The sequence below is a fragment of the Zonotrichia leucophrys genome, chromosome 14 (assembly GCF_028769735.1).
Source record: "Zonotrichia leucophrys gambelii isolate GWCS_2022_RI chromosome 14, RI_Zleu_2.0, whole genome shotgun sequence".
NCBI lineage: Eukaryota > Metazoa > Chordata > Aves > Passeriformes > Passerellidae > Zonotrichia > Zonotrichia leucophrys.
Window position 1 is genome coordinate 13,915,941 of NC_088184.1, and position 215,741 is coordinate 14,131,681.

General features: G+C 52.6%; 7 protein-coding genes across 15 annotated transcripts; 4 read left to right on the top strand and 3 right to left on the bottom strand.

Moving 5' to 3' along the window:
• The first annotated feature begins 22,719 nt into the window (after positions 1 to 22,719).
• On the top strand, positions 22,720 to 96,241 carry RAI1 (retinoic acid induced 1). 5 transcript variants are annotated; one of them, XM_064726271.1, is made up of 6 exons: positions 22,720 to 22,881; positions 58,366 to 58,446; positions 88,400 to 94,019; positions 95,028 to 95,121; positions 95,361 to 95,410; positions 95,776 to 96,241. In XM_064726271.1, the coding sequence occupies exons 3-6, from the start codon at positions 88,416 to 88,418 to the stop codon at positions 95,788 to 95,790; spliced, it is 5,763 nt and encodes a 1,920-aa protein (XP_064582341.1). In that variant the 5' UTR covers positions 22,720 to 22,881; positions 58,366 to 58,446; positions 88,400 to 88,415; the 3' UTR covers positions 95,791 to 96,241. The 5 variants fall into 5 exon arrangements, with proteins under 5 accessions (XP_064582341.1, XP_064582343.1, XP_064582344.1 ...); XM_064726273.1 differs by lacking the exon at positions 22,720 to 22,881 and adding an exon at positions 34,877 to 34,974; XM_064726274.1 differs by lacking the exon at positions 22,720 to 22,881 and adding an exon at positions 35,000 to 35,110.
• A 1,200-nt stretch (positions 96,242 to 97,441) lies between these two features.
• Positions 97,442 to 108,327, bottom strand: SREBF1 (sterol regulatory element binding transcription factor 1). Of its 2 annotated transcripts, none has more exons than XM_064726276.1 (19): positions 108,016 to 108,327; positions 104,265 to 104,648; positions 103,966 to 104,135; positions 103,702 to 103,842; positions 103,406 to 103,624; positions 103,206 to 103,320; positions 102,913 to 103,124; positions 102,265 to 102,469; positions 101,575 to 101,759; positions 101,234 to 101,495; positions 100,969 to 101,135; positions 100,717 to 100,885; positions 100,529 to 100,637; positions 100,348 to 100,457; positions 100,124 to 100,256; positions 99,816 to 99,978; positions 99,388 to 99,573; positions 99,201 to 99,312; positions 97,442 to 98,641 (listed from the first exon to the last, which is right to left on the bottom strand). In XM_064726276.1, exons 1-19 carry the CDS (start codon positions 108,119 to 108,121, stop codon positions 98,418 to 98,420), a joined length of 3,372 nt encoding a protein of 1,123 aa, XP_064582346.1. In that variant the 5' UTR covers positions 108,122 to 108,327; the 3' UTR covers positions 97,442 to 98,417. The 2 variants fall into 2 exon arrangements, with proteins under 2 accessions (XP_064582346.1, XP_064582349.1); XM_064726279.1 differs by lacking the exon at positions 108,016 to 108,327 and adding an exon at positions 105,494 to 105,674.
• A 4,277-nt stretch (positions 108,328 to 112,604) lies between these two features.
• TOM1L2 (target of myb1 like 2 membrane trafficking protein) lies at positions 112,605 to 168,897 on the bottom strand. Of its 4 annotated transcripts, XM_064726239.1 has the most exons (16): positions 168,809 to 168,897; positions 150,147 to 150,231; positions 149,149 to 149,227; positions 147,408 to 147,557; positions 143,100 to 143,234; positions 142,010 to 142,168; positions 141,213 to 141,329; positions 138,456 to 138,589; positions 135,883 to 135,931; positions 134,829 to 134,952; positions 133,912 to 134,029; positions 131,582 to 131,657; positions 128,454 to 128,519; positions 120,916 to 120,975; positions 118,366 to 118,402; positions 112,605 to 117,835 (listed from the first exon to the last, which is right to left on the bottom strand). In XM_064726239.1, exons 1-16 carry the CDS (start codon positions 168,858 to 168,860, stop codon positions 117,687 to 117,689), a joined length of 1,590 nt encoding a protein of 529 aa, XP_064582309.1. In that variant the 5' UTR covers positions 168,861 to 168,897; the 3' UTR covers positions 112,605 to 117,686. The 4 variants fall into 4 exon arrangements, with proteins under 4 accessions (XP_064582309.1, XP_064582311.1, XP_064582310.1 ...); XM_064726241.1 differs by lacking the exon at positions 128,454 to 128,519; XM_064726240.1 differs by lacking the exon at positions 120,916 to 120,975.
• Positions 168,898 to 169,340: 443 nt separating this feature from the next.
• On the top strand, positions 169,341 to 185,777 carry DRC3 (dynein regulatory complex subunit 3). The gene is made up of 13 exons (XM_064726205.1): positions 169,341 to 169,481; positions 170,357 to 170,530; positions 172,449 to 172,565; positions 173,862 to 174,028; positions 174,609 to 174,755; positions 175,951 to 176,070; positions 177,137 to 177,249; positions 178,544 to 178,718; positions 181,084 to 181,215; positions 182,357 to 182,427; positions 183,223 to 183,346; positions 184,662 to 184,793; positions 184,906 to 185,777. The coding sequence occupies exons 2-13, from the start codon at positions 170,374 to 170,376 to the stop codon at positions 185,014 to 185,016; spliced, it is 1,566 nt and encodes a 521-aa protein (XP_064582275.1). The 5' UTR covers positions 169,341 to 169,481; positions 170,357 to 170,373; the 3' UTR covers positions 185,017 to 185,777.
• A 224-nt stretch (positions 185,778 to 186,001) lies between these two features.
• ATPAF2 (ATP synthase mitochondrial F1 complex assembly factor 2) lies at positions 186,002 to 191,677 on the bottom strand. Its single transcript, XM_064726204.1, has 8 exons — positions 191,443 to 191,677; positions 190,186 to 190,230; positions 189,753 to 189,898; positions 189,239 to 189,336; positions 188,306 to 188,386; positions 188,068 to 188,180; positions 187,209 to 187,324; positions 186,002 to 186,605 (listed from the first exon to the last, which is right to left on the bottom strand). The coding sequence occupies exons 1-8, from the start codon at positions 191,585 to 191,587 to the stop codon at positions 186,468 to 186,470; spliced, it is 882 nt and encodes a 293-aa protein (XP_064582274.1). The 5' UTR covers positions 191,588 to 191,677; the 3' UTR covers positions 186,002 to 186,467.
• Positions 191,678 to 191,790: 113 nt separating this feature from the next.
• On the top strand, positions 191,791 to 200,369 carry GID4 (GID complex subunit 4 homolog). Its single transcript, XM_064725698.1, has 6 exons — positions 191,791 to 192,144; positions 193,341 to 193,400; positions 194,142 to 194,249; positions 195,010 to 195,111; positions 196,049 to 196,179; positions 197,527 to 200,369. The coding sequence occupies exons 1-6, from the start codon at positions 191,791 to 191,793 to the stop codon at positions 197,588 to 197,590; spliced, it is 819 nt and encodes a 272-aa protein (XP_064581768.1). The 3' UTR covers positions 197,591 to 200,369.
• Positions 200,370 to 200,717: 348 nt separating this feature from the next.
• On the top strand, positions 200,718 to 210,959 carry DRG2 (developmentally regulated GTP binding protein 2). The gene is made up of 13 exons (XM_064725697.1): positions 200,718 to 200,826; positions 201,831 to 201,991; positions 202,841 to 202,930; positions 204,251 to 204,311; positions 205,227 to 205,317; positions 206,030 to 206,102; positions 206,241 to 206,331; positions 206,507 to 206,604; positions 207,473 to 207,549; positions 208,206 to 208,294; positions 209,066 to 209,124; positions 209,536 to 209,589; positions 209,676 to 210,959. The coding sequence occupies exons 1-13, from the start codon at positions 200,763 to 200,765 to the stop codon at positions 209,760 to 209,762; spliced, it is 1,095 nt and encodes a 364-aa protein (XP_064581767.1). The 5' UTR covers positions 200,718 to 200,762; the 3' UTR covers positions 209,763 to 210,959.
• The last annotated feature ends 4,782 nt before the right edge of the window (positions 210,960 to 215,741 follow it).

The window sequence follows — 215,741 nt, forward strand, 5'->3', positions numbered from 1 at the left end:
CCAGCCCTTGGCTGGGGGTGGAATGAGGTGATCTTTAAGGTCCCTTCCAACCGAAACTGTTGTATGATTCCATGATTCTGTGATCTCTGCCCTGTCCCAGATCAGTGCTCACACCATGGCCAGGAGCTGGGAAACAACTGCAGTGGCTCTCTGACACAGGAAATTAAATGCTGTTTGACCAATATTACTCATTCAAGGGCAAAATCTAAAGCTACCAAGTCTAAACGTATTTTAAGGACAATTCATTGCAGCCTTCTGCCTTCAGCAGTGCAGTATATTTTTTTTTTTATTGCAGTTATTATTACTACTCATGTTATTTTTTTACTTCATTCCTCTCTAGGATGTTTCTGGTTGGTGCACCTCATAGGCTGCAGTCCTGGACCTGTCTGGGTAGGGTAGTATCATCCCTGTAGACCCCTGAAGGTCTGTGCTTTTGCAGATCCTGCTTTGCAAGGAAATAAATTTTCTTCAAAAAGGAATTCGGTGTGAATGATCTGCAAGTGTCCCTCCCAGAGGCCTCATGGGAGCAGGAAAGGGACAGGATATCCGAGTACTCATGTCCTGGCAGGCACTGAAAGTGTGCATGAGTGATGGCTCACTTGAAGCCCTCCCCAGGAGAATGGCATCTCTGGAGGATACACTTCAGCAGACCCCAGGGATCCCAGTTTGGCTCCTGGGGAAGCCTTCCTTAGTTCTGCTGCTCCAAACCCCTCGGGGCACCAGCACATCCCCATGTCCTCACCTGCACCGTCAGCTCCGGTGCTCACACCGGGCCCAGGGAGCGCATCCACAGCATGAGCTGGGCTGGTTTGGGGTGAGGCACACACCGAGGCGCTGTGGGTGGGAGCAGCGTTCCCCATGGATGATCTCCAGCTGCTTGCAGCCTCTTCTCCCCCGTGCTGGATGATTTTGCTGTGCCAAGTGTGTAATTATCGCCTGTGCCATCTCGCGGGCTGGGCCGCCGGAGCAGGTGGGAGGATGTTTGTTCTGAGTCCCACCAGCTGGGTGCTGGGAGCAGCAGCAAGGGTGATGGGGATGAGGTGGGGGAAGCGATGGTGGCTGGGGATGGGTGAGATGCTAATATCCCTCTCCAGGAGGAACCAGCAGGGAGAAATCTCCAAACTGTCCTGGCTGCAAGGGGAAGGTGTCCTGGTGATGCCAGCGCTGCCAGCTGGGAAAGGACAAGGGTATTGTGGCACAGCGTGGGGAGGAATGGGTCTGGCTGAGGGATGGATGGTGAGGAGGTGCAGAGGGATGAAGTGTCTCACTGGATCCTCATTTAGGGTCAGCAGAGCTGGGCTGTCATGGAAATGTCTCTCCTGTCACCCCAGTGAAGGCACGTGCTGCAGAATCCAGTCCTGCCACCAGCTCACTTGTGTTTGGGGCAGTGAATCACCCTTGAGCCTCCTTGCCATTTCCACTGCCAAATTCCCTGTCCATGGAAGTTTTTCCATGTAAGAAGGAAAGAAGCTGTTTGTGGCAGTGAGGCCCCTCCGTGCTGGCCTTCATCCCACCTTGGACACATCCCTGCAGCTGTGAAGGAGACAAAGAGGGCTTTCTGCAAAGGCTGGATTTTATGTGCCCTTCCCTCCCCTTCTCCCCATGGCATGCCTTTAATCCAGCTCTCCCTTTCTGAGCACTGAGCTGAGGAAGAGGACATTGCCCTCAGCTTTCCCAAGTCCTTTATCAGCATGAACTCCCTCAGTGCCCCTTGAAATCCCACCATGGTCCCAAGGGGCCCCTGATGAATATGGAATTGCATCATGGTGAAGGATGCTGAATGTGTGTTAGCAGGACACTGTGGCTTGGCAAGCTGCGCTTTGTTTAGGAGCATTTCAAATTTCAAACATAACCCGGGAAATTCCCCACATGTGGAAATCTAGGGCAGGGAGTGCTGTTGGATGGTTTTCCCTTAGAAATGGGACATTGATTGGGAAACTGCAGTCCGGTAAGTTCAGTGCAGAGGGACAGCTCTCCTTACAAGACCAGGAAAAATTTTCCAGGCCAAATGAATGGTTTCCTAGCTGGGAAAAGAAAAGACAAGTCTTATTCCCATTCCTTTTTGTCCATGTCCCTGTGCCATGGTCCTCATGTTCAAACCTGCCCTGAAAAAAAGCTGATCCCTGTGGGTTTGGCCCTTGCAAACCTGCAAAGGCCTGTGCTGATGGGTCATGGAGATCAAGGACAGAGCATTGAAACGTGTGGTGAAGAACAACAAATAATGCTGGAGCACAGAGCCGAAACCTTGGGGAGAAGCAGCAAAACTGCAGCTCCTCCTGTGTCCTCCATCAGATAATGTACAGTTACCAGCGGCGTGGTGCTGCAATCCAGACCTGCAATCCTAGTGGAAATCCTCTAGTGTTTGTGCTGGAGGTTAGTTCTATTTATTTTCTGATGAATGATTTACTTGAGTAATTGGCACACAGCTCCCCTATTACAGATCATAAAGAATTAATCACGAGATTTTCAATGCTCCCCTATCAATTTTATTAGGCTTGATTGAGCGTAGTGGATTGGGAGCATATGGTATGTGAGGCAGACTCTGCTCCCAGTTACACCCTGGTTATGCTGAGGACTTGCTCAGCTGCTGATCCCTGTAAATCCAGAGAGACAGCTGCTCCTTTCCTCCTTCCCATGCCCCCACTGTTCCTCGAGTTCCCTTAAATACCCAGGGATACAGAGAACAACCAACACCACCTCCACGTCCCTAAATCCTCCAAAAGCCTGAGATGCTCCCAAACTGGAAGCCAAGCGGGGTGGAGAGAGGTTGCTTTTGCTTCCAGCTCGTCCATGTACCAGCATGAGCCAGAAACTGGAGCCAAAATCTTGGGAGCTCCAGCTCTGCCCCTGCGAAGGGGACGTGTCACGGCGTGGGAGGCTTGTCACTGATGAAAGCTGAGGGTGCCTGTGTTGGCGTCAGGGAGTCCTGCCAGCCAGCTTTGCCCACGGGAGAGGCTTTCTTGGAAGAACTGGCAAAAAGAAGTCCTAACACCTGCAGGAGCAGGATGACACATCCCTGCCCCGAACCAGCAGCACAGCGTGATTCCCTGGAGCAGAAACCTTCCTAAAAGCCACATCCCCTGCGTGACTCCCCTCATGCAGAGAGCCCAGGGAAACCTTCAGATTTTCCATGTGGAAGGCTCACAGTCCTTCCCTTGCTTTTTGCCTGTGGGTGTTGTTACCATGCAGAGTCGTGATTTCAGGGAAGGGGATGGTGCAGGGCCCTGCTCCAGCTTGTGGGCAATGCTCACCTTGGTGAAACTGCTCCCAGTATCTCAGTAGGTATTTACAGGAGAGAATGGGAACTTTGGGAGTAGATGGAGCTACTTGCATAAGCCCAGCTGATCCTGAGCTAGCTTTCCTTGCAAAGCAGCCAGTCTGGCTCAGCTTCAAGCCCCATCCCCATCTGCTGCCTCGAGCAGCTGCATTGAAGGGCACCGAGAAGTTATTGCCAGTAACCATTGGCAGGAGCCAGTGTGGAAACCTCCCTCTGGGAGAGCTGACCTGGGGAGGGAAAATCAGGAATGCAGCAGGGGACAGAGCAGGATCTGGCTGTTAGAGCCAGAACATTTTATATGCACATGGTTGTGGTTCAAGAGCACAGCAAGCAGGACTTTGCTCAAGGGTCTTGCCCAGCTTCAGTGTGCCCAGTCGATGGGGGTGCCTCTTTCTGCTCTGCCCCTGCTGCCTGCACCTGAACCAGCTCTCCAAGGCTTTGTTGTGTCCATGCCTCTGGGGGAACATCCCTCACAAACCCCCAGTCTCTGGGAATTCCTCACTGACTCCAGGTGACCCCTGTGTTGAAGCTGGGTCTCGCCTGGGTGCTCTGCCCTGGCACAGCCACAGCCCACACTGCTTTGAGCCAGGGCACTGTGCCCTTGTCACACTTCAGTGGGGAGAAGCACACAGGGAAGAGGCACACACAGAGGCAGAAAGGAGCATTTTTCCAGGCTCAGCATTCCCAGGGAGCCCCAGTGCCCCTCAGAGCCTGGCATGTGATGGGCACGGTGGGATGGAGCAGCTCCCTCCAGAGGAAGCCATCCTGTCAGAGGAGCTTCCCGACCCCTCGCTCTGAGCCTGGTGGAGATAACATTTAGGGAAGGATTCTCAGAGCTTCCCTGCTCCCCGAGGCCACGCTCATCACCAGCGTGCCTCTAATGAAGCGGAGGCTTTGCTTTCTGGGATCAATGAATCCGCCGATCGTGACCTGTCTGCTAAGTGGGAAATCAGGTCTCTCCCTCCCCAAACTCGTCTGAGCTGGGCTCAAACAGCAGGTTCTGTCCCCAGGGTTACTCTGTGTCGCTTAATTGCAAACCCTGAGTCTGATTAGAGAGCAGCAGCGAGGGTGTGCGGAGTCACCACGGAGCAGCGGCTCCTTCCCCGGCCTGGGAGATGGCTGCAAACAAGGAGGACATTTTGAGGCTCCAGGTGGGTGGAAATGACCCAGATTTCCCTTTTCCAAAAGGTCCTGACTCTGCACAGCTGGTTGGAGGGTTTACTGCCAATCTGCTCTCCCCCAAAGCCCTCAATCCCTCCAAAGCACTTTTCATGGGGACAGATGCTTTAAGAGAAGCTGAGGCTCCCCAAAGCAGAAGGCAGCTGAAAAGGTCACTGCTACCAAGTTCCCTGGCCACAGGCACATCCCATGACAGATGTGGGAGCAACCCCCATTGCCCCTGGGTCCATCCAAAGAGGTTGAACAGTTTTCCCTAATGTTTTCTGCCCCTACAAACCACCCCAGCACCTTTTCCCATAAGGTGCAAAGGGCTGAACCAGCCTCCAAAATATTCCATGCGCATCAGCAGCATCAGGGGTAAGGTGCATTGCTCCAGACACATCTAATTAGGGTGTCCCCATTAGCTGAGCCATCCAGATGCTCACTGCAGCATTGAGGAGGGGTGGGATGGATCCATCCTATGGAGGGGCTGAGTCACAGCACCAAGCATTCCCTCCGTGGCCATCTCTCATCCCTCGCTCTGCTGGTGCCTGGCTTTTCCCAGGCAATCAGCATTGCTCTCAAATGTGAGCCCCAGGAGGGCTGTGGGGAGAAAAAGCTCTCATTGAGGACTTGGCAGAGGGAAGAAAAGCCTGGAAGTGGAGGCTGCTTCGTGCCAGGTGTGATGGCCCCTACAGCAAGTGCCACACAGGGCTGGGCTCAGAGCCTTTTTTCAGAGCATCAGCCCTTCCCTGAGTGGTCTCTAAAAGCTGTGGGGATGTGCTCTGCCCTCAGGCTGAATTTACATGGAAGACTCCTGGGGAAGGGCTGGCTGCAAGGCAGGGACACAAACATGTGCTTGTGGGGGCCAGGAAGAGGCTCCGTGGGGACACACAGGTCTATCCTGAGGAACCACAGAGCCAGCTATAAATACCTCCTCGGAGCATCACTCCCCCTCCTCTTTGATGTTTTCCTGTTATTTGCTTCAAACCCACTCCTGCTGCTGTTATTTTTATCTTATCTCTTCTTTCCCCCCTGCTTTTGTGTCTGTTTACGAGCTGCATCACAGAAGGGTTTCAAAAGGAAGATGGAAAGGCGATCAGGGACCCTGGGAGGAAGGTCAGGGACCCCAGAGAGAAGGTTGGGGACCCTGGAAAGAAGGTTGGGGACCTCAGGAGGGCAGAGGCTCTCCATGTGCCAGCCTGGACACAATGGGAAATGCAGAATGTCCCTGTGGGACTGATGTGGAGGGTGACCCAAACTACTCCCCACTGTGGGGAAGGGGCAAATGGGGTCCCCTGCTGCTCTCCAGCCACCCACATCTGTCAAATCTGCAGGAAATTGGTCTCCCTGTGATTCCAAGCCCCTGCCAGAGCTGGAGGAATCCAGGCAAGCAGCTCAGAAATTAATGAAAGTGGAGGCCGTGTGAGTAGTCAGACACAGATGAGCTTAATTCCCTTAAATGAATTAAAAATACATCACTCCTCACCAGTGTGAGCCCAGAGCCACAGCAGCAGGAGGGAGTGTGAGCTGTGAGTGCCTTGGCCCCCAAACTGAGTAACCAGGATTTCTGCCATGATCCTCCCATAGGCAGGCTGGGAGCTGGGTGCCGTTATTGGGTTATGATTCAACTCATTTCAACAAAAAGAACCTGCTGGAGCCAACTTTGTGCTTCCCTTCCTTCTCCTTTTCAGCACAAACTGATCTTTGATTGTATAAAATGGCATGGAGCAGAAGTTCTGGGGTTTCCCCACCCCAGCCAAAGCAGACTGTTTGCCTTGCTTCAGGTTCAAGATGTTTAATCCCTTTGGTGCTAAAGAAAGATGCTGTCCCAGTTCCCTCCTTCCCACACCCACCTGGAAGCACCAAACCCCAGACATTCCCTTTGCCAGGGAATGGGTATTTTTATCACTTGCCAAGAATTGGGGTATTTTTGCAGATTCCCATAAAAGGGGGGCAGCAGCTGGGATGTGGGTCAGTGGGGGCTCCCTGCCAGCCCTGTCCATTGGGATGGATGTTTTATTCTGCTGTGCTTTGTTTCTGCTGCTGGAGAGCCCCTGGGAGCCTGTTTGGACATCACTAACAGGGAGAAATTGAATGCAGAGGTCAGGGAAGGAAGGGGGAGAGGCTGGGGTGAAGCTGGGGGCATGGGGTGGCCCCACTGGCCACAGCCCCACAGCAGAGTGTGGGGTGTGGGAGGAGGAAAGCCCAGCTGGAAGAGTGGATGGAGCAGGAATGAGAAGCTTTACCAGCAGATGGGTTTAGTGGGAGCTGCCATGAATTCTTCAAAATGGGCAAAACTAAAAATCCCATCAGGCTGCTCCTCTCCAGGGTGGGCAGGGATCCAGGGCAGCCTCATGGTGAGGGTGCAGGGAGGTCATGGCTGTCCCTGTGGGTCTGGGAGCTGCTGAGGGGGGATTTGTTAGAGGGAGGATTTATTGATACGAATGAGAGGAGTTTGGTTGGATGATTAGAGAGAAAGTGAGTCATGAAGTGAGCTTGATAAAAAATCAGGGGTTGGGGTTTAGTTGGGGCATATCATTAGGGAAAAGGGGTGTCCCTCTTTCTTTAGCTTGAAAGGCTAATGCTGGTTCATAGCTTCTCAATGATTAGGGTGATATTAGGGAGGATCAGCTTTCAAAGTTAGCGAGTGGGGTGGATTCTACTACGATTGGGATGAAGCTGTGGTTGGCTCCGCAGATTTCTGAGCATTGTCCGTAGAAAACACCTGGTTGGGAGGCAGGGAAAGCACAGCCCACATCCACAGAGGCTGAGGATGGGAACCCACAGCCAGGGGCTGCTGTGGCTCCGAGCCTGGGGCTGGGACCCTCCTTGGGGGCTCCCTCCCTGCCCCAAGGATGCTCCAGGGCAAAGCAGCTGCCCTGGGCTGGGAAAGTCCTGGGTCACTCTGCAGATGGGCTGCCCCTGTACCCTCAGAGACCCCACTGCTGGCACTGCCCCTGCTGTTCAGCTGCCTCTCCTCATACCTTGGAGCTTCACCGTGTCTGGCTTTGCTCTGGGATCAGTGCTGGGCTCAAAACAAATCCTGGCTGCATGGAGGGACAGTGGCCATGTCCCAAAGCTGGGAGGAACACACAGGATAACCCTAACTAATAATCCCCTCCATCCCCTTGTGCTCTCCTGAAAGCCAGGCCTGGCAGTGTGTTCCCAAGTGGGTGCTCAGTGGGGACAGGGACAGCCGTGGGGACACAGCCAGGATCCCTCAGTGCAGGACCTAAGAGTGCAGTGGGTGCAGGGATGGGGCTGCAGCAGCTGCCAAGGTGCATCCTGGGGTTCCATGATCAACCCCAAACCTGTCCCTGCTGAGCTCGGGAGCAGGGAAGCTGCCTTCAATCCATCACCTCTCGTGGAGAGGAAAATAGGCTTGGGGGCATGCAGTATGGGTCCAGGGCACGCTCTCTCTGCTTGGCTAAAATGACACTAATTAAGCCCCTTGCAGTGTGTAAAAGCTATTCCTACAGGGCAGACAATTAACCTTGAAACTTGGCTTTTAGTGCTTGGAGGGGAGCGAATTTTTCATCCTGTTATTTCCCCGTGCTATTAAGCTAATCCTGGAGACCGTGAGGGAGAAGCCTGTGACACGTCTGCAGCTCCCAGCCTTGCCAGGAGCACAGTGTGTGGCCAGCAGCCTCCTGCTCCATCCCTCCATCACTCCCTTATTTTCACCCACGGCCTCCAACAGCACTGGGGAAGCAGGGATGTGACCAAGGGCACACAGCAAGGCTGTGCCATTCCATGGTTATTATGGCCAGAAGTAAATCCAGCCTCCTGTGAGTGTGCCAGACACAGAGCCAGCCCAGCCTTGACTTTTCAGGGAGTTCCCTGGGAGGGACAGCCTGTTCCCAGCTCTGCAAGGCCGTGGCTGCTGGCATGGCATTTCCTTGGCCCGTGCTTTGAGTGAGAAGTTTTGTTTTCCTGGAGGAGAAAGGGAAGGATGAGAGAGGTGGAGAAAGTGGGGAGATTTCATCTGTGAAGGTCAAACCCTGCTGTGGGGCTGGGGGTGTCCCTGGGATGCCCTGTGTCCTCTCACAGTTCCTCTCTTGTCCCCCAAACACAGACAGTTACAGTGCTGAGCTTGGGGACACTGGGGACAGGAGCTGGTGGCTTGCTCTGAGCCTGCCCTCAGCAGAGGGGAGGGAAAAGGGAGGATGGATAACCCACAAACCCCCTCCATGGGCTGCCACACAAGCACCAGCACACACGACATGTTTAAGCACCAAAAACCAGTCTTGGGGTATTTGTTACAACAAGCAACAGAAAGGAACTGAAATGGTAAAAAATCCCTCAGGAAGAGAGCACTGGGAGGACCCTGCAAGGTGAAGAGTGGTGGGAAATGGGGGATCTGTGGGTCCCCTCAGCCCAGGAATCAGGATGGAGCATCCTGGAGATGGTGCTGCCAAGGAGCAAGGGAAGGTGTGAAAGATACACTGCACCTGGCAGCAATGGTGCCAGGACTGCATAAACCAGCCTGTGGGTGCCCAGAAAATATGAGAGAGCCATCCTTCAGAGAGGCTTTCCCTGTTTTCAGCAACCCCTTTCCCACTGGTGGCACCTGAGCTGAGCATTGGCTGCTGCGAGCCTCACCCCAAAAGAGCAGCAAACCTCCTGCCTGAGCACTCCCCTGAGAGCTTTTTCCAGCTCTAATTGGCCTTTCCGTGGCAGCAGGGGAGGCTGCAGCACCCCTCGAGGAGCAATTTTCCACGTGGGAGCTGTTTCTCTGCAATGGCCTGGTTTTAAACTGCTTTTCTCCTTTTTTTCTTGAGGGGGTGGTTCATGATGGAGGCTGGATGAAGTGACGGAAGGGAGAGCTGTGCCATAAAAGCCAGTGTGCTGCTAAAGCTGGTGAAAAAAATGGTGCTGCAAAGTGCCTTTGCAGTTGTTCAGTCGTGTGTTAGCCTGGCTGAGGGGTGATTTGTGTGGCCGAGCACCAGCTGCAGAACATCATGTAGGGCAAAATGCCCTGCGTGTGTGCAGAGACCAGAGGAAGGATCAGGAAAGGAGGATAAGAGAGAAATAAAAGAGTACTGGGAGATTCTTTTTTTTTTTTTCCTAGGTGATGTTTTTGCCTTGTGTCTCACTCTCCCTTTTAAAAAATAACCCTCATCTTCTCTAGGGCTCCCATGGAGGTAAATTCAACTCCTATTGCCTTACAGCTCTTCCCTGCCCATGGAAGTCACTTTTCCTGCTGCCCTGTTGTTTCTCACATCAGCTTTAATAAAAAAAACCCAGACTAGGTGCCCAGGTAGCAGATGGGGCTGGCTTCTCCTGCCTCCTGTAAATCACAGAGGAGGTTTCACCTTGCTGGGATGGAGCTCTGGGAGCACTGGTCCTGCTGGAGTCAGCCCCAGGAATGACAGCACAGCTGGCTGCCAGTGCCACCCCTGCAGGAGGGGACAAACCAGCCCCCTGCACCTCTCCTGCAGAAATGACCAGGTCCTAATGGGATTTCTAAATCACCACTGAGCTTCAGAGTGTCCTTCTGCTGGCATAAATCAGCCTGGCTGGAATCACCAGCGCTGGGCTGATTTACACCAGGGAGCTGTGGGGGGACAGGCTGGAGGGTTCATCTCAGTGTCCCTGTCCTCTGAGCAGTGGCAGGAGGCCACAAATCATCTGGGGGCCATGGAAATAACTCAGCAGCATGAGGTTGGGTGTGGGGGTGAGGTATGTGAGCCCAAAGGGCTTTCAAGGTGGATGTGGGAACGAGTTTTAAAATATAGAATGGAATGGAATATAGAATGGAATGGAATATAGAATGGAATGGAATGGAATGGAATATAGAATGGAATGGAATATAGAATGGAATATAGAATGGAATATGGAATGGAATGGAATAGAATAGAATAGAATAGAATAGAATAGAATAGAATAGAATAGAATAGAATAGAATAGAATAGAATAGAATAGAATAGAATTACTTCAGCTGGAAAGGACCAACAATGATCCTCTGGTCCTGACTACTTCAGGGCTGACCAAAAGCTAAATCATGTTATTAAAGGCATTTTCCAAATGCTTCTTGGACAGGCTTGGGACATTGAAGGAAGGAAGCCTGTTCCAGGGTTTGACCATTCCCTCCAGAAAGAAAGAATTTCAAATATCCAGTCTAACACCCTCCACAACACAACTTTGCACCATTCAGAAATTGGACTTGATGATCTTGGAGGTCTTTTCCAACCTTAATGATTCTACATTTCATTCCCACACATCCCATCGCTGGATCCCAGGGAGAAGAGCAACCCTTGGGCACCTCCCAGGCCTGCTGAAGGCTGGGTTTCTCCAGGATTTTGGGGTGTTTTAGCAGGGGAAGGAGCGTGGGTGGTGCAGGACAGGCTGGGCAGCCCGGGGCTGTTTGCAATGGTTCCGAGCAGCTGCTCTGCTCTGCTCGCTCCAGAACTGGAAGGGATAAATGTGGAGGGGAATGTGTGCCAGCTGACTGAGCTGTGATAAACCTGGCCTGAGTGCTGGGCTGTGACAGAGCAGCAGCACCCAGGGGCTCACACCAGAGCGGGGTTTATTAGGATTTATCGGGATTTATCGGGATTTATTGGGATTTATTGGGATTTATCGGGACCCGCAGCTGCGGAGCGGCCGTGCCAGCCCAGGGAGCGGGGCTGGGTGGGACTGAGCTCTGCCAGGAGCCACCGTGCCTTGGATGAGCATTACCTGTCCCCAGCCTAGGGGAAAAATCTGGATGGGTTCTGTGTGCTGCCACGTCCCTGGCTGAGCATCATCTGTACCTGTCCCCAGCCCGGGGGGAAAAAGCTGGATGGGATCAGTGTGCTGCCAGGAGCCACCGTGTCCTTGCCTGACCATCCTCTGTACCTGTCCCCAGCCCCAGGGAAAAAAGCTGGATGGGTTCTGTGTGCTGTCAGATGTCCTTGGCTGAGCATCAGCTGTACCTGTCCCCAGCCCCAGGGAAATAAAGCACCTGCAGCCTTGCAGGTTGCTGTAGCCCTGTTGAGGTGCACGTAAATTACCGGCTGCTGGGTCTCACTGGAGAAAAGCTGAGTTAGATTAGATATAAGGGAGATGTTTTTACAGTGAGGGTGGTAGAATGCTGGCATGGGTTGCTCAGAGAATCTGTGGATGCCAATCTGTGGAAATATTTGTGCTCAGGTTGGATGGGGCTCTGTGTAACTTTATTTATTTAGAGATGTCCCTGCTCATTGCAGGGGCAGGACTGCATGACCTTTTAAAGGTCCTTTCCAACCTAAACCATTCTGGAATTCTGTTTTATAAAGTCCATGCAGGACTGTGCTGCCTGCACGTGCTGAGGTGGGTTGGGGCTGGGCAGAACCTCACCTCACACACAGCATTTTGTGCCCTGGTGGTGCAGGACAGGCTGTGGGGCCAGCTCAGTGTGGGAGCCAGGGCTCCTGCTCTGCACAGGGATATCTTGGCAAACTGGGTGCAATTCCCAAGGTTAAAATTTGTCATCGTGCCAAGGACAATGCCCTGGAGGGAGCAGGGGCTGCCCTGTGTCGTGCTGCCTTTCTCTTTGATCTCCCACGCTGGTTTGAACTGCTGCCTTCCACCAAAACACCCAGGATGGTCATTCGACCTATTTTTATTTTACTTTCCTCCCATCCTGTGCTGCAGAAAACCCAGAGCAGCCTTTCCCTGAAGTGTCAGCACTTTATCCAGCACAAGTCCCAACGTGCTTCCCTAATCACAGACACACCAGCAGGATTCAGCCCCCAGGACTCATTTCTATCCCTGTGCTTCTTGATAGCCCTGCAAATCCCCACGCTGGGTTCTGGGGTCAATACCTGCAGCAGAAATACCTCCTTGCCTTAAGCAGCGCGTTTTCATCCCAAGACAGTGTTTGTTTAGTGGATTGTGATTCTAATTCAGCATATGGCACCAACAGCTGCCAGCCCTGAGCCTTATCTCCCTCCTAGCAGGCGGCACTGACCCGATCTGACCCTGGGCAGGGCTCAGCCTGGCACCCAGGGCTGTGGGTGAGGGTGTCCCAAGGCAGGACCCTCTGAGTGCTTGGCACCAGGCTGGGAGCCCTGGGAGCCAGAGGATGCTGTAGCGCTCCCCGAGGGTGCTGAAACCCCATGTGAAGATGCTGAAGCCTCCTCTGAAGACGTTAAAGCCCCCTCTGAAGATGCTGAAGCCCCCCCCCGAGGATGCTGAAGCCCCCTCTGAAGATGCTGAAGCCCCACATGAAGATGCTGAAGCCCCCCCGAGGATGCTGTTGCCCACACTGAGGATGCTGCTGCCCCAGGCTCTGCTGATGTTAAAGCCCCCTCTGAAGATGCTGAAGCTCCCCCGAGGATGCTGAAGCTCCCCCGAGAATGCTGAAGCCCCCTCTGAAGATGTTTAAATTCCCTCTGAAGATGCTGAAGCCCCCCCGAGGACGCTGCTGCCCAGGCTCCGCTGCCCGGGCGCTGCCAGGGGCTGCCCCAAAGCCGGGCAGAGGCTGCCACTTAGTGTTGGAAGGGAGCACGGCTGCTGCAGGGAGCTGGCAGAGTGCCACCGGTGGGGACAGGCCACTCCTGTGCTCCTGGCAATGTCCCCGGGCTCCTGCTCAGCCCCTGAGCACCCCTGGGTGAGGGTGCTCCCATCTAACCACGGCTCTGCTGATAATCGCTGATGGGGATGGTGCTCATGCATGCCCTGTTTGTCCCTTGGGGTGCTGGCAGAGGTCACCCCCCAGCCCTGCACGCCCAGAGAGCTGAGCTGGTCCTGACCCAGCTCAGGCACTGCCCAAATCAGCCACATCACAATGCCCATCACAAATCACAGAAGGGTTTGGGTTGGAAGGGAGCTTCAAATCCACCCAGTTTCACCCCCTTCCACTATCCCAGGTTGCTCCAAGCCCTGTCCAGCCTGGCCTTGGAAGCTTCCAGGCAGGGGCAGTCACAGTTTCTCTGCCCAGCCTGTGTTATGGGGGCTCCCTGGAGCCTCCTGCTCCAGCTGCTTTCCTGGATGTGTTGCTATTTCAACAATATGACTTAGACACCTTTTTCCTAGAGAATGTGGCAGCAAGGCACCCAGGGGAGGTAGGATCCTGCTGCTGTCCTTGGCTCTCCTCTGCCTCAGTTTCCCCTGACTTTACAGTGGTTCAATGAGAAACAAACCCTTCAACCAGCTCCTGGGGTGTCCTGAGTGCTGGATCAGAGCTCAAGGCCTCTTGGCCATCTGGGGAAACTGAGGCAGGGCACAGCCAAGGAGGGCTGGGTGTTCCTGAGCAGCTCCCACCATCCCAGCCCTCCTGGCTGCTGTCATCCCCTGCTCCTTCCCCTCCCTGCAGCCGGATTCCCCGGGGACGTCGGCGGCAGCGCGTCCTTCCCGAGATGTTATATTAGCTTAATAGCATTTTTCCACTCCATTTGAGAGGGGAATTTACAATGATCTGCGATTAGGGCTGCCTCAGGAATGTCTCTGATTAGCACCAGCAGCTCCCTGGCCACTCAGGCTCACCCTGCCCCAGCCCAGACCCAAGGGCTGCAGGTGCCAGCTGCCCTCTGGCCACTCATCACCCCTCAGAGCAAAAGCTTCCCTGGGCAACCTGTGCCAGGGCCTCACACCCTCACAGGGGAGAATTCATTCCCAATAGCCCATCCATGCCCTCGGGAAACCATTCCCTGTGTCCTGTCCCTCCATCCCTTGTCTCCAGTCCCTCTCCAGCTCTCCTGGAGCCCTTCAGGCCCTGGAACGAGCTCTGAGGCCTCCCTGGAGGTTTCTCTTCTCCAGGCTGGACACCCTCATCTCTCTCATCCTGTTTCCAGAGCAGAGATGCTCCAGCCTTTGGCCTCCTCTGGACAAGCCCCAGCAGCTCCATATCCTTCTGCTGTTAAAGGCTCAGAGCTGGAGGCAGCTCTGCAGGTGGGGTCTCACCCGAGCAGAGCAGAGGGGGAGAATCCCCTCCCTTGACCTGCTGCTGCTCCCCAGCACACAGATGGCACCCAGGAACAGATCCTGCAATCCCAGCCCTGCCAGCAGCCCAGAAGGAAGCCCCCCATGGGGGCAAGCAGACCCTCACTGCCACAGCCCCATCCCTGGCAGCCCCTGCCCCACCAGGGACTGCTCAGCCCTGGCCCCTCCTCACCCCGAGCTGCCACTGCTCTCCCCTCTCCTCTGCCACAGCCGGCTCTGGGATCACTTACCAATTAGTGTGGCCTGCTCATTAAAGCTCATTATCTGCCAGTGTGAGCTTGGATGGGATTGTGAGGCTTGGCGGGGGATCAGAATTCTCCTTTTTCCCCCTCGCCCCCACGCTCCGGGAGCAGCCCTGCGGCTGCACCAGAAGGTTGGGGGATACGGTGCTGCTTTTCAGAGGGGAAAAAAAAGTGCCCAACAAATTAAGTCGAGTCCTCCACACAGCAGAGAGCGGTTGCTGCTCCACATGGATGCTGTGATGGAGCAGGATGACGCCTGGGTCGCTGTCTTCCATGGATTTCCAGGAATCTGGGGATGCACAGGGGGGAATGGCAGGGCTTTTTGTCCTCTGTGGGATAACGAGCTCAGCCCAGCTCCAGGATACAGAGCTGGCAGTGATGGGAAATATCAGCTGTCAACCACAGAAATTAGGTTTCTTCTCCATTGCTGGAAGGGGCTGGTCACAGAGGTGTCTTGGCTGCATCCTGGTTTGAAGTGCAAGGATGGAGGGGAAAACACAAGGCTCTGACAAAACCAGTCTTCTCCCACTGCCTTGGGGGGGTGTTTTGAGTTAAACAGGTGACAGAAAACCCAACAAATTTTATGGCTTGGACAGAATCACCTCCACTCATGGAAGGAGATTTTGCTTCCTGGCTGTGATCTGAGCTGGAGTGCAAAAAAAACCCTGCAACCCCATCCTGTTCCATTGCACCCCAAGCTGTTTGTGTGGGACTGGCTCTGCTGGCACCACACACAGCCCAGCCTCTGCCTGGCTCTGGGACACTGTGCCAGAGGGGTGACATGGACCCAGATCCTCGGGCAGGGATGGGAATGTTGCTTTGCAGCCACAGGGCTGGTCCTGGGCATCCTGCAGCTACAAGGCAAACAAGCCAAAATCTTTCTGTGCTGGGAAAATCAATCCCAAATGCAGCCTGGTTTCATAAGCACCAGGAGCATGGGAGTGGGAGCTGTGACTTTCCAGTGCCTCCTTCCCCTCTTTCCCAAAGCTGTCCTTCCCCAGGGACACACCAGGTCTGGCTTTCATTAGCGAATGAGCCTGTTTTGGTGAATGGCTCTTGTCAATATTGATTAAATTCCATCTTCCCATGTGCAGACAAATCCTCTCGCAGTCCCTTCAGCGCAACCATCCTAAAATAACTCAGTAACGAGGCATGGTTTAACCCTTCCCTTCTCCTCCAAAAAAACCCCCCTAAGGTGAAATCACCCACTGACTGCTCCTTTGTTCATCTCCTGCATGGAACCACCCAGAAACAAGGCAAAAATCCACCAGCCAGTGGAAAGCAGCTGGTCTAAGTTCAAGCCAAAGAGCCTCAGCTTGTGCGAGCCAGGGCTTTAGCACAGGCCAAGCTGGGAAGGCTGCGCCTACATCATTAACAAAATCCCCAGCAAATGCTCCCCGTGGCATCCAACCAGCTCTCCAGGGCTGCAAATTGTGCCCAGGAGCGTATTCTTCCTCAGCTCCTCCTTGCCAGGGTGCCTTTCACTGCAGACATCCCTCTGCCTGCATCCCACGCTGCCCTGGATTAACCGCCTCTTTTATTGCTGCCAATTACTGGCAGCAAAGCTGCCTCAGGGATGGAGGATGTGAGATGGGTTACACCTTCCCGGCCTTAATGACAGGAGGATTTGCAGGCTGGAGCAGCAACCTCGGCTCCCCACGGAGCAGGGGATCAGCACACAGGCCCCCACAGAGCCTGTTGTGTTCTGCACCCCAGTGCTGGGGGCTGCACAGGCTGTTGTGGGGCCAGGACAGCTGGATCCTGAGCTCTGGCATGGATCAGAGAGCGGGGAGATGTGGGGATCAGGGGGTGGGAAATGCATGGATCAGGGGGTGGGAAATGCATGGATCAGGGGATGGGAAATGCATGGATCAGGGGGTGGGAAATGCATGGATCAGGGGATGGGAAATGCAGGGATCAGGGGGTGGGAATGTGATGCCCATCCCTGGTGACCCAGAGCTCCCGGCGTGGGTGGGAGCGGAGGCAGCGCCGGGCTGCAGGCAGCAGACCACACTCGACTGCTGCTGAATGCTCTGAGGCTTCACACTGCGAGAAGAATGAGCAGATAATAGGATTTTCCATCTCTTCAAAGGGCACTCGAGCCAGGCCCCGGCGCTGTGCGCAGCCCTGGAAGAGCCGCCGGGAAGATCCCACACCTCGCAGCCGGCGCCGCAGCCACAGGGATGCTCCCAGCTGCAGAGCAACCCCCGGCCTGAAAACGGGGACTGGGAATGGGGATTCTGGGGGGGCAGAGTCTGGGAAGCACCACGGGGATGATCACAGTGATACCCAGCAACCACAGGGATGCTCCCAGCTGCAGAGCAACCCCCGGCCTGAAAATGGGGACTGGGAATGGGGATGCTGGGAGGGCTGGAAAGCTCACAGGGATGATCACAGTGATACCCAGCTAGGCGAGGCAAGACGGGGTGAAATGCTGGTGCTGCCACATCAGGAGTAGGGGAAGGTTCATCTGTCCCAACGTGCTGTGTTTTTCATGGAATCGTAGAATGCTTTGGGTTGGAAGGGACCCTAAATCTCACCTCATTCCACCCCCTGCCATGGGCAGGGACACCTTCCACTATCCCAGCTTGCTCCCAGCCTCATCCAACCTGGCTTTGAACCCTTCCAGGGATGTGGCATCCACAGCTTCTCTGGGCATCTGTGCCAGCGCCTCACCACCCTCCCAGGGAAGAGTTCCTTGTTAATATCCAATCTAAACCTCCTCTCTTTCAGCTCAAAGCCAGGAACAGCTGCTGTGCTGCAGAAGCGGGCAGGAAAGCAGACACTGAGCTTTCCACTCGGTGCCTGCAGCAGCCAAGGGCATGGCAGGCTCACACCTCTCTGGGCACACCCTGGCACCAGCCCGGGGCAGAGCAGCCTCCCCCGGGCATCCCTCGGCCCCTCGGTCCCCTCCTGCTGCACAGGGGCAGCCCAGGGACCATCTGGAGCCTCATTTGAAGAGCTCCCACGTCCCCGCGTCCCCGCTCCATTTCTCCTCGGATGGCTTATCAGCAGTGACTTTCCCGACAGCAATCGATAGAAAACATTTTATCACCTTCCCAGGCGGCAGGATCCGTGGAGTGGGTCTGATTTCTGTTTCTATGGTGACATCTTCCGGGCTTGTGAAAGATTTTGCCTTTCTTGGTTGTTGTTGGGTGGTGGAGACGGAGGGGGGGGGGGGAGGGGGGGCTGGTGCTATATTTTTTTGTTGTTGTAGGTTTTGCTTTTTTTATTATTTTTTTTTCTAATACCATTTTCAGCACACCAAGGAAGCTGCCAGCCAGCCAAACGCGATGCTCGCAGCATACCCACAGCAATGCTGCTCGCTGGGAGGGGCCCCAGGGCAGCTTTCATCCCCAAAATGCCTCTGAAAGCTACTGAAGCTCCAACTGGGGCCGTCTTCCTCCTTCCCTCATCCCTCATCCCAGGCCCCCTTCCCACCCCTCCGGGCTTCTCCTGCCAGGCCTGGAAAAAGCCACTCGGCCACACAGCAGGGATGGCCTCAAGCACAAGTGACTGCTTGGGGCGTTTTGTAGTGCAGCTGATTTTGCTCCTCAGCTCTGCTCCCTCCTCCTTCCCCTTCCTTTTTATCTCCCTCCACCTGCTTTGGTGCAGGAGGAGGGGGTTTGTCACCCTGCTCTGCCAGCTGTGGTGGCCCTGGGACGCGATCAAAGGGACAAGGAGGGACACGGGGTGGGGATGGGGATAATTTCTTATCTCTGGGACATCTCCTGCATGCAAATGGCCCGGTGCTTCTGCTGAGTTATCAGCACCTGAGGATCTCACCGACTGCCTAATTAATGTCTGCAGTTCCCTCTCCTCAGAGCTCCCTGTACCCCATGAACCACATTGCTCCTGCCAAAGCAGCCCATGTGCTCCTGCTGGGAGCTGGAGGGATGGATGGATGGATGGATGGATGGATGGATGGATGGATGGATGGATGGATGGATGGATGGATATACAGGAGAGGGACTTTGGACAAGGACACAGAGTGACAGGAGAAGGGGGAATTGCTTCCTGCTGTTAGAGGGCAGGGTTAGATGGGATATTGGGAAGGAATTTTTCCCTGTGATGGTGGTTGCCAGAGAAGCTGCGGCTGCCCCAATCCTGGAAGTGCTCAAGGCAGGTTGGACAGGGCTTGGAGCAAGCTGGGATAGTGGAAGGTGTCCCTGCTCATGGCAGGAGAGTGGAACTGGATGGGTTTTATGTTGCCTTCCAACCCAAACCATTCTGAGATTCAATGATTCCATGAATGGATAAAGAGAGGGAAGGAGGGAGGGAGTTGCCCTGTGCTGATGCATTTAGAAAATCAGCCACCAGCTCTTCAGCCCTGGTGGATTGGGAGCCTAAAAGGAAGCCCCTTCCTCCACTCCTGAGTCCCCAGTGGTGCTGAGCCCTTGCCCTTGCTGCCAGGGGAACAGCTGCACATCCTGGTGTGACACCAGCCGTGCCACCTGGCCTGGGACGTGCTGCAAGAGCAAGGGCAAGGGCAGGGACTGCTACTGAGCAGCTGGGAGGGCCGAGGTGCTGCTGACAGCATCAGCCCAGGTTGCCAGAGGGGGGTTTGGAAGGCACTGCCAGCTTGGCAACGCTCTCCCCACACCTTTCCCGTAATGATCAAGCCACACTGCTCTATTTAATTAATGTTTCTCAGTGGCACAGCCTTCAGCTGCTAAAATAAGCAAATAAAATAAAGCAGAGGTTTCTTCTCGTTTTTTGTTTGCTTTTTTTTTTTTTTTAATAAGGGGAAACTCCAAAGCTCATAAAGTTGGAACCGTGTCCTGGCATTAAGTGACAGCAGGGGATCGCTCCTTGCATCGGGCGCAGACCCAAAGCATTAAAAGCAAGGGCAGGAATGGGTAATGCAGGGCTGCCATCCCCTTCCCCAGCCAAGAGAAACGCAGTGTCCGTGACACAGATCAGCACCCCTTCATATTTCATCTCAACGCAATGCCCTTATCTTTGACCCAAAATAAAAATTATTCCTTGCTCAGCGATCTCAAAACACGAAATTATCTACGCGTGCACTAATGCCACGTATCAATCAACTTCAAATGCAAATCCCCACAGTGTTTAGCCCTAATTTTACCATAAAAGGATGGGTCCACGCCAAGCACCTCGCTCAACATTATTGGAGGGAACGGCAGCTTCCATCAGCAAATCTTCTCCTGGTCATTGACAAATACTTGGATCCTCAGCTTTTCCTAATGGAAACAATCTGGCCAGTTCCTGAGAAAGGGTGAAGCACGGGAGGAGAGCAGCACATTCTCTTCTCTCCCCCTTTTCCCAGCCTCTCCCCTTAAAATCTGCTTCAGATCTGGAAGCTGGTGCAGAGATGGGGAAGGAGAGCAGAGCCAGGTGGGAGCAGCCAGGCAAACCCCTCTGCTCTCTCTGCAAGGAGCAGCATCATCCGCACCCCATCCCTGCTGACAGCAGCGCTGCTCCAAGGGAAGCCAGGATGTGCGGTGGGTAATTAGGGATTTGCAAGGCTGGGCACACTCTGCAAGCCTTTTTCTTCCTTTCTGCAGCAGCGAGGGAGCGTTGGTGGGAAAAGGCGCTGTGCAAGCGACAGGAAAACACCAGGGAACACTTGAAGGAATGTCAAAGTGCAGATCAAACCCAGCCTGTATTAAATGCCTTTCCAGGTTGCTGCAAGGCTGGTGGGGCGCGGGTGGGGCAGGCAGGCAGCAGAGCTACTGCAGGGCCACAACAAACACCAGCAGGAGCTCAGGAAAGGCTGAGAGTCCCTGGGCATGTGCCGTGCGCCAGCTGCAGGGAGCAGGGTTACCTTCCACTGTCCCAGCTTGCTCCCAGCCTCATCCAACCCGGCTTTGAACATTTCCAGGGATGTGGCATCCACAGCTCCTCTGGGCACCTGCGCCAGTGCCTCCTCAGTGCATCTGCGCCTCCCTCAAGGGGGTCCTTCCACTGGGGCTGCCCCAGCACCACCAATATCAGTGACCCCTCCACCAGACACAGCGTTTAATGAATTCCCACCCTGAACCCACTCAGTCCCGGCAATGCCGGGAGCGCGGCACGCAACGGGTCCATCCAAATTTCCGCCGCACATCCTCGAGGAACAATGGCCTGAGTGTCCCTCGGAGGCCCCTCCTGCCACACGCGGCCGCAGCCGCCCTCCGAACACTCCGGCTCTTGTTCGCCTCGGCCGGGAAGCGGCGGAGCAGCAGGTATTTCCTGCCGCCGGCTGCCATCCCCGCCCGGCCGGCCCCGCGGGGACCGCGCTGCTCCATCCCTCACCCCCGGCATCCCCAGGGGACCTGCCGCCCCTCGGGGACACGCAGCACCGCAGCGGGGGCTGTCCCTCGGCAGGCAGGTGGCCCCGCTCCAAAGGGACACCAGCAGCTCCACGCACACCCCCGCTGTGCACATCCTGCTGGAAAAGATTTCCCTTCTGCTGTTCCAAGTCCCGGCTAAAACGAGGCTCAAAAAACGTGCAAAACGCTGGTTTTGCCTCGTTTCCTTTGTGTGTTTCAGTGTGTTCTGCAAACAGGGCACTTCCTCAGAGCTCCGCTTTGGCTCTCACGTTCGGGAATAAGAGAGAGGCTTTTATTTTAATAGGAAAACAGGATTATAAATTAGCAGTCAAACTGTGAGAGCACAGAGTCTTCCTCTTAAAATATCTGCACACGTCGCCTTGGCCAAAGCTGGGTGTCAGCACTGGGGACACAGGCACGGAGGGGTCCTGGGTGCCACCCCTTTTGGTGCACAGCAGGTGTTGGTGGCCGGTGGCACATCCAAGACAATCATGAATAACCAGCTGCCACCACCCTGCAGCGAGGGCTTACACCGGATACCTGATGGAGAGGAAAATCCCAGGCAAACATCAGGCAGCTCTGCTGGCTGCAGCCAATTTTCCTCACTTAATATGTTTCCTGCACTCATCCCCCTCCCTGACCTCGGCTCCTCCTTGGAGCACGTTCAGCCCCAGCCACACTGCTGAGCACAGCCAAGGCCAGCGGGACTGCTGCCATTTCGTCCCTCCCCTCTGCTCCCTGCTCAAGGCTCCTGTCACACTGCTGCAGACCCCTGAAGGTGCCCAGAGCAGGGAAAGTGGGCAGTGATGAACACCTCGTGGGGTGATGGTGATCTGGAATGCTTGGGGAGCACGGGGTGGAAAGGTTACATCCATCCTTTGTGGAAGATGCACGTCCCAGACTCTGATCCAGATGTGGATCCAAATTCAGCTCCAAATGCAAATCCAGATGTGGATCAGAATCCAGTTCCAAATCCTGATCTAAATCCAGACACAGACCCAAGTGCAGACCCACATGTGGTGCAGTCCTGATCCAATTGTGGATTCAAGCCCAGAGACAGCTCCAGCTCCAAACCCAGACCCAGGGTCTGGTGTGTGTCTGCAGGGACCTCATCCTGCCCAGTGCCAGCACCCGCTGGATGCTGCCCAGCAGGATGCCCTGCACCAGCACCGGTGTCACCTGTACCTGGCAGGTGCTACCCGGGGGCTTCCCTGCACCCAGCACCGGTGCCAGTCTCGTGAATGTCCCCGATGCCCGGTGCCTGTTGGATGCCCGGTACCCAACACCACTTCCACCCTCCACTGCCCCTCCCCGGTGCCCAGCTCAGGAGCTGCCATGCGGTTCTTGCTGCTGGCTGCCCGGTGCTCGGTGTGCCGTGCCCCGGCTCCCAGCGTGCCATGCCCAGTGCCTGCCCCTGTGCCCGGTGCTTGTTGTGCCATGCCCCGGTTCCCGGTGTGCTGTGCCCAGCGCCCGCCCCATTGCTCCCTATGCCCGTGTGCCGTGCCCCGGTTCCCGTTATGCCGCGCCCAGCGCCCGCCCCGCTGCCCCCGGTGCACCGAGTGCCGTGCCCCGGTGCCCCGTGTGCCGTGTTCCGGTGCCCCGAGTGCCCTGCCAAGGTGCCCGGTGCCGTGCCCAGCGCCCGCCCCATTGCTCCCTATGCCCGTGTGCCGTGCCCCCGTTCCCGTTATGCCGTGCCCAGCGCCCGCCCCGCTGCCCGCTGTGTGCGCAGCGCCCGCCGCCGCCGCCGCCCCGCCGCCGTTCCCGGTGCCACCGGCGGCGCTGCCGGCAGGTGTCGCCGCGGTCGCGGGCAGGCGGCGGGCGCGCGTGCACTTCCGACGGCGCTCGGTCATGCCCCCGCCGTCCCTCCCCTCGCTCCCGGCGCCGCGCGGGGCTCCCGCCCGCTGACACCGCCGAGGCGGCTCGCACGGCGCGGGAGAGCGGCGCGGCCGCCCGGGCATGGCCGCCGGGGCCGCCCCCTCCCAGCGCCGCCGCTGAGAGGCAGCGGGGCTCGGCCCGCCAGGTAAGGAGGGCTCCGGACGCGGCTCCGGGGGAACCGGGCGGGCCGCCGAGCCCGGGGAGGGCCCGGGAAGGGCGGCGGGTGATAGGGGCCGGCGGGGGAGCGAGGGGAGCGGAGGGGCCGGGCGAGCGGGGCGCTGCCGGAGGCGGGGGGGGCCCTGCCCGCAGCTCCGTTACCCCCCCGGGGCTTCGCGTCGCAGCTGCGGCTGCAACCGCGGCTCCCGCCGGGCCCGCTGCTCTCCTGCTGCCGCTGGAGCGGCGGTGGCACCGCCAGCCCGCCGCCACATCCCCTTCCCTTCCCTTCCCTTCCCTTCCCTTCCCTTCCCTTCCCTTCCCTTCCCTTCCCTTCCCTTCCCTTCCCTTCCCTTCCCTTCCCTTCCCTTCCCTTCCCTTCCCTTCCCTTCCCTTCCCTTCCCTTCCCTTCCGCCCGCGCTCCCACCGCACCGCACTCGTATTTCCAGCCCCAGCCCGTTCCGGCACCCCCAAAGCTCGCCCCAAACCCGCCTCGATCCCCCCCAAAACGCGAGTCTGTGCCTGGCTCGGTGACGTCACGGAGGGGCTCCCCGGCCCCCCCGGTGCCGCGGGTGCGGGTGGCCGCGGTGTCCCGGCCGGCGGTGCCGAAATGCCGAGCGGGGACATGGTGGGTGCATCTTGGATAGATAGATAGCCCTGAGCCCCTCCTGTGCCCTTTCGCTGCAGCTGTGAAATTCCATTTAAATTCCTCTGTGTGTGTGTGTGTGTGTGTGTGTGTGTGTCCCCATTCCCGCTCTCCCTGGAAATGCAGCTGGAGCAGCACCTTGAGCGTGGCGCTGGGGTCCCAGTGGAGGGGCTGAGCTGCCCCAGGGGTCCCAGAGGAGGGGCTGAGCTGCCCCAGGGGTGGCATCCCGGGGGCTCTCCGGCCGCTGGAAGTGTCGTGGCTGACGTTGCAGACCTGCCGGAGGTTCTCACTGACGTCAGAGTGGGATGCTGTTGGGGTGCTTGTTTGTTCCCCACTGCCGTTGATGGGGAGCGGTGCCATCCCTTAGATGTGAGCAGATTTTGGCTTGCTGAAAGCTCTTGTGGCCACTGGCCCTGCCCGCTTTCCCCTTGGCTGCCAGCGGTGCCCGTGCTGGCTGCCCTCAGGTGACCTCCCAAAGTGATGGTGTGGAGGAACAAACCCCACAGTTGGGGTTTTGCATGGGAGAGTGCTCCTCGGGCCCTGTGCCAGCTGAGGAGGGCATCGCTGGTGGTGCCAGCACCTTCCAGGAGCTCTCCCAGCTCAGCTCCAGCTGCCCCAGCTCCTGGGCATCGCCAGAGCCTCCTTGATGGTGCAGAAGTGGTTCCCTGCTGTGTGTGCTGGGACTTTGTGGAGCGCTCCCACCCCACAGCTGCCTTTGCCACGGTGGCAGCGTGTGTGCCCCAGGTGGGTGAGCAGCGCCGTGGTGGCTGTGCGGATGTGGCTGCTGTCACCTGTGTGCTGGTGACAGAGGGTGGGGGGCACGGGTTGGCTGCGCGTGGTGCCCGCCGGTGCTGAGACTGCTTCTCCTGGTGACTGTCAGTGCCTGATGAAAATGGACCTTGAGCTGCTGGGAGATGGAGTGGAGAAAGATGGGAGGAAGCCAAGTGAGATGGAGAAAAGGACGTGTTCCCCCTGAGTGCCCTTCCCTCCCCGTGGGATTGAGGTGTGCCTTGAGGCGTGGTGAGAGTGATGGTGGCAAGGGGCTCATTGTGGGTCTGGGCACCCACACCCCGAGCAGCAGCTCTGCAGCCCAGGCCAGGAGCTGTGTGAAGTTCAAGGCAGGAAGTGAGAAATAAAAAAAAAAAAACAAAAAACCAAAAAATACCACGACTGGTAGAAACCACCAGGGAGATTTAGGGAAGCAGCAGTGCTGTGCTGTGGAGCCCAGAAGAAGTGTGTATCCTCATCTGATGAGGAGCTGCCCGTGCCAGGGACCGCAGACCCACCTCTCCTCTCCCGGCTCTGTCTCCGCTGCAAGCCCCAGGGAACAATTGCATACAGAGTGCTTCGTTTCAGAGCCGCCACAGTCATTTCAGAGACCTTTTAGGCAGGAAAAGTGCTCTGTAGCGTGTAATTTGAAGGCTCTGCTCTGAACCTTCACTGTCGCTCTGCTAAATGATCCTCTGCTCTTCCAAACCTTTGCTGCCTGGAAACCAGCAGCGCTGACCTGGTTCCTGGCCCCGCTGGGTCCCTGCTCTCCCTTCAGCTCCCTGCTAAGGTGAGGGGAGTTGCAGGTTGCGAGGAGCAGCCTGGGGTGGTTCTCTGCCTTGCATGGGGCCTCTCAGATGTCAGAGTCCTGGGAGATTTCAGCCAGTCTTAATCATCTCTCGCCTCTGCCTGAGCTGCAGAGGTTGTCAGAGCACGCTACGGATTTTCCAGCCTGGAGGGTTGAGTCCTGTGAGGGCTCTGCAGGAAAATCTAGGGACTCCAACTGATTCTCCCCCGAAACGGGGGAGGTGCAGAATTTTCTGTAGCATCCCTCAGGCACCTCACAGTGGGGAAAGACCATTTGTTTTACCACCAGAGGAAATGGCACAACTTTGGTTTAACTGATGGAGCTGTGCCACCGCCTCACTGGGGGCACCAGAGGTGAGCCTGGAGGTGCTGCACCATCAGTTGGCCAGGGAGTGTGTTATCACCTGGGGTTTCCTTGTCTTTCCTTTCCTGCGTGTCCTTGTTAGCTGCCCTACAACTTTCATCTGCTGGAGGCACACCTGCCAGAGCTGTGTTTCCTCTCGCCCTGGGCACTGCCTGCCCTGCCAGATGCAGGCAGGGCCCCGAGTTCCTGGCAGCCAGGGCATGCAGGCAGCCTGGCAGGGAGGTGCAGGAAAAGGGTACAGGATGGGGAGAAGGAGAAACATTTGGATATGAAGGGTTTGCTGTCACCTCTTGGTCCTGAGCTGGGGTGGCACAGTGCAGGCACCTGTGTGTTTTCTCTTGCCTTTGCTCTGCTTTGGATTTGCTTTGTTTTGGATCTGCTCTGGTTTGGATTTGCTCCTGGTTCCTGCTGAGCTGGGAGAGTCCCAGTGATGGTGGATTTATGCACGTCACCAAATCAGACACGCAGCCAAGGCAGGAGGCACCAGCTTGAGTCTGTCCTGGCTGCATCAGCTGTGCCAGGCGTGCTCCTCGATCTTAACCTGCCCTTAAGTCCTGGTGGTGCTGGGGACCCCGCCCTGTCCCCAGGCAGTTGCTGCCACCCACTGATGACAAGACTTCCCCTTGGCTTCCCCTGCTCGCATCCTATCCCCCCCAGAAGGTCATGGCAGCAGGGCACAAGGCAGAGGAAAGGCAGTTTCCCTTTGCCCTCTTCACCTCTCAGAGGAAAGGCAGTTTCCCTTTCCCTCCTTCACCTCTCAGAGGGATCCTCCACAGCTCCAGCCCTTCCGAAGAGCAGGCAGGATGCATCCCAGCTGGGGTGGAGCAGGCAGGTCCGTGCATTGTCCTGCCACCATCCTGTCCCATTGCCTGCCTGAAAACACACTCCAAATCCACCTGCTCGGAATTGCGTGGACTTGGGATTTCCCGCAGGAGGACTGGCCCAGCTGCTTGAGGCAGGCAGCAGAGAGGCTTTCACCTGGTGTGGAGGAGGAGGAGGAGGAGGTGGGAGGCAGGTGCAGGTGCTGGGGTTCCAGCCTCACATCCAAGCACAAGGAGCTCGCTCTGAGCAGCGCTCACCACCTGTGCCCACCAGCACCCAGCTGGCAAAAACTACCCACCCCAGCAAGCAGAGGCCACTCTGCAGGATGGAGAGTGGCTTCCTGGGGCTGGCAGTCACCCCTGATTCCCCTGTGGGAGGCTGGGATCGCTGCGGGAATGCCGCTTCACCGCGGGAAGGTGGCAGCTTGGTTTTTGCTTTGGTTGCACGGCCTAGTTTCGAGAGCTGGAATATGCTCAAAGCTGGGCTTTCTGAGTTGCTTTTTTTGGTTTTGTTTTGTTTTAAATGACAGCATTTCCCCTTTAAATTTACATCTCTAGCTGGGGAACACAGAGCCTGGTGAGAGAGGGAGTGTGAGACTTTTATAAAAAGAACGAGTCGGGTTTTATTATCCCTTTGAGACGAGCAGGGAAAATCTATACTGAAGGCATGAAATAGCAATAAAAATGGACTTTTTGCCAAAGCAAAATTAATTGAGTGAATCTCAGTCCTCAAGCCTGAGCTCTGAGAAGCTTATGAGTTGGATATGAACCACGCTGCCCCCTTCCAGGCTCTCATCCCCCAAGGAGGAGAGGCAAATCCTCCCTCTGGTCCTCGGTGTGCGATGTGATCAGCGCCTGGGAGCAAAGGACTCCCGCTTGGGATGCAGTGAGGGTGAGGATGCCTCCAGCCCTGGCTGTCCCTGGAGCAAGGACCTTCTCCCTGTCCTTTGGCTTGGGGATGCTGGCGGTCATTGCGGGGCCATCGCCCCAGCGTTCCCATCACTGTGAGTCACGGCATCCCATCTGGAGTCTGGATTTGGGGGAGTTCAGCAAGAAACAAGAGGAAGACTGGACACAGGATCCTTGAACCCACTGTAGGAGCCTGGAGAGGATCCTGCTGTCTTACCCTGGGCTTGCTCTTATTGATCATTTTCTTCCCTAATGTCTGCATCCTGCTCTTGCTGCACTCTGGGGTCTGGCTCTCCAAGGTGCTTTCTGGGCAAATCCTTCACAGAAAAGGAAACCTCTCTCCTTTCTCCTGGGTTTTGTTCTTCTCTACGTCACATGCAGTGGCACTGGCTCTGCTTTCCCCAGTTTTGGGGGGAGGTGGCAGGAGGAGCCGCTGGACAGAGCAGCAGGGGAAAGGCAGATTCTTTTCAGCAGATGGTGCAAAGAGGATGAAGCTGTGTAAACCTCCTGAGTCCACTGGAGAGACGGAGATTAAATAGTGAGAGGGCTGAGAGGCAGCTCCAGGCAGGAGAAGGGAGGAGAAAAAAGGAAAATGGGGGTGGAAATGGGATTGGAGAGTGGAGCTGGGGAGAGGAGGGTTGGTTTGAACCGGCATCCCTCTCCCACTTGATGTCTCCCCTGCAATTCGGAGGGCCTAGATTCAGTGCCATAAAAATATAGCCCTTTTCAATCCCTTATCTTGCAGGAGCAGAAACAATTGGCCTGCAAAGAAGGAGAAAACAATCCGTTTGACTGACAAACAAAACCACATTTCTGCACAAAAGGAGGAGGAGGAAGAGGCAGCTGTCTGGCTGCTGCTTCGGCTTTTTTCCTTTCCCCTCCCTCTCCTGTCCCCTCGCTGACGGTGTCAGAGCAGAGCCTCTACCCTTGCCAGCAAAACACCCGCTGTTCTGACTGGCTGGGTTCAATGTCAGGCTCCTGCAGCAATTGTCATTGTCCTCCTGCTGTCCCCAGCCATGGTGGTGATGCACCAGCCCTGCTGTGGTGCCCTCCTGGGGATCAGGCAAAGGTGGCACCCTGAGATCGTGGGGTGCTCCCAGCTGCTGGGAGAGGAGCTTGCTGGGTGCCAGAGACAGAAAGTGATGCTCAATAGAGGGACAGGGCCAGCAGCTCTGGGGACAGAGGGGACACAGGAGGTCTCTGGTTGGGGACCTTGGGGAGTTCAGCCAGGTTGTGGGTGATGCTGATATCGCAGCATCCATGGAGTGCTGCAGCTGGAGGTGCTGCTGGAGCCTGGTCCCTCTCCAGAGCCAGCCCTGTGCCTCAGTTTCTCTGTCTGCAATGTTAGCAAGGTAACACGCAGATGTTGTAGGAGGGCTGGAGCATAGAAGTGCCCTGTGCACCTAAAGTCATTATCCCAACAAATTGTTATCCCTAAAAATTCATTACAGCAACCACTGTTCCAGCCAAATGGGTGCTGGGGGGAATCCATCAGACAGGCAGGAGCAGAGCCCGTGGGGATCTCCGTTCTCCATCTCTCCGGAACAAACTCCTCACTTGGAGGATTTTTTGAAAAAGAAGCTGATTTTCCCCATGTGATTCCCTCACCAGGAGCAGCAGCAGTTTCCTGCCTGGAACAGTTTTCCAAGGGGATTTTTCTCTGTGGGGACATGTGAAGCAAACACCCACGCTCTGAAAACAGCCAAATGCAATAAATACCCAGTGCCTGAACCTGGAAAAGCAGAGGCTGGAACAGGGCAGTCTCTGCAGGGGCTGCTAGTGCTGCCACAGAGGGAATCAACAGTAAATAAAGGGGCAAAGAAGCAAACACTGAAGCCCCCAGGACACTCCTTTGATGCAGTTGCTGGTGACCTACTAGAATCCACTGGAAAGCTGATCCTCCACTGGTGGGTGGTTCACTTTCTCCTCTTTCTATTTTTTGAGGAGCTGTTTCACTCTGCAGACAAGTAGCAAAATAACATGTAAGGAATCAGAGATTCCAGGTGAGTTAATAACAAATAATGAGTCTCTCAGTTCCTGAGTGGTTCTCTGGTTGCCGCAGTCCAGGCGTATAACAGCCAGGCTTTCCTGAGCATCCTCAGCCAGCCTTGTTGAAATACTGCTACAGATTCATAGAAACAGCCTGAATTCAAGGGAATTTAAGAAATCCAGCCTCTACATTCTTAGATTGCCAGAACAGAAGCTTTGGGGAATATTTGACCTGAAACATTGGAAGAATTTGATTTCTTTTTTAATTCCTGCACCTAAAATGCAGGATTTTTTGCATTTTTCTTTCGTCTTTCATTTCAAGGGAGGAGAGGAAGTATCCCTGCACACGTCAAACTGCAGGAAAGAGAAGACACGAAAGATGACTGGACTACTTTTTACAACTTTGGCTCTTGACTTTCCTCCCCAGAAGGGGAAGATGCACTGTCAGCCTGTCTTGTGATCAGGCTGTATCCTTTTGTTACCCTGATAAATGTCAGCTGACCAGGCTGGGATATGGAAAAGCTCCATCTCTAGCAGACCTTTGCTGCTTTGCCTCACTATTGGGGCAGGGAAGGGCCCAGCATCTCCCCAAGTGCTTGCAGGCTTTGCCTGACCCCACTAGGTCCCCATCTCCTCCATGCCCTGCTCTGGTCCCCCAAGGTCCTCCAAAACCCTTTCTCCTTTGCCTGCTCCTGCCCCCCAAATTCTCCCTGCCTTCTCCCTTCAGGTCCTTGCTCCCAGCTGGGCTCTACAGGCAATGGTGAGATTTTGGCCTCCATTGCTGATAGGTGAAATGCAAAGCTTGTGCTGTGACAAAGTAAATCTAACAAAGAGGCAGATTTTGGCTCCTGGGCAAGAAAGACCATTCAGTTTTCAGCAGATTCCTGCTTCTCGTGTCCTCATGCTCTGATCATGGCCATGGGAGCAGCTCTCAGCGTGAGGCCAGGGTTTGGCTCAGCCCAGCACTTGAGGGGAGGTGGCAGAAGCAGAGTGGGTCCTGCTGGAGCCCCAGCTCTCACTTCAGACCCTGGGGACACCCTGGGATCCTCACAGTCCCTGGCTGACGGGATGATATTTCCCATGGCAGAGCCAGCATTTGGTGATGCAGCATCCACCCCTGTTTGATCCAGACCTACCTGGAGCCTCTCCTTTCCCAGGGCATCTCCCACCCCTTCCCCCAGCCACAACCACACGGAAGCTCGTCCTTGGTGTTCTCTGTGCTTGTTCCTCTTGGGATTTGGCCAGCATGTGTCAGGGCTCCTCTTCCTCTGCAGCTGCTCTCTGCTCGGCTGCCTCACCCCGAGCATCCCTTCCTCCTGCCTGGGGCTGCTTGGAACATCCTGCTTCCCGAGTTCTTTCACCCTGATTCTACCAGGGCACGGGCGTGTTGGCTGTGGTGGCACAGCCTCTTTGATTAGGGGTATCTCCAAGCATGACTTCCATCTGTCCATCAGTCTCTATCGCTAATTCCTGCAGCATTTACAGCCAGACAGGGGCTTTGGTCATTTGGAATAGTCGCTGGTGGTGGCAGGGCTGTGCTAAATGATCTATTCCACACGTTTCACCTCTCCTCTGTTCGCAAATTGTTGGTGATTTCTTTTTTTTTTTGTAGTTGCATTAAGTATTCCAAGTGACTGCGATTTCCCCCATCGTATTCATTATTCAAAATTGTTCTCCAGATAATTTCTGCAAATAATTCGCGGTCTTTGCTCTTTTGTGAATACTTGGTCTCAGGAATGAGAGTCGTTTTAATTGGGATCTCACATCACATGATGGGTTTTGCCTTCCCGATTGGGCAGGCTTAATTTTTAGACTTGAGATTTGGGGAGGGAAACTGTTGCAATTAAGAATTTGAAATCTACTTTCTTCCAATATCTTTTGTTGATGCTTAAAATTAACAGAAATTAACAGTCTGTCTCACTTTTTTTTTTTTCCCTTCTCCTTCCTGGCTAAAAATCCCTGCCGGTAACTTGTTGGCAAGAAACACTTGGAGAATATAAACAAAAAGGTGGCACCAAAACAGCTAAATTTAACATATCTAAAAACTGGAGTGATGATTCACGGTGGTTTGTTGTATATTATTCACCTCACTCTGGTAAAAATAATGATCAAAATAATTTAGAAACTTAAAAAGTCACATAGCAAGGGGACATTTATAGCACTCGGTTTCATAAAATCTTCCATCAGCTGCTCTCTGTGTGCCTGAGAAACATCCTGTGGGCTGGCTGGTGTGTTGTACCCCAGCCCTCAGTGCTCCAGCCCCGTGCTGAGGCTGCTCCCAGCTCAGTGGAGGTGGGGAAAAGGAAGGTTCAACCACCCTGGCACCCCACACTGCCTCGATCCGCACCCTCAGCAGGCAAGACTCCAGCTGCCTCTCACAGAGCCCGACTCCAGGCAGAGGGTGACTGTGAGTGACTTGCCCAAGGTCACCCTCCAGCTCCGTGGTTCGGCTGGAAATAGCTCCAAGGTCTCCTGATCCCCCCGGCAGCCCCCCGGCTGCCAGGCGAGACGGAAAGGTGCAGAGTTCACGCGGCTTCTCCGACCGACAGCCCGGCTCCTGCCACCTCACCTGAAACCTCCAACCTCCTTGGCTCTGTGTTCTGCCCTCCCTGCCCGTCAGGCTGAGTCAATAGAGCCCCCCCTGAGCAGCCTGGGCTCCCGTGGCATATTTATGCCTCTGGAGTGGAGCGTTGTGCCGGCGTTCCCGTTGGTGCAGCACCCGCGCAGCCCGGCTGCTGCCTTCCACCAGCTGCTGCTGCCGATTTCCCTTAAAAATAAAACCCCTCTAAAGGTACAGCAGGGACACCTTAAATGCAGAGCCGTGGCGTGCAGTTAATCATATCCTCTTAACGGGTTTATTCGCTCATTAAATATTTAAGACTCGTTTCTCTTTATCAATAGTGTGGAGGCGTGCAGGCCCCGGTGCAAAGATTTATGCACACAATAGGATCGGTGCATTTAGATTTGTTTGAAGGGATCTGAGAGCCATTTAAAAACCCGACCGAGGGGGACGGTTGCTGGTGCTGCTGTTTTCCTCCAGCGAGGTTTCTGCCTTTTCTGCCTCCTGGCTGTGGTTGGAAGGTGGCAGGAGGTGAGGTTGGGGGGCACAGATTGATGGCTGCCTCTGGTACCCCCATAGTTCCTTTTGAAATAGCTGTGCCCCCTTTTTGAGGGATGCTGAGGTCTTGGAGGAGACATGCTTGGCTTGATTGTCTTGTAGTGGTGAGGATGGTCTGTGGAAAATGCAGTGTGTGGAGGCAGGACCCAGTGCTGGGATGTGTCTGTGGAAGTGGTGTTTTGATCCCTGCTTCCCACTGCTGTCTGTGGGAAGAGCTTTGCTGTTGTGGCTCAGAAGTGAATTCCAGCTCGTCTGGCGCCGTTCGGGAGCCGTCATGCAGGTGCAACATCTGTTGTTCTTCTGTTACTACCTGGGCTCTGCTCTCCACACAGGTGTAAGAGCAGTGGTGGCCGTTTTGGTTCGTAGGATGGGGAGAGACAAACCCCATGCCATCCTCCTGCCTCATCCCCCCCATCATCTGCCCCTCTGCCCACCACAGCTCGCCAGCCCAGACCTCCATCCAGAACATCTTCATCCAGTACCCAGCATTTCCCACCTTCCTCATGCCTGGTCCCTACGTGGGGCTTTCTGTCTTCCAGCTGCTGCCAGATGTGTCTCTCATCCTGGGGGCAGGGAAGCAGCTCCTCGCAGTGATGTGTGTACACCTGTTCCCTGAGGCTCTGGGCTGTGGTGTGGGGTGTGGGACACGGACAGAGGCCTCAGTGTCCATTGCACAACGTGCCCTGCTCTGTCCTTTCATGGAGAGCATTGCTGGAGCTTGCAGGGACAGCAGGTCCCGGCATGCAGGACTCAATCTCCATCTCAGCAGCCTCTGCTTAGATCAGGAGGGAACATCTCATGCCAAGACCTGTCCTCCCCAGGCTGAAGCTCGGAGTCAGAGATGGCAGCAGCTGATGCCCATTTTTTTTCACCCCCTGTGGCAACCTGGCAGGTTCTTCCCGCAGCTTTGCATGCAGCCAGACATGCCTGTTCCAAAACCTCTTCTCCAGGAGGTGCTGGGGGTGGGTAGGAAGGGTGAGTAGCTGCAGTGGCAATGGGCAGAGCTGGCAGATGCCTCCTGAGGGTGTGAGAAATACCCTGGCTGGATTATTGACAGACAGCCCAGAGCATGGGAAGTGCGTGCGTGCGTCAGATATTTACCCAAACCTCTCCTGCTTTGCAACGTGCCCACAAAAAAAAGGATCTGACAGCAATAAAACTGTCGGGCGGCTGCTGCTGCTTTTTTTTAAAGTTCTATGATAGCTTCTCCCCCCGCCTTTTTTTAATAGCTAATGCATCTGTCACTACTTTCCTAATGAGCTTTCCGAAAAGGGCCTTGGGGACCTCTACCTATCCATGTGGGCTTGGATCAGAGCGTACTCAGGGGAGGCAGAGGGAATTCAGCTCCCTGTTTCACCCTCATCCCCTCCCCAAACTCCTCTCTGAGGGCAGGTTGTCCAGAGGGAGGGGAAGGCAGCAATATCTCAGCACTCGGCGAGCTGGCGTGCACCCCCTGCAATCACAGCCAATAATGACAAAAAGACGGGGCTGCTGCCAGAGATAGAGAGCTGAGCTCCAAGCGTTACAGCAATGTCACAGCCTTGGGACTGCTGCTGGCTGCTACTGGAAAGAAATTTCCTCACAACAGGCAGAGTTATAGGAAGGAGCCATTGATTGCATTAAAAAACACCCTCCCCACCTCTTTTTTTTTTGGCATGGATTTTCAAGGCTTTTTTTTTTCCTTTCCTCTCCCCCCCCCTTTCTCTCTCCATTTGCCATTGAAGTTGCGTTCAATAAAACCCATCGCCCGAGAGCGTCTGTTCGCATGTTCTCAGCAGTACAATGGGCAGAGGACTGCAGTGTGCAGAGCCCCAGCCAGCCTCTGCAGACAATGAGGGGCTGGCAGCGGGGCAGGGGGGGCTTCTAGTTTATTTTATTTCATTTTTCCCCCACCTGCCAGCCCCCAGTGCTAATTGTAATCACAAAAGGCAAATGGGAAGGGACTGGGGGAGCAAGGCTGTGGTTCACTGGGGTCATGGTCTCCATCAGTCATTCTCCCAGCCTGTTGCTGGGTAAAAGCTCGGCTCCTTGGTTTATCAAAATGACTGTGCAGTAAAAGCCTCTTTGCCCAAACCTCCCCCCTCCCCTCAAAAAAAAAGCTGTTTACTGACTCAAAAAGCCTGAATTTCCCATTACCATCCATGGGAGACTTCCCGTTGACTTCTCTAGGCACAGAAGGGAAAACAGAGGGTTTGGTGACTCAGGCACAAACCTGGGATCTCTTCCTCTTGCTGACGCTGTTGGCAAACCTTTTAGGATTTAGCCAGATTCACCCAGGGACTGAGCACCACCATCCCTGTGCCACTGATTGGGCACAAGAGGATGCACCACTTGGCAGGAGTGAATTCCTAATTGTGCTGTGCCCGAATTCCCCTCAGCTGTGAGATGTGACGGTGCTCACCCCGTGTTGCACAATGGTGGAGAAGCTAATAGCTATTAATGCCAGAGAGATGCTTCCAGATCTCTAGATAAAAGGTGCTCAAGGAGGGAAAATTATTATCATCATGGGCCAAAGAGCTACGGGGGATTTGAAATCTGTTTGTGTTTGTAGGATGTAACCACTAAGGAGGGAGAGACTGGGACAATGGAGCATGCACAGCACTAATGGAATGAGCGTAGGAAAGAGGATATCTCTGGAGACCCTTAGAAACCATTTCCCAGTGGTAAGATCTACTTGGGTTGTTTGTTCTTCTTCCCAGATGAGAGCTGCAGTCGTGGACGCTTTTATCACTTACGAGCTGGACTAGATGGAGGCCAGAGAGCGCATTGTAGGGACGAGCCCGTGTGGCTCTCCAGTGGGTAGGTACTGATTTATCCGGTCTCAGCTTCCATTTCTGGCTTTCAGAGCTGTGCTTTGTAATAGGGGACCCTGGAATGGATGTCTCAGGCCTGTTTTTCAGGCTTACGGGATGCAAGGTAGAGATGCAAGGGCATGACGTGGGCATCTTGAGGCTGCAGCAGAGGGGTTATTCGTGCCTTGGGATACAGTTTGGGCTGAGATGTGGGTTTGGAGCAGCTCCATGGTAGCATGTGGTGGTTCCTTGAAGACATTTCACTTGGAGATTCACTTTTTCCAGCTGATTCACGTCCTCGTGCGAGCCCATTTCTCGCCATGGTGACAGTGAAGCTGCTGAGGCTCTGTGTGATAATGCTCCTAGTCCAGGCTAGAGGCTCCTAACGGGCTCTGAGCCCAGAGGGGCCAGGAACTGTACAAACACAGGTTGTTCCCTTGAGATTAAACCCCAGCTAGGCAAGCTGTTTGCACTCTGTGGTCTGACACTGCTGTACAAAGCGTTGGGCAAGCAGGTGAGGCACAGGCAGCATCCATCCCGGCTCTCCTGGAGTGTGCATCCTGGATCCTCACTTCCATCCTGCTCCAAAATCCCCATGTCACCTTCACTTTACTCCCTGAAACAGCCCCATTTTGTGCTCGGGGGAGATGCAGCCTTTCTCAATGGAGACCTGCAGCGCACCATGCTCTTTTTTCCCCTCTCCTGTCTTTTTTTTTTTTTTTTTTCTTCTCTCCTGGACACTTTACTTAGCTTCTTTCTTCCCTCTCATTTTCTCTACCATCAAATGAAAGCCATTCAGACCAAAACGGTTCAGTCTGCTCTTTGTGTCTGGAAAACAGAACACCAAAGACAGCTGGACCTACCCGAGATGGCCACGGCCGTGGCAACAGTGGCTCTTTGTTAGCGCTGTTGTCTCTGCCCCTATCTCCAGTGTCTGGGGCCCTGTCTCTTTAAAGCTTTAGTGTGCTGTGTCAAAGCCAACAGAGAGTTCAGCTTATTAATGGATTCGCTAGGTTAATATCCCAACAGTTTGGTGTGGTGGGGTTTTTTTTTTTTTTTCCCTTTCCACCAGCATAATTTAGAAAGAGGGGGAGGGGGAGAGAAAGATAACCCAGACCCATTTCTGGGGAGGAGGGCACGGCATGGCTCATTGCTTTGGAGAAATGGAGCTGCAATGGTTGGTCGGGGCCACGAGAAGGTGGTGGCCCAGCCCTTTGCCTTCCTGTCTGTATGTACATCTCTCTCTATCTCCTTCTCCTGCGGGGTTCCCTGCATCAAAGCTTCTTCCAGTTCTTATGCTAATGAGGTGCATTAATGCTTAATGACTGTGAACAGGCTTGTTTAATTGCACCTATCTGAGCAGGAGGCACGTTGCTGTATAAGAGGGAACGACCATGTAAGCAGCTGCATGCCCTCCTGGACAGTCTTAATTACATGTAAAACTGATGTGATCTAAACCACCAGGCTGGTGATTAGTTTAGTGAGGCAGGTGGTACTTTGCAATTCAGTGCCTCAGAAACTCTAGAGCAAGTGAGATCAGATTCTTTCGTAGGCTATGGAGGATAAGGCAAGCCCTGATCATCCTTGAATTTGATGTTGGGTGGGGACAAGCACGGCATAGTAGATTAATTTAATTAATTTATTGCAGTTAGTTTGCAAAGACATTATCCGCCAGCGTCTGTGCAGAATACTGAGCAGTCCCATTAATGCAATGCTATTTTGCCTGTAAATCCTCTCCCCCCGCCCCTTACAGGAGGAATGAGCTGCGATGGTCTCAGCTTTCTGCAGCGTTATCTTGCGCTGGTTGAATGCAACTGATTGTCTGAACTACAAAGGGGCCCGGCTAATGCAAAGCCATCCCTATTGGCACCGGACCTAGATTAATGACTCTGCATGCATTGACTTGGCTCCAAACTGGATTTCCCTAAAGCAGCTCGCTGCTGTCTGCACTCCCATATCCCCTAGCTGGGCTGGGATTGTTGGGCTGGCGAGAGCCACGGGGCTGGGAGCTTGGGAGCTCCAGGTGGGAAGGCTGTGGGTAAGGGGTGCGCAGGTATGGAGGTGCCTGTTATCACCAGCCATCTGCTGCTCATCACCCAGCCTCGCTGCCTGGGGTTATTTGTTTTGCTTTTATTCGCCAGAGGGGGGATTTAAAAAAAAAAATAAACCAGCCTTTATTAGAAATGGCTTTGGAACAGGAGTAAACCAGATCCAGCAGGATTTTGGGGTCAGTTGTTCTCCCAGGATTGGTGTCACCCAGCATACCTCTGCCTAAGTGGATGCTTACACCTTCCTCATCGGATGCTCACACCTTCCTCATCTCCATACTGGACTCTTGGCTGTTACCCCACTGGACCCTTCCTTTTCCCCACACTGGACCATTCTGTGTCCCCACACCAGATCTTTCCCCATTTCCACACTGGACCATTCCCTGTTCCTTTACTGGACCCTTCACCATCCTCACAATGGGCTCTTCCCCATCCTCACACCTGACCCTCTCCTGTCCCCCCACTAGGATCTCACTAGACCCTTACCCTTCCCCACACTGGATCCCTCCCTGTCCCCACATTGGATCTCTCCCTGTCCCCAAACTGGACCATTCCCTGTCCCCAAACTGGACCATTCCCTGTCCCCACACTGGATCCCTCCCTGTCCCCACACAGATCCCTTCCTGTCCCCACACTGGACTCTTCCCTTGGCTCATCTCCCTCGGAGCTGTGCCATGAACTCGGATCTCCCCTCTCCCTGCCTGCCCGGGCCCCAGCCGAGGCCCTTCCTGACGTTACTCCCACAACAACCACTTCCTTCCCATCCCAGCACCCCAGCTCCACAACGTCCCTGCCCAGCCCCTCGCTATCTCCCCGATACCCCTGTCCTGCTCCTCTCCTTCCAGCCACCGCTGTTTATTTTGTAAAAGAACCTGGAGACTGTTTCTCCTGGAGTGAAGCCGATGGTGGAGCTGCCGGGTGGGGGGTCCCTCAGCCTCCCACTTCCACCACAGAAGTTTCCTCTTGGTGTCCACGACACCTGTGGGATTTTGGGGTTAGAACCCAGTGTGTGGGATGTGTTTTTAGCCAGCAGGCCAGCGCCAGCTACCCCAATTGAAGCATGCCCCAAGTCCGCCATGGTTCAGGCTCAGCAGAAAAGGGAAGGCCTGGCCATGGCCGCCACCTGCATTCAACGGGAAGGCGTCAGGGCAGGAGCTGGGGAAGAGGCAGGTGAGGTGTGTGGTGGGAATTAGAGTGCTGTGGTGCCTTCCTCAGTGCCTTCCTCCCACTGGGCACATTTTGTGGTGGCAGAAGGCTCGGCCATGGTGGGGACAGCAGCTGAGGAAAGGGGGTGGCAGAAGGAGGCTCGAGATGAAGGCAGCTTTGAGGGGGAGAGCAGGAACCTGCTGGATTTTGGTGGGAACCCTCCCTCCATGTGAGCTAGCCCTGCTCAGAGGGGCTGCAGCCACCTGGCTTCCCATGGGAAGAACAAGCAGCTCCACTGCCATCTGCCCTCCCCTCACCCACTCCATGCTGGCTGTTCCCCCATTGTCCCACCAAGACATTTTCCTGCACCAACGCTTGGCCTTGCAAGGGCCTCGAGGCAGGTTTTGGGTGGAAAAGCAGACTTTCCTTCCCAGAAAATCCACCTCGAGCGCATGGTGGTGGCACCAAGGCAGCCCCTGAGCCTCGTGATCTTGCTGATCCCAGGTACTACTCAAGACCTCACTGTGGTGGCAGTGGCGTGGCCACCCTCAGTGCCACCCCTGTGAGTGGGACAAGCAGCCTGAGACACGCCATCCCTGTGAAATCAGGAGTGTTTTGCTCTCCTGAGGGATGCTGCAGAAACCGGTGCCACGTCAGGGTGCATCCCCTGCGGGGGGGCTCAGCCTTGCCTCGTCTGTGGGCGAAACACCCTCGCACTGAACCCCCAGCCTGAGCAAAACCTTTTTTTAGCACTCCCCTATTTGCCAAGCGTACTTCCTTTCTTTTGATTCTTGCCACCTACATACAGTCTGACTGCAACGGCAAAAAAAAAAAAAAGAGAAAAAAAAAAGGGGGGGGGAAAGAATTGCAACATTCAGTCGAAGGCTTTTCTGTCTAATGACGTTAAATTTATTAACCAAAACTCCAGCTGCACCAGGCTGGGATCTAATAATATTCAGGCTATGGAGACATCAAGTAGAAAGAAGCTTAAAGCCCTTTTTATTTCACAGTAAAACTGTCAGTAAATAACTGGATTGTCTTGAGACTGAGAAAATGGGGATTTATCTTCCTGAACATGAAAAGTGTGCTTATTTTTTTTTATCAGCTTCAAAAAGCCCAAGCAACCTTGATTTTCCTTCCACACCGTTCTCAGCTGCTCTGCCAAGCCCCAAAACCACACAAATCAAGAGACAGGCTCTAAAGATATTTTTAATTAAATTAATTCCTTTTCCTTCCTTCCCCATTTCTCCCTTGTCCCCTCCTCCATCCTCTCTTTCTCTCTCCCTGTGTCCCCAGCTAATGACTTCTAAGCACTGTGACATTTCAGCACTGGCTGTCACTAACACCACACCTCCGTGCTGGTTATAAATTGGGCACAGAGACATAAAATTCCCCGCAGAAGGTCCCCGTTTGATGATATTCTCCGAGGTAAACCTCCAATAGCTCCCTGTTTTCTTTAATAACGCTAATAGGCATAGATTAATTAAACTGTTATATTACTTCCTTCTTTCTACCAGCACCAGTTAGAAATCTTATTACCTGCTCCTCTCCGCTTGCCTTTTCCCCAAGGTGGTTATATTCCAACCAGTTACCAAGGTTTCTCAGAGCCTGTAGCACAAGGTGAAATGGCAGATCCAGCATTCTGTGGATCCTGCTCCCAGCCCTTGGCTCCCAAACCCCACCGACCTCGGCAGAGCCCGGGCGGGCGTAACCGGGGTCAGGATTAAGCCCGGTTTGTCTGAAGAGGTTCTGTCTTGAAAGCAACAGCAGGGCTATTGTTGAGTCTGGATGCCCCCTCTAAAAGGGACCACAGCTGTAGGAAAGGGAATTGTATACATCCATCAACTCCTCCAGGGCCTCAGGATGTATTAGTTAAGATTGTGGGATAGCATGTCTCGGCTCCACTGAAGGGCTCCTTTGAATGACATGTTGGATATACTGTTGCACATCTGGCTGCTGTATTATTGAATTGCTCTATGGTTGCATTTTCCAGACCACGGGAATGTGTTGGTTCAGGAGTGTGGGGGGGGGAAAGGATGAAGGGGACAACATGTGGGAAAATTAGAGGGATGCATCCCGCAGGGTGGGGTGGGTTTGGATGGAGCCGCGTGGTGGAGGCGGGGAGGGAGCGGGGGGAGCAGGCAATGCTTTCACACAAAATGCCGTGTTGCCATTTGAAATCCACTCCAGAGCTTCCTGCTCTAATTAAATTTGTCACCATCGTTACTATAATGCCTGCCATTCCTCCGGTGCTTTTTGTTCTCTGGGATCCCAAAACATGACAGAGGCAAGGGCAGATCCTCTGTGTTTCCTCTGCGGGAGCTTTTTCAGAGCAGAGCAGGGAAAATGCAGCTGTAGGAGCTGCTTTGGGAGCACAGCCACTCCTGGTTTGGGGACACTGAAGTGAGGGACACTGAGCCTGAGGAGTCTGGGCAACTCTTGATGTCCTTTTCCAACCTTAATGATTCTATAAGGTGTCTCCTGGGACTGCTGATTTGCAGGAGCTTGGGTGAGTGCCTTGGGAATGCCTGTTAAACCCAGGAGCCCTTCCTGGGCTCTCACTTGGCTCATCCTGTTCTCAGCCCCTCTGGACCCCTCTGTCCCCACTGCCACCCATGCTCCTGGCACCACGTGTGCCCGCTGGCCACTGCCAGCCTGCCATGAGATGCTGGGTACGGCTGCTCTGCGCCGCACTGGGGCAGGAGGAATTCACTAATTACTCGCAGCTCTTAATATGGCCCCTGAACGCTGCCAGAGCGGCGTGAAGGGCTCAGAGCAGGAGACACAACCTGCTCCATCGTGTCTTCTGTGTCAGCTTGCAGCGAACTGAATGCAAAAAGGCTGTCTGAGCTGAAAACAGCAGAGCCCTTGGAAATTTAAAGGTGCAGAGCACAGAAAACAAAGGCGTTTACGCTGCTGAATATTCATCCCGGCGTCTGATCCTGCCAGGAGCAAAGCCTGCACAGCTCCCGTGAAAGCTGATGGGAGGGAACCTTGGTCTCAACCTCATCTTGGGCTCCAGCCCAAATCTGAGGGGGGAGAGCAAATTAGTCCTTAATGCACATATATCTTAGACTAAAACCTGATAAGGGAACTCTCCTATGTTAATTTACCTGAGTTATTTGCTATACTGATTGCTGAAGGTACTCTGATTAGCGCATGAAATATTTCTATACCTTCGGTCTGATTAACCCATATCTGCAAAATAAATATTTGTCTCATTATAGTTATGCGATCGTGCAATCAAAGACCCTATCATAATGGGAAAGGGGATTGAGTATCCGTGTGAAAAAGGCAGGGAATGGCGACACAGAACGAGCGGGTTGGAGAGCAGGGAGGTGAGGAGCAGGGGCACGGCTGCAGGGGGAGGCTCAGGGGTCCCAGCCCCCGGCTGGGGGGGTTGAAATGCCGGGGAGGGCACGATTCTGCTCCCGTTTCACCGGTGCTAATTGGGACTAATTCCGTTTGACTCAGCAGCGTTGCGCCAGTCCCGGCGAGAGGAGGGTCAGACCTTGGGAATCACAGGGGTGAGTCCCAGCAGGCTCCCAGCCTCCAGCTTTTTTGAAACAGAAGCAGGGAGTTCCCGGCAGCGCGGTGCGTGTGCCAGTCTCCCAGACGAGCTCTTAAAATAGCCCAGCGCACCAGGCTGTGGCACCGGGGGAGAGCGCGGAGGATGAAGTGTTCCGTCTTCCTGGCCCAGATCCGGGGAGAGGAGGGGTTGGCAGCTCCCTGCCCAAGGCAAAGGTGCTTTACAGTGCCATTTGGGGACGAGGGCACTTGTCACCCTTCAACCAGGCGGCAGGGAGCAAAGGAGTCGCCAGCCAGCGCTGCCGGCTCTGCTGAGCATGCTGGACATCCTCCCTCAGCCATGGGAGCTGTAAGTCATCTGGAGGAGAGGATCCCCCCTCTGCTGTTACAGGGCTGTTTTGCATATGCTCCGTTAGGAAAAGAGGAGTTTTATTGTGGCTGTGCAGAAGAGCTAAGTCAAGAGGTTGCTTTATGGCTCGTGGATCCCAGCGTGGAGAGGCAGGCGTCCCAGATGCAGCATATAGCAAAGCCTGGCAGTGGCGTAGAGCACTGCTGCAGCGCAGAGCAGGGCTCAGAGAAAGAGCTGAAGTCATTTTTCTTCTAAGGGCAGGGGGTAGTGGGGAGGAAATATGAAGGCAGCCCTGTTGCTAAGGAAATCTGCTCTTTGTACGGTCGTACATTTAGGTAATGCTAATGAAAGGCCATATAGTAGCGAGGTGCGGATGTCAGCACTGTGCACTCCTGGATATTTGATTAGCATTTCTTTGACTTTGCCTCCTCTAACAGAAATACCTGAGTGCATGGATATCAGGAAAACAAAATCCCCCTTCTCATCTGCCAAGAGCCCAGTGTTACGCAGAGAAACGAAGAGCCTTACCAAAATATGACACTCCATAATGAATGTGTGTTTTTTTCCCCCCGCACACACCCTGGAGAGGAGGAGAGCAAACATGTGATGAGAACAGAAATAGTCACATCACTTAATGCATTGCTGGACGGTACCCAGCCGGCACAGCGATGAACCTGGCGTGAGACCCGAGAGCAGCAAAGCAGCATAGCATCCCATTTAATGGCTGAAGGCCCACAGATGTTTTAAACCTCGAGACTGCATCTCTCAGAGGTTTCCCTTTCGACTCCAGCATCTCTGGGCAGCTTTTGGAAGCAAAGGCTGAGGATGCTCTATGCAGGCACCCAGCACATCTGCGGATTAGCTGGTGTGTGCATGTGTGTGTGTGTGTGTGGCATCCGAGCCCAGATCCGGTGATCTGGCTTAGGAAGCAGGAGAGGACCCTACAGAGCACGAGCACCGTGCCCTGCTCTCAAGCGTTGCTGGAAGAATGAGTCAGCCCTTTTCCTTCTCATGGGGGTCGAGTGGCTGTCCCTGTCTGAGTGTCACTAATGAAAGCACCCAGGAATGGAAGGGCTCTGTGCTTGCATGGCGTGCTTGCAACAGTCTTAAAGACCAGCTGCTCTGCGTGAGACTTCCAGAGAGCGAGAGCGCTTGAATGAAGCCCTTATATCTCTCTCTCTTTCTCTTTCTTTTTTTTCCCCTTTTTTTTTTTTTTTTTTTTTGCCACACAGTGCAGCGTGGGCTCTGTTCCTCCTCGCCTTTTGCTCTTGCTCCCTGGGGCAGCCCGCTGTGTCTCAGAGGCATGAGGAGTGAGTCCTCCTGGGAATCCTCCAGTTGGTGTGAGGAATGGCCCCTCAGGGGATAAATCCACCGGGGGCCGAGGTGGCAGAGGCGTCCTGAGTGTCTCCCCTGGATGACAGCAGCGCCTGGGATGGAGATTTGGAGGTTTGAACGCCTTCACTCCCTCCCTGCCAGCACCTGCCCCTCCCTTTCGCCGTTGTGCAACATCCCAAGGGCAATTACAGCAATGCTTACGTGGAGGAGTGATATTGGGAAAGTATTTAGTCATTTTAACTGTTCTGCTGGTGGCTCCCCTCCCTTAAGGTGGTTCCTATTTATTCTTTTCCCTCTCCCAGCAATTCCTCGCAGCTCTCGCTGCACCCTGTGGCCCAGGGACCCTTTTGGTGTGTCCTTGGGTACTGAGGGCTCCTCTTGGCAAGGAGCAGTGGAAAAGCCACGTTCCCATCCGATAATACTTTTCCTTTCCTTTCCTCATCCCTCCCCTGCTTACTACAGTGATTTTAAAGCTTCCGCCCCTTGACAGTGATGCAGGAGGCGAGGCGGGGGGGATGATTTTGTGAGCAGAAGCAAGAGGCAAGAGCCTGAAGAGCCTCTCCTGCTCTCAGAGGCTTCTGGACGCTTCTGTGTCTCCATCCCTGGAGTGATTTTCCCTGGCCCCAGTGTAAACAAGGCAATCCATTATGGCAGTTTGAGCGTTACTCCACAAACACGCTGCTGGTCCCTGCCCCCACTGTGGGCTCCCTCTGCTTCTGCTGCTCCTGTGCTGTGCAGGGAGCCTTGGTGTGGCTCTGGGGTTATCCATGTGTGTGCCTTGGTGTGCCACTGGGGTTATCCATGTGTGTGCCTTGGTGTGCCACTGGCGTTATCCAGATGCTCATCCACATGTGGGAGCAGCCTCTGAGCTTCCAAGAGTGACCAAGGCTCCAGCAGGAGCTGGAGTGGAGCCTGAACAGCCCCACTGCTCATTCTGCAAAACTGGGGAGTGATCAGGGGAGTTCACTGATGCACTCCCAGGGAGGAACGTGGAAGAGTCGTGGGTATTGTTTATCCTACCAAGAGAGTGAGAAGAAGATCCCACTGTAAAAGGAGATAAGCTCACGTGCGCACAAGAGCAACACTAAAAAATACATGATTAAGGTTACAAAGTCAGGCACAGAGCGTGTAAGAAATCCTGGAATTAAGGACATCTGAGCAGCTTATGGCCGTGGAATGCCATGCATTCATTAGGGGACAGCCTTAACTCTGGTCTCAAGGTGTTTCCTCTGCAGTGTCTCTGCCTCAGGGGGTGTGTGGGATGGATGGAGCCTGGTTAAAAGCAGCTCAGTGTCCAGTTTGTGGCTGTCCCCCCAGTATTCTGTCTGCAGCCCCAGTGCCTCGTTTGCTGTGCATTGTGCAAATCCTGCTTGGGGGCTGAAATTGTTCCTTCTGGACTTCCTAAAATGCTAAGCCTGCTCTTGCCTCTGTCTTTTCCCTTCCTTCCCTCTGTTCCACCTCCATGCTGGTTGGTGGCTGGCAAGGGGGAATAGCAGCATCTCCCCCACCAATAACTCTTTTGGGGTCTGGCTTTGCCCTGGGACCCCGGAGCAGGAAGGAATACACTCTGCAGCTCCAGGAGGGCTGATGAGAGTGCAGCCCACATGCTTCACACTGCCAGCATTTGATTTTCCATCTGTTTTTTGTTTTGGTTTAGTTAGAGGCAGAGAGGAGAGGTGGGTTTTGGTGTGAACCTCTCGTCTGTCTGCATGCAGTGTGTGGGACAAAGGCAGCTTAGCATGGAAAGCCCCAGAAGCACCCCAAGGAGTGGGCTGGGGGACTTAAAAGACAGAGTTTCTCCTGAAGCTGTGGGAAAAGTGTATATTTAGGACAAGCAGCCTTGCAGCCTGCTGTATGTATTCACTGTCTGAGAGCAGAGCCAGCCAGAGCCTGGAGGGGACAGATGGAGGAATTAAGGACATCTCAGCTGGGCAGCAGGACCAAGGGATGCTTGCAGGGGAGCTGGCTCCCACACCTGAACCACTTTGGAGACAAGGCTGGGAGTTACCAGAGCTTTTCTTAGCAAGAGAGCCCTCCACCGGAATAATGTGTTGTGGACATAAAAGGAGATCTGGAGAGGGAATATTTTCACTCTGGAAGCTGCTAAGGAACTTGCATTTAGCTGCTAGCAATCTGTTTCAAACTGAGTTCCTGTCCCAGGAAAGAGAAAGCAGAGCAGTCTCGCTGTGTGGACCGACTGTAAATTCTTTTCTGGCTTTGCTGGGGAAAAACAATGTGCTCTCAGTGAAAACCTCACAGAAATCCAGGACGTGGGTATTTTATAAGTCAGCTCTTTGGAGAGAGCAGCTAAGGAGACCAGTCAAGTAGATTCCCCTGACTTTTATTTACTGGCAAGTCAGTGGAGTGGCTGGAGAAGGACAGAGATGCTGCTGCCCTCACGGAGATGGGCAGGTCACAGTGACACAGGCATGACCACAGGAGAGAGGCTGGGAAAGCATTCCTGAGAGAAGAGGTTTGAAAGGGATGTGTCTGGCAGAGCACAGAACTCAAAAAGTCATGGTGAAACTTTGCATTTAGATGCCTGCAGCAGCAGCCCGGGAAGCTTTCCACGAGGACCGACACATTTCCCGCCTCACGGCATTTGCTTAGGAAGAATTCATAAATATACCCACCACTACTAACCATCCTTTTCTGCTGGGAATTGCCATTAGCAGCTAAATTCAGTGCTTTACATATAAAAAGCACTGAGACTTAATTCTGTGCAATGCTTTCTTCAAAGTCTTTGTAGGAGAGACAGCTCCAAGCTGGATTTGGGCTGAATTGCAGCGAGGTGTTGGGAAGCAGGGATTGTATCTGTGCAGGATGTGTGATGGCAACACCCAGGAGGTGAACGTGGTGCAAGATGAGATGTCATGAAGGATGGGGTGTATGACCCTGAGGGGGACCTGTCAGACCTGTGAGTTGCTGCACATGGGAGCAGCTTCCATCAAACGTGCACAAATGACCGAAAATGGACGGATTTTCCTGGATATATCAAGAAACCTGGCATCACAGAATGGTTTGGGTTGGAAAGGATTTTAAAGATCATCTCATTCAACCCCCCTGCCATGGGCAAGGACACCTTCCACTATCCCAGGTGGCTCTAAGCCCCATTCAGCTTGGACACTTCCAGCGATGGAGCAGCCACAGCTGCTCTGGGCAACCTGTGCCAGGCCCTCACCACCCTCCCAGGGAAGAATTTCTTCCTAATATCTAATCTAACCCTGCCCTCTGGCAGTTGAGAAGCACGAGAAGCACATCCCTGACTCTAATTATCCCATCACATTGCAAATCCCTGCTGCAGCACCGGGGGCTGTGTGAGATGTTCAGCCTTTTGGATAGGGAGGGAGATTCCTGTTCCCTCAGCCGCTTTCACAGCAGGAGCTGGACTTTCCCAGCCAAGGTTGTACCCCTGCTGAAAGGAGCCTGCAGGGAAGGTCCCCATGGAGCTGCTGGTTTGGAAGGGAGATGCAGTCTCATGCTCTGATCTGCGGAGGAGTTACCAAACACAGGGAATTAGGGTGGGATTTCAGTGGAAGCAGATTATCCCGTTTCTCTCCGAGCACATTTCTGCCTCTGAATCAGCACATGACAGGCAGGGCAGCTGGGGCAGCCAGCAGGGCAGCTCCCATGCATGCCAGAGGGGCCTGAGCCCGGGTCAGGGAGGGTTCCCTGTGTTCCCAGCGTGGCTGGAGCAGGAGCTGGGATGGCAGGAGAGGGATGGAGGGGGAGCAGACGGCGGGCACGGAGCTGGAGGGGCGGCACAAAGCGCTGTCAGAACAGCAGGGACTCGCTGGCTGCAAATGGAGATGGAAAGGGCTGGAAAGGAAAGGACTCAACACAGCTGGTCCCCTTCGGCTTTGATCTTGAAAGCACAGGGGTGTTGGCCACCAAGCAGGAGAGGGGAAGAAGGGGGATGACTCATAAAAATATTGGTGTTTCCATGAAGATGCTGTTACCTGAGGACAGGAAGGAGGAGGGACCTTCCCTGCAAATGTGGAGGGAGCTGGAAGAAAAAGTCCCCCTTGTGTAGAAATTTCCAGCCTGCCTAGGAACATGGAGCTGTTTGCTCTGGAGCCAGCGGCTTGGTTGTTTGCTGGGAATTGCTGGTTTTGTGCAGAGCAGAAGGTGGTTTGTGTGCTTGTTGCTTCAGGGCACAAAAAAAAAGAAAAATAAAGGAAGAGCTGGTTTTCTTGGAGGCCTGTGTGGTGGGGATGTATTTGGAAGAAGAAAGAGAGCTCTCCTTCCTGCTGCTGGGTGAAGGGGGATGATCCCACCCTGGGTAGCTGGAGAGAAGTCAAACACTCCCCAGGAGCTTCAGTCAGAGACTCTGGCCACAGGAGGGCTGAGGTTTGATCTTCCTGGCCACGACAGGGATCGTGCTGGGGACAGGGTTGTAGTTTACTCACAGGCACGTAGATTTGCTCCATGTACCCATCCCTTCTGCTCACGAGTGACAGCGGTGGCTTGTCCTGCACAGGAGGACATGAGAAGGACGGATGGACCCAGGTGATGCCAGCTCTGTACCAAAGCAAGCTCAAACTTTCTCTGCTCCCTCCGTGAGCCCTTGGGGGATTCCAGCTCACAGAAGCCATACATGCAGCGTTGGACCAGCTGTAATTTTTATCCTGGAGGCAAAAATCACTGGAAATAATGCTTCATCACTCTGAAGGTCCTGACACCACCCTTAACCACCACATCACGAACCTCCTGTCGCAATTGTGATCTGCGTATGTGTCAAATCTTGCCTCGCAGATAAAAGCTGCTCCGCAGGCACCTTTTGTACTAAAATACGGAGCCTTTAAAATGTGAAAGAAACAACAAAATGTAGGACGCCACACAAAGCTGACCCACTGGGGACTGTGGGGGGGGAGAAAAACCCGCAAGAAGGAGGGCTTGACACACAAAAATTGTTTTGTTAACAAAGCATCATTGTTCCACTGTGAATCGGTTTGACTGGAGTGGTAGAAACACCCCATCTGGAGACAGATGGAGAGTTTTCTGGCTAAAGAGACGGGAGGAGGGCCGGCTGACAGCCCAGCAGATAGCATTGTCTGCTGCTACCTTGGCAATGGAGAGGAGAAAGGGCGGGTGGCAGATGAGGCGTCCCCTGTGCCACCTGCCCAGCACGCTGCATCCCTCTGCACTGGGAGGTGTGTGCCCAGGCTGGCTGCTCACACCTCAGGGTAATCCTCCCTCGTCTTTTGGGGCTGGTTGGGTGCTCATGGGGACCAGCCCAAGTCACCTGTGGTGCCACAATGGATGCAAACACCTGGGAACCCCGTGCACTGAACAGCAGGATGTGACACAGACTTTCCTGTCGCCCTCACACTCCTTCCTGTGCCACGTCCCTCGGGACCAGCTCAGCACTGCTCGGATCAGGTGGGATCCATCCCAGAGCAGGGCATGCAGAAGATAAACCCAATAAGCCAGGCAAAGAAGCCAAAATTGAGCCCAGCTCTGCAAGCCCATGGGAACATTCTGGATGTGTCAGAGGACACCAGGACACCCCTTGCCACCACCACGCTGCTGCATCTGCAGCCTTGAGGCTCAAAGATCAAATCCACCTTTTCCTTTAATCCTTCCACATTTTTTTGCATGGTGTATCAAAGCTGTGCTGGCCCACTCTGCATGGGTGACCACCTGCCCACAGCCAGTGGCCAAGCTGGGCTGCTCATCTGGCTCCCCAAAAAGCCGTGGTGCATTTGAATAGATTTCCACCACACAACTGTAAAGGCCTCAGTGGGTTTGAATAGGAGCCCCTTGAGGTATTATCTCAGCAGTGCCTCTTCGTGAGATGGTCCTGCTCCACTTGTGTGCCGTGCTGGGCCTTGGTGTGGTGTGGGTTTGGCAGCTCTGGGGGACCAAAGTGCAAATCTCATCCCAGTGTGAAGGCTTGCATGGGTTTTGCCACTAACTTCCAGGAGAGCAAGGTTTGGGATGGTGCTGAATGGAAACCAGCATTGATCAGAGGTGCAGGGAGTGAAACTGGTGGGAGCAGCAAGAGTTGATTCAGTGCCAAAATGCCCAGGGATGGGTCATGTGTGAGGTACTCAGGTTGGCCCAGCGAGCCTGCAGGATGCCTGAGGGTTCTTGGAATTGTCCTGGCCGCCTTGCTGAGGTTGGGAATGAGCGGGGAAAAATCTGCATTGAATGCCCAGGGCTTTGAGCTACAGCAAGGCTAAACATGAGGTGTTTCATGGCATCAGTGTCTGCTCTGCTCCTGAGAGCTCACCAGCAGCCCCTGCTCCCTCTGCTGCCTTCCATGCCTGATGGGAAACTCCAGGGTGGGTAATGCTCCTGCCAGAGCTTTGAGGGATCGTATCCTGCCCACCCTATCTGAATTCCTGATGACTTGCTAATTGCTTGACACACTCTACTTGCAATGCAAGAGACAGGCTCACGTCATCCTCTGTGGTTTGCCAGGGGAGAGTGTGAACCTCTTTTTGACTTGCCTTGAAATAGATGAAAAAGAATAGAGCTCGATATGATTAATGTGAAAACTTCAGCTTGGTTTCCTGCCTTGGCATCTGGGCTTTGGTCTTCTTAGCATCCCCGTGCCTTGTTTTTTGAGGAATGGCTGCACGTGGGAGCATCTGAGAGCTGATGGTGCTGGCTGTGCTGTGGTGGTCTGGGGGCTCCTCTGCAAGCTCTGTCCATAATCCCCAGCTGCTGTAGACATTCCAGGTTTGTGCAGCAGTCACGGAAGGATTCAGGTGGTTGCCTTGAGGCACTGCTGAGATAATACCTCAAGGGGCTCCTATTCAAACCCACTGGGGCCTTTACAGTTGTGTGGTGGAAATCTATTCAAATGCACCACGGCTTTTTGGGGAGCCAGATGAGCAGCCCAGCTTGGCCACTGGCTGTGGGCAGGTGGTCACCCATGCAGAGTGGGCCAGCACAGCTTTGATACACCCTAAAAAAATGTGGAAGGATTAAAGGAAAAGGTGGATTTGATCTTTGAGTGTTCCCATGGGCTTGCAGAGCTGGGCTCAATTTTGGCTTCCCTGCCTGGCTTGCTGGGTTTATCTTCTGCATGCCCTGCTCTGGGATGGATCCCACCTGATCCGAGCAGTGCTGAGCTGGTCCCGAGGGACGTGGCACAGGGAGGAGTGTGAGGGTGACAGGAAAGTCTGTGTCACATCCTGCTGTTCAGTGCACGGGGTTCCCAGGTGTTTGCATCCGTTGTGGCACCACAGGTGACTTTGGGATGAAGTGGCCTCAGGGGGGAGAAGTAAATGGGGTCATGGAATGCAAGAGGGAGTAGAACAGGATGGATATGTTCACCTGAGCTCTCCTACAGTGTGTTGTGGCTGTCCCAGAGGGAAGAGACCTGCACTTGTGAGAAGTGAAATCCTTGGACAGCCATCCCCTGCTTTTGCAGCCATTTGCCTTCCCTGGGCTGCTGAGGACACCATTCCTACAGCTCCAAAAACACATCCTTTTGCAGTCTCGGATTTTGGCCCTGCTGCTGCACCAGCTGCACCGTGCTGGCAGGAGGGGAGAGGAGAGGAGAGGGAAGGTGAGGCAGGGCGGGCAGCTCAGTTTGTGCCAGCTGCTGTCACTGCACAGTGCCCTTGATGTGGCAGTGGGTGCCAGGAGCCAGCTGGGGCATGAACCCCCAGGAAGGAGGAGATGGGGTCTGGATTGACCCCTGATGCATCAAATCACCCCAGAGTGAGGTGTGACACTGCCTGGCAGCGGGTCAGGGTGCTGTTCCCTTTGCCCTGCTGCTGGGAAAGCAGAGTGCATCCCTGGGGAAGTGCCATCCACCCCATCCATCCCATCCACCCCATCCATCCCATCCATCCCATCCATCCCATCCATCCCATCCACCCCATCCACCCCATCCATCCCATCCACCCCATCCATCCCATCCACCCCATCCACCCCATCCCTCTGCCGTGCGCAACCTGCAATCCTTCACCTTGCTTTCCCCTGTGCAGAGAAGGGAGGCAGATTCGCATGCGAGCTCTCCCAGGAAGCGGAGGGGATGGGTTCACCTTGCTGGGAGGCGAGGGAGTCACGGGGAAAGAGGTGCTGGAAGGAGCGCAGAGCGGATTTAATCCGCAGCGACTCGGCTGTCGCCGGTGCCCGGTGCGAAGGCGCCCGGGGAGCTCCGGGTGCATTGGGGCGATGCTGTGCTGCTCTCTCTGTGCCTCCCAAACACCTCCTGCGCCGGGCTCTGTGAATCAGCATTTCTGCAGTCGGAACAAGGCAGCGGGGAAAGGCAGGAGGATGTCAGGGCACAGGGGAGGAGGATGGCGGGGGCACCTCATTAAAAAGGGGCAGCCTGTGAGTTGGGGGTGGTCTCATGGCGCGGCTCCGCAATCTGCTCCCTCCAGGTTTTGGCTCATCACCGCCGTGCCCCCCTCGTGCTGCTCGGTGCCGAGGTAAACAAGCGCTGGGAGCGATGCCTCCCCTTCCCACCCGGGGAATGTGACAAGCTGGCACTGGGAGAAGGCATGAAAGCGATGTGATCCTCCGCAGCTCCCGAGCCGGGGAACCTGGGGAGATCCAGTTACAGCAGCGGGGTTAGAACAAAAGAGATTTGCCTCCGGGATCAATTCCTCTCCATTTTCCGGGCTGTGCACGTGTGTGTGTGTGCCTGGAACGGCCCGGCTGAGCACCAGGGCTCTGACGCTCCGGAATGCTGCTTTTTCCCAAACAGGGAGAGCAGGGTAATCCCCTGGGACAGGCCTAGAAATAGCAAGGCCAGGCCAGGCTTTGAAATGCTTGGAAATCAGGAGCCAAGCTGGGCAGCTGGCGGCTGCTGGAGCTCCACTGCCAAGGGCTGAGCTCTGGGTTGGGATGTGAAACCACCCCATGGTTTACTCCCAAGGCATTTCCAGGTGATTACTCCTCCTCTCCATCACAAGGTTGGCCAGCGAGCAAAACCCCAATCCCTCAAAAGCCTTTGCTGCCCCATAATGGCTGTGCCAACACCGCATTATCCGAGATGCCTTTAACCCACGGCGTGGTGGGGCTGGGGGAATCATGAGCCTTTCATGTGTGCTGCAGAACCAGCTCAAGGAATCAGCAGGATCCTGCACCCTGGGATGCTTGTCGCTCGTTTGGGGGGGTTGGGTGGCTTATTTGGGGGTGGGGATTTTTTGGCATATTGCCTTCTCCCAAATGCCGCCGGGGATGAGCCATGGAGAGCACAGATGTGCATCCCGAGCATACCACAACAAGGTTCCTGATTTAAGGACTGTGATTAACCTCTTTCCGACAGTTGCTAACCAGGTGCAGGATTGTAACGGGAAGAGGAGAAAGCTCAGTGCAAACAGCCACTTTTCCTCCGTCACCTGGAAGTGCACACGGATGCCATTTTCTGCCTGGAAATCAGGCAGATTTTAGGGTTTATAATGGGTGCAGGGACACCCTGTTTGTGTCAGTACTGACCTGTAGCTGCTCCCCAGAGCCTGTCTCCTCCTTTCCTGCTTGGAATCCCACAAACAAGGCATCGATGGAGTGTGAATCCAGCACAGGGCATGCTGGTGTGTGGGGTCATGGGGCTCTGCATTCAGGGTTGCTAACAGGAAACCAGACAGAAAATCACCCTGCATTTGCCCACTCGATTATCCAGATACCCTTTGGAAAGCTGGGTGTCCAGAGGAGAAGTGGTATTTCACAGTTAGGCATGAAAAGGGGAGCCACTGCAGCTTGTGTTTTGCAGGCAAGAGTTAAACCAGGAGCTGCCAAAGTTGCTCATTTTCAGGAAATCTGGTATCCGTGGGATTCAGGGCTCCTCTGGCCAGGACTACAAAAGCTGGAGAGGGACTCTTTCCAAGGGCATGGAGTGACAGGACAAGGGGGAATGGCTTCACATCGACACTGGGCAGGGATAGATTGGAAATAAGAGAGAAAATCTTCTCTGTGAGGGTGGTGAGGCACTGGCACAGAGAAACTGTGAGTGCCCCATCCCTGGACATGTCCAAGGCCAGGTTAGAAGGGGCTTGGAGCAACCTGGGGTAGTGGAAGGTGTCCCAGTCCATGGCAGGGGGTTGGAACGAGATGGGCTTTAAGGTCCTTTCCAACCCAAACCATTCTGGGATTCCATGACTGCCGTTGGCCTCCCAGGTCTGGGTTTCATGTGTGTCACTCATAACTGCTGTATCTCATCCCAAATACCCCTCTGGCATCGTGGTGGGTTTCAGATCAGCTTTGGAACTCCCTGTGCTGTGGTGTGTGTTCATGCATGGGTCACTTTCTGCACTGTGTTTTTTGGAGAGCCACACTCTTACTGCTTTTCCAGCCCCTGGCTGGACAGCTTAGGACCCCCTCATTGTTCCTCCTCCCCTTTCCCTCTGCCCATCTCTCAACTGCAAATCCCTGTGTTTCTTCCCAAAGAAGAGGCTGCACTTTGTGTTTCACACTGGGGCTCCAAACACTTTGCAGAGTCAAGAGCTGTTCCATGAGGGAGCAGCAGGGAGACAGAGGGATGGGGGCCCTGGCAAGAGGGCACCCCCCAAAGTCGTGAGTAGAGTATAGGTTTGGGAAATCTGAAGAGACAGAAAAATTTATTAAGAACAATTAATAGCTGCTCCAACCAAGGATTTAACCTGAAACCAAAACCTTAGGGAGGGAGGAAATGAAGTGGTGTACAATTGTTATTTTATTGCTTAATTTTTTTTTTTTTTATGATATGCTAAATGCAAATAAGCATTTGTACCAAGCAGGAGAGGGAGGGGATGGAAGACATGCCGGGAAAAGTGAGTGGGATCTAGGTTTTGCATCGTTCACTGAATTACTGGCAGGTCTTTTGTAACATCTGTTAAAAATAAAACAAACATTCATTTCCATTTCTCGCTGCCTGAGATGGCTCCTGCAAAAAAATTTCAACCTGTCCAGGAATTCGTCTTGAAAGTTGCCCTCCCTCTCCTCACGCCTCCTCCAGGGGAGATTTCCTTCCTGGACTTCCCAGGGGCTCCATTAGCCCCACATTAAAGCCTTTCTACTTTGCTCTAAAACTCTCCATCGGAGTAAAAGGAATTCTAATAAACCACTGGGAAGACTCTGCTATTCACTCTTTCCATGGAAACACGGCGCTGCCTTGGAGCAGAGCTCCTCTCGATGGAGCCTGGGTCACGGCAGGAGGAGACCAGGGAGGGATGCAGAGATGGTTTCCATTATAAGAGACCTTTTGAGAGAAATAATCGCTGCTCTCCCACCAAGGAAAGCCTTGGAGGTGTCAGGGGCCTCGGCACGATGAGGGAGCAGGGCCGGCCCCCGAGGGGGTGGTGGTGGTGGGGAGTGGGATCTGCTGGGCACAGAGAAACTCATTAAAACATCTGATCAGTGGAAATTAAGGCACCCAGGACTGATCCTCCCTCTCAGGAGGGATGGGTCCAGGAGGGTGGATGGACCTGTGATGCAGGAGGAGGCTGCACAAGGGGGCTCAAGGATGGGGATGTGGGGTATGAGGAGGGCACGAGGTCACGGGAGGACAGTGGTGGCTCCACACCCACGGCTGTGCGACACAGACCAGACGTCACACCACAAAAATACATTTTTCAAGGCCAAAAAAATCCTGTGTGCTCTGGGAGGGGATTTCTGGCCGTTCCCTGGGTCCCAGACGGGAGCTGGACAAGGAGGTCAGTGGATGGATCCCTACCTGAAGCCACTGTGATATAATTAATTTCCAGCCTCCTCGCAGGCACAGTCATCCCGAGTGTTGCTGTTCTGACACCGTGCTGCAAGATGAAGGATTTTATTTTTTTTTTTTTTAAGCGTGAGGAAGCTCGTTAGAAATAGCCCGAAGGGCAAAGTTAGGAAATGAAAATCCATCGGATCCGCTCGGAGCCGATGCACGGAGCTCGATGAGAGCTGGGGCAGGGCTGCTGCTCCTGCCTGCGAGGAGCCACCACACGTGTGGGGTGTGTGGCACCTGGGCAGGGGACAAAATCCATCCATTGGGGTTGGGGCTGAGGGAAAATCTGCCAGGAAGAGGGATGAAATAAAGATAAATGAAAAAGAGCCAGCTTAGAGCATCCTGTGTAGGTGCTGGGGAGGTCCTTGGACCCCGGGTTGGCCACTCATGTCAGGGCTGGATGAGGAGGCTGGTGGGAAAAGCTCAGTTTTCTCAGGATGCCTTATCATTTAGGTCAAAGTGGTGAGACACCGAGGGAGCCAGAGTGCCTTTGTTTTAGCAGCTCCAGAAATAACATTGCTATGAGTCATTATTTTTTAGCCTCTCCAGGGCAGGAGGTGTGGGGTTATGTCCAGGGAAGCCTCCAACTTTGATCAGCAAGGTGAGCCCTGCTCTCATGGCAGGGAAGGTGGGAAGAGGCTTTTTGATGCTGTTTTGTGGTAGCTCAGGGTGAGATCTGCTCCAGGATGCTCTGGATCTGGATTTTATCAAGGGGATGGAAACTTTTCCATCTGCATAACTGAGCAGCAGCATCCTCTGTGAGCTTGGAGGTTTTAATGAGTGAAGTTAATTGGTGTTATAGGTGGTGGTCTCCCACCCAGGCAGTGGTTTGGCTCAGACAGACATGACCGTGTCATGCAAACAGAGGTGACGTGGGTGTCGACACCTCAGAAATGCTGAGAAGTCATGAAATCAGCCTTTTTGAACCGGTAAATCGTAGGTGCAGAACTTTAAAGGTTCCAGAAAAAGAACAGTGTTTAACAACCAAAGTGTTTGGTGGTGATTAAATTTGCATATGGGGCTCCCTGGGGCTTGTGGTTTCAACCTTTCACCCCACCACGGTGAGGTCAGGGTTGGAGGAGAGCAGGGCTGAGATCTTCCGAAATCACAGGGCTCCTGGAGGTGGGGATTTCAAACATACCAGAGCTGGGAAATAACAGGGACAGACCAGATTGTTGAATTTATTGGATTGCAGTGTAAAAATAACAAATCCTTTAGTCTTCTGTCAATCCCAGAGGGGAAGCTGGGGGGTGATGTCCTTTGGGTCCATCCCACCTTGGCTTCACTGGGGTGGCAGTCACGGCTTGTGATGCCAAACAGTGCCAGGCTCCTGTGTGTGAAGGGCAGGGCAGATTGGTGATTACAGGGAATAACACCGAGTCCCTGGAGAGCCATGAGGTCCCAGCTTGATTTACCATCCTGCAGAGAGGCATGTGTGGAGCTGGAGGTGGCTGGGAGCATATTGTGGCGTATTACCTACACACGGCCAGACTAGGTCTGCCATGGGGATGGGGAGAAAAAAGACAGGGGAGATGAGAACAAGCAGTCTGCTTTTGCAGGTGCTGTGTCCCCTTGTGAGGTTTGGTCTGCTTTGCAGCTTGATGGCTGATATCTCGAGTAATTAACAGGGAAAAGAGAGGGCCTGGTTATCCATCCTTCAAGAGCAAGGGGTTGAATTGAAAGGCAGCGCCTTGGAAGTGGATCAAATAGCTCTCCAGCCCCCCGCGTACGGCTCGGAAACTTGCTGCCGTGCTGCGTTATCAAGGTGAACAGCTTTAGTTCAATTAACGAGAGGCTCCGAGCGGAGCCGTGGGAGGAGGCAGGGCTGGGCAGCAGCCGGGGCTCGGAGCCGCGGTCCCGGCACGGCACGGCACGGCACGGCTGGCCAGGGCACCGGCTCCCCCTCCTCGCCTCTGCGACGGGTTTTATTTACCCCTTGGGAAAAAAATGGGTGTGTGTGTGTCTGTGTGTGTGTGTGGAAGGGTCGCTCTTTGTTAGCACCTCCCTTTCCCCCTCCTGCTAATAATAAACCTCCCCAAAATCAATCGCTGCCAGCCATGAGTTGCCGCCCGCTCCCCGTGCACCTCAATAATCCCCGCAGATGATGGTGCTGCGAGCCCGCCTGGATTTTTCCCTGCCGGTCGCTGCCTGGGCTGCAGCTGGCTCCGGCACGCAGAAAGCTGCAGGTGTGATTTGTTCATTTGCCTCCACCTCCCCCCTTTTCTCCCCCCCTTTTCTCCCTCCTGCTCTGCTTCCCCGCCGAGCCCACCTAGCTCATCTCAGCCGGCTCATCGCGGCGGCCAGAGCCGCATCCCACCGTGCCAGACCCGCATCCCACCCGGCCAGACCCGCATCCCACCCTGCGCCGACCCTCCGGCATCCCCCCGGTGCAGTGCTGGCGGAGGGTTGGGATGGCTGGGGCTGGAGAGAGCGTGTGTGTGTGTGTGTGTGTGTGTGCGTGTGTGTGTGTGCGAGGAGGGGGGGTTAATCTGATCCTACGAGGTTGGAAAAGGAAAAAAAAAATATCAAAACTATAAAGAAGGCAGCAGCCTCCTCCTTTTCCCTCTCCCCCGCTCCAGAGGATTAAGCCTACAAAAAAAAAAAAAAAAAAAAAAGGGAGAGAGAGAGGAAAAAAAAATGTCTGCAGCTTTCTGTTGACCCTGCATGATGGCATTTTTGCGCTCTGTGTGCTGCCTCTGCTGATTGCTATTCCTGGCACAAACACACACACACGCGCACACACACACACACGCAGCCCCGGCACGGCTCACACGGGCACGGCGAGCCCCACTCCAAAATACAAAAAAAAAAAAAAGAAAAATCAAAAAAAAACCACCCCAAACCCAACCCAAGCCGGTGCCGCTCGGTGTCCCTGGCCACCCTGGTCTGTGTCGGGAGAGCTGCCAGCACCCGCTGCCGCTCGCCCTCTCCTCCACCCCACTTCTCACCTCGGTCCCCAGCTCCAAGCGAGCACTTTCTGCCGGAGCCGCCCGCAGCCAGAGCCCTCCACCACTCCTACCGCTGGCATTACATTTTCAGGCTGGATGCTATAGGGCCGTTTCTAATTACCTTATATCCCCTAGTGGTCTATGAATAATGGTTAGTGAAGGAGCTCAGAAGGGCTGCTGAGAAGGGAAGCAAAAAAAAAAAAAAAAAAAAAAAAAAGGGAGAATTGTGCTATTTCTCACATTTTTTTTTCTAAGGATCTAATCTGGCTACTGTGCTCTGGAAGAGGAGGAGAGCGAGCCAGCAGGAGAGAGAGGAGAGAGCGAGGACCATCGCAGGTATTGTTGCAAGCTACATCTTTGTGCTTTTTTTTTTTCCTTTTTTTCCTTCTTTTTTTTTTTTTTTTTTTTTCTTGAAGCCGCAGCAGAATTGGAAGGGAGGGCTCGAGGGTGGTGGGGCGGGTGAGGGTGTGCGGACAGAGCTTTTTCCGGATTTATTTTTTTCTCTTGTGCAACTCGTGTGCTGCTGCTGCTGCTGCGATTGAATGGATGCACGGCGCCGGCATCGCGGAGTTTGGGGAGGGAGGGGGGATTATACGTGCGTGTGTATGTGTGTTTTGTGTGTGTGTTGTGTGTGTGTGTTGTGTGTGTGTCCTATTTGCAGCAGCAACGGAGGAGCCGGGGGGCGTGCGTGTGGGGGGGTTGTTTTTGCTTTTTCTGGAAGTAATAAAGAAATTTGCAACCGGTCCAAAAACCCCTCCTGACTTGCCGATTGATGGGTGTCTGAACAAAGATACAGCTGAGACTTGGAAATGTTGGTGCGTGGAAAGGGGGTGGATTTCCTTTTGCTTGTCCTGAATCCCTACTTTGGCAAAGTTGAAATAATAATGGGCACGGGGCTGCGAAAGGCTCTGCAGAGAGGGAAGCCTTCCCGGGGAGGCTGATTTAATTGAGGAGTTATGGATGTGCATGGTTTTATACTTCCAAAAGTTGCGGCGGTGCCGCGGGCGGGCGCCTGGCTCTCCTTGCCGTTGTCTGCACGTGAGAACGCTGACTTGATGGATTTTCTTTCTTTTATTCGGTGGCTGGCGGGGCAGGGAAAAAAAATGGATCTAGCAGATAACCCAAGGAATCGTGGGGTTTGCACATCTGGCTGCGCCTTTGGAAAGCCCCTTGATGGGACTTTCACCTCCCGCTCCCTTTCTCCCACGGCAAATTTTTGCCTCCAAATCCTCCCGTTGACATTAATAAACAAACAAACCGGGGAATAGCCGTGGAGCCCCGGTGAGGGGGCTCGGAGTGCTGCCCGGGGGTGGGGAACCGTGTGTGCTTTTGTTTTAAATAACGAAACGGCGATGATTGAAAACATATGAATAGGATGCAATGCAGAGCGGGTGTGTTACGGGGCGGGAGGGGGGGGAAGAGCTGGAAAACTGCTTATACGACAGAAGCAGAGCTTGAATGAGTGTGGTGAGATGAAAGGCGAGGGGTCCGTCCCTCGCCCGGCTGCGAGGGGGGGCGATTCCCAAAGGCGCAGGAATGATCTCGGCGTGGGGAAGCTCGCTGGGGGGAAAAAATACCAAAAATCCAAAAAGAAACCCAACCAACCTGATGTGATTATATCCCGTCCAACTTTGCCGGTTGCGGCGTTAATGGAGATAATTGTCCTCAAAAATAATAAAACCGGGGGGAAATATGATTGTGATGTATGGAGGGGGGAGATGTGCAGGTCCCCAAAACCCCACGGGCTCCCCCCAAAAAGCGCCGCCGGGGTTGGGGACACCGAAGCGGTACCAAACGTGGCCGGGTTGTGTTTATTTGGGAAATGAAGATGGAGCAATTGCCCTGGGGAAGGCAGGCTGTAATCCCCCCGGGAAGGGCTCCCAACACACCGGTGCTGCCCTTGCTGCCTGCCCTTGCTGCCCGCCCTGCCCGGCCTTGCTTTTGTGTTTGTTTGCTTGCGAGGAGGGGGAGAAGGGAGCTGGGGGGGCCGCGAAGGCGGGGAGAAGCCGGGAGGGCGGAGAGCCGATTTAAATTGGACTTAATGGATTCCCAGGGCAGCTCTTTTAGATGAAAGTCAAAATAAGAGCCAAAGTGAATCTCAGCAGACCTGTCTGTTGCATTAGAGATGCAGCCCTTCCTCTCCCTCCCTCCCTTTATTCTTTAAAAGAGAGAGGGGAAAAAAGTGTTATCCTTACGGAAGACGGCGTGGAGTTTCTCATTCCTATAATGCGAGCTCTAATTGAAGAACTTGCGGCCTCTTGGGAGAGTCTTTACTGATCGCTGCTTTTGTTATTCATGCCGCGCTCTGTTTTCTCGGGATTTTTTTGGGGGGGCTGATGCGGGTCTGGCTGCGCCGGGTGTGATGCTGTGTCCCCCCCAGGGTGTGATGCTGTGTCCCAGGATGCGATGCTGTGTCCCGGGTGTGATGCTGTGTCCCCCCCAGGGTGTGATGCCGTGTCCCCCCCAGGGTGTGATGCTGTGTCCCAGGGTGTGATGCTGTGTCCCCCCAGGGTGTGATGCTGTATCCCAGATGTGATGCTGTATCCCAGGTGTGATGCTGTGTCCCCCCCCATGATGTGATGCTGTGTCCCCCCAAGTGTGATGCTGTGTCCCCCAGTCTGTGATGCTGTGTCCCCCCCAAGGTGTGATGCTGTGTCCCCCCAGTCTGTGATGCCGTGTCCCCCCCAGGGTGTGATGCTGTATCTCAGGTGTGATGCTGTGTCCCCCCCCAGGCTGGCTCCGGGGCTGACAGCAGGTAGGACCCCCTGGTCCCCTCCTCAGGGGGTCACACTGGGCTCCCCCGGGTGGCTTGTGCTGTGCTGGAGGAGGAGATGAGCAGCTGAAAGCCCCCCGGGAGCTGTTGGAAGGGGAGATGCTGCAGCCTGGCTGCGGGTGGCTCTCGTCCTCACAGGACCCCCAGGGACGGATCTTGCCCAGCGTGGCTCATGGGGATGGGGGCACAGCAGGGCTGCTGCCTCCTGCCAGTGCTCACTGCGATGGTTTCGGGGTGCCATGGAGTGCACTTGGTGCAGAGGGCACAGTGCAGCCCTGCTGTCGCTGCTCTCCTGTCCCACGGGGCTCTGCGGTGTCACCTGGAGGGGACAGCTGTTGTGCCAAAGCCACGTGGGTGCTCTGCCCACCCAGGGTGAGGAGCAGGACATGGGCAGTGAGCCTGCAGGACCTGTGCTGGGCGAGTTTCCCTCCTCTCCTGCCTTTTCTGTTGCTCAGGAATTCAGGGGTGCACAGGGAGATTGGCAGATGGGGCTCCCCCCTTCAGAGGTCTCCTCTCCCCTCTCAGCCCAGAGAAGCTGCTGGCCTGTGTCCCCAAGCCCTGTGTCCCCACCAGGTCCCATGGTGATGCTGCCCATGGCAGTGGGCTGGTTTGATGCAGCCAAAAGCTCCTGGGGGGCCGGTCCTTGCTGTCCCTGTGTCCCTTTCCCAGCCTTGGGCACCCATTTGAACTTCACTTGAGCTCTGCATGGATGAAAACAAGAGCCACAAGCCCCAGGGCTGCTGTCAGTGGCGTTTGGTGGCTGTGGGGTGAGCGTGGCTGGGGAGGAGGATGTGTGAGCAGGATGGGGCTCTGGCTGGGGAGGAGGATGTGTGAGCAGGATGGGGCTCTGCCAGCCCATCGGCTTAGCACGGAGGCAAAGCAGTTAACCTGGACACCTGATCTCCCCGGGAATTGTGTATTGACCCTGACAGCGATGCATCAGGAGCGACAGACTCTCCATCATCGATCCCTCTCCTCCCATCACCAGGTGTCGACACCGACAGCCGTGGAGCCAGCTTTAATTTCAGGCCTCTGGCTCCAGCACGTAACACTTAGCCGTGGTCCCAAGGTGCCACCAGGCTTTGCAAACAAACACCTCCACAGGCAGGTGACTGTCCCCATTTTGTGGCAGGGATGGCACTTGCTGTGGGTGGCCAGCTGAGCTGGGGGCAGGGCTGGCAAGGGACCATCCCAGGGCCATTGGGCAGGGTGGCATTGCAGCCTTTGGTGGGGGATCTGGGGATCCCCTGGAGTTCCTGCTTTGCCAGTCTTGCCTAGGAAAACCCTCTGTCTGGCACCCCTTGTGCCACCAGTGTTGAACAGCAGAGGATTTGCCCAAGCTGAGGTGTCCCAGTCCTTTTGCAGCCTTTTCCGGGTGACCTTATCTGGCCTGGATGTATCTTGTCTTTCCTACCTCTAAAATGGCCACTACCAAACCTTCTGTGTGGTCAGGTGTGTGTGCCATCCCACACAGACCTGCTGGGGAGCCTGGTGGGTTTTTGGGTGCCTTGATTTCGGTCAAGGGCCGGCTGGCACCTTGCCTCTCCTCCTTCCCAGCATCTTGAGATTTCCGAGACGCACGCAGCCAAGCTGAGGCTGAAAAAGCTGCTTGTGGTTCAAGAGCATCTCCTCGACGGAGGAGAGAGGGGGAGGCTTTTCATTCCTGCCTTTCTTTTGGAGCCATCCAAGCTCCCCTCGCCGGTGCAGGGGCTCTTCCCGCTCCCCCCCGGCAGGGAGCGTTAAAAGCCAGGGGCAGCGGATATCTTGACACCCCGTCAATCCCAGCCTTTTACAGCAGCAGTCTCTGAAGGCTGGCACTGCTGCACAGAAGAAAACAAGTGAGAAGAGGGGGGGAGGCGAGAGCAAGCCTTTGCAGCCGGCAATCGATAATTGTGGTGTCACTCACTGCCTTGGAAGTTCCCGCATCCCCACGGTCGCTGGTGGGGGGAGAAGGGAGGGTGGGAGCTGGGCTCTGCCCTGCCAGCACCGGGCACGGGGCAGGGAGGATGGCAGGGGGTGAGAGCCCAGCCCTGAGCAGGAGCCTCCCGCTGCATTACTCACCACTTGATGTAGCTTGAACCTTTCAACTCCCTCCCCCTGGGGATGGAGCGGGCTGGGCAGAAGGTGTTGACGGAAAGCGCTCTCCTTTCTTAGCTTTGAGGGTTTTTATTCCCCTTTCCATGTTTTTTTTCCTTCCCCACCTCTCTCTATGGGAATTTTGGGCTTTAATAATCTCCCCAAAATATAAAAGAAACCCAAAAAAAACCCCCAGCCCAGCTCCCCCTCATGTGTGTCTCCATCTTAGCAAAAGCCGAGGCAAAAGATCAAGGAATTCTTCCTTTTGTGCAGCTTTCAAGACCAAAGATGTGCCGGTGAAAAGGGGAGGCTCAGAGTACCAGGCACACACAAGTGTTAAAGGAGAGGCTTCCCTTTTGTCTCCAAGGCAATCAGCCGGTGAAGGGATCCACAAATTAATTAAAAATTGCTCTGTCTTGATTGAGTTATTCCTGCTCGCATCCCACCTGCCTATCAAAAGACTGGGAATGGCAGGAGGAAATTCCTATTTCTTTCCCAAACAGCTCAGACACGTACCACGGTCTGTCTCGCTTGCCTTTTATCCCAGGCAGCAAAGGAAATAAAAAAAAGAAAGGGCTGGCGCGGTATCCAAAGAGATCTCTCCCCGAGGATGCGTCCCCTCTCCTGCGCTAACAAATGCTGCGGTATTTGGACGATTTGGAAGAAAAATGAGCAGATTTACGTGTCAGGCATGGGCCAAATTGTAGTTGTAACTCCATGAAGTTGATGGAGATCCATCGGAGATTAATTTGGCCCCAGGTCTGGCGCTTGCTCCGCAGGGAATAGGCTGGATCTCTGCCTTGGTTGAAACAAGAGGTATTCAAATGGGTTTGTTGTGGCTGTGCTATGCCCAAGTGGTAGAGCCAAGCAAAAATCCCAACTGGTTGTATCCCCGGTGCCAGAGCACCATAAATACACCTCGAGCTGTCAAGTCCTGCACAGTCTCTACCGCATTTACCACTGAGAATGCTTTCAGGGGGTAGATTTATCTGCAGGGGCTGTGCACAAGTCTCCCTGTGTGCTTTGCTAAGAGGCTTGAACTCCATCCCGGTGTCCTGATGGGGGAAGCCTTTCTCCCCTCCTGTTTATGGGATTTCCACCCAAACCAAGCCTGTGCCTGAGCCCCAGAGAGCCCAGCCCTCCTTCACTGGGCTCAGGCTCTGGTTTGGGGAGGGTATCATCAGTCAGTGCCTCCGAGCAGGATTCGGGGGGGTTGGTTTGCTGCTTTGCAGTCAGACCTTGCTTCCTCTGCTTTATTGTCATCTCCGCTCTTAGTCACCGCTCGATGCCTCACCAGAGGACACTGCTCCTGCTGCATTTATGGCAGCCACTAAAATTGGCTGCTCCGACAGGGAGGGACTCTGAGCATCAGGGAGGCTCTGCCCAGCTCCCTGATGGTCCTTGGCATCGTGTGGGGAGTGAAGGGGAGCTGCAGGGCAGGTCTGTGTCTGTCACCAAATGGGTCCCCTGTGCTGAGGATGCATGGGGGAATATGGGAGCAGTGCTGGAGAGGAGCAGCAGTGGCCACGTTCTCAGGTGGAGATGGCTGGTGTGTAAATGAAAATGAGATGCTCGATAAAGTAGGAAAGCATAATTAAAAACGTTCACGGCTGCTGGCTCGCGAGGCGTGGGCACTCAGTGATCCAGCGAGGCACAGCCGCCCCCCTCCCCAAACCCCACGGCTCTCAGCCCTCCTTGTCCTGTAATAGCTTGTCCTTCACATGCCTGTCTCTGCGTGATCTATAGAACAGGGCTGGCCTCTCATACCACTGCCTTCCACCAGGCCTGGATTCTCCAGAGGAGACTCTAGTCCTATCATAGCATGTCCTTCACCGTGACTGCTGCTGCACAGAGACACGGCAGCACGGGGCTCTAATACCTTGTAATTCACTGTGACTGCTGTGGCAGGCCCTGCACCGTGCTGTGCTGCAGCAACCCTTCAGACCCTTTGGCTTTTGCATCTGCTCCTGGGCTGCAGAGCGAGGGCTGGGTGGGAGGGCACAGGTGGTGGAGGTGTCCCAGGCTTGGTGGGGCTCCCTGGCTCCTGCTGGGGCTGGGAAGGTGCTGAGCATCCCCAGGACACGGCCCCATCCTGCCTCCTGGGTGGTTTAAAGGAGGGAAGTGCTGGAGGCCAAGCTCTGCCTTGGCAGGGGAGAAATCCCTGTGGCTGTGCCAGGGTGAGAAATGGCCCTTGGATGCAAGGAAAGCATCCTTCCTCTGGGTGGTTTGGGCGTCATGATAAATGTCAATATCTCTGCACACACAAAGGAGAAGGGGACATTTGGCTACCGAGCGTGTTTGTTCCAGGAGCTGATTTACTTTGAAGACTTCAAGGCTTCTCTCTGATGCTTCCCTCTTCACTGGTTAACCCTGTTCCTTTGCCAGTTAAATGGAAATGCAGCTGCCATCAATAAAGCCCTCCTGGAGGCTGTTCCAGGGATGTGTCCACACTGCTCCCAGTGCTGTGCTGGACACTGCTCCCTCTCCAACTGGTCTGGTTTAGCTCCTTCATGGGCTGCACCCCTGAGCTTTTGCTGCCCTGGTAAAGTGAGAATCCCTGTGAGGGATGAGGGTTTTCCAGCCAAGTATGGAGATCCCAGTGCTCAGAGCATCCCCTTGGAGCCTTGCTGTGCACAGAGCAGGGTGGGGGTGACCGTGGCTCAGTCAGGAACCAGACTGGGGCTGTTGCTTTGTGTTGCTGGGTTTTCTTTGGAGGGAAGGCATTTGAAAGCCTGGAAGCTGGAGTCTGTAAGAAGAGTGAGGATGTCTTGTCAGGGCTCCCAGGATGGGAGAATAGCATGTTTGGTGGTGAGATACATGAGGGAGAAAATTTTGGGAGCTAGTGCTTCCCTGCAGCATGATGCTCAGCTTGTTTTCCAAAAAACAGGAGTTGGCATCTCCTGTTTTGCTTCCATACAAATCATCAGCATTGTTGTTGCTCCTGCTTGGACTGAGGAAGGAGGAATTTGGCCCAGTGGCTCTTTTCCCTCCTGCTTCCCCTAGCATGCTAGGCTACAGATCTGCAAACAGCTGTAAGGAGAGCAGAGATCATTAGCTGGCAGGATCAGATGAGATAGTTTCTTAAAAGGATTGTCTGATTTCTCTATTGATCAGCCTGATTTAAAAGGGGGAGTCGGGTCAGGGGGCATAAATTATCATTGAAGGAGGGGTGAAGGCCTCAGAGGCTGTGCTGCATTAGCTGCAGTGCTGAGGAATGTGTCTCTCGGTGGGGACTGAGCGCCGTGGCTGCCGGCCAAGCTGGGTCTCCTCCACGCTCAGCTGGGAACCGAGTCAAGGGAAGTGCATTTCAACTTGGGAAAGAGCCTCTCTCTCTCTTTGCCAAGCTGCTTTCTGCAGCCCCCACCGTTTGGAAGGGTGTGCAGCGTGGCCCTGGGTGAGGTTTGGGGTGTGGTGATTTTTGGGGCCGCTGTGGGCTCTGAGCTCCCTCCCTCCCCAGAGAGAGGATGCTCTCACCCCGCAGAGACCTGCGACCTCTCCCTGGCTTTCCCCAGGCTCCCTGTGTGGTCTGCAGCAAGATGCTGAGCCACGGGAGGTTTCTGCCTCCCTGGCTGTAAAATGAAGCTAATCTGCAACCTGAGGTTGCTGCTTTCGCCGTTCTTGTGATCGCTGCCCAGGGCTCCTGCATCTCCTGCCACTGGAGTCACGGGGCTCGCAGGCTTTGCAGTGGCCCCCCCAGCTCTGGGTTATGGGAAGAGGAATGGGAAAACATCCAGGGGAAATGAAACACCATCCACATTGATGGCAGAGGGTCTGGTTTTGGGGACATGGCACATCTTCCACACCAGCTTGTTCTGCTTGTTCATTCTTCTCTCATTCTCATCCATCCTCATGGTGGTGGAGCCTTTTGTGCTTAGGTCAGTGTCCCATCTCTACCTTCTCCAAAGATTTGCATCTCTCACAGCTCTCTGGGCAGGACTGTGGGGATCTGCAGTGGGGTTGTGTCGCTGTGACAGGGTTGTGTCACCCCAACAGGGCATGAGCTGCAGCCAGGACAGGCTGTCTCGACAGGGAAAGCTGCAGGAGTACTTGTTAGGTGCCAGATCATCCTCTGATTGGGTTTGTGCCCTTTCCAACCCTGATGGAGCTTGTGCCTCTTATTTCTGGCTGTGCTAAATTAAAACAGTACAAGAAGTGTGATTTCTGCAGCTGTGGGCAGGTCTGAGGTGCCCTGGTCAGTGTTTGGCTGATGCATCTGCCTGGAGCAGCACTGTGGGGGAGGCTGACACAGCCACACTGCTGGTGTCCCCAGGCTGGGGACATGTCCTGGAACTGGGTCCATCTGCCCTTTCCCAATGCTGTTCCACATGCCAGAAGTGCAGCCAAGGCTGCTGCCTGCCCCTGTGCTGCCCATCCTCTTGTTCCTGCCTTCCTGCATAGAATCATTGAATCACAGCATCATTAAGGTTGGGAAACCCCTCTAAGACCATCAAGTCCAACCATTAACTGCCAAGCCCACCACTAAACCATGTCCCCAAGTGCCACATCCACACATTTTTTCAACTTCCAGGTTGGATGAACACTCCACCAATACCCCGGGCAGCCTGTTCTGATGCCTGACCACCCTTTTGGTGAAGACATTTTTCCTAATATCCAACATCAACTGCCCCTGGCTCAGCTTGAGCCATTTCCCTTTGTCCTATCCCTTGTTACCTGGAGCAGAGCCCGACCCCCACCTGGCTGCACCTTTCTGTCAGGGACTTGAGGAGTGTGAGGAGTTTTCCCCTGAGCCTCCTTCTCTCCAGGCTGAACCTCCCCATCTCCCTCAGCCACTCCTTGTGCTCTGGATCCTTCCCCAGCTCCGTTGCCTTTTTCTGGACACACTCCAGCACTCCAGCCTCTTCCTTGGAGTGAGGGGAGCATCCCCATGTGCCCCATCCCTGTGCACGGTGTCTGCTGGGCACAGCAGCGTGGTGCTTCCCCGTGACGTGTGCCTTGGAAGGAGCCGAGCCAGGCCATTATCACGGATCACTTGTGCCAGGTGGCGAGCAGGGCACCAGCATCCCAGCCCAGGGCACGGCTGGGAGCGGGCACAGGGTTCAAAGGCTGTGGATCTCACTCACAGCAGCCCCTCTCCCAGTGAGGAAGAGGGCATCTCTTCCAAGCTTCAGCCTCCCAGCGTGGCTGTGGGAGCAGCCGGCAGCGTGCGGCAGCTGGGCCGGCATTATCCTGGAAATGTCACCCGAATGCCAGCACGCCGGTGAGCGCCAGGACGTGGCGGGAGGCGGTGACTCGGCTCGCCGGCATTGGCTACCATCTTAGAGGAAATGTGGAGCGGCGGGTAATTATTTCTCGTTCTTAATTGAAATTTCAGCCTCAGTGGTTCGCCAGAGCGGGCGGGAGCAGGAGCACAGGAGAGTGTCACACCAATATAGGGCTTGTCGTGGGATGAGGGGAGCACGAGTGAGCTGAGCCTGTGGGGTGGCAAAGCATCTCCCAGGCTCCAGGGAAGGAATTCCCATAGCCCACAGCATGGCCTGGTCATAGCTGCGAAATAAACCCCCAGAACACCAAGATTTTAATTTTTTAATTTTTTTTTTTAGCGAGGGAGGATGCTTTATTGTTTCTTTATCCCCGTATTTCTGTTTTGCTTGGGATGAAGGGCCAATTAACTGGAATTAGGCGCTGCAGCCTGGCACCCCGCGTGGGCTCGGAGCAATCAGGTGGAGCGCAGCATGGCTGATGAGAGCCAATCAAGATGTATAAATGAGGTGTTGACATTCAAACAGCGGGTACCCGCGCCTGCCCGGCCGCAGCCGCGCCTGCGTGCTGCCAACCACGGCACCAACCCTGCCATGGGGGGAGCTGGAGCCCCACGGGGCAGCCGGGTCTGATTTGGATCCAAAAGTGTGCTGGGGACACTCAGCTGCCCATGCTGGGGCAGTGGGTGTGAGGGAGAGGAGTGGACACCCCTGCCAGGGTGTGTTTGCTGGCAGTGCCCAGTGCTGGTGCATCCCCTTAGTGCTGCTCCAGGGTGGGCAGCCAAGCAGAACTTTGTTCCTTTAGGGAAACCGAGGCACAGGGCAAGATGGTGGACAACGTCCATAATGCTAGGGCCTGGTTTCACCCTCAAGGTTTTGTATTTCCATTGCCTGGGTCAGTTTTGGCTTCAAGTCCCTGAGTGGTGTTGGGACACGTTTGTCCCCCCACTGTCTAGGGACCATGGATGGGGATCTCAGTGTGACCATCATAATGACAGCACCCTCCAGCAATTTGTCACCCTCAGCCCTTGGGTTTGCCACTGTGGGACACCCTGGGAGGTGGGGACCAGGGCCACCAGCGGCTGTGACAGCACACACAGGCCAGAGGAGCTCAGAGGCCATCCAGGGAGGAGAAAGCAGCTCCGGGGCAAACAGCCTCATCAGCGTTTCCTGTCTCACCATGGAGAAATCGCATGTGGTGAGAGGCTCTAAAAATAGGCTCAGCAAACTTTTAACCACATTTGCAGATGTTAAAGGTAAAGCCAGAGCAGCCCTGGGGAAGCAAACATCCCTGGCCGTGCCTCCCTGGTGCTCACCCTCAGCTCTGCAGTGGTGGGGAGCCAGCTCTGAGGGCAGCAGCCCCCAGATGGGCAGTGGGGCCAAGCCTGAGCCCCGTGGCGTGGTTCTGCTGTGTGTCCCCATTAAGTGTGTGGCAGGAGGACATTAGGAGCAGGAGCACGTACCGGCAGGCTCTGTCTAACAGCGCTGCCGCCTGACCCTGATTTGTAGCAGGGCTGAGCAGGGAGGTTTGCTGTAGTGTTACAGCTTTTCCTGTGGTAATAGCCGGCCAGGCAGCACTCACACAGCTCCGCCAGTGGCACCAGGAGCCCGCAGTGGCACGGGGAACCCACGGTGGGAAGGAGATGCTGTAGCTGGGTCATGGCACATTTGCTTGCAGGAGAGCTGAGGGGGCATGTGGGGACACGGTGTTGCTGCTGGAGCTGTGTCTCCCCATGGCAGCAGTGCTGGCAGGAACACAGCTGGATCTGCCTGTCCTTGTCCCCACCAGCCCAGTGGCTCCATGTCCACTGCCCACTGCAGTGGGTGCTGCTGTGTCCTTGCCTCCTGCCCGTGTCACATCACCAGGGCTGGAGTCAGTTGGGGACAGTGGCCAGGGCTGCCAGGTCCTCTCCCAGCCGAGGTGTCAGCTCCCTGATGGCACTCAGGGGATGCTGTTTCATTTCCCCTGTTTCTGCCATGCCAGGGGTGACAAACCATCAGAGGGTGCCAGCCCTTTGGCCACAGCAAGGTCCCTTTGTACCATCCCTGTGAGATCTCTGTGTGGGGATGGATGCATTGCCATGCATCCCCAGGGACTCACAGAGGCAAAACTGACCTGGTAATGGAATGGAAATAAGAAGCCTGGAGGGCTGAGGTGAGCCCCAAGGTTGTGGAGGGCTGGCAAGGGGCATTCTGCCCACAAAAGATGGAAGGGGCAGCATTGCTCTGTGGTGCTGTGGTCCCTGGCCTCTGCCAGCCCCAAATGGGAGATAGCAAGAATCTTTAACCTCACAAACGTGGAAGGTTGACTCGAACCATCAGAAAGATGAAAGAGACAGAGAGAGGGAACGATTAAAGGGAAGAAATGGAGATTCCTCGTGTTACCTTTGCTGCCTGATACCGGCAACTTGTGAACCCTCAGCACCTCTCACGTGCAGCTCGGTGCTGGGGCACGGGAGGGCACGACTTTCTCCTCAGGAGGACACTTCCCAGGAAGGTTTTAATGCTTGCTGTTGGTGTGATGTCTGAGGGAATCCGCTGCTTTCTGTCTGCCATTGCCTGGCTTCACCTTCTCCTGCTGGCAACTGATGCATCCTCACGGCTGTGTTTGGGGTGATGGTTTGGGTTGTTGTCAGTCTTCACCTGCAACACTGGAGGGGAGAAACTGCCCCTCAGAGTTTTATCTAGCTAAAAGAACCAACTCAAACCCAACCTCAGTCAGGTGCAGGCTGTGGGGTGCCTCATGGTGGGATGACTGGGATGCTGGGGAGCAGCACTGCCAGAGGAATCCCCACTGGCCACATTGGGGTCGGTGTTTTGGCAAAAGGCATCACCTTGCCAGTAGGAATAATAGCCAGGAGGGGGAGGGGGCCGGGGCAGGCAGACAAGCAAATCCGTTTTATCAGACGCCGCATATTTTATGAAAGCACATTTCAGCTCTTCAGCCTTGGAAAGCTTTTCATACCCTTTAATTTTCTAATAAAAAGGAATTACGTTTGCTGAAAAGCCAGTAACAAGATTCACTGTCATTGTCTTTTGTACAGACCATAATTCCTGGCTCGGGCTCCTGCCTGCAGCCCCGTTGTGTGGTCCCAGGTGTGGGTCTGGGTGCTGGCAGGGGGACCTAAGGACCATGGCTTTGTCACTGGGAGCCTGTGGCAGATGCTCAGGAATGAGGTGAGCACCACGTTTGTCTGCATCCACAGTGATGCCTCTTGGTGCCCAACACAGATCCCTGAGAAAGCAGCCTCTGGTTTTGAGGTGGTTCCTGTTGCCTGAGCGTGCCAGGTGGGATGGCCTTTGAACCAAAAATCAGTTTAATTGCATGGTCATTGGTTTGAGAGCAGTGTGAGGTCCTGACGAGGCTGGTGGCTGGCAGACAGCTTTCCTGGTCTTTGATGTGGCTGGGACAGGTTGTGGTTGCACATGTGGTGGAGCAATGGGGTGTCTTTGCTGGGGACAACGAGCCAGTGTCCCCTGGTCCTGCAGATCTGACTGGTGAAAAGGTTCAGCTGGGCAGCCAGCAATTCCCAGTTATCCCCCTCCATCCTGGTTACCCCTCCTGCAGGCTGCAGGAGCTACCACACTGACATCTTAGCAAGCCCAGGGCACTCCCAAACCCAACCAAGCACAGGCTCTGACAGCAGGCAAAGCATCTCTGGTTACCGAGAGCCACCAACTCCTCCCAATCCCCATGAACCCTGAGCACATCCTGGCGGTGTTTGCAGCATGGAGAGCCCTCAGGGGCTTGCTCACACCCCATTTTCCTGCAGGGGTGCTTCCCCTGGGATTGCTGGAGCCTCAGCCCTGTTGGTGCCATGCGGTTGCCACGTGGCGCCGGAGCCACGACGCCGCTGGCGCTGCCTCCCCTTCCGAGCTGCTCATTTGAAGTTTCAGCTCACCGTCTGTCTTCGTGCAGGTGGGATGCACAACCAGCCCACAAACACCAATAAATATCTTCTATATCCTCCTCCCCTCCACCCCCCGCCTCCAATTCTCGTTTTCATTCTTACTTCCCAGCTGGTTTTGGGGGGGAAAACGGGTTTTCAAAGCTTTCCGTAAACGTGTGTAACAATGGGAAGCGTTGCCTTTTAGCCTGCGGCCGGCACAGTTTTAAATGAGGTCCCAGGTAGTCATGGTTACCTCTCCTCTTCAGTAAGAGATGACTTTTATTTCCTGCCTTTTGTATTTGCACATCTCAGATATACATTCTCCTAAACCATAATTGGTATTCACGGATAGACAGGAACGCAGGAGTGAGCTGCCACAAGAGGGGAAGAGCCAGATGGACGCAGGGGGTGTCAAGGTCTCCAAGCCCCCAAACATCAGGAAATCTTAATTTCAAGTCATTTTTCCTCCCCTGGCAAGGGCGGGGAGGCAGACCTGTCTCTCCACAGCCTCAGGGCTTGTCCTGATCCCACCTCCCTTGCAGCATCCTGGCTATTCTGGCTGAATTCAGGATTTACCCTCTTATCCTCCAAGCCTCTCCATCATCCTGCACCCCCCCCTAGCATCCCTGGATTGTGCTGAGCTGGGAAGGTGAAGGAGGGGCTGCCCTGTGCCCCTTGTCCCCAGGCAGAGTCCTGACCCCCCCAGGCACTTGGGGGGCCAAGGCTGCACCCCTTGATTTTTGGAGGCACCAAGGGGGAGCAGAGCAGTGGGGCTGTGTGCTCACAGCGGGCACAGCCCGGGGAGCGGGCGCGGGAGGGAGAAGCGCTCGGCAATGATTGATGAAAGATCATAGCCTCATTCCACGGGATCATTGCTCAGAGTGTGGGCAAAGCTGCGAGTCCCAAGGGAACCATCGCCTGGATGCATGTGAGCCTGCGATTCAGGGCAGAGGGGATGCAAAGCCACATATTTTATGCCTTTTTTATTTTTTCTCCCTCTCTCTCTCTCTCTTTCTCTCTCTCTTTCTAAAGCACCAGGAAAACAAAAACCCAAGCTGTCTAATCAGAGACAAGCAGATTCCACCCACTTCCTTGGAAAACTTGCATTTGCTAGGAAATCATCTCGCTGCATTTACAGCAAGCAGAGTGCCCCAGCGGTAGCTCGTGCCTTTCTGGCAGGATGATAACCAGTGCTGAACAATTATTGCGCTGGAGCGGGAGCAGCAGACATATTGGCTTTTCTCAGCCAGCAGGAAAGAATTTGCAAAACTAAGCAGGCGACTGGAGCAGCTCGGATTTGCAGCGTTGGATGCGCGGTGCCGCGGATTCACAGCTCACCAGATTTGCTGGTGGCAGCATATCAGGGACTCGCACACCGCATGCACCTGGGCTCCTATTTACATGAATTTTATTTTTTTTTTTTGCAAGGGAAGGGCTTGATTTTGCTGCCTGGAAAATGTGTCTGATTCCCAGCTTCCCCCGTGGATGCTCAGCCCCCCCAGGTGTGCGCTTGGGTAGTGGGGAGAAGTTGTTTGCTTTTGTGGTTTTCCCCTTTTAATGAGAAGAGTGTGTATTTGTCACAGAATTGTAGAATGGTTTGGGTTGGAAGGGAGTTAAAGACCATCCCATTCCAGCCCCTGCCATGGGCAGGGACATCTGTCACTGTCCCAGGTTGCTCCAAGCCCTGTCCAGTCTGGTCTTGGACACTCCCAGGGATGGGGCATTCACAGCTTCTCTGGGCACATGTGCCAGAGCCTCACCACCCTCGCAGGAGGGTGTTCTTAAAAGAAAGTCTCAAAAAATACTGTCAAAATTGTTGTAAAGGAGGTTGTCCTTAAAAACCAGCGCTGGGAAGAAAGGCAGCAGTTCCAGCAGGATCCTGCCCCATGCCAGCCTGGCTGCCCTTAGCATCACCAGAGGAGCAGAGTCAGTCTGGGGGTTCCCAGGGGAACCCTCTTGGGGCACAGCCACAAATCCCCAATCAAGGCAAAACTCCTTTGCTCAGTTGTAACTTCAGGCAGAGATGTGTGGGACTGCTGGAGCAGCTCCCATCCGCAGAGGTTTTGTGGTTCTTCCACAGATAAAACTCTCCCACATCTGCCCTTGTCTTCTCCATGGGCTGAGCAGAGTGGAAGCAGAGAAATCCCTTCCCTTCAGGCTTGTGGGGTTGGGAACTGGATCTGTTCCCATTTCTCTCTGCCCACTCACAGCACTCCCTGTCTCTGCTGGAGCATTTCTGGAGGGGATGCTCCAGTGTGGAGAGGTGGCACAGTGAGCTTTTGGTGTGGATCTGAACTGTGTTCCTACCATGGGTGCTGCTTGCAGAGCCTGGGATACTCTTCCCAGCCCTGCTCGGGATGCAAACTGTGCATCAGTTGCACCAGCAGCTGATGGAGACTCCAGTATATTAGCAGCATTAATTAAGTTACAAAAATTATGCATGTTATCAGTTATGAGACGACCTTTCATAAACTCCGTTATTAAAGCAATAAAGCATGACCCGCTGGTCCTAACCAGTCTAATGGCTGGCTAAGAGCACGGTTTTTCACATAATACTTTTAGCAGGTCATTAGCTGAGCAATAAGATAACGTGGAGAGCCAAAGTGACGTGCAGGAATGGCAGTGGAGGCAGAACAGTGCTTGATGAGGGGACACAGGGCTGGGGGTCACCTGTCCTCCCACATGGCTTGTATGGGTGGGCAGGGCTGTGGTGCTGGGTGATGGTGGAGTGGTGGGTGATGCTGGGGTGCTCCCAGACTGTGCAGTGCTGAAATCCCAGTGCCATGGGGCAAACCCAGCCCTGGGGCAGGTGTGGGGCTGGTGTCAGACCCTCTGAGCCCTGGTTTGCCTGCCAGAGCCCACCCTGCAGAAGGGAGATGGGGTGCTGTGATGTGGCCGTCCCGACTGCAGTCCCAGTGAGCTGTAGGATGAGGATGGAGGTTCTGACCTTCCATGGGGCCAGGGCTGGGATGGAGGGGCCTGGGCTCTCTCTGCCTGAGTGCTCTCGGTGTATGGACAGTTCTGGTCTCAGCACATGGCTGGTGTTGGTCTCTCTGGGCTGAGACCCCGATTTGGGGCTATACAGGTTGGTCCCCTCCCTGCCGTGCCTGGGGGGACATGCCAGGCATCCAGGGCCACCTGGATGAACCCACCAAGCCCTGCCCTCCCGGTCCTGCTCCCTCACTGAGCACACCCCAGCTGAGTGTGATGCCCTCCCTAGCCCTGGCTGTGCCATGAGACCTGGGCACGCCAGGAGCTGCGCCACAATCCAGCACCCCCAAAGCGCCTTTGCCGGTCCCCGCCAGCCGTTTCCAAGCACTGACCCTCTCCATAAACAAAGGAGAGGGAGAGGGAGGGTGGCTGGCATGTTAATATACTCTCCCCCCCTCTTTTCCTCCCTTCATCCCTCTGGGAAAGGCCTTTGCAGATATAAGCAAACCTTGATTAAAAGCTGCCTGACAGGCAACGGCAGCAGCAAGCAGCAGGCAAGGAAGCTCTCCAAGTCCAAAGGGAGCTGCTTCTGCTGCTGCCGCTGCTGCCTCCATTCTCAGATGTCCCTGATCCTTTAATCAATCACAGCCGCGGAAGAGAAGAGCAAACAGCCATGCCGGGGCAGAGGTATGTGCACGCATTCGTTCCAGCCGCAGCCCTGGGCTGCAGCACGGAGCCGTCCCCGCGCCCCGAGCTGCTCTTTCATCTCCCGGAGACAAGCAGGGGCTGTGTCCCTGCCCGTGCCTCCCACAGCCCCCAGGAATCCGCGTGGAGGATGGTTCCCCACGGGGAGCAGGCAGAGGGAGGAGGCTCCTGCCCTCTCCCCAGGTGCTCCATCCATCCAGGATGCGTTCCTGGGTAGGGGATTCTCCCAGCTGCCATCCCATGGGCTGTGCTACACCAGCAGCACTCGTGTGCCTGGCTAGCAGGGAGATTGGGGTGCAGGGAGAATGGGGTGCAGGGAGAATGGGGTGCTAGCTGCCATTATCCCATGGGCTGTGCCACACTGGCACTCGTGGGCCTGGCTAGCAGGGAGATTGGGGTGCAGGGAGAATGGGGTGCTAGCTGCCGTCATCCCATGGGCTGTGCCACACTGGCACTCGTGTGCCTGGCTAGCAGGGAGATTGGGGTGCTTGCAGATGTTGGGCAGCTCTGGGAATGGGGGTAGCCAGCCTGGCTGTTGTGTCTAACACAGGGCTGGCCAAAACCCATCCATCCTTTGGTGGGCACACGGAGCAGCGCTCGTGGCTCCTGGGGTGTCCCCATCGGGGGACAGAGCCCCATCTTTGGCTCTGTGGGGTGAGCAAGGATCTGCTCCAGCCCCGGAGGGACAGGCAGGGCCTCACGCCAGCTGCGGCCATGCCTGGAACCACCAGCATGCAGAGAAACCGCCCACCCCCGGGATGATTTGTCACCGAGTCCTGTGTGTCACCGCGGGGCTCGCTCCACGGAGAGGCTGGAGATGGGGGCGGAGGGAGGGGAAAACCACGTCGTTTTAATAAAACCCAGCAAAATCCTCTCGTTCCTGACGTGCTTCCCCAGCTCGCGTGCGGCAGCGGGAGCTCCGCCGGTGCGAGGCCGGCAGGGGCAGGCAGGGACTGCGATTTCCCTGCTTATTTTTGCTGCTGCTTATTTTTAGCGCCGCTTCTTAATATATTGTGACAGTGCCCTGGGACGCAGCGCGCCTCTGGTCGCAGGAGAAGGTGTCTGGGGCAGGGCTGCTCGATGCCACCAACGAGCTGCAGCCAGGGGTCGGCACAAGGGCGGCTAACGAGGCACCCGGCGCTAACGGGGGGCCCTGGGGGAGCTGGGGGTGAACCTGGGCATTGAATTTGTCAGGGCTCTCCAGGGAGGGACCTGCTCTTGGGGGTTTTAATGTGTTTTTTATATAGGCAGTTGTGGTAATGGCGGGCTGGTCACTGGCAGAGCTGGTGCCAAGTGGGAGCCGTGCCGTGGTAGAGCAGGTGCCTGTGCAGGCAGGGATGTGGATGGTTTGGTGTTTCAGTGGGTACTGGGGGACTCCAGTGCTGTGCTGACTTTGATCTCCCTCCCTGGAGCTGTTTTTTGGGAAGGGTTGAGTGGTTTCCATGCCAAGATGTGCCTCACGGTTGCCTTTTTGGACCTCCAAGTGGGTTTTGATGCAAGGCAGAGAGGCAGCTGGCAGAGGCACAGGATTTTGCTGGGATCAGGGTGAGATCCCACCAAGACAGAGGTTGCTGGCGCTGGCTCAGCTGTGGTGTAATTCTGGTGGGGATGCAGTGTCCATGGGGAGATCTGGGTGCAGTGTGGTGCTGGGTTTGGCAGCAGGAGTCTGCATGCACAGGCTCTGCCTGCCCCAAGCCCATTAGTGATGGATCTTTGTGGAATAACCCTCCTCATTAAGGCGAGCTACCCCGTGTGTCAAAGCTGCTTTATAAGGAAATTATGCTCAGCTCCAGCCGGGATGAGTGTATGTAAATGGGGAGACACACAGCCCTGATTGAGACATCATGGGGCAGCTCAGCCCAGGACCCCTGGGGGAAACAGGGGCTCCAGAGGGGCTGGAGGGTGCTGGTGGTGTGGGATGCACCTCAGCCACCACCTGAGGTCTGGCAGGCCCTGTGTGCACTCAGGGCTTTGGCAGGAGCCATGGAGCTGGTTAGGGCTGGGATGTCTACACGTGTTGGAAGCTCCAGTCACCACATCCTCCCAACAGCTTTGCAAAGTACCTCCTCTCTGCACTGCGTCTGGGGGAGTAGAAGGGAACCCCCTCTCTTCCATCCCACCCTCCAGTGGTGTCAGGATGTCACTGTGTGCCCAGCACTGGTGGAGGAAGTGTGGAGTCCCGTTCTGCTCCTCATGCCATCACCTGAAGCCCTACTGAGCTGGGATTAAATCCTCCTGACCACACATCTGAGGTTCTGGGATGCTCCAACACTTGGAAGAAGCAGGAAGAACGTGCCAGAGCTGAAGCCATCACAGAGCTTTGGAGCCCATAATGGGACATGGAGGACACCAAAGGACACCATGAGACACCGAGGTTCTTCACCCAGCACCTGTGCTCTCTGCTCCATCCCAGGAAGAAGCGGACACAGCACACGCCAGCCCCCCAGGATCCAGGGGGAGCATCCCCTCAGGACACTGGCACCTCTTTGTGGAAGCAGGGTGACAGCTTGGCAGGGAATTGAGACCCTTCTTTTTTTTTGGCAGCGCGTTCCTAATCAGCAGGACCCACGCGCCCCGCCGCAGGCACGCCGCGCGCTGCTATTTACGGAGCTACTTGAAATACACCTGCAAGAGAGGAGAGGAGAGAGGAGCCAGCAAGTAAATAACCCAGCAACCCGCCGGAATGAAAGCAGGGAGAAGAGAGGCAGGCAAAAAAAACCCCCACAAATGAAGTGCGATGTGGAATTGAGGGGCTCCGTCCCAATCATGCCGTGGTTTTCCACCAGGATGCTCAGTGGGTTTTGGTGGTTGGTGGGGAGACCCCATCCCACTGTTGGCTACCTCAGTGCATCTCTGGAATGGGCAGGGGGATGGTGGATGGATGGATGGATGGATGGATGGATGGATGGATGGATGGATGGATGGATGGATGGATGGAGCCTTTTGCCCACCTCCCCACTTGCTTTGTTTACCTCATGCTGCTGCTCATCTCCTGCCTCCCCCCCACCCTCTTCTGAAACATTATAAATCAAACAGCTTAAAATGTAAAGCATCAAAAATTCTAAAACCTTCATCTATTATTAACTGTGACAGTAAATTCCACCTCTGAATGTTTCACATAGCAACTGTTACCAGGACTCAGCATCCAAAGCTGATGTTCCTGCAACTTTCCATCACGGTGCCGCCGCCACTCCAGCAGTGCTGACACCAGCCTGGTGAGACTGGCTGCCACTCCCAACACTTCTCAATGGGATTGGGATGCCAGCACAGAAACTGAGCTCAGATTTAGTAAATACAGCCCAGGATCAGAGAGGAATTTGGTGCCTGCATGTGGGAGCTGGTGGTGGGATCCCCCATTGTGGTCCTCTCTCTGTGTTGGTCATGCAGCCCCCCAAACTTCATTGCTTTCACCATCATGTTATGAAGCACCATAAATAACCAGGATGGGGATGGAGTGGTTAAAATAAAGGGATAATGAAGGGGGTTTGCAGGGGTTGGTGTTTGCTTTTCTACCTCCACTTTGTCCCAGTGTTCATTGTTGTTGTGGCCCCTGCGTGGTGACCCTCAGCCTGGCATGGGCAGGGGTTCTCACTGCTCTGAGCATTGGGTTGTGCTGAGTTTGTGGTGTGCCAGGAGCCCTCAGGGACCAGGAGCCAGGTGTTCACCAGAGGGGTTTGTTCATGTTTTGGTGTTTGCTTGCCTTCCCCACGTACCATCATGGCTCTGTTCTGTGCTGTGTCCCCTGCCTGGAGGTTGAGCTGGGGTGTTTTGGGTTGGATTTGGCTGCATGGCAGCACTGTGAGCCTGGTTGGAGGTAGGGAGAGCCGTGGCTCTGCAACCCCACGGAATGCTGAGCCTGCTCTGGTGAGGGCTCCACCACTGCACCACACCATGACCATGGCAAGGCTCACACCAGCACCCCAAGCACCCAAAACCACCCAAATTCCCCCAGAAACACCCACCAGGCCATGCCTGGTGCCCCCATACCCTGGCACAGGCATCCCTTCCTTGCCCTCATCCTGATTGTGCCACCTTCCTGCAAATCCTGTGGCTGCCCACTGGGATCTGGTGCCGTGCCATGCCGTGCTGTGCTGTGCTGGCTGCAGGGCCAGGCAGCAGCGGCTGCTCTGCCTCTCCCCAGGGACAGGCAGCAATTTTCCTGCTCTGAAGAAGCTTGTGAAGGTTTTGAGTGAATCTGGGAAGCAAATCTAATTGGCAACCTGGTAATTCCTCGGGGGGACATGTACTTTGGTCATATCTAAGTACATTCCAGCCAGTGTTTAAGACACGCTGAATCCAAACTTGGACAGTCAAATACCAGCAGCTCTAAGCTCCTTATCTATTTCAGGCAGATTAACTCCTTAATCATCTCTTTTGGAAGTTCCCTGCCCCAAATTCCTCTCCCCTCCTTTTCCCCCGCCCCCAGTTTTTCAGCAGGAACAAAAGGAGCCGATTTTGCGGGGTGCCAGAGGTGGGGACGGCGCCCGCCGTGATTGACAGAGTCAATAACCTGGAGCCGGGAGAAGCCTTTGGAAATCTGCTTCCCACTTCACCTGCCCCAGTATTTGTCTTCAGGATTTGAAGCTGGGGAATATATAATACCGAAATAATTTACCACACAGCATCAAACCTCAATTTATTATTTTCAACCTTCTTTTCTTTTATGTTGGTTTATTTTTTTTTTTTTACTTGATTTATTTCTTTCAACACCGTTTTATCCTTATTATTTTTCCTTTCCCCCAGGGGATTCCAGCTGAGCATCCCCTAGCAGGTGACCACTCTGCATCCCCCAGCCCTGCCGGTGGCAGGGGGATGCTCATGCCCTCGCTGGCAGGCAGGGGAGGCGGTGCTGAGCCGCGGGGACACAGCCGGTGCTGGCCGCTGTCACTCAGGGGAGTGCCGGAGCATTACGCTTCATTACCGAGCTGTCTGCTGCCGGCAGGGGACGGCTCAGGGCACAGCGCAGCCGGGATTGGCTCCGCTGCACGGAGCAGATGCTGAAAGCTGGCAGCTGTGGGGTGCCCATACCTGGAAGCACCTCACAGAGGAGGTGGTGGCAGTGGGGAGCTGCTGGTGGCTGGGTCATGAGATTGGCTGCCCAAAAGTGGAGGGAGGAGTTGCCACAGGAAGGCAAAAGGGGGGCAGGGGTATGCATCCCTTAACCATGAATCCCAGTGAGGGGGTCTCAGTGAGACAGGGACTGGGGATCTCACTGGTATCACCAGTGATAACTGAATATCACTTGTGTAAAACACAGTCATTAATGTCCCATGTGCCCAGCGTGGTGGGGACGCTGGGACAAAGCCCCATCCTCTCTGGAGAGGGAGAGAGAGATTGGCATGGGGAGAGGCCTGGGATGGTGCCAGGGTCTGTCCTTTGCTGTCAGCAGCCATCCCACAGCAACTGAGGCCTCCTGGTTTTAGATGTGGCAGCGTGAATTTGCTGAATTTTCCTGACAGAAAAACAGGGATGAGCCAGAGGGGCTGGAGCCAGTGGCACATTCAGAAGAGCTGGGAATGTCCTGGGGGTGATGGGCACCTGTCATCCTTTGGGGTCTCCAGTTCTGTTGGGGATGGGGAGACCCACTGGGGAGGACCCAAACCCTGGGGCTGGGACACGAGCCTGCTCCACTCCCCTGCGCCAGGGCTGGCACTTCCCAGCACCAACACTGGACCTCACTGCAGTGGGGAAACTGAGGCACAGCTAGAGAGTGGTCCTGCTTCCAACCCAGTGGATTTTCCAGTTTCAGGCTGCTGGGTGGGTGCCAGGTTCTACCACCAGGTTTGGTGTGGCTTTGCTGGGCCAGCAGGTGCCAGGGGACCACGAGCCATCCCTGTCACATTCCCCAGGGATGCAGCCTTATGCATCCAACCACATCCATGAGCAACCAGCTCACGAGATGCAGACCACATCCAGGACTGGGATGAGGATCCTTTCCCTCTTCCATACTTGGGAGAGCTTTTATTTGCTTTTATTTTTGCTGGAAGCAGCACGAACCCCTTGGGGCATCAGCATGGCAGAGGAGGGTGCCAAGGGCATGGCGTCTGCTCCCTGCCTTTCCTGGCAGGGATGGAGCTCCTGGCCTGCCTCAAGGGGAAACTGAGGCAGGGGACAAACAGGATGTGGGAGAAAAAGGGAGGGTTAATATTAGCGGTCACAGTAATGATTGGAATGGTTAATTATTATTGGAATTGAAGTGAGTCAGGCCGAGAGCAGGAGGGGAGGGAGGAAGGAAGAAGGATCCCAAGCTGTCAAGCAGAAAATGAGTAAAGAAAAAACCTGTGAGCATGTGGAGAAGTGGCCAGGATGTCACACTGCCCTGTGCTGCTCACTTGGGGTGAGGCTGGAGGGTTGGCTGAAGGTCACCACGGTGGTGACAACAACCCCACAGCCACGGTTGTGCCCTGGCACCATTGTACTGACAGCTCCAGGCAGGTCTGCAGCAGGATCTGGGTTTGGACACTGGGATTGCTGGATCCCTCCTAACCTCAGCTGTGTTCCAGCCTCCTGCAGGGTTGGTTTTCCTTCCCCTCAGAGCCCCAAGGTCGATGTCCAGCTGCTGGCTGGGGATCATGTGGAGCCTCACTCCATGGTACATCCGGCCATGAATTTTGCTCTGGAGTGGAGCATGGTTCACCTCCGGAGAGGGAATTTGCCCAGGAAGGCTCAGGCTGAGCAGCTGTTTTGCTGTGAGCCTCCAGCCTTTTTTTTTCCCCTTCTTTTTTTCTTTTTATTTTTTTACCTTTTTTTCTTTTTATACCTTTTTTCTTTTTCTTTCTCCTTTTCTCTCATTCTTTTCTCTGTGTTCTTCTTTCTTTTTCTCTTTTTTCTTTTTTATTTTCCTTTTCTTAATTTTCCTTTTCCCCTTCCTTTTTTCTTCTTTTTTTTTCTTATTCCCCCTTTTTCTTTCCCTCTTTTTCTTCTTCTTATTCCCCCTTTTTTTTTCCTCCCTTCCTTTTCAAATCCTTCCTTACCAACTGACATTTTCCACCACCAAAAAAAAACCACAAAAACCCAGCAACTTTGCTGTGACTCCCAGAACCTCCCATCATCCTCCCCAGCCCAACCCCCTGCAAACCTCCCATCCCTGACATCAAGGACCCAAAATAAAGGAGGAAAAACCGAGGGGAGAGAGGCTGGAGCTGGCGGCTGAGCCGGATTTCCATGTGAGGGGATGAGGTTGGGGCGGCCTCGGGCTTCCCCTGGCAAGCTCCGGAGGAACCGGGGCCAGCAGAAACGTTGAGTCATGAGTGCGGTTCGCAGGCGGTGGATTTTTTTTTTTTTTTTTTTTTTTTCCCAAGGAAAATTCCTCACCGGGGAGGAGCAGGGCTGGGAGGGGGGGCAGCAGGGAAGGACTGTGGCCCCTAAATGCGACACTGATCTGGGGATGGGGATGGGGATGGGAATGCATCCCATTGCCATGGGAATTCCCTGGGCAGGTTCCAGCCCCTGGGAGGTTTGGATAAGGGGGGGACCTGCCCAGGGAATTCCCCAGCAGCTGGATGGGAGGAGCAGCGTGATCTGGGGGGGCTGCGGGAGATGGGGACCCCATCCTTCCTCCTCCTCCTCCTCCTCCTGCTTCCCCACATCCGCCCACCCCCACGCAATGGGCGGCGCAGCCCCAGCTCCATTTATCATCATCTGCGGGCAAGTGAAGTGTGCAGGGAACAGCTGCTCCGCTCGGCTGAGCGCCGAAATGGGGCGGGACGCGGGGCTGGGGGGGCCCTGGGGTACCGAAACCCCCCGGTCCCTGCACTGGGATGGAGCACCGGTATAGGGGGAGATGCTGGTGGTGATGGGAGGGGTATTAAAGGGGTTCACTGCGGGGAAAGCACATTATTGGGGTGCCCTGGGGCAAGGGTGCACTAATGAGAGTGCATTGAGGGTGTGCACTGCAGAGAGGGTGCATTAAAGGGGTTCACTGGGGGACAGTGCAATAAGGGTGGTGTGCACTGGAGAGAGGATGAATTAAAGACGTTTACTGGGGAGGGGACCATTATTGGGGTGCATTAAAGGGGTTTACTGGGGAGGGGATCATTATTAGGGTGCATTAAAGGGGTTCACTGTGGAGCAGGACCATTATTGGGGTGCATTAAAGGGGTTTATTGGGGGACAGTGCACTAAGGGGGTGCATTAAAGGGGAGACAGTGAAGGGGCATTGAAGGGGATGCCCTGGCAATGGGGTGTCTCTGGGGTGCAGGGACAAACAGCAGCAGCCCCACAGCTGCATGGGGGGTTTGCCCTACCCCGGGTGAGCCCCCGGGTCCCTGTGCACTGCCGAGGGGGGTCTGTGTGTATTCCATCCCCCCAGTTCCTCCCATTCCCAGCTCCTGAGGCAGGATGCCCTTTCCTGGTCTGTCCCACACACCCCGGCTCCCCCCGCCCGCAGCCTCCCCTTTTCTCTCCTCCCTTAATAATCAAATTCTCCGGAGCACTTTGCGGTGTGGCAGCCAGCCAGAAAGGGTTTCTTTAAACTCCACCAGCTCACAATTAAACAAATCCGGGGCTGACGCTACTCGATAGGCGCTTATTCCCCTCCCTGAGAGCTGCCGGGGGATCCGGGGGGGTCCAACCGCTTCGTTCCCAGCTCCGATAGCGCCTCACGCTATGGGGCAGGGTTGGGAGCGGCTTTTGGGGTGGGGAGCGGGGTGGGGAGCGGGGTGTCCGCGGTGCCAGCGGACCGAGAGTGCTCTGATGGCGGAGCATCCCCCTGCGAGAGCGCGATGCTATTTTTAGTCGCTGAGTCCTTGTTGATGGAGCAGCCGGAGGAGCAGCAGGGCTGGATCAGCCCCCGCGGGATGAGCAGCAGCTGGGAAGGGAGCGAGGCCAGCGTGCAGGGACACGGGGGACGCCTTGTGCCCCATGGAGCTGAGGGGCTGGGGGGCTTGGGTGCTTACCGAGGGTCCCTGACATCCATGGGAGTCCTGGGCTGCCTTCAGAGGGCTCCGGATCCGGCCATGACACGGCCCTGGCAGGCAGGAGGAAAGGGGAGGCAAGGGGAGAAGGCAGGGAAGGAAGGCAGGAAAGGCAGGGAGGAAGAGAGGAGGGAGGGAAAGAAGAGAGGAGGGAAAAAAGGAAGGAAGGGAAGGGAGAGGAGGAAGGGAGGGAAGGGGGAAGGAGGAAGGAGGAAGGAGGAGAAGAAGGAGGAAGGGAAGGAAGGAAGGAAGGAAGGAGGGAAGGAAGGAGGAGGAGGGGAAGAAGGAAGGAGGAGAGGGGAAGGAAGAGGAGGAAGGAAGGAAAGGAAGGGAAGGAAGGAAGGAAGGAAGGAAGGAAGGAAAAGGAAGGAAGGAAGGAGGAAGGGAAAAGGAAGGGAAGGAGGAAGAAGAGGAAGGAAGGAAGGAAGGAAGGAAGGAAGGAAGGAAGGAAGGAAGGAAGGAAGGAAGGAAGGAAGGAAGGAAGGAAGGAAGGAAGGAAGGAAGGAAGGAAGGAAGGAAGGAAGGAAGGAAGGAAGGAAGGAAGGAAGGAAGGAAGCTCCTTGTGTGTCCCCCGTGAGTGACACGGGCTGTCCATGCTCCCCAGGGTCCAAGGGCACAGGATGCTCTGGCTGTAGCCAGCAGTGAGAGCTGCTCCTTGTGTTCCAGGGACAGGGTTGTGACAGTGCTGGTCACCCTGGTGGCCCCAAGTCCCTGTCCTGTCCTTTCCCAGGGACCCACACCATGAGCCATGGCCACAGCACGGCTTTGCCAAGGGCAGGTCCAGCTGCAGCCATGCACCAACAGCCCTGTATCGATTCCCATCTCACAGGCAGTGTCTGGAAACTTCTTCAGGGTCAGGAGAGCACATCCAGCAGGGACGTGGCAGGGACAGTGAGTGGGCAGGGCCCCTGGGGCCAGCCACAGCCACCTCCCTCTCCGGGGGAAGGCTGTAACCTCCCTGCTGTCGACAGCTTGATTTGATGCCATTAGAGCTTTGCTGGGAAACAGCCTGCATCAGGCACAACATCTGGCACGGCCCTTCCCCAGCAACGCCGTGGCACATCCGAGAGCAGAGCTGGCCTCTGGCTCTGCCAACAGCTCTGGGTGCTGCTGGTGATGTGAGTGTCCCCTCCCAGGGACAGCCTGGTGCCCCACAGGGACATGGCACCGTGGCTCTGGGAATCCCTGGTGGGATTTCACAACACGTTCCCTCTGTGCGTCCCCACCTCTGTGTGCCAGTGACTGATCCTTCCCCTCGCACCATGCACTTCTGCTCATCCCGACATTGTCCCAGCTGTTTGGAAAATTAACAACAATTAATTGATAATAATAATTAATTAATCACGATAATTAATAATAAAGGAGAAAAGGGAGAAAAGCTCCCCCTAAAGCTTCAGCCCAGGGTCTTCTCAAGCCGATTTCATTTTTCAAACCCACTCCCACACAGCATGAAGGGCTCTTTGCTCCCATTAATTCTCCCACCACAGCCCAGGGCTGCCCCACAGCTTGGCTTTGATTTTCCTGCCTTTGTTCCAGCAGCACTGGCACAGGATACCATGCTGTGGTAGGGGCTTTTGTGCCAGCTTTCCAGATTTTTTGGACCCATCTTTTCCCTGGAATTTAGGCTTTAGCTGCATCCAGTTGCCCGCAGAGCCTGCAAGATGCAGCTGCAATTTGTGGCAGTGACATGGAAAACATCCCAAAAGGGGATGGGGAGCAGGGAGGGATGGGGTGCTGGGCTGGTGTGGGTGGCACTGAGCCTGGGGACTCCACTGTGTGATTGGTGCATGACTGAGCAGCTGGTGCTGGTGGAAATATAATTAAATAAAGCCCCATGTGTGTGTGTGTAGACCTCAAAAAGGTGCTGAGGTGTTACTGGTGGGTGCTGCAGGGAAAAGGGCTGAGCTGGGGCCTGTCAATCCAGCAGTGTGGTTTATGTGGCTGTGGCAGAGCTGCCAGCAAAGGGACCGTGTGGTGTTTGGCATGTTGTGGCAGTGGCATGAGGGTGATGGAGGGACATGTGGGGACACACATGAATCTGTGTCCTGGCTCAGGGCTGCCTGGCACCACAGGCAAGTGTGCCAGGAGCTGGGATGGGCTAGGATAGACACTGCCAGCACCTATCCCCTCCTCTTGTTATACTCCTTGCCTTGCTGGAGGCTGAGGGGACAGCACTGGTGTCACCACTGTGTCACTGCCAAGGGAGCAGCACTGAGGATGTCCCTGGACAGCCACAAACCCCTGGGGCTGCTCTAACCCAGCTGACAAATCCCTATCTCATCCAGGCTTGTATCCACCCCAGTACCTTCAACCCACGGGCACTGGGGACAGGCAGCATGCATCCCCCTGCCACCAAGCCCTTCATTAGCCCCCACAAGCCACTTGACTGCCTTGAGAGATCAAACCGGTGCCCCAGGTGTGTCCCTGCTCCCGGAGCAAGCGGGCTGAGGAAATGGGGAGCTTTAATGACGCCGGTGGCGAGGCTCGGTAATGACGGCTGCCGGCGGGAGCAGACAGCTTCCAGATGGCATCGCGCCGGGGCAGGGGCATCGCCGGGGCCGGGGGGGCTGCGGGAGGCGGCAGCCGGCAGAGACGGGCACAGCCTGCAAGTTGAAATGACTTTTTTTGCAGCAGAGCCTGCGGTTCTGGCCCTCCGCGCTGCTGCTTCCAGTAATTAGCCCAATAATTAAAAAGAATGGCGATAAGAGGGGTGTGCAGAGGCGCTCGCAGGATCCCGGCATCCCTGGGGAGGCGTGTGAGAAGGGCGGGAGTGATTTGCGGATGCGAGGGGTGGTGGATGTGTGAAACACAAAGCAGAGGGACCCCGGCACGGTGTGGGGGTCACTGCACCAGGTGAGCTGAGCAGGCAGGGAGGGAGGGGTGGGCAGCAGGGATGGGCAGCTTCAGCAGCAGGGGCAGGAGGGTTGCTGAGCCCACTGCAGGCAGGGAGGAGGCAAGCAGACCCCAGCACCCTCCTGAGCATGGGCACTGTGCTGTGATGCAGGGAGGGGGGACAGAGGAGGATGCAGGACGCTGCAAGCTGGGGATGCAGCGCCTGGCAGTGTGATGCAGGGCAACAGAGCACGATGCAGAGTGATGAGAGGTGACACAGAGCCAGCTGCTGCCATCCAGGGCGGTGCAGTGCACAGGGATGGGATGCAGGGCAATGAGATGCAGGACAATGCAATGCAGGGCAGCACAATGCAGGGGGATGAAGTGCAGGGTGATGTGGTGCAGGGTGATGTGAGGTGAGGCAGGAGGAGGATGCAGGGCAATGCAGTTCAGGGCGATGCAATGCAAGGCAACACAATGCAGGGAGTCAGAATGGAAAGTGATGCGATGCAGGATGAGGCAAAGCAATGTGATGCAGGGCGATGCAAATCAGGGTGATGAAAGGCAAGGCAACGTGGAGCAAGGGTAGGTAGTGTGAGGCGATGCAATGCAGGGCAAATCAGGGCGATGCAATTCGGGGTGATGCAAGGCAACAAGATGCAGGGAGGTGAAACACGAGCTGAGGTGTTGGAGAGCAACACAAGGCCATGCAGGCAATTCAGTGCACCAGGGGTGATGCCAGACAATGCAGGGCAATGCGAGGCGATGCAGCATCACGTGCTGTGTTCCGGGGTGGCTGTGAGATGATGCCCAGTGGGGCAGTGCCCAGCAGCTAAGGTGAGGCGAGGCAGGGATGTCCCCATGGTGCAGGTGACACTGGCCCTCTCGGAGCCTGGCCCACCGCGGTGGCGACGCTTCATTTGAATTCTCGCCTCTCTCTCTTCGCAGATAACGAGCCCGCGCCATGCAGTCCTTTCGAGAAAGGTGTGGTTTCCATGGCAACCAGCAGAGCTACCAGCCGACTTCACAAGATACATCACGCCTGGAGAATTACAGGCATCAAAGTCAGGCAGGGCCGAACTGCGAGCGGCAGAGGCTGGTGGCGAAGGAGTACTACAGTCAGCAGCAGCTGCCGTACGCGGGCTATGAGAACAGCGCCGTGGAGAAATACCACCGGGGAAACAAGCAATTAGCGGGGCAGCAGCTGCAGGGCAGGCCGGCCTTTTCCAATTACACCGTGCAGGAAAACAGCCCTTATCCGGCCCGGTATTCCGGGGACGAGAGCCTGCAGGCGTGGGGAGGCCAGCCACAGGCACTGCCCGGCGGTGTGGCCAAGTATGAGGACAACCTGATGAAGAAGACAGTGGCGTTGGCGGGCGGGCGGCCGTACCATGAGCCGGCGGCCACCTCGCTGCCCTTCCGGACTCACTTCCAGCAGCAGCCGCAGCAGCAGCAGCAGCAACAGCAGCAGCAGCAGCAGCAGCCGCCCGCGCTCCCCTACCCCAAGCTGCAGCGGCAGAAACTGCCCAACGATGTCTCCTCACCCATGCCCTTCTCACAGAGCCCTCACTTCGGGCAGCACTCCCAGTCCTTCCCTGCCTCCTCCACCTACTCCTCTGTGCCGGGGGGCAGCCAGCCGGCACACTCCTACAAGAGCTGCACGGCACCCTCGGGGCAGCCGCCGCTGGAGCGGCCCCTGGGCAGCGCTGCCAGCCTGGCCCCTGGCCCCCGTGTGCCCAACCTGCACGGCTACCAGCCCAACCGCATTGGCTACGAGCAGCCCCCGCAGCCGCCACCGCAGCCCCCGCAGCCGCCGCCACCACCACAGCCCCCGCAGCCACCGCAGCCCCCGCAGCCCCCACAGCCCATGCAGGGCCGGCACCACGCCTCAGAGACCCTCCACTACCAAAACCTGGCCAAGTACCAACATTACAACCAGCCGGGCCAGACCTACTGCCAGGGCGATGCGCCGCCTGTGCGGACGCCGGAGCAGTACTACCAGACCTTCAGCCCCAGCGCCAGCCACTCGCCGGCTCGCTCCGTCGGCAGGTCCCCGTCCTACAGCTCCACTCCCTCCCCGCTGATGCCCAACCTGGAGAACTTCCAATACAGCCAGCAGCCCCTGAGTGCTGGTGCCTTCCCGGCCGGCATTGCTGACCACAGCCATTTCATGCCGCTGCTGAACCCTTCTCCCACTGACGGGACGAGCCCCGACACTCAATCTGGGAACTGCAAAAACTTGCAGAAGGAGAAGCTGCCCGAAAACCTGCTGTCAGACCTGAGCCTGCAGAGCCTGACAGCACTCACCTCCCAGGTGGAGAACATTTCTAACACTGTCCAGCAGCTGCTGCTCTCCAAAACAGCTGTGCCCCAGAAAAAGGGCATCAAGACCCCAGCGAGGACCCCCGAGCAGCTCAAGGGGCAGCACTGCAGTCCTGAGAGCAGCACCTACTCGGCAGAGCAGGTGGGGACCCCCCTGTCTGACCCACTGAGCACCCCCCAGTCTGTCCACGCTGAGACACAGGACACTGACTATCTCAGTGGGTCAGAGGACCAGCTGGAGAGGAGTTTCCTGTACTGCAACCAGAACCGCAGCCCTGCCCGCGTCAACAGCAACTCCAAGGCAAAGCCTGAGTCAGTGTCCACCTGCTCTGTGACCTCCCCAGATGACATGTCCACCAAATCAGATGACTCTTTCCAGAGTATCCACGCCACCCTGCCCCTGGAGACCTTCACCAAGTATGTGAGCAATGAACGGGACTGCCCCCGACTGCTCCTCAGCGCCCTGTCCCAGGAGGAGCTGGCATCTGAGATCATCGTCCTGCAGGATGCCATCAATGAGAAGGCAGACAAAGCCTGGGCCAACTTGCCCATGCTGGGCAAGGAGACCACCAAGTCCCCCTTCCAGATGGAGAACCACCGGCCCAGCCTGGACTCCATGGTGAAAGGTGCCTGGCCCAGCCAGGGTGACTCCAGCACGCTCACTGAGCCCCTCAAGCTGGACAAAGCTTCAGGGGCCAGCACAGGGAAAGACTTTAGTGAGGAGGTGTACGAGGGTCCCCAGGTGGAGTTCACAGCCACTGAAAGCAAGGATGTGCTGAAAGACACTGCCCCACTGGCCTTCAACTCCAAGCCCAGCATCCCGGCAGCGACGTCCAGCGCGGGAGCCACCGGCTACAGCTGCTACTCGAACACCACCGCCAACTCGGTGGCGTCTGAGAATGCCATGGAGCATTTCGAGTGGCCGGAGGAGAGCCTGGGCGAGGCCTGCCTGCGGTGGAAGGATCTCCAGGCCACCGATCTCCCCAAGGGCTTGTTCCCCAGCAAACTGGTGAGCTCCTGCAAGGAGAAAAAAAACGCCTGCGGCTTGGACCTGTGCGATGGAGAGCAGCCAGCCAAGAGTGAGCCGGTCCAGGACTTTGGCCAGCAGGTGATGGAGGAGGAGGAGGAGACACTGACCTACGATGAAGCAACAAAGGCAGACAGCGAGAGGTGGCTGCAGGACACCCGGCACTGCTGCTCAGCTGGGGACTTTAGTGAGATCCCCATCATCTCCTCACCGGATCTGAAGGAGTCAGACCTGGAGGCAGAGGAGTACTCCTCACTCTGTGAGCTGGCTGGCTCGGAGCAGAAGTCAGTGACGTACGATGCCTCTCCACCCAAGCCCCCTGAGATGCCGGCCGTGCTGTCCTCCAGCGAGGTGCCTGTGTCTGCCGAGGAGACCGTCAGCACCGTGGAGAAGGAGAGCTCAGCTCCCACCCCACGCCTCTCTGGCCAGTCTGTCATCCTGCTGGGCCCCGCTGTGGGCACAGAGACCAAGGTGAAAAGCTGGTTCAAATCCTCCCTGCCCCACATCCAGCCTGAGGAGGAGAATGGTGGAGGGGAGACATCCCACCTGGAGGCGGCCGATGCTGAATCCACCTCATCGGTCATGGTGAAGCAGCAACTCACACCCGAAAACGTGCTGGGGAAGATGGAGCCTGTCTCACGGGGCAAGAGCCTCCGCAACAAGAGGGTCCACTGCCGGCTGCCGGAGGGGGATGGCTCTGGCAGCGCCGTGCTGAGTCCCTTCGATGAGCTGCCAGCAGCCAGCAGCGTGGCCAGCGCCTGCCTGGGGCCAGACGGACAGACGGAGGTACCGAGCAAGAGCGCCCAGAGCCAAACGCCCCGGTTCCCAGCCGAGGGGCTGCCGGCGCGCATGTGCACCCGCTCCTTCACTGCCCTGGCCGAGCCCCGCGCCCCTGCCCCGCTGGAGGGACTGAAGGCTCCTGCACACCAGGAGAAGCTGGGGAAGAAGCCTGGCTGCGGCGTGAAGCAGAGGGTGGCTTTCAAAACCAGGAAGCGCAACAGCCGGCCGGCCCCCAGGGTGGTCCAAAACGCCAGCGATGCCACCCTGCTGGTGCCCGGCTTGGTGGCGGCAGAGGAGGTGGCAGGGCCGACACCGCTGGAGGGGGACGCGGTGGAAGCCGGGGAGAGGGACCAGCGGTCGATGATCCTGCGCTCCCGCACGAAGACACAGGAGGTTTTCTACACCAAGAGGCAGAGGGGCAAGCGGGCAGCTGATGTCCGGCTGAAGAACTGCAAGGCGCCCAAAAAGCTCATATCCAACAACCACCTCCCACCTGCCTTCAAGCTGCCAGCACCAGGCAGCCCCCACAAGGAGGGCAAGGTGGGTGCCCGGATGAAGCTGCCCAAAGCAGGGCCGGGCATGGGGGGCAAGATGTCGGAGCGGCCGCTGCACTCCCTGAAGAGAAAGTCCACCTTCATCTCCCCCATCCCCACCAAGAAGAGGAACCTGGTCCTGCGGAGCAACAGCGGTGGCGTGAAGGAGGAGAAGCCAGAGGGTCCCCCCAGCCTCTTCAAGAAGATGCCGGTGGCCAAGAAGGTGAAAGCCAAGCTGCCCCCCAAGAGCTCTGGCGAAGCCATCCCGAAGCCCCCCCTGCCAAAGGAGGCCCCTGATGTCTGCATCAAGATCACCTCCCGGGCGGCCTTCCAGGAGGCCACCAAGACCAAAGTGCTGCCTCCCCGCAAGGGCCGCGGCCTCAAGCTGGAGGCCATCGTCCAGAAGATCACCTCACCCAACCTGAAGAAGTTCACTTGCAAACCAGCAGCCACAGCAGTGGCAGCCACAGTAGCTGCCTATGGCTCCTCCCTGAGCCCGGCTGGGGTGGAGCGGGAGCGGCTGGTGAAGCACAGTGGGGTGGCCGTGGCAGTGGGCGATGCCAGGCTGCCCAAGCTGGGGGCAGCACAGAAGGTGCCCACCATGCCCGTGGCTGAGCCGCTCTGCCGGAACCCCAATGGCCGAGCGCCAAAGGGGAAGCCGGGTGGTGGGAAGAGGCTGCCCCATGATGGCTGCCAGGGGGAGGCTTGTGGGTCAACGCCGGGCACCCAGCCCAACCCCAACATGGTGGCCAAGAACCTGGGGCTGCTGCCCAAGAAGAGGAACCGCAAGGGCAAAGCAGCAGCGCTGGGCATGGCCAAGGCGCCCCTGAGCCCTGCACTGCCACCAGCACTGCCCCGGGAGCGTGCAGCCGGCCCGGGCGGTGCGGAGGAGGCGCCTCGGGAGAAGAAACCAAAGACTGAGGAGAAGGAGGCGGGGAGCAGCGATGGCCCTGCCGAGGGCCGCTCCGCCGCCGGGCCGGCGCGGGGGCCGAAGCCGCGGGCCAACCACTCCAACTACAACGGCTACTCCAAGCGGCAGCGGAAGCGCCTGGGCCACGGCAAGGCCAAGGCGGTGCCGGCGCGGTGCAAGAGCCGCGGGAAGCGGCGGCGGCAGCCCCAGCAGGCCCCGCTGCTGCACCCCGCCGAGCCCGAGATCCGCCTCAAGTACATCTCCTGCAAGCGGCTGCGGGCGGACAGCCGCGCCCCGCCCTTCGCTCCCTACGTCCGCGTGGAGCGGCGCGGAGAGTTCTCCACCACCTGCACCGTCGTCAACTCGCCCGGCGACGAGGCGCGGCTGCAGCGGGGACCGGCCGGGCCGGCGCCGCGGCCGCGGGCGGCCCTGCCCGCCTCCTCCACCATGCACATGGGGCCGGTGGTGTCGAAGGCGCTGAGCGCCGCGTGCCTGGTCTGCTGCCTCTGCCGCAACCCCGCCAACTACAAGGACCTGGGGGACCTCTGCGGGCCCTACTACCCCGAGGACTGCCTGCCCAAGAAGAAATCCCGGCTGAAGGAGAAGGCGCGGGCGGAGGCGCCGGGCGAGGACTCTGCCGTGCCCGCCGCGGCCGAGCGGGCGCCCCGCGGGACTGAGGGCGGCTGCGGGAAGGCGGCGCGGCCCGAGGCGGCCGCCGAGGCGGCCAAGCAGAGCTCGCTGCGCTCCAGCCCGCGGGGCATGTTCCGTCGGCTGCAGAGCTGCTACTGCTGTGACGAGAGGACAGAGGGCGAGGAGGCGGCCGAAAAGCCCCGGCGGCACGAATGTCACAAGGCCGAGTCGCCGCCGCAGGAGCCGGCGGGCGACACGCAGGAGCACTGGCTGCACGAAGCCTGTGCCGTATGGACCGCTGGGGTTTTCCTGGTGGCAGGGAAGCTCTATGGGCTGCAGGAGGCTGTCAAGGCGGCTGCCGACCTGGTAAGAGCTCGGCCGCACGCCCCAGGCGGCATCTTCCGCTGGCCTCCTTCAGCCAAAGCCATTGCCGTGTGAGCACCTCCGGGCGGGATGGAAATGGATAGTTCTGCCCTGGGAGAGCAAGGCAGGGGCTCAGCACCGTGAGCCCTGCTGGGTCCCTACGAGATTTGTGCTGCTGCGTCTCTGATAGCACCTGAACTCTCCCTTTTAGGCACAGAAATAACCTGCAGTTTATGCTTTAGGAAGGCAGCTGGGCCCCCCTGGTATTGTCACATCCCCAGGCCCAGCTGTGTGTTGTTGCACAGGGTGGCTCAGAGCAGGACAGATGCCACAGGGTAGGAGATGAACATGGGCACAACACAGCCTGCTGCCACCGTGATGGGGAGCAGGGGAAGGGGAGCTGGAGGGAGGGGATGACCCTGCCCTGCTTCTCTCCCTCAGTGGTTGGAGCAAGGTGTGAGCAAAGTAAGGAGGTTGCTGAAGTACGAGTAGTTGTGGCTGGCCCGTTCCTGGAAGTGTTCAGAGCTGGATGGGGATTGAACAAGTTGTTCTAGTGGAAAATGTTCCTGCCTGTGGAAGGGGGCTGGAATGAGATGAGTGTTTTTCAGGTCCCTTCCACACCATTCTGGGATTCTGTGACATGCATTTTTAGTGCTGGGGAGAGGAAGGGGACAGCCTCCCATCAGAGGCTGTGCAGGGGGTTTCCAGCAGGTTCCCCAGTGCCAGGTTTGAGGGCTGGCTGTATTCCCAAGCCTATGTGCTCATTTCATGGCTGTCTGCAGGCTACTGCCCTCACCACAGAGCCAGTGACAGGCATGGTGTGGTTCACAGTGTGCTGGCATGGGAGGAAAGATGTTGCAAGGAGGGGCTGGAGAGAATCAGGGGCACACCCGTGTTGCCCTCGCTGCTGGGGCTGTCGTGGTTCTCTTCTTCTGTGCTGGGCTTTGACAGGGTCTCTCTGTCTCTCCACATCTCTCCTTCCCTGCTCCGAATTCCCGGGTGCGTGTTCAGAAGTGCTCGAGCTGCCAGCAAGCAGGAGCCACCGTGGGCTGCTGCCAGAAGGGGTGTCCCCACACCTACCACTACGCGTGTGCCATCGACACAGGTGAGCCCAGCCACAGGGATGGGGCACGGGGTCCTGGGCACTCTGACCCACCTCAGTGTGGGGCCCATTGCTCCAGGGTCAGGGGCTTGTGGCTCGCTGGTGTCACAAGCTTGTGTGGCCTCAGCTGAGCCCTTCACACAAACGCTGTGGCTGGTGGGTGGCTGTGGGCTGGGGGAACACTGCATTCCCCCCTTGCAGTGCAGGCTGTCCCCTCATACATCCTTGTCCTCTCCTCACAGGCTGCTTATTAACTGAGGAGAGCTTCTCTCTGAGATGTCCCAAACATAAGGTAAGCCAGAGCCCCCTGTGCACCCGCCTACAATGCTCTGCAGCTCCCTGTGGCAGGAGGACCTGCCTTCAGACCCCAGATTCCTGGGAATGCCCATCCTGGATGCTCAGCTCTGTGTGAGCATCACATCCCTGGGGGTATGGGGCGTGCCAGCCACTGGGTGCTGCTGGGTCTGGGACACCCCAGCCGGCTCTGAGGGGTCTTATCCCCTTCCCTGAGTGATGGACGATGGTTGAACCCCTTCTCAAAGCGCTGCGTGCCGGGTGGATGTCCGGTTATTGACAAGGGGGAGGCGATGGGGACAACCCAGGGCCGCCCCTGCATCCACCGTGATCCCCGGGCTGACCCCTCCGTTCTCCCCGCAGAGGCAGCCGGTGTAGCGCCCGCGGGCACCCGCCCCGCCGCCAGCGAGGGACCGGCAGAGGAGGCAGCGCCTGGAGCAGAGCGGGGCCGGGCCGGGCCGTACCGGGGACCCCCCGAGCCCGCTCCGGGCGGGCGGAGCCAGCGCCGGGTTTTCCCTCCCGCCGGGTCCCGGTAAAACCCGGTCTGGATGCGCGGGGCACGGATCGGGATCCCCCACCCGCGATGGCTGCACAGGGGGGCGGGGGGGTGTCCGTGTTCGAGGGGGGGTCCCGGCGATGTTGTCTTACTGTGGGGCCGCCGGACCCTCCGTGGGTCCCGGCTCTCAATATCACACTGATCTGATCTGAGATGTTGCCTTCAGCAAACCTCATGGTGTCTGTATATAGTCCAGCGAAGAGGATTTAAAAAAAAGACAAAAAAAAGACCACAAAAAAAGAGAAAAATGAGAAAAATGAAAAAAAAAAAAGGGCAAACAACGGCCTGCTGTTTGAAACACCACTCTGCTTTTTCTGTTTTGTTCTTCCATCTCCTGTTTGCCCCCTCACACACTCAGGGTGCTGGGGGGATAAGGGGGTTGGCCATGCTGGTGGCACCCACCAGGCTGCCCCTGCCCCGCTCCCACTCCCCAAACCCTGACTCATTGCACCCCCACCCTCCCACTCCATGCGGCGCTGGCACTGCTGGGCTGGGGACACCTGGTCCTGCTGTCCAGGACCCCCCAAAACCCACCCTGCTGCCTGTGCTTGGCCTCACCAGCACCCCTTCTGTGGCTCCTCTCGTGGGGGCTCTGCTCCCTGGGCTTGTGCTGAACCCCACAGCTCTGCGTGCTGAACCGGAGGAGGAGGAGGAGGAGGCATTTGCTTCCTCCCTCCACCTGGGCCTGGCTCACCCCTCACTGCCCTGGGTTTGCTCAACTCTCTCGACTTTTGCTTCGTGGCCACCTCAGTGGGGCTGGGGGACTGCCCAACACTTTGGTGACCCCTGCCCACGTCCCCAGGCTCCACAGCCCATCTCTGTGTCACCCTGACACAGGTAGCAACCAGCCCAGGGTGACCCAGCTCCAAATCTCATCCTACAAGCAGCCCCTGGCTGTCCCCCAGCCTCTGCAGCATCCTGCAAAGGGGGGCACACTGCTGGTCCCATCCATGTCCCCACAGAGCCAGCGCCCCATGTCCCCACACCTCTTGTGTCCCCTCCATCCCACCCACCCCAAGGTTTGCTGGCCACACAATGTCTGTTGTTTCAGCAGCTGCCTCGGACACAGGACTGAAAAACTAAAAAGAGGAGGTGAGAAAAAAAATTTAAAAAGGGAGAAATAATAATAATAAAAATAATTAATTTAAAGGAAAAAAAAATCCCGTGTCCTTGGCAGTGTTGCCTGAAATCTGGCTATTTTTAGTGACATCTTGTACATATGACTGTAAAATGGTAAACCGTGTGTATTATATATTGCCTCATTATATAGTGTATATATATGTATACATATACATATATATAATATATATGAAGACTGTAAATGTTAAGACTAGTGTTCTTATTAGTATATTGCTTCACACTGAAGATTGTGTGTAACAAGCTGTTTCTAAAAGATGTTTATTTTCCTTAAGAGTAAAAAAACAGGTCATTGCATTCAGAGCGTCAATAAAGATACAACGATTGTTTTGGAAGTACGTGGCGCCCTGCTCGTGGCCTCACTTTATCCTTGGGGGGCTGCTGGGGTCCCCCCCGGGCTGTGACAGCACCCCTGGGACACCACGGGGTAAAGAGGGGGTGCTTGGGGTCCCGCAGCACCCAGTGTCCCCACCCCTTGCCCCCCACTTTTGGTGCCAGTCCCCCTCCAATCCAGCACACACCAGTATAAATAATCAGCTTTAATTGTCTGTACAAAACTCTCCAACTATGAAAATACCGTTTAAAAAGGGAAAAGGGGAGTGGGGGGAGGCCAGGGGAGGGGTCTATGTACAAGAGGGGGTGAAGCAAGGACACAGGGGCGCCCACCAGCCCCCCAGGAGCCCCGTGCCACCCTGCCAGCCCTTCTCCCAAAGCCTGTCCGTGCTCGGGGGGGTGGCAGCTCTTAATGGGGAGGAGGGGGATCAGTGCTGGGGGGTCGGGGGTGGGCGGGGGTCCCCTCTTGCCTGCCGTGGGCACGGCTGGGCAGGGGGCACTCCCCGCTGCCAGGGGTAAGCCAACCCCAAACCCAGGGGGTCCTGCAGCAGGGGGACCCTTGGGGGGCCAGGCAGAGACCCCGGGGTGGGGGGTGGGCACGGAGGGGCACTGGTGACACGGGGGGATGCGGGTGGCACTGGGGGGGGGGCGGGTGGCACCGGGGGTCGCTGCCGCGCTGCCGGGCCCTGCAATACCGCGACAGTGTCACTAGAGGGCGCCACGGGCCGTCCCCACGCGGGCTGGGGACACGGGCACGGCCGGGGGGGGCGGGGGGAGCCCACCCTGGGTACCCCCCCCGAGGGGCTGCGACCCCGCACCCCCGCACCCGCCAGGCACCACCCGACCCCTCCCCACCCACCCCCTCACCCCCCAAAGCGCTGCCTAACATCACCCTGCGGGGAAACTGAGGCACGGCCTCCCGCCGCCCCGCATTCCGCACCCACGGCGGGTGGCGGGGGGCTGGCGGCCCCTTCCCCACCTATCCCGACGTGACGGTGGTGCCGCTGCCCAGCTTGATGATCATCTGCTGGCAGTCGTGCAGGGTGCGGCGGTCGCCCAGCTTGTCCAGCGTGCGGGCGGCCTCGGCCAGCATCCCCACGCGCTGGCCCGGGCCCGCCAGGAAGCTGGGCGGGAGGTAGCAGCAGGCCAGCAGCAGCGCCTCGGCGTGCTCCCGGGCCGTGGGGTGGCTTTCTGGCTCGCCAGCTGCAGGGGACAGAGCCCAGGTCAGCACTGAAGGCACTGAATAAATCTCGGGGGGGATCGCAGGGGGATGGGGTTATTGGTGCCACCACCAATGGAGGGGCTGGGAGCTCACGTGGCCCAGCTCTTGGGGTGCTGCAGGTGGGGTGTCCCACCCCCTGACCCACCATCTGTGGGGCTGGAGTGCTGCAGGTGGGAAAGGGGTGTCCCACCCTATATCTCACCCCATATCCCATCATCCAAGCTTGCTGTGGGTGCACAATGGGGATTCCCACAACCCAACGCTTGTGGGGGCTGCTGTAGGTGTGGTTCAGTGTCCCCCACTCCATTTCCCGTCCTCCAAGGTGGTGACAGAGGTATCCCACCCCATGTCCCTCCACCCAACGTGCTGGGGTGCTGTGGGTGCACAGCGATGTGTCCCCTTTGTGTCCCACCACATATCCCACAGCCTGGGCTGCTGGGGTGCTGCAGGTGAGGAGCGAGGTGTCCCACCCTGTGTCCCACCCCGTGTCCCACCCTGTGTCCCACCCCGTGTCTCACCCCATGCCCACCCCGTGCCCACCTGTTTTGCTGCCCTGCACCCCTCTCCTCCGCAGGCTGCGGTCCAGCAGCTGGTGGGTGCGCGTGGGGCTGGCCCGGGCCATCAGCCTGGCCGTGGCTTCGTGCAGGAACACCTGGATGGAGGGACAGTGAGCACAGGCAGGTGCAGGGCACCGGGGCACCCTGCAGGGGACAGGAGCGGGGCTCACCCGGCGCATGGCGGGCCGCAGGGTCTGTGCCAGGCGCCGCAGGCTGCTCAGGTCCTGCTGGAAGCCGCGGAGCTCCAGGGCTGACGCCTGGTAGAGGCAGCTGCGCTGCTGGCTCGCCCCCATCTGCTGCTGCCACAGGTTGGTGCGGGTGACCAGCAGCAGGTCACAGAGCAGGAGCTGCACCGCCTGCGGGGACAAAGGGAGCGGGGTGAGCACGGGGTGGGACAGACAGACGGACGGGGGTGCCGGGGAGGTGGCTGCGGGCAGGCGCTGCTGCGCGGGACCCCCGCCGGGCTGCATGGCAGGGGCATTGCACTCCCAGTCTGACACATGCAATGCAACTACAATGCACCCCCGCGAGGGTCGGGGGCACCTCCCGCCAGGGCTGGGGGCTGGCGGCCGCCTCGTCCCTCCCCAGCCCGGCTCACCTTGTCGATGGTGCCCTTGGGGGGGCTGCCCAGCTCCAGGCTCTCCCGCAGGCAGCTGCTGGCCTTCTCACAGTGGCCCAAGGTGGTCTGGCTCCCGTCCTGTTTGCTCAGCAAGGCACGGACAGCTCGGAAAGAGTGCAGGGCAGCGCGGGGAAGGGGCTTCCTGCAAGGTGGAGGGGGCGTGGTGAGCTCCTTCCTCAACACACACCAGGTGCTCCAAGTGTGTTCAGCGAGGCCGTGCCAGTCCAATGGGGATGGGAGACATGCAATGAAGTGCCACCCCTGTCCCCAGTGTCCCCAGCACTCACTCAGAGCTCTGCAGTGCCCGGGGCATGGTCTCCACCAGCGGGTAGAGGCGCTCAGCCCCTTCCTCATCTCCCTGCAGCCAGTGGATAACGATGCCGATGAAGGACGCCCACCACTTGGACACGGGGTCGGTGCCTGCAGGGTGGGAGAGACACAGGAGCAGGGTGTTTCCACTCCCATGGCCCCTCACATGAAGTGACCCCAGTGGGGGACACGCCAGCCTCACCTGTGACAGCCGCCAAGCCGGAGGCGATGGAAGGTGTGGGGCCAGGTGTGCCACTGACATCCGAGCAGCCGTTGAGCAGCTGGAGGTACTCGAGGGCATCGGAGAAGCGCCTGTGAAAGGGGCTGTGAGGGGGCTGCCCCCATGGCAGGCAGGGGGAGGAGGTGCCCAGCCCAGCACTCACCCCTCTCCCTGGGCAGTGGGACGGCCGGGCTCAGGCATGGCCACGCAGCACAGCGCCTTCTCCAGGAGGTGCTCACGGAACAGCTGGGTCACCTGGGCCAGCGGGTCCACTGGGGCACAGAGATGGGGTCAGCAGGTACACCACACCCCAAAACAGGGGGTGCGGGGGGTTTGGGAGCTTGGGGTCACCTGGGTTGCCGGCGGAGCTGTAGATGGTTTCCCTGGGGACACCTTTGACCGCCCAGTCCCCGTCAACAAAGAAGCGATGGCCCAAGGGGTGGCAGAGCCACTGCATGGCGGGGGGCACGGCCCCACCATGGGACAAGGCCACACGCCGGGCGCTGCAGAGGAAGGGACGCTGTGGGGAGAGCAGGAGGTCAGGAAGGACCTGAGATCCCAGTCCCAGGGGACACAGGGGACACCCCAGTGCCCCACACTCACCGCCAGGAAGTGGAAGCAGCGGTGCAGGCTGGCCTTGATGCGCAGGGCAGCCGCCACGTAGATCTCAGCCAGCGCTGCCACAGAGATGGCGTCACCGGCACACTCAGCCAGGTTGACAGCGCTCAGTGCCAGGTTGATGGCCAGCAGATGTCCCCCAGCCTGCTTCCCTATAGGAATGGGGACAGGAGGCTCAGCCACGGGGTCAGGGGGTTGTGGGGACACGCACACGGGTCTTGTCCCTCAGCCCCAGGGCGCGGGGCCATACCGGCGAGGTGCAGCTGGTGCAGGCGGTGATAAGCCATGGCAGCATCGCGGGCACTCTGGCGGACGTGGGCAGGGGGCGGCGGGTCCGGACGCAGCCCCCCGGCGCGGGCAGCCAGCCAGCGACCCACCCAGAGGCGCTGGAGCAGGTGGCGCAGCAGGGTCCAGAGCAGGCTGCAGGCCAGGTCCCCGTGGGACGCCGGCAGCGGCCGCCCCAGCGCCCCGAGCGCCGTGCGCAGGTGCTGGGCCCCCTGCGCGAAGTCTCCCTGCACCAGAGACACACGGTCAGCGTGGGCAGGAGCAGGGACAGGGCAGGACAGGGGACACGGGGCTCATGGGACATACCCGGTCGAGGTCGAGGTCGGCCTGCCGGCGGTGCCGCCAGAAGAGGATGGAGGGCTCGGAGTGCGGGCGCGTGACGGGCTCCCCGCAGACGAACAGCCGCACCACCGCGCCCAGCACCAGCGCCACGTTCAGGGCCCAGAAGGCCAGTGTGGGCCACAGCCACTGCGTCCACCCCCACGCGTCCTCTGTGCAGGGATGGGGTCAGCAACACCCCGCCAGTGCTGCCCTGTGCCCACCCCAGGGTCTCCATCCAGTGGCCTTCATCCCATGTCCACCAAAGAGCCTCCACCCAGTTATGTCCACCCCGACAGATTCCACCCCGATGGTCTCTGCCTCACACACACCCCAGGATATCCATTCTGGTGGCCTTCACCCTGTGCCCATCCCAGCAACATCCACCCAATGGCCTCTGTCCCATGTTCACCCCAATCATCTCCTGTCTCAGACCTACCCCAAGACTCCCATCCTGATGGCCTTCACCCCGGTCCACCATGATCACCTCCACAGTGACGGTCACCACTCTGATGCCCCCATCCCTCATGCCAACACCAACAGCCTTGAGCCAGGTAGCTCCTACCATACACCCACCCCAACATCGTGCCCCTTGACCTCTTCACCTCAACAGCCTCTAGCCCTTGCCCACCCTGACAGCCTCCATCCCAATGTCCCCCACTCCAGACCAGAGCTTACCCGAAGTGCCAGACTGAGCCATGATGCTCCTGCCAGGACCAGCGGTGTCCTGGCTCCCCAAGGGGGCTGGGGAGGCAGAACCCCGGAGCAGGGAGGCCAGGGGGTTGAAGGAGAGGCAGAGGAAGACGAAGGCGCAGAGCGCCATGCGGGAGCGGTCCAGCATTCCCTGGCTGCTGGGCGAGGGTGGTGGCTGCTCCTGCTTCACCTGCACGGGCAGAGCTGCTGTGAGCCTGGGACATGGGCACGGATGTGGGGTGGGGGACACAGGTATGGGATAGAGGGCATGGGATATAGGGCACAGCATCCAGAGCATGGGGTACATGGCATGGAATACAGGTGTAGTGATGGGGGATAGGCATGGGACATAGGCAATGGGATATAGGGCATGGGATATAGGGCAGGGTGATTAGGCACAGGCTGGAATACAGGGGAATGGATTTCAGGGTATAGGCATGGAGCACAGAGCACATTTTAAAGTAGAACAAACTCCACCTAGCCCCAAATGATGTGAGGAGCAGCCTCAGAGAACAAGACCAGGGCTCTCAGCTCTTTCCCCATCTGGTACACTTTGCCCTGGGCACCTCCTATGTGAAGCAGCAGATCCTCTGCCCCACTCAGGGCAGGGAGATCCCCCCAGCCCTCCCTCACCTTGCCATGGGCACAGAGGGGGCTCTCAGGCTCTGAGTCGCTGCTGCTGTTGCTGCTGCCCCCGCTGAGTGAGAGTGGGCTGCTGTGGGATGGCGAGCCCACGTCTGAGGGCGGCGGTGTCAGCATCTCCATCACCTCTGCCTTCACCACCTCCATGGGGGCCTCCGCCTTGGCCCCCCGGCTGCTGTGGGTCCCCAGGTCCTTCACAGGCTCTGCAAGAAGCAGAGAAAGCTGATGGCTGCCTGGGGGCACGGAGCCAAGCCCCCCACCACTACAGCTGCCCTTCCACTCACGGTTCTTCTGCATGGCCATCTTCAGGGCGAGGTTCTCCTGCTTCAGCTTCTGGTTGCTCTGCTGCAGGAAGCGGATGTACTCGATTGCCTTCCTCAGGATCGCCGACTTGTTGAGCTGCCAGTGACCATAACAGTTCAACCCAAATTCCAGCCAAACCCTCCCCATTACCCAGCCCTGCCCCACCAAGCCCTGCTCCCACCTTGGCCTCGGTGCCCACCACCAGGTCCTTGAGCTCCACGATCTTGTCGTTGATGGAGGAGCGGTAGCGCTTCTCGATGGCGTTGTGGGCCGTGCGCTTCTCTCCGCGGCTCTGCAGCAGCGCCGGCTTCCCGCTGGGTGCCAGCCGGTTGATGGGCAGCTTCTCTGCATCCACCACCAGCGGCACCGTGGCCAGGATGGTCCCTCCGCTCACCAGCGCCTGCAGGGTGCAGGGTGAGGTCAGGGATGCTCCTGGAGCTCCTCCCCACCTTGCAGTGCCCCGGTGGTGGCACCTACCGGCACCTGGAGCGGCGTGGCCGAGCCGCTGGCGCTGGTGGCCAGGGAGGCGATGGTGGAAGTCTTGGCGCTGCTGGCATCTGTCTTGACGGCCGTGAGCAGCAGGGAGTCAGCCTTGATGAAGTGGGGCTGCAGGAGAACCTGAGGGGCAGAGGGGGTCAGCAGGGCTCTGGGGGTCAGCGGGGCTCTGGGGGTCAGCGGGGCTCTGGGGGTCAGCGGGGCTCTGGGGGTCACCGGGACCCCCAGCCCTGGCGCTGGGCTTACCGGCACTGACTGGATCTGCGGTGACACAGATGGGGTGCTGGGGGCTGCGGGGGCCAGGAGCTGCTGGGGTGCCACGTTCTGCACGGGGCCGGGCACTGTCACGGGCTGGCTGGGTTGTGGGGCGGGCAGAGGGCTTGGCAGGGTCTGCCCCGCACTGCCAGGCTGCACAGCTGGGCATGGAGCAGAGGACAGCGTTAAGAGAGCCCCTGGTACCAGCCCCATCCTGCAGGGACACATCCCCCTCCAGCTACACTTTCACCCCGGGAACCCCGATCCCTCCCTGCACCCCAAATGCTCACCTGAGAAGCTGTGCTGGTTCTGGTAGCTCACCATGGGCTGGGCAGTGAAGGGGCTGGGGGACGCAGGGACAAAGCTGGGGGCCAGCATGACACCGGGCTGGGGCTGGGGCTGGCTCTGGCTGCTGGGCACCACCGACGGCTCCTCCTTGACGCCCAGGGCGGGCGCGGGCAGCAGCGGGGCCGGGGGCGGCGGGGTGAAGGTGCCCATGCCGGGGGGCCCCGCGAAGGCGCTGCCGGTGGGCGCCTTGCTGGGGGCCAGGAAGGTGCTGAGGGTGCCCGGAGCGGAGGGAAGCCCCGGGGGCACGGCGCTGTCCGGGGCACTGAACGGGGAGTCGAACAGCCCCGAGAAGTCATTGTCCGGCGTGTTGATCAGCTGCAGCATGTCTGTAAAACACACCCCCGGCGCCGTCAGATGCTGCCCCGCACCGCCCAAGGCGGGCTTGGGCTGGTCCCGTCCTGCCCTCCCCGCAGTGTAGCGTTTAGGGGGCAGATCCCCATAATCCAGAGGCAAAATTCCCTGAGCCATGAATCTGCTGTGGCCTGTTCCTCTAAGCCTCCCACCCATCCCATTGGGGAAACTGAGGCACGGCGCTCAAAACAGGGGTGTCAGGGCTTGGCCAACAGCAGTCAGCATTTTTCAGCCTGGTCTGGGAGTGGCAGGGCACATCTCAGCGTGTCTCTGATATTGAGGGGGGCTTGTGCCAGCTCATTCATTCATTTATTCTGTCCTGGGAACGCCGAGAATGCCCAAATCAGCGCCGGTATCAGGGGAGGGGGCGCTCAGGCTGGGACAGCGGGGTGGCACCCCCAGGATGTGCCAGACCCCAGTGCCAGATGTGTTTGATCACAACAGCCCTCGGGAGGGCAGCTGGGCAAGCACAGGGCTAAAACAGCCTGGGCGGGGGTCTCTCCCATCAGCGGCACCTCGGGGTCTGTGTGACACCTCCGCTGAGGTGTCCTGGGATGTTCCCACCATGTCCCCATCGCGGTACCCCACCCACGGGGGCACACAGACCCCAGCACACCCCACACTCCGGTACCCCCAGGCTCATCACCCCCCTGCACGCACAGACCCCGGGGTACCCCCAGGGGATCCCCACATACACAGCCCCGGATGTCCCCACCGAGCCACACAGCGCCCGCACACCGCCCTCCTCCCCATGGGCTGCAGCCTCCGAGAGAACCGCCACACGAGGAGGAGGAGGAGGAGGCTGGAGAGGCGGGGGTACCTTCAAAGGTGCACTCCATGGAGGTGGGAGCCGAGGGGTCCCCGGCAGGAGGCGGCAGCCCCCGCTCAGCCCCGTGCCCGGCAGCGGAGAGGCCCCGGGATATTTTAAAGCCATGTTCTCGCCTCCTCCCCGGCGCCCTCCCCGCGCTGCCCGCGCCAGGGCTGGAGCGCGGCCGGGGATGGGGTGATGCGACTCCGCCAATCGCCGCCTGCGCGCCCGCCGGCCGCCCCCGGACAGCCCCGGCGCCCAAGGTGAGCCCGGCAGCGCCGGGTTACTGGCGGGCACTCGCCGCCGGCCGCCCGCGGTTACTCGGGGTCACCCCCGCGTTACCCTTGTGCCCCATCGCCCCCTCCCCAGCCCGCGGTGAGACCCCCCCATTCATTGCCCAGGGGTCACCCCTGCGTTACCCCTGTGCCCCATCGCCCCCTCCCCAGCCCGCTGTGAGACCCCCCCATTCATTGCCCAGGGGTCACCCCTGCGTTACCCCCTCTGCCCCATCGCCCCCTCCCCAGCCCCGCACTCATTGCCCAGGGGTCACCCCGCAGTGTAACACAGCACTGTTACACCCCAAAACCCACCCAGCCCTCGGCATCCCGCCCTGTGCAGGTGGGTGTCCTTCCGGGGGGCTCCCAGCCCGCCCTGACACTCAGAGACCCCCTCCCACCCCACAAGGTTCCCTCGTGGTCCAGAGCAAAGTCTGGGGTTGCAGAGAGGGGCTGGTCCCTCCTGTCCCCCCTCACACTTCCCATTGCCCAGCCTGGCACCCTCCTGGCACTTTCCAGGTGTTTCTATCCTGTGGCACCCACTGCCACCCACGCCTCCAGCAGGACAATGGGCACCCACCAGGGCCACCGTGGGAAGCTGTGGGTCAGACCCACTCGTCTGTGGGTCCTGGCAGGTCCCAGCAGGCTCAGGGCACCCACATCCGTGGGCACACATCCCACATCACCCTGGGGTCGGTACAGGGATGAGGGACAAGCCGTGGTCAGGCAGGGACAGGTGACAAACCCACTCTGGGGAGCTGTGGGGTGCGAGGTGTCCCGGCTGGCTGTGATACAAAGGAGCGTGGCAAAACCCCACAGTGGGGAAACCTCATCCCATACGGCAGCACTCAGCCCTGGCACAGCTCCTGCTTCCCTGCCCACGCCAAAACCTCGCCAAGAAAAGCAGGTGGCACCTGGATCTGCTTTGATCCACCCCGGCTGCCACTGCGATCAACCTGCAGACCTGGGGTGCCATCTCCACCCCGGGTCTCGGGGGAGAGACCCCCACGGACCACCCACAGCCAGGGGCTGGAAGTCCCGTGCCCGCCTTGCTGCTGTTCCACCGGCCCTGCTGGATGGTGTGGATCCACAGAGCTGGTGGAGCACGTGGCAAAGGTGGGTGCAGGGCTTGCCGGGAGCTGGGATCCCCAATTTTTTGAGATCCCAAATTTTTTGAGATCCCAAATTTTTTGGGATCCCCAATTTTTTGCTAAAGCCTTGGAAGCACTGAACTCAGCAAGCGTGGTGCTATTGCTATGATGGTGGGAAGTGGGTCTCTTTGAGGAATGTGTCCCTTTGGGAAGCGGGTTCCCTCCGGGAATGGTTCCCTGGGTTCATGCCCATCTCACGGAGCCCGGAGCGGCGGGGAGGCGGGTGGGAGCCTGGTGGCGGTGCCAGCCCCCAGAGCCGCCCATCCCAGCCCCCGCCGGTTGGATGGGTTGGATGGGAGAGCCCCGGAGCCCTGGAGGGAACGACCGAGAGTAACCCCGCCGGTGACGTCACGAGGGGGCGGGGCCACCGGCGGCACGATGCTGTGACCGGGACCGGGGGGAGCGTCGGGGCTGTCCCGGTAGTGGCACCCCCAGCCCGGGGGTCCCGGGGTCCCGTGTGCCCCCACGCCGAGCCCCCCGCTCTGCAGCGGCCCCCGGTAACGGGGCCAGAGCGGTTCTGCACCGACTCCGCTCCAGCGGCCCGGTGTGCCCCCTCCCCACGCCGGGCCCGGCACCGAGCCCGCTCCGCCGACCGTGCACCGAGTTCTGGTTCTGCACCGGTCCCGCTGTCCCGGCCAAACGCCGGTACCAAGTTCCCTGACCGTGCACCGAGCCCGGACCCCCCGGGCACGGCCATGCACCGAGCGCGCCTGCCCATTCACCGAGCCCCGGTTACACCCCCAGCCCGGTACCGGGCACGCACCGAGCCCCGGCCATGCCTCCAGCTCGGTCCTGACCTTGCACCGAGCCTGGTTACACCCCCAGCCCTGTCCCGGTGGGCCCCAAGCCCCGCTCATCCCCCCAGCCATGCCCCGATCACGCTCCGGGAGCCGGTACCGCACCGTGCCCAGCCCCGGCCGCGCACCGAGCCCGCTTTCCCCCAGTCCGGTTCCCCGCATCACAGCCCGGTCCCGGCCATGCAGCGAGCCCCAGGACTGCACCGGGCCCGCAGCCCCGCCGCGCACCGAGCCCCGGTTTTACCCCCGGCCCGCTCCCGGTCATGCCCCGAGCCCCCGCCCCGCCGGGCCCCGTCCCCGCCGCTCCGCACCGTCGATGTCGCTGAGCAGGGCCGTGTCGATGTCGCTGGCCCCGGAGAGGCCGAGGGTCGGTGCCAGCCCCTCCAGGGCCGCGTCGTCGAAGGCGAGAGCGCTCATCCCGGCGGCTCCGGCGGCTCCGGCGGCTCCGGTGGCTCTCGGTGTCTCCGGTGGCTCCGGCGGCTCGGGCGGCTCAGGGGTGGCGGGGCCGCCCGCCCGCCATGGCCGCGCTGGCCCGGGCACAGCACCACGGCTTCGAGCCGCCAAGTTGCTCCCGCGAACCGTGCCCGGAGCTGCCACCGGGCGGGGAGGGCGGCGGGGATGGATGGAGGCGGGGCCGCCGCCGTGTCCCGCCCCGCGCCGCCTCCCCGCGCCGCCCGCCGCACCGGGACCCCCGGCGGCACCGAGCGGGGACCCTCGGGAACACCGGGCACGGACCCCGCGGCACCGCGCTGCGAGCTGGGAGCGGGGCTGGGAGCAGCGCAGGCTGCGACCCCCGAGCAGGACACCGTCCTCAGGGGATGTCAGTGACCCCAGGGGATGTCACCAAGCCCCGGGGGTGTCACTGACCCCTGGGGATGTCACTGACCCCAGGGGATGGGCACCGAGCCCGAGGAAGAGACACTGAGCCCGAGAAAATCATCGATCCCTGGGGTTGTCAATGAGCCCTGGGGACATCATTCACTCCTGGGGACACGCAGCCACCCCTGGGGACAGGCAGCCACCCCTGGGGACAGGCACCAAACCCTGGGGACAGGCACCAAACCCCTGGCTGGGCTCTGAACACCTGGGCTGGGCACGGAGCCCCCTCAGTCCCAGCCGGGCATGCAGGGAGCAGCTCGGGGAGCCCATGGGGACAGGTGGTGGCCGTGGCTGCAGAAGCCTCTCTGCACGTCGGGTGCCACGTGCCAGGGCGAGGCTGGGCCTCTGAACCAACCCTTCAAGGGCCCTGGGCCTTCCCTGTGCCAGCTGCAGGGCTCAGAGCACGTCCCACCTGTGCTGCCCACCCATGGCAAGGCCCAGCGTGGGAGAAGCTGTCACCCCCCTGGTTAGGGACACACCAGTGCTGCTCTGTGAGCCTCAGCTGAGCCCATGCATCCTCCTGGGGACCATCAATTGTGGGATCCAGGAAAAATGTTGGTGCCATTGGGATCAGGGCTGTGGCTGCTGCCCAAGCGTGGCAGGTCTCATGCCAGGAAAATGCCATGCCCTGTGCCCTGCAGGGCTCCATGATCTGTCCTGCTACTGGGGTTCATTCAGGACTAGAAAATGTGCTGCAACATCAGCTCTTTGGAAGTTTTCCTCCTTCTCTTCTGTGCCACCAAGCACAATCTGAGGCTACCTTGGAATTCATTAAACCTGGCTACAACTTAGACACTTCCCTTCGGCCTTACTGGTTCCCACTTGGTGGCACAGCAGGCACCCCTCTGCAAAACAGGGCCCCCCTGTGTGGCACAGAGCACCCCAGGGCACCACACCGAGCTGGGCAGCAGAGCTGGAGCTGCACAGCCCTGCTTGTCCCCTCTGCACCCTCACCCCACTGCACCTCCTCCATCTGGGGACACTGACCTGTGCCCGAGCTGGGGACGAGCCCAGGGAATCCTGGCTCAGCTCTGTGCCAGCAGCTGGGGCAGCATCAGCCCTCGGACATCCCTGAGCGGAGCAAACACCACTGGGGGAGCAGCGAACACATGATCGGGAGAGCCGTGACCCGCCGTGGCTCACGCAGGGAGCCTTGGGCTTCTTCCCCCCTTGTGCATCCCACCTTGTGCTTCCCCCCTTGTCCTTCCCTTCCTTGTGCATCCCCACCTTGTGCTTCCCTTCCCCCCCCTTGTTTTTCCCACCTTGTGCTTCCCTTCCTTGTGCTTTCCCCCTTGTTCTTCCCTCCTTGTGCTTCCCCCCGTTTTTATTGGGGTCACTGCAGACAAGCCAGGCTCCGTGGTGGTGGCGTGTCCCTCTCCTCGCTGCAGTCCCTGTGCTGTGCGAGGCCAGGGCAGGTTTCCAGGGCTGGGGAGATGGATGTGCCGTGGCCCCCGTGGATTTAGAGCAGCCTTGCGCAAGCATGGGGGTCACAGACCTTTAATAACCCATGCAAGATCCGGGGCACAGCCTTCCCTGAGGGATGCAGAGGGACAAACCCACACAAACGCAGAAGGGGGAATAACACACCTAAACCCAGCTTAACTTTTGCACAAGCTGCGTGCAAAGCTGGATTTTGCCAGGCCCCATCCCCATCCCATCCAGAGGGTCCGAGGATGCCGGGAGCCCACCGGCGTTGCTGTCCCTGCCCCTGGGCTCCCCCAGCCACCCTCAGCATCCTCCGCGCACCGGGGAGGAGCAGGCGGCTCCAGGGCCGGCTTTGGGGCCGACGATTCCGCTCGGGGTGGGGCTGCCGGGGGTTGCGGAGCAGGGAAAACCCCGCCCGTAGGACCAGGGCCACGCAGCCAATAGGCAGAGCGGGGCGAGTGGAGTGATTCTGCATCACGGCCCGCGATTACATCATGTCAGTCCTGCGGGGATGGCGGCCCGGCCACGTGGGCGCTCCGGAGTCGCTGAGACGTTTTCCTGAGCTCAGGCTGGGAGGAAACCGCAGCATGAGAAAGAAAACAAACCGGCCCCGGCACGGTTGGGCTCTGGCCACCGGGGCTACCGAGCCGGCCGGGCAGGCTGGTGCGGCTCCGCGGGCATCGGGAGCATCTCCATCCGCGAGCGGCTCCGGCCGTGCTGAGCCCGAACGCGGCAGCCCCAGAACGGAGCGTCCCCGTCCTGCTGCCCCTCGCTCTCCCAGAGCGAGCCCCCGGCTGTTTGCCACCTGCCAGCACACCTCAAACAGCGTGCCATGCTCCGTGCCCAGCCTCTGGCACCCTGCCTGCCCCGGGGCTTGTTTTGCTCCGGCAGAACGCGGCGTTAATCATTAATTTGTGTCGCAAACCGATTCAGAAGCCTCTTCTCTCCTTCACTGCGTGTAACTCGGCTTTGCCAACTGTCCTTTCCTGAGCTGCCAGCTTTGGTGACACTCCAGTGCAGCCCCCACTGCAGGTTTATTTACCCTCGGGTTAAATGGGGAAAGGTAAATGACCTGTGGCCATTTCCTATTTGCACTGGCATCCAAACCTGCTGCCCAATGCCAGACAGCAGTGACACTCAGCTTGCCCCAGGCTCTGCCCACGTGGGGCTTGGTGCCATGCTCTGTGCCCAGCTGGCAGCCCACGGTGGAGGGCAGTGATGGGGATCAGTGCCATGCTCTGTGCCCAGCTGGCAGCCCATGGTGGAGGGCAATGTGTGATGTGTGGAAGCCCCCAGACCATGGTGGGAGTTTGCACAGTTGCTGTGGGAGCAGGCTGGGAGAAGAGAATCCCATCAGGGTGCACAAACCTGGGCTCAGTTTGGGGAGTTGGATCACCAGAGGCTGGAGGGGCACACAGGGGAAAGGCAGGTCCCTGTGTGCTTGTGCTGTTCCTACACTCTTCCCTTTGCACCTGCTCTGGCCCCTGTTGAAGGCAGAATTTGGGGTTTTTGAGGGTTTTCCTTCATGAGTGTAACTGTGGGAATACAGAGGACAATGTGGTGGAGCCCCTGGAAGGAACAGCCTCCTGCTCCCACATCCCCCACTCCCAAATCCCCAACTCCCACATCCCCCACTCCCAAAACCCCTGCTCCCAAATCCCCAACTCCTAAATCCCCACTCCCAAATCCCCCACTCCCACAGCCCCCATTCCCACAGCCCCTCCTGCCCAGCGCTGGACATTTCTGACCCGGTGCTTTTTGTGTGATTCTGCCCTGTCAGGGCAGCAGCAGCAGCTCCACACCTTTCCCAGCAGATCCAGGCCAGGAGCCTCCCTGAATGTACCCAGGCACATGATCAGTGAGGGGTAAACAAGCTGGGGCAGGGCTGTTTAATGCTAATCTGTAGCTACAGGGAGGGGAAACTCTGTAGCTATTCCAGCTATTCCACACCCCCGTTTCCCAGATTTAATGGGAGTGGATCTCCACGTGTAGAACAGAGGGCACCATTCTGCCAGCCTGGTTTGGTTTTGGCCAATGCCACTTCTCTGGGGTTCCTAAGCTGGTGTTCCCTCTCTGCCTATCAAAGCCACCATCATAATGGGGATGTTGGAACAAATTCCAGGCTGATGAGTCAGGAAAGTGGTCCTTGGATGGGCTGGAAACATCACCCATCTCTTTCCAGGTCACCAGGGGGGTGACCCACAGTTGCCCTCCAAGGACTATCAGTTAAGCCCTGCCAGGTGGGCAGGCATCCCACCGAGCACCCAGGTTGTCACCCACCCATGTGTCTGCCTGATGCCACCCTCCAAAGATGTGCCACAATTTAGTGGGACACAAACTTAGCAGCACTGGCAACACAGCACCGAGGGCAGCACGAGCCATAGAGTGACACAAAGAGCAACTGCTGGGGACAAACCTTCTCCCATGGGAATACCCAGGTTCTGTCTCCTGGAGGAGAACAAGGACTCCCAGTTTTGCCATCTGGTGGGTACCCAAGGGCTGCACATGTCCCCTGTGCTCAGGCCAGGCAGTGGAGCCAAATGAGTCCCCAGCTGACAGACAGACAGACAGACAGACAGACAATAGCAGCCCCAGCTCACACTAACAGTGTATTTATTGGAATATCTCACATGCAGGAACCAAGGAGATGATTTCTGGAGCAAGTTAAACAATGGCAGATTAATACAGTTGTCTCATCCTTAACAGAAACACCTTCTACTTGAATACAGTGATGTTTTAGTGTTGGGTTTCTCTGCTTCTTGTGTATTTTGTTTCTCTTTACATAGTCAATCTCTTTAAACAGTTATGTCCCCTCTCTCCCCCTACCCCATTCCCAAACAAAAAAATATCCAGTATCTTCAGTAAATAAATATTATCCACTTTTATCTGGAAAGCCTACAGCTGTAATATACAGAGAAGCTATTACACAGGTTACGTTTGTAGGGTTAACAACAGCTCATAGGAACATGTAGGGAACGAGGAGCTCGTACTCATAAAAACACGGAGCAGGGTGGGAATTCTGGAGTAGTGCGTTTGCCACGGGCTGAAGAGAACCAGCAGCAGAGCCTGGTGCTGCTCAAGGCCAGCTGGCTCCTGGTGACACACAGCCTCACCTCTCTCCAGGTGAGCAGGAGGAAGAGGAGGAGCTGTGTGGAAGCTGGGGCAGGCACAGCCTGCTCTGGAGGCTGTGGCTTGGGATGGGTGGCTGGGAGGGGATCTGTGGGCACCTCGTCTCCTGTGCTGGTGGGAGCTCACAGCAGAGGAAGGGTTACCTCCAACACAGCTCTAAATCCACTCACTGCTTCACTATTTCCATAAAAATAACTGTTCTGAGCTGTTTTTTTCCGGGGGAGGCTCTGCAAGGCTTGTGGTCAGCCCTGAGGAGGTAAACAATGACAGGGCTGGATGGGGATGGACGGCAATGGAGACAGCACAAGCAGCTCCCACTCCAGGGCTCCCAGCCGCCACAGGAGACTCAACAGCTCACTGGATGGAACAGAGCGTTGGAAATCCATCTTGTTTGCTCTGCTGGGCTGCACATGCTGTCCCTGTAGGTGACACCAGGAGAGCAGGGACAGGCTGTGCTGGCCAGGAGGGAGCATCACCCCTGCCCTGGGCCTGAAACCATGGCCTGGATCTGTTCTTCCACCACTGGAGGGAAACATCTTGCCACCACAGCCAGCTCCCAGGCCTCCATTTTAAAGTGGAAACAGCCAATGTATCCCATCAAAAAATGCTGAATGAAGCCAAACAAACAGAAATCCTCACTAAAAAAAATCCTTCAGCTTGGAGGTGCAAGACCAGCCCTGGGAATGACAGAGCTGGTTTGAGCAGCACATCCTAGGGATGGAGGTGTGACAATCAGAAGGGAAAAGGTTTGTTGGAGGCTACGTGAGGGTCCCAGTAAGGACCAGTCTCAGCATTTATGCTGTTCCCTTTAGAGACACCGTGCTACGTTTTTATGAGCAGTTCTCCTATGAGCCTTACTTACACCCTAAACACCCTAAATGTCTGTACAGCACATTGTTACCTATTACACCTGCTGAAGATGCAGCTGAAATCTACACAGAACAATTTTAAAAAAACCCAAAACCCAAAGGATATATTTAAATAGAAACCATTGATTCCTTACATCTCAGCACATGAAGAGTTAACAGAAGAGGTTAAAAAACACACTGGAAAGAAAATATATAGACAAAATAAATATTTTAACCTAGAACAGGGCACGATTAGACCTTACAAAGGACCCCGAGAATAATTTAGTGTCATTGAGTGCCAAGCTGTGATTCCTAATATGCCTAGAAAGCACTGGGATGTTATTTCTTATGGAAAGTGGATCAGGCTGCAGCTCCATCCCTGTTCTCCCAGGCATTGGAGCCACATGAGTCCTCTGCCCACTTGCACAGAGGAAGCACTTAAGGGTGAAAGCAGAGGAGGGATAAATGGAGAAGTTGGTCCCCTGAAGTGAAAAACCCCTTCCCTTTGCATCAAACAGTTCCCACTGCTCCAGTTTTCAGCAGACCACAAGAGGACAGGGAAGATGAGAGATCCTGATACAGGACATTTGGGAAGCTCTAGCGTAGCTCTTGTATTTGTTAAAGAAGGTTTTGGGCTAAACCACCTGCTCTGCCACACTCTGTTCCCTTTGGTGCTTCCAGCCCTGAGAGCCCAGTGTGGTGGATTTGGGCTCCAGATCCATCCCAGGTCTTTCCAGAAGTGCATTTCCTGCCTAGGAAGGCATCTCCTGGGAGCTGCCCTACTTCCAGCAAAGCCACCACTTGTGCTGGTGGCACCTGCCACTCCCTGCAAGCTTTCCAGAGGATAATGCACAGTGTCAGCAGGGACCACGGGTTGCCTGGGGCTGCACACACCAAAAGAGCCCCCTGAGCTCTGCCAACACACTTTGCTCTGTATTTCCCCACAGCCCCAGCCTATTCTCATTCCACCTCTTTTCCTCCCAGCTGGAGAGAGCAATCACCGACAGCTCTGCAGAATCTTCCAGAAAGGGACCAGATTCTCCCTAAAGCAACACCTTGGAGGTCCCAGGACAGGTTTAGTGTGACAGAAAAAAGCATTAAATGGGGCTTGGTGACAGTGACATCCGTGCCACTCTGCACCATCTGACAGTGTCCCATGCCTGAGCAAAGCGATTATCCCCTCTGGCTTGGCAGGGAAGCTGGATTAACATGCTTAGAATCACCTGATGTGGCCATTTACAGGGTCAATGTGCTTCAAGGATTTAGAAGAGAAAATACACACTGAAAACACCCACGGAGCTTTCTGCACTGACAGGAATACCAGCAATTCATTCTGTGCTGGCAAGACTGCTCAGGCCATCACCAGATGCCATCTGAAATCAAATCAGCCTTGCCACAGAAGTTTCCTCAGCTCTCTGGGAGCTGGTGGCCACATCTGACATGCTGCAGCAAGCTGGCAGTGCCAATCCCTGAGCGTTGGGCTCACCTTGTGTTGAGCAGTGAGGGCAGTGGGTGAGAGCAGAAGTGTGCAATGCAGCCAAGGCAGAGTGCTCCATTGGCCATGGAGAAGATGGAATGGGAGAAAGCCTCTGCAGACCCACACAGTAGGAGGGATTCAACTGGAGTGGGGAGAAAAGCTTGATCTCCAAGTTATCTCCATCCTTGAACTGGTTTTGCCTGTCCATTTGTAAGCTGTGCTACACAGAGCAGTGTTGAGGTGTCACATCAGCACAGAGGGGTGGCAGGACAGCCCTGCCTGGGCCCAGCTACATATGGAGGGATCCTGGAAGAGGCTACAGGCAGGGCAGGACAGAGAAGACAATGAGCAGGGAGAGCACAGAGTGAAACCTGACCTGGGATGGCCTGGAAATCCTGCACCAAACAACACTTCCCTTCAAAGATTAATGTGTCCGCTGTCAAAGTCCATCAGCGCTGCAGTCAGGCATTTGGTAACAGGCTTTGTGTGTCACAACGTCCCAAAGGGGGTGGTCCTCAGAGAGCGTGGTATGGGCTGATAAAATGCTATGCTCAGATAAAAGCTTCTATCACTTGGCCTAGAACAACTTTCAAGAGAGCCTGACACACATCAGCATCCTGGGAAGCTCAGACATGTCAGGTCAGAAGGAGGTTGCCTAAGCCAAGGAACACCCTGAGGAAGAGGGGCTGGAGCCTGCTGCCTGCACGGGCTTTTAGCTGATAAAGTGCCTCTCTGTCAGGATGGGAGATTCTCCTGCCATGCACTGCTCAGCTCTCTCTTTGATCCTGCCATCCTGCACCACTGGCTTCCTCCCAAGGAACGCGCTGGGGGACGCGGCCGTGGCTGCAGCTCCAGCCCTGCCTGTCAGCCCAGCAAGGCAGGCACACATGCTGGAATCCCTTTGGCAGCCCCAGAGGAGCAGGAATCCTGGCCATGCCTCTGGCAAGCAAGGGAATACGTTTGTTTGCACAGAGACTGCAGCCCCGTAGGAGCTGGGAGTTAATGAAGGGCAGAAGGATCAAAAGACATTCCAAAAATCACAAATAGCACGGTCACAATCATTTCAGCACTTTCTCAGGCCTAAAGCTGGAAGGAGATGAGGAGTTTCACCTCCAGCACAGGCTGGCACAGCTAATCCCTCCATGGTAACCACTTCCCTCAGCGTTCCATACAAACCTCTGAGGTTTGCTCTTTTCCTCATGCCTATCCCCAAGAACCAGCATATCTGTCCTACCAGGCATGGCAGGGAATCCAGGAAGCTCAGTTCACACCCAATCCATGAACAAGTCCCATCCATCTGCACGGATGTTTACACCAAATGCAGAGCTCTAGAGTCACCAAAGAAGGAATCTAAGGTAAGGAGAAAATAACCAAGCTATTTTAAAAGGCAAACACACCAGGAAAATTCCTGTGTGAGAATGGTCTCCCAAAGAGCGAGGTGCTTCCTGTGCCATCGTTACAGCATCCACTTAGCCCAGCATTTTCCATCCTTATCAACTGCCAGAGCTACTGGACATGGCCAACAGACTGCTTCAAATTAGAGCAAGCCCAGATAAAACACAAGGCAAAAAATACCCTGTGAGATTTAGAAATGAAACGCCACAGAAAGTGGGGAAAAGCGACCACCATATGGTACCAGGAGATGTGTGAGTGGGAGAGTAAAGGATTTTAACTTGTGAAGCACATGTTGAAAGGGGAACAGTTGTTCCTTGCTGTCGAATCCAACACGAAAGCCAATACATTAACATTTTATCTAAAAATAAAGACACACTCCTCCTGAACATTCCAGCTCAGTCAATTACATGCTGATTGACAGAGCCGTCTACTTGGCAGGACCTGCCTACAGAAGAGGATGATCCCTACATAAATTGAAGGGCAAGGCTGCTCTCTTCCCCCTGGGCTTTTGTTTCAGCCCAGTGTGACGTACTCGTGCATTCTGAAGGGGTTTTCAGCATCAAGAGCTGGTTTTGTGCAGCTGGGACAGGAAGGAGGGGATTAAGCGAGTGCTGGAGAATCGTGGTCTGGCAGGAATAGTGTTGGATTTAAATAGAAAGAGTCAGCTCGTGGGGGTGGATCATTTGGGGAGGGAGGGAAGGAGAAGCAAACTATGGAATGGGGGGGACGGGAGTCGTTGTTAGCCAAGGGCTGTGGGAGGACAGAGTGGCCGTGCGGCGACATCGGCCGGGCGGAGCGCGGGGGCGGAGGGAGGGCGGCTCCGCCACCTTCACAGTGCAAAGAGGGCGTCCTCCGAGCGCTCCTGCTTTTTCCTGCTGGAAGGATTTGTCGGAGGGGTGGGGGCTTCCAGGGGAGGGGACGGCAGGTTGGGAACCATCTCCGCCGCTTTGGCTCGCTCTTCTAAAAATTTGTCAAACTCTGCAATGTAAAAACAGAAGGAAGACGGGTAAGGATGAGGGCCGTGGGTTTGGCCCCAGGGACAGAGGTTGGCAGGGGCTGAAATTCCAGGGCCTGGCATCCTGTCGGGCTGTGTTTGCAGGCACGAATAGTGGTACAGCCTGACTTCCTCGGGAAAGGGTACAGCCGTCCTTGGAGACACCCGAGCTCAGGCAGCAGCTGGAATCAAACCACACTGTGCCACCGGCTGCGACAGAACCAGGGAAACATCATTCCAAAGGGCTGAGCAGCTTGGGGACACATTCCTGCTGGCACAAACACGGAGCACAGCCAAGGAAGATGGCAGGGAAGCACTTACAGCCAGGAGGGCTCCCCACACCATAAATAGGAACCTTTTGCTGTGAAATGCTCTCCTCCCGCCTTTCTGAGCATGGAAGCATTTGCTGGGGAACATCAGGCTGGGAGAAGGCAGCACCTCAGCAGGGATCAAAGCAAATTCCGTCTGAGCACTAACCTGGGAATGGCTCATAGCCAGGGGCATCTCTGCTTACCTTCACTGGTCACTCCCTCTTCCAGTTCGTTGCCTTTCTGCAATGGAACAAAAAGGCACATGAGCACAGGCACTGCCTCCCTTCCCTGTCATCCCCTCCACCTTTAATACAACTGGACAGTTTCCACCACTTGTTTCCACATATTAACCATGGGAGCAGGGTGACCTGGGGAAATCACAGGGCTCCCACCTCAGAGGCCAGCGGGGACTGACATTTCACTGTGCTGCAGAGCAGGAGGGCGAGCACTGAGGTGCCTCTCAAGATTGCTGGTGGACAGCTAAGCTTTCCCTGTTGGATCTGAATGTCAGTCCAGCGCTGTTTCCCCTTCAGACACTAATTCTGGTCCAAATCTGAGCTGTGTGAGTCACACACACACTGTACCAGATGGCATCTTTTCTGTCACACAGTCCTTTAAAAAGTCAGCTGTGGTTTGCATTGTGTCTTCAAATAAAATGCCCTTTTAGCTGACAAAGGACACGTGCAAAATTGTTTGGGGTCAACATTCCTCTTGTGAGAGTTCGTTTTAGGCTTCATACAAAAATATAGCAGCTTTCATGTGCCCATGCTGCACAAAGACAAGAGCAGGGTGAGCTGCATGAAGGATACTGACAGCAGTTGGTGTTTGTCCATCAGAATCAAAGGCTGGGAATGCCACAGGGTCACTGCATTTCCACCAGTTTGTGCACTTCAATGTGCTTTTCAAATAATAAAATTAAAAGTCCAGGGACAGGCATCCTTGTCAATCTATCAGGATGTTTAAGATGGGTAAAAATACTGGTTGAAAACCTCATGTTGAAACTGCTTTGAAAAGGAAGGTATTTTCTATACTTGGCTTCTCTGCCAGGAGTGGGAACACACTGGCTGTCCTCACATTTTAGAGCCTGAGCATCTCCTGGCTTCCTACTGCACTGAGCTTCCAAAGGTTCACACAGCAGCCTCTTCACAGGCAGAGCTGCTGTTTGTCCCAGTGTACCCCAAAAAAGGGTAAGGAAATACCAATTATCTAACCTAACCTGCAGCTTCCTCAACTGGGAAGCAGAGAATTGAAATGAGCTGTTAACAAAACAAGGAGGAGGGGACCCAGAGGGAAAAACAAAAATCCAGTCCAAATATTCACAGGCATCTCTGTGCTGTGGGGGGACACACAGGCTGGGATGGGGACCCAGGGACATCCCCAGGCTTGCTCAGGCATTTCCAGGACACTTCTCTGCTTTGTTCCTTTTGAGCAAGTCTGTGCTGGGGATGACTGATGCACAGAGCTACCTCCATATCTCTCCATCAGATCTCCTCTCCCTCTAAATTAATTTAAATGGCAAAGACAAAAGTTTATTGGTTAAGCAGAGTGGACATGCTACATTTACTGTATTTCTTTAACAAAATGAGGCCAGTTTGTAATGAAATTTGAAAGTGACTCCTGTAGCAAGGCCTGACAAAACCTACCTGCAGCAGTAGGTACCCAGTGACATTTCAGAGCCAGCCAGTCAGTCTGCCTAAATCAAACACTGAACCTGGAATCAAACACTGAACCTGGAATCTGTTTCAGCACTTCAGGCACCTCGGGAGAGCTGCAGAATTTTCTTCCTTCCCGTAGAGCCAGCTCCTCCAGTGCCAGAGCACAGGCTGACGTGCCAGAGCGTGCCTGCAGCTCTGCTGAATCCCACAGCTCCCAGCTGGAGCTGAGCAGGCAGCTCAGGGGGCTGGGGGACACCCTAAGGAGTTGGGGGTTTTCTGCCTCAAGCTGGGAGAATGGAAGGAGATGATCCTTGGGGATGTGGTGAGTGCAAGTGCAGTTCACTAAAACCATGTTGAAAAGAACAGTGTGAACACAGCCCGCCACCCACCCCCCAAAATGCACTTGGCTGATTTGAGTCATGTGCTTACACTGAAAAAAACCAAAATAGAATAAATGTGTATTAGTTTATCCTGCTTAAACCAAATGTGTGTTGGAACAGCAAAACAAACTCCAGGGTGAAGGCAAAGCTACTTTTAGTTCTGCTTTTTGTTTGTTTGTTTAATAATTACTAGACAATAATCATTTAGGAGAAAGTTATAAACACTGAAGAGAGACTGTTATAAATTTTTATTATTACTATTATGAAACATGTCAAGATTGCCTGCCAGTTTAACAAAGACATCTTGATTTGAAAGGAATCTAAGCCCTGATCCAGCATCTCTTAAAAGCATGCCTCAACATAAGCATGAACTTAGATCCTGTCTAAATAATGAAGCTTTAAACATGGACTTTAAAAAAAATTCAGGCCATATTTAATGCTTCCCTATTTGAGGATCAGAATCCCACATTTTCTGGAACATATGCTGTTCTGTGATGTTCACATGGAGAAGGGAAAATAAAACAGTTCAGAAAAAAAGTGTTTTGATTGAATTGCTGAACACGACCCTGACTCCTCCTGCTTAGATATTCCCTTCAAAGGGAACCAAACTCTCTGTTTGGGAAGTTTCACAGCTTCCTGCTATGAGAAGTACCAGGAACTCAGCAATGCATTGAAAGTTACCCGTGCAAGTGAAAAATGAAAATATAAAGAGTCTCACCAAGTCGGTACTGAGCCACTCCTCAATGTCATCCATGACAGAGGACTGTGCAACAGGGATCTAGGGAGTGCAGCGAGAGAACAGCAAGGCAGGCAAAAACCAAAACACATCCACAATCATGGCCACAGAGCGATGGAAAACGCCAGAAATAAGATTAAAAACAAAACAAAAACAAAGATGTAAGATGTGCTGGAAAAAAAAAAAAAAGAAGGCAACAAAATATAAATGGCATTTCAAATAAAGAAACAACTTGGAAAGGAAATTATGAACAACAAGGCTAAAAAAAACAGGAGAAAGATTATGGGGAATGACGTGACTGGATGCCAGTGTAAGATGAGTAACTTCTCGACCACATATTAAAACCATCAAGGTGGACTGATGATTCTAATCTTGATCGTGAAATGCTTTTAAGGGTAGAATACTGGATATCAGTTAGGTTTTGAAATGTTAAATTTACACCTTTTGTTTTTATAAAATGGGTATTAGCCACAGTGAAGGGTTAGAAAAAAGAGGGGCTCAAAGTCTTCAGGCAACACTCCTATGAAAACAAATTGGTTTTCCGTGCAGGTGGAGAAGTCAGAGCTCAAGGTACAGTCATGCTTCCTCCCAGATCCTCCTCCCACCACACCACCAAGCCCTGGCAAGCCCTGGCACAAGGGTTTAAAGCAAAACTGTCCCAGCTCCCAGTTCCCACTCCTCAGCCAAAGGTGACACCTTTGGCAGAGCCCAGCATGTGCCAGTGCAAAGTGTGGGGTCTCAGGTGAGGAAGAGGATGGGGCAGAGGAGGAGAGCACAGCCCCAGAGCTGCAGCAGGGCTCTCCAGAGCAGCTCAGGCTCCAGGGATAGTTTAACACTCAGGCATGGAAGGTTTGCCTCTGCTCCTGCAGTGGAACTGCTCATGGTACCAGTGTGATTACACCAGGCAGCACAGAGGCAGCTGAAGGGCAGCGATGTCACACAGTGCTGAGGGTAACTGGGTCAGCAAAGGGAAATTACTGAGTATTAGGTGTAGAATTTCCTGACTTAACTACACTGCTTAAATACAGCAGAGGCCTGCCGAGGTAAACAGGAAAACACCACAATAGATCTGGTAAGGACAACCTGAGAAATAGTTGGAAAACAATGTCAGACATGTGAGTTCCAGGCCAGGGCATGGCAGCTGAGCAGGGAGGAGACCTGGCACTGCTAGAGGGACTCTCCTAGGCAGAAAAGGTGTCAGAGGTTCCCCACAGCTTTGCCTGAAACCTCTCACAGGAATCCTACACTAGGAGTGATAAAAAACCTTGTGGATGTGGTTAGGACATGGTTTAGTTGTGGCCTTGGCAGTGGTGGGTTAATGGTTGGACCTGATGGTCTTGGAGGTCTTTTCCAACCTTATGACTCTGTGATTCAATATGAAAAGCTGGAAGAGGCTCTGCAGATTAATTTCCTGGGAGATGGAGTTTTCTCAGGCATTTCTAGCAGGGGAAGATGGACAGATGCTGGATCACACAGGCTGAGGCTGTTTAGCAAAGCTCCTCAGGAATTTTTGCACAGAATCAAGTGGCCCTTTGTACTGAGGAGGCCAGTTAAGCCCTTGCTTGAGGTGAGATGTGCCAAAGTGGGTTAGTTGTGTCCAAGAACTGGAAATGCAGAACTCAAGCCAAAGCATCTCCCTCAAAGAGCAGCACCAGGAAGGTGGCTGGGCTCTGACTTGACAAGTTGCTGGACAAAGTCAGTCCCCAGGGTCAGAGGTACAAGGTGTCACTTTGCTTCCAGTGAATTCATAAAAAACCCAAACAGAAAATAAATTCCTGCAGTTTCCTCTGGAATGGGCCAGATTTAGGACAACTGTCCCTTTCTGATTTCCTGAATCATGCACACACAACACTATCACAGCTGGCCACTCACAAGGGAAGAGCTCTAAGCACCTTCCAACACATTCCTTCCCAAGGACAAGCTGCATCTTGTAAAACTGTCTTCTTGGTTTAACATTTAGCTTTATAAAATACTGGCTTCAGAGATATAAAGTACTGATTTTATTCATCCTACAGCAACCTAAAACCTACTGCAGATGTTGCACTGCTGCCTCTCTCTTGTGTTGCTTAACCCTGTGGAAGGTGCAGCCTCTGAGCTGTTGCTTGGGTTGCAGCTCAGAAAGGTGATTTTGTTTCTCTAAGGATAAGAACATGTGCATGGAAGGGAAAAAACTGGCTTATTCTTCCTTTTCTGTGAATAAAATTTACAGAAACACAGGACTCCAAAAGAGCTGGAGGGGGATTTTGGATGAAGCCCTGCAGTGACAGGACAAGGAGGAATGGCTTTAAGCTGAAAAAGGGTGGATTTGGATTAGATATTAGAAGAGATTATTCCCTGTGAGGGTAGGGAGGCCCTGGCACAGGTTGCCAGAGAAGCTGTGGCTGCTCCATCCCTGGGACTGTTCCAGGCCAGGCTGGATGGGGCTTGGAGCACCCTGGGATAGTGGAAGGTGTCCCTGCCCATGGCAGAGGGCTGGAATAAGATTATCCTTTTTCCCAACCCAAACCATTCCAGGATTTTTATTAATATAAGAGCAGCTGTTCTAAAAAGTGTGGCAGTACACTGCCCCTGTATTAGAAGGAACAGCAGCTCAAATCTTGATTATCCTCAAAACATGACAGATGACTGATCAAGTGCTGAATTCCTGAGAATCACAGGACTCTTCAATTTGCAGAAGTCCTCAAAGAACAGCTCAGCAGCACAAGAGTTTGTGCTGTGGTGTTTCGTAAGAATTTTTAAAAATGGAAATTGAAAAAAGCAAAAAAAGGAATTCTACTTTCAGCTAGAGCTACTTATAACAAACAAACAAAGCCCTCAGAAGTGCAAGAGCACTTCTTGCAGAGAAGCAGACAAAGCTGTAAGATAAACATCTGAGTGTGTCAGCCGTTTGCTATTCAGCACTGACCTTTCAAAAAGCTTTCCCTGTCTCCCAGCACACCCACAGAAGTGCTGAGGGCTCCTATCCATTGCTCCTTCCATGCACAAACTTCCAGTTTACCTTCCTAAGACTCTGAGCCCCATCTCCTCATAAAACATGGGTTACATGTGTCAGGTTTAATTTGTTCAAGAATAAAGAGGGAGGAAACTCTCAAAGAGCAACTGGAAGTTTTAAATTATTTTAATGATAACATTGTAACATTTATTTTTCATTTTAAACTGAGAAGAGAATGTACAGAGAAGCTCAGGTTTTTGCCATTCAGTTGGGTACTTGGCAAGTCTTCCCCTTTCAGAAGCCCTAAACTCAAAAATGTGCAGGGGAATTTTGTTGTAACTAACCCCTAAATCACAACAGAGGCAATGTTAAAATAAAATAACTAGTTTACACATTAAAAAAAGACAACAGTTTCTGGGAACAAGCAGCAGTGGCAGCCACAGACTACATGGAAAGAACTCTGGAATGGGACACTGCCTTGTTGATATTTTGATTATGCAAACTTGCATGGTCTAGTGAAGCTTTCAGTCTTGGCAAGAGAGCTCCCCAGATAGTGCAGGCTGCAAGAGCTGTTTGTATAAAGATATTGTGATTTTTTTTTTTTAAAGTCTATACTTACAGTAAATGGAAATTAAGTCACAAAATATTTTTGGGTACTTCAAGTAACTGGCTCTAATTAAAAGCCGGTCTGATTGTTTAAATTCCTTTTTTATTTAGTCTTTGGAAAATCCTACAAATGGGATCATCTCAACAGTCCTGAAAGAGAAATGGAAAAGGAGGGCTGGGAGAACAAAAGTGAGTGCTCAATCCTACAAAACCCATAGGAACCTGGAATTCAAGTTCCTCCTTATCTAAGCTAGATTGTGTTGATGTTCTCACTAGCAATCAAAAGCCAAAGAGTATTGCCAATATTTTTCCTCAGAAGTCATAAAATCCAATATTCTACCCTTAAAAAGACAGTTTAAGGTTATTATTATCACATTTTATTTCTATTAAAAATGATCCCACTGGAAAAGAAGCAGGTATGAAATGACAATTCAGGTCTCTAGGTGAGCTCATTAATGTTCTTAAAATGTTTAACAAGGTTTATGCTAATTGTTGCTAGACTACCGCCTTGTAATAGCTTAGTTAATTCCACTTCTTTCTAGATGTTTAACAAAGCTGACACCAGTTCTTGGTTAGTTGCTACTCACTCCCCCTCGCTGGTTAGCAGTAGTAAAGGTCTGGCATTCCTACAGCAGCACTAGGAGCACACTAGCAGGCTACTCCAGCTTACTACTACAGCCTTACCATCTATTTAAAGCTGTTGTCATCTTGAAATAGTGGCTTGGCCTCAATATTACACCACGCTTGGCTTTATGTGCAAGGATTAAATGAACTCCTTGGTTACTCCTGAGTGTGTCTGCACATTGCAGGGCAGGAGCTGGGCTGCAGCGTGTCCCCAGGCTGTGCCCAGCTGCACAGCTGTACAACAACAGCCCATCTGCATGTGACAGGAGTGTCCAGGCAGTGCCACCACCACTGCCACTGCCACCAGGGCTTGGGCTGTCCCTGCACAGAGCTCTGCAAACACCAGGGCTGCCCAAGGAGACCCCTGTGGTGTTTGGAGGCTCCTGCTTGCCTTCAACAGCGAGAGGGGTCCCACCACATGGGAGAAATGAGATCTTCACGTGCCTGGTTTTGGGATTATCCACAATTCAAGCACTTCAGTCTCCAAGAAGATGATGTCATTCAACAGTCTCTTGTTACCCAAGTCATTTCCACATCTCAGATCCTATCTCTCTCTTGAAGGCACATAGCGGCATCCCACTTGGTTACTAATTAACAGAGGTTTCATTTAATCTTCACTCACCTATCTTCCCTACAAAGAGGGCTCTCCTCTCTAGCCAGGCATGCTGCTGCCAGTCAAGACAGAATGCTGAGTGGTGTTCCTATCACTTTCTGTGAATTCTGGTTCAGTTTCATCCCTCCCCTGCCGCTGTCCCAATTAATGTCCTAACATGGTGTGGCTTAAGCAACACCCACTTCTCCCTTTCATAACAAATAACCCATTTGGTATGTGAGTGGGGTGAGAGATTATTCTAAGAAAGGAATATATGAATGCAAATCTCTGTCCAATCTCATGAGAAGGGAACTGAGACCACCTAAATGTGGCTCTGTGGTAAAGTCTGTGCCTGATTGCTGCTGATATGGACTCCTGTGTGAGACCTACAAAACCCAGATCTGCCACTGAACAGCTCACCTCCCATCCCTCAGCCATACAAAAACCAGAAACATTTTCTGCCAATATAATTTTGTCTATTTTAGTTTTGTAGGTAGAGCTGAGATGGAGAAAAGTGTGGCTTATGTCTGTCTCCATGGTTCTGGCATCATCTTGATGGCAGAACTGAGCCACAGGTTAACTGGAAACAAGAACAACACTGCCAAATTCACTGGGAGAGGAGAGCCAGAGACTGCAAAGGTGTGTGGTGAACTGGGATGCAGAGAAATGGAGTGGGAAGGACTCAGCCCAAAGCTGAAATGTATCACAGCTTGTAGAGAACAATGTCAGGTCGTGAGGGATGTGAGAACCACTCTGGCAGGTGGAGAATTCCTTCTGAGTGGTCTCAGGTTGCACAGGCTCAGGGAACAGCAGTGTCAGCTCACCCCTTTCCTCACCAAAGTACAAAAAGTACCCACAGAGGGGGAACAACAAGTTCATACCTGGCATTCTAGTTATCCACTGGCATTGTAAATGCTACAGGTCATATTAATAAACACTGTTAAGAACTACAGCCAGTTAAGAGAGAAACGGAGTTAATGATTAGTTTGGTTTTATTTTAGGTATTTCTCTCTCGTATTTAGCATACAAACAAGGTGGCAGGTTTGTAAGAGCAGGGACTGGTTGACAGCCAGGCCCCCTTCCCTCCCCAGATCCATATGCCTCCATGAATGCTGCAGTATCCTTTTTCCAGACTGAATAACCACAAGCCAATGAAGGAATATGCTGTTTGCTTTTTTAATAAAGCACTGGTGTGAGTGGTGTGAACAGCAGGGGTGCTGATTTCATGCTCCCCAGCTCTTGTAAACAGTGGAAAGGCAAAGAAGAAGAACTAACTCAATCACTGGATTATTCATTATGGATGAACATCTCACAGTGGCACAGCACACCCCTGGCTGCAACAGAGCCACTGAACAGCGAGAGCCCCTGTGAGCCACAGCCAACAGCATCAGAGGCACAGCTGATACTGGTGCTCATTTTACAGCTTTTCACCCTCACCTTGTGAGCTCTGGGTGTGTGACAGCACCAAAATGACACTCTGGCTCCCAGGGACAGGTACCCACAGTGGGTTTATCCACGTGTGTGAGCAGCCATGGAGCTGCTTTTGGGCAGGCAGAGACAGCACCTGTCCCATCACTGTGTGTGCACCAGCCGTGCAAAATTCTGCCAAACTCCCAAGCTGGCCCTGAGAAATAATCTGGATTAGCCCTAAATCCAGAAGAATAAATGCAAGTGTTTCACAGAGTAGATACTGCACACTCTGGGTTTTCTAAACTTTAACCTTTCTGGGATGTTTCTCTTTTTTAAGCACTGGGCAGCCCAGTCTGGGGCATTCAGGGCTCTCCCTGGAGTGAGAATTTCTGTTCCTGGTGCCCAGCCCCACATGCTGCCCTGCCAGCACACCCCAGAACAAAGGGAATTCTCCCTGCACTTTTCTGAACTCAGCTGCAGCCAGGACTGTCTCAGGAGGATTTTCTACAGTTAGGTCACATTATTGGTACTAATCTCAAACACTTAAAATGATGGATTACATGGTCCAAAAAAATTGGTCTCAGAACTTGGCTTTAAGGCACAGCTGAGGGTATTTTTCCTTTCCTCTGGCTTCTGCACCTAAAGCAAGCTTTGAACTTCTCTCTGCAAGCACATTGATGAAGGACAACTTCAGACAAGGTCAGAATGTGCACAGGTTCAGTGATCTTCAGAAGCCTGATTTTATCAAGGCACTGGCATCACCAGACATAGGAATTAAATCCTTAAAGCCAGAAACACTATTGTACCTTTTGGAGTCTGATTCCTAATGCCAGTGGGGTTGAAGATGCCAATCTGGGCAGCAGTTCTCCCATTCTCTTCCTTGCATAAAGAATGATCCCTACATTACTCAGTTCAATTCAATATGATCCTACAACTTCCCTATGTTTACTCCAGACCATGAAGCTAAGCACTACCAGAAAAAGCTGCTTTACAGACAGATAGCAATGTCCTCTTTATGAATAAGATCCATGAGACTTGTGTTTATCCCTCGAAAAGTGGATACTGCATAAATAAATCAAGACAGTAGAAGGAACCAATTGGATCCCCAGGCCTCTTCTGAAGGTGACATGGGATCCTACAAATGATTCAGTTATTTACAGGTCTTTGTGCTGTATAAACCAGAAATTGGTGCAAATGTTTCCCTTTGCCCCAGGTAATGATGCAGGTGGGAAATGAACTCCTTGTACTGTCCGATTTGAAGCGGTTCAACAGGGCAGGACGAGAGGTGAATGGAGGATGGTTATTCTAGGTCAGGGACTGGGGTGGGCAGGAGGAATTCACTGGTGAAGTCCTCACCATTCCTTGTGTAATTAGCCACTTGTCTATGGGCTCCATGTCTGAGTTCCCACCTTTACCTCTCCTCTGTGTTGAGAACAGAAAGGTCCATAAAGAGAGAAACCACAGCAACAACCCGTGATAAAGTAATAAAACAGTTAAAAACTTCACAGACACAGACACACACAAACACACACAGAGTTGCCTACAGTAGCTTCTGGCAGCAGCTGTGTCCCCCTCTGCCTGTCAGCTCTGTCCATAAGGGGACAGACCTCACCCAGAATTCTGCACTTCCTACAGACAGTTCACAGCGTTTTAGCACTCCCTCCATGATGTCCTTAAAAATAAAAATAATAATGATAAAACAAACCAATCACTGGCTAGTAGTGAGGCTGATGTTTGTCATCTTCTTAGAAGAAGGAAAAGTGAGGCTGTTCAAGGTGCTGCAGGCAGTGAGACTGCCCTGGAAACTCTTGTGTGACAGTCTGTGGAGTCCCCCTTGTTTATGAGGCCATGGCTTGCAGCACCCCCTGCTCATGTCCTTGACCTCAGCAGACAGACTGTGCCCCACACAGACAGCACAGCACCTCTGCAATGGTGTTGAGTGGAGAGAAGTCAGGGCAGTTTGCTGCAGTGTCCTGGCAGCCTTTCAAACTGCCCCTCTTGAAAAGCACAGAGGTGAAAGGACTGCTGATGCATCCAGCTCCCCTGAGCAGGCTGCAGACTGCATGGCACAGCACCACCAACACTCTGAGATGCTTCTGTGTCCTTCAGCACCTCCTCCCTGAGCCAGGGGATGCAGAGTCATCTCCAGCTCTGGAGGGGCTTGCCTGGGCTCAGCAGAGTGCAGTGGCTCCAGCCCAGACCTGGGTGAGCTCAGCAGAGAGCCATTGGTGTGTTATGTACATCCACCCAGACACCTCCCTGGCCCCATTAACACAGGTAATGGAGAATCAGCTGCAATCTTTTATGTCTCATTTTATGAGGGGAAAAAAATAAGGGGAAATCATTCCAATTTCATCTACTCTCTGTGTAACAGCAGAGAATTGTTTCTTGGACACCTCTCCTCCCGGTTGTGATCATGCAACAACTCAGTGGCAACAAAAGCAATTCCCAACATGGAAAAGCAATATTAAGAAAACAGTGTATTTTTAGCTCATCTTGTTTCCAGCTGCTAAATCACATTAAAAGACAGCTAATGCCACGTGATCAGCCCTGTCTCTGCAGACCATTCTGAGAATGACTGCATTAGAAACGTCGGATGTGCTGAATTCTGCCACTGGACAACTGTGCTGGAACGAGATGTGTGTGAAGAATGTGTTGCAAAGCTTTTGGCTCCTCCCCAGAGCTGTTCTTAAATTAGCTCTACCCAAATTAAAGCCTGGGTTTTCGTTTACTGAGCACTGCCAGTTTTTTGCTCCACATGCTGGGGCTGGTAACTTTAGGAGAGTTTAATTTTTATTTCCTTTAAGAAGAGACACCCACAAGCCTCACAACAGTTGAGAAAAAGTGTTTACCAATTACAGAGCAACTGCATTTCAAAACAAGCTCTTCTGATTACACGTTACAGTCTCCAGGACCTTTGAAAAGAGGCTGAAAGTCTCGACATCTCATAGCCCCAAGTTCCACAACCCAAAAGGCATTTACCCCAAAAAACTTTGACCCTCAGATGAGCTTAGCCACAGCCCTTTGAACTGACAGCACTTGGGGCAGAGCAGCAGCTCTGCTGGTGTGAATGACATGTTGTGCTGGTGCCTAAAGCAGAACTGGCTGGGAAGAGAAGTGTTAATAAATAAAGACATGACCCTGAGGCCACTGGGGGATACAGCCCCCTTGACCAGCTAAATGCAAGGCCCTTGCATTTGGTTAGCCAGGAACAAAGAGCAGGATCTCAAATCCTTCCCCAGGTCCTGCCAATAACAGCTCAGTGATCCTGGAGGCTTGGGATGTCACACTGGATTCAGGAATTCCTGTGAAGGAATATTTCTGCCTCCTCATGCTTCCCCTTTTCCCTCAGTACTGCTGCCATGAGATTTTGTGGGGCTGAGCTCCAGCTGGCCATGGGGCTGACCTGGTTATAAATTGCCCTTCCTGCAGGAGGACAGGGGCAGGAAGAAGCAGGCAGGTTTGTGGGGTGGGGGATGCTCTGTGAGAGCTGAGGCCCTGCTCCCACTGAGTGATGGACTGGGCAGGCAGGCAGCTGTGATCTGACCCCAGCTGGCTCCCAGCACAAATTCCCCCTGGCTTGGAGCACAAGCTGCCAGGCATGCCAGCTGCCCAGAGCACTCCCACTTCATGAAAGAACCAGGGTGGGATCAGCCAAGGCATGGGGAGGCAAATCTCCCCGGTGAGAGGCATGTGCACACGGCATTGGCTCTCCCATGCTATGCTGGCTCTGCCGTGCTCCCTAGTGGTCAGCACAGCCCAAAATTGGACTGGAAAAGGCTCTGGCTCTGTCCTCTAAAACCTCACACACAGCTGTGTACAAAAGAGCAGCAGAGTTTTTAAAAGCAGGGTGGTGGAAAGGGGTTGGGGGATGATCTGAAAGCTCCTTCACTTCTGCCTTCAGCGAGGGATGCAGACAAAGCTGCCCAAGCTCTCTCACCCGTGTTTGAAGTGTCAGCTGCTGTGAGGTGACAGCACATGGGGCTCTTCTGCCCACACAAGAGAGCAAGAGCCTGCCCTGGGCAGACAGAACAGGCTGCAAGCAAGGGCAGTTATGGCAAGGAATGTGAAGCATTAAATGTCTGCATCATTTCTCTCCCTGTAACTTGTGTATCCATGCACTTGAAGCAAAGTCTAGGAGATTAAGACTTTCATAAAGCAAAACAAACCAAGCCAATGCACATCAGTGTTCACAGGATATTCCCCACTTAATTCTCCTCAGCAGTGATTCCAGGCAAAGAGCTGGACTCCCCAGACAAGCTGCAAGGACACAGGAGAATTTACCCACTGTGATTCTGAAGTCTTTTAGACTGAAGTGCAGCATCCCTTTAGAGATCATTACTGAGACAGCACTTGCTCCCAGATATCAATTCAAAATAGCCATTACTACCACGTTGCTGGAATACAGAATGAGAAGCTCAGTCAAAGCAGCCACCTCCAGCTCGGATTCCACGTGGATAACAAAACTCAGAGCTGTGACCTACCCCTCCTGTGTTCTGTTTCCGGACATCCAGGGCAGATGCCAGTCCTTTGACAGCCTGTGGGTCCTCGTACGTCACGCTGGAAGAGAAGAACAAACCACAGACCTAGCAAGAAACTCCAGCAATCACCCATCAGCAATCATGGAATCATAGGAAGGCCTGGGTTGGAAGGGATGTTAAAAGATCCTCTCATTCCACCCCTGCCATGGGCAGGGACACCTTCCACCATCCCAGGTTGCTCCAAGCTCTGTCCAATCTGGTCTTGGACACTTCTAGGGATGGGGCAGCATCTACATTAGACCATTTCTTCTCTGGGCAACTTGTGTCAGTGCTTCAACACCCTCACAAGGAAGAATTTCTTCCCAATATTCAATTTAAACTCTCTTAGTTTGAAGCCATTCCCCTTTGTCCTGTCACTTCAGACCCTTGTAAATAATCTCTGCTCATCTTTCTTTAGGCTCCCTTCAGGTATTTGAATTAGGTCACCCCAATCCCTTCTCTTTTCCAGGCTGAACAATCCCAATTCTCCCAGCCTTTGCTCATGGGAGAACAATACTCTGGATACCCCTGGATACCCTGATTTACTCTCCTGGAAACCAAAAGCACATTCTTTTTCTTAACAAGATTTGGAGGGTACTGTGTGTACCCCAAGAAGAGGAGCTTGCTCTGTACAAAGGCCACCCATCAGTTTTGGAAAGCACCTTGAAGCAAAGAGAGTAAGATCAGCATTGTGAAAGGCAGGGAAACAGGTCACGAGGCACCCTAAGAATGTCCAGGAGCAAGTGGGAGACTGTGAAAAGAGGCCTGATTGCAGATTATGTTTAACAAAGACTTGGAGATGACATCTGGAGCCTGACCTTGCCGTGTGCATCGGGGGGAGGCAGAGCGAGACTCAAAGAGAGATGAAATGAAGCAACTGCAGTGAAGCAGACAAAGAAATGCACTATTTACAGAGCTGTTAAAAGCTTCTTAAATTGCAATGCAAAAGGGACAGGCAGCAGTCAGGTGACAGAGGCAGCAGCAGCAGCATCTCCCAGAGCACAGTGGTGAACCATGAGCTGCAGCAGACACAAACACGTGCCCATAAATCTGCTCCTGGGAGGGGCTGCTGAGCAGGGGGAGCCCTCTCTCCTCCTCCTGCTGGCTTCTCCCAAGCTGTGACAGCACCCAGAGCTCTCACACCCAGAGCTGTCACCTACACACCACAGCAAGTCACACTCATGCCTCTCCTCCTCCCTGCTGCTCTGTTTATACAGTGCACAACCCAGGGAAGGCAGAGCAATCCTCCCTTGTGAAATCACGGATGATCTGTGCTCCTTGTTCCATTAGGTACGGGTGGGAAGAGTAGTTTTGTGCTTCATTTAGCACAAGAGACAGAGGGACCTTGATTAGATCTCTCCTGCAATGCCTCTGCTTTCTAACTGTACATTAAGGCTCCCAGCCCAAAATCTCCAGTGGTGGCTTATCCCTCTATATGACAGAATTTCTTCTGATACCACAGCTGAGGCAGTACCAATAGCTATATTGATAACTGCAAATAAAAGAGCCCAATAAATTTGTAGGCTCAAGTTTTCTAAATTTTTGATAAACTATTTAACAGCATTTCTTAGCTTGAGACAAGATATTGATGATGGTCTGACTGCTTCCTCTAATGTCTGAAGCCAGGAGGCAAGAAATAATATATGGAAGAAAAATACCTGAGTGTGTCTTTTATTGAATATCACTTGACAGGGATCAAAGGATTTCTTAATAAGTGCATAGATTTATTTTACATTAAAATAATTTGACCTGTTAAATGCCCTTGAAAGTGCCAGATTTGCAGCTCTAGAGATGCAAGCCCTATGCATATAAACAAATTAAGGGTAGCATGAAGCCAAGCAAGCTACACTGCCTTGACAGCCTGTGAGAGTCTGACTGGGGCCAAAAGGAGAGTTAACTGGATGGTAATTCTGTTTCCAAGCCTTTGGTGACAGTAATTCAGCCACCAAAGCACATCCATGACCTTCAGGTGAAGGACCCTTCTGCTCCTGTATCTCAAACATGGGTGGATGGGATGACAAGCCTTAGGAGAAGGCAGAAGTACAGGAAAGCACATTTCCAAGTTTCCAGTGAGCTCATTAACTAAGTCAGTACCCAGCCAGTCTGCTCTGTCCAGCAGCAAGAACTTTATAACTTGCTCATGTAAATAACAACCAAAAGGACAGGGATTGGATTAAAAGCACAAAAACATACACCAAAATTACTTTTTCAGTCTGAAGTCAAGAAGTTTCATACTTATGCCCTTAGAAAACAGCAGTGCCATGACTCGGTGCTGAAGACAAACTCCAACTTACTTCTTTCTCTGCTCAGCCAAAGAGCTGCCTCTTGTCTGTGCAAACATGTCAAAGTCATCACGAGGATTACTGTGCTGGAGGGAGCTGAGTGTGCCACTGACACTGTTTGTGCCCAAGTCTGCAAGAGGAGAAAAAATAGTGAACCAGTGAAATAACAAACCATGAGCAAACACCATCATCATTAACAGCTGCAGCACTGAGGACAGTTTTGTTCAGGAAAGGTTGGAGGATGCTAATCAGGTGTTCTTAAAAGAAAAATGTAGAGATTATCTAATTCATCCTGGAAGCAGCACTCCATAAATGCTCCTCATCAAGAAGCCAGCATTTGGGAATTGGTGTGAACCTGCTGCCAATAACTGAGATATTTAGTGGTCACTAACACAGCCCAAAATTTTGGGCATGGACAGTAGTTTTCTCCACAATGTTTTCTCTCAGTTTCTGATTGTGAAAGCAACACTTTCAAACAAAGGGATATGGTATTGGTGCAGTGCTGAAAGAGGTGGAGAACCTTCAGTCAAACCCAGTGATCCAACCACACAATCTTTGGTTTGATTTAATGCAAACCACCTAAGAGTTTCATAAAATCTTTCACCCAAAGGTTTCAAATATTATTTGTAGAAGGGGAATCAAGAACATCACCAGGTTGATTTCCCAGACAACTATAACTAAGCAGAAACAGAAGTAGTAGTACAAGTTCTGCCATGAACAACAACCTGCACCCTCTCCATCAGTCTCCCCTCTCTCTGCTTAATAAATCCCTCCCTCTGTGCCAGGCTGGTTCTCAATTGCAGATTGCCACAGTGCAAGAGAGTGGGAATGCCTTCTAATCCCCCTGTGAGCAAAATACCCAAACCTTTTGGAGGCCACATGGCAACATTAATAGGTAGAGGAGAGCTTGATCCATATCAGGCACTCACCAAGCCCTGCAAGCTGTGAAGAAAGTGAAGATGGAGGTGCTGAGTTCCCAACCATTGGGCTCACCACAGCTGGAGAGCCAGGACCCAAATCTATTAAATTATCTTCTGTCACCTCATTCAGTACCTGTCAGGACACAAGAAACACAGAAGTTACAAATGCCAGAAATTTCTTCTTGCAGTACAACATTAAACATTACAATTTTCCACATTATGTATAAACTGTTTTCAGAAACAAAACTTCTTTGTTGTGACTCAAGTGTCAATACAGAGTCTTTGCTGAAGTTTGCATCACACTGCAGAAGTGGTAAAGCACAGTAAACAGAGGAAATAGTTATGAATGCAGAAGAGAAAACATAATAGAAGTACAGATTCATCATGAACTCAGACCTTGAACACTATAAAACAACTACAAAAGAATTTTCATTTAAAGAATAATTAGAACTCTTCAGCTTGGAAAAGGGCTGCTTAAATAGGAGATAAGAGTGGTTCTTAAAATTATGAATGGCAGGAAGAAAATTAACCTGAACAGTGGCATTGTAAGACACAGTGAAGAAAAATTAGGTGAAGCAAACAAAAATCATTAAGTGACTTGATCAAATGTAAACAAAATATTTGTTATATATAAATGCAAAATAAATATGTAAAAATGTATAGTGAAACTGTGGATCTTACTGCTTAAGGACATTGTGAACTCCTAAAGTCCACACAGACTCAAAAGCAATCAAAAAAGTTAATAGAGGAATGAAAATCCATCAAGGATTGTAAACACAGAGATGTTTTACTGTGAAGTGACTTCCTGAGCTAAAAGTTGTCCCTTGGGATTTGCCACATTCTTACTTTTCCTGGCATCCACCATTAGCCAGTACAGGCAGGACACAGGGCAGGGCAGGCAGATACTACTGATAGTACTACAGGTGGTATTAGAGAATCAAAGGAGTGAGGTGTGATACTACTGGTAGCACTGCAGCTGGTATTAGAGAAACAAAGGAGTAAGTTATGGTGCTACTGATAGTACCACAGCTGGCACGAGAGAATCAAAGGAGTGAGTACTTACTCCATTGCTGGCGTTCTGTGTTGAGCGTCCCGATCTGTATCGTTCAAATCTGTTCAGGGAAAAAAAACACAACACAGATTATCAAAGCCACCATTAATAATAAAAAACATGAGTTTATAACCAAGCCATGACATCCTTGCCACTGAACTTAGTTTTCTCTGGCTCCAAAGGGAAGCCTGAAAGCTTTAACTCCAAGCCAAGACAAAGGGAGGATTGCTGAGAAGTTGCACTCTTGGCAAAGGTGGATTTTAAGTTGACTAATCTGATCTTGCAGCACAAACATGCTTGTAAACCACTGCAGGATTTGTCCTTTGGTTTGGGGGGTTTTTTTAATCATTAAGTGCTTTGTGACAGACTGCTGTGTGAGCCAAGGGACAGGAGGAACTGCAGCAAGATTGATGCTCACAGCTCCACAAGCCAAGCACTGCAGCTCGGCTCACTCCCACTTACCAGCTCCCTCTTGCTGCAATAATGTAAATGAGGAGCCATGTGTGTGTGGCACGAGGGACAATGGGCAGCAGATTCCCTGCTTAAAACATCCTGAGACAACTCAAAGATGGTCACAGCCTATGCTCAAATAGGTTGGTACTTTCCAACAAGGAAAAGTAATGATGTTGGATAAAACCTTTGTACTTCTAAGGAGAAGATGTCGGGTTAGTCAAGCTCTGATCTCTTCTTTACTCTCTGCATCTGGGGCCACAAACCTAAACCCACCTTTTATGAAAGCCTTCAAGGCCAGGGTGGATGGAGCTTTGAGCAACCTGGTCTAGTGGAAGGTGTCCTCACCCATGGCAGCGGGTGGGATTAGATGAGTTTTGAGGTCCCTTCCAACCCAAACCATTCTGTGATTCTGTGAACTCAAAACAGCAGGGGAACTGCCTGCTCCCATGGTCTGTCTGAGGCCAGGCTGATCTCCTCCCTCACCATGGAAAAGCACCATGATTTCTTGGAGGTTTGAATTTTTCAAAGTAGTTTCAAAAGCAGTCTCTCTTTCCAGCAAAAAGCCCATAATATTCATATAATCCTACGGGTTTTCTCCCAGATGGACAAAATACAACAGGGAATGTCACGCAAACTAAAATGTTTTCTTAATGTAACAGAGGAAAATACAGACTTAAAAGGCAGCAAAACCAAATTCAGGCCCAAATTTCAATTTTAGGAAACTGTGGGTGTTTGCTATTACTGGAAATCCAACTCCCTTTGCTGGAAACCTAAGACACCTCCCACCTCATTTCTCACCAAAAGGCTTCTGTTCATTTACATCCCAAGGCTTCACAGCAAAGGCCAGAGCTCCTGCTTGAGTCACTAACAGAGCTTGGTCCCTGTGCTAGAAATCAGCATGATGGATGGGGAGCTTTTGGAATAGCAGAGGAGGAACTGGAATTTATTGAATGCTCAGACCAGTGCAGCTATTCCACCACAAATGGCTTGCTAACATCACTCAGCTCCCTTTTCATGAATAATGACTACAAACACATCAGTCACAGTCAGCAAAGTCGCAGATGGGGGGGAAATAGAAAAAATATTAAGGGTGACCAGACTAAACCTCAGTGATAGTTACACTCTGCCACTTGTAGAACCCTGCTTGTGCATGAAACACACACCATTTCACACAAAAAGCCAGCGTTTGTTTCAAAGTTTGCCCCATCTCCTCTGAACGACGAAATCAAAGGCAAAATCGAGGGCACAGAGTCGTCTTTGCAGCCTTTGCCGTGACAGCACAAATTCACAGATCTAGAGTCTAATTTATTTTTAAAGGCTTGAGAAACAAAGCCCTGTGCTAAGAGCAAGGAACAAAGGGTACTCTTTGGTGCCTCGCTCCCCAGGCCTGTCATTAAGGGGAAGATTAAACTTTCCCAAGACTGCGGCATCACGTGTCACCTCCTGCAGCAGATGTGCCTGACAGCGCCTTTGTCTGACATGTCCAAAGTCCTGTGCCCCAAGTCCTGTCCCTGGGGATCATTCCTGCACACCAGCTCTTCGAAACATTAGCTCTGCACAGACAGGCTTTTTTTGTTTTTCAAGATTTTAAGTGTTGCTTTAGAACAAACCCTTTGCATGCTCAATGCTCCCGCCCACCTCAGGCAGCTCCCCTTGCACCAGCACTGGGACTGGAGAGCTCAGAGATCAGAGGGCAGAGAGAGCTCATGGGAGCCTCCCTAAGCAAGGAAGCAGCACAGAGATTTGTGCAGAGCCTGGGCTAGCAGGGGAACTAGTGACTGTGGCTGAGCTATTTTTGGTCCCAAGTCCCTACACCTGTACAGCCCTGCACAACAGGGACTCGCAGACTCGAGCGTTTTCACAAGGTTGCCTTGCATTTCATGGATATGCCCTACAAAAATTCTATGCATAGCACAAAAAAAAAAAAAAATCATAGTATTAAAAGAATCGACTGAAACAGGAATGTTACCATAAAAGGCTATAAAAACACTGTGTAAATGGTTCCTGTGGTTTGGTTCTCTGTGTCATGTTAGACCCTTGGCCCAGAAGGCCCAATTTCACCAACTGACCTATTTTATTCTTATGTGAAAACCCTGAATGAATGTAACTGGTTGCTGGGAGAGATGCCCCACCTTTCATATCGGAGGAAGACGTTATTTAAATCATCATTCACGTGCAGCAGCTCCTCTGTGACTTCTTCATTGGACACTCGTGAGATAAGCTCCACAATTCTCTGCTGCATGGCTCTGCAGGTTCGGTTCAGCTCCTAGGAGGAATGCATTGTGCACACACAGTCTGATAAGCAACAAGCAATAAGTAGATTTAGTTGAGCTCTGTTCACAGCCAAACATATCCCCCAAGTGAGAAACACTAAGACAAGTTTATCTTTGCATGATTAAATGTCACCCAAAAGCACATCTAATCAAACGCCCTTCAAGAGATGCTGGCATAAAACCTTGAGAGCCTATTCACAATTCAACTTCCTGATTCTTCTTTAACTCTGAGTACTTCAGAAAATAAATATCTGTATTTTAGTCATCTGTTTTAAGAATAAAACATGTTAATACAACACCTTCCCAGAAGAGAGCTTTCCAGGAAAATTCAATCTGCTCTTTCTGGCAGTATCATCCTTAAAAACTAAATGATGTGTAAGATGGAACATGTGGGGGAAAAAAGGCTCATCAGGGCTACCACAAATAGTGTGTGTGTGCTAGGATGAGAACTTACCAGCTTCAGAGAACATGAGGGTAAAGACAAATCAAGGGGCAGGAGAATGAAAAGGTGAGTGTTTCACACACCCTCCAGCACTGAGACACACAGAAATGTTCCCTTCCACTGAGCAAGTGCACTGACAAGAGACTGCTCAAAGGCAATGGGGAGTTTCAGAAGAACATTTTAAGGAATGCAGAGGGAGGGCATTTATTTTAAAAGCCTGTCATCAAGAAATCTAGATTTCAGTTTGCCTAGACCAGGACTTCTCATGCTTCCAGGACATCTCCTCCATCACCAAATGCTTAGCAGAATTCTGTAGTCCTGAAAGGCCTCAAGACCAAAGGTCAAACTGGTCTGCTGAGGAGAACAGCAAGAAGAAACACGACGTATGGCAGGGTGCCTCTGATCAGGCCAACGGTTTTACTTCAATAAGCACTGACACATTCCAGCTAAAGCATGTCCCTCTGTCATCTTCCACTCCTCCCAGCTCCACTTCACAGCAAAAATTCAGCACTAAACAAGGATGACTTGTTGGTACACAACCTTCAGGATGAAAGCAAAAATGTGTTTGTTTTCCTTGCATGGTCTGACATCCTAAGCTCTGGATAAATTTCACCTAGTGCAATCCAGCTGCCTTAACAGCTTGAGGAATGTGTTCTCCAATGTCAGTTTTGATCCCATCACTTTGGAAGCAGATTGTGACATTTCAGAGGTTTGTTTGCTGCCTTTCCGAGAGGGCTGACAGTACCTATCTATTCTGCTCAGAGCTGGCTCTCTCACAGGCTGTTTACATTTGATTGTTGGAGAAAATGTCAGGAATTATTTAAGGAGGAGGGCTATATAAACCTCAAAGCAAGGAGTCCTTGCATGCAGCACCCAGCTCAGAGCTCTCAAAAGGCTAACCAGCCTTTGTGATCAAAAATGGGCTCTCCCCAGCTCTGTGATTCAGATTTAGGCTGCATCAGTCACAGAAGGGAACCAGCTGGGGTAAAGAATCATTGCTGTCACTCCGTTTTATGATCAAGTTCTTTCACCTTAAAGCTGTGCTCTAAGGTTACACTGTCAGGATGCTGGTGGCTGTTTCTCAGTGTAAGCAAACTGTTCGATTTCGGCCTGTCATGGTTTCCTGGAAGCTGCTTTTGTTTTGAGCAGCTCGACCCAAATGGGCAGTGACTGAAAGGCTCTTTATTGCAGAACCTCTCATCAGCTGCCATGATGGCTCTGAGACAAACACACAATGCCACTGCACGGGAGAGACCAGTTTCTGGATGGATTTCAAATTCTGATGTATCACAGAGAGCAATTCCCTGCCTTCCTCCGAACAGACTGCTGTGGGAGCCCATCCTCCCTGCTGGAGGATCAGAACAGAAGGCTGTTTCTGAAGCTGTGGAAAGGCAAATCCCACCTTAAGGGCAGCAGCTGGAATGTCAGATTGCAGTGCTCCTCATCTGTGGGACTCTGTGACATCTGTGACTTTCCTCAGCCCAAAGGCCACCCCATGACCACCAGCCTTGGGAAATAGGTGTCAAGCCTGAGGCATGAGCTCAGTTTATACTGTTTTCCTTCCTGAGATGCACAGTGCTGCACTGGATTGCAGAGAAATCCCTCCTCATTACCCAGTCTAGCCCTCTGGACACCACAGAACCTCACGTGAGCACCTGCCTTAAGACACCACACCTTCAGAAAAACACATCTTCTGGAAAGGCAATCAGTTCATAGATAAGATTTCAAGTGGCAGAGAACCCACAGATCTTTAGCATTCTTTATTCCAGATGGAAACATAGAGTGTTTTTTCCTGCATGGTGACTGGGAATGTTTTGACACTGTACAAGTGGTGATGAGGGATATAAAAGAAGCAGGAATGCTCAGGGCTTACAGAACCTGTGGCAATTCTAAGTTTCTTAGTGGTAAAGGAGACCTGATATTCAACATTGGGAAAAATTTCTAGCTACACACAGAGGAAAGCACTGGAACAAGTTTCAAGGGAAGTAAGGAAATCCTTGTCACTGGAAGCTTTAACAAATGAAGAAAATCAAATGATGGCACTTGCCAGGGTCAGGCACAGCCCAGATCCATTATGAATCCAAGCATGGGCTGTGAAGTGAGTACAACAAAACACACCCCCAGAGAAACACAAGCACAGAAAAGATCAGAATCATATTTTCTAGGAAACTTACCTGGAGTAACTCAAGGTCTGAGGAATCCTCCTGTCCAGGTACCATTTCTGTCAGCATTTCAGACATCACTTTTGTATTGCCACGAACAATATCCAGCTCACTGCGCAGCCGGGCAATCTAAATTGGGGTAACAAGACAGCAAAACACTGCACAATCTTTTAGTTGAGGCAGTTCATTTTCAGGAGCTGACTTTGAGATATCTCTGGTTCTGTCTGACTTGATATCTCAGGCTCCAGACATTCTAGCAGGGAAAAACCAAGAGAGATAAAAAGTTTACCCAGGAGAAAAGGAAGAGAAAAAGAGAAGAATTATCATCACAAACCCAGATGTGCTGTGTCTGTATGGAAGGGAAGCAATTGCAAACAGCACCTAAAGCCAGACCTTGGCTGTGGTGCCTCATTCCAGTGTGGGGAAAGATGTACATATTTTAAGTAGAATATTTGTCTCTGAAGTTATAATTTTGCAGGGAGAAAAGAAAATCCTCTATTAGGGCATTTGCAAGGGCTTGACTTCCTGCATCTGCAAGACATTCTGTGCCTTGAAAGGAGAGGGGCTATTGGGAATAACTGCTAAAATACTGCTGAGGGGGCTGGACCAGCAGACAGTGCTGCCATTATCAGGCCACAGAGACAACATGCACAGCCCAGATTTTACAGTATAACAGAAAGAATTATTACTAAGTACAGCCAGACCTAGGAGACAAAGTCCAAAGGGTTAAAATGAAAGCTCCTCTGCAGATTAGTTTCTAATTTGATTTGCTGAAAGAGTCCCACTCAAAAGAATCAACATGCCAATACCTGTTCAGAGTTAGCAGTGATGGGACCAGTCACGTTCAGGGCTGGGGCCTGAGGAGCAGAATAGGCCGTTGGAGAGGACGAAGAGTAAGAACTGCTGCTCATCCTTTGCTGAGACTGGGAATTGTGCATATTTGCTGCAGGATCAACTTCAGGAACACTCTGCCACATCAGAAAGACAGCAGTTCAAAAGCTGAGCTGGGACAGCACTTGCTTTGTCAGCAACCTCAGGCCAAACAGGCTCAAATATAGAACATAATTGCACCTTGTGGGAAAGGTCAGTGCAGCTACTAGAAAAGACTGGCAGCTCCAAAAATCTTCCATGCCCATCTCTTTTGACCCAACTCACAAGCATTTAAGTCCATTTAGTTTTACAAGAAAAGTAAGAAGCAAAATAAAAACAAGAGCCAAAGAGAAATAATTATAAATTCTTTTAAACTAGGAATTAAGTTGCAGGCTTCCAAAAAATGATGTGATACGTAGATACTGAATTTAATTAACCTTGACACAAGAATTGTAATCTCTCAGTCCTTGATCACTTGCATTTGCTGCTTCAAAGATTCATTAACTTCTGTTTTCAGAGTGAATAATCAGAACACCTGTGATCATTAAGTTACTTCCAAGCAGCAGTTCTGTCGACTTTCCAGACTTAACTTTCCAGAGGTGTAAAGTTCTCACATTACTGTGGGATCAGAGAGATTCAGAGTCTATACACCCCTAACAGACAGGCAGACCTTGGCTCAGGGTTATCACTAACAGAAGCAGCCACACTTTTGAGCAAAAGAAGTAAATCTCAAATCATAAATCTTGCTGAGCTCTCTTTGAACAAATTAGTTGCATTTGTTTGGTGGGTTTATGGTACAAGATTAAATGTAACATTTTACAACTTCTCAGATTGATGATTGACTCAAGGGAGGAGATAGCTTATCAGTCTGTATTATGCCCCTCTTACATGCCCTTTCACTATTAAAATGTCCTTCCAGAAGTGAGAAAATGAGCCAAATCACAGAAATGGGAGGGGAAAAACGAGTAGTTATCCAACTACTTAGACATCCTGGGAAAACACCCTTGGAATTGCAAGGGTGCAGCTTACCCTCTGTGGTGTGTGTATTGGAGACAGAGCATCAAGATCTGCCATGGGGAACTCGATGCCTTTCCTCTTGAGTTCTTCATAAATATGCACTACCCCAGTTAAATCGGGGCTGCTTCGGAAGGCATCAGCCCAAGCCTGGAAAACACGAGGGATTATCCATAAACCTTCCAAATGAAGCTCCAGCCCCACCCTGACCTCAGATACTGACTGGAAAAGATTTCAGCTTCAAAGGAAAACTGGAATCATCAGACCTGGTCTAAAAGATCCTGCAAATATTAAGACAGTCACTCATACATTTTATTCAGATATAAACCAGACAGGAACCCAGTGCGGAGTAGCTGTGAGTAGCTCCTGACATCATCAAAATCTGTGAACATGCATGAAAGTCTCTTCCCATCTCCTCTCCTCAGCAGTGATTGATGCTGATCTTTTCTGGCATATTGTACCAGAAAAGGTCTGTGTGAAAAATTCAACAGATCTAACCAAAATTCACAAAGCTCTACAATCATCTTAAGTAATCTCCATTCACTTTGTGAAACATCCTCATTTGTTGCCAAAGGAAAAAACACAGCCATCAAGTTATCTTCAGTGTTTTATTTGGACCAGACTTAAATTTAAAAAAAGGTCCTTTCTGAGGTTCTTGTCCTGTGAAAGAGACAGTCCCCTGAGCAGCAGAACTAAGGACGCCTGGGCTGTGACAGAGCATATCCAACACTCCAGGCACCCCAGTGTGGCACAAAGGATGAGTTTAAAAGAGAGAAATTCCCACAGCCAGAACATTCATAATATCTCTCCTGCATGAATTCTCTGGTGTGTAAAAAGACTTCAATTCACATTTGAGCTTTTCCTTCAGTGGGAGTACTAAGTGCTCCTCTTGGCTAGCCAGCCTCCTGCACTCACGAAGCTGCTGGGAGCACAGGATGCTAAAAGCCTCAACCCCTTTCACTTGTGTTGGAAATGAACCAAATATTAAAAAGGTAGAGGAAGGAAAAACTGAAATATTATGACTCAATTAAAAAATGAAGCATTCCACAAACCCCCACATGTGTAGAGCAGGGTATCAGTGTGCTGGATCCAGAACTACTGCGAGACACACGTGGGCTCAGAACTTAATTCATTTAGTCATCACTTTTACACTTGTTCTTTGACTATTTTTACTTTGAAAGCTCTTTGAGCCATTTCTTATATTGGAGAGAACAGAAATCCAAGATAGAAAAGTAAGATAAAAAATAATATAAATTTTTAACTTGCATTCCTATCCTGTTCAATTCTAAGAGAGCATTTCCTACCATCTGTGCCCAGGAGACAATCCATTATCAGGTGCAAGCAGACAATCCTGGGTTTGCTTCTCAGCTTTGTTAAGAGTAAATTAACTGCATCAACTGCTCTGATGCAGTGCAAGTCCAAACAGCCCTGCTTGAGCCAGAGAAAACAGCTCTGACAGCACACAGCCATTGTTTCCTTGGAACTGACCTTCCAAAACATCCCCAATTCTGATGGAGGTTTTGACTGCACAAGTAACTCCACCTTTGCCATTTCACTGCCTTTTCAATTTACATCAGAAGCCACCTGAATGATGCTTCTACATAATGGTGTTCAGCACTTCAACTCTATTTGCAAGCAAAAGTGAAAAGTGTTAGGCAAGGGATGTTCTATTTAATAATCATCACTCAAAAGAAACTTAGAGGCAAAAATATGCTGCATTTTTGCCCCCAGTTTTCAGTGAAGCTTGTTTGTCCAGGAGGAAGTACTAATGCATCCCCTCTTTCACTGGCTTCCTGTGGATTTTGCAAAACGATCTCATTTCATCTGCACTCCACCTTTTAAAAATATTCTCTCTCCTGCAATTCTCTTCCCTGGAGAAAGGAGACACTTCCATTTGTATTCTTCTTCACCTGAGCTGGGAGCATTATCTACATTAGTGTGTCTCAGAGGTCACAAGCAGGACAGGCACCATTGTCCTAAGTGCTGTCTACACACATTGTAAGACAATCCCTGTCCTAGACAGCTTACAACCCAACCAGGCAGCTGCAATATCAGCTCTGCTTTATGGATAAGGAGCTACACTAGAGCTTAGGAGACCTGCCCATTGTCCAAACACGTGTAGGATAGAGGGGAGATGGAATTCAGAGCTTCTAAGACTTTGGGCCAGACTATCAAATGTAGATACTTCAGGATAAATCCCACTTGGAACCTCAGTGTGCCCAAACAGGTCATTTAAACACCATTGTAAATCAGCCCCCTAAATAGGGGACCATGCCAGTGTTTGGACACTGGGTGACAGGCCAGCTCTTACCAGAGACACACAAGGAATATTTCCAAGGCCTCCTAGCAGGGTGAGGAAGGAAGGATAAGCACTGTGTAACATATGCTAATTCATGTACACTGGGAAATAGGTTGAGAAAGTGAGACGCAAGACGCTCAACATCTCAAAACAAGTCTCTAGATAAGAAACTGGATGGCAGCTTTATCTCCCCTTTTTATGGAAAGGCCCATGAATTTGCCAGCTGTGTGCCTGAAGATGTGTGCTGTTTGTACAGTTCTCTTCCATGCTTCCCAGTCTGGGCTATTAATCCTCTCATTTCCGTTCTTATTAATTCCCCAATAAAAAACACTGGATACAGAAAGGGATAAATACAATGTTGGTGGGGCAAAGCTGAGATCAGCGCTCTGGGACAGGGTTAACTCTGTTAGGGAGCTCTCCAGAGCACAGCCTGAGCTGAGTGAAGCTGTCATGGGGTATTTTGGGGGGCTGTGTCCATAGGGCACCTGGGATGAGTGGCTGCCATCACTCTTCCAAACTTGTCAGGCAATCTGGAAAACAAAGTCCCCTGCCACCTCCAGCTCAAGAGACACGTACAGAACCCACCCACAGGCAACCTTCATCATTCTCAGGCTTTTTCTATCAAAAGGCATTTAGTACCCAGAGTGAAGCTTTTAGCTCTACTGCACTAAGTCTCCTCAGATAAAGCTCTGTTTAATACACTGAGGCAATGACTGTGGCTTTCTGATTATGTTACAAACACTCCCATCTTAGCTGCATTCACCACTGGGAATCCATTTAAACCCAGAGCCCAGCAAAACCAACATTCCCTAAAATAACATGGAAACACACCCAGTTTGTCTTTATGAGGCAGTTTTTAACCTCATCTCCTGGTCACTGCATGCATCCACTCTCCCACCAGGGGAGGCAGAAACCTGAGGGCTCAGTCAGATGCACAAGAATTGTTTTTAATAATTTCATTAATTTTGTGCTATTTTTTTGAAAAGCCACAAAATCATATACCAGAAATAAAGGGACCCCACAGACCCCAACTCGATGCCCATTAATTCCACCACCCTACCTATTTCCTGTTTGAAAATCACTTATTTACATTGTCATGCTCTAAGGATGCCCTATCCCTGTATTCAAATAAGAAATAAAGCAGCAGAAATCCAAGTGCATGCTTTGCCATAAAAATCAGAAGTATATCTGGCAAATGATGCTGTGCATTTGTAAATACCTCCCCACAAGGAACACTGCAGCAGGTTTATATCATTTTAAATACGCAGTGTCTTTTAGTCTCTGGTGTATGCAGTAGCCTGTGGAAGCTTAGTGATAAAGCTTCCTATAATTGTCAGATTTCCTCCAGGCAGGCACCAATGTCTCCTCATGTGTGGCTAATGGTTTGTGGAATTAACACGGCTGTTTATTGTTGTGCTGCACAGAAGGAGAAGTGGCAGACAGGCCCATGGCTGAACTTCCCACTGCAGGCAAGGATCTGACAGTGTGCTTTTACTGCACAATAACCACAGAAAAGACACCAAAACCATTTTAATTCCTATATGGTCATTTACTTTTCTATAACCATCTTTGAAAGGAATGCAGAATGCTTTCAAATGGAGGGAAACAGCTCCATTTTCCAGTCAGGGAAACAGACACAGAAAGGCAAGTGTTCTGCAGCTGCCACCAAAAGCACAATCCTCTGAAATCTCCTGGCCTCAGATGACAAGCTCATCACTGAGGCAAGTCTCCAGCTTCTAGATATGACTGTTAAATTGTAAAAGCATCTATTTACCTTTTATTAAATCCTCCTGTTTTAGCATGGTACCTCTCTAACTAGAATTCAGACAGCCCTCCCTGGATAAAATATCTATGTGTGTACATGTCTGCTTTTCCCCACCAATCTGGATATATTGTTTGAGTTTATATATAAAAAACCTGCCACATTTTTAACGATGTGACAGCATGTTTAGTGATGCGTGGCATCGAAGCAGACAGTCCTTATTTCAGGCAGCAACATATGGAAGCAGAGACAAGCTGTGTACCTGAATCAGTGCTAGGACTTTATCCTGTACTATAGTGGGGGGGTTGTTCTTGGGTGAGATGATTTTCACCAGAACTCCATCGATGAAGTCACGGTTTGCCACCAAGACATGGAAGCGATGGCCACAGTTCTTCACACACGTCTCCAACACCTATGCACACAAAGAAACCCAACATTCATTGTTGGAGCAAAGCTTGAGCACACACACAGCACCTGATTTTTTAATTTATTTTAGATTTTTTGATGGGAGGGCAAGCAGATAGAGGGAAGATTACACTTATACTCTTACTACTCTTCTTCCCCAGTTTTGCCAAAAGACTTCTCTACACACACATTCAGCTGTACCTCACCCACTGTTAACATATTGGGCATTTTTGTGATCCATCTTTCCTGTTTTCAAGGTAAAGAAATAGACAGTTTCTTTGTCTTCAAAGCAGAACTTTCCAGCCAGTGCAGCTGAACAGCCAAGTACACAGCAGCACATCAGGAGCAGGTAAGACAGAGGACATCCTGTCACAGTGAGATATTATCGTGCTGTGCCACTCCACCATTTTCCATGTGCCTGGAACACAGCTGGACCCAGTTGCTCCGAGCTATAAGCCATGTTTTAGAGCTGGGAATTCAGGTGAATGATCTTCACTCATTCAAAACACTCCCCTGTGAATGCTCTGACAGGTTATACTTTGACACATTTTCCCCCTGCAACCTAGCTGGAGGCACCTTCCACTTGCCATTCAACTGCCATGGAAGAACAGCTGTTGATTTCTCTCTGAAGAACATGATTAGCATGGAGATAAATCCAACGCGTCACTTCTCCTTACAGCCATGCCTAATAACCACTGCGGCTCTGTACCCAGGAATCTGTAATTACTCTCCTCCTTCAGCCACTTTCATCAGCCATGATGACACGGGCTCATTCCTGATGGATTTTGCTCTTTCCTGCACAATGGATAATCTCATGGTTTGGACTTGGGTAATCTGTCAAAATGACAATCCAGGATAGGAAATGGCAAGAAGACAGAAAGTACGGTCACGCCTCGTCAGGGAGATGCAACAAGAGCTCTGTGAAAGAATCATGCAGCTCACCTCCCCACAGCAGGATAACTCGATCTAGCTACTGCCAGAGCCAGCCCAGCACCCCACTCAGGAGGGCTGCACTACCCAGGAAAGCTCCAGCCAAAGCCATCAGCAGGAAAGGTCACTGCTAAATTATCCCACACCTTAGCAGTGCTGTCTGAATGCACAGAATATAATTTACACTTTATTGAGTGAAATTAGATCAGCATAAATTAATGCATTGTCTCCTACAGAGATTCATTCACAAGGGAAATTGTGCATCAGCTACTTATGAAGCTGAAAATATGGCAAGTTCATCATCCTTACTTGCAGATACGTCCACAGCTGCTGCCTTGGAGTGGAGGAATGGTTGGACACAGGGAAATGAGAGTAGAAAGGAAAACCTCAAAGAGTAACAGACCCATTTGAGCCACTTTAACTCTCCTCAGTCAGTACTTGGGATGAATAGGAGCCACGAAAAGAAGCAGAAATCAATTGAGTTGGAAAACCACTATGCAAAGCTTCCAGCAGCTCTCCCCAAGGAAGTGAGGAGGCAATTGGAGAGAAGAAAAGGGCAGAGCAGTGGCTGTTAAAGGAAATAGTGTGTACATTCAAGAGAGTGCCAGGAAGAGGAAAATGACAAAAGGGTTCTGCCCTTTGAAGCATTCCAGCCTGCCCCCACTCACCGTCAGCGCCAGCATGACCTCTCTGTAATTTTTGTTTCCATTCAGCCTCTTCTTCAGCGCCCGAATGGCATCCTTGGGCCTGAAGGAGAAACACACCATTTTAACAGACAGCTCAGACAGGCTTTTCACATCCCATAAACGGTGGGAAAATGAATCCTTTGCCATTTCCAGCTGGACATAAGAATGTGGGTTAATTTCAGATCATCTGACTACAACCAAAGCAGGGTTACGGAGAAATATGTGAGGAGACAAGGTACCACAGAAACCAAGACTGGAGGAATGCCCCAAGTCTCCAAAAATTCAGGCTGTTGATTTGGCAGGGAAGACTGACAGCCAGTCTGACAAGCCCAGGGAATAAGAGCAGTGATCAGTTCTCCTGCAGACTGCAAGCAGCAAAGCTTTCTGGTGCTGGAGGTGTGTCAGAAAAGCTGTCTACACAAATAACTGAAATTAAAGGCATTGTAAAGAGATACACCTACTGAAAAACAACAGTGGCACCCTCTCCAAAAAGTTTTTCATGCCAGCCCTCCCAAGCAGAGACTGACCATAGAAAATATCACGGAATCATTTGGGTTGGAAAGGCTCTCTTAGATCATTGAGTCCAACCATCAACTCAGCACTAAGCCCACCACTGTCCTACATCCCAAAATGCCACATCCACGTGTTTTTTAATGCTTCCAGGAATGGTGGTTCCACCCCTTCCCTGGGCAGCCTGACCACCCTTTCAGTGAAGAATTTTTTTTTATTACATCATCTAAATAAGTTGCTCTCCTGGCACAACTTGAGGCCATTTCCTCTCATCCTGAATCCTACAGGTATCCTCCATCATACAGTATTTTCTGAGAGCAGGAGAGGTCTAAGGAGCAGGAAAACCAAGCAAACTGCATTGAAACCATGAGTATCTGTCCCCAGCCTCACTGCACCTCCTCACATGCTGAGTACAACCAAAGGAAGATTGTGTTCAGGGACCTTTCCAAGTCTGCTGAAATGGCACATACCCTTCTTCTGTCTCGTTGATAATGTCACAGATCTCCATGTTAAGTGTCCAGTCTTCACTCTGCAAAGAGCCATCTGTGGCCTTTTCTGTAAAGTAAAGAAAAATAAATCTTTTCACATCTTCCTGATTAGGTCTATACCTCAATCCATCTTCAGTTACTCTGAGCTGAAACTATTCAGCAACAGACAGAAAAAAACAAATCCCTGCTGACAGTAAACAATGTCAATCCTTCCATCCTGGTTTTAGGGATCAGCATAGAGGTTTCCAGACAGAATCAATTATCCCTCCAGCCCACATAGATGGGCTGTTCTTCAAAGACTCCTGAATTCCTGAGAGAGTAGGAAAATGTCAGCTAATTCCAATTTAAACTCTTCAGATGCTGCACTGCTGGCAAGTTATGAGCTAGGAAAATATCCCCCCAAACCAGCATGACCTCCTCCCTGTTTCAGCAGATACCTCCACATGAATTGAGGGAGGAAAAACACCAACCTGGAGACAGAATTCAAGGAATTTCAGCATGAAAAGACCCACCAGAACATGAAAACATTTAGCACATAACAGTACAGGTCATGATATCATGACATCTGTCCCATGCTATGTCCCTCTCCATGCTGGGCTCTGAACACACCTCCCAAGCTCTGCCTTCCTCCCAGACCTTCCCTGACTATTTTTGTGGCAGGTTAAGTCACTCTGGCATCACTCAATTCCCAGGGAAGGATGACCTATAGCACTGTGACAGTGGCAGATGCCAACTGCTGGCAGTTTAATTTATAGGTGTCTGCAGAAGTAGCACAACCATAACTTGCAGTAATCAGTTGACAAGAACTATTTCCTCCTTGGGATTTCCTCCTAAATCAATATAGTTCTGTCTAGCAGTGCCTGGAACATCCCTGGAATTTTTCACACTCCTCACTTGCAGTATTCAAATCCTATCTGCTACCCACACTCAGCAATGATGTCAAGTTGAACATAAAAGCCTGTCAGTAGAAAGATCTAAAAAGGGGACCTTTGAGCCAGGCATGACCTTCTCTAAATTACTCTGGGTTTTCCTACAGATCCCTGGCATTCAATGCTGGAAGGCAAACAGGGTAAGCAAACCCACTTTTAAACATTTCAAAGCAGAAACAAAACCACATCTTCTCCAACTCTCCTTCTGTCTCCATCTAACCCCAGTCTGTACCCCAGGACAGAGCAGATTTTGTTTGGACAAACCAGGCTCCAAGGACTTCACACTTCTCTTTTTGTTTACCAACAGTGGTTTTTTCCTATTAATATTTCCATCACTGTGACTGAGGATACAGATGCCCACAGGCCATAATTATGAGACATTGTTTGGAGAAAAACTGTGCCTGGGTAATTCAAATTTCAGTGACTTGTCTACCCCAAAATCATGGTTAAAGCAGCTCCACCAAGGACAGCAATTACAGAAGTTTGAGACAAACCAGACAGCTATGCAAAACCCCAGAAGGGAGAGCTGAACAGAAGGGAGAGGACACCACGGAAAAGGAAAATATTTGTTACAGACCTCACTTCTCATTCTGAGAAGCAGCACTGCAGTGTCTCATTGGGGAGGGAATTGAGGCTGAAAATCTCCCAGCTGGATCCTTTTCAGCCATCACCACCTCATGGTAAAATTCACTTTGGTCAATGAAAATTCTTTATGCTTGAGAGATGCACAGCTTCCATAATGTCCAATAAATACTGGACAGTTTACTGAGCATTTTTAATTTACTGCATTTACAGTGCAGGCAGAGCTGTTTAATGTTTTCTAGGATACAGGAATTTATCTTTGTGCAAAGCTACTTGTAAGAATCACTTCTGTTGGTTGCTTTGTGCTCTTACAGCCTACATAAGGTTTTATTGCTACAGAATGTGATCTGCCTTCACCTCCATATAATCCTTATCAGTTAAGAAAACATTTTATTCAACATTAGAAAAAACCCCTTAACATTCAGAGATAAAAATAAAAAACATCACTACATCTGATCTGCTAGAGAAGGTGATCCCCAGAGCTGCAAAGGATTTACAAGCCAAATGCTCCAAAATAAGAGATTGTGCCTTAAATAGAGAGTATTCCCTAAGCTGGGCACATCATTTGTTTCCTTAATCTTAAACTATATTGAGAAATTTGTGTGTTCTTGACAGTATTTGGCATCAGGCAGCAACTTAGCAATGTTCAGCCTCTCTGGTCTGCTATAATCACTTTTATATATGATCTTGGGAAATGCTGATGCTGCACAAAGTTGTGCTGGCAGCCAATTCACTCGCTGGTCCTGTAAAACCCATGGAATTAAGGTTTATTTTGACAAAATGTGGATATGGCATCACTCCATGGGTAAAAAAAGTGATATTTTGAAGATATCAGAGTGAAAAGATGCTGCTGCAGCATTGTACAGAGGTTGGCACCAGAATGTTCATCTGTGGTCCCTGATAACCTTGGTCATATTCCCTTTTTGAGATATTCCAGGAAAAACAAAATCCCCTTTCTCCCAGAAAACTTGGTTACTACCTTTTTATTTTTGCATTTCTGCATACACAGCTGAGACTGTGTGGGTTTAAGACATAACAGTTGCCTTCTTGAGAAATAGTTCTTTTCCCCTTGGGTAATTTTTAATTCGAGTAAGAGTCAGAAGCTAATTTTAGTCTCTTCTTCAGCAACAGAGAGCACACGAGCACTTGTCATCTGGAGTTGTGTGTCCTTTGTAGGGTGTGTGACCCAGATTTGCTGCTGCAGAGCTCTCTCAGCTGTACAAAGGAGTTCACTGGCTGCAGAGAAGGTTTGGGTGGGATTTGCCTGAAGAGCTGCATTGTGCTGCGACGAACTGAAAGCCTGCAGAGCTCTTCTAGAACCAAAACACAGCCGGTTGTAATTCTGGATTTCTAGTGAAACAGCTCTGTCTGCACTCAGCTGTAGGAGAATCTCTACTCAACACAGCCAAAATGCAGGAAATTAAAAATACTCAATAACCTGTCCAGTATTTCATGGACTCTTTGGAAGGCTCCTCCTCACATAACATCGAGATACAGCTGACAAGATTAACCAGATTTTGGAAACTAACACAGAAGGAATGGCACACAGATGATACAAATCCCATTTGAAAGAGGAATCAGTTCATCAACCTCTTCCACACCCATTAAAAGGCACCAGTTCATTCACACATGAACTCTGGAATGCGACCAAAGGACTCCAGGGTGCAGCAAGAAATGTTAAGAGGGAAGGTGATGAGGAGGAGTTTGCCTTAAACTACAACACAAACTCTTCAGTTCAATTGCATCACAGAAGGGCTGGCAGCTCCCAGCCCGGTGCCAAGGGCTCCTTGCACAGCTCCTGCCTCAGGAGCAGCTCTGATGAGCACTGGGATAATGCTGGGTTTGTGTCTCACACAGAGACATGATACCACCAGTGAGATTATCAGAAAGTCTCTCTTTGAAACAAGATGCTATCGGCTCCCACCACGTGTCCCAAATTAAAGCATCAATGTTCTGGTGGGAAGAAAGACAATCTGGCACTCCATGCCTGACACACAGCAGACCTTGGGCACTGCATATGCACACACAGCATCAGCCTATCTGTAGTCTGTGAGGAAAAGGAGAAAAAATGGTGCTATTTTTTTCATTCACACCTTCCCTCTGAGATCCAGCTCTTGTGGCCGCATTTCCACGCTCTGCCAAACGGCAATATCAGCATTTCCCTGCTCACACTGAAATCCTGTATAATTTACAGCACCCTGAGGGTTCAGCAGTGTAAAGTTCCCAGTACAAACAGTCTCAGAGCACACACCCCCAGCCAAGCCTCTGCCCAAACAACCTGCTCCGACCTGAGATGTCACCACAAGGAAACCAGGACAGAAATTCCTGTACAATCACCTCATAATAAACAGGTTAAACGGGGCAGGGCAGCAATTAGCCTCTAAATGCAGGAAGAAATCAGAAGAACTTTTATCACCCATCCTGAAACCAAGGCAAAAGCGACCTCACAAACACAAACACTGGTTATCCTCAAGAAACTCCTCTCTGCTCTCTTCAATCCATACTACTGCTCCATGTGCATGTTTTAACAGCTGAGATTGGAATTCTGACTGCTGGAAGCACTGAGAGCAGCTATTCCAGCCTGAATGATGACAGGACCAGGGTAAAAACCTCTCCAAAAGTCCATCTATAAGTACCAGTAAGTCTTTATGGTGCTGTAGAATGGTTTTGGGAGAAAAGGCAAAAGGGAAAGTTAAATGTGGCACTTGCTAGAAATAACATTAAATAGAAACAGCACAACTGCAGTTTTCTGTCTGAATATGAGAATCTCATGAATGAACAGATCTTTGTGTTCAGAGAACTCACAGTTTTCTCTCTTGGGTCTTCTCCAGATGTTGCTTCAGAGACTCTCAATTCATACGTTTGGGGTGAACTCCACACACAAAATCACCTTCTATTTATGCAAGAAACATGCACACCAGTGCATTGTGTTAGAGAGATCCAAACCCAAGAAAGCTCCAAGTCCAAACTTCTCCCCTTCCCTCCAACAGTGTTTGGTGTTCAAATAGCACAAAACATCTTAGGGTTTGTGGTTGTTTTTTCTTTTTTGCTTGCAAGTTCATAAGATTGCACATCTTAGATCTTTGTCTTGTCTCTTAACAGTCCACCTGCCTACCAGCTGTGCTCCACCACTGAAATTAGCAAATCAAATAGCCAGATATGTTATATTTCACTCTGCATAATAAGGATCAGAAGGAGCCACAGTGCCAGCAGGTTTTTGCTTCCATCCTGCTGGTTCCCCTCCCTTCAATGCAGTGTTGCTCTCCCAGAAGCAAGGGGCATATTCTGAGGAAAAAAGCAAAATGCTTTTACAGACTAGGCTTCCAGGAAAATAGCAAGAATTTTGCAAGGCAATGCAAAGCAGACAAGATTGCTCAAATGAATGGGACAATGACATCTCTGAGCTGCAGCCTATAGTTTCACACTTTAAAGCACCATTACATTTTGTGGCTGCAGTTGTCTCTCTTGGATTCAGTAATCAATGACCCCCACAGCACCATCAATAAGATCCAGGGAAAGACCATACAGAGGCCATGGAAACATATTTCAGCTGTCCAAGCAAAATGAAGATAAGACCAAAGACCCCCAGCACTCAAAAAGCTGCTGAGTTCAAGGCATTTCACTTGGGAGACAGAGACACACTCAAATAACACACTTGGATACTCCTGGACCCAACAGTCTACTCTTGTTTCTCTGTATTTGCTTTTAAAAAGACAGTCACGGCCACTTAGACATTATGGTAACCAACAGGAGGATTGTTCCTTTTTATCAAAACGCTCCTATTAAAATATAAATGTGACTCATTCAAAATTCAAGATCAAAACTCAACTCTGGAGTGACTTACTCACAAAACCCTGCCAGCTTCTTTGTTAGAGCACACAGCTCCAAGAGCAGTTTTCAATTAGCCACCTCACTGCTCCAAGTCCTTTTTCTACATTCCTTATTTCACACTGCTCTGAAAATGCTGAGCTTCACACTTCCAAGGAAAAAGGCAGTCAGCTAGAACAAACGGGCTCAATCTGAACGGCAAAGCACTACAGAAAACGTGATTTGGGTTGGACTGCTGCAGCACCGGCCACCACTTGTCATGACCACTGTGATTTTGCACTTGGTTTTCAGCTATGCTCACGCTAAAACTCTTTGGGATCAAATAATTTATCTTCCGTTCATTGTTTTGCCAAAGTTTCTGGTGCTGAATAAATGAATAGTTGGTAATGGCTGCAGAGTCTATGTTAAAATAAAATAAAGAGACTCTGTGGACAGGCACACGTGCAATCCTAAAGAGTATTTAGCTCGAGTGCTGCTGGAAGGCACAGCAGTAAACTGGGAACTGTCATTTTCTCCAATTAACTTTCAGGTTTTCTTCTTTTTGAAGGTGCCACCCAAATGCCAAACTTCCTCCAACCTGCTTTCCACATCACACGTACCTGCAATCATGAATATATAGCACATAATTACTGTGCCTTTTTAAGGAGCTCATGGTACTCACAGTCATGCTACAACATTCTCGTGATTTAGATATGCTGCAGAAAAAAACATCACCCACAAATTCAGCCTCTCAGGTGCAGGAAACTCCAGGTGATTAACTGAGCAAAGCTGCACTGCAGGGTCAGAAGCAGAGCAAGGTGAATGGATTAATATATATTAAACAAATATTAAACAAATATTAACATCTGTACAACAAAGATGGGTTTTCTTTCATACTCAGATCAGAGCCTCACCTGAACAAAAAGAAAACCAAAACAGAAAGGCTTATGATAATGTGAGAGCAGGCAAGGGAACATATCAGCATGGCTCACTTAGTTTATCTCATCTCAAAGGTCATGATACATTTGCAGGGTGTAAAACCAGTCAGACCTTCCCATCTGCAATTGTATTGCACAAGAAAGGCCTGGCAGGACAACCTGGTCCAGGCAGCTTCTGTGCTCAGATGTCTCTCATCTCAGGCATAAATGGTAGTTTAGTCACAGTCCTTAAAAGCATTTGGAAGCTGGATCCCAAGCAGAACGGTGTGTTTCTATACAATAAAGACTTTTGTTATGAATCTTCTCCCTGAAGTTCCCCCATCAGCAGAAATTGTTGCTGCTGACAGCAAACTCCACTGAATGACATGTGTATGTGAGTTGCTCTCTTCCAAAACAGATGGCAGAGAGACACTACTGCTTCTTTAAAACACAGTGAAATCCATCTGACTTCTCCATTCCACACAGCTTCAGAAACAAAGCACAGAAAGCCACCTTCCCCCCATGCCCTGACACTCATCAGAGCTCACATGCTGACCCATGTACTGTAAATAGCCGTCCTTCACAGCGAGGTCACACACAAGCAGCTCCCAGCTCACCGAGCCATTTGCATGATTCAGAGGCACTTTTCCCCAAAATTCAGCCTTCACTGCACGTTTCCTCATCTCTTTGAGCAGTGACCTTGGGTAGATTCCCACCTCGCTGCCAACCCACGATTTTCAGATGATGGTGCTGCTTTCTGATTGACAAACAGGGCCCTGCTCGCGTCAGGAATCGATACATCCAAGCCTTCAATCAGAAATGTCAAAGCAGTTTTCAAATCTGCACCCTGTAATAATGGATTTGAATGGATTTGAATGGGGAGGTTTGATTTACAGTAGGGGAGCAACAAATCAATGCTCCTTTATGACATGTCACATCTCGTGACAGTGTCCCCTGTCCCGCTGTGTCGGGGGATGATGACTTGCCTCTTCACAGACATCTGTGATCTATTAGGCAACAACACTTCCAGCAGTTTAATATCATCCCACTCCGAGTGTCCATCTTTCTTCTCGGGATGAGAGGCATGAAAGCATAAATTAAAATCTCCTGGGTGATGAAATGGTCTCCTTCAGATTTGCCTTTTCTAAATTTAACTGCGATGTGTCCGTACAATTCTGTGTGGGAGAATTTATCAGCACAGTGTGGTTTTAGCAGGTCAGTGCATCAGGATGGGGACCCAAATCTCCTCTTCCTTTGAGCACTGTCCAGCAGCCAATGTTTTACAACAAGATCATCAATATTTAGTCATTTCCATAGCCAGAACTTAGATTGTAGCACACCACTTGCCAAAGTTTTCACCCTGTTTTAGTTCCTGGAATTTGGATGGTAGGAGGGGCCACCTCATTCCTTAACTTGGGCTACCAGCTCCTTAACTGGGAATCTCAAGTATTAAAGCACTGACACACAGTTTTGGCTCTCTGAAAAACCTCAAAAACAAACAAAGAAGCTGAAAATATCATCATTTTCCAAACACCCATTAGTAGCTGAGAACTACTCATATAGACAATCCCAATAATCCAAAACCAGTGACTACATTCATTTTTCCTAATCCCAAAAAAACCAACGGCTAAAAAAAAAAAAAAAGCAGATTCCATTCATTTTATCAGCCTTAACTTATGAATCTCAGAGAAAGCAGGAAAAGCAGGCAGAGAGGTATCACAATTCCATATCCCAGCAGCACAACGTGCTGTAATCACCATCAAAAGTAGGGAGGTGTCCTGATCTGTGACTACCTGCCCCATTCAGGACTTCAACAGCATCCAGTAATTACAGGTGAGCCCAAAAAAATGACTTTATGAAAAGTTATGGATGATCAGTGTGTCAGTGAGCTATATTTGAAATCTATCAGCTCTTGATGGCCAATTTTGTACTACATGAGTAAAGCAAGTTCTAATAACTCACTTGGGACTTCACTCCAGTACTTACAAGCTACGTGCTTTTCATATTCATAAAACAAAACTAATTGCCTTTCATGGATGAAATGTTCTAAGAATTTTTAATCCATGTCAGCTACAAACTCTAAAAATCCATCCCCATATATTTCAGAATCCCCCTCCCACCTGCTCACTTGTAACATGTTTGCTGCAAACAAACTATGAGGCAGAAAGATTCATCACGCTCCTACATTAGAATTATTTGTCTTATTTTTTACAGGTAACTCCTAAAATCAGTTACCCACATTTTCACATGCTTAAAATAAAATGAAAATACTATTGAGGGGAAAAAAAAGGCAAAATCTCCATTTCTACAAGAAGTCAGTTACAAGAACAGGTTTACTCCTTTGCTTCAGAATGCTACATGGGATTTTTAAGCAAGTGTTCACACGTGGTAATTAAAATGTGTTACAAGTGAAATGAAACAACTCCTGCAGTAACTGTTCCACGTGCATGTTCCCACCCCCAGCTCTCCTACAACCAGGAAGGTGAGAGCTGCATCCTCTGGAAAACCCCAATTATCCCACACGTAGAGAGGAGTCTGCAGCTTTTCAGAGTTGATGGGTTGTGCTTTCTAGTGTGAAGGCTTCAGTTTGCATTTCAGTTTTTCATCCTTCCCTTGTATTGCTTTACAGAACAACAGCCTGTGCAAGAGGCAGCAAGCTCCAACCCCATCCCAATTCTCCAAAATCTCCACAGCATGAGGATCAGCATCTGGAATATCTGGAATACTCCAAGTGTTTTCACCATGGGAGGAGGGAAGAGCTGGCTCCTCTTCCACCAGACAGGAATTGCTTTTGCCATGCTGTGGCCACTGGAAGGCTCCATGCCAGCTGCCCATTCTGCTCGCTGTGCCTGCAGAAGCTGAGCAGATAAACACTCCCAAGCAATCTCCTCAGGAAACCCGAGTGCAGATCAGGCAACGGCAATAACAACACACGTATGTGCAATCCCATCTTGGGGGCTGACAAATGTGGATTTCTTGGTCTCTAATAACCCTACTAAAAATTCTGTTCCATTTTTACAGCCCTGCTTTCTCATGTGCCACTGCTGTAGATAAGCCTGAAAAAGACTGATAAATAGAAAATGTAAATACCAGAAGTTTAGGTCAAGTATGCAAATGCCTATTTCTGAGACTGTCATTTTAATTTTCCCTTAAGTTCCCATTCACCAACTTGTGCTATCTAGGCACACAACTTTGTAAATTCTCCAGGTCAGGAGCTGTCCTAATCCATTTCATGTTCCACTGCAATTGCCTCTATTACATCACACCATTAGTGTGGCAAAATTAATAAAAATGCAAATGTATCAGGGGACTGCAGCATAATTTTGGAAAATAACTCCACTGGTTTAACTGTTTTGGACAGTTAAAATTCTAACTAGAACACAAATTTTGAGCAAGGCTTACCAACATTTTGGCTTATTTTACTTGTGCAGCAGGGAAGCAAACCCCAGCAATGAAACAGCTGATCTGGTGCAGGGTATGGATGGGAGGGTAACCTTCCCAATGGGAACACATGCAATATTTTGGAACTGCAGAGAACCAGCTCCTCCTGCTTGGCAAAGCCATCAGCAGTCTGTCCTGTCCACTGTGACCAGCTCTGACCAAGGTCAGCCTCTCCTGGGCATCCCCTCCTGTTTCTGGGTGAATTCTGCACTTCCTTTGGGTTTAATGCTCATGCACAGTGTGCACATCCTTCCCCTGAGCCCAGCAGCAGCTCCCTAAGCAACCAACAACTGGGAAATAAATGCTCAACCAACAACTGGGAAATAAATGCTCAACCAACAACTGGGAAATGCTGCCTCCAAAGAAAGGAGCCTTCAGAGGGGCAAAGGCTGAGCCAGGCTGCCCCAGCTCCCTCCTGGTGATCACCACAGCCAGGAGATGACTCTGCATCCAAACTGAGCTTTGCTTTAAGGAATGCCACACGTGAAATACCTCATTACCCACAGCAAGACTCCAGGCCAATACCCATTAAGGAACCTGGTAGGAAAAAGGGGATTTTCTACTCGTTGGCTATGCCAAGTCATTGGCAGGGAAGGGGATTTAAAAGGCAGTTTTAATTATAGTAGGTAAAACCCACAGATGATCAAGCTGCAGTGTCAGAAAACCATCAGAACTGAACACTGACCCATTTGGGTTGTTTGCTGAACTTTAATCACTTTCCAAGTCTGACAGCTGCTCAAACTTAATTGCTCATTACACTTGTAAATAAAAACTGATCTCACTCTCTGATTAGCCAACCATCTTATAGTTGCCATAACAACTCCTTGTCTAATAAGTGATTTCAGATTTACCATTATTTGTACTAGCAGAAAATTTCACAAAGGTCTGAGTTCGCTCTTTTCAGCAAAAATACCCTTCTAATTAAAACCACAGAAAATCAGCAGAGAAAGGGCAGCTCAAAGATAATGAAAAAATCCAAGCTATTTACTACAACAGCTTAAATGTGAGCTCAGGATAACACAAATCCAAATACATCCAGCACAACATCTACATCCCACTATCAATCTTATTATCATACCTATATCCCATAACAACTGCTCAGGAAAATACCAAACAGAATTCAGGAAATAACTCAGGTCACAGCGTGGAGATGGATTTCAAAACTCACTCCAGATGAAATATTCCAATAAAATTTGCATATTTTCTCTCCTAATCCTTAAATTAGGAACCAATTAACTGAGGAAATTCCTTAACACTCTGTTAACTGATCAGAGAGCTTTTTGGTGAAAACTGAGGAGTTAAGATCCTCAACAAATTATGTAAAAGAGGGGAAAGTGTTGAGCTCAACAGATGTCAGTCAACAAGATTTTGGAGGAAAAGCTACAACAAAATATCTCATCTCTGGATCATCCCAGTCAAAACCTTAGGCAGGACTTCTTGGACAAAACTTCTCCTTTATTTACTAATTAAAGTCCTGCAGATGTTCTTTAAAAATTATCTGTACTTCAGTAAGTATTTGGTCACCAAAGCTTAAGGAAAATGCTTCTATTTAATATACAGATGTATTTATTAGTCTCAGAAGACAAAGCTATGAAATTTCACTCAGAATGTGATAAAACCTTCCAAAATTTGCTGGCAAAGCTGCTGAAGCTTGCAATTTATTTAATATGCTCAAGGTAGCCTTTTGTGTTTATGGGCAAAGAAAGGCAAGGTAAAATAAATGCAGAAAGCTGTAATTGAGACAAAATAAAAGTTTAAAAAAAAAAAGGTCAGGAAATACCAGATTTTTAAAAGGGACTTTCTGCATTTATTAAGCTGGGCAAAAAATGGGAATTTTTTTTGTTATTTGGGTCAAATAGGAAACTAGACATATTTCTTGCAGTAAAAAAAATAAAGAAGATGCAACACGTTCAAGTTAACATCTTCAACATTCCTGACCACATTTGGGATGCAACGAAATCTTTCCTGCCTTAAGAACACAAAACCAATGCTCTGAAAAATTCTTGGTATTCAAACACAGTTTAAACAGCTTACAACACAAATCTGTGCCTTCACTTTGTGTATGTTCTCTTTGATCTGAATCTGAAAAAATAATTTCTTCCCCAGCTAATTTAACCCAGAAGGTTTCTGAGGAGCAGCTGAGGAACAGGCTGCCCGACTCTCAAGGAATAAGCAGGCTACAAGGTAAACAACTTTTTCAACAGGTTTCTTCTGAGAATTTCCTCATTTCTGAGTCTCCTGATGCTCCCTGAGACCACACTGAGATACAGGAGCATGGGTAAATAGTCCATACACAGCCATGCCAGGAATTGCTCAAACACAGACAGGCCATGGATTTTTTTCATCCTTAATCCTTGATTTTGAAATGAGTTACATTGCATTGTAGAGCCCACCTTATAATTCTGGCAGGTAGGGAACAATTGTGGGGTGTATATTTAAATTTAAAGGCAATGCTGCCAGTAATGGACTGGTTGGATTTATTTGCATCTCCCCTTCCCAAGCAGTGGGAAATGTTACCCACAGCTGGAAGATCTGACCCCTGGGTTGTAGAAAAACATGAAAGGAGCTGCTCCTAAGGGAAGAGAGAGAGAGACCCAGCCCTAGCAGAGCTTTTAGACCAGTACCTTTTGTGCTGAAGAATCATCCATTTTCAAAGAGCCTTTTGCCACTGGCAGTAACTGAAATGATGGGGCAGAACCACCAACAGAATAACTACACAAAATACAGAAGATAAAGCTTATCTATCCTTGGGAGGATTTTTATGCTCAGCAACAAGTTTCTTTTACATAGAAAACTAGGAATTCCATAGGCAGATGTGAATGAGAAGGAGGAAAACCAGTTCTGGATGATCTGTGCTGTGTTTCACAGGCTTTTGGGTCATTTCCTCACTTCTCAGGGCTCCCAAAATGTCCTTTCTCCCTGTGCTCTTCAAACATTGATTCTCTTATCACCTACCCATTGTACACAGATTTTAAACCCAACAAAGAGGATGAAATTACTTTTTGCCAAGCAGGAAACCCCCAGATGAGGCAGGAGGTTGCCAGGCCAGCCCTGCAGGTATCAGGCAGCACTTTCCCATGGAAGGATCATCTCACCAAAATTCTGCAAGGGCTGCTGTTGTCCCTCCTCTGATCACTGACACTGAGAATACCACAAATGCCTTCAACACCTTCAAAAATTGCTCATTAAAAACTCAACATCGTTTATGAAATCACAGGAAGGTCTGCCTGCCTTCAGACTGTTCCTCACTAAGGAAAACACAGAGTGCTTTTTTAGGGGAAAATTGTTTTGGATGAAATATTACATCAGCTGGAAGGGTTTGTGGGGATTTTCTGTGGGTTTTAGGCAAGCATATTTTAAATATGCAGTTTAAAAAATCTGCTGAGTTCATGAAGAGAGCAGCACCAAACTGGGAACAAGCTGTCCTCACTCTCATATATAGATGGCTATTAGAAGCATATGGAATATACATTTAAGTGTACCAGGCTGAAAGAGATAAAACAGCATTACCCAAAAATACATGTTATAATACCTTCATGAACTACAATCTGCTTTTGTGCCTATAAAATAAATCCAGTCTTAGTAACCCAGTATTAAATGGCATTACACTAATTAGCCAGCCTCACACGTGTACGTAGTTTCTCCAAGTTGCCAGACTCATGACTCAGTATTTATTTGCTCCTTTAAAGAGCAAAGATATCCATTTTCCTATTTCATGGAGATTTTCCTTACAACATAATCCATTGTCATGAAGTGAAAGCAGATCCAAATAATCTTATAAAACTCAAAGCACTTTATCAGGCTCTTTTTGCAGGACAAGCACAATTCTGAATGAGCAGTGGGGGGCTGGATTTCTAAAAAGTGACCAGGAGTACCTAGAAAAGTGCTTCAGCTCTGAGGAGAGAACTTCTTGTGCCCTTTTCACTGCAGGCAAAGTCAAAATACATCTGTTTGATACAGCAAGAAAGTTACTGCCACCTTGTAGGGAGAAAAGCTTCCCTTAGAATAAGGGACAATGCTTGTGGGTAAATGCAAAGGAATTTTTATTTCATTATAAGGCAATGAATGATGAGGGAGAAGATTCAGAGCCCAACAGCACTGCAAAAATGATATTTTACATGGACCACATCCAAGGATTGTAGTGTACACTTTACTGATTTCTAGCATTGGGGAAAGGCTTATCTATTAAAAAAAATATTTCACAGCACAGCAAAGTAGTAAGTTTACTCTGAAGGGAACTTAGGGAAATTGTGGACAAGAAAGCCTGGATTAATGCCTCCCACAGGACTACCAAGGGCTGCTGCCTCTAATGCATTTCTCTGCTCCTACATGTAGTCATCAACTCATTTATTTAGGAACTGTTTTTATTCTAAGAATCATAAAAATCTTAGAGATATAAGAAACCTGAAGAAAAGGCTCAAGTGCTTCTTATGGAAGGGAAAATAAAAGGTGTTTTAAACCCCTTGAAGCACTTTCCCATTAAAAAGGAAAAAAATAAAAGAAAAAAAGGGAGGGGGGGAACAAAACAGCAGCTCTGAAAACAGCCTGTATCCAACCATATATATTATCAATTTAACAGCCTTGAATGGAAACTGCAAGTGCTTTGATAAAAATCAATTGAAAAGCTGTCTGCCTCACTGTTGCTTCAATAAAGTGCCTCTGTATCTTTTGCTGAAACCTTGTTTTTGTAGCCTCCTTAAATCACCACACTGTTTCTCCTCCAAAAACAGACTCCAAGTGCCCTGACCAGCGCTGTGCATTGAAACTTCCCTTCTGCAGCAGGGATCAGGGTGTAAACCAGCACTCCCAGCACACAGGACAGCTTCATTTCTACATTGTTAAATGCAGAAATTGTTCGTTCCTTCATTGTTAAATGCAGAAATTGTTCTTCATTTCTACACTGTTAAATGGAGAAATCGTTCTTCATTTCTTCATTGTTAAAAATTAACTTTCAAGTCTCGCTGCTCTTCATTCAGGTGCTGAACTTCACTCCCCGAGGCCTTTGGCTCTGGCTCAGGCGGATTTGGGGCAGCAGTGAGGAGAGCTGAGTCCAGCAGCACTCACAGCCCTGACCAGAACTGAGCCTGTGAGGAGCCATTTCACCCCTCAGTGCCCCAGCTCAGCCCTCTGCACCTGCACGAGGGGCAGCAGCAAGGTTTGCTTTGGATTCAAACAGAGAAGCACTTTCCTGAAGCCTTTGCAAAGTCTCCAGAGTAAAACAAGCAAAAAAACCCTAAACCAGGCTTCCCTGTGTCCTCCCATGTAAGCCAAATGGCCACTATCAAACAAGCAGAATGGCCAAAAAAGAGGCACCAGCACTTCACATTCTTGTAATTCAATCAGCTTTAATCATCAAAGGTGCTTTCACTAACCTGCAGCGAGGGCATTTGTTCTAATAACCTTGAATAGAGTGGTGACACTTTAAAGATGGCTCCACTGAACAAAGAAAGATAAAAAAGCAATTTATGGCAGGAGGGTGAATCTCAAGGCAAATTCCCACTACTGTAAATTGCAGCTTTTTCTCCAGGCCAATCCCTCTCCACACAGCAAGGACTCTGTCAGAGCTGCTTTGCTACACATCCTCCTGCTCTTCTGCTCCTCACTGCTCAGGATATTCCTCAGGATGGTATTTGCAGTGGTGATTGGAAAAAATAAACAGTTCAGTCACAAGAACTGGGCCAGCACCCAATGGCACAAAGGACCTTGTCAGCCTCGATGTACTTGGCAGCCTATGAAACCCATGGCACCCAATCCCAGCCTCTAGACTCTCACCAGCCTTCACAAAAACCTTCTGAAAAACACCTCACAAAACCTATGGGAAGTGATGGATTCTGCTACAAAATCCTGGGTGAGATTTTTGGTTTATATGTCAAATGATGCTATAAGCTCCCTTCATAGCAGCCTCCAGGTAAAAAGAAATATGGAATGAAAATGGGGTTTTTTTGAGTTCAGGAATCTCTCAGGTACAGCTGCCTGCCTTCCACACAGCCCCACCAAAACCCAACCACTCTTCTCAGGAGAGGCCTTTGCTGGAGACAAAGCTGAGTGTCCACAGGTCCACCAAAGCATTACAGCAAAATCAGGTGAGGTTTGTAATTAGCAGCCATGGTGGTGGTTATGTTGTTTCTGCTATGTCACCACTGGGAATTGAATAGAGGGTTCCATAAAATCAGTCCAAAAATCAGGTAGGTTTCAGCCATGAGGAACCTGGCTGCCATTTCAACTGGCACTTCAGATGCAGGAGACTCTATCCATCTCCATTACAAATCCTCTGAGCTCATCCCAGCATTACTTTCCCACATTAAGCAAAAGAGTTAACATAAAAAGCCTGCCTAGCTTCAGACATTATCCAGATAAAGAGGAGAAAAGAGAAAATCCCTTGTATTACCTCTCTCAGCTCTCCCCAAACCTTTTCTGACATCTTTGTTCTTTCAGACCTGGCATTTATCTGCAGATATTATAGAGCCCTAATTAAATCTTCTCCTGAACCTCTGCTGCTTCCTGGCAGAGAGCACACATTCTTGGTGTGCTGATGGACCTACAGGATTTTCTGCACTCCTCCCTTATGGTGAGTGTTAGGCCTTGCTTGGAAACATCACAACTGTGTACAACACAATATGTTTCAACAAAAATACAAAATTATTCCATTGCTTTCAAAGAATGAAGAGAAGCATAAGTGAAAATTATATTCCACAAGCTCATTGGAAAAACAAACTGTGGAAGCACTGGGCAAATAGCAGTGTCTGAGAACAAGGCATGCTTTTGTTTTACTGCTGTCTCAGAAAGGGATAACTGGCAGCGATAGGAGAAGCAGAAAAATTTGTCTTCCAAAATAAAATCTGCAGTTATCTCTACCCCCTGGGAGTAAAGGAAAACATTCTGAAAGTGCAGCTGAATTTTGCATTAAGGGAAGCTGCACACCTCACCTTATCTGATGGAAGCAGCTCAGTGTTCAAAGCCTCCAAGCTGGCAATGAGCAGGGGGATGTGAGAGCTGTGAAATCCTCTAACTCTGGGCTTCAACAGGCAGAAGGCTAAAAAAGCAGCTTTTACCCTCCCTCCCTGCCCCCAGCAATTCTTCAGTTCCTTCAAACTGATGCTAAGAGAAGCTGCCAATGAAGAGGAGAAATTGGTGCCTTCCCTCCCCAGGCTGAGGCCTGGCCCAGCTGGCCAAACACAACAAAGCCTCTAAAATCACCTTTCTCTTTCTCTGTTCTCCTTATTCTCCTCTGATCCCCAGCACTGCTCTCCCTCAGCAGAAGAAGCAAACAGCCCAGATGGCAGAGGATAAACAGCAAGTTGTACATATGCTCCACAGAGCCTGAAAAGAGAGCCCAGCACAGCGTGAGACTCACCCAGGCAAGGCCCCCTGACCTCAGCCAGGGCTGGCCCTGCACGTGGGCATGAGGAAAGGACCAGAAAAGAGGTTTGAGGCCACCAGCTGATACTCTGCAAAGTTTTCTCCACTGTGGTTTTCAAAGACTTCCATCATTCCAGAAATCAATGGAGAACAGCTCTAGGTTAGAGCGTGCACAGAAGCACAGAATGCTTTGGGTGGCAAGGGACAGTAAAGATCATCCCATTCCACCCTGCCATGGGCAGGGACACCTTCCCCTATCCCAGGCTGCTCCAAGCCCTGTCCAGCCTGGCCTGGGACAGTCCCAGGGATGGAGCAGCCACAGCTTCTGTGTGAAACCTGTGCCAGGGCCTCCCCACCCTCACAGGGAAAGATTTCTTCCCAATATTCCATCTATCTCCACTCTCTTGTCAGTTTGAGCCATTCTCCCTTGTCCTGTCACTCCAGACCTTCTCTCTCCATCTTTCCTGCAGGTTCCCTTCAGATCTGGGAAGGCCACAATGAGGTCACCCCAAGGCTTCTCTTTCCAGCCTGAACAATCCCAATTCTCCCAGCCTTCCCTGGCAGGAGCCATGCTCCACTGAGCATCACCTTGGCTTTGGGACTGCCTGCCCTCCTGCACTGCAGGAACCTGAGCCAGCTTCTTCCTTCCCACTGCAATGTCACACATCTTAAATTTCTTCAGGGCCCAACAGAGGAAAGCAGGAGGCACTGAGAGCCCACCCAGCTGAGGTGAGAACTGAGTCACCAAACTCTGCACGAGTGATGCTCAAGCTTTCTCCTTCCTCTTCTTTGCCCCAGCCATGGCAACCCAAACCAAAACATGAGTAGCCAGGAAAGAACACATCTGTGGGAGGGAGGGAGCAGCCACAGCAGCCCAGGGAGGCCTTGGCTGGCCAGGCAGTGAAAGCTGGCTCAGAATAACCATTACCAGAACCACAATTCAGCCTCCAGGCTGGAAAACGAGCACTCATTTGTGTCTCCAGACCACATCACCCCCCTGCCCACTCAGAGGCACAGGGAGGGTTCAGTACTTCGGGAAAGAGTGGCTCAATGACTGGGTGGTCCATCAACTTCAGGAAAAGGAGATGAGGGATGCAACAACTTTCCTGCATCCGTCTCGACGTGGAGTCAGTATCTTCTCATGGACAGCAGCCTGGTCCCCAGAGTTTCTCTGCCCTCTGATCTCTCCACACCCCCCATTAACCCCAGAGCTCCTCACTGAGCCCTCCAGCCCTGCCCAGACGCCTTCCAGCCCCTCCAAGCCCCCGGAACCCCGGCAATCCCTGTTCCTGAGAGACCTCCCCACACCTCCAGAGCCCCCAGAGCTCCCCCACCACCCCCAGCCCCGCCATCAGCCCGCACTGATCCCCACAACCCCCCAACACCTCCCCTAAAGCCCAGAGCCCCTTACCGAGCCCGGATCTCCCCCATGGGCTCTCACAGACTCTGCCCCCACCGCTCCCACAGCCCCTCACGGACCCCCAGGGCCGCCCCAGCCCCTCAGCGACCCCCAGAGCCCCCCGCTGCCTCCAGCCCCGCCCGCCGGCCGCAGCCCCCGCGGTGTCCCCGGGCTCCCCCGGGCCCCTTCGCGCTCCCCAGGCCGCCGTACCGAGGCTCTGCCCCACCGGGGTGCTGAACGGGTTCCCCAGCAGAAACTCCATCTTGGGATGACAACAAACAGCGGCCCAGCGCCCACCCCTCCCGCACCGCGCCCTGACCGACAGCGGCGCGCACCAACCATAGCGCGCTCTGGCAGCTGAGTCCCGCCTCCCTGCGTTCAATTGGACAGCCGCAGGACGCTCGGCAAAACCATTGGTTAAAGAGCGCGTCCATCACTGTCAAGAGAGGGGCCCGCCCCCGCGATAGTCCCGCCTCTTTTCCCGCCCTCCCTTTGATCGACAGCGGGGACAATGAGGCTGCCATTCCCTATTGGGCAAAGCCCGAAACTATCTGCAACATTATTGGGCAAAGTGAACGTCAATCATCCGAGCCCTCTCCGCCCCGAGGGCACGGTCCCGGCGCTGATTGGCTGACACGGATTTCTCGAGCTCTGATTGGTAGCTGGCCTCCCCACCCCCTCCACGCCCATTGGCGGCTGACCCGGTCACGTGCCTCCCTTAGCAACGCACCTGGGCTTCCTTAGTGACGGGCGCTGAGGCGCGGGTGGGAACCGGGAGCAGGAACGGGGAACGGGAACGGGGAACGGGAATGGGCAACGGGAACGGGGAACGGGAAGAGGGAAGCAGGAACCGGGAGCTGACCCAGACCCCCGGGGACCTGCGGTGAGAGGCCTGTGGGGCCGGGATCGGGGCCTCGGTGGGTCCTGGGAACGAGAGGCGGTGGCTCCTTCCCACCCACCGGGCAGGGGTGGCTGGAACCGGCATTGACCGGAGAGACGCTGGACAAGTGACATCCCTGGAGTGCCCAGGGCCAGGTTGGGGCTTGGAGCAATCTGGGACAGTGGAAGGTGTCCCTGCCCATGGCAGGGGTGGAACAAAATGAGCTTTAAGGTCCCTCCCAACCTAAATAATTCTGTGATTGTACAAGAAAGAGAGAGAGGAAGGTCAAGGATGGATAAACCCAGAGCCTGCTGCTCCTCGGTGTGTGCTGCACACAGCCACAGAGAGGTTTGCTTTGTTAATGAAATGCCAGAATGAGAATAGAACTCTCCCAACTCTGGCATTTATCATCGCAAATGTCCTATGCAAAAATAAATCAGGACTTACTCTGTAATTATAAACATCTTACACAAGCAAAAGTTTGGAGATTCGAGTTCTTCACAGCGATTCATTAACTCTGCACAGTTTGAGAAAGACAAATAGCCTCATTGCCTCCAGGGCAGCATTAGGGATATTTAAATTTCCATGAAAATTTTCTTCACTGAACGGGTTGTCAAGCCTTGACAAGGGAAGTTGTGGATTCCCCATCCCTGGAAGTGTCCAAGGCCAGGTTGGACAGGGCTTGGAGCACCCTGGGATAGTGGAAATTGTCCACGGCAGGGGTGGAATGAGATGACCTTTAAGGTTCCTTTCCACCCAAACTATTCTGGGATTCTGTGATTCTATCACTACTGGAAAGTGATTTGATTTAATTTATTTTCATTTTTATAATCATTGCCAGGCAGAGATTTAATTTATTTTCTTTTCTGTCTTTTAAGGCTGATCCTGTCTCACAATGACTCAGTTTTTCAATAACATTGAGCCAAACGTTATTGATGATGAAATCCTTCAGAAAGCCATTGAGGAGAAGTGTCCAGAGGACCTTGGAGATATTGCCAGAAAGGAAAGTATTAACATTAAGGTTGTGACAGAGATACAAATTAGTTTTAAAAGTGAGTATCAGAATATATACATATTTTTCCTCTTCTTTTCATAGAAGTGGGTAACTGGCAATTAAGCAACCATTATTAGCTGGGATTTATTGTGTGAAAATTAACATCTGGGTTTGGACTTTTGCTCATACCTGTACAAAGCAGCTTCATCAGAGGAGTTTTTGCTGATGGGTGACTTCAGAGCTGCTTCACTTCCCTCTCACTGTCACTGCTGTTCTCATTTAACATTTATATTGTGGTGACACCTACAGGCCACAGCCCTGTTGGGCCCCTCGCTTCGTGGCCAAACCCAGCCCTGGGCAGGCTCTGCCGTGTCTGGTGGTTGTGTGGGAGATGTTGGGGAGATTTTGGTGCTTACAGTCCAACCTGATGGCATCCTCTGCTCATCCACACCATTACCATGGCTTGCCTCTTACTGTCAAACCTGTCGTAAATTTGCACTCAAAAAAATGGATAGGAAGAACATTTGGCTCAATATTTCAGCATTTGAGGGAAGGGAGTAATTTCAGTTGATTATTCTTTGTGTGCTCCAGTATAATAATGTGTGTATGAGTTGATTTTCTTAGAAAAGCCTCCCTTGACCTGATCCTGCATGGATTTGTTAGCGAATCCAAAATCCAGAATTGTGTGACTATTTTGCGTGTGTAATTCCTTGGTTTATGGTGCCCTCACTAAATTAGGATAGCAGGACAGCAGATGAAATCAATTTCAGTTTATTATTCTTTGTGTTATCCAGTAAAATGTGTGTATGAGTTGATTTTCTTGGAAAAGGTTCCCTTGACCTGATCCTGCATGGATTTGTTTGCAAATCCAGAACTGTGTGAGTATTTTGTGCATGCAATTCCTTGGTTTATGATGCCCTTGCTAAATAAGGACAGCAGATGAAATCTTCCGGGAAGGCATTGCAGGAGAAAGAGAATTGGGAGTGAGAATATTTTGTATTTCCTGTCACCTTGGTCCTGATCCTTTGCTGTGGTGGCCAACAGCCTGCCCTTGTGATTCTGTTTTTGGAGGAAACTAAATGCAGAGGTATTGATTAGCTCTGAACTGCAGCCTTCACAGAAAGAGGAGACTCCAGCTCCTCTGCTGTGCTGAGGATCCCAGGAGCAGGAGAACCATTTCCAGCAGCAGGAGCTGGGCACTGCTGGACTGCAGAGGCTCATCCCAAACCTCCTGCTTGCAGCTGGAGAGGAGGATGAAGGTCAGGGCGTGCTGGCAGTGGGTTCAGGAAGGCTCTGGAGTGCAGGACCACGCTCAGCATCCCCTGCACGCCTTGTTGGCCCCATTGATGAGCAGTGTGTGCTGAGCAGGACACTGGGGTTAACTGGGCTCTGCCATTGGAATCCCATCCAGCCAGGGCACCTCTGAGCTCTCCAGGGCACTCATCACACACTGCAAATCCTCCTGCAGGCAAGACTGGACGTGTTTTCCTTGTGCAAGGCAGTGTGGCTGCTAAACAAAGCTGGCTCACGTGGAAAGTAATTTTCTTTTCTGTCGCAGACATCTTTTTATGAAAAATCCTTTCCTTAGGATTTTTCCTTCTGAGAAGCTGAGAGGCCTCAGGAACAAAATGTAAACAATGGTTATCTGCTGCTGTGGGATGCAACAGGTGCATCTGGGATTGGTCTCGTGTGGATGTTTGGATTTAGTGACCAGTCACAGCAGAGCTGGCTCTCTCTCTCTGTCTGAGCCAGCTGCCTTTGTTTTCATTCTTTTCTATTCTATTCTTAGTTTAGCCTTCTGAGATGAAGCCTTCCTTCTATTCTTTAGTATAGTATAATATAATATATATGTATAATAAAATAATAAATCAAGCCTTCTGAAATATGGAGTCAAATCCTCGTCTCTTCCCTCATCCGAAGACCCCTGTGACCACTGTCACACTTTTCTATTTTTTCTTTTTTCCCTGTGGCTTTAGACATCCTGCAGATTGCTAATCTGTGGCCATTAGAGAATCTGACTAAGCTGCAGCTGGACAACAACGTGATTGAGAAGATAGAAGGTCTGGAGAGTCTGGTTCACCTTGTTTGGCTTGGTGAGATACAGGCAGGGGAGGCTGGGTGCCTGTGCAGGTGCAAAGCAATCTGAGATAAAGCAGCATGTCACCTTCTCAACACCACTGATGGGAGCTTTCCCTGGGAAGGCTGTCAGCTGTCTGTGTGTCTCCTCATTTGACTGTCAAATGTCAAAATGCCTGAGTATCAGAGCTGCAAAACAATCCTTCAAAATGTTTAAAAACTGGGTTCAATACACTTGGTGTGGCAGGAACAGGAAGCTGAGGTTTCAATGTTGTTTCCAAGGTTTCTATTGTGTTTAGGGGTGACTTTCAGGAATATTTATGGAAACACCTCTGTGCTTTAGAAGCCCGAATTCTGTTTTCAAAGCTGCTGCAGGCATTCCAAAGCCTACAACCCTTAAGGGCTGGGTGTCAATGTTGTCCCAAGGAGTGCCCATCCTTGTGGCCTTGTGTGACTGCTTGCAGCTACACAGATGCACAGCTGAGAGCATTCCCTGGAACTGCAGCCACGTTGCTGGCTGGAATTCTAAATATATCCTCAGCATGCAGGGCTGGAGCTCGTAAGCACATTGTGAAATGTCTAATGGGCTCTTCCACCCCACTGTCTGCACAGTTCTGCTCCAGAAATGACTGAGGCCCTTGTGAATCACCAAGTGATCAGTGTGAGCAGTGTTTTGAGGCACACTCTCCTATTTTGTTTGCCCAAAGGCTGCAGTGGCTCAGCTGCTGCTGTACAAGTGTCTCAGCCACCCAAGAGACCTCATAAACTGGTTTTGGGCTCTTGGCTCACTCAGTACTAATCCTCAGGCAATTCCTGCCCTTAGTCATGGTGAGTGTGGGTGTTAGGAGAGATGTTCTGGCAGGGTAGGAGGACATTTCAATAAGTGAAACAGCTGAAGTGAGCCTTGCACAACTCCACTGGCATGGAGCTGCCTTGTCTTGGTGCTCTGGGAGTGACCACAACTGTGGCAAGAAACAAGAGAGTGCCAGATTTATCACAGAAATTCCCCTCTAAGGGCATCTCTCCACTTCTTGTTTTGTGTTCCCCCATGAGGCAGAAGTCCCTTTTATTTAGACTGTGTGTGTGGACTCTGCATGGACCAATTTCAGCTTTTCCTCTCATTTAAAAGCTGCACAGACAATTGCAAGGAGGAGATGGGAATGAAGGATGATTTAATGCTGAGCTTTTCCTGTGGGGCCTGGACCACCCCTGAGAAAAATCTGTACATAAACTCCTACACCCAGAACTAAAGAGCAGAATCTGGGTGCTCTGCAAGAAATAATTTAATGTTTGATTTCTAAATTCTTCCCCAGACCTGTCCTTCAACAATATTGAAGTAATTGAGGGCCTGGATACTCTTGTCAAACTGCAGGACCTCAGTCTCTACAGTAACAGAATATCTACAATTGAGCACATGGACACACTGCAAGAGCTGCAGATTTTCTCCATAGGGAACAATAACCTGACCGTGCTGGAAAATGTGAGTGTTCCCTGGCTTTGCAAATATTCCCTGCTGAAGGATCAGATATTCTAAAACTGCCCTTTGCCATTGTGTCCAAGCCCCTCCTTGGGTGATAAAATTCTCTTTAGGATTTCTAAGCAGTCTGAGCTATGGGTTTGGTCCTCTGGTGTTAAGTGCTTACTGCAGCCATTTTTCTTTTAGATTATTGACTCATGGGGGCCCAGGTCTGTGACTGCTCTCAGCCATGGCAAAATTCCTATTGGCTCCCATAAAAGCTAGAAAAGGAATAAGTGGCTACATATGAGAAAAGGGGGGAGGCCAGGATTTATTTGGGGTTCTTTTGAGGGCATCTTACCAATTTAGGACCTGTGATTTGTGCACCCCATCTGCCTTCTCTCTCCACCCATTGTCTAGATATTGCCAACGTGAATTTAAGTATTTCCTTTCCCAAAACCATTAGAAACTCATAATTGACTGTCACGTGAATTTGGCAGCAGAGCAGAATGCATATTGCAACTCAACTGTAATAAAAGCAATAAATTCCAAGGCTGTGCTTCCCCAGCCCTGGGAAACACAGAGCTCTTTCCCTTTGGCACAGGTTATCTACCTCAGGAGGTTAAAAAGCTTACAGACACTGAACCTCAGTGGGAACCCTTTCTGCAGTGAGGAGCACTACAGGCTCTTTGTTGTTGCTCACCTTCCCAGCCTGGTGTACTTGGATTTCAAGCTGGTGAGAAAGTCCACGGTGAGATTTCTGCATTCCCTGCTTGGGAAATCAGGCAGCAGCATCTTACAGAGCCTCTGCTTTGTTGGTGTGCCAGCAATATTCCAGCACTGGGGGCAGGTTCCCTGCAGAAACCAGGCTCACAGAAACACACAGTGTTTATTCTGCTTCCACGTAACAGCTGTGAACCTGTAGGCCAAATTCTGTCAAATCTGACAGAGAGGTAGAGGTGTCAGAAGCATGATGTCTTCGCAGATTCTGTGAAAATCAGCAGCTGTGTGTGGGAGAGGGGCCTGGTTCGTGTTGCCACAGAGAGGCTGCAGTGTGAGTGCAAGTCTTGCTTAGAGAATCTCAGAGGAAATCAGTCTGGAGAGCTGGATCCAGGGGGAAGGAGCCTTGGTGCTTCTGCTGCTCACACAGTGATTTGTTTCAGCAGCAGCCTGACAATCCAGGCAAGCAGGTGCCTGGATGCACTTCCCACTTTTGATTTCTGAGAATAAGACACTTCATCCTCACCTGTGGAGCTGCTTTATCATCCCAGGGCTCAAAGGAACAAAGATGGGGTTTTTTATTCAGGGTTTGTTTGGTTTTTTGTTTTTTTTTTTTAGTAACCAAAGAACATGATTAATTGTAAATTTGCTTGGCACAGAACAGGAGCTGTGCTTGGAATGTGCATTGCTCTTACCACAGGACTGGAAGGGTTTTCCAGGTCGTGGAATGCAGTCCCTGCTCATCAGGGATATCTGAGAATTGCATTCCTAAATTTGTCAAGCTTCAGTTTCAACTAATGAGGTTCTTGCCCCTGGTACTACCTTGCCATCCACTCCTCCAAAGAATCTGCTCCTCCCTAGAAAATGAATTAACCTCGCTGACTGATCAAATTGGAGCTCAGATTCTAGAAGTCAAAATAGAACTTCCTGCTAAAAGAGGAAAAAAAATCCAAAAAAACTCTAAAGATTAGAAAATGGAGAGAGAAAAGCTTCCTGGGACTGAATTATCTCAGATGCATTGAATGCAGAAACAGAAAAATATGCCAGCAAAAAATGGGATGAGGATTAGATTAGAAACTTCATAAGTACTTTAATAAAAAGCCCATGAGGGAATGGAGAGGCAGATGCCACTCTGGTGCACATTCTAGAAAGATCAGTTGATTACACCCTGACTCACTGAGCAATGCAGGCTGATCCAATACAAATATTTTATTCATATTTCTCAGGCAAAAGCTGCAGCTTTAAAGTATCAACATCTTACTAAGCCATTGGAGGAAGAGGAGGCTCAGGTCCTGGCCCTGCAGGAGGAGGAAGATGCAAAGCAGAAAGAGCTGGAGCAACAGCAGGTGAGTTCTCTTTGGCTGGTTGTGTCCTGTCCCAGGAGAAAGAAGCACAAACACACATTGACTTGTCTTCTCCCTGCTTGAAGATTTAATGAGAGGTTAAATTTGACTCTGCTAAAACCAAGGCTCAGATTAATCTCTGTGATCTCTGAATCTTATCTTTTGGGTAGAAACAGGAGCTGCTGTGGAGTACACATGATGTGGGGGAACATAATTCTTTTGGCTGAACAATGAAACTACAGATAGGGAACCCTGCAAAGCTGAATAGTAAATCATACCCAGGAAGTTTATCAGCCTGGTGTGAGATTAGGAAAATTACAGGTCTGAGGGAAATGTTAACATTTTCATGCTGAAGTGACTTTTTTTCTCTCCTTCATACTAAGTCAAGCTTTTCATTAGTTTTATGGTTAAACTCCCCAGGAAATTTGGAGATCACTGTAGTCCTGTGACCAGGCTGAAAGCAAGACCAGGTGGAATGGTGCTTTCAGTTTTAGCCTGGCTCTGTATTCCAGACCTCTGGAAGATCAGAGTGGCTTAAGTTTAGTGTTGAGTGCCAGGGAGGATGCTGACACTCTTCCTTTGTACCTCCCCAAAGTTCACCATGTTGTTATCTGAAAGGTTAAATAGCCTTGCAGTCAGTGTTTGTATGTGCTGATGTCCTATACTGGCAAGGGGCACAGGTTGCCCAGAGAAACTGGCACCCCTGAAGAGTTCCAGGCCAGCTTGGATGGGCTTTGGAGCAGCCTGGGAGAGTGGAAGGTGTCTCTGCCCATGGCAGGGGCTGTGATTAGATGATCTTTAATGATCCTTCCAGCCCAAACCATTTTATGACTCAGGGATCTGATGCAAGATTAAACAGTGTTTTCTATCCTGAGTTGTAACAGCAAAGCTCCTGGGATGGGTTTCACTCCAAGGTGCTTTTGTGGCTTGTTGGTGTTTCTGCTGTGTTCATGTAACTGTGTCTGCACCCATGTTCTGCTGCTGCTGCTGAGGCTCTTACAGGACAGACACATCCTGCCAGCAGGCTGGCATCTCTATTTTACTTATTTTGCTCTGTTTCTCTTCAAAGGCAGCCTTTGTTGAGTACCTGAATGGACCATTCCTGTTTGACAGTCTGCATGAAGAGGAAGGAGAAGCTGCCAAACTGGTTTCCCTCCCTGGAGTGGAGGAGCTGCTGCAGGCATATCCTTGCTGGGTTTGGAATGCCCACAGCTAACAGGTAATGCCTTGAGTTCAGAAGGAAGTGCATCCACAGGGACTCTTCATCTGCTGCTTTTGTCCAGAGCTGAAAGCTGCATTGATCTAAGATCTGAGACAGTCTGTGTTCAATTTTGGAGCAGTACCAAGAGTTACACTGCAAGGCTGTGAGACCACTGACAGCTTTAAGGCATGATATCTTGTGAAATATGAGGGCTCCAAACAAATGGTTTATATTACTGACAAGCTGGCCAGCCCAGCTTGAGACATCCCATTTGTAAAACCACTCATTTCTATCCCCAACAGGTCATGAGATCCCAGCTTTTTAAATTCTCACCGTTGTAATTACCATATTCCTTTTCCTTCCCTTGAATCAAACATGATTTCTGTAGCTTCCTTTCCTGACCCTTCAAGAATCAAGACTTTGTACTTTCTTTAAGTCTGGAATCCACTTAAAGTTTAAAATGAGCTGGAAGATAAATCTCTGTCTGTTAGATTGTAAGAGCACAGTTGCTAAAATCATGTTGAAATTGAAGTGGTAGGAGATAGGAACAGACTCATCAGAGTGATACAAGTCACATATCTCACAACCTGCCAGAACTGGCAAAGGGAACTTTCCAGGCCAGCACATTTTTCTGATCATTGCTCCTACACGGGGGAGCAGAAAGCAGACACTTTTTTTTTTCCTTTTTTTCCTTTCTCATTCAGATTAATAGAGCATTGTCAAGGCCAGTAACTTGACCTTCCTTAAAATTGCATTACACTGTTGGGGAAAAATGCATCACAGCTTAACTACAATAGACTCCAGAAACAATTCCATTGCCAAGATAATAGCAGAAGAAAAATTGACGTTATTTTTGTGATGCTACCAAGTCAGTAGTTTATTCTGTGCTCTGGCTGTGGGCTCCAGAGCTGTATTTATTAACTACACAGGCACTGTATTCACACTTGGGAAGACAGATAGGGTTGTAGGCTTCCTTCTGCTGCTGTGTCAGAAGAGTCAGACAAGTGAATGTATTTTCTTCTCTTCCTCAAGGCCTTTTTCCCCCCTCAAGTTGCCATAGCTTTCTCCATACCCTTAAGGCAGCAAAACCCCATGCATAAAACGTGAATGGGTGACCCAGCCCTGCCCCAGACAGAATATTTGGCAGCTCCCAGCAAGAACCACAGAGTTTACATAGAAGTAGCTCGTAGCTCTTGTTGCTCAGATTTGCAGAGGCAGAAGGAACACAACGTGTTGCTCCACTGAACAAGCAAAAGACCTTGACTCTGCTGTCACATACAAGGAGGAGTTTGTCTCAGTTTGTGAGAGCCTGTATAACTATGGGCTGGAAGAGTATGAAAAACGAGAAGCTGAAGTCTCTAAATTCTACAAAAGACTCCATGAAATTCTGGCAGTCAACCAGGAAGAAAGCAAGAGAATAATCTCAGACTTTGAGACTCGGAACGAAACGGTAATGTTATACTTTTGTTTGTTTGATACATGATTTCTCCACATCCTGTACCATTAAAGTCACCAATATTTAAGAAAATGGAAATGCTCAACCTTCCTTTTAGTTTAAATATTTTTATAAGTTGATTTTTAAGATAATTGGATAGATAGATGTTTACTGCTACTCCCCTTCTTTTTGAAGCTCCAATAACTCTTCCTTCATTGAAAAACCAGGAAGAAAAGGAAGGAAATTGCAGGGTATTCAGTTTATTTTCAAGTAATTTTCTGCTTCACTTCATTTTCTCAACAACAGCTCAGAGAACTATAACCAAAAAAAATTAGAGAAAGTTATTTTAATGCATTTCTAGTCCTTTAAAGCAGAAACTCTCTTTTCATTCTGCTCCACCACAGCCACCCATTGTGGCTGCTCAGGGCGTAGCTTCTAGCTGGATCCCTTTCTAACCATGTATAATAGATGGATCATGATTTTGTTTCCAGAGGGAAAAAAAAAATAAATAAGGGAGGGCTAAAGCCTGGTGGCACTGTCAGCTGAGAGAGCAAGGCCCTGACAAGTGACACCAGCAGAGTCACAAGCGCTGGCTCCTGTTGGAAACCAGGTCACTTCTATTGCAGGGCCTGTCACAGGCTGGCAGCTGCTGAGTCACTCTGCTCCCAGGGCCTTGAACCCTGCTGACTCACGCTGGAAATCTGCAGCCAGGGCTGGCAGCACCGCCAGAGTCACAGAGCTGCAGCATGGGTTGGGTTGGGAGGGACCTTACAGAGCATCTCGCTCCAAACAGAAGTTTGGTTTGAATATTCGGTTAACTTGTGCTTGAATTCTCACTGTGTTTTGCATGAAAAAACCCTAAACCAGCAAAACAAACCCTGCAAAACAACAACAAAACCCAAAGATACAGAGCTGAGGGCAGATTTGACCCCCTCACCTCTGTCTGACCCACAGGCTCAGCGATGGATTGAGCTGCAAGGGTAATGGCCTAAGCTAAAGGAGGACTGGCTTAGATGGGATATCAGGAAGAAATTAGATTAAATATTAGGAAGAAATCTTTCTCTGTGTGGGTGGGGAGGCCCTGGCACAGATTCCCAGAGAAGCTGTGGCTGCCCCATCCCTGGAAGTGCCCAAGGCCAGGCTGGACAGGGCTTGGAGCCACCTGGGACAGTGGCAGGTGCCCCTGCCCTGGATGATCTTTAAGGTCTTTCTCAACCCAAACCATTCTGGGATTCTGTGATTCTCTATAAACAGGGTTCAGCATGCCAGTTTTCATATAAATATTAGAGGAATTGGTATCAAAACAGAACACAGTGTTTTAACATCATTTCCCCACCATTGAAAATTGCTGGAGGAGTTCAAAAGGCACAGAGGCCCCAGCAGACTGCAGTCTGTGAGCTGTTCTTAGGGCTGTTTGTCTGTCTGTAATCCTTTCATGTAAACTTGGGTAACCTGTAAAATCACTGCGCTCTCTGAAGTTGGCTATGGAGGATTAAAGGCCTTGAACTTTGAAGTTATTGCTCCCAGAGGTGCAGCTTGAGTGGCTCTGGAGCCCTTTGAGCCTCCTAACTTGTTTACATTCAAAAAGAAGACACCTTGCTCTCCCCTTCCCCCTGTTAAACTGCAAAGTTTTGGGTAATCCACCCCATTTCCAGACACAAGCCTTGGCAGGGGTTTTTAACAGAATTCTTTATTTCACCCCATTCCATTCCCTCTCAGAGAAGAAGTGGATTAGAGACATAATGAAACATATATATTTTCCCTACTTTTTTAAACAGTTGATTGTTAACTGATTTTAAACAGACTTGAAAATAACACATTCAGCACAAGGGGATTTTTTTCCTTTTTTTTTTTTTGATCCAAGCAAACATAAATCTTGCCTGATACAAAAGTGACATCAATACATAATTCTGAAGGGCAATAAATCCTTGCTGTAAGAGGAAGGCAGGCAATGATAGGTATTCCATATTCAGAATACTAAATCCTGACCCTACTGGAAGTCAGTCAAGATTCTCCTTGGCAGGAAGTGGATCAGGATTTACACCTGCCTTTCTTTCTCCAAAGCAATTGTGAATTTCTTCTTCACAGCCAGCAATGTCAATAATTAAATATTGTTCTTTTTTGCTGGAAATGAAGGGAAACATAGAAGGAGTAAAGTCTTGTGCTGAGTGGAGCATGAGGAAGAGTTTTCCCAATCCCCCTGCAGTAGCAAAGCTCAGAACTGTTGACTACCCACTATGTAAATCTGGAGACTTCCCTGAATCATCACATTTCATTTCAGCTAATCAGCAGCAGGAACTTTTCTCACACATGTAACAAGTTAATTAAATTGCAATGGAGTGCTGAACACAAACTATAATTCATGTATCTCTGTGTTTAGAGGCTGGATGAGCTCTATCAGGACGGCAGTGGTGAAATTGCTGACTCTAAGCGAGCCCAGGGCAAGGAGGAGATCCAGCAGCTGTGGCATGCACTGATGCTCTTGGAAACTCTGGTATCCAACGACCTGGAGGTGAGATCCAAGCTCACACCTGTGGGACTCACAGCCAGAACCTTGTGGGGTCACCTCTCTGTCACTGCAGCCCTGTGTAGCAGCTTGCTCACAAAGAGGGGGCACAGGATTTCCACTCAGGAAAATGTTTCACCCCCATCTTTTCCTTTCTCCGTTCAAAGTTGATGGGAGTGAGATCAGGCCCTGGACATTGCTGCCTTCCAGCAGATTTCTGTTCCTCAGAGCAGAGCACAGCATGTCCATCACATCTCTCCAAGCTGATTTCCCACACTTCACAGGCAGGGAGGTTGTGCAATCACTTTCTAGGTCTGCACAAGCTGCTGCATAGCATGGGGTATGCATTTGGAATTCTAGAGGTGTCATTCTTTGAAGCTGATCTTTGCTATAAGATTACACACATTCCTGCTCAGCTTGCTGCATTTGCTTGCATAATAGCTGCCTTTTCCTCCCCAGACTTTTCCTCAAGAACTAGGGCAGGGCTGCTGATGAGCATCTTCATCGGAGAAAAAAACCCAAAATAATCTGTTTAAAAATGAGCAGGCAGGAGCTGTGGCCTGTGTGCAGCAGTTTAGTTTTGTGAGCATGGATGGCAGAAAGCAACAGCTCAAAATGGATCCTCACTGCATCAGGATTTTGCCTTTTTAGTGTTTTCTGAGTTGGCCCTTACATATCTGATGGGATGAGCAGAAACATTTCTCCCTGTGTGCCCTGCTGGATTTGCAGGATTCAGCTACCAAGACATTTAAGTGCAGCACTTCACAGATTCTCCATCAGCCATTTCTGAGAGAGGGAACAGGCAGCTGCAATTTTAATTTCTGAGGACTAAACCAAGAGCTGCAGTAAAGCCCAGGCAGGGGTTGTGCTTCTGACAAGAGGCTCTCCATGCAGCCAAGGACAAGGAGGCTGCAGCAAGGCAGGGGATGGGAATGCAGCCCCCTCCAGGCACTGCTTAGGTGACAAAGGCTCCCCTGGCTCACTCCAGACACACAAAATGCTCGAGGCAGTTCAGTTTCTGACTGTGCTAATCACAGCAGTGAGTCCAAATTACAGTAAGTTGTAGATTCCTCCTAGACTCTCTGACTCCCTGTTATGTTTGTGCAAGTTTTCATTGTGTTATTTCCTCTTTTTCCCCTCTGTTAAGGAACTGTTACAGGATTTTAAAAGAAGCCTTGATGTCATAGCATCAACATTCACTGAAAACATCCAAGGGATATATCCTTTTCACAGTAGGTTGGCCTGGCTCCCCCAGTCATGCACCTACACCTCACCTCTAAATACAAAAATGAACCTCCAGTATAAAAACTTTATTTTTTTTATTTTAATCAATAGAAAATATCTTTTCTCAGCCTTTAGAAATGGTCATTTAAGGTGCCTATCTTCTTTATGTGGAGACTCTGGAGAGCACAGAGAGATCTAAATTCTACTGTGCTGAAATTCTGTAGGATTTAGGCAGCTTTCACCCTGTTGGGAATCTTCCTTTCTTCTCCCTGCAGAGAAGACAAAACAGAGGGAAGATCTGGTTAGATTGTTGTCTAGCTACATTCCTGCCATAGCAGTAAATGAAATATCTACAATTCTGGTTGAATACTTTTTAAATGGTGTTCATTTTTGTATTTTTGATGTGTGCTGAAAAAAAGTTACATGAGAATACTGAAAAGCTTGAGTGTCAGGTCATGCTGCTTTAAATCTAGAAATGTGATGGCCTGGTGCAAATAACTGCAGAGCATTCAGAGCTCAGCTGTCACCTGGAGGCTTCTTGCAATTTCCCTGGCAATCCCAGGTCCTCTCAGTCCTCTGTCATATTTGGCAGTAAAGATGAGACTCAGTGTGTGATTCAGAACTGGGAGTTTGTATCCTGATATCCTGACCCCACAGCAGCCTCTGGGAGCAGCCAGGCTCATTTCTGCAGGATCCCCCTGTGCAGACACTCAGTCCCAGTTACAGGAGGTGATTTAACCCCCACAGATGAGTGGTGTGCTCAGCTTTTTCCTTAACCACATTCTGCACGTTTAACCAGTGCCGGGACCTGGAAAATCAACACTTTGAGAACGTGATGGAGATTGTCCAGGCCATCCTGAAGAAAATCGCCCTCTTTGAGCTTGAAGAGGATTTTCCAGAGGATCTTCGAGCGGTGAGGGCACCAAAACAATTCATCTCTGTGAGAGAGTAGGCAAGAAAATGAGGCTGTAGCCTCTTGTCTGAAGGGACAGGATTTCCAGGAGGCTCACCTGAACCACAGCATAACCTCCTTCCAGGAGGGTCCAGCTGCTGTGGTGCCTCTGAGCATCTCCACTGAGTAGGACAGGGCATAACTGCACTGCAGGTTTCCCTGGGCACTGCCAGAGCTGGTGGCAGCAGCCCAGGAGAGGTGCTGAGGAAATCTCTCTCCTGCCTCCAGCACAGCTCACTGCTCTGGCTGATTTCCAGGCACTCAGGCAGCATCTTTGCTGCACTCCCTCACAGCTGGTTTTGTTCAGACTCTCCCTGCTCCCTCAGCAGAATCCCAACACTGCTCTGAATTTCTTACACCAGGGCTCTGTTTGCCTCAGTGGTTTCAAAATCCCTTCCTGGAGCTCCTGAGCCCACAAGCTGATCTGGAGGCAGGACACAACACTTTAAATGGAGCCTTCCACCGAGCCCTCAGTCTTGCTGTGCAAACAAAGATCCCAGGAGCCTTTCCAAAAGCACCAAGACTGTTGCCGTGCTCCACTCAGCAACACTGCTGCCCTTTTTGCCTCCATAATTCCTCCATTTAGTGGTTAAATTACTTAAATAGGCATTAGCCGTGGTTTTGCTCTGTCCAGATTATCCCAGCCCCCTGTCACTGCAGGTAATCACGAGCTGACAGACACAAACCAGACCCCTGAGCCCCCAGGGAGCTGCTGCTTTATGGCCTGTGCAGATGGTGGTGGTTCTGCACCGCTGCCCTGCACCCATTTTGCTTCACTGCCATCCATTCCCATGGAGAAGGGAATTCATTTACCCAACAGCTGCACTTGGCTGCAGGAGGAGCCTCATTACGGGCTAGCGAAGCCACCCTCTATTTAGAGCCACGAGGGAAGTCACTGCTTCCATTAGAAGCTGGGACTCTCCAAAAATGAAGATTTACAGCCAGTGCCAGCAGTGCAGGAATCCCTTCCAAGTGTGATTTTCCATTTCCAGGCATGCTGGAGCATATTCAGCCTTTCTTCCACACCAGCTGCATGGCAGCACTGATCTCCCCATTCCAGCATGTGGGGCCAAGGCTGCTGCCTCTGTTTCCCCATCTGTGTTAGGGATAATGCCCAATTTCACTGCAGCAAGGCCAAGGGTACAGCCCTGGATTTATCCCAATGAGAGAAGGGATTTGCCAGGTTGAGACAGAGGGTTTCTCCCTCTGAGCAGTGCTGTGCTGCTCATTTATTGTGTGCTCACCCCTCCTCTCATCCTGTCACGTCACCTCCCAGCTCTTTGAGGACAAAACCACCGTTGTGAACATCACCAGCGTGTCCCACAGCATCCGCCTGCGCAAGATTGATAAGCGCGAGAGCGACATGCTCTCCAACACCTACCAGTGGCAGAAGTCAGTGAGAGAGAAGGTAAGAGACCCACACACTCAGGGGGATGGGGCACTGTGAGGAGAGGCACTCCCAGGTCTTTGCTGGACCTTGACCTGCCTGCAGAGTCACTGCTTGGTTTCAATCTGTCCAGGCTTTCCAAAGGGAGAGCGACAGAAACCGCACCTGTATCGAAAAGATCATTTGCTTCATGGACACCCTGCAGAAGGAGCTGGATAGCACAGTGGTGAAGCCTAAAGAGTAGGGCTGGGGAGCTGCCTCACCTGGGGCACACAGGACAGCCCTCAGCAGAACAGCTGCCTCTCCATGGCCAAGCTGCCTGGGACATTTCAGTCCAAATCCACATTTCTTCCATCCCACCATAAACTGCAAATAAAAGCTGCTTCTTGACTGTGGAAAAGCATCCAAAGCCCTGTCTCTTCCATCACGTTGGCACAAAGCCCGTGCAGACAACTCAGAGCTGGTCACAAGGGGTTATGGATCAGCTGTGAGCTGATTGAACCAAATCATTGTAGCATATAATGCCTGAAAGCTTCGGTACCTGCGAGCTCCGTGGCAGGAACCTGTGAGCTGCTGGCACGAGGCAGCAGCTCAGGAGAGGAACACTCTCCATCAAACCACCCCCGAGATAACAGCAGGTTTCCAGCTCAGCAAGCACAGGGCTGGCGGGGGCTCCGCATGCCTGGGAGCCTCATCCTCTCAGCCCTTCTCGCAATCAGCTTTCTGCAGCGTGAGCAGAGCAGCCCCCAGCCAGCGGGAAGGGAAATCAATGGTTCCACAGGAGCGACAGCCGAGTGAGGAGTCATTAATTCCCCTCCTTGCTCGGTGACAGGCTGCTCCTGAGGAACGCTGCCGGCCGGGGCGCTGCTGCTCCAGGCAGGCAGCAAGGAGAAGGTGGGAAGGTTAAACGAGAGGGTGGCTCTGTGTGCTGCCAGGGGCAGGGCAGGTCTCAGAAAACCCCGTGGCTGGTGCTGCCTGTCAAACAAACATTCAGCTCATCGTGCTCTGTGCTTCTGAACATGGCTGCAGCCCAGGTTTTACCCCTCTTGCTCCAGGACTACTCAGTTGTCTCCTTGCTACCTCCTCAGCTGCACAGAGTGGTTCACACAGCAGTTAGTGTCTGCTCTGGTCTGTGATTTTTAATACCTGGAGCCATCCCAGCACCTGCCCACAAGCTGGCAGCTCGGGACCCAGCCCACAGTGTGGTGAGTAAGACAAAGACACTCAGCTTTGGTACCTCACAGGGGCGAGTCTTTAATGGAACACAGAGACCCTGGTGTTACAGACAGGCACGCCGAGGGATGAACAACAGATGCAGTGGAGTCTGTTTTCAGATTTCCATAACAAGTGTGTGTCAGGAGCTGGCAGCTATGAAGACATGTGGCATATGCTGGGTATGTCTGTGCCGTGCCCTGCCCAGGAAGCTGCTTCTGCCGTGGGAGCTCCTCTGATGAGTTACAGACACCAGGAAAGGACAGAGCTGCTGGCTTGGGGATTCAGAGGAGACTCACCTTGACCTCTCCTCCTTGTGTGCTGCACTGCAGCAGGCAATCCAACTGAGGAGCTGCCCACAAAACCACAGCACATGAAGCTGATCCCAGGAAAAGTGGAATGGCAGGAAGGTAGCTACCATCCATTGTGTCAGGCCAGCAATTCCCAGCTGGACATTTTCTTTCTGTGCCCTGCCCAGCTGCCTCAGTCCTGCAACAGCTTGTGTTTTACAGTAGAGCTCTCTGAGCAGAGGTGAACAAAGAGAGTCCCAGCTGCAGTGCGGGCACGCAGCTCACACAGGTCGTAGTCGTGGGCCCACTCCACATTGCCCCAGCGCCGGATCTGAAGGAGAGGAGGAACATGGATCACACCCAAATCACCTCAGCAACTCTGGGCTTCCCTTCTCATGTTTGTGAAGCACAGGTAACCCCCCCCCCAGGAACTGAGGTAATCCTTGACTGCTGAGGCAGGGATATCTTGAGATCAGGATGTGCTTCATCTGTACTGGGGTCTGAGGCAAAGCCTCTTAACGGGAGGATGAAAAGATTCCCAACTTCAGCCACTTTTGGGACAAAGAGAGCTTCACACCAAGCTAATTTCCAGCAAGCTTGATATCTTGGTGTCTACCAAAGCCTCCAGGCTGCATAACCCTCAGCAGGAGAAGTCAGCCACAACTTTGCACTTCAGATTAGAAAGGGAGAAAAGCAGCCATCTGGGCTCTGTGAAAAGAAACTGGCAGCCCTGGGAGCACTCTGGGCTGCTGTGCCCATGGTGCTGCTCTGCAGCAGCACGCTCCAAACGCTCTCAGACACAGAGACTGGTGGAGTGGAACGTCTCCTGCTACAGCAGGCACTTCCCCTGCCAGTTATTTGTGGTGGGGGATGCATTTGTCATGCTGAGATTATTGCTATTTGAATTATAGGGCTGTTTTGTAACATAATTTACCTGGTATTCTTCCTCCAGGCGAGACAGAAGCACAGCTTTCTCTACTGTAATGTGCCTGTCAATCAGGCTCATGGACAGAATCAGCGATTTCAGCTGGGTGATTACAAATTCTATACCTGGAAGGGAATAACCCAAACCAAACAAGATTCATGGCTGTTTTCTGCAGCATTACAGCAGCATCCTCACACACTCTGAATGGACAGGCAGGCTGTGGTACCCCCTCAGGGAGGGCCAGTGATCCTCCCACCTGCACCTGGGCACTCAGGTCTGTGGTTAGCACCAGAGCATTGTGCTGGCCCTGCCACCACAGTGACAAAAGCCACCTCCTTTTATTCTGCCACAACCCTTCCCTGTGCAAAGGGAAGAGATATCCATCCAGGCTCGAGCATTGTGTGTCTCTTGTGGGTTTCACTGCCTGCTGCTCATTCAGGGCTGGAGCAAAGCAAACCTCCCTTCATTTCTTTATCTTTTGGTGGCATTCAGATGATTCAGGCAAGATTAAGTGGGATATAAGGATAAAAAAGTGAGGACAGTGCACAGTATGGGCACTTTGGAGTAGTAAGCCTGATTTCTTTTCCTGGCAACAACAAAGCTAGGGATTAAATCATTAGAAGGTTTGGCATTAAAGAAGTTATTTGTGCTGAGGTGGAGCAAGCAGCCCATGGGACAGCACAGTCAGGTCCTGAACACCAGTGGCACTGAAGAGAATCCCTGCCTGTGACAAAAGCAGGTCAGGGCCTGGCCTGCAGATTTAAAACATAAACCTCCACACTAGGAGCAGGAGAAGAAAAACATTCCAGTCACTCTCCTGCCCTGTGGAGAGGAACCTCCTCCTCCTCAGTGGCCCAGCCCCACTCACCTTGCAGGGCCCACATGTTGTAGGATGCCAGGTGGTTCACAAAGGTCTCCTTGGTGCTGGCTGGAATGTTTGGCCCCAGGATGCTGGTGGAGGAGCCAATTGTCACATTGTACCTGCAATGAGCACCCAAACCCTCAGCAAAGCCCAGGGCTCATGGAGCTTGAGCTCATAAAGCACCAGAGCTCCTGGGCTGAGCAGGGCAGGGTCTTAAGCAGCCAGGAACCCTCTGAGCTCTCACCTTTTCTCAGCCCAGGCAACCACAGGATCCCATTCATTCTTCTGTAGCTCTGCCAGGGCTGGAGGCTCCTCCACACGATAGCTGGGACATGACAGAACAAAACCACCCTGGATGGTCCCCCCCAGGCTGGGACACACCTCTGGGAAGGACACTGACCCCACCAGACCCACAGCAAGTGGGACAGGGACCTGCTGTCCACACAGGCAGCAGTGACAGGGAACAATCCCCCAACCCTTCCCTAAATTCAGTGCTTTTGGTTATCCCAGGAAGGACAATTCTGTCTCACTACAAAACAGAGCAGTGAACCAGCCAGCTGAAAACTGCAGGCAGCCCCAAGCCACAGACTGAAGTGAGGTTTAGCAGTTAGAGGAGGGTACAAACCCCACTGCAGCTCTCTGTGGGGCCACTCCTGCTTCTCCTTGCCCAGTGGCTCAGCTCAGCTCCCCCAGTCTGACCAAAGCCACAAGGGCAGGTGGGAAACCTGTTCCTCTCTCTCCACAGGAACTGTGGAGGCTGGGACAGGAGCCTGAGCATGAATGGGCTTGATCCTACAGCTCACAGGGACTTTAAGGAATGAAGGGCATTTTGGGGACTGGTACAAGTAGTCTGAGCTATCTGCACTGGCACAGGAATACCAGGGACTGGCTGACAAATCCCCACAGGTCTTTCAAAGGTTTTCTTTTCTCCAAGATCTTAGTTTCCCACTGCTCTCACCCTTGCCCAGTGTTCAACAGGGGACCAAATCCAATGCTCCTTCTGTGGGAGCACAGACTCCAACCAGGTTTGCACGTGCAGGACTGATCTAAACTAATTCAAACCCTCAGGCAAAAGCCAGCCCAGATCAGAGCCATGCCATGACTGGGGGAGTGCAGATGCCTTCCCTCACTTCACCCAAGCCTCTTTCCAAGCTCCAGCTGGGTCCCCATCTCATACCAGACCGTGTCTGTCTCCAGGAACTTCACAGCTGCTCGGATCAGCTGTGTTTTGTTTCGCTGTGTGGGATTGTCCAGCGCTGTGTTGCACAGAGTGGTCTGGGGATAAAAGCAGTTGAAAATGCTGTTATTCTTATTCCAGGCTTGAAAAAGCAGCAGCTTCCATGGTACAATGGCAAGAAGAAGCAGAGGGATTTGTAGCAGATTAATAACTGAGGGGTGCAGGGCCACAGTGGTTAATGTAATAATATCTTCTCAAATCTTTCAGGATCCCTGGAAACAGCTCATTAAGCAGCAGGGAAAAGGGGCATGGATTGCTCCAGAGCTCAGTTTCCTCCTGCCCCTCACTATTCCCAATAACCCTGTCCAGCCCCTTCTCAAGTTCCCCTAGTGGCACAGATTCCCTCTAGACAGCCCAGAGGATGCCCTAACTTTCTGCTCATTAGGAGCAGGACAACCTGCTGCCTCCACACCCTGCATTTGGAGGCCTCAGCCCTCCACCCTGCCGTGCTCACCAGGTGCATGGTGTAGAACTTGATGGTGTCTTTCTGGGAGTCCCACTCTGTGGCCACTGCAATGGCCAAGGCCTCGCTGGGCACAGTGAAGAGCTTGGCCTGGGGCGTTTTCAGCTTCCGGTGGTCCAGGTTTATCTCAAAGCCTCCTGGGGAATCAGAGTAGAAATCCTGGGGAATCAAAGAGGAGCAGGCACTAAGGAACAACAGACAACCCCACAGTGGGAGCAGATGCAGAGCTGGAGCTGATAGGGACCAGGAATACTCAGGTTTTCCATCACGTGGTCCTGGAAGCTGCTTCTCACCGTGCAGCTTTGCTGTAGATGAGGAGGGGACACAGCAGCTGGTGACAAACCTGGCCCTGACACAGCCTGGGCTGCAGGTGCTGACACCTCTCCCAGGCATCATCCCATCCCATCCCTGTGGCCACACTCACCTTCCCCCTGTGAGATGCTCACGTTCTGGTAGAACCTCTTCCTCTCTGAGGACAGAAACACAAGGCAAAGAGAACATTCAGTGGGCAAACAGAGAATGTTCAGTCCCTTCCCCTGCTCCCCATCACAGCTCAGAACAGAGCTTTGGTGCTGTTGAGGTGGCCTGGTAACAAAAATTCAGCTCTCCATCCACAGTTCCCAAGCTGTGAGCTGCAGTGAGCTGCACTCAGCAGGGAGCAAACAGAAGCAGCTGCACTCCTGCCAGGCTGGGGGCTCAGGGTGTGGCAGGGCTGGTTTCCCAAGCAGGCCTGTCCCACCTCTCCTCAGGAGTTCTGCTTCAGGGTCAACCTTTCCAGATTCTACAACTACAGACACACTGGACAAGTTAATCCCCAAAGGACACCCCAGTCCAGCTCAGGAATTTACCTGCCCCACCTACAAGGTGAGCCTGAGGAAACTCCAGGTCTCATTTTAGGAGCAGCATCCTTGGCTCCCAGCACTCCTGACACTGTGAGAGCAGGATCACACCCATTCCAAAGGCTCACACCCCTCCCACAAGGCAGGAAGAATTCACAACAGCAACCAGGTTGTGAATCCCAAACCCATCAATCTGTCTCGTGAAGGGCACAGCAAACAGGTCAGGCTGCAGGTCTGCTATTCCAGGCTAAAAACAGCACATTCCCCTGGGGAAATTGAAGGATTTTTCTCAGGTTTGGTGACCTGTGAGCTCCAGGGCCTCGGGCACGGTTCTAAAAGCAGATTAAAGTGTGTGTACCCCAGAGGAGCCCCGAGGCTCATCAGTGACTACCAAAACTTTGTCATGAGTCACCACAGCTCTGCAGCCTCGCCTCCGACAAAATGAGATTAATTTTGCTGTTCTCATACCCACACGATTCCAGCAAAGTCTTTGCATGGGACACATGGGCCAAAACATACTTGAACCCCCTCATCTGAGTCCCGTTCCCTCAAAATCCCCAAAACCCAACAAAAACAAATGTAACAAAATGGTTCGATGAGGGCTCGGCCGTGCAAGCCAGCGAACCCTGCCCGCTCCAAACTCACATTAACGGCAAGGCTCGTTAATAAAAATTAATTAACGGCACAGGGGAGAACCCCAGCACCGCTCAGCGGCCGTGGGGAGCGAGATCCCCTCGAGGCCGTGCCGGTCCCAGCTCTGCCCCGGGTGACCCCAGGGAAGGATCCCCAGGGAAGGATCCCCCTCCTCACACGGCGCTGGAGCCTCCCCCGTGCTCCCTCACCTGCCGGCGGGGCATAGGCCCGACGCCCGCATGACCCCACCGGGCCGCCCTCAGCATCTGCAGGAGGCGGTCGTGGGAGCCGAGCGGGCGGGGAGTGGGCCCACCACAGCCGGCGACAGCCGCGCCACATCGCGACAGACGACATAGCGACCTCGTCCCGGCCGCGCTCAGCGCCGCTCGCTGGGCGCCGCCATCTTGCCGGCAACCGCAACCAATCCGCGCCGCCTGGATTAAAAAAACTACATTTCCCAGCAGCGCGAGGGGGCAGCGCAACCAATCAACGCCCGGTATCGGACCGGCAGCCAATCAGAGCCAGGGAACGCCTCTCAGGCACGCGCGCGGGGGCCAATGGGAGCGCGCGGAGGCGCTGCCAGGAGGCCCCGACCCAGCGGCGGCCGAGGCGTGAGGGAGCGGAGCGAAGCGGAGCGGGCGGCGTCCCCCGGCCGCACCCCGGCCCCGGCCACGCTGGCGCCCGGGGACCCCCCCGAGATGCCGGTTCGGAGCGAGAGGCGCCGCGCTGGAGGGGCGGGGGGCTCGGCCTCTTCCGCTGCCACCGGAGCGGCCGCCAGCAGCCTGGTGCCGCCGCCCCCCATCAACACGGCGCAGCCCGGAGTGGCCACTTCGCTTCTCTACAGCGGGGCCAAGTTCCGCGGGCAGCAGCGCAGCAAAGGCAACGCCTACGAGGTGGAGGTCGTCATGCAGGTGAGGGGGGTGGCGGGGCGGGAAGGGCCCCCGCGGCCTGAAGCGAGCAGGGGACCCGGTGGCCTCAGGCCGCGGTGGCCGTTCCTGCCCTGCCGGTCTCTTGCGACAGCAACCGCATCACCCTAACCCTCGGTATGAGGAGGGATTTCTTCACGGAAAAGGTCATTAGACATTGGAACGGACTGCCTGGGGACGTGGTGGAGTCACCATCCCCGGAGGTGTTTAAGGAACACTGGACGTGGCACTCGGTGCTCTGGTCTGGTTGACACGGTGGTGAATCAGTCACAGGACGGGCTGGATGATCTCAGCTCTTTTCCGACCTCAGTGATGCTGTGATGATTCCAAGCCGGCGGGGTATTTTTATGTTCAGTTCTCCGCGTTCTTGGTGGGATTTGCTGTGGTGGGGACATCCCATGGCTGCTCAGCTCCACTGCACGCTGCCACCTCGCAGGGGCTGGCTGTGGTTTTGTGCTTAAAAACGCTGCTTTTGTGCTTAAAACCGCTGCTTTTGTGCCGAAAACGTGGCTGTTCTGCATGTGTCAGCTGAGGAGAGGGGGCTGCCTGCTCTCCCTGTGCTGAGCACAGGGAAACGTTGCAGTTCTTTGATCACAGGTGGAGAAGATCCATCTTCTCATGGGTGGAGGTTTGCCCTTCCCTGAATAACTCACTGCCTGTTTTGAAAGAGGATCTGGAGATGTCAGGGAAAAGAAAAAATCCCTTGGAAAATCCCTGCTTTTAAAGGAGCAGACAAACCCTTGCCTAGTTTCTGCACAGCACAGGCAGAGAGATGCAGCCTGATAACTCAAAATGCAGGTGGCACAAAAGCTTTAGATTTAGGAGGGAGGCCTCCTGCAGAATGCTGGGGGTGTGGGTGATCCTTCCAGGGATGCTTTTTCTTGGAGAGCACTGTGAGTCAGATCCCTTCCGGATGGAAAGGGGATTTGCTTCCTGCTGGGGAGCTCTGGGCAGAGAGTGTTGCCTTGGGAGCAGGCCTGGGATGGGGAGGCTGCCAGAGCTGAGCTGGGCACCTGCAAATGATCCTTCCAGGTGATTCCCATCATGGAAAAGGGCTGGCAGGGTGAATATTGGGCAGTGGGTACCAGCTGAAGTTATCCTGGGAAGGGTTAGAAACTGCTTTGGATGAAGCATACACCTTCATTCCTGTTTTTATGGTTGGACTTTGCACTCTTTTCCAGCATGTGGATATGGAAAACTCCTATCTCTGTGGATACTTGAAGATTAAAGGCCTTACAGAGGTGAGTGTTAACTGTACAGCACCACAAAGAGAGGCTGTGTAAAGGGTATTTTTATTTTCCTGGTGGGGTGGGAGAAGCTGCTGCCAGAAATGGGAAGTGGAGGGGTTGGATGTTGTAGATTTGATCACAGGGTATCAGCTGGGGAATGGTGCTGGCTGTAAATGTCACAGGTGATCATCCAGCTGGGAGCTCCATGGAATCATTTAAAGTTGGAAAAGCCCTCTGAAATCATTGATGCAAGCACTGCCCCAGGACACAGCCAGCCCCACCACTTCCCTGGGCAGCCTGTTCTGATGTTTAACCACTCTTAAATTGTTCTAATATCCAATCTAAACCTCTCTTGGTGCAATTTGAGGACATTTTTCTTGTCCTGTCCCTGTTCCCTGGGAGCAGAGCCTGTCCCCACGTGGCTGCACCTCCTGTCAGGGAGTTTGGAGACTGAGGCTCCTTTTACCCAGGCTGAGCCACTCCAGCCCTCTCAGCTGCTTGTGCTCAAATCCTTCCCCACAGCCCAGCTCTGACCTGGCTCCTGGCTTCATAAAGTGAGGAGAGGGGCAGAGAAAGGCTGGAAAAAGAGAGTGGAAGGCTCAGCCTTGGAGAGGTGTGGCAGCAGCAGCCTCACATTGCCCAGAGCTCTCCCTGGGAGATGCTTTTTTTGCTGAGTGCATGGAGCTTTGCCTGCTGTTGGGTTTGTGTCTGTGGGTGACAGTTGTGAGCCCACCTTTGTCTCCCCTCTGCCAGGAGTACCCCACCCTCACCACGTTCTTCGAGGGCGAGATAATCAGCAAGAAGCACCCGTTCCTGACGCGCAAGTGGGACGCCGACGAGGACGTGGACCGTAAACACTGGGTGAGGGAACCTGGGGGCACAGGGGGCTCTGGGCTGCTGCTCTGGGGAGAGGTGCACTGTGTGCCTGTGCAGGAGCTGGCAGAAAGGCCTGGAGACCTCTCTGGTCTGGGATCTGGGGATGATTTCAGCAAAGGAGAGGGAGGGGATGCAGTCTGGGTAAACCATTTGGGGGAAAATAAGGGGATACAAAGACAAAACTGTTATGAAATATAAAAACACACTGCAACACCTCTCCTTTTTGCTGTCTCTCATTGGGATCTTTGCAAATAGAGATCTCTTCAGCAAGCTGTGGTCTATGATGAGGGAGGGGATGTCTTGTTTTCCACTTGTTGGCCATGGGGTGGCAAGGGAGTAGGAACAATCCCCATCTCTTGACGCCCTAAGAGAACACACTTCTTATTTTTGGAGACTTATTGCAAAATGGAATGGAGGAGGGGAAGGGGATCCCACAAGCACAGGTGGGGTGGTTGGTACCTGTGTCCCTGCTCAGGGCAGGCTGTACCTGCTGCTGTCTTTTGAGGCCATAGCAGCCACCTGATCACCCCCCACCCCTGACCTTGGCTGTTGTTTGCCAAGCTTTGATGTTTGTTATATTTCTGTCAAAATATCTTCTCTGGAAGCTCAGGAGCTTCTCCAGCCAGGCTGGATGTTGCTGTGAGTGTCTGTAGATTTCCCTCCTAAACAGCAGCTGCTGCTAGAAGTTCTATTCCTGGAATAAACATCCTGGTTTTATTTTTCTTTTCTTTTTTCTTTTTTTCAGGGAAAGTTCCAGGCTTTTTACCAGTATGCAAAAACATTTAACTCTGATGACTTTGATTATGAAGATCTAAAAAATGGGGACTATGTCTTCATGAGATGGAAGGTAAACCCTGCCTGTCTCCTTCTCTGCTGAGCTGCTTTCAAGGCACTGTCAGAGACTTGAGGTGTCAGAGCTTTTCCAGCTATGATGGTTTAATGAAAGATCTCGCCCTGCCAACCCCAAAACCCACTGTACTTGCAAGTTCCAGTGTGACTCGTGTCTAGCCAGCTAATTGTGTCCTTAAGGGCTGCAGTCATGGCTAAAAACACAACAGGAAAATCTTGCTTGGTGATGCTGCAGAGGATGAGAGAATTGCTGTGTGCAGTCCCTGTGTGGGGCCTGTGTGTGATGCAGCCTGGCCACTCTGCAGCTCTGCTCTTCAGCTCATCACAGAGTCACCATGGACTGGTTTGGGTTGGAAGGAGCCTTAAAGCTCATCTTGTTCCATCCTCCTGCCAAGGGCAGGGACACCTTCCACTGTCCCAAGCCCTGTCCTTGGACACTTCCAGGGATCCAGGGGCAGCCACAGCTTCTCTGGGCACTCTGTGCCAGGGCCTCACCACCCTCACAGGGAAAAAGGTCATCCCAATATCCCACCTAACCCTTCCTCTGGCAGAGCCATTCCCTCTCTTCCTGGCACTCCCTGTCCGTAGCAAAGCTCCTCTCCAGCTCTCCCAGAAGTGTTGAAAAGCTGCAGTGAGAACTCTCTGGAGCCTTCTCTTCATTCTCAGGCTCTGACTCCCAGTTTTGCAATGGCTTTCTGGTTTGCAGGGGACTGGTGTTGAAACTGATCCCTTGCACTCTTAAAACTCATTCTGTTCTCAGTTATCTGTTTCCCTGTGAGGTCCCTGCAGGGCAGCTGTGAAGGGACACTCTGGTCTCTGCTCTGGGCTGCTGAGAGTGCAGGGAGTGCCAGTATTTGGTGTGGGAGGGCAGATTGGGGTGGGGTGGGGCTGTGTTTGACCAACACTTTAAGATGCAGCCTGTGTTTTGAATGCAGGAGCAGTTCCTAGTCCCAGATCACACCATCAAGGACATCAGTGGTGCTTCCTTTGCTGGTTTCTATTACATCTGCTTCCAGAAGTCAGCAGCATCTATAGAGGGCTATTACTACCATAGGAGTTCAGAATGGTAAGGAAGTTTCCTGCCTCCTGAAGACTTAAACCAAGCTGTGACTCCTCTCCTGCTTGTCCACAGCCTTGGGAGTGTCCAGGCAGGAGATTCAGGCTGGTGGGGCTGAAGGGAGGGCTGTGGGCCATGGCTGGCCTGAGCTGGCTGGTGCAGTCCATTGGGGTGGTATAAAGTGCTGCCCTTATGGAAGAGGGGAGGGAATTTGGGGTGGCAGGATGGAGAGGGAAGATGATACAGGGTTTGGAGAAGGAGCTCAGTTCTCTCTCCTCAGGAACAGCTTGGCTGTTGCTCCCTTCAGGCAGAAATCTTGTCAGGCCAATGTTTTGTGTTCTGAGGTCCTTGGGGTGTTGCTGTTAAGACAAGAGAACAGTCAAAGCTAATTGGTGGGGTTTTTGTTGGAGACAAGGAGCTGTGGAGAGCTCTCTTCCCTTGCATCATTGTCATGAGCAGCAGGTGGATGGCTGGAAGCTCTCAGGGGGAGGGAAGGAACCAGGAGGCTTTCAGACACATTCCCTCTAGCTGAGCTTTGAAAGACTCATGTAATTTGCACTTGTAGCAAACTCTGTTTGAACTTGAAAGTTGTTGAACTTCAAAGGGAGTCCAAAAAACCACCACAGTCAGCCCACCAGGAATGCTGCCTTGCTGCAGGTGGCTCAGAGGGACCAGAGTGGGAATTACAGGATGATTAAGGCTGGAAAAAACCTCCAAAATCATCAAGTCCAATCTTTGACCCAATATCACCATTCCCACTAAACCCTGAATGGAATGTGTGTTTGATTTCTGAGCACTTCCAGGGCTGGGAACTCCACCACTTCCCTGGGCAGGCCATTCCAGGTCTAAACCACTCTTTCAGTGAGGAATTTTTTCCTCATATCCAACCTGAACCTCTCCTGACACAACTTGAGGCTGCTTCCCCTTGTCCTATCACCAGTTTTGTGGGAGAAGAGCCTGACCCCCACCTGGCTGCATCCTCCAGTCAGGGAGTTGTGGAACAATGAGGCACGATGAGGGACAATTCTCAGTGAGGAATTTTTTCCTCATATCCAACCTGAACCTCTCCTGGCACAGCTTGAGGTTGTTTCCCCTTGTCCTATCACCAGTTTTGTGGGAAAAGAGTCTGACCCCCACCTGGCTGCACCTTCCAGTCAGGGAGTTGTGAAATGATGGGGCACAGGAGGGACGATGCTGAGTCGTGGCAGGATTTTGCACTGTGGGAAGTGGGTGTTGGATGCCTGAACACCCTGGGCCTGTAAAGGGGGAAAGAAGAGCAGGCAGCAGAGTGTGTTCTCTGGCTGCCCAGCAGGATCTCTGTGTCACCCTCTCCTCCCTGTCTCCCTCCTGTGGCAGGTATCAGTCGTTGAATTTAACGCACGTTCCCGAGCACAGCGCTCCTATCTACGAGTTCCGATGACAGCTGCCCACGGCTGAGAACGCCCAGAAGACACGGGGCAGGAGAGCATGGCCTGCCAGGAGAGCTGTGTCCCTGTGGGAGCACGGCAATGCACGCTTCTCTCCTGCCCTTGGACTCCAGAGAGAGAGAAAGAGAGCCTGGATGTGAACTCACCCAGCCCGAGGAGCTGCTGGAGCTTGATTCTCCCTCCTGTCGAGTGGCCATTTGATCTTTACTCTGGTTTTAAGCTACTTTAATGCACTTTCTTGTTGCACAGCTCGTTTCTCTGTCACTGAAGTTCCTCCCGGCTCTCCTCTGGAAGCTGTTTTCTCAGTAGCTGGAATCAGTGCTCTGGCCTCTAAATAATAAGGAAATGTAAGCTCAAGGCTTATATTATCCTTGTTATATCCTGATGTGGGTTGAAATCACCAGGATTCAGGTTTCTTGCCCAGATTTCCAGCTCTGATGCTCTCAGAGCCAGGTCCTGGGTGTGAGGCTCAGCTGTGGAGTCTGTTGGGGAGTGTTGGCTGAGGTAAGGCTGGAGTGAGGCTTTGCTGGCTAACAAGGTTAGCTGGAGCTGCAGATCTTTCAGGAGCACCAGCCCTTTGCAGCTGGGAGCTGTTCCTGTGTCTGGATACGCCATTGGGAATTAATTTGATGTAAGGACTTCCAGGCTCTCAGTAAAAGTGGATCTGAACTCTGCTTTTAGGTGTATATTTGCTCTTTACTTAAGTTAAGGGTAAAAAAGAAAAAGTTAAAAAAAAAAAAAGACAAAAAAAAAAACTTTTATTAAAAAAAATATATCTATTTTTATGGTTCCTTTTCCAAAGGACCCTATGGCAAATGCACAAGTACTGGATTCCATGTTACTGTTTTCACATTGAAAACCAGGAATGTCTGTGTTTTTATATCTGTGTCTGTATCCAGCTAAGCTTTGGGAACATAACCCGAGCACAAACGCTGAGCAGCATCACCCTGGGACTGCTCAACGTTTGTGCTCCCCCTTCATGCTTCACCACCACTGCTTGACACCTTTTTACAAGGAAAAACAAGAAAAAAAGTTTAAAAAATAACCCTTCTCAGTAGCTCCCTCTGGCTCTGAATGTTCCAAGTGACAGAACTTAAGGCTCCTGTGCCAAAGCGTGCGTGTGTGTGTGGGGTGGTTTTTTTTAAAGACACTTTAAAACTTGGCCTCAGTTGTGTTTTTACCTTGTCAGCCCCACCTGTGGGGCTTTGTGAGAGTTTAGTTTGCCTTTTTTTCTGGCTGTTTTAAAGCCCAGCTCCCTCCAGGCAGGCGTGTGGCACAGCTGGTGCTCAGGATGGATTTCCCACCTGGGAGAGGGGATTGAAGCCAGCATGAGGTGCTTTGGGTTTCGCTTCTTTTTAACTAACTTCCCTTTTGGCAGCAGTTATTGCTTGTTTAAGCCTTACTGAGGAAGGATTGAGGGCTTGGAGAGCCCTTTCCTCTGTTCCAGGTTGGGTTTGGAGTGCTTGGTGTCGGGGGATGATGCGGAATTTGCTCGTGGATCAGCCCTTCCTTCCCCCTGGCACCCACATGGACAGAGAAACCTGGGGGAGGGAGGAGGAGAGACCTGGCCCTTCCCAGGGACTGGGGCTGGGCCTTGGCTGTGCTGGAGGATGTGCAGGGACAGCATTGAGGTGATTTGGGGCTGTAACAGAGCACTTGGGAAATGTCTTCCTGTTTTAATTCGCTCCTCTCGGAGAAACTCAGCCCCTTTGGAGGAGAGGGTGGTGCTGGGAGGTGTCCTGGTGTTTAGAGGTGAAAACAGTGGTGCTGCTCCACTGTGACCAATGTGGGGGTGAAACCTCCCTCCCAGGTGCTGTGTGAGTGCAGGGACCCAGCTCCAGTGGCTCTTCCCATCCCTCTGGGGCTGTCAGTGCAATGCTGGTGGTGGCACCGGTGTCCCTGTGTCCCCTGAGGGACACTTGGATTTCTGATAAGGTTGAGTTGAATTAACCCTGTTGGTTGCCAGAAGCTGAGTTGGGATGGTCCTGGGGGTGTTTAACACATCTAACTATCCCTAAACCAATGAAGTTTTTTTAAGACTTGATACGTTGTGAGAAGGGTGTGGAAAGAGCATCCTGCTCTGTGCCTGCCTCCTTCCCCCCATCCTGAAGGGAATTTCAGCTTGGATCCAGGGCTCTCTGGATGTGATGTGTGCAGGTGCAGAGCAGGTTGTGGAGCTGAGGGTTTTGCAGGGGCTGTTGGTGTGTGGATTTTCCCTCCTCAAAGGCCTTTGCTTTGGTTTTTTCCTTTTCTTTGACCTGTTTGAGTTGAGGGGAGATGTTCTGTACGTCGTGGTGTGGTGAGAGAGTGGCCCAGGGGAGGATTTGGGGGGCAGAGGTGGGAAATGGGGTGTTTGGGCTTGGGAGAGGGTGTGGTGTCTCTTGAACCACTCTGGCTGCAGCAGGGTGTCCGTGTGGGGGCCGAGGAGGAGTTTTGTGGAGCGATCAACGTCCAAATTAAACATGAATTCTGTTGAAGGGGGTCTGTGTCCGTGTGTGTTTGTCCACCGCAGCACTTCTGCTTCCAGGGCATTGCTGTGCTTCATCTCCCTCCTTGAGGGCTTCTCCAGGAATCCCAGCAGCTTCTGAGGACCTTAATTCACAGACTCAGAATCATTCAAGCTGGAAAAGACCCCTGAGAGCACCGAGTCCAGCCTGTGACCCCTCCCCACCTTTTCACATCCAGTCACATCTAGTCTTTCCCTGAGCACCTCCAGGGATGGAGACTCCACTAACCTCCCTGCACAGCCTGTTCCAATGTCTAATCACCCTTTTGAGGAAGAAATTCCTCCTGCTGCTCATCCTGTGCCTGCTCTGGCCCCCTGAGGCTGTTTCCTCGTGTCCTGTCTCTTGAGTGGCTGAGAGAAGAGCCCGATCCCTCCCGGCTCCGCGCTCCTTTCAGGATCCAGCCTTAATTAGAGGAGCAGGAGGAGTCAGTCCCGCTGAGGAGCTCTCCTGCTTTCTGAGATCTCTCCCTTTGAGCCTGTCCCCACCGGGGTCACCTCCCTGGGGACCCTCCCGGTGCCCCGCGGTGGCGGCGGGCGGAACGCGGGGCGCGGGGCTCGGGGCGCGGCCGGAGCTCGCAGCGCGGCGCGGCCCGGACGCGTGACGGGGACGGACGGGCCGGGCCGGCGGCGCTTCCGGCGGGCGCGGAGCGGGGCCCGCCATGGGCATCCTCGAGAAGATCTCGGAGATCGAGAAGGAGATCGCCCGCACGCAGAAGAACAAAGGTGCGGGGGGCGGCCGGGGGCTGGGGGAGCCGGGGACAGCGGGCGGGCGGGTGGGCTGGGCGCTCTGGGGGGCACAGGTGGGCTGTGAGTTATGGGGGGCTGAGAGAGGACCGGGGTCTGTGGGCTCTGAGGGCTGGGAGAGAGCCCGGGGGTCTGGGAGGGGCTCTGGGGAGAGAGGGGCCGGTCAGGGCTGTGGGGGTTTGTGAGGCTGGGGAGTCTTTGGGGGCACAGAGCGCTGGATCGGGGGTGCTGGGAGCTGGGGCAGGGTGGGGAGCAGGGTGAGCCTGGGCTGGGCTGCTCCCTTTCCTGCCCTGTGCTGTAGCTGCAGCCCCCACGGAGCTGGAGGGGGGAACATCTCAATTCCTGCTGGCACAGGAGGAGGCTCCGGCTGTCTGGGTGGTCTGGGAGCTCCCCGTGGGCTCTGAGCTCCCCCCAGAGCTGCTGCTGGGGCTGTGTAAATAATAGAAATAAACCTGTGAGCTCCTGGTTTCATGCCCTTACCTGTTACAAAGTGAGACAACCACTTTCCTTTTTTTTCTGGTTCAGGTGTAGATTCAAGTGTTTTGCTAAGAATAAGGCAGTCAAGTATTTTCACACACGGGAGTTCTGGGTTAAATGTGTCTTTAAAAGTTGACAAGAGGAGGGGAAAGTAATCTGGTCACTTTGGGGTGCTGATTGTGAGCAGGTGTAAGGAGGGGCTGCTCCCCCATGACCTCTCTCTCCTCAAGACTCCCTTCATTCCTGCACCTGCTCTCCATCTGCCTTGCTTCTTTAACTCAGGAATGTTTTGGCTGTTTCCCTCCACTCTGACCCTGTGCAGCTCCCTGGACGTTTGCTCTCAGTGCCCAGGTTGGTGATGGAGCAGCTGGGAGCAGCTCTGTGCCTGGCACTGCTTAGGACACTGACCAAGATCCATCAGGGTTTCCTTTCAGGAAGGTTCTCACTCCCAGAAGTGAATCACAGCACCTTTGTGCCAACCAGCTGTTGGGTTTGTGTCATTGCAGCCACCGAGTACCACCTGGGCCTGCTGAAGGCAAAGCTTGCAAAATACAGAGCTCAGCTTCTGGAACCTTCCAAATCCCCGGCTGCCAAGGGCGAGGGCTTCGATGTGATGAAATCAGGAGATGCCCGGGTGGCACTGATTGGATTTCCTTCTGTAGGGAAGGTCAGTCAGGGCTGTGCTCCCTGGGGTGTCATCTCCAGCTCTCTGGGCTTTGCAGGGGCTGCAGAGCAGCTTTGGGATCGCTAACATGGAATGTTTGGGTTGGAGGCACCTTCAGGCTCCTCTGGTGGGATCCCAGCTGGAGTCCTGGGCATGGTTCTGGTGTCTCCAGCATGAGGAGGATGTGGGAGTTTTGGAAAGAGGACTGGGGAGTGGAGACAGGCTGAGAGAGCTGGGGCTGGAGAAGAGAAGGTTGTGAGGAGACCTCACAGTACCTGAAAGGGCTACAGGGGAGCTGGAAGGGGATTCTTTGGCAGGAAAAGGAATGGGTTCTCACTGAAAGAGGGGGAATTTAGGTGGGATTTATGGAAGGAATTCTTCCTTGTTAGGCTGGGGAGGCCCTGGCACAGGTGCCCAGAGCAGCTGTGGCTGCTCCATCCCTGGCAGTGCCCAAGGCCAGGTTGGACAGGGCTTGGAGCAACCTGGGACAGTGGGAGGTGTCCCTGCCACGGCAGGGGTGGAGTGAAATGGGCTTTGAGGTCACTTCCAGCCCAAACTGTTCCATGATTCTGTGATCTAGCTGAAAGTTGGAGATGGGAACCACTCCTTCGTGTTGTGTGCTCTGCCCTGTGGAATTTGTTGTTGCCTGAACGTTGTTCTTGCCCAGCCCCAGCAGTGCTGAGCAAACAAAAAATCTGATTTACTTCAGTTCCATGCCAGTGTCACCACCTCAGTCCCTGTGCCTGGAAAAGCCAAAACACAACTTCCACAGCCTGAGGAGCACTTTGGTGTTGTTGTTTTGCTGAACCTTCTCCTTTTCCTGCCTGCTGATGCTGCTCTCTTGCCTTTCAGTCCACGTTTCTGAGTTTAATGACCTCGACTGCCAGCGAAGCCGCGTCCTACGAGTTCACCACGCTGACCTGCATCCCTGGAGTCATAGAGGTGAGCAGGACCCTCCTCCAGCTCTGTCAACGTGTTTGTAGGGGGATAGAATATAAGAAAATAAAGATAGTTTAGAAAGCAATCTCACCCCTAAGGAGTTGCAGCTGGGCCAATTATCAAAGATCAGGAACAGGCTTGACTTTAACAGAGCACAGCTGTGACTAATGAGAAGAAGAGTGCTATAAAAGAGTGGGGTGGCTGCTTGAGGAGGGAACTGGAGTCAGTTGGCTGCTTTGTGAAGAAGAAAGAGTCAGTGCTCTGAGGAGCTGCCCACGAGGAACACCAAGAAGGTATGGAACTTTTGTGCTAGGAGACAACAGTATGGAACCCCTGCAATGAGATGATGATTGTGCTGCTAATAAGGAGCACACACATCCAGAAGTCTCTAAAGCTGAATTTTGCTTTAAACTTTTCAGTGCTGATGTAGCACTTCTCTGAACTCTCCAGGATTGGCTGCCTGAGCAGGATTTTTGTGCTGCTCTTGGACTGACCAGAGCAATCCCACAATTCTCAGCTGAATTTTGTATAACCACTGTCAGTGCCAGTGACCAGCTGGCTGCAAACCTTGACAGATTTGTTTTTAATGAAGCTTTACAGAGGCAATCTGTGCTGTGATCACTTTCAAAACAAAATGCAGCCCTTCCTGTCCTTGGGGGGTTTTATTAGTGGTGACCTCAGCATCCCTCAGTAAAGCAAATGATAAAGGGCATCAGACTGAAAAGTGTCCAAGAGTAATGAGGAAATCTGGCTCAGGATGGAAAGGGGAGTTAAATAATGAAAGTAACTGTATTAGTGGGAAAAGGAGTTTAATGTAACACATTCAAGCAGAGCTGTGAGCTGCAGCAACAGCTGGAGAGCCAATCCCTTGCAGATCCAGGGAATGAGTGTCTCCTGGGGTTTTTTACCTGCAGCACCCCTGAATAGTTTGATCTATCACAGTCAGAGATGTGGCACTTGTTCATCACTGAGATTTCTCATTAGACCAATAAAAGAAGGGTTGTTTTTCCTTTCCATTCCCTGAACTTGGGAATGTGTGACTGCTGTGCTGTTTTCCTGCTGCTTTGTCCAGCTGCAGTCACAGGGTGCTGTAGGGGGTCAGGATCTAATGCAAGCTGTGTGTGCTGCTGAGCACAGCCCCCAGCTCTGGAATTGCCTCAGGACAGAGCCATGAGCTTTGTGCAGAGCTCCCCTGCCCTGCCAGTTCCATCCAATTCCACTCCCCACAGGATGGGGACCCCCAGCACGGATTTGGGGCTTTTGGGGCAGCTCAGGTGCCCTGCAGGAAGGTTTCAACTTTACATCCTTCCATTTCCCTTTCAGTACAAAGGAGCCAATATTCAGCTGCTGGATCTGCCTGGAATCATCGAAGGAGCTGCTCAAGGTTGGCTCATGTCTGTGTTCATGTGCAGGAGGGATTTGCCCTCAGTAGTGCCCCTGGGTGTCTCAGTTTTCCTGGGCCAAGAGTTCCTGCATTGTCTTTCCAAATTTTGGAGTCCTTGATCCTATGTGAGGCACGATTCCTGTCCCTGAGCCCACAGAAGGGTCTATATGTAGCACAAAGATGGTTTTCTGGAGGTGGGAGCCAAAGCAAGCCAGGCACTTCTCACATCCTTGCCTGAGTGTTAAGTGGCTCATCTGTTTTCTGGTACTGAGGAAATCTATAAAAGATGCTGGAGAGGCGGAGGGAGAGTTACAGCTAAACACTAACCTTGAGTAATTCCCTGAGCTCCTGCCAGTCCTCCCATGACTCCTGATTCTGGGAAGATTTGTTGGCTTTGTCTCTCTGTGCTGTCATTGTCTTCACTGGCTGGTTGTGTCTGAAAATAGCTCAGGAAATCAGGGAGTCATGGAACATCTGGGAAGGGACCCACAGGGATCATCCAGCCCAGCTCCTGGCCCTGCACAGACACCCCAACAATCCCACCCTGTGTGTCCAACACATCCCAGCCTGTGCCTGGTGTTGTCCAATCCCTCCTGGAGCTGTGGCAGCCTTGGGGCTGTGCCCATTCCCTGGGGAGCCTGGGCAGTGCCCAAACACCCTCTGGAGTGAAGAACCTTTTCCTAATATCCAACCTGACCCTCCCTGACACAGCTCCAGCCATTCCCTTCTGGCACTGATCTCCTCTGTGCTGAGCTCTCTGTGCTGCCAGGGCTCCCAGCAGCTGACTACAGCCAGAACAGCCCTGCAGGATGTTTTTCCTTGCTTCCAAGCTGCTGCAAGGGGCAGGAGTCCCCATTTGTCAGAGGACTGAGCTGGTTGCTGTTGCTGATGTGCATCCCCCTCGTGTGTCCCCAGGGAAGGGCAGAGGCCGGCAGGTGATCGCCGTGGCCAGGACAGCAGATGTTGTTATCATGATGCTGGATGCCACCAAGGGCGAGGTGCAGAGGTGAGTGTGGGCTGGCTCTGGGCTGGAAAACGTGCCAGCTCCCTGAGGAATTGTGGAGAGCACCTGGGGAATGAGGAGTTCAATTACTGAGTACCAGATGGGGGTTGTGTCCTGTGACTGTGTTCACAGGGGTCTCAGGATGAGGGAAGAGATGAGGATCTGACTCCATGTTTCAGAAAGCTTGATTTATTATTTTATTACATATATTACATTAAAACTATACTAAAAGAATAGAAGAAAGGGTTTCCTCAGAAATAGAAAAAGAATGATAACAAAAGCTTGTGTTTTGACAGAGAGTCTGAGACAACTGACTGTGATTGGCCATTAATTAGAAACAACCACATGAGACCAATCACAGATGCACCTGTTGCATTCCACAGCAGCAGATAACCATTGTTTACATTTTCTTCCTGAGGCTTCTCAGCTTCTCAGGAGAAAAAATCCCTAAGGAAAGGATTTTTCAGAAAATATTATAGCTACAGTATCCCATGAGAAGCATCCTGCTGGCTGGAGTGGGTGCTCAGCTGGAGGGAAATTCCTGCAGCACATCTGTCAGAGATGGGAATGTCAGCCTGGATTGCCACCACAGACTCTGACCTGCATTGAGGAGGTTTAGGCTTGTGGCAGGGCTGTATCAACACAAGAATCAAAAAGGGAAAGGTCTGGGTGTCACCTGGCCATGCTCAGCCTCACAGGTGCTGTGTCCCTGCAGGGCCTTGCTGGAGAAGGAACTGGAATCTGTAGGAATCCGGCTGAACAAGAGCAAACCAAATATCTACTTCAAGGTGAGGCTTCCTGAGCTCCTGCAGGCACAGCTGGTCTGCTCAAAGCTGGGCTCACTCTGTGCTGCCCCTGGTGCTGGACAGGCTGAGGGGGCTGTGGGATTTGCAGAGTGTTCTTACATTGTTTTTTGCCTCTTGCAGCCCAAGAAGGGTGGAGGCATCTCCTTCAACTCCACTGTCACGTTGACTCAGTGCTCTGAGAAGCTGGTTCAGCTCATCCTCCATGAATACAGTATCCTTTCCTAAAAGGGGGGACCCTTAAGCCATCAGCAGCTCATGGTTAAAGTGCTTTGTGCTGTGGGACAGCCTTGGTGTCCCTTTGGTGCTGCCTGGTTGGCAGCACTGTCACCAGGGAGCTCAGCCTGTGTGGTGTGTTGGGATTTGGGCCTTGACAGTGTCCACCTCAGAAATCTTCAATGCTGAGGTCCTGTTCAGAGAGGATTGTTCCCCTGACGAGTTCATTGATGTGATTGTAGGAAACAGGGTCTACATGCCATGCCTCTATGTGAGTATCCTGGGCAGCCTGGCTTCTGTCACACCCAGCATCTCTTTTCTGTGCCAGAGGAAACGTTGGAACTTCACAGAATCATGGAATGGTTTGGGTGGGAAGGGCCTTAAAGCTCATCCCATTCCACCCCTGCCACGGCAGGGACACCTTCCACTGTCCCAGGGTGCTCCAAGCCCTGTCCAGCCTGGCCTGGAACACTCCCAGGGATCCAGGGGCAGCCACAGCTTCTCTGGGAACCTGTGCCAGGGCCTCCCTGCCCTCACAGGGAAGAATATTTTCCCAATATCCCATCTAACCCTGCCCTCTCAATTTAAAGCCATTCCCCCTTGTGCTATTACTCCATGCCCTTGTTCCTGGCTCCTAAAACAGTAACGATTTGGGGTTTAAGAGGTGGAAAACAGCTCAACAGGGAGTTTTTTATAGGCTTTGGATGTGCAGCCGTGCTGTGTGTGTTTCCTGGGCCCTCTTGTGGCTGATGCTGCCCTGGAGCAGCAGAGATTCCAATGCTGGTGCTGGGGCTTTGCTCCCACGTGTGGAGCCTCCTCTGACTCCCCTGCTGCCAGCTCTGTGCTTAACTTCTCACTCTGCTCCCTTGTGTGCCAGAGGTCTCTCTAGGGCTCTCTTTGTAGCCACTGGGTCTGTGTAAAATCAAAGAACGTGTTCCAAGTCATCCCAAAGGGAGAATTTTAAAAGGCCAAAAATTTATATTCAAGCTTCTGAATTTTAATAGTTTGTTTTACTGAGAGTCTTGGCTTATCTTCTGACAGGATCTGCGTTTCTGTTTCAGGTGCTGGAGCTACCTTGTTCTTTGTACATGTTGCTGGGTTGCCTTGCTAAGGGCTGTGTTGTTTTCCCTCTGCTTTAGGTTTATAACAAGATTGACCAGATATCCATGGAGGAGGTGGATCGCCTTGCTCGGAGGCCCCACAGTGTTGTCATCAGGTAGGATGATGACATTCTCATTGCCTTTTCTGCCTGCTGTGGGGTTCATTTCACACCCCTTTCTCTGAATTCTCCAGGAAGGGACTTCTCCCAGGGCTGCTGGGGTGAGAAGCAGTTGCTGTGCAGCTTTTCCCAGATTTCCTTCCCCTGGAGCAGCAGGCACCCTCTCTGTGCTGTCTGCAGGACAGAGTCAAACAATCTGGCTTGTTTCCTTGGAAGTGCTGATATATCTGCTGGGGCTTTGCTGCTTCCAAGCTGTTCACCCTTCTGGAATCATGGGATGGTTTGGGTTGGAAGGGACCCTAAAGCTCATCTCATTCCACCCCTGCCATGGGCAGGAACACCTTCCACTAGATCAGTTTGCTCCAGGCCCCATCCAGCCTGGCCTTGAACAATTCCAGGGATGGAGCAGCCAGAAACTCTCTGTGTAACCTGTTCCAGTGCTTCTCCACCCTTCAGTAAGGAATTTCTTCCTAATATCTGATCTAACCCTGCCCTCCTTCAGTTTAAGGTCATTTTACCTCGTATTTTTCCTTTCCTTGCCTCATTAAAGACTTTCCCCTCATTCTCCAGCACTTAAATAAAGACATTTCACCTTGTTCTTCTGGATCCCTAAATCACAGCAGCAGTAAACAGATGACCCTGGTGTTTTGCAGCTGTGGCATGAAGCTGAACCTGGACTACTTGCTGGAGAAGCTCTGGGAGTACCTGGCACTCACCTGCATCTACACCAAGAAAAGGGGACGTAAGTGACCCCAGACAGGCTGCCAGCAGGGCTGGTGCCTTGGAAATGCTGGAATTGCACCCTCCCTAATCATCCTTCAGCTCTTGGGAAATGCTTCCTGCTCTGTCTGATCCTGCCATGTCTGGATCCCACCATGGCCTTCCTGTTGGATTTTACACAAGCTGAATTTTCATAAGTCTTTGCAGGATATAAGGGAGTAAAGTGTGCAAGTTCACAGCTTTTACCTTGTTATGCAGACTGTGATGAACCCACAAGTTTCTTGCTCCTGCAGGAAATTTGGTGATTCCCATGCCCTTGGGAGGTGCCTTTGATCCTCCTTTTGCTTTATAACCCACTTGCAGCTTCTCCCAGTGATGAAGGCACATCTGTAACTTGCTCTGTTTGCTTGTGAGCAGCTGAACTTGGGTGGATGTGAGGAGATCCAGGAATTTGTGAGCTTGTTAAGCTCTGAAATCTTGGGGATTTTGGTTTTTTCCTTGAGCAGGTGTGTTTTGACTTGGCTTGTTTTGTTTCTCTTAAGTCAAGGGTTTGGGATGGAGTCATTTCAGGTGGGTTGTGAGGAAGCTGCTGACTGTGTGGGGTGGGAAATGGCACTTGTGGGTGCTGGAGAGCTGATTTGATGCTTTTAGGCCCTGGATCCCTGTTCTGTCTGGGAGCAGGAAGGAGGAATTTGGGAGCAGTTAGCACAAGGTGATGTGAGGTGGTGTCAGCATTTTAGAACACACTTGATAGAAATCCAATGCTTTTTCCCCCCCTTCTGCTTCTCCACAGAGAGACCAGACTTTACAGATGCCATTATTCTAAGGAAAGGAGCCTCTGTGGAACATGTGGTAATTTTTCTGCATCTTTTACATTTCCCTGTGTGCAGAAGGCAGTTCCTCCTGGACCTGCTGTGATTTGTGCTCCATAAAGCTCAGGACATGTCAGTGTTTGGTTGTGCTTCTCCTTTTGTTGCCTTTTATCTGCCTCAGGTTTCTTTCACAGCTGCTATAAAAGGTTTAAACAGTAATTATTTAATGCAGCCAGTGAAAAAGCACGTGGAAACAATGGAATGGGGGTTTATGTGGGCTGGTGATTCCTGTGTCTGTTCTGTATGCCTTCAACTGCTTTTAACTAGCTCCTAAAGTCTTTATTGTAAATTCTGGCTTAGACTTGAGTTTCTTTTAATTCCTGGGTATTGAAAAAGTTGTTTGCAAAGTGATAAATGTAAATATTTCAACTTCTGCCTGTCTGTCTTGCAGTGCCATCGGATTCACAGATCATTAGCCAGCCAGTTCAAATATGCCTTGGTGTGGGTAAGTGTTGGACAGCAACTGGAATCCCTGTCTTCAGGTGTCTCTGACTGGTTTTCTAACCCTTCTCCCCCTTTTTTGCTTCGAAGGGGACAAGCACAAAGTACAGCCCTCAGAGAGTGGGCTTAACCCATATGATGGAGCATGAAGATGTCATTCAGATCGTAAAGAAGTAACTGCTGGTGCCTGGCCTTGCCTTTAATCACTGCAATTGGAACTGACCATGTAGAAACAAAACAAAACACACCAAAAAAAAAAAGAAAAAAGAAAAAAAAAAGAAAGGAAAAAGGGAGATGTGTTCCAGAGCCAAGAAAGCTTCTGTGAAGCTCCTTCTCTTGGAGGAAGGCAGAAAATGAGACTGCTGTGCTTGCAGGTGGGGATGGGGAAGATGAGTTTCCATCTGGCAGCATTTCAGGCCAAGTGATGTTTCTTAAAAATTTGAAAGGAGCCAGTTCTAGGGCACAGTTCCACAGCCAGCAGTGTCCTGCCCCTGCTGGGGTTTGCACATGAATCCATGTGCATTCCCAGTGGGAAGTGTTGGGGTGTGTGTGTAAAAATCTGGCCCTGTGCTTTGGGCTGAGAGAACATTGCTGATGCTTTGCTGCTTATCCATTCACTTAATTTAAGCATTGATCTGAAGCAGAACCAGAGCTCTCCCTCCCCTGCTCGCTGGACACGTCTGCAACTGAGACAGCCCCAGTTTTTAATAGTCCCCTCTCAATTAACATTAAAACCTGGCACTCTGTGCCTCTCCATAGCCTTGCAGTGGGGTTTGTAGGACACCCTGGTACTGAGAGATGAGAAATTAAACTGGCAATGGTTAATTAGCCTGGCCAGGCTGCAGTGGGGTATCATCCAAGAGCTGTAGTCTGGAGTGAGGATTCACTTCTGGCATCTCACTCATTGAGGAGCTGCCTTGGGAGCTTCCTCCTTTGTTGGGCAGTCCCAAGGTGGAGGTCTCATCAGCCATGTCCCTAAATTGCAGTTGCAGCTCTTTAGAGCTCAAGGTACCACCCCATGCTGTGAGTTTTACCCAGCCCTGTTAAACATTGCTTGTCTGGATATTGTTCATCAGAAATCTGGGATTTTTGTAATCATGCTTTTCCATTGAATACTGTTGCTAAACAATTCAGAGTGCCTGATAGAGGACAGCTCTTGCCTTGTGGGATCAAGAGCTGCCAATAGCTTTTATTTTCTTTCATTGGAAAAGGGTTTGGTGTGAGTGGATGCAGAACTGTGAGGACAGGTGTGACACCTGTCTGAGCAGGGTTCCTTCCCTCCTCCCTGCTCCTCCCCACCCCTCATAACCTGATTGAGCAGAAACAGAAGGATTATTTTATTTGAGAAAATAAAAAGTTGTTATTTCATGTGAATGGTGGGTAGATGGCTTGGTTTGTTTCCTAACTCTCTTTTTTACCTTTGGCCACCTGAGGAATCCTGGATGCTGTCACAGGAGATTTAGGGGGCAATAGAAGGTGAAGTACAAGAGACTGGTGGTGGCAGATAAACAGATACAATACACAGTGCCCAAGCTGAGAAGGTGACTTTGAGCTCTGTGAGTTCCCTTCCCTGTTCTTGGCTTTGTTCACAGCTGGGGTGCAGAGGAAATCCTGACCACGGAGAGGAGAACGAGCTCCAGATGATCCCCATTATCCCTGGCTGGCAGTGGAGAGCCGCCCCTTCCCGGTGTGAGCTGGGTGGGATGCTGTTCCAGCACATTAACTCACCCTTCCCATTTCCATGAAGGTCACACAGGCAGAGTTGCCCTCAGAAAGACTAATTTTGGTTTTGTTTTGTCCCTGAGTTTGACTTTTCCATCCAAATCCTGCAGCCTGCCAAGCCTTGGCACAGAGCTGGGCAGCAGAACTGCTGACAGGGCTTCATGCTCAGCCCAGGTAGTGCTGGCAGCCAGGGGCTGCTTGGTGTGAGGCTGAAATGCACAGTGCTACCTGCTAAAACCTGTCCTTGAATAGCTGCTGCTACCTCAGTGTGAGTTTCAAATTGATTTTGGCATTTCATTGTTAAAACCCCCTCTGCCTAATTAGCTTCATTTAGGAAAATGGGCATTTTATCCTCTTCAAAATGAACAGATACATGATTAAAATTGGAATGGGGATGAAGTAAAAATAGTGAAGCTAGAAGAAGCCAACTTCTTTTTTCAGAGAGAGTAGCTTTTTTGGCAGCAAGTTTATAGCTGCATTTGAAAATGCACCATTTAATTGCAGTATCCTTCTTCCAGGAGCTTCCCTAATTGTTCTGCACTTATGTTAAAAGCAGCAAACGTTGCAGTTCGTGCTGGAGTGAGTTTGCCTCCAGGAGATCTCCCAGTCCTGAAAAGATCCAAAGGGCAAGGGGGAAATCTGCTGCAGCATTAGGGCTGTACTGGAACCTCATGGAATTTGCAGCATTTCAGTATTTAAAGGGGCTTGTAAAAAAGGTTGAGAGGGACTTTTCACAAGGGTATGTACTGACAGGAAAGTGCGAATGGTTTTAAACTGAAAGGGGTGATACAGATGAGGTGCTAAGGGGGGATTCTTCCCTGTGAGGTGGTGAGGCCCTGGCACAGGCTGCTCTCAGGAGCTGTGGCTGCCCCTGGATCCCTGGAAGTGTCCCTGGCCAGGGCTTGGAGCAGCCTGGGGTAGTGGAAGGTGTCCCTGGAATGAGATGAGCTCTGAGCTCCCTGCCATCCGAACCATTCTGGGGTTGTGTGCATTGACCAGAGTCCCTCATGGGGAGCTGCTGAAGGGAAATGTGATCAGACTCTCCCTGTGTGTTGGGAGAGGGCTCTCTGGAGGGTGGGTGCAGGCAGGAGCTGTGGATTTGCCCCCAGAAGAGCAGCACCCTGCATTTCTCTGCTGTAGGAGGAAAGCCTTGGCTGAATGATGCTCAGAGAAAGCTGCCCTCAGCATCCCTGCTCTGTGCTCCTGCCATTCCCTTGCTCTTCCAGGCTCATTCCTGCTGCTCCCAGGGGCTGTGCTCATCCTGCCCCATCCTCCAGGTGTGGAGCAGGGTGGATCAGCCTCCCCAGAGCCCATCAGCCTCCCTCCACCTAACGCTGCAGCCAGCGACTCTCAAGGCGTGCTCTGTTTAAAATGCCTGTTCCAGGCAATCAAGCAGGTTTGATTGGCTGAACACTCCTCTTATAATTTAATTTAGTCAGGAATCGTTTGCAAGGTAATAAAGAGTGACTCTGCCTCCAAATACATTCATTTAATTCAATGAGGGATGGTTGCTGCGGCAGGCTCGCCTCAGCCAGCTCCCCTCTCCCCATCACGGTGACATCTCAAAGTGCTGCTCAGGGCCGTATATAAGAGTCACGATCCGCAGTGACAGCTTAATTGTCTCCAATGCTGACAAGGGTCACCCCAAGCAGCCATCGGGAGTGGCACGGAGCCGGCTGGGGAGGCTGCGGAGGGGAGGATTTATGGCTGGCAAATAGTTTTGAATTCCTCTGGTTGCGCCTGCTAAATGATGAACCTGCCCCGAGGGGATTGGGGCTATTGATTGTAATTTGCAGTTAAGCCCTCGCGTTCTGAGGAATCAGCATAATAAATACCCACCGCATTACGGCTGGGACGTGCCTGCCTGCAGGAGGAGGGAGCCGAGCTTTTCCCGGCTCGGGTGCTGCAGCACGATGCTCTCTCTGCCCCTGCGTTTGGCAGAGCCACAGGCTCCATCCCTGCAGGAAAATGGTCCCCAGTTTGGTGGGATGCAGGAGCCCAGAGCTGGAATGGGGAGAATGGAGTGTGCTGAAGGCAGGTGGGGTGTCCTGCTCATGCAGGGAGGAGAGGATGCTCTGATATTTTTGGGGTAATGGGTATCTAGATCCCTGCCAGAACCTCTGCAGCTGGCTGGTGCCAGCCCACCACCGTGAGGAGGTGCATTTGCTCCTCACTCCCACGTTCTGTGATTTCTTCTAAACTCCCGTTGGTTTGAGGGCCAGAATGGGTCAGGGCCACTTTCCAGCTGTTCACGTCTGGGCTACACTGAGGCTCACCTACATCCTGGGAGGGATGTGGGACAGTCCAGCTGTGTCACCAGGGGTGCAAGGAACAGGGAGCACAGGCCCTCACCCCTCCAGCCCTGCAGCTCTGTGAGGGAAGATCAGCTCCCGTGCTCTGCTCAGAGTGGAGATGACAATAATAGCACTCATCAAATATGCAGCAGCCACGGTCCCGCAGCTGCAGGGGAGGGATGGGGCTGGCAGAGCACCGAGGCAGCCCCAGGGCATGCAGGACAGCTGGGTGCCCCAGGTGAGTGGCTCTGGGTGCCCCAGATGGGTGGCACCTCCCTTGGGCTCTGGGTGCCACGGGGGCTTTGCCGGGAAAGGGACCTTTGTGTGTAACGGTGGCTTTAAAATGAGTGCAGTTGTTCAGGTCAAAGTGTGTGGTGTCCCCTCACCCTGCCTGTCCCCGCCTGGCTGCTTGCTCTCTTTACCCTCCCTTATCTCACCTGCCTTCCCACCTTTCCACAGCCCCAATTCCCACTGCCCTCCAGAGCAGAGCAGCCTCCCCTGAGCGCTCCCTCCTTCCCTGGAACCCTCCACCCCGTGTTTCCCACCACCCCTTCCCCACATTCCTTTCACCTCGGGGCTGGTGTAGCCCAGGAAAGCTCCTGGGCTTGGCTTTGGGACTGAGGTGGTGGCACAGGGCTGTGACCCGGCTCCAGGGCTGCCAGCCAGATCATTCCTGGGTGCACGCCAGCATCGTGCCCAGCTGCTTTCTTCTCCCAGCATCTGCTCTGGCCTATCTCCTCCCATAACACCTCCCCTGTGGGGAGCAGGCAGCAGCTGGCAGGCAGGGATTGTCTGTATTGCTTGTGTGCTGGGTCCCCATCTTCATTTTGGAGGCAGGAACTGGAGAGGGTGGAAATTAGCCAGGTCAGGGGGGGTGATGGGTGCTTGGGGAGAAAGGAAAGACCCCCCTGTGCCTCGGGGGCTTGGAGGGCTGTGCTACTGTCACACTGCTGGAGGGGTCCAGCTTATCCCTGTGCTCCCATCGTCCCTGGAGCTGTGCCTGGGCTGCCTCACCTGCTCACAGGTGTTTGGGAGTGGATGTGCAACGCTGCAGAGCTGAAGGCAGGGAAGGGGATGCGCTGAGAGGCGCTGCCGCAGCCGGGAGGTGCCGGGGCTGGCTCGGTGGTGCCTCGGGGCTGCCGTGGTGTGGCGTGGTGGCACGGAGCCCCGCTCCGGCTGTAACTGGAACCAGGCTGTAAGCGGAGCCGGGGCCGGCTGGTGACCGCAGACCTGCCTGGAGCCGCGGAGCCGCTGCCTCTGGAGCTCTGCCCGCCGATGCCGGCACTCCGAAGGTACCGTCCTGCCGGGCTGGGGCGGGTGAACCCCGAGGCCAAAGTGTCCGTCCCCTCCCTCCATCCCCTCCCTGCATCCACCCACGGCACAGCCACCGGGGCTGCCCCGGGCCGTGGCCCTGCGCGAGGTGGCTTTTCCTGCCTCACCCACGTGGCTGGAGACATTCAGGACTGACCCAACCAAAGGATGCTCTGGGTATCTTCTAGCACAGCCTTGGTACCCACTGGCACCACAGAGAGCCCTCACTGGCAGGTTTTGCAGCCAGGGTCTCTCCTGCTTGCTGCTGCTGATGCAGCCCTGCCCAGACACCCAGAAACAGCCACCAAGGGTGGGTGCCCCTCTGACCCCCCTGCTTTGCTTCCATCCCACTGCACCCGGGCACAAAAACCTCTTGGGCAGCTCTGCCGTGCCAAAGGCAGGTGAACCAGGACAAAGAACATGGGGAGGTGTTTTGGGGTCTGGTATGGTGGCTGGGACCATGGGAGGCAGCATCTGTGTGGGGTGAAGCCCCTCTCTCTCCCTTTATTCCCCCTCTCAGAGAGCCCTTGCCATGCCCATGGGAGGCACCACGGGCACAGCCATGGCAACAGCACGGGAGCTGTGCCAGGGCACTGAGGGCACTGCCAGGGCCACCGTGCCTGGGGGGACAGGGGTAGGGACCGTGGAGGGCGGTGGGGTGGTGACAAGGACTGTGCAGGGATGCAGGGAGTGACCCATAGCAGCTTTTTACCAGCAAGGTACCCCTTTGCTTTGAGAGTGAATGGCTGTGTCCCTGCCCGAGGTGGCTCCTGCCACATTGTGGTGCCCATGCCAGGAGGAGGGGTGGCATGGTGCTGTGTGGCAGGTG

Bases quoted from the DNA above. Each gene is read 5' to 3' on its own strand.
- RAI1 (XM_064726271.1), top strand. From the start codon at position 88,416: ATGCAGTCCTTTCGAGAAAGGTGTGGTTTCCATGGCAACCAGCAGAGC. The intron at 94,020-95,027 runs GTAAGAGCTCGG...GTGCGTGTTCAG, and splicing joins TCAAGGCGGCTGCCGACCTG to AAGTGCTCGAGCTGCCAGCA. The intron at 95,122-95,360 runs GTGAGCCCAGCC...CTCTCCTCACAG, and splicing joins CGCGTGTGCCATCGACACAG to GCTGCTTATTAACTGAGGAG.
- SREBF1 (XM_064726276.1), bottom strand. From the start codon at position 108,121: ATGAGCGCTCTCGCCTTCGACGACGCGGCCCTGGAGGGGCTGGCACCG. The intron at 102,470-102,912 runs GTGAGGGAGGGC...CTGCCCGTGCAG, and splicing joins CCCTCTGTGCCCATGGCAAG to GTGAAGCAGGAGCAGCCACC. The intron at 100,638-100,716 runs GTGACCCCAAGC...TCTGTGCCCCAG, and splicing joins CAGCTCCGCCGGCAACCCAG to TGGACCCGCTGGCCCAGGTG.
- TOM1L2 (XM_064726239.1), bottom strand. From the start codon at position 168,860: ATGGAGTTTCTGCTGGGGAACCCGTTCAGCACCCCGGTGGGGCAGAGC. The intron at 142,169-143,099 runs GTAAGCTGCACC...CTGATGTGGCAG, and splicing joins CAATACACACACCACAGAGG to AGTGTTCCTGAAGTTGATCC. The intron at 118,403-120,915 runs GTGAGACTCTTT...GTTCCATTGCAG, and splicing joins AGTGGCTCAGTACCGACTTG to AAAGGCAACGAACTGGAAGA.
- DRC3 (XM_064726205.1), top strand. From the start codon at position 170,374: ATGACTCAGTTTTTCAATAACATTGAGCCAAACGTTATTGATGATGAA. The intron at 170,531-172,448 runs GTGAGTATCAGA...CTGTGGCTTTAG, and splicing joins GATACAAATTAGTTTTAAAA to ACATCCTGCAGATTGCTAAT. The intron at 176,071-177,136 runs GTGAGTTCTCTT...TTCTCTTCAAAG, and splicing joins AAGAGCTGGAGCAACAGCAG to GCAGCCTTTGTTGAGTACCT.
- ATPAF2 (XM_064726204.1), bottom strand. From the start codon at position 191,587: ATGTCGTCTGTCGCGATGTGGCGCGGCTGTCGCCGGCTGTGGTGGGCC. The intron at 190,231-191,442 runs GTGAGGGAGCAC...TTCTGTCCTCAG, and splicing joins GGCCTATGCCCCGCCGGCAG to AGAGGAAGAGGTTCTACCAG. The intron at 188,181-188,305 runs GTGAGAGCTCAG...TGCTCATTGCAG, and splicing joins GTTGCCTGGGCTGAGAAAAG to GTACAATGTGACAATTGGCT.
- GID4 (XM_064725698.1), top strand. From the start codon at position 191,791: ATGGGAGCGCGCGGAGGCGCTGCCAGGAGGCCCCGACCCAGCGGCGGC. The intron at 193,401-194,141 runs GTGAGTGTTAAC...CCCCTCTGCCAG, and splicing joins AGATTAAAGGCCTTACAGAG to GAGTACCCCACCCTCACCAC. The intron at 194,250-195,009 runs GTGAGGGAACCT...TCTTTTTTTCAG, and splicing joins ACGTGGACCGTAAACACTGG to GGAAAGTTCCAGGCTTTTTA.
- DRG2 (XM_064725697.1), top strand. From the start codon at position 200,763: ATGGGCATCCTCGAGAAGATCTCGGAGATCGAGAAGGAGATCGCCCGC. The intron at 206,605-207,472 runs GTGAGTATCCTG...CCTCTGCTTTAG, and splicing joins TCTACATGCCATGCCTCTAT to GTTTATAACAAGATTGACCA. The intron at 209,590-209,675 runs GTAAGTGTTGGA...TTTGCTTCGAAG, and splicing joins TCAAATATGCCTTGGTGTGG to GGGACAAGCACAAAGTACAG.